This window comes from Cervus elaphus, chromosome 11 (genome assembly GCF_910594005.1).
Source record: "Cervus elaphus chromosome 11, mCerEla1.1, whole genome shotgun sequence".
In the NCBI taxonomy this organism is placed as follows: domain Eukaryota; kingdom Metazoa; phylum Chordata; class Mammalia; order Artiodactyla; family Cervidae; genus Cervus; species Cervus elaphus.
Window position 1 is genome coordinate 26,742,873 of NC_057825.1, and position 288,358 is coordinate 27,031,230.

General features: G+C 42.7%; 1 protein-coding gene across 1 annotated transcript; it reads right to left on the bottom strand.

Annotated features, from left to right (window-relative positions):
- Positions 1–67,861: 67,861 nt before the first annotated feature.
- OSR1 (odd-skipped related transcription factor 1) lies at positions 67,862–228,884 on the bottom strand. The gene is given in 4 exon segments (XM_043917640.1): positions 67,862–68,685; positions 68,687–68,798; positions 69,503–70,203; positions 228,747–228,884. Coding segments are annotated over 3 exon segments (984 nt in total). The 5' UTR covers positions 70,171–70,203; positions 228,747–228,884; the 3' UTR covers positions 67,862–68,481.
- Between the last annotated feature and the right edge of the window lie 59,474 nt (positions 228,885–288,358).

Here is a 288,358-nt window from a genome sequence, read left to right on the forward strand (position 1 = left end):
TAGGTGAGTGATCATACTGTCATGATTATCTGGGTCATGAAGATCTTTTTTGTACAGTTCTTCTGTGTATTCTTGCCACCTCTTCTTAATATCTTGTATTTCTGTTTAGTCCATACCATTTCTGTTCTTTATTGTGTCCATTTTTGCATGACATGTTCCCTTGGTATCTCTAATTTTCTTGAAAAGATCTCTAGTCTTCCCCATTCTATTATTTTCCTCCATTTCTTTGCACTGATCACTGAGGTAGGGTTTCTTATCTCTCCTTGCTATTCTTCAGAACTCTATATTCAAATGGGTATATCTTTTCTTTTCTCTTTTACTTTGCTCTTCTCTTCTTTTCACAGCTATTTGTAAGGCCTCCTCAGACAGCCATTTTGCTTTTTTGCATTTCTTTTTCTTGGGAAGGATCTTGATCCCTGTCTCCTGTACAATGTCACGAACCTCCATCCATAGTTCATCAGGCACTCTGTCTATCAGACCTAATCCCTTGAATCTATTTGTCACTTCCACTGTATAATCATAAGGGATTTGATTTAGGTCATACCTGAATGGTCTAGTGGTTTTCCCCACTTTCTTCACTTTAAGTCTGAATTTGGCAATAAGGAGTTCATGATCTGATCTGAGTCACAGTCAGCTCCCAGTCTTGTTTTTGCTGACTATATAGAGCTTCTTCATCTTTGGCTGCAAAGAATATAATCAGTCTGATTTTGGTATTGACCATCTGGTGATGTCCATGTGTAGAGACTTCTCTTAAAGCAGACGCCAGAAGCCTGCTTCTTAGGCAGGCTTCCATTCTGTCCTCCACATGAAGGGGTCTAATTCACACAAGATACCTAGAAGAATCAAACACTAGCACCACATCCTGCTGAAGAATGACCTAGTTCTGGGAGCATGAGCCCTAAGACCCCTTATCTTAGAAAAAATCAAGGCAAAGTTAGGACAAGACTTACTTGCTTTGCTGATAGAAGCTGCCAATGCTCCATTTTGGTAGGTATTAATATGCCCCACCAGTAAAGCTGAAGAAGCTGAAGTTGAACGGTCCTATGAAGACCTACAAGACCTTTTAGAACTAACATCCATAAAAGATGTCCTTTTCATTATAGAGGACTGGAATGCAAAAGTAGAAAGTCAAGAAACACCTGGAGTAACAGGCAAATTTGGCCTTGGAGTACAGAATGAAGCAGGGCAAAGGCTAATAGAGTTTTGCCAAGAGAATGCACTGGTCATAGCAAACACCCTCTTCCAACGACACAAGAGAAGATACTACATGTGGACATCACCAGATGGCCAACACCGAAATCAGATTGATTATATTCTTTGCAGCCAAAGATGGAGAAACTCTATACAGTCAGCAAAAACAAGACCGGGAGCTGACCATGACTCAGATCATGAACTCCTTATTGCCAAATTCAGACTTAAATTGAAGAAAGTGGGGAAAACCACTAGACCATTCAGGTATGACCTAAATCAAATCCCTTATGATTATACAGTGGAAGTGACAAATAGATTCAAGGGATTAGGTCTGATAGAGTGCCTGATGAACTATGGATGGAGGTTCGTGACATTGTACAGGAGACAGGGATCAAGATCCTTCCCAAGAAAAAGAAATGCAAAAAAGCAAAATGGCTGTCTGAGGAGGCCTTACAAATAGCTGTGAAAAGAAGAGAAGAGCAAAGCAAAGGAGAAAAGGAAAGATATACCCATTTGAATGCAGAGTTCTGAAGAATAGCAAGGAGAGATAAGAAACCCTACCTCAGTGATCAGTGCAAAGAAATGGAGGAAAATAATAGAATGGGGAAGACTAGAGATCTTTTCAAGAAAATTAGAGATACCAAGGGAACATGTCATGCAAAGATGGACTCAATATAAGGACAGAAATGGTATGGACCTAACAGAAGCAGAAGATATTAAGAAGAGGTGGCAAGAATACACAGTAGAACTGTACAAAAAAGATCTTCATGACCCAGATAATCACGACAGTATGATCACTTACCTAGAGCCAGACATCCTGAAATGTGAAGTCAAGTGGGCCTTAGGAAGCATCACTATGAACAAAGCTAGTGGAGGTGATGGAATACCAGTTGAGCTATTTCAAATCCTACAAGATGATGCTGTGAAAGTGCTACACTCAATATGCCAGCAAATTTGGAAAACTCAGCAGTGGCCACAGGACTGGAAAAGGTCAGTTTTCATTCCAATCCCTAAGAACAGCAATGCCAAAGAATGCTCAAACTACCGCACAATTGCACTCATCTCACATGCTAGTAAAGTAATGCTCAAAATTCTCCAAGCCAGGCTTCAGCAACATGTGAACCATGAACTTCCAGATGTTCAAGCTGGTTTTAGAAAAGGCAGAAAAACAAGAGATCAAATTGACAACATCTGCTGGATCATTGAAAAAGCAAGGGAGTTCCAATAAAACATCTATTTCTGCTGTATTGACTGTGCTAAAGCCTTTGACTGTGTGGATCACAATAAACTGTGGAAAATTCTGAAAGAGATGGGAATACCAGACCACCCTGGGAATACCAGACCTGCCCCCTGAGAAATCTGTATGTAGGTCAGGAAGCAACAGTTAGAACTGGACATGAAACAACAGACTGGTTCCAAATAGGAAAAGGAGTATGTCAAGGCTATATATTGTCACCCTGCTCATTTAACTTATATGCAGAATACATCATGAGAAATACTGGGCTGGAGGAAGCATAAGCTGAAATCAAGATTGCTGGGAGAAATATCAGTAACCTCAGATACGCAGATGACATCACCCTTACGGCAGAAAGTGAAGAAAAACTAAAGAGCCTCTTAATTAATGTGAAAGAGGAGAGTGAAAAAGTTGGCTTAAAGCTTAACATTCAGAAAACTAAGATAATGGCATCCGGTCCCATCACTTCATGGCAAATAGATGTGGAAACAGTGGCAGACTTTATTTTTTGGGGCTCAAAAATCACTGCAGATGGTGACTGCAGCCAAGAAATTAAAAGACGCTTACTCCTTGGAAGAAAAGTTATGACCAATCTAGACAGCATATTAAAAAGCAGAGACATTACTTTGTCAACAAAGGTCTGTCTAGTCAAGGCTATGGTTTCTCCAGTAGTCATGTATGGATGTAAGAGTTGGACTATAAAGAAAGCTGAGCACCTAAGAATTGATTCTTTTGAACTGTGGTGCTGGAGAAGACTCTTAAGAGTCCCTTCAAGTGCAAGTAGATCCAACCAGTCCATCTTAAAGGAGATCAGTCTTGGGTGTTCATTGGAAGGACTGATGTTGAGGCTGAAACTCCAATACTTTGGCCACCTGATGAGAAGAACTGACTCATTTCAAAAGACCCTGATGCTGGAAAGATTGAGGACAAGAGGAGAAGGGGATGACAGAGGATGAGATGGTTGGGTGGCATCACCGACTCAATGGATATGAGTTTGAGTAAACTCCAGGAGTTGGTGATGGACAGGGAGGTCTGGCATGCTGCAGTCCATGGAGTCGCAAGAGTTGGACATGACTGAACGACTGAACTGAACTTAATCTGCAGTGCCTGCCAGAACCTTAGCAACCAGAACGATAAAGTCATTGTATAAAGTGAGCTGAATTATTCCTTTGTGAGAGGTTATTGGAGAAACCAAGCCTTCACACCTTCCCCGTGTCTTCTAATAATCATATGATCAGCTTTGGCAGCTGACATTAAGTGGCATCCCCAAGTTAAAAAAAAAACCCTTTCTTCCGTGTGAAGGTGTTTAATGTCTGAATGAGGATCAAAACAGCAATTTGGTCTCGTTGGCCCTAGACTCGTATCAACTGAGATAATTTCTCCAAATCCACAGGCAAGCCCTCTACAGTGTGAAGTGGAACCAGACTTTGTTGTATCTTGCCAAACTTATGCTATGATAAGTTCTGCTGCCAGCAATGGAATCTGCAACATTATAGTAAAATAAAAAATCAATGCCTCTTGGTCCTAGACACAACCACAATACTTTTATGGGTCCAAATTCTGAAAGCTATGATAGTGAACATCTTGTTCATGTTGATTCTGGCAACTTCCAAAGATGTTATGTGTATCTCTCTGCCACCCACTAAATCTCCCACCCTTATCATTTCATCAGTGACTCCAATTTATAAAGAAAATCTGCATAAGAAAAATCCCCTCTCCTCATAAAACTACAATTTCTTCACATGAAAATGTTTTATGGAAAAGCAGTTTTAAATTGAAGTTCTAAAATGTGTTTCAACAAGGATTGTCTCGTTGTTTGGGTACCACATAAAGAATACATGTGGATCATAGTGAATAATTTTCAAGCTCTGTGCTCCACATACAATAGTGAAAGAGATCCAACTCCAATGTAAGCACCTTGAGAGACCAGGGTTTAATTAACTGTGTAGCCCCAGAAGCTATCAGAGTTCCTGGAACGTGGGAGATAATACATATTTGCTGAAAGATTAATGTCACTCTTAGCCACAATGGGGGTTACATAGTAAACCCTATGTGCCAACTTTTGAACAGAATTAAACCCCACACCCCACACACACACTGTCTCTCTCAATATCCAAACACACACACAGACACACACACATACACATAGACACACACATGATCTGCTTATCCAGGCTAATACATGCAAAATAAATAAATGAAAGATATAATATTATATCTGGAAACTATAATTTAGAAAAGTGAAGAAAGATCCAAATTTTTCATCATGGTTTACACTCATCCTGAGAGATTATACCTTTGGGATAGGTAAAAGTGAACATGTATAGTTCAGGACTTCCCTGGCAGTCCAGTGGTTAAGACTTCCAACGCAGAGGGTGCAGGTTTGATCCCTGGTTGGGTAGCTAAAATTCCCCCATGTCTCATAGTCAAAAAAACGAAACATAAAACAGAAGCAATGCTGTAACAAGTTCAATACAGTTTTTAAAGGACCACATCCCAAATAACCTTAAAAAAAAAAAGAAAAGTACATAGTGCTATGATGTGTCCTTTGGTTACAACTTAAAATTTTAAATAAACTTTAAAAATTGAAGACTGGAAGCATATATTCAATTCTCTGCTTTTGTACTACCTGTTTTTTTTGTGTGATTGTTTACTTGCTATAGTTGTTGCTTACCATATAAAAACATAAAATAAACCTGTTTAAACACATTTCTACATAGAGAAAGCATAGAGAAAGACAACATACCTTCAGAAGAAATCCCACCTACACCTGACACAGAACGTTCTCAAACCCAAAGCCCTCGTTGTTCACATTTGTTTCTCAAACTGCTTAGTGGACATTGACTTGTCGAAGACTAGACCCAGGTATCATTTCCATTTAGATGGCTCATTGGTTTTATGAGTTCTTAGTGATCATAAAGGTCTTGAATCCCTTTGCAAAGAGCAAAAATTTCCTGTTTGTGGGGTACCAAGCGTTCATACCAAAAGCTTTGGTAAGATATTCTTGATCTGCATTTATGAGTAACCATAGGTCACCACTCCACTGCCATGAAGACAATTGGGCACTAATAAAAATAAAATTTGTCCTTTGAAGAGAGAAACACATGTAGTTTGAACCTGGCTGATCTGGGCTAGCCCTGTGTGCTAATGAATCACCTCTGTGACCAAAAATGCCAGGCAATACCACTAAAGATTCAGCAGCTTTATTTTAAAGGATAAAAACATCATGATTTAGCTACTCATTTGGATTTTCTGATTTACTTAAAAAAAATAACGTTAAGAACAATGCCCGACATTTCTGTAGGATTTTAGAGTTTGCAAAGCTTCTTTCTTCCATGACCACTTTTGAAATCCCTTAAGCCCACCTGCAAAGCAGACAAGACAGGTTGTGATGTGATTGGCCTGCACCTCAGGTAGAAGGGTAATAGGAATCTAAACAGGACTCTTCCTAATAACACATTACAACCCACCAATGCAGGACTTGCAAAGGAGAATGCATCAGAAATCACATTTACAATCCTTAGTCCAAAATCCACTCTGAAAAGCTCTGAGGTTGAAAACATCTACAAGAAAGAATTTCTTCGGCAAGAATGCTAAGAATTCATTATACCAGCCGTGCACACACTCCATGAGGAAAAGAAAGGGGAAGCATGCTTTTTACCTGTAGGAGGCTTCAGGATAACACTTTGGGGAGCTCCATCTGGGGTCTAAAGGTAGAGACTGGTACCAGCTCTGAGCTTAGAGAAACCCAGAAGAAGAGGCATACCCTTTCACTGACAGCCTGGTGGCTCAGATGGTAAAGAATCTGCCTGCAATGTAGGAGACTCAGGTTTGAACCCTGGGCTGGGAAGATCCTCTGGAGCAGGGGAACAGCTACCCACTCCAATATTCTTGCCTGGAATATCCCATGGATAGAGGAACCTGGTGGGTTACAGTTTATGGGGTCACAAAGAGTCAGACATGACTGAGCGACTGACAGTTTCACTTTCAGAAGAGGAGGCAGTGATGGGCCACCCAAAAAGCAAATAGAGGAGACAGGCTACACTGGACATAGCATGGAATTGGAGTTTCTCTTGGGTTCCACAAGGGCTCTACTAAAAGATACCAGAATATATCATGTTATGAAAAATTCTGCCCAAAAAATTCTCCTGGGAGCAGGGTGGCACGATGACCCTAAACAAGGCTAGAATTGATGTCTGGAGTCATAAGTGGCCAATCATGAAGGGGCATCAACTGTGTCAAAGGCCTAGCAGTTGAGTCCCAGTGTAAGAGTATTGAGCTACCACTTAACCCAGAGGGCAACAATGCTTGATCATGATGGGACCCGCTAAGTCTCACCTATCTTGCTTCCTAACTCTCTTGCGCAAACCTGTTGCAGCCCTGGAAGGCCCAGAGTGGACCAGGGAAAGCTATGAGGAGAGGATATGTATGAGAGCACAAGATGGAAAACAGAGATGACCACCATAACTTCTCAGCTCCAACTTCAGGCTTCCCTGCCTCAGAAACTAGTAGGTTGAGGAAGGAGAGATGCTTCAGTGTAAAATGAAATTTAAAGTGTTTAGAATATCTATTGGCTACTCCATAAAAGCTTCACTGGCTAATTAACTGCTGATTACATTTCATGGATGCCTCAGACTGGCATTTTGGGACTGGGGCTGGGCTACTCCACAGTCCACTATGGAGAACCAAATCTGAGATGAAAGGAAGGGCAACAAAAAGAATGTTGTCCCAGCTTTGCTCTTCAGATGCCTTGCTGTTCCGGAAAAAGACATAATATATGCACTTTTGATAAGGGTGAAAGAGAAGAGTGGAAAAGCTGGCTTAAAACTCAACATTCAAAAAACTAAGATCATTGTATCCAGTCCCACTACTTATGGCAAGTAGAAGGGGAAAAAATGGAAACAGTGGCAGATTTTATTTTCTGGGGCTCCAAAATCACTGCAGATGGTGACTGCAGCCATGAAATTAAAAGATGTTCATTCCTTGGAAGAAAAGCTATGACCAACCTAGAAAACATATTAAAAAGCAGAGACATTACATTACCAACAAAGGTCCATCTAGTCAAAGCTATGGTTTTTCCAGTAGCCATGTATGGATGTGAGAGTTGGACCATAAAGAAAGCTGAGCATCAAAGAATTGATGCTTTTGAACTGTGGTGTTGGAGAAGACTCTTGAGAGACCCTTGGACTGCAAGGAGATCCATCCAGTCCATCCTAAAAGAAATCAGTCCTAAATATTCATTGGAAGGACTGATGTTGAAGTTGAAACTCCAATACTTTGGCCACCTGATGCAAAACCAGCTCATTAGAATAGACCCTGATGCTGGCAAAGATTGAAGGTGTGAGTAGAAGGGGACGACAGAGGATGAGATGGTTGGATGGCATCACCGACTCAATGGACATGAGTTTGAGCAATTCCAGGAGATGGTGAAGGGCAGGGAAACCTGGCGTGCTGTGGTCCATGGGGTCGCAAGGAGTCGGACACGACTAAGAGACTGAACAACAACAACAAAACTATGTAGAATGAATTGGCACTTGAATTTGTATAACACTTTGCAATCTTTGCAAAATTATTGAACAATTCATCACCTAGATGATTTATATCTTATTCACCTTTGATTCTAAGGAATTGGTATTATTTGCCTTAATAAACAAGCCAAGACCTGGACTAAGAGAATTATTTGTTGTTAATGTTTCGTCACAAGGTCATGCTTGACTCTTTGCAACCCATGGACTGTAACCCACCAGGCTCCACAGTCTATGGGATTTCCCAGGCAAGCATAATGGGGTGAGTTGCCATTTCCAACTCCATGGGATCTTCTCAACCCAGGGATCGAACCCTGGTCTCCTGCATTGGCAGGTGGATTCTTGATCACTTAACCACTTGGGAAGCCCTGAGAGAATTATCTGAGTCACATAAATAGTAGGAGAGCTTGGGCCAGGAGCTAGGCATCTTGATCCCCAGTCCGGTCTCCTCTTTGCTCCACAAACTCTGGTGTTTGCAGTTAAAAACAGCACAGGCAGCTCCTGGAAACTAGTGAGTGTCCCTTCTCACTAACGTCAGGTAACAACATTACACTGGTCTTTCTCAAAGTCCCAGAGGCTGGTCTGATTAAGTGGGCTCTTCCCAGAGGGTCTTGTGAACCTCAAATAACCTTCTTTCTAATTTTTTTTCAGTAACTCTGACCATTTGGAGAGAAAACAAACCTATACACAGAGGAATTTAAGGTGTTATTTTAACTTTGTATACCATGCATAAAAAGTTACTCTTTTACTTGAATTTTTGAATATAAGTTGGGAAAAAGAAAAGTTTTGGCACATGGTCTCCAGGTGAATGCCCCAGGGCCTGAAGTTTAACTCCAGGACCCCCAACAAAATCCCAGTGTAACCCCTTCCTGCCCGGCTCCCTCTCCCCCTCCTCCAAAGACTCCCCTCCTCCTCATTGTCTCTCACCAGCCACCTGTGAGGTCCCTGACTTTCTTCAGTAAGTCTGAATTTAAAGTAAGAACTCAGATTTCCTCCTGACTTACTGTCTTTGTCTTGTTCACCGAAAGAAAATGATTCTTATATTGTTTAAAGAGAGATAAAAAATCAAGAGCATACTCAGTCATTACAAGAGCATAGAGCATCCAGTGATACAAAGACCCAACACACACACAGACACACACACACACACGTATTGGCCATAAACATAAATTACTGGATACTTAACAGACGTCAGCAATCCCAAACCATCCAGGGTGCAGCTATTAATCTAAAAGATGGAAATTCTCCTGAGAAAGGACTTAAAACATCAAATACAAACACAAACTCACAAAACTTTCATCATATGCACCATTATTCTTTTTTTACAGCATCAAAAACACAAGCTCAGGAATGTTAAGTAATGTTGCCTGGAGACACACAACTTATAAAAGATGGATCCAGGATTTGAACTCAGGATTCTCTGGATGCAAAGACCATGCTCTACTCTGTTTTGTGCAACGTTTCCAGTGACAGGTCAGTCAGTTCATTTACTCAGTCGTGTCCGACTCTTTGTGACCCCATGGACTGCAGCATGCCAGGCCTCCCTGTCCATCACCAACTCCCAGAGTTTACTCAGACTCATGTCCATTGAGTTGGTGATGCCATCCAACCATCTCATCAGGTAGCAGTCTAAAATCTCTATCATTCACTCTGACTGGTGTCCTCAAGTCTTTCCTAAATTGTATAGCATAAAAGAAGGAAGCAGCTACGGGCTGCAGCTGAAACATCTTCATGTGTGCTCAGATGCTCAGTCGTGTCCAACTCTTCAACTCTATGGACTATAGTCCACCAGGCTCCTCTTTTCATGGGATTCTCCTGGCAAGAACACTGGAGTGGGTTGTCATTTCCTCCTTCAGGGAATCTTCCTGACTCAGGGATCGAACCCACAACTCCTTCATTGGCAGATGAATTTTTTATGACTAGCGCAACCTGGAGGGCCCTGAAACATCTTCATAAATGCAGCTAAAATACACGAGACAGAGAAAAAAGTATAGCTAGTGTTGTGCATTATATTCTCTAATTTATTTTCAAGTACCTCATATCTGTTGATAATCCTGATATGATGAAGCATTATAACTGCTCCTGCCTTGCCTTTAAGAAATGAATGATTGTCATTATGTTTTAAGGCATGGACGCAAGAGCCAGGAGTCTTTCAGTAGTTTCCAATTGTTTCCATATATTGTTGTTGAGTCGCTAAGTCGTGTCTGACTCTGCAACCCTGTGGACTACAGCATGCCAGGCTTCCCTGTCCTTCACTATCTCCCTGAGTTGGCTCAACTTATGTCCATTGAGTCAGTGATGCCATACAACCATCTCATCCTCTCTCACCCGCTTCTCTTCCTGCCCCCAACCTTTCCCAGCATCAGGATCTTTTCCAATGAATCTGCTCTTATGTAGTACAGCATGGAATCATCAGGACTTACCAGGCATGGTCAATGTGTACTCAATATCTGCTGATGAATAAGAACACACACATCTGAAAGATTTCCACCAAAAGCGTTTAAAATATAAAAAGCTTTTTCTTTGAGAAATAATTATCAATATATGGAGGAAAGGCACTTTTGAGGAAGAGTTCACTCCTTGATGATATTTCCCTATAATCCCCGTATTTCTCTCCTCCCATACACAGACTCATCTCTAATTTTTATTTTAAACTTTTACATGGATACTTCTATCTATTCCATTTGACATAAAATAACTGGCTAGAATCACATAAAGGGAGAGGAGAATTACCCAGAAGCATTAAGAAGATCATGTTTCCAAAAATGTTATTAAGAAAAACTCATTTGGGGGCTCCAAAATGTGTTGTCAAAATGAGACCCACTTGGCTCCCATTCAGAATTCTCTTCTACTTTGCAGAGTCCTGGAAGCCTGACTTCTGGGTGAGCCGAAAGGGAGTTGGTTGATTGCCTAGAAACAAATGCGGGTCTTCTGGGAGCTTTGATCACTACCCCAAGTAGCCCTTGGATGGCCTACAAATGGTACTGATAACATCTGATCATTCTTTCACTAATCAGTCCCCTAAATTTGCCACTGCGGAAAGATGGAGTGCTGCTGGCAAGTAAGCAGTATCCCACCAGGCGGAGGGTGCGCCCTGCCCAGCATCAGGCTTTTCAGCTGAGTGGACAATCTGGTGTAACAGTGGGATGCTGGGAGCAGGGACACCGGACGCCAAGGCTCTCCTGGTCCTGTTGGTAACTTCATTTCCCAAACGTTCATAATTAAACAGCTTTTATTGAAGTAATCAGCAGGAGATCCTTAGCTTTGTTTTTGCAACCGGTATCGTGTTTATGGAGCCAAATATTAGAGACTTTGATACTGAATACCTCCTCGGATGTGTTAACGTTGGCAGGGTCTTGAGATTCTGAAGATGCCGGCAGCCTCAGCACAGACCCAACTCCTGCCTCCAACTCATCACCACCACCACCACTGCGCGCGCGCACGCGCACACACACACACACACACACACACACACACACACACACACACACACACACACACACACACACACACACACACACACACACACCCACCCACAAGGCAGCAGTTCTCCTATAAAAGACTCACTCACAATAATTCTCCTGCGAGTCCCAGGGAAGGGTGTGCAATTGAAACAGGGTGAAATATGATCTCAAAGTGTCTGTCCGACCAGAAGTTTTCAAAGAAAACATTTCTTAAATCTTGTGTTCACTGCTGTTTCAGCCATCCAATTAGATTGGATGGGACTGCGGGAGTGCGGGGGGGGATCTGTCGCCAGTCACTGCAGCAGGAATAGCAAACAAGACTTAGAGCAAATAAACGGAGCCCCAAGCTGGCATCCCAGGAGCCCCTGGCCAATGACCTCCTTCATCCCCCTGGCGGGATGGCCAGCCCACCATCTGGGACCCAGGGCCGAAGTACAGGTTAATCAGATGAGACATTAGTTAGCAGCCTCGATTACTAGAAAGTAATTAATCAGGGAAAGTCTCCAAACAGGAGGAGAATAAATAAACAGCAGGCACAGGCAGTCCCATCTTGGCTCCAGATAAGGCTGCCATCCAGGTGTCCCACTGGGGTAGAACCCATCTATCTTGTCCTGCTCCTCTTAGAAAATGTGGCGACATTTCTCAAGTCTGCCTAGAAAACGCAAAGCCTGGAGGGCTCTGAATGGGAAGAAGATGAAGGACTTTGGAAAAACTATTGGAGGAAGGCTAGGGGTGGTGGGGGGCAGAGGAAGGGGCAGTTGTGGTGTGCCTTGACCCTCCAGAACATTCTTTTTTCATTGTATATAAACTGGCCTTATTTCCACATTAAAAAAAGAAAGAACGAAAAGTTTCTCTGTGGGTTTCCAAACTCCTATTCATTTGGAGAAATCCTGGAACTCAAGGGCTGTTCTTAGTTCTGAGCATAAGAAGCCCACCGGGTCATTAACCTCTGAGACTCTGTTCAGCTTCAGAGAATCACAGTACAAACTACAACCAATTCAGACCATCCGGAATGACTGATTTCTCCTTCAGTACTGATCTGGAGATGAGGCAGATTAGAAAGAATGGGAAGAAAATATAGTTAAATACAAGCGGAGAGTATCAACCGTTGGTCCAGCTTGACCTGACATACGGCATCAAGTAAGGTTATCTGTTTATGTTGCATCTTTTTCCTTCTGGAGGAAAAAAAAAAATGTCAGCAACTAGAGAATGTGTGTAATGTAAACACGGCTGTGTTAGCTCAGCTTCAGGGAAAGCACACCCGAACGTCAGGCAGCACAAGGACATCCTGTGCTCAGAGGACCAGCAGAATGATTTTAACCTAATGACCCACTCTTAAACAGCTCTACAGCAACTCACAATTAAATAAATACCACTTCATAGCAGAGATTTGTTTCACAGCTAGGTTATTTGTGGGGAGAGAAAGAGGAGGTTGAATGAGCCACTGAAATTTTGTTATAAAATTAAGGTAGTTTCCAAATATTGGTGTCAATTCAACCTCAAGCTACATTTATGAATTGTCATGGTGATGAGTTATGGGCATTCCGGAATGAAACAGAGAGATGGGATGAGAGGTGTGGAGGTAGACCAAAAATTGCAGCTGCTTTGGTTTATTGTCTGAAGGTTCAGTCTAGTGGCCTTTCTTTGGCCCAAATATTAGGAATACCTGTGTAAAATGACGGCACAGACACCACGGAATGAGTGAAAAATGCAGCTGCGTGAATTGCGCTGGGGAACTCCAGGGCATGGGGTCAGGGGAGCTGAAATCAAGGCCTGGTTCTGCTAGTCTCTGGAGTGCCAGGAAGGAATTAGTGGGCGTGGAGAAGGGAGAGCTGTCGCGGCCTTGTAGCTGACACTGAGAAATCACGACAGCACTAGCAGGATCCAGTGACCTGGTCAACTGTCCCCAAAGAGGGCTGATAGGCAGCGCTGACACCTCCTTCACTCCAGGGCCGATTCTCCCTCCCTCCTTTGCTTTTCCTGTCTCTCTATTTAATTCTGATGTTTTCCACCTGTACAATTTCTTCACATAGGCTCCTACAAAAAAAACTTTGGTCAGGTGACCTACACCAGGCTTTCTGGCCTCCAGGAAAGACCAATCACACTTTCATCTGGTCCCCCACCCGGACCTCTGGGTGCTAAGTCGCTTCAGTGTCTGACTCGGTGCGACCCTGACAGGCTCCTCTGTCCATGGACTTCCTGGGCAAGAATACTGGGGTGGGTTTCCATGCCCTGCTCCCAGACATCTACCACCTCTCAAACCTCATAATGGTATTCCCTAGGATACTGGTGCTCCATCAAAAGCTTGAGTCCTGAAAAGCCTCTCCCTCTTAATGCCTCAAATAATCCCCAAAGACCTAGACTTGCCAGAAATAGCTCCAAGTTCGCCATCCCTGGTCACGTGCATTGCTGAAATCAGAAAGGGCACTTGTGCTGCTGAGAAGGCCAAAGCCTTCCGCTGGTGCACAGCAAAGCCGTGAGATGCTAAGCATCACCCAGAGCACTGCCTGCCCCAGAAGCAATGCCTCAAAAGTCACCACTTTGTCAGTCATTTACTATATCAAAGCTCTGCAAGAGCAGAAGCCAGATTTTCTCCATCAGGACAGCTAGCCCGAGACCTGAACATAGCAGCTGTCATCTATATGTTCCATTCAACCAAACAGCAGCCTGGGCCCCACACTCCGCTGTCTCTGAAGATGCATAAAAATGAAATTTAGCCCCTCCTGTAAAGAAGCTAGTAAGAGAGATAAATACATAATAGACTATTATAGTCCTAAATGGCACCTATGACACTAGGTATGGCTGAAGAATAGACATCTCTTTCTTTAATCCATGTCAGATGATCTTCTGACTTCTAGAAATCACTTGCTAAAACCACAGTAGCAAATGACTCTGAGGGATGTATGAACCGGAGTTCAGAGTCTAAATCAGAGAGGATAGTCCTAGATCTCTCTGCTGTGGTTGGGCTGAACCTGGAGGCCCCACAATGGTAGAGAGACCCTGGCAGATGAGAATATAAGAATATATTCAGGGGATGAAGAACCAGATGGCAGATATACTTAAAGTTATGCTTAAGAGGGAATGGTTGAAGAAGAGTCAAGCAGGGCAGCTGGGCAAAGAGGACCTGGAAGATCCTAGTGAGGGTCTCAGGCGTCCACGTAGGACAGAACCCCTGTGGCTGTGCAGGTGATGCTGGGTGGTCTGTGCACATAGAGCTTCCTGGAGCTGCTAGGGCCACAGCTGCAAAATCACCCACAGGTGCCCCGTGTTCATCTCTCCTCTCCTGCCCAGAAGAGCAGCCTCCTGGTAAATGTTTGGTGTACGAGACCTGGCGATAGAGGTTTTTTGTTTTTTGGTTTTTTTTTGGTGATAAACTGTGTAGAAGACAGAGCAGACCTTTTGTTATTTTAGTTGCTGCCCCAAATGTCAGGAGTAAGACTAGTGGGTGCAAAAATAAGAGGTTAGGTAAAATATTTTTTTAAGTTTTGAAGAACTTTCTATGGAGCAAAGTAGACCATGAAAAGGGGTGACAGGAGGCAGTCGTGAGCCGCCCCCCCGCCCCCCACCACCAGCTTTCAGATGCTCTGCAAGCAATGGGCAGGTGAGCTGGCTTTGCTTTTAGGGCTTTGGGAGAATGTTCCATTCTTGGAAGAGTAAGTGGAGGCTGGGCTCAAGCTGGGGGCTACCTTAGGGTCTGGGTAAAGAGCAAACTGCGGTAGGCAGACCACTGAGAGGTCCCAGAGCCTGGCAGGAGGTAGCCCCAGCGCCGGCCCAGAAAGAGTTACATTGCTCTTCAGCCCCAGAATGTTTTTAAAGTTATTTCCTGTCAAATCAAACTGTTTCCAAACGATCACATGGGTTTGCTCGGCAAGCAGAGGGACCCACGATGCTGTCCAACTGCATTCTGCATGCAGTGGAGTCCTTGGTTCCCTCCCTCCTAATCTGATGAATCCTTGTCATAAATTCTGCCCAGGCTGTCGACAGGGCGGCTGCTGGCATGGGGTGAAGAGGAAGGGGCTGCTTTATGAGGGCCAGAGGAGACAGCAGGCCGCCAAGCCCTCTTTGAGAAGCTGGTAAATCAGCAACAGCGGGGAGGCTGCGAGAAGAGGGCGGCTTCACACACGAGACGCCCCGCCCGGAGCATCTCCCAAACACAAGGGAACCACCTGGAGGAGGAAGGGCTCTGAGCCTTTTGTAGTTGTGGGATCCTGAGGACCAAGGTAGCCAGGTGCAATGAAGCAGGATTCCACTAACTTCTCGGAGCCTCCTGCGTGCCACACTTTGGATCAAAAAACACCAAGCCAAATGCTGGGAACATAGGGCCACTGACGGAGAGGGTCCCTGCCAAACAGCTGACTTTCCAGAAGGGAGACGTACCCAATCAGAGAAGAAAGAGCTTCTATTATTAGTTGACATGAGCTGCCCTAACAAAAGGCCATACCCTAGATGGTTTGAAGAACAGAAATTAATTTCCCCACAGTTCTGGAGGCTGGATGTCTCAGGTCAAGATTCCACCCAGGAAACCTTTTGATAAGGGCTCTTGTGGAGAGTTGAGCTAAGCCGTTCCATGGAATTCCTGCCTCGAAATCCATTTTGCTTGGCCCAGCAGATCTAGGGGACCTTAAATTGATGCTACCACCCTCATGTAGGCACACGCTCTGAATAGCAGCCACAGAGTCACAAGCAAATACAAGTTTCTGATAGGACTTTCCCAGCAACTGTGTGAGTTACAGTCAACCCTGCCTCCTAATTCCTGTTCGCATTATGCATCCCCAGGAAAGTGTTAGTCCTTCAGTTATGTCTGGTTCTTTGCAGTCCCATGGACTGTAACCCTCCAGGCCCCTCTGTCCATGGGATTCTTCAGGCAAGAATACTGAAGTGAGTAGCCATTCCCTTCTCCAGGGAATCTTCTCAACCCAGAGATCAAACCCAGGTCTTCTGTACTGCAGGCAGATTCTTTACCGTCTGAGCTACAAGACTCACAAAAACCCTGCTTTGGGGGCTTGAATTGAAAATCCAGCCCTAGCCCAGGAAACCCAAAGCACTATACCCCACAGACTCTAATAAAGGCACATGCCCAAATCAATCCTGCCCCTCTCCCTCTCTCTACACTCTGCCTTGACCTCCCCATGTGACCCCTTAAGGCATGTTTGGGTATATCATCCAGGACAAAAAGGAATCAGTTCAGTTCAGTTGCTCAGTCATGTCCAACTCTTTGTGACCTCATGGACTGCAGTACGCCAGGCTTCCCTCTCCATCACCAACTCCTGGAACCTGCTCAAACTCATGTCCATTGAGTCGGTGATGCCATCCAACCATCTCATCTCCTCTGCCGTCCCCTTCTCCTCACACTTTCAATCTTTCCCAGCATCAGGGTCTTTTCAAATGAATCGGTTCTTCTCACCAGGTGGCCTAAGTATTGGAGTTTCAGCTTCAACATCAGTCTTTCTAATGAATATTCAGGACTGATTTCCTTTAGGATGGACTGGTTGGTTCTCCTTGATGTCCAAGGGACTCTCAAGAGTCTTCTCCAACATCACAGTTCAAAAGCATCAGTTCTTTGATGCTCAGCCTTCTTTACAGTCCAACTCTCACATCCATACATGACTACTGGAAAAACCATAGCTTTGACTAAATGGACCTTTGTTGGCAATGTAATGTCTCTGCTTTTTAATATGCTGTCTAGGTTTTTCATAGCTTTTCTTCCAAGGAGCAAGTGTCTTAATTTCATGGCTGCAGTCACCATCTGCAGTGATTTTGGAGCTCAAGAAAATAAAGTCTGACACTGTTTCCATTGTTTCCCCATCTATTTGCCATGAAGTGATGGGACCAAATGCCATGATCTTTACTTTTTGAATGTTGAGTTTTAAACCAGCTTTTTCCCTTTCCTTTTTCGCTTTCATCTAGAGGCTCTTGAGTTCCTCTTCGCTTTCTGCCATTTATTCCTAGGAATAAATATCTCCATTTCAATTTTCCTTGTGGATGATTTTTGAACTGTGGCTCACCATTCAGGACCCTGTGCTCTACTCAACAAACGTCAGTTTAGCAACGTCGTAACAGCTCTCATCCTGGCTTATTGACAGCTGCCTTCTTGTTCTGTCCTCATATGGCAGAGAAAAAGAGAGCTCTTTGGTATCTCTTTTTATAAGGACACCTATTCTATTGGATCAAGGCCCAACCTTATGATATCACTTAATTACCTTCATAGAGGTCTTCTCTCCAAATACAGTTACACTGAGGGTTAGGGCTTCAACCCATGAATTTGGAGAAGGACACAGATATTCAGTCTATAAAAAAGTTCTAAAAAAATTAACTCTAGTAAGAGGTGATGTATATGTGTGCTTATTCACTTCAGTCGTGTCCAACTCTTTGCAACCCCATGGACCATAGCCCACCAGGTTCCTCTACCCAGGAGATTTTTCCAATGAGAATACTAGAGTGGGTTGCCACGCCCTCCTCCAGGGGATCTTCCTGACCCAGGGATTGAAACTGCGTCTCCTGTGTCTCCTGCATTGCAGGCAGATTCTTTACCACTGAGCCACTGGGAGAAGCCCAATAAGAAGTGACACATGCTGTTATAAAATTGAACGAAGCCCTGTGGAGTGCCTTGTCTGACAGAGGGGGTTGGGAGTGAGGGAGTAATCAAGGAAAATCCACAGACGAGGCATCGGATTCTGCTCCATGTAGAATAAGAAAGAATCCAACCAGTGAAAAAATAGAGGAGAGAGACCACATAGGATAGTGGGGAAGAGTACCAGAGGTCTGGATTAAATTCCTGCCTCTGATCCTCCTAGTTTTTGTTGCTGGACAAACATTTGAACCTCTCTGAATCTCAGTGTACTCGTCTATAAAAAGGAAGTAAGAGAGTCCACTCGACATGGTTGCTGCGGAGGTTAACAAATGAACTCCTGTGAAGGGGCTGAGCAGACAACGCTCCCTAGTGAGAGATGGCATTCCAGGCAGAACAGGGGGTGAGAGCTTGTCAGTCACACGGAGCCTTCAAAATAGATGGCCTGTTTAGGGAAGGGTGAGCAGTTCAGTGTGGCATCTTCTGGAACATCGAGGAGAAGACCAAGACCTGGGTTGAGTCCAGACTGGGAATCTATTTAATGACGCACCAAGGAGTTGAACTCTTTTCTGAGAGCTCTATGGAGCTGTTGGGTGACTTGGAGCAAAAAGTGACATGAAAAGTCCTAGATTTTAGGAAGATCACTCTGGTTTCTGCGTGAAGCAGGAGCTGAAGACAGAAGAAGAGCAGGGCCAGGGAATAAGGCATGGGTATCCAAGATGGTGGCCAAGAAACTGTCCCAACAACCATTCCACCTGGCAGCCTCATCACTCTCCACTTCAAAGAGCATCTGCTGAACTTCCACAATATGCAAGGCCCAGGCCAAGGGCTTCAAAGGAGACTCTGCTTCCAACCCCCATCAGCTCAATACTCAGGACCTGCCCCAGTCTCTTCCCACAACACTCTCCAGCAGGCACGCTGGGCTCCAGCCAAACAGATGGAAGGGCCTTTCCTGATAGAATGAGCTTCAACTATTTCTTCCCTCTATGCCCTTGTTCTTGCTGTGGGAACTTCCATGCCTGGGTTTGGATCACTCCTTTGCTGGCACTGTGTGACCTATGGCAGATCACTTAGCCTTTCTGTTCTGTCATATGTGTAATTTAAATAGTGACAGTACTTGCAGGAACATTGTCAAGCATACCTAAAACGTTTAGCAGAAGATCTAGCATGTTCCCTGCCACTTGCCAGCATGACTCCCAAAGTCCTCTCCTAGGATCTGCTTTCTCACCACTGACCTCCACAGTCTGTCCCCTCATTCTGCTCTCAGAAGCTGACATATGTTACAGTCTTCTGGGCACATTCGTTTTCTTCACCCCAAAACACTCCCCAGTGGAGAGATCTCACAAGGACTGTAGAGTCCTCCCCTGTGTGTCCTCTCAGAACTGAGCACACATGATTGTGTAGCTGTTTGAATGGGGCACATATCTATACAGAGTTGGGCTCTGCTGGGTAAACCGCACAACACAACGACCCATCCACCCGAGACACTATGTCCACGCTCCCTTCTAAGTGTTTTTTCTACCTGCCAATAGTCCCTGATGATCAGACCCAATGAAAACCTGCTAATAAAATGGCCAGGCATACATGACATGGCCCAACCAAAACCAGGAGCCAAGATGGTCAGAGTCACTGCTGAGAACATTGTTGGGCACAAGAAGAAGATCATGCAAGGGCAACAAGAGTTGAAATTGAAAGGACTTTGGAAGTCCTGAAATCAAGACAGAGTGATTGAGGGGAATACAGAACTGGAGCATGGGAGCCCACAACACGTAAATGTTCTGAGAAACCAGAAATTAATAGTGGTCTTAGAAATTACATATATCAAAGATCTACTACATGCCACCCACTGAGTTAAGCAATATATGGATTATCCAATTTACTTATTTTTATAAAAGCCTAAAGAGTGACCACTATTGTTAGACCTATTAGAAGAAATTGAGTCACAGAATGGTTAAATGCTATAAGCCCCCATTGCCCGACTGGCTTCTCAATTCCTTATAAGAAACCCTCACACTATCCCCTATGCCCACCACCAGTTACTTGACATAACACAGGTAGATCTCCTCTCCTTGTAAGTACAGAAGCAGAAAATACTGTGGAAGCAAAGACTGCACACCAGGCAGGAAAAATGTGCAAAAAGGAGAAGCACCCCATCAAACATGGCACAGACTAGCCCTAGCTCCCAGCGGCTGCCTAGACCCGTGGGGTTGTCCGAATCACTCATTCTCCTGGGCCCCGAAGGTTGGGTCATGCATGACTAATATCTTTAAAGATTTTGTACATATTGTGCCTCTTCTTTCCAGCCAGCTCGTAAGGTCCTTGTAGACGAAGATCGTGCCTTCTCATGCTGTTTGTCCTTTGGCAAATGAGAGTGTCCTAAACTTTTCTCAAAAATCATCCCTGTGGCTCTGTTCAGAGTGCCAGTGCTCCCACCCAAGGACACAGGATCCTTCAGGGCTCTCCAAAGGCATCCGAGCCCTTAGGTGTAATCTGAGAAGCACCAGCAGAATAAATAAATCCCTGCCCTGGTGGCAAATACCTCCCTTTACTTCTTCCCCTATAAATGCAAACTTCTCTCTAATGGGTTCTTTGTTTTGTTTATTCCATTTAGTTCAAGCCAGAAACAAACAAGAGAAAAAGCACTAGGAGGCACCTAGCATAGTTCGTGGCATGGACTCAGGAATTCTGTTTCCTCCAGTACTGCTTAATCCGAAGAGTGCAAACTTTGGTGTTTTAAATGGTCCTCAAAATGGTTGGGCAGCGGGTGGTAGTTCCCATGGCCAAGAAGCCTTCTTCTCAGCCCATAGACAGACTTGCTGTGCTGGCAAGAACAGTGTAAACATCAGGCTCTCACCTCTGGGGCCCCCAGATGTTCCCTCTGATAGTAATGAGCAGAGAGCTAGACTAGTCCATACCTACAAATGGAGGTCCCAGCTCAGGATCCATCCACAGGAAAGAGCCTCAGAAGAAGCAGCTTCTGCAGGGCTGGATGGAAAAGGGGAGTCCTGACCTGAGAAAACGGCAAAAGCTGAGGCTTGCAAAGCTGAAAACTTCATGCAAGTTTCAAAATAGCAAGGAAGGCATCAAGGAAATCCCCACATCCGGGGGTCAAAGATAAACTATGAAGACTGGAGCACAAGGCAGCAGGAGGGAGGTCTACAAATGCGGGCTTAGTGAAGGTGAAGCGGAAATGAGTGACTGTCTATGCAGTGGTTTTCAAACATTTTTTTATTTTATTTTTAATTGGGGGAGAATTGCTTTACAATGTTGTGTTGGTTTCTGCCATACAACAACACAAATCAGCCATAATTATACATATATCAAAAAAATTGTTAAGTATTTATTTGCTTATTTATTTATTTGGCTGTGCTGGGTCTTAACTGCAGTACCCAGGATCCTTGTTGCAGCATCTGGACTCCAGAGTGCAAGAAATCAGTAGTTGCGGCACACAGGCTTAATTGCTTCATGGCATGTGAGATCTCAGTTCCCTGACCAGGGATCAAACCCACATCCCCTACATTGCAAGGAGAATTCTTAACCTCTGGACCACCAGGGAAGTCCCTCAAACATTTTTAATAGATGAACTCTCTTTTAAAAATGAAAGCTATGCAACCCTAACGCATAAACAATATTTTAAAAACCAGTTTTTAGGATATTAATACATCTACTAATTATAAGAACAATGGAATTGATTTTATCAGAATGAAAATTTGAAATGGAGTATATGGTTGGAGTTTTATTTCACCTGCAGCATCTAATTTATTTCAGCATTTTATTTGGGTTCTAGAGTTTCCAAGGAATATATAAATCCTGGTCACAGAGACAAGTTGTTGCAAATGATAAATAGTTCTTTTTAACCAATTGTTTTGCAATAAGGTAATCTTCAACTAGGCAGCAAATGGAAAAGCTTTACTCTGAAATTTGCAAATAAAAAAAAAATGAGGAAACATGTTGACAAACAAATCAAATTTGCATAATCACTAAAAGAGATCCTGTTGGTTTAAAAATCCCCAGTCTGGAACATCTACTAACATTTGTCGCTTTATTTCATGGATTGCAGTGAGCTGGCAGTACGGCCCAGTTGGCCTGTCTTAAAAGTTTCTTTCTGTGTGGAGTGGACATAGACGCCAAAGAGGCCCCTGGTGGGCAACTTATGAACAACCCAAGAATTCAAGAAGAAACAAACTACCTAGTCCATACCATCAAATAGCTTAGAAGGAAAAAAAAAAAAAAGTAGTTTGAAAGACTCAAGACAAAACCCTGGATGTATCATGTATTAACTGTGAGATTGGGAAATTATTTAAAATTTCTGAGCCTAAATATTCTTATCTCTAAAACTGGAATAGTAATTTTCTTTCACTGGACTGTTACAAATACTAAATGAGATGCTGTATGTACAGGACTAGCTGTTTAGTAGCTCAGTAATTAGGGACGAGGATAGAGCCAGAAGGATCTGATATAGGCAGACACGGAAGCCTGGGGTTGTCTTGGCAACTGGATCCAGACCTGAGAGGGTCTCAGGAGCAGGCCCTGATCAGGTCAAGAGGGAAGGGAGGAAACTGGGGCTCACTTGGTTCTTCCTGCCTCCATAAGGATTGTTACAGGGGACAGAATAGAGCCCAGATGATTAGCTGGAGAAGGCAGAGGTTGCGGGCCACAAAGACCAGGAGATGCTAGCAATCAAAATGGTAGATGCAAGGACACTTGTGCCCCAGGGATCACTCTTCTGGGATTCCTCTGCATGCAGATTTCTGCAAATAGATATCCCCTGCTCACTTTCCTCCCAGAAGTCTGTAGAAGAAAGATGGCAGTACCCATGCCAGGCTTTTAACAGATCAAGCAGAAAGGGGACACACGAGGGCAATGCTGCTTAGAGGTGCCAAACCCAGCCCTATGCCCTGAACACACATACACCAGGAGGTGACCGTTTCATTAATGGAAGCTCTGGGTACCTCTTCCTGTTCAAGATCAAAGTCCCATGTTCTTTTATCCCTTCCCAAATAGCTGCCTGACCCCATGCACATATGTGATTCCTAGACCAGTGGTCCCCAACTTTTATAGCACCAGGGACTGGTTTCATGGAAGACAATTTTTCCACAGACCAGAGGAGGGAGGACAGTTTCGGGATGATGCAAGCCCATGACATTTATTGTGCACTTTATTTCTATTATTATTACATCAGCTCCACCTCAGGCATTTCATCCCAGAGGTTGGGGACTCATGTCTTAGAGAACTTCCTTCCTGTATTCAACCCCACTGGGATCTCTAAACAGGATCCTCATGCTTCCTTTGCCCTAGATAATCTACCACTACTGTAGCTAGCTGACTCAGCCAACTACAGCTCTGTCAGGTCTATCTAATCCCTAATTTGAGATGGACCAAGATGAGATAAGAGGGTAGATTCTTTAGAGACAGAAAGAAAGTGAAGCCCTAACACTGCAGCCTTCCTCACAACGCGCAGGGAGGCAACACCCTTCAATGTAGGCTGATGCTTTCTTTTTGGCAGAATTTGTTGAATCCCAAAGGTCTTAATACCCTCACTGCTGATCCATGACTCAAAGCCTCAAGTCCTATGAGCCAAGGGCCTCACAGGCATGTGGCTTCTTGTTGGAATAATATTTCAAAGGGGAAAGAGAGTCCTCACCCTCTTCTAATGGATCTCTTAACAAGCTTACGTAAAGATCACCGATTCACAGAGATCATTGTCTGGGTGACAGGGAGCTGTAATTGATTATTGTGACTTAGATGCTTAGAGAGTGATTCATTAGGGCCCCATCATCCCACTCATTTTTAATGGGAAGGGTTGGGTGGTGCGTAAACATAGTTATGACAGGCAAGGAGAGAACAAACAGGCCAGGGAGAGAAAGAACCACAGAGGTCTCTGCAAGGTGAAGCCTTTCTTTCCCAGAAGGTTGAGCTCATTCTGTCTGGATGCTCTTCCAGCAATTGCCTTGACCCACTGCTACAGCAGGACCTAAGCAGTGCCAAGCAACATGCCCTTCCTAGGCATCTCAGAACGTCAAGCGGAGAGCTCCACAGTAGACACAATTAAATGAGAGACTGGGGTATAATGGTTGTACCATTTCTGAAGTGTACTTGACTTGACTATAGGATATCCACTATACACTCTTGAGAGTCCCTTGAATGGCAAGGAGATCCAACCAGTCAATCCTAAAGGAAATCAATCCTGAATATTCATTGGAAGAATTGATGCTGAAGTTGAAGCTCCAATACTTTGGCCACCTGATGCGAAGAACTGACTGATTGGAAAAGACTCTGATGCTGGGCAAGATTGAAGGCAGGAGGAGAAGAGGGTGGCAGAGGATGAGGTGGTTGGATGGCATCACCGATTCAATGGGCATGGAATTGAGCAGGCTCTGGGAGATGGTGAGGGACAGGGAGGCCTGGCGTGCCTGGTGTCCATGGACACAACTGAGCAACTGAACAACTGTGCAATGTATGGTCAGGCTAGCCTTTCTTGAGGGTCAGTAAACTCCAAGTCAATACACTTTTGATCCTTCCTTTGCAAATAAGATAAAAATGAACCCCAAGGAACTTGATTCCTTGTTATATAGAAAAAAAAAATTTGTTTCATTGTGGTCTCAAAGAAAGTCATGTCTGAGTCATCATGAAACCATCTCATTTTCTAGGATAATGCCTTGCACCTAATGGGTACTCTAAATTGTTTACTGAAGTTCTAGAACTGGGTTGTGTAGCCAGCATGACCCACTTCACCAAAACACTGTCCATTTTCTTCCTAACTTTCAATTTAACCATTTAAATTTCTGTCTAAATTAACAGGATATCCAGTTTCTCTTTCTTGGGATTTCCGTGGCCTAGAATCGCCTATGAGCCCAATGTTTATTCAAAACAAAGGGGCTGTTCCAATTTTCAAACTCCAAGTAAAGTGAGAAGTACAGAATCAGATTAGTCCATGACTAAAGCCCCAGTGGGTCCTTACCACATTGATTTCTGTCAGAAATAGATATGTTTGAGCACACAGCAGTGATAACACCCTTTCTAGTCCAGATCCTTATGCTAACAGTAGTTTTCTTTAGAGAAATAAAAGCCCACATCAAGTACTCAGGAGTTGGATTGGGCCATAGATGTCCCCATCTTGACCTCCCAAGGTCTTTGCTGGCCCCTCACATGCTCAGCTATTGCCCCCTGGACAGAAGGAGCTGGATAAGGGGAGGGGCTCCAAGATTTATCAACTAGTTCTGGAAGAGACAGACTTGGTGAAGACACAGAGGTCAGCCTTACATGAAGTCTTCACTCAAATGTTATTATTTATTGTGCTGCCTTTTCTGAAAAGAATAAGTCCAGCTCCAAATATCTTCTTGATATTCCCTAGAAAGACAGAAAAACAGAGAAGTCTGCAACTTTAAATGAATTTTTTTATTTTTTAATTTTTCCTTGTTCATTTTTTTAATTGAAACTTTTAAATTAATCATGCCTCTCAGTTAAGGTACATTATCATCATTATTCTGTACACTTTTCCTTTTATCATATTTTCCTTTTAATGCCTGTTTCTGACTTGTCTTTCTAACACCAACTCTAATCCTAACCCTTCTCATGTGTTTTTGTTGTTCAGTCGCTAAGTCGTATCTGACTCTTCGCAACCCCATGGACTGCAGCATGCCAAGCTTCCCTGTACTTCACTATCTCCAGGAGTTTGTTCAGATTCATGTCCATTGAGTCGGTGATGTTATCTAACCATCTCATCCTCTGCCACCCTATTTTCCTTTTGCCGTCAATCTTTCCCAGCATCAGGGTCTTTTCCAGTGCGTTGGCTCTTTGTATCAGGTGGCCAAAGTATTGAAACTTCAGCTTTAGCATCAGTCCTTCCAATGAAAATTCACGGTTGATTTCCTTCAGGATTGACTGATTTGACCTCCTTGCAGTCCAAGGGACTCTCAGGAGTCTTCTCCAGCACCACAATTCAAAGGCATCAATTCTTCGGCCCTCAGCCTTCTTTTTGGTCCAACTCTCGTATTTATACATGACGACTGGAAAAACCATAGCTTTGACTATACGGCCCTGTGTTGGCAAAGTGATATTTTTGCTTTTTAATACGCTGTCTAGGTTTGTCATAGCTTGTTTATACCTGTTCCTATAAAAATAAGCTTTTTTGTGTGTAACCTCATTCTATTTACTGATTTTTAATGATGCATTATTTTAAGGTCCATCATATGCAGTCAATTGCTTTTAACTTACAGCATCCCATGTTCTGCTCAGTCACTTCAGTCGTGTCCAGCTTTTTGCAATCCTATGGACTGTAGCCCACCAGGCTCCTCTGTCCATGGGATCTCCCATGGACAAGAATACTGGAGTGGGTTGCCATGCTTCCTCCAGGAGATCGTCCCAACCCAGGAATCAAACCTGCATCTCCTGCATTGCAAGCAGATTCTTTACCCCTGAGCCACTGGGAAAGCCCAACTTACAGACTAGTACCCCATAAAATGCAATCCCACATTTAACAATCCGCTCCCCAAGGAGTGGACCCTGAGTTACCTCCAACACCTTCTTTCATAGCAGCATTACAGTGCCTATCCCCATTCAGGTCATCTATGGACTTGTGTGAATTTTGTGCTGAATCATAGAGTATGAGTACACTTAATTTAGCCAAATACTGGCAGATTGTTCTCCAAAATGTCTGTATCAGTTTACACTAACCCTGAAGAGCATGCGACTTTTACACAAATATCACTCTTTGTAACATGTCTTAATACCTGGCAAGAAAAACATTCCCTTTTTTTTTTTCTTAACTCACTTAGGTATTCATGGATCTTAATCCTACCATATATTTTTAGATTATTTTTATCAAGTCCTTCAAAATAACTTACTGGAATTTTAATAAAATTGTATTGTATATGTATATTGATTTGAGTAGGAAGTAACTTGATAACATTGACTCACTCCATACAGGAACAAGGAACGTTTCTCCATTTTAATAAATCATCTTATGTGTACTCCAATAATGTTTAACATTTTCCCATAGAAATCTGTGTACTCTTGACTAAGTTCACTCCTAGATGGTTTATACTTTTTACTGGTATTATGAAAGCTACCTTCTTTTCTTACTGTGTTTTTAGTTGATAGTTGATTATTGCTGATGAAAAATAACTTTAATTATGCATAAGTCGATCTGACAGCAACCTTACTTAACTTTCTTACTACTTCTAATGGTGTGTCTATTTTGTTATTTTTTATAGAAGCTTCTTTAAATTTCATCTTACCAGTTACCTCACTCAACTATCATTACAGCAAATATTCCTTCTTGGAATCTTTTTGTTTCTTTGTTTTAGCTATATGGAGGTTATAGATTTTAAAAGCTGCACAAGTTACTTTTTTAAAGAAATAACAGCATAGTGAATAATGGGAGCTAAGAAGAAAAATCCAATTCTATTTTAATATGAAACATGTTCTACATAAAAGCTAAAACTGGAAGAAAATACTCCTCTTGGTTCTTAGAAGATTTGTGAGTACTGCCTAGGGTAAACTTTTTTGTTTAACAGTAGTACAGCTAATGTTACACATTAGTGATAAATTAAGACATAAAGGTTATATGAGAGTTTATAAAGACAAGTCTTTCAACAGCTGTGTTAAGAAGCTGTCTTGTGAAAAGAAATGGAAGGACATTTGTTACACAGCAACACTGACAGTTGTAAGCACAACGATAGTTACTTAACCTGAGTCACTAGGGCAGGAGGCTAACTACTGCATGTGGTCCTCCCAAGAAGTGTCTGCTTCCTCTTCCTAGGTCTCCAGTTCTACATCCTTCACCCGTTGTCTTGTTTACATCTTTGGTGTATTGCAGAGGTAAAGTTATCCCAACCAGAAACATTCATGTAGATGCTCCCAGTTCATTGAACTTTTGTCAGTTTTGCTGGGTACATTTCAAGCAGTAGCAGATATTTCCCCTGTGCTATTCATAGCCTTACTCGTGTTTCCACAAGCAGGAAGAACCCTGAAGCAAATGAGAGCTGTGTGTATGCATGCAAAGTCACTTCAGTTGTACCCAACTCTTTGAGACCCTGTGTACTGTAGCCCACCAGCCTCCTATGTCCAAGGGATTCTCCAGGCAAGAATACTGGAGTGGGTTGCCATGCTTTTCTCCAGGGGATCTTCCTGACCTGGGAATTGAAGCCACATTTCTTACATCTCCTGCATTGGCAGGCAGGTTCTTTACCACTAGTGCCATCTGGAAAACCCAAATGAGAGCTATTTCTAACTAAAAACAGGAATGGTGGCGGTGGTGGTTTAATCACTAAGTCATGTCCAAGTGACTCCATGAACCATAGCCCACCAGGCTCCTCCATCCATGGGATTTCCCAGGCAAGAATACTGGAGTGAGTTGCCATTTCCTTCTCCACAGGATCGTCCCAACCCAGGGACTGAACCTGCATCTCCCACATTGCAGGCAGATACTTTACCAATGCTAAATGCTAAAAGCAAATCCAGTTTAGAAGGAATATGTCACAAGTTTCAAAATCCTTCTATGGATTTTCAAATGATGGTAGTGACCCTGATTACACACAGATTGTTTGGAAGAGTCATATTCTTTCACACTACCAAACCCTTTTCCTGATTCTTTTCTTACAGCCAATCAAAGGGCAGCTGGAGGCCTCTAGGGCTCCAACCAACAGCAAAGATGAGACTCCATTCCCATCTTGGACAAGGGGCTGAGAACCACTCCACTTGGAGTAGGCAGAGAGGTCTGCCATCACCAGAGCCAGCTCCCTGAGGAAGGAGCTGGGACCAGAGGGAAGGAGTGACTGGTACTGGGCCATGAATTTTGCTCAGCTCTTTTAAGACAGGCACATGCTGCCACCTGGTTCCCATTATAGCATCAGCGTACTGAGACTCGCCCACTGAGGCACCCAGGTGGAAGACTGAAGCTGAGGCCCTGTGTGCTTGGAGTCTGGAGAATGTTCCCAGCATATCACAATTACAGAAACATCTGTGCCCAACAGTTTCCAGCCGAACTGCTGTGAAAATTTACAGTGTTCGATTGCTTTCAGAATTTCTCACTTCTCAGCCTGAGGCAGGGTGGTCTCAAGGCTGCCAGTGAGTTGCTGCAGGAAGTGAGAGAGATCACAGTTTCCAGGGTCTGGATGAAATGTGGCATAAGGGTGTGAGAGGTGAGCCTGGAGCCTTGCGTGCTGCGAACTTCCATCAACTGATCAATCCTTCCTTCCCTTTTAATTCAATCAACATATACTTGCTGAGCATGGTGTGAACTAACTTTATGATGGATCAAATCTGAGTAAGGGTTGGTCTTCAAAGAGCCAACAACTTAGTGAGAAGTAACCAATGATCAAAAATGATTCAAATAATAAAACATTATTTATTTGGAAACCAAGAGACACCAATGAAATGGCAGCCATGCATTATATATATATATACTAAAGGTAAACAATCCTATTGGTTTTGTAAGTATCATCTAGAATAGCACAACCCTAATTATGGTCCTTAAACTAGCAGCAGTAGCATCCCTGGGTTTCTTGTTAGAAATGTAAATTCTCTGACACCACCCGCTCCACCACCGCTGCAACACCCGCCCCCCACTAGTATTCCCAGTAATCTGGGAATAGGGCCCAGGAATCTGTGTATTGAAAGTTTTCCAAGTGATACTCACTAAACCTTAAGAAGCAACAGTCCAGCATATGGACAAAAACAAAAACCAATCCTAGGCAAATAAATTACCCAAAACAACCGAACCTGATTTGCTCAGGGAACCAGAGGAGACAGGCACAGACTTGCCAGTGCACTGCAGCAAAGGGTCATGGCATTCAACATTAGAAGCAGGGTGGGATTTTCGAGGAGCAGTAAGAACCAGCAAAGGGAAGAATTGATATAAAGTCTGGGGAAAATCACAGAGATTATGCATGAGGATATTTTCTAAAAATTCTTAGATATTGTTAGTAGATAACATCATACAAAGACCACTCAACTATTAAAGGATAAACTATCACTGCATAGTTGTTGTGGAAATAGGTCAACAAGACTTTGATCACAATTTACACAACATATACACAACCATCACTACCACCTTACTATTCTATGAACTATGGAGTTTCATGTTTTCCTGTTTTTAAATGTTGGAACCTTTTTGTGATGTTTAATTCTATATGTTTACTTGATTACTTTACAGGGCTTCCAGATATTTGATTAAACATTATTCTAGATATACCTATGAGGGTATTTCTGGATGTTTCTGAAGGAGATTAGCATTTGAATTGATTGCAGATTGCCCTCCCCCGTGCGACTGAGTCTCCTCCAATCTGTTGAAGGCCTAATTTGGTAAAAGACAAGGGAAGGTAGGAGCAGACACTGGCAATTGTGCAAGAAATTTTAGTTGCTCCTGTGTAATTCCTGATCTGAATCAAAGGATACTTTTAGATTTGATAATGCTTGTTGGGGCTCTTTGGTGGGAGTTTGGGTTTAAGTTTCTCTTGGTTAGTTGCTTCAACAGTTTGGGAGAATTTCTTTCTGTTTTAATTTTTGTTGCTTTAGAAACAGTTGATCTGAAGGAAAACATGAATTAGAAACTGAGGCACAGTAAATGAAGAGGCTCATAATAAATTATCTTAAAAACAAGCTATGATTATGTATTTAACTTTGCAGAGACAGGAAGAATTATCTCCTAGACTTTTTTTTTTTTTTCTTAATTCCACCACCATAGAAGAACAGAAGAAAGCAGGAAGAGAAAGCCATCCTCATTACGTCTTTGATAGAAAAATTTAGATTCTGGCCAGTCATAAATATGTACCCAACTTGTAATATTTGAGGGAATATAAACAAAGAGAAAACAGATCTCATTTTTAATTGTCAATGGAAATTTAAAAATAATCAGTTAAAGAAAACTCTCTTGGGCAATTATACAGAAGACTTTTTCTATGCTGTCCATGACCTAGGAGACAGGGCCACAAGCTGACATCAATCCCTAAGACATACAAGAATGTTTCAAAGAGAAGAAATGCAATATGTGAAAACAGGGTTAGCAGCAACAAAATATCAGTCTTTCAATCAGAGCAGAGAGCTCTAAAGGCTAATAGAGAGCTTCCAGAATAGTCCTCCCATTAAATAAGTGAGGAAGATCAGGCTAAGGGAGAAATGGGCAAAAAAAAAAAAAAAAAAAAAACCACAGAAAATAAACAAGCAAACATAAAATGGCATTTTACCTAGGAGAAAAATGCAAATAACTATAAATGTATGTGTGCTAAGTCGCTTCAGTCGGGTCTGATTCTTTGTGACCCCAGGGACTATAGCCTGCCAGGCTCCTCTGCCCGTGGACTTCTCCAGACCAGAATACAGGAGTGGGTTGCCATGCTCTCCTCCAGGCGATCTTCCTGATCTAGGGATCAAACCCACGTCTCTTAAAATCACCTGCATAGGCAGGTGGGTTCTTTACCATTAGCACCACCCAGTTTCATTGGAAATGAAAGCTATTAGTTAAAACAACAATAAGATTTATTTTGCACTTACTATATTGCCAGAGATTTAAAATGTGACAATATCAAGTGTTGGTGAAGAACTGGAGAAATGGGAACTCTTTACTCCATGAGTCAGTAACTGGTTTTGCAACAAATATAGAAAGCAGTTGAGCATAACACTGAACATACGTGACTGTGATCATCTCGTTCCTAGGTTTACACCCTAAAGAAACTTCAGCAGATGTGCCTCAGGAAAGAAGTCTAGCAATGTGCATAACAGAATTGTTTGTCATACTGAAAAGCTGCAACAACCCAAATATCCATTAAGAAGAGAATGACTAAATAGAGATGAAGTCATAAAACAGCATTCCACTTAGGACTGAAAATAAAGAGACTATACGTACATGGCTAAATCTCATAAATATAGCCAAAAGTACTAAAAGCATATCAAAAAAATACATTATAGAATTTTCAGCTTAATAAAGTATAAAAACAAGCAACACTAATCAATATATTATTTATTGATAGGGTGTGTGTGTGTATATATGTATTGTATAATACATATATATGGCTCAGATGGTAAAGAATTCGCCTGCAATGCGGGAGACCTGGGTTCGATCCCTGGGTTGGGAAGATCCCCTGGAGGAGGGCCTGACTACCCACTCGAGTATTCTAACCTGGAGTCCCCATGGACAGAGGAGCCTGATGGGCTACCATCCATGGGGTCACAAAGAGTCGGACATGACTGAGCAACTAAGCACATACACATATATATACTTGTATAGAAAAACATAAGTAACATAAAACCAAAATCCACAAAAGTGGTTAGCCCTAGGGGTTAAATGAGGATGAAAGTTGCACAGACGAGGAACACATATAAGACTTGAAAAGTATGGACAATGCTCTATTTCTTAATCTAGTTGAAAGGTATCCAGGCATTGGTTTTAATAGTCTATAAACTATACATATGCCCTTTTGTACATTTAACTGTCATCATTAAAAATAAAATTAAACTCTAAGGCATAAACTGGTAGTTAAAAGGTTAAGGAAGTTTCCCGGGTAACTACAAGTAAACATCGCAGCCTGGACTCGAACTCAGATGATCTAATGTCAGTACCCAGGCTTGTAAGGACTGTGTTACTCAGCCTATCATCCCCCTAGTCAACACAAGTCTCCTCACCTAACCTTGCTGAGTCTTGGCTTTTTCATCTGTAAAATAGAAACCAAATATACGTTTGTGAAGCTCTAAGTATCTGCTTAGCCCATGCCAAGTGTTCAAAGATAAGTCTACAAAAGAGGAGAAGGAGCAGAAAAGAGGAAGGAAGGATGGGTGGGAAGAGAAAAAGGAAGACAGAGAGATAGAAAGGAAGGAAGAGGAAAAAGTGAAAGAGAAAGAAACACCAGTGCGAGGGGCACTCAAGGGAACGTCACATGCCCAGTTTAGAAAAGGCTCAGAGTGGAAGTGTAAACTAGAAAGTCTGTTTTCTCTTCAAGGCTGCAGGCCCCAGAGCATCTGGTCTCATTAAAGGTGCAAAAGTCGAATATCCTATTGAAAATTCTCTTTGGTGAAGGAAATTAAGTTAAATTAAAAACATGGCCTTTCTCTCAGACTGGCACAAATGGTCTCGTTCTCTGAGCAGGATCGTATCCATCAGCAAGGCATCAAAGCCAGACGTCGCAGGGGGACCTCTACGGCTGAGCCATCGTCCTCCTCGGAGACTCCAGTTTATTTGGCTCCATCCAAGCAAAGAGGATCAGGTTCTTCATAAAATCCAAAGGAAGAAGGTGATATCCACCCAGGGAGGAGGGTTTCGGGTCTTCTCTAACATTTCACAGGCCATTGACTCAAAGAGCTGCTAACAGCCTGGAGGATTGCTGCCCCGCCCCCGCACCCCCATCCTTCCTCTCCTCACTTTGGATACAACCTTGTAGGGGGTGGGGGTTGCTGCAGACAGAATTACTCTCTCTGGCAGAGACTTAAGTTGTGAATTCAACTGTAATCCTATAAAGCCCAGCTGGGACAGCTCTAGGGACCCAACAGCCTTCTAGGCAGGGACGTCCCCCCACCTCCCCCGGGGCCTGACCTGTCATGCCCCCTCTCTCCTTGTTCCCTGGGGTGCCCATCCTGTCGCCAAGCAGAGCCTACTTTTTCCCCTGACACCAAGATCCCCCAAGGCAAAGGAACATCCTTATTCCAGCTTCGCCATCCAACAAGCAACAGCAAAGCCCCTCCTCTTTCCACCCCACTCTTGCCCAGGCCTTTCTGGAGGCCCTTCCAGGATCCAGAGAGAACACAAGCATAAGAGAGCTGCAAAGAGCCGAGGAGCAGCACTGACTAGACGGAACCCAGAGCAGGGGCAGTCCCGAGAGAAAGTGACTGGCCTTCCGGAACCAAACGCCAAACCAATGTTCGGAAATCGAGATATATAATTTGTGCATAAGCATGTAGTGTTCTTTACATGCCCAAATACTATGACCTAGTTTAATTGCCCAAGTCAGAAGATGGTTGTGTGAATTATGATCTAACTATAGCATATCACTTAAGATAGTCTTGTGTCATAGAAAAAAAAAAACAAACTCCAGTGTGCAACTCCAGTCCCTGATTTTTCCAATTACATTATTATTATTACTATTATGATTTGCATCTTAATATTAAATGGAACTTCACAATTTACTACAAACTTTTCTCCTATCAAATTTGCCCCCATTTAATCAGCACAAATATATGAGGTAGATATTGTTATCCCCATTTTATAGATAAGGAATTAGATGCTCGGAAAAAGGAAAGGATTTAACCAAGTTAAATACCTAATAGGCTTCCCTCATGGCTCAGGTGGTAAAGAATCTGCTTGCAATGCAGGAGACCCGGGTTCAATCCCTGGATCAGGACCCTGGAGAAGGGAATAACTACCCACTCTAGTATTCTTGGACTTCCCAGGTGGCTCAGACGGTAAAGCGTCTGTCTACAATGCAGGAGACCTGGGTTCGATCCCTGGGTTGGGAAGATCCCCTGGAGAAGGAAATGGCAACCCACTCTAGTACTATTTCCTGGAAAATCCCATGGATAGAGGAGCCTGGTAGGCTACAGTGCATGGGGTCGCAAAGAGTTGGACACGACTGAGCGACTTCACTTCACTTCACTTCACTTCACTAGTATTCTTGCCTGGAGAATTACATGGACAGAGGAGCCTGGCGGGCCACAATCCATGGGGTCACAAAGAGTCAGACATGCCTGAGAGACTAACACACACATACACAAGTCTTATTTGAAATGGCTTCAGATCATTTTGAAATGCACTGGAAAAAGAGTTTAATCAGTATTAAGGGCCAAAAAAAGATATCTATCACTAATGTGTTGAAAGAGCAAAGACATTTACAATTCTAGGGAGACTTTCACTCAAGACTTCTGCAATCAGGAGTCTACTAAATAATTATTAAAAATGGGGTAGCTGTATCTAAAATAAATTAATTAAATAATAGTAATGATGGTGAAGGGGAGTAGAAATAGAAAGGAAAGGAAAATAAAAGGAGAAAAGGAGGAGTAGAACATAATTGTGCTAAAATAACATGTATTTCATAATTTTATAGCAAACATCTAACAACCCCTGAAAATCCACTAAGGATTACATAATGGGGAACCAGAATCACACAGAGCTTATTTATTTTCTTGATGCTTTTCATTGTTTTAATCGTCAAAAACTTCAGAGTGAAAGGAAATAAAGAAAACCCTCCTTAAATTTCTTACTTAACTTCTGGCTTGTTCCTTTTGGGTGAGTAAGGGATATGAATCACAAAGCAGTTGTTTGGATGAGAGTTAACACACAATAGTATTCATTATTCAAATAGCCAAAGTATGGAAACAGTCTAAGTGTCCATAAACAGGTGAGTGGATAAAGAATGTGATGTGTGTGAAATGTGGTAAGTGTGACAACATACACACAATATACACTCTTGTGTATATAATATACACTACACACACAGACATACAGTGGAATATTATTCAGCTATAAAAAGAAGGAAAGCCCACTATCTGCAACAACATGGATGAAACTGGAATACATTATGGGCTGCCCTGATGGCTGAGTTGGTAAAGAATCTGACTGCAATGGCAAGAGACCTAGGTTTGATCCCTGGGTGGGGAAGATCCCCTGCAGAAGGAAGTGGCAACCTACTCCAGTATACTTGCCTGGAAACTACCGTGGACAGAGGAGCCTCGTGGGCTACAGTCCATGGGGTCACAAAGAGTCAGACACAACTTAGTGATTAAACCACCACCATGTTAAGTGAAATAAACTACATGCAGAGAAAAAGCCACTGTATGATCCCACTTACATGTGGGGTCGAAAAATGTCAAACTCACAGAAGCAGAGAGTAAAAGGGTAGTTTCCAGAAGTTGGGGGGTGAGTAAATGGGGAGATATTGTGCAAAGGGTGCAAATGTTCAGATATAAGATGAATAAATCCTGGAGACCTACTGTACAGCATGACTATCATTATTTCATATTTGAAATATGCTAAGAGAGTAGACCTTAGATGTTCTTACAGCCAAAAAAAAAAAAAAGATAACTAAGTGATGGATGTGTTCATTAGCTGGAATGTGATAATCATTTCACAATTTATATGTATATCACCTCACCACATTGTACACTTTAAATATATACACTTTTTTTTTGTCAATTATACCTCAGTAAAGCTGGGGAAAAGTACACAATATCTACAAAGTGCATTTTCATTAGTAACAATAATATATAATATATTTATGTGTTCTAATATACAATATTACAATAAAAATATTATTACTGTTATTGTAGGATAAAAAGATGCATTGAAGTATGAGTAAAGAGAAAACTATACTTTGGGAATGCAATGTGAATTGTGCAATTGTATGTGTGTGTAAATAAACTAATAAGAAGGGGTAGGAACAAAGGAAAAAATGAGTACTTAATTCTACCAAAGAGGAAAAAGATTAAAGCTACTGTACAAAACACTGTTACACTAACAGGTTTCAAACAGACTCCTAACTTCTGGAGGTCATGGTCAATTCATATTTGTTCAGCCAGCCGTTTCAATGGATCCATCTGCCACCCATGAATGGATGCAAAAGCCTACAATTGCTGTTAATGAATCTAATGTTCTCTAAGTTTTTCATAAAAGGCTCTTTTAAATAAATGGAACTTGAGTAGCTACACTGTTTTTTAAAAAATAGACCATAGATGGTGCCATATTGCTTTCCCCACCATGCCCTGAAATCTTAATTAGAGCTGTAGCTATCTGAACTATTTTGGCCTTTAACTTTATAGCACAACATTTAATTCCTATTGGTATAGTAAACCAGTAACTTCAGTATTTGTTAAAACTAAATAAAGTTTATAAGGCTATCAAAATACCTCTTGTTTCTTGTAAATGTTTAGGAAACATTTCTGAAATGTTTCTGAAAGTTAAGGTCTTAAGAGTTAGCAGGCAGCAGTGACCTCACTTTGCACTCTGCTTCCTTCCGAGTGAAGCAAATTCTTCACTCTGTAAGGGATGAAGAGAGGCCCAGGCATCAGACGGTCAAGTCAGAGAGGAGATGGACCACAGCAAGAAAGACAGGCCGCTTTCACAATCATGCAAGGCCTCTGAAGATGCCATGCTTTGTCTACTGGGCGGGCAGCATCCATTTAAAAAGGCAACTTTAGGGACTTCCCTGGTGGTCCAGTGGTTGGGATTTCACCTTCCAGTACAGGGGTGCGAGCTCTGATCTGTCAGTGAGCCCTATAGGCTATGCCTTCAAAATACACAGAGAGAATACAAACTCTTCTCATCACCTCCATCACTGTGCTGCCCACCCCTGCTCCAGCTAAATGAGATGAGAAGTTGTTGGGAGACTCTGAGCAGAGAAATGATGACCAGACTTAGGTGTAAAAGGACCTCTGGCTGTATTGACAATGAACTGCTAGAGGTCGATGGCAAAAATGGAACCAGTCAGACGCCTATTTCAGTAACCCAACTCCTGGATAGCAGAATTTATTGTTGTGTCCCCACTCCCTAAAACAGCACCTGACTAACAATAAGAGTTTAGTGAATTTTTTGAATGGAAGAATAAGTACAGCATAGATTCTGGAGGGGCTGGGTCAAGGTCACTCTGTCATGACAACAGTCAGATTAGTTGAGCTACTTTCTTAGTGCAGAATATGCAGTAGATGCTCAATAATTGCATGTTTGAATAATTGGAGGTGGATGGATGACTGCAAGGATAAATTGACTAGCAGGTAGGTGTTAGGAGGCAGGTTAGCCAAGCTGTGAGAAGAGGAGGGAAATGGACGAAGAGGCCTCAGAGAAAACAATATACCCAAAATCATCACCAAAATACTCCCCAAAAAGAAAAATATAGGGGAGACACCTGCCTTTCAAAATTCTCTACTCTCCAAAAACAACTTGATACACTCAGAAGTGTGGTTAAACTTTCAATATTACATGAAACAGACAAGGTACATTATAAAATAATGGTTTTACTTGTTCTGTGACATTGTGAAAATTACAAATATTTTATTGACCCAAAATGTTTAGATGTTTAATTTTGTTTTAACCCATTTAATAATGATGCCTCACTTAATCTCCACCCTTCTTGGGTTCTGCTAACTACTCAGACTCATCATTCATGCTAATACCTGCCACCCTTCCATCACAGAGCACACATGCATTATTTTTATCAGTGTTTCAACTATATCAGGTTAGGGTGTGTATGTATGTGTGTGTTTGGTAGTGTAAATATGTAAAAAGGGGATTAAAATGTCTCTTTTTCTCTCCATAGAAATTTCTCAGTGGCTTATCCAAAAGACACAGTTAGTTTGCTTTTCTACTATCTGTGTCTCTTTATTCAGAGTTCCTGGCTCAGAATTCCTGGGAGAGGCTGAGCAACATCCGCAGTGGCCTGGTGTTCAGAGTCACAGCCATGCCCTATGCAAAGATGATTCAGCACTATGGACAGCAATGTGTATGCTCCTGTCCCTACCCCTCACACCCCCACCACAACAGAAAGATTCTAAGTTTGCTCTAACTCTACCCAGAATGTACCCATATTATATCAACTTGTACCCACCCCCAAATAGCAATAACAACAGGTGAGATTTCTTGAATACCTAGTATGTGCTAAGCATCGTACTAATCTATTTAGTGACTATATTTAGTCTTCTCAAGAACTTGGTTATAAGCCTTATTATTTCCACTTACTGATGAAGAATCTAAGGTTCAGAAAGCGTCAGTAACTTTTCAAGTGTCCTCCAGAGTGGGTCCTTGATCCCTTTGCTATAGTCTCTTCACACACACATGGTGCTGAAAAAGAGATGCTTTTGAACTGTGATGTTGGAGAAGACTCTTGAGAGTCCCTTGAACTGCAAGGAGATCCAACCAGTCAATCCTAAAGAAAATCAGTCCTGAATATTCACTGGAAGGACTGATGCTGAAGCTGAAACTCCAATACTTCAGCCACCTGATGTGAAGAACCGACTCCTTGAAAGAGACCCTCATGCTGGGCAAGATTGAAGGCGGGAGGAGAAGGGGACAACAGAGGATGAGATGGTTGGATGGCATCACCAACTCAATGGACATAAGTTTGAGTAAACTCCAGGAGTTGGTGATGGACAGGGAGGCCTGGTGTGCTGCAGTTCATGGGATTCCAAAGAGTTAGACATAACTGAGCAACTGAACTGAACTGAACTTCACAAACACACACACACACACACACACACACACACACGATTTCTTCCTGAGTTTAGTGGGCTACCAGTTCACTTCCTGATAACAATCAGTGAGAGGAAGGCCCTACCTCAGGAAAGAAACCATGAGAGAAAGTTAGGTGCTATCCAAGGAGAGCCATCAGCGTGCCAGGGGGAGAGAAGGGGGCTCTGAGACATGTTTTCCCCGGCCGTATCTACAGGTTGCTCACAAGGTCTTTGGGCGTGTAAACCACAATAAGAGGCACATTCCATTTACAAATGCTTGCATGTTTTCATTTTCAGGTCTCTGATGTCTACATTTTTTTCCCAAGCATAGAAGTTTTCTAATCAATACCGCATGTCTGTTCTCAACCATGTTGCTGCGAGCCAGCCAGACAAGCTACAAAGTCCTTGGCCACAGAAGCACCTGGCTCCCCAAGGATGTGCGCCTCATTGTCTTCAATCCAGTGAAGGCTCTTTGATCTCCCTGCTTAGACAAGATTGGAGCCAGGCCTTTCTATAGCTTCAACCCAGAACCAGCACTCTCTCTTCTGCCAGAGTCCTTCAACCCTCACTGACACTAGACTGTCTCCCTCTCCTTCCTCGTCTCCCATCGCTCCAAGGAGCTGTGGGTCCCTCTGGGTCCTCCTCTTGCCTCTATGACACATCTCACTGAGATATGCTCCCTTTTATCCAGGGGTGTGCACATGACTGTTTCTCTAACTAGACTGCAGACTTATTGAGGATAAGAACTATGTTTTAGGACTTCCCTGGTTGGCACAGTGAATAAGAATCTGCCTGCCAATGCAGGGGATACGGGTTCAATCCCTGGTCCAGGAAGATTCCACCTGCCACAGAGCAACTAAGCCTGTGTGTCAGGCCTACTGGGCTCTTGAGCCACAACTACTGAAGACCATGTGCCTAGAGCCTTTACTCCACAACAAGAAAAGCCACCACAATGAGAAGACTGCATTGCAACAAAGAGTAGCCCCAGCTCTCTGAAACTAGAGAAAGACTTCATGCAGCAATGATGACCCAGTGCAACCAAAATTAATAAATAAAATTGGTTCAAAAAAAGAAAAGAAAGAAGTGCCTCTACAGAGGCAGCTTTACTCTGGGACTACTTCCACTTTAAGCATTATTCCTTTGACTTTCATTGGACCTATATTCTTATCAGACCATGGAACCTAATTGTGACATATAAAACATGGTCCCCACGCTCACAATTTTGGATCTCTCACACTGAGTGTTTCCCCTTACTTTAGAACACTACTTCCAAAAATATACACAAATACACACACAGGCACATATGTATACGTATGCATGAGTGTATGTCTGTGTGTGTGTCTGTCTGCTTTCCTGCTACTTAATCATTGACTTCCTAAAGGTAGGGGATGTCTAATTCTTCCCTGAAATTCCAAACTCTGATATTGTTCCTGGTGCGTAGAATATGATCAAGTACGTGAAAGGCAGATTTAAAGGCAGGGCATGTGGATAAAATAGCTCATACATTTACCTGGAAAGAGCCTAACAGCTAAGTCTAACCTGTCTGAGTGTGCTGCTCAAGAGCTGGGAGATAGGATCGAATCTCCAAGCCCACACCCCCACTCCCAGCACTGCTTACAAAGGACTTGGACAGGAAACTCCTTTATACCAAACACCACAAACAACTCATCTCACAGACGCCCACTGATCCTTTCTTTGTGCCAGATCCTCTAGCTAGGAATAAGAAAGGAAGGCAGCTTAATTTATAACTGTTTTTGAAAAATACCGAAGAAAACTGAACTCAGATAGCAGGGGATTAAAACGAAAGGGAGAGTAAACTGTGTTTGTTGAATGACCATCGTGTCTGAGGTTATTGTACACATCACCTCACGTAAACATCACAAACAACCTGAGAGACAGACCTGATTTTTCCCCCTCTCAGGGAGCTCTAGAAAGACCTGAGCCTTGCTTGGTGGGCCCAACACCTGCTCTGTGGGCGTGGCATGCATGCTGAAGAACTCTAACCCTTGTGGGATGCAAGGTTGATCACACAAGCATCCCTCTCCACTCACTGTTTCCACTTCTCCTACAGTTCACTAGAGAAGGCAAGCCAATTTGAGCACATAATACAGTATAGTCTAGTAATGTTTCTTTATGATAGAAAACCAGTAAAGATTTCCTGTTGTAATATTAAATGCCACTTAAAGGAATACAGATGCTGAATCTGGGCAGATTAGCTAAATTGTAGTATAAACTCCAACTCTCCGAATTGTATCCCCAAGGCAAAGTAAAATGTCCGGTAGTGGTTACCCCATTCCTCAACAAAAAACTGCTTTCTAAAATGTGATGCATATAAAATATTATATTTCTTAAACTATGTTAGCTTTGGGCTGGTTGCACATTTTCTATTGGAGTTAATACCACATATTGAGGTGTAGGAACTTAAGACAGGCATCTAACACAGTGGGCTATTTAGGCAAAACGAGATGTAAAAGCCAGCAATGCGATCCACACAATGTGACTTGTGTCTCATGGCTTTTGGGTCTCACTGATTCTTCCTTTGCAGTGTGGAATGCTTCACCTCTGGCCATAGCTCTAGGCAGCTGAGGCAGCGTATATTGAACAAGTAGCTGAACTTGGTGCGTCTCCTCCAAACCTCCCTCTTCGGGAGGCCCTCCCACTGCCCTCATGACAACACTGTATTCCAGCTTCATGTTTCAATCCTAGACCTAGAAAAGTCATGCTTCTAAGGCTCCAAATTTCCACCTTCCCCCAGATCATCCAGTGTGCTCTCCCCATGCTAAGGCATTGCAGTTCCAAAAGAGTCTACTTCTACCAACCTCCAAATGTGTGTGATCTCTATATAAATAGCTGACACTTACTGAAAATTATGATCTGCCTGGTACTGGGATAAGTTCATTACATGAATGACTTTCATCACAACTTAATTAGGTATATACATTTTAACCCCCACTTTATAAAAAAAAATGAAACTGATGCAATTCTAGAAGACAAACTCCTCAAGCATTTTATCTCATCTTGCTCTAACTCCAAGGCCTAAAATAAAACCTGACATATAAAAGCTCAAGAAATTAACATTAAGAACAGTGATAGCATCAGCAGAATGGAATAAGATTTTTCTACCATCTTCCTCCCAAAGAATACTGACTTAGGTAACCACTCATGGATGAGAGCACCTTGTAGAAGCCCACGACATGAAGAAAACAGTTCCAGTTCATGGCTGGAGGGAAGAAAATTCCAAGATTGGACACATCGAAGAGTGTAAGAGGATCAGTTTCATTTTATCCTCATCATCCCTCCCCAAGGTAGCACAGATCAGTTCCAAGAGACACCTGCTTAGCCTGTGGTTTCTTTCATGAGGGGGAATGTGAGGATGGGAGTGAGCACCCAGTTCCCCAGCTTTGTGGGACACTGCCAAAGAGACCCAATTCTTCCCCACACCACCCAGAATACTGAGGTGTGCTGCATGATTGGGGAGTAGGAAGCAGCTTGGAGAACATAAGTCAGGGGTCCCGAAGAGCATCTAAGGGACATGGACCCTTAACTGAGCAGTCTGCTCCATCAGGAAGCCCACCCAAGAGCCACTGGGGATGTCTCACCCACAGGTCCTCCTAACTGGTATAGACATCCCCAGGGCTCCACAACCTTGGCTCCCCCTGTGTTCAGCAATCTGAGCATGCCCCTGATGGCAGCAAGAGGAAGCCCTTGTAGACAGCTAGTAAGCACATGCAGGAAGACAGACCAGATCTGCAGAATTGTGAGAAAATATACAAATGTGTTTTTTTGTTTGTTTTGTTCTTGCTTTGGCTCCATCCCTTCATTCTTTCTGGAGTTATTTCTCCACTGATCTCCATTAGCATATTGGACACCTACTGACCTGGAGAGTTCCTCTTTCAGTATCCTATCATTTTGCCTTCTCATACTGTTCATGGGGTTCTCAAGGCAAGAATACTGAAGTGCTTTGCCATTCCCTTCTCCAGTGGACCACATTCTGTCAGACCTCTCCACCATGACCCGACCAGTCTTGGGTGGTCCCACACGGCATGGCTTAGTTTCATTGAGTTAGACAAGAATACACAGAAGAACTATACAGAAAAGATCTTCATGACCCAGGTCATTACAATGGTGTGATCACTCACCTAGAGCCAGACATCCTGGAATGTGAAGTCAAGCGGGCCTTAGAAAGCATCACTACAAACAAAGCTAATGGAGGTGATGGAATCCCAGTTGAGCTATTTCAAATCCTGAAAGATGATGCTGTGAAAGTGCTGCACTCAATACGCCAGCAAATCTGGAAAACTCAGCAGTGGCCACAGGACTGGAAAAGGTCAGTTTTCATTCCAATCCCTAAGAAATGCAATGCCAAAGAATGCTCAAACTACTACACAATTGCACTCATCTCACACGCTAGTAAAGTAATGCTCAAAATTCTCCAAGCCAGGTTTCAGCAATACGTGAACCGAGAACTTCCAGATGTTCAAGCTGGTTTTAGAAAAGGCAGAGGAACCAGAGATCAAGTTGCTAACACCCACTGGATCATCAAAAAAGCAAGAGAGTTCCAGAAAAACCATCTATTTCTGCTTTATTGACTACGCCAAAGCCTTCGACTGTGTGGATCACAATAAACTGTGGAAAATTCTGAAAGAGATGGGAATATCAGACCACCTGACCTGCCTCTTGAGAAACCTGTATGCAGGTCAGGAAGCAACAGTTAGAACTAGACATGGAACAAAAGACTGGTTCCCAATAGGAAAAGGAGTACGTCAAGGCTGTATATTGTCACCCTGCTTATTTAATTTATATGTAGAGTACATCATGAGAAACACTGGGCTGGAAGAAGCACAAGCTGGAATCAAGATTGCCGGTAGAAATATCAATAACCTCAGATATGCAGATGACATCACCCTTATGGCAGAAAGTGAAGAGGAACTTAAAAGCCTCTTGATGAAGGTGAAACAGGAGAGTGAAGAAGCTGGCTTAAAGCTTAACATTCAGAAAACTAAGATCATGGCATCTGGTCCCATCACCTCATGGGAAATAGATGGGGACACAGTGGAAACAGTGTCAGACTTTGTTTTTTACGGCTCCAAAATCACTGCAGATGGTGATTGCAGCCATGAAATTAAAAGATGCTTACTCCTTGGAAGGATAGTTATGACCAACCTAGATAGCATATTAAAAAGCAGAGACATTACTTTGCCAACAAAGGTCCATCTGGTCAAGGCTATTGTTTTTCCAGTGGTTATGTATGGATGTGAGAGTTGGACTGTGAAGAAAGCTGAGCACCAAAAAATTGATGCTTTTGAACTGTGGTGTTGGAGAAGACTCTTGAGAGTCCCTTGGACTGCAAGGAGATCCAACCAGTCCATCCTAAAGGAGATAAGTCCTGGGTGTTCATTGGAAGGACTGATGCTGAAGCTGAAACTCCAATACTTTGGCCAACTCATGCGAAGAGTTGACTCATTGGAAAAGACCCTGATGCTGGGAGGGATTGGGGGCAGGAGGAGAAGAGGGTGACAGAGGATGAGATGGCTGGATGGCATCACCGACTCGATGGGCATGAGTTTGGCTAAACTCTGGGACTTTGTGATGGACAGGGAGGCCTGGTGTGCTGCGATTCATGGGGTCACAAAGAGTTGGACATGACTGAGCGACTGAACTGACCTGAACTGATACAAATGTGAACAATCAGTACAGGCCTGGGGAAAGCAAAGTGAAGGCTGAGAACACCAAGCGGGGCTCTGCAGGCTTGAGAGAAGATGTGTAATCTTAAGAATTCCTGCTCCAAGAGGTAACAAGAGGATGTGAGGGCGATCTGATTGAGACATCTGTCACCCCATTGATCGCCAGAGTTGATTCGGCTGATCTGGCAGGCTAGGCAGGTGTCCCCTTCCTCCGTCACTGCTCCATATGTGTCCCTCCCAAAGCTGCATGCTCAGTCAAAGAGGATGACCATCCTGGATAGAGGAGGACTGACCCTCCATCAAGGGTATATGCATTCCCCTGCTAGAACCTTCAAACAAGCTCTCAAGAGGTAGCAAAACTACATAGCAGGAATATCAGTAGAAAAGAGCTGAGAAAGGCCCAGGATTCCTAACATGGATAATATTTGGAGAAACAGAAGGTATTTCTCTCTGCAATTCTGTTAGTAAAAACTGGAAGAGGTGACTGCTTCTTCAAATATAGCAATATAAAACTTCAAGGAAAATGTAAAATCAAAAAACATGACACCACCAAAGAAACACAATAAATTTCCAGTAACCTATCTCAAAGGAATAGGCTGCCAAAAAAAAAAAAAAATGAAACAAACATTTCAAGGAAGCTCAGTGACTATAAGAAAACACAGAAAGACAACTCAAGAAAGCAGGAAAAAAATTAACAAAATGAGTTTGTCAAGGGGACAGAAATCATTAACAACAACAAAACAGAAATTCTGGAACTGAGGAATATGATAAATGGGATGAAAAATGTAATAGAGAACATCAATATCATATGTATTACTATCATACTGGATGGAGTAAAACAAAGATTCTGTGAGGTAGAAAGCAGATCTTTTTACACTATCCAGCAAGAGGACAACAAAGAAAATGTAATGAAAAGTTTGAAGAAAGCTTACATAAACTATACAAAAAAAAAAAAATCCTGTATTATAGGAGTCCCAGAAGTAGAAGAGAGGGAGAATGGGGCAAAAGTTTATTTAAAGAAATAATGGCTGAAACATCCCAACATTGGGGAGAGATGTAGACATCCAAGTTCATGAAGTTCATATGTCTGCAAATTAAAATTAAGTTCAACCCTTCTCTAAGATGCATTATAATGAAACTGTCTAAAATCAAAGACAGAATTTTAAAATAAGCAAGAGAAAAAAAATATCCTCACATAAACGGGAAGCTCTATAAAGGGCTAATCAGAGGAATTCGCATCAAAAACCTTGCAGCTTAGGAAAGAGTGGGACAATAGCTAAAATAATTGGTTAATAGATACACAATATAAAAATACATAAATTGTGACATCAAAGACAAAAAATATCAAAGGTAAAGGAGAGTAACTCGTACAACTCAATAGCAGAAAAACAAATACTCTGATTAAAAACATGGGTAGAATGCCTGAATAGACATTTTTCCAAAGATGCACAAATGGCCAATAGGTTTGTGAAAAGCTGCTCAACATCACTACTCATCAGGGAGAGGCAAATCAAACCACAATTAGATATCACCTTATATCTGTTGGAACAGCTATTATCAAAAAGACAAGAGATAACAAGTGTTGATTAGGATGTAGAGAAAAGGGAACCTTTATGCTCTTAGTGGAGATGTAAACTGGTACAACCACTGTGGAAAACAATATGGAGTTTCCTTGTAAAATTAAAAATAGAGCTGCCATATGATCTATCAATCCCATTTCTGCTGTGTATCTGAAGGAATGAACTTAATATCTGCAAGAGATATCTGCATACTTCCATGTTCATTGCAGCATTATTCACAATAGTCAAACATGGAAAAAACCAAAGTGATTATCAATGGATGAATGGATAAAGAAAATGTTATTTTACATGTACATATGATAGATCATAAGGCTTCCCTGGTGGCTCAGACAGTAAAGAATCTACCTGCAATGCAGGAGACCCAGGTTTGATCCCTGGGTCTGGAAGATCCCCTGAGAAAGGAATGGCTGCCCACTTGGAGATCAAACCAGTCAATCCTAAAAGGAAATCAACCTGAATATTCACTGGAAGGACTGATGCTGAAGCTGAAGCTCCAATACTTCGGCCACCTGATGCGAAGAGCCTACTCATTAGAAAAGATCCTGATGCTGGGAAAGATTGAAAGCAAAAGGAAAAGACGATGGCAGGCCATGAGATGGTTAGATAACATCACTCATCCAATGGACATGAATTTGCGCAAACTCCAAGAGATAGTGAAGGACAGGGAGGCGTGGCATGCTACAGTCCATGGGGGTCACAAAGAGTCAGACACAACTCAGCAACTGAACAACAACAATGCTAGATAATGCATGCTCAGTCACTTAGTAGTGTCCAACTCTCTGTGACCCCATGTCCACCAGGCTCCTCTGTTCATGGGATTCTTCAGGCAAGAATACTGGATTGCCATTTCCTACCCCAGGGGATCTTCCTGACCCAGGGATCGAATCCATGTCTCCCGTGTCTCCTGCATTAGCAGGTGGACTCTTTACCACTGAGCCACTTGGGAAGCCCAAATACATTAGATAAATAGATATAAATGTAAATATGTGAATATCACTTAGCCATTAAAAAAGGAAATCTTTGAAACCTTTCCATTTGCAACAACATAGATGGAACTTCAGAACATTATGCTAAGTGAAATAAGAAATTGAACAAAGAAAAATACTGTATGATCTCACTTACATGTGAAATCCCAAAAAGCTAAATTCATAGAAAGAGAGTGCAGAAAGGTGGTTGCTATGGGCCCGGGGGTAGGGGAAATGAAGAGATGTTGGTCAAAGGTACAAACTTTCGTTATATGGTAAGTCCTAATGTATAGCATGGTGACTATAGTTAACAATACTCTACTGTATACGTGAAAGATGCTGAGAATAATTTTAAATCTTCTCACCACACAAAGGCAAAAAGTAATTATGTCAGTTGGAGATATTAACCAATCTTTCTGTAGTAATCATTTTCACAATATATACATGTATCAGTGTACCCTTAAACTTAGAAAATGTTATATGTCAATAAAGCTGGAAAAAAAGAAATTATATGAAAAAAAAGAGTAAGTGAATGAACGAAGCCAAGGAAAATTGACTTGAGTTTCCAACATTACACAGTGTTCAGTCTAAAATGTACTTATGAAAGTGGGACTTCTGGCATCCATGTGCAGTGCCCATGCTGACATTCTCTAAGCAGGTCCAAGTTAGTGGTCAGCTTGGTAGCACAGCGTGGGGATAAGGACAGCACACAAGACTTGTAAGTTCACAGACCTGAGTCCCTGTTCCAGCTCTATGGCACCGTTTACAAGTGCCATAAGACAAGTCACTTAACCCTTTTTAGCTTATCATCTGTAAAACTGAAAACAGCAATATCTACTTTTCATTGTATTGGCAGTTATTGAATACTAATTCTTAACTTACCTATGAAAATGAAAGTGTTAGTCAGTCAGTCATATCCAACTCTTTGTGACCCCATGGACTGTAGACCTCTAGGCCCCTCTGTCCACGAAATTCTCCAGGCAAGAATACTGGAGAGGGTTGCCATTTCCTTCTCCAGGGGATCTTCCTGACCCAGGGATTGAACCTGGGTCTCCCACATTGCATGTAGACTCTTTACCGACTGAACCACAGGGAAGACCTCTAACTTCCCTATACCTAAAAGGAAATAGTAATTTCAGCTTCACAGGGTGGATGTGAAAATTACAAAGGATAATAAACTCTGAAATCACTTTCCAAACTAAAAAGATCTGTGCTACCTTAAGTCAACAGCAAAAGCAAAAGAGAGAAAGAAGGAAACACATTTTCTAACATTATACACAGTCACTGCTTCCAGGACCACTTGTCAGAGAAGATTCAGCTGTATCTGCCTGTTGCCTACCACACCCAGCTCACTGAACCTCAAAGCCACTAGCCAAAGCTTGGGCAAAGGATTTTACACCAGGAAATTTCAGGCATGATCTTAATTAACCCCAGGATACGGATATGCCTATATTCCTATCCGCAGGAATTAGGAGTCAAATCTGGCCCAGCCCCACCTGTTAGCATGCTGCCCCACAGCACAGCCAGCTTTCCAATCTTTGCTGAAATAATTACGTATGTGTGATCTGCTCCTGGTTCAAGGCCTACCACTGTACGTGTCCATTTAGCTTCCACTGAGATCGTCACCTAATATTCTATGAGTGTGCGTGCTCAGTCACTCAGTTGTGTCCTACTCTTTGCAACCCCATGGACTGCAGCCTGTCAGGCTCCTCTGTCCATGGGATTTTCTAGGCAAGAATACTGGAGTGAGTTGGCATTTCCCACTCTAGGGGATCTTCTCGACCCAGGGATCGAATTCGCATCTCTTACATCTCCTACACTGGCAGGTGGATTCTTTACCACTACACCACCTGGGAATTCTAAGAAAGTGGAAAAAAAAAGTAGAAGTGTTAGTCGCCAAGTTGGGTCTGACTCTGTGACCTCATGGGCTGTAGTCCACCAGGCTCTTCTGTCCATGGAATTCACCAGGCAAGAATACTGGAGTGGGTAGCTATTCCCTTTTCCAGGGGATTTTCCTGACCCAGGGCTCAAACTCAGGTCTCCTGCATTGCAGGCAGATTCTTTACCAACTGAGCCATACTAATCATTAAATGTTGAACTATATACCATAAAAAAAGATATGGTGGTGGTTTAGTTGCTAAGTTGTGTCCAACTCTTGTGACCCCATGGACTGTAGCCTGCCAGGCTCCTCTGTCCATGGGATTCTCCAGGCAAGGATATTGGGGTGGGTTGCCATTTCCTTCTCCAAGGTCTTCCCAATCCAGGAATCAAACCTGGGTCTCCTGCCTGGCAGGCAGATTCTTTACTGACTGAGCTAAAAGGGAAGCCCCCACACATCCAAAACAGGTATACTAAACTGTATACCCTAAAAAAAAAAAAAAAAAAAAAAAAGATATCCTAACACCCAGTGTCTCAGAATGTGGCCTTATATGAAAATAGGATTACTACACAAGTGACTTGTTAAGTTAAAGTAAGGTAGGCTGGGTCCCTAATCTGATGTGACTGGAGTCTTTATAAGATGATGTCTACGTGGAGACAGACACACAGGAAAAATGGCATTGATGGGAAAGGCAGACAGTGGAGTTACGTGGCTGCAAAGCAAGGAAACCCAAGATTGTCAGCTAGCTACCAGAGGCCAAGAAGAGAGAAGAAGGAATTCTCCTGTAAGTTTCACAGGGACCACAGCTCTCCTGACACATAGACTCCAGGCTTCTAGCCTCCAGAACTGTGCAACAATAAACTTCTCTTGTTTTAAGCCGCTCAGCTCATGATACTTTGTCACAGCAACCCTAGAAAAGGAATATACCTACTATGCAACAATCCAGCAAAAGGCCACAATAGGTCCGCTCTCACCAAAAGCAGGATTCCCAAACGAAGCTCCAAAGAGGAAATATACCTCATATTTCAAGGAAGCGGTGCTTTGGCAGACTTAACTATAGAATTGCGGCCATAGGACTCAGTTTTTTAAATGAAGGAAACTAGTTAAATAAATTACAATATTGTGGTAAGTAGAGATACATCCCCTGCATCATAGTGATGATTATCAATACGATGAAGTTGACCCCCCTGGTTAGATCATGTAATAGGACACTGTCGTCCTAGAAACAGGGAGAGTATTCCAGTTGGCCTGACCGAATCAGGTGAGTCCTTCTAAAGCAAAGCATTTTCTTCAGCTGATCAGAGAAGAAGCCAGAGATTCGAAACACAATCAGGAGTCAATGGACCATTGCTGGCTTGCAGATCAAGGGAATCCCATGCCAAAGGGAGACAGGTGGCCTCCAGCTGTTAAGAGCAGTCCCCAGCTAACAAGCAGCAAGGATGTGAGGACCTCAGCCCTACCATCTTGAGGAACTGAATCCTGCTGACAAGAATGAGCTTGGAAGTGATTCTTCCCAGAGCCTCCAGAGGAGAACTTGGCCCAGGTGTCACTTTGATTTTGACCTTCTGCGACCTGCACAGAGACGCCAACTTCTGATCTACAGTACTGTCAGCTAATCAATGGGTATTGCTTTAAGTTGCTGAGTTTGTGGAAATTTGTCACACGTCCGAAAGCTACAAATATATAAACATAAAATATTTCACAGGTGTTTTCATTAAAAGTGCAAGAAAATTGGCAGATGTTGATGATAAAATATTTTTTGGAAAAAGAAAACAAGATCCAATATATGACTATAACTGTTTCATATTCACATAGACGAAAAATTTCATGAAAACACAACAAAATGGCATCAGAGGAAATATCCGGTGAAAAGACTGAATATTTTAAAATTTCCCCTTATACTTTTCTGATCCAGTTTTTCCACAATGAGGGTTTATTACTCTAATGGGCAAATTTAAAATCAATCATACTTCAATCACTGCCAAGAACAAAGCATCTGGTTTTGTGGAGCTGCTAAAGTGTTTCAGCTGGTTTATCAGTAAGAAGGGAAAGACCTCTTAGATAGCATTTTATACTGATATTTATAAATTAAGCTCTGCTCCCTGATGGCTCAGTAGCAAAGATCCCCGCTGCAATGCAGGAGCCGTGAGTTTGATCCCTGGGTTGGGAAGACCCCTTGGAGGAGGGCATGGCAACCCACTCCAGTATTCTTGCTTGGAGAATCCCCATGGACAGAGAAGGCTGGTGGACTACAGTCCAGGGGGTCTCAGAGTCGGACACGACTGAAGCAACTTATACACACACACACACACACACACACACACACGCATACACGTGGAATGAAAACACAGACACACAAACACAAGGGGATGCTGGTGCCTCCGACCACTTCAGGCACGACTTCAGGTGACGTGAATGCTAAAGTGTCACCTGCCCCCTTTGGCAGTCGAGCAGGCCAGTCTCAGAGGCTGTGAATGAACTTTGGAAATGCATTGAAATCCTCGCCTCTGCTGCTAATCCCACTAATGCACTCACAATCTGTTTGACGGGCTTGCCCATCACAACTCCGTCAGGGTGAGCAGCCTTCCGAGGTGGCGGTGACAAGGGGATTACTGAGAGGACAGACCAGCCCTCCCTCCCCTGCATTCTGACTGGCTTTGCAGATAGGCTGCATGCCTCAGAGGGCACCGGACGGAGGCTTGTCTGCAGTGTGGAGCTCTTGGCACCGAGGTACCAGAGGGAGATGTTCACCAACCCTGGGGGGATGAGTGTTTTCTGACGGCCGTGTGACTCCTCCCGCCTCATCCTGGAGAAAACAAACAAGGCCAATGGAAGGGAAACTTCACAGAGCTGAGGTTTCTGGAAGGTTCCCTCACAGCACAGCTCCCCTCCCCTTCGGAGACCCTAGGTGCTTTAGAAAAATAGAAAAAGTCCTGGCCTCGTGGGGTAGGCATAGCACACCCCTGCCCCTCCTTCCCGCTGGCTGCCAGGTTCTCAGTGAGTGGTTGACACTCTATAAAAGCTACTTTTATGGCTTCATCTTCATTATATTAGCAGGATTGCTTTATTTGCCTTCTGAATTTTCAGAGGTTTCTTTTTAAATAAAATGGAAATAATAGGGACAGTCTTCATGCTAGCAGATTATGCTTATCTGAAAAAGCACTCTAGGATTTGTCCCCAAGCAAGGCTGCTGTTCCCTTTTCTGGAAAGTCCCTCTAGCCAGCCCCATCTCTCTGGCTGGAGCCAGGGTCCGGCAGCCGTGGACAGTGTCTTCTACTCCAGTTGACACTCAAGGTTCTCATTCACAGCCCAAATGAGCAGAAGACTTTTGCCAGAAACACAGTTAACCACTTACCTTCTTTTCCCCAGTTCCCCTGATGTTTTCCTCAGCCTGTGTTTGGGCCAAAGCAGTTGTCTGCTTCCAGCTTAGCTAGGAACCTCTGCTTGGGCTCTGGTGTCACAGAAAACACGGGAGATGCTGAAAACAGCACAACTGGCCTGTGTCCTCAAGGAAGCTGCCATCAGAAGTAAACTCATTCATAATGCAGTGTTAGAAGTGTTAGGACTAAGGTTTCCGTGGTTGCACATGGAATAGACCCCCAGACCAAACAGTGAAAGTATGGAGTCTAGCCCAGGTGACCTAAGTTCCTCTGCCTGCTGTCTTCAGCTGTTGTTCAGCCACACTGATCATTGGTGCCTTGACTGCAAGGTGAACCTCTGAAGGGCTGTGAAATGTTGTAGTCATGTCCCATCATGGTAGCCCCAGAGACCCCTTTGGGGCCTCCACACTCCACTCTACCATCTGCCCTTGACAAGCCCAGCCTAGGTGCTCCACCATTACTCATGCTCATGGCTTATACTCTAGCTAGTAAAGTGGACAGGAATGCACAGGAACTGAGTGAAATGGACAGAAATACACAGGAACTTCTTACACCCACACTGCCCTCTGAAGCAAACTTCACCCTCTTTCTGATGAAAGGGAGGCAGGAGAACCCTGGTGCAAGTGGGGGTCAGCCACACACACACCTGCTCCCCCTTCCCCAAAAGGGGCACCAGCCTGAATGAGACCCCTTGGCAGGTCATCCGTGAAACTGAAAGAGGGTCTCTGCCTTGTTCCTGGAGGTCAAGGCTAGGACCCCCGCTTTCCTCTTTCCTGGCCCTGCGCTCAACACACCTTGAGAGGCCCAAAGCGTTCTGAGCCCACAAATCTTAGCTGCTCTCTACACTCCAGGAGGGGTTAAAACCCAGAACTCTGTCCTTCTAGGCAAGAGGGATGGGCATCTGGGAGGAGACTTCCGTGAACCTCAGTCCCAGGGAGCCAGGAGGGGGCCCTGAGGGTGCAGGGACATGGGAGTCTGAAGAATATGGGTTTGAAGGCTGGTTCTATGACATACATTGTCACCTCATGCAAATGTATACTTCTGAGCCTATTTCCTCACCTAAAAAAATAAGAATAACATCTCTGGATGTCCGTTTCCCAGGACAGTGTTTTCTGTATGGTAAGGTCTCAAGCGATGGTAGCGCCTCCCTCCAGGTCTGCATTCTAAACATCAGCTCTCACTAAGGAATGAGCGCTTCCCTGGTGGCTCAGACATTAAAGAATCCACCAGCAACGTGGGAGACCTGGGTTCCATCCCTGGGCTGGGAAGATTCCCTAGAGGAGGGCATGGCAACCCACTCCAGTATTCTTGGGCTTCCCTGGTGGCTCAGATGGTGAAGAATCTGCCTGCAAGTAATGGTAGCTCCTCTCTCTAGGTCTGCATTCTAAACATCAGCTCTCAGTAAGGAATGAAGGGTTTTCATGAGAAAGTGAAGGACTCTAGGCCCCTGGGGAGAAGGGAAGGGAAGCAGGTGAGGGTCTGTTTGTTTTCAAAGGCAGGGAAGCTCTCACAGGTGTCCCTGAAATCACCCTGCCAAGAGGAATATTTTCAAGACAGTTTCTCTGCACACCCTAGAGGCATGCCTTCTGGGCCGAGGGAAACATACCCCAAGAACCATGTGAAACACAAAGTCAGCTATGCACCCAACTTCCTGGCTGTGTATTTACACGGGGATTTTCTGGACACCTCAAAGAACCTGCTGTTTGGCAAGCTGGCTGAGGACGATCACCCCCCCTGGGGAAAAGAGTGAAACTAACAAGCTGGAAGGGCAGGAGGTTTTCACCTGGCTTCCTCAGGAGCTACCCATGCCCTCCTGGTCCATATCTATTGTACTCCTCATAGTGATCTACATGACAGGGAAGTAAAACCAATATTAGACACATAAAGAAAACTCTAAACATTGCTTTGCATCTGCCAGTCAAAAATGTGCTTTGCAGCCAACCGTGAAATGACCTAACAGCCACAACTAAAGTCCATGTAATACCTAGCTTTGGCTCGCTCCCTAATTTCAGACTCTGCAATATTTATCTGAATACAAGAAAGGGCTTCCCAGTGGTAAAGATGTGCCTGCCAAGGCAGTAGACACAAGAGATGTGGGTTCGATCCGTGGGTCGGGAAGATTCCCCTGGAGAAGGAAATGGCAACTCACTCCAGTATTCTTGCCTGGGAAATCCCATGGACAGAGGAGCCTGGTGGGCTACAGTGCATGGGGTCTCAGAGAGTCAGACACAACTGAGCGACTGAGCACATGCACACATACAGGAGATAAAATCTTCAAGATGTTTCATTAGTTCCTTGTCACATCCTAGAACCAGCCCAAAGATGGAGGCCGAGATCCTGCCCACCATGAGGGTGGTGACAAGGTTTCTTGCCCCTACAGATGGCCTGATGCAGAAATTCCTATTTTAACACAGCAATACTGTCGGTATGGCCCAACTACCACTGAGCCCTTTTCCTCTGAAATTGGAAATGAGTTTCCCTTAAATGTTTCTCTAGAAATAAATATTTTTGATTCAAACTTTTGTGCTCTCTCTCTCTTTTTTTTTTTTTTAATTTTGTGCTTTTACTTGGAGATCATTTGGTTTCCTTTTATTCTACTTCTGGGACAAGTCAGAATATCCACATTTTTCAGCATATTTCCTAAAGGTGACACTGATTTTCTAATTACAGCTCTTTCAACCCTTGTATGTCTGCCACACAGTTCTATAAACCATGTGCAAGGCTTCTGTCTTACCCCACCTGGGTGACATAACTAGATGCCTGACAACCGAAGAACCAGAGTATCCAGGAGACAGAAATAATTTTGTTTCTCACTCTTGGCAAAAACGAATAAAGTCAACCCTGTAGATGAAGTCTGAAAAACTTTTAAGCTATCCTAGCAGTTTTCTAATTCCCTTTGCTTTAAGATTTTTATTTTTTTTGGTTGCACTGGGTCTTTCGTTGCCGTGCACTGACTTTCCCTAGTTGTGGAGAGCGGGGACTACTCTCTAGCAACGTGTGAGGGCTTCTCATTGCAGTGGCTTCTCTTGTTGGAGAGCACAGGCTCTAGGCACACAGGCTTCAGCAGTTGCAGCCCACGGACTCAGTAGTTGTGGCTCATGGGCTCCTGACTGTGGGATCAGTAGTTGTGGTGCATGGGCTTATCCACTGCACCACCAGGGAAGTCCCTATAAGACACTTTTGAGACCAGGAGCAGCTGAAAAACTGGGTGTGTTTGCAGATATTTTTTAGGGAAAAAAAAAAAGAGGTGGATAATTTTTAGAAATGTTATCTACATCTATGGCACAAATTTAAATCTTCTCTGACAAAAACTGTAGAAGTTAGAAGCGATAAGTATTTTTATTCTCATTGACAGGTAAGGAAACTGAGGCTGTAGGATACTACAAAATTTGACTAAGGTGCTTTCCAGGTGGCAGTGGTGATAAAGAACCCTCCTGCCAATGCAGGAGACGTGAGACTCAAATTCGATCTCTGGGTCGGGAAGATCCCCTGGAGGAGGGCGTGGAAACCCACTCCACCATTCTTGCCTAGAGATTCCCATGGATAGAGGAGCCTGGCAGGCTATAGTCCATGGGATTGCAAAGAGTTGTACACAACTAAAGTGACTGAGCAGGCATGCATGCACAATGCAGCAAAGTTCAGCAATAAACTTGTGCTGAGACAAAGGTCTCCAGCTTCCTAGTTTATTTTTTATCCCAGTTATCTCCTTAAATCAGCCCAGACTTACTGAAATAAAAGTTAGGCTGTAATGATATATATCTTGGAAAAAGCATGGACTATTGATCTAATTGAGTATAATGTCCACACTTACCCTATTCTCTGGAGCAAGTCATAGACCTTAATCAATAAATAATATTAACTAAAGAGAAGTTTTCACTTCAATAACTATTTCTCTCCCTGACAAAGGCAACAATAAGAAATCTATAAGGCACAATTTTGGAAGAGAAAAAAAATAATCCTATCCCTTTAGGAAATACTTTGACAGTGAAGGAAACTAACCTAATACTTTAGAAAAAATTGGATAGATTTCTGAAATTCCATTGCCAAAAATTTAATGAGGCTTAAAATTCTATGAACAAATTTATGTTGAAAATTATAATCTGAATACCAGACAAGTGAGTAGGGCAAAAAAGAAATCCAAGCTCCCAGTCACTATATACATCAGATATTTTTTCTTTTCATAAAACAATATAATAAGACACTTATTGGTCAAAACTCAAGAGGTTACAACTAATCTAAAAATACTAATTGTTCTTTTTCATCTACAAGGGCCCTACTTACCAACTTTTGAGAGTAGATAACAGTTTTATAACTTTATAATAAAATAAAGAGCATTTTATGTCCAAACACAGTGATAATTTTGCATTAGGAAATTTAAAACACCACAATATAATAGAGCAGTAACCCAGGACCATCTTAGAACAATAACTGAAGAGGCAATCCCAGGAAGTGGAAATTGGAGAAGAAATCTGTCATATAGTGTATATGTGTCTATGTCATATAGTGTATACTGTAAGGCCAGTACTGGTTCACTTGTTCAAAAAGATATCCAAAAAGCCACCAATTAGCAGGCCACAAAGACTGAGTGGGGAGCCTGGATTTCTGTCTTTGTCTGGCTCTAAAAAGGTGCTCTTCCCTGGCCCACCCAGGGGTATCAGAGGAGACTGAGGGAAGCCAAACCTACAGTATCACCCAGAGGGAACCAGGACTTCCATCGGCCCCCAGCAGAAGCAAGGAAAAGGGACTTGTACCTCTCTCCCCTGGCCGAGGAGGTGTCAGTAGAGGCCTAGCCGGGAGCCTAAAATCCCAACTCCACCAAGTAGTACGAGTTTCCCAGGTGACACTAGGGATAAAGAATCCATCTGCAATGCAGGAGATGCAAGAGATGTGGGCTTGATCCCTGTGTTTGGAAGATCCCTTGGAGGAGGAAATGGCAACACACTCCAGTATTCTTGCCTGAAAAATTCCATGAACAGAGGAGCCTGGTGGGTTACAGTCCATGGTGTCACCAAGAGTTGGACACGACTGAGCATGCACACACAGAGAAAGTACCAAGTAGTGAGCAGGCACCTCTGTCTTCCCAGAGTGCCAGGGGTCACCAAATGGGGAGCCTGGACCTTCGCCCCCATGTGGTGGCAGCAAAGCTGCTCCTCCTTCCCCCAGCAGCACAGCAAGACAGAGGAGACTTGCTAAAGACAGATTTAAATAAGATGTAGAGCCTCATAACATAATACCAAAAATTTCAAGGGTAAAATCAGAAATTACATGTCAGACCAAGAACCAGAAAAACATTCACTTGAAAGAGAAAAGATAATCAACAGACATCAACATCAAGATGACACAGATGTTGGAATCAGGCAGGAATTTTAAAGCAGCCGTCATAAAAATACTTCTACATTCAACTATGAACTCCTGAAGCAGCTGGAAGTCTCAGCAAAGAAACAGAATATATGAAGAAAACCCATTTGGAAATTTCAGAATTTTTAAAAATACAATCATTGAAAGTTTTAAAAACTTTGACAGCTGAATGGAGGGGACAACAGGAAAGAATCACTGAAGTGGAAGAGAGAGTAGGAATTACCCAGGCTGAACAGCAGCGAGAAAACAGGCTGAAAAAAGTGAACAGAGCCACAGAAAGCTGTAGGACGATAACAAAAGATATAATATTTGTGTCACTGGAATCTAAGAAACAGAGAAAGAGATCAGCACCGAAAAAAGTACTTGGAGAAATCATGGCTGAACATTTTTCAAATATGGAAAAGAAAGACAAGCTGAAAGTTTTTCAAATATGGAAAAAGACATACATAGATTTAAAAATTTGAGCAAAACTCTGAATGAACAAACCCAAAGAAATCCATACCAGGAACCATCATAATCAAACTTCAGACAATTGAAGATTTAAAGACAAAATATCTCAAAAGCAGCAAGAGATATGACACCTTATGGAGAGAGCAAAACAATTCAAATGACAGCAGATCTTTCATAAGAACCATGGAAGCCAGAAGGAAGTAGCACAACAGTTTTCAAGCGCTGGAAAGAAAGAGCTGTTAACCCAGAATTCTGAAACTTGTGAAATTATTTTTCATGAATCAAAGATAAAATACATGCAAATCCATGACTGATTCATGTCAATGTATGGCAAAAACCACTACAATATTGTAATTAGCCTCCAACTAATAAAAATAAATGAAAAAAAAATTTTTTAAAAAGAGAAAAAGAAATTCTCAGATACAGGAATAGTAAGAGGATTTTCTACCATCAGGTCTACCCTAAAATAGAATGGAAATGATTTTTAAAAAGGAATCTTGGAACATCAGGAAGAAAGAACAATGGTAAAAGCAAAAATGTGTTTACACACAAGTAGACCCTCCCTCTCTTCTCATGTTGTCTAAATTATGCCTGATGGTTGAAGCAAAAAGAATAGCATTGTCTGGTTTGCATCTCCACATGTGTAGAGGAAACTTTTAAGACTACTGTGACATAAACAAGGAGCTTAAAAGGAGGGACCTTTGTTCAGGCTGCTGTAACAGAATATCATAGACTTGTTGGCTTAAACAGATATTTATTTCTCACAGTTCTGGAGTCTGGATCCAGTGTCCAGTGACGGTCATCTTCCTGGTTTGTAGACAGCCATCTTGTCTTCTCACTGTGTCCTCACATGGTGGAGAGCAGACAGGAAGGAAGCTAACCCTCCCATGACTCTTCTTGAAAGGGCACTAATACCATTTGTGAGGGCTCCATCCTCAGGACCTAATTACCTCCTAAAGGCCCCATTTCCTAAGACCATCACTTTAGGGGTTAAGATTTCAACTCAGGGATTTTGGCAGGACACATTCAGTCTATAACAGGGGATAATGTTTCTATCTTCACTCAAACTGGTAAATGATGACACCAGTAAATCTCTGTGGTGATGATATAAATCTATACCATGATTGTGCTGGTGGTTACAGGAATCTGCCCAGTACTACTGCTATGTTTGTGAAAAGCTAGCATAAGAATATACACATGTTGTACCAATACTGATTTTTCTGATTATGATATTGTATTAACAATATGTAAGATGTAACCATTGAGAGAAAGTGGGTGAAGGATACATGAAACCTCTCTGTATACAACCTGTATACCTATAATTATTTCAAAATAAAGTTTTTTCAATGGGAAATGGTTCTAGATAAAAAGATGCTAAAGACATATGCAGTGACAATCTACTTTGATTGGATTATAATTTTTTAAAATTCAAAAGGTTAGGGAAGTTTGGGGAAATTTTAATATTGAGAGTGTATTTGATGGTATTAGATAAAATTTTTGTTAGTTTTCTTCGGTGTGATAGTAATGTTGTGATTATGTAAAGTTAAGTCTTTGTTCCTAAAAGATGTGCATTGAAGTATTTAGGCTTGAAATATATTGGAGTTAACTTTTAAATGGTTCAGGGAGAAAGACAATGAGAGAGAAATAAATACAACAAAACATAGAGTCAATTGTTGACTCTTTGAGGAAGCTATGAGGGTGTTTACCATTTTTTCAATTATTTGGTGTTTGTGTAGATTTTCAATTTTTAAAAGTTGGAGGGATGGATGGATGGGTAGATATGTGAAAAAACAAACATGTTCAAATGTTAATTGTGAAATTTAGGTGGTGGGTAATTGGGTGTTCATTATAAACTTATTTCATTTTTTCTTTATGCCTGGTACTGTTTAAATTAAAATATTGGGAGGTGGATAGCTGAGGCAACATATTGAAACCCAATGCCCTTCCCAGCACTCCTAATCCTTCCAGACCCAGGTAAACCCATACTTACAATAATTAAAACATCATTTGTCTTGGGCCAAAGCTTGCCTGGTTTCTGACTGAAGAAATCCAATAATGCCTCACGCTTCCCATAATGGTAAAGTCCCAGGCACTGCCATTATCCACACTCCCACACTGAGAAGTCTCCAAAGAGTATTATTGATTGTCAAGGAGAGACAAACCCGAACAAAGCCAGGCTGGGCTTATGGATAATCCAGTTTTCCCAGAAATTACAAAGCTATGATTTTTCCAGTAGTCATGTATCGATGTGAGAGTTAGACTACAAAGAAAACTGAGCGCCAAAGAATTGATGTTTCTGAACTGTGGTGTTGGAGAAGACTCTTGAGAGTCCCTTGGACTGCAAGGAGATCCAACCAGTCCATCCGAAAGGAAATCAGTCCTGAATATTCTTTGGAAGGACTGATGCTGAAGCTGAAACTCCAATACTTTGGCCACCTGATCTGAAGAACTGACTCATTGGAAAAGACCTTGATGCTGGGGAAGATTGAAGGCAGGAGGAGAAGGGGACGACAGAGGATGAGATGGCTAGAGGGCATCACTGACTCAACAAACATGAGTTTGAGTAAATTCTGGGAGTTGGTGATGGACAGGGAGGCCTGGCGTGCTGCAGTCCACGGTGTCGCAAAGAGTCCGACACGACTGAGCGACTGAACTGAATTGAACTGAACCCAAAATTTAAAGGAGTAATGCCCCTTATGTGAACAGCTGAGGCATAAGAGTAGTGAGAAATGTTGTGGTGGTGCTGAGCAAAATGAATTTTGAGTCATTTATATATGTTGAAAATATTTGTGGTATATTTATTTTTAGGGAAAAAAACTATATATATAAAAAACTACAATAAGAAAACAACAATTCTACCATCATAGTAGGAGTTTGTAACACATTAAGTACCAAAGTTAGGAATTAATAGACAAGGAAATTGAAAAATTTTAAAAAGAATACAGAAGATATGAACCTTATCGTTAAAAAGATGGATTTTATGATGCATAGATCGCTATAACAGTTGGTAAGAACTGTTGCTTTTTTTTTAAATTCTAGGAAGGTTTTTGCTTTCTTCCTGTCTTTCTTCCTTCCTGCTTTCTTCCCTCCCACCCTTTTTTTCTCCCTCCCTTCCTCCCTCCTCTTCCTTCTTTTGACAGGAACCCTTTAAGTCATCCGACCTGCCTTAGAGTATCTGGTCAAGTATTTCAATATCACTCGATCTCTCCCATGACAAGACCATGGAGACTCTTCCTGACGGCCATGGCACCATGCTCTGGTTCTTGGCTTACTGCACCTACAGGAGGAGCTACATGTGCTGTGAGATACTGAAGACATTCTGAACTCTGCACAAAGATGCTCAGTTCCTGACCCAAGTAAGAAGTGAACCAGTCTCCCAAGTACATCTCATTATTTAAGACAAGGCCCATATTCTCATTTTCCCTCTCTGGTTCTTGGAGTGGCAAAGATCTAGCCATTCCTGCCCCATCTCCTCTAGTTTTCTTTCACGCCTCCTGTAAAGTTTCTCATCTCATGCCACCATCTACTTACAGGTTCCAAGTGGTACCCACTCCTGCGAATGACAAAAAGCAATCCATCCTTGCACTTGTCATGACAAAACTCCTTATCTTATCTCCCTAGCAGAAGAGTTCAATCAAACCAAACATTAAAAATAAATTAATTATACTTTATCCCTCCCCAGAGATGGCTGAGCTACTAACAGCCAACAAAGTGTCTAGAAATGAAAAACAAAACTCTCAACTGATTTATCCGATCTTTCATCCATCTCAAACCATCCCACTTTTAAGTCCTTCTATATTCTTATTGCTGGAGCTGGAACCAGCACTGGTCAGGAAAATGGCTGAGAATGGAAACACAGATGAATGGATGAAGAAGATGCAGCATATGTATATCTACAACAGAATACAACCCAACCATTAAAAAAAGAATGAAATAATACCACTTGCAGCAATAAATACAACTAGAGATTATCATGCTAAGTGAAGTAAGTGAGAAAGATAAATACCATGTGATATCACATATATGTGGAACCTAAAATATGACACAAATGTGAAATGGAAACACACTCAGGGACATAAAGAGCAAACTTGAGGTTGCCAAGGGGAAAGGGGTTGGAGGAGGGATGGAGTGGGAGGTCGGGTTAACAGAATGGATAAACAACAAGGTCTCACTGTATAGCACAGGGAACTATATTCAGTATCATATGATAAACTATAATAAAAGAATATTAAAATGATACAATTTTAATAATGATCATATATATATGTATAACTGAATCACTTTACTATACAGCAGAGCTTAACACAACGTTGTAAATCAACTATACTTCAAATAAAACAGTATTCAAAAAAATGGCAGCAGATGGCCAGGGCTTGGGTGGATGGGTGACAGAAACATTCCTGCAAATGTGTCCACATAATACTATTGTGTGACTAGCTTTTCTGAAGGCTAGGACACTCCAACACAAATCAAAGGAAGCACAAATCCGAAGACAACTATAGTGAGAGGTGTTTGCAGAGTGAAATATCCCTACTCTTATTAAGTGACACCTGCCACATAATAGCCCCTGACCCACACCTCAGTCTGCCCCAGGGTGATTTTTTTTTTCTTTCCTTAAGCATATGCCTCAAAGGAGTGGTGAGTAGGGCACTTACATTTTGTCTCCTGACTTCCTCTCTCAACCGAAGATAACCATAATCTGTGAAATGATTAATCTATTTGTCTCCATGGAGTTAGAAAAAAAGAAAGAAAGAAAGCTTCTTTCAAAGTTTTCCGGAAGGCTTCAAGATCACCAGTCCACATGCTGGCAGCCTAATCACAGGCTTCCAACTTCCAGAACTGTAAGAAATAAAATTACGTTGTTTATTTGAAAACAATAGTCCAAATCAGATACTTTTTTTCCAACCCATTTCATGAATGGGCTATGATAAAGTGGGCTATGATAAATCCCTGGGTTATAATAAAGTGAAGACAAAGATTCACCCAGGAATATGGCAGTTTGAGAGGCAGGCTACTTTAGCACCCTGCGAAGCATTATTATTCCCAATAATACTTTTACATGGTGCTTCGTAAATGCCCAAGTTGTTCTGCATAATATTAGGGTTCAGGTTTTGGTTCAAGCAGTGAATAAATGACTGAGAAAACACGTATGACTTTGCCCTCTGCGTTAACCGAATGAGGTAGGTGGGAAGAGTATTAGCCCCATCGCGAGCCTCAGAGAAGTGTAGGGACGTTGCGCAAAGCTTGTGAGCGGCAGGTAAAGCTAGAACTGCATTTTAAGGCCACAAATGAAGCACAGATTCTAATTCATCCTCTGCCACTGACATGAGGTTTGATCTCCATGAGATAGCAATCTCATGTCCCTAGTGAATTTTTCGTCTGAAACCTATGCAAACTGGGCCCGACCACCAGTTTGGTCCTAGAGGTGGCCCCCAAAGCGGGGCTGAACGCACAGGGTGGGTAACCAGGTCTGTGCCCCTAAGAGTTCCCCCGGGGTGGGGGTCCCAGACCTTTGCCTCAGAGACCCTGCCCAAAAAGGCTAGGGATGCAGTGGACTCTCTCATCTAGAGCGGGGCCCGGCCGCACCACCCCTGCCGGCTGGAATCCCAGGGACTTCCTTCGGGCCTCGGATGCGCTGGACTCTAGAGACGCAAAAGGAACTCCAAAAGTCTCCAGCCAGCGTTAAACCAGAGGTGCCCTCTTCCTTGTCGGCATCTCTAGCGCTCACATATGCCAATGGCTTGATGTGTCCGCCGGGCCACTGTTACCCCGAGTTTGTGACCCCTGAGAGTGGGGCACGTAACTCAGCAATCGCCTAACACTGCGCGGGGACGCGGCGCTCCCGCGCCCCAGGACTCTGGGCGGTGAGTTCCAGCTGCGCCTGCGCGCCGGGCCTGCGTAGGGGGCGGAGAGGCGGGTGGCCAGGGACCCGGCAGGTGGGCGGGGCGACAGCTGGCTCTCTGAAACCCTGGCGCAGGGCGACTGTTCTAAACCACCCGGATCCCAAAGGCAGAGGCTGCTGGGCATCCTCCTTCACCAAGGGCAGCTGCGCACCCTTCGAGTCTGCAGAGTCTGTCGCTGGGGGACCAACCCATTCTTGGCGGCTTTACAAGCAGAATTTGAGGGGCGGGACCGGGAAGTGTGGGAGCACAGTGTCACTGCTCTAGGCGTGGCCCCTCTGTGACGCCATGGAAGGACGTAAATGAGATACCGCTGCAGGCGTCGCGGTGCCCTTGCGGCTCCTGCCGGAGGCCTAAGTGACATCCCTGTGGCAGCGGGAGGATGCCCTGACGTCACGGCGTCATCGTGCTCTGGGAGGTGGGGTGACGCCTCTGAGCCCTTTCTCGGGATGCCGAGGCTCCAGGGGACGGGGTGGGGAAGATATCACAGTCCCATGTTCTCGGAGATGAGGTGCCATCAAGGAGCCCTGCACCATCTCACTGCCTTTCTCCGTCCTCCAGGACCCTATGCTAGCCCTGAATCCGGAACAACGAGGTCAGCGGGTAAAAGGCCCTTCGTGCGCCCCAAACCCCCTAGCTACATTCCGGAAGGAAGAGGTGGAACCTGAACCCGTCCTCTACGAAGAAGGCCCCTGAGAGCTGTTCTTTTCCCCAGGGCGCTCCTGATTCTCTTCCCAGAACAGCACTAGGGGAGCTCCAAGCTGCACCAAGGGTCTCTTGTGCCTACTCTCCGCCCAGCAGCGAAGTCAGGTCGGGTAGTTTCCCCACCCCTGAGCTAAAGAGGACCTGCAGGCCTAGCAGCTTTGGGAAGGGTTCCAGCAGAACTCTACCGGCCCAAGCCACGCTAGGCACGTGAGGCCAAAGGAAGCTTACTTCATGTCTGAAAATGGAGGGGTGGGGGGAGTGGGGGCAGGGTGGAATCTTCCAGATCTGTGGCAGGAAAAAATTAGCCACCTGCAGAGTGGACAGGCATAAAACCCACCCAGCATTTCTAACCCTCTGGTTGCCTTTCATACGACCTACAGAGTATGGTCAGGAAATTGTAGCCTGTGTGGGATCTGGTGGCCCCAGGACCAGGCTTGCCCTTCCCTTTGCAGTTGCTGTTACTGATCAGTCTATGAAACCCCTGCCATGCGGACAGACTGCAAGTGAGCTGCACTGAAAAGTGACTTCTGATTCCACCAGAATGACAGAGGCTTTAGGAACAGGTTGGAGGTCTCTGGGCAGCACTCAGCCCCTCTCCCACCTCATCCCCCAAAACTCTGCGCTTAGGGATTCTTTTTTTTTTTTCCAAGAATGCACACTTCATACTGTTTCTCCGTGGCCAGGGCCTAGGGATGGAGGGCAGGGGCAGGGATTCACGGTACCAAAGCTGGATGGGCCAGAAACAAAAATCTTCCCTAGCAATCCCCCACCCCCCACCTTCAAGTCTTTGTGAAGTCCTTGAGTTCCTGCAGAGGTTCTATATATCCTGGGGAGGTTGGAAGTGGTGCAATGTGAGGGACAGGAGGGCAGCAGCAGTAATCAATCCTTGAGAAAGATGAGTGAGTAAAAGTTAGTAGCTCAGTCCTGTCGGACTCTTAGCGACCACATGGACTGTAGCCCACCAGGCTCCTCTGTCCATGGGATTCTCCAGGCAAGAATACTAAAGTGGGTTGACATTCCCTTCTCCATGATAAAGATGGACACCCTCCCACCCCCACCCCAAGAGACTAAAGGGACTGAATGAGGCTCTCTCAGGTCCTCAGAGGTGCTCAAAACTCTGGGTAGTGCGTGTGTGTGCGCGCGCACGCCCATGCACTGTCCTCACCTTGGAACAACCACTTCAAAGGTCTGATAAGGAAGGGACAAGGCTTCTGCCCTGCGCGCTTACACAAGCTGAGGCCAGGCACCACCCATACCACAGCCTGCGCTGCCTTGGCCCGAGCCAGCCGTCGAAGTCCCAAACCCACTGACTAGCCCTCGCTCCAGATGCCCAGAGGTCACAGTTCTCTGGGATATGGGCTCCATCCTTTCCTGTTGCGAGTCTTTTTGGACCCGGGGGTAAGAAGTCCTGGGATCTTGCTCTACTAGCGGAGATCTCATAGGCCGGTCCAGAACCGGCAGCGCTCTGTCCCGCTCGTTTCTATGGGGCCCTGGCACGCGCGTCAAGAAGGTTTTAAGGGCAAGACCAGACGCCTACAGGGCCTGCGGAGGAGGGTTCCTCAGGGCTTAGAGCAGGACGGAGCGAAGTGCCCCCATTCCTGGGCCGCCCCTCCAGGCCTGTCCAGCAGGGGGCAGCGTGGCTCCGAATGCCGACGGCTGCTTCGGTCCGCGCGGTCCCGGCAAAGGCCTCGGCGATAAGTTGGCTTCTCGAATCGCGGAGATTCTGCCGGCCGAGGGCGGAGGGTGGGAGGGGGCGTTCCCAGCGGAGATGGGGATGCCACAGTGAAAGGCTAGAGAACGTTTTAACTCATGCAGACCCGGGCCCACTTTCTCAGTCCGAATGGGATTGGGGGTGGGGGGAGTCCCAGTTGCCGGGAAGCTCGGCCCAGCTGTGCCCGCGGCCGCTGAGCTCCAGGCGCGGAAGCCCGAGAGCCTGCGCTCGAGCAGGCTGGGGAAGGGCCGGGAGCGCCACCGCCTGCGCCCGCCGCGCGGTCGGGCTGCGGGAGCTGGGGGAGCCCCACCCCGCCCCAAGCTGGAGAGCCCCCCGGCGGCCTGGCCTCTAATTGTGAGAAAACTAGGCGCCCCAGGGAAGGTTCCACTTGTGGAGGGCGGACTCGGATTTCTCCTCCTCGACTCTCTGGGCCTCCCAGGGCGCCCGCCCCCGCCATTCCTGACAAGGCTTTAAAACTGCAGGGAAATCTTTGCGGGCACGGAGCCGGGATCCAGGCTGGGGACAAGCCCCAGCCGGAGAATCGTGTCGGGGGGATCCTAACGGAGGGAGGGACGTAGGTTTGGGGACTTAGGAGAGGCAGCGGTGAAGACTATTTGCAGCAGCTATTGGGCCCCCAGGGAGGGTACCGGTTTGAGGTTGACCGTGAGGGGAGGGCGCTTCCTTCCCTTCCCTGGGCAGCAGCAGGAGGCCCGGAAGGAGGCTTTTGTTTGGGGGGGGTGGGGGGGGTGACTTTCTTTTCCTCTAGTTGGATTCGAAGCGACCCGGCTCCTGGAGATACTGTAAGAAACGTTCGAGGTTTTGGCCGCAGACTAGGCTTCTTTGGAGCCCTTTGGAGATTCGCAGTGGGGAGACGATACTGAGGCCCCAAGACCAAAGTGGAGAAGAAAAGTAAATTAAGTTATCCGAGGTTGACCACCATCGGGAGAGAGGAGGGCGTCTCCATGCACCCCAAGCCACTGACCCCAATCAGGGGAAGGTTGCAGAATTGGAACAGGTCGCCGTGGGGATCGAAGCCCCGGCTCCTCTCAAGAAAAGGAGCTGCCCAGTTTGCTGCGTTTGGGGAGAAAACGCAGGAATTGGGGGAGGGAAATTACCCACCCTGCAATGCCTGTAAAATAACCGTTTATTTAATATTTTTAAAAACTCCAGTGATAAATGTCCGTTACCGATGGTCAGCATAAAGTGCCAATCGCAATACACCGCCCTGCTGCTAGCCTTCAGCTCCTCGCGGCGTAGGGGCAGCGGAGCAGGGAAGCCGGAGGCCAGGCCCCCCTCAGCCGCAGGGCCCGAGGCCCCCCACCCCACCATCCGGGTCCGGGAGCCCACCTCCCGCAGCGCGGCAGGAGCCGGGAGGGGCGCTCCTCGGCCCCGCGCTCCCTGGGCCGGAGGCTGAAGCAGATACTGGGATTACACTTTTGCAGGCTCCCGGGGGTGGGGATGGGGGCGGGAGGAGGGGGTGGGAAGCTGCGAGAGCACAAATCTCCTTTTCCTCTCCCCTCTCTCTCCGCAGTCAGAGTTACAAGCTTATATGGTCAAAGAAAAAAAAAATAATAAAGAAAACGTATAAAATAACAATAGAAAAAGTAATACTTCTGGGAGAGGCGCCGCTGCGGCTCCGCGAAGCTTTCGTTCTCTTTTTAATGCAGTTTCCCTTCCGCCACACGAGTACCGCCTTTTGGCCAAGAGTTTAGCCGCGTCCTGGGGGAGCCGCCCGGGCGGCCGGGGTCATGGCCCGGGGCGCGGCTGTGAAGTTCCGCGTGCGCCCGGGACCCGGGGGACGCGTTTGGGATGGAGGAAAGTCCCCGGAGCCCCTCTCGCTGCCCGCCAGAGTCGCCTTGGGCTTCTGTTCCCTCTGGAGGAGGGGGCAGCGTGACCAGGGTCCTGGTGACTCACTCGGAGGCTCTGTCTAGCATTTGATCTTGGAGGTTTTGAGCTCCTTCACCTGCGAGTGTAGCGTCTTGTGCACAGCGAGAGTCCTGGACTGGCAGAATCCTTTCCCACACTCTTGACACTTGAAAGGCTTCTCTTTGGAGTGAATATATCTGAAGGCAAAAAGGAGACCGACAATTAAGCTTTGCAAAAATGATGCAATGTTATAAATAGTTATCCAAAATCCCTTCCCACAACAATGAGGAGCTTGAACCTCAAAAGAAAGAAGGACATGGGGTACCTAGTGGGGAGCGGGCACATGCTGAGTGTGGGGAGGGGATGGGGAGATAAGGGAGACACCTCCTATCTTAGCTGTGCCCATGTCCAGCTAGGTGGATCCCTGCCTGCCTGACCAGGGGCCAGCACAGCCTCCTTATAAGGCCTGAGTCAACACCAATGGTGAGTGAGGTGGGACAATTGGCTGGCACTGGCTGTCCAAGATGGTAGCCACCTGCCACGTGTGGTTATTAAAATTAAGTAAAGTTAGTTTCTCGGTTACACTAGTTGCCCATTTCAAGTGCTTAATTGTCACATGTGTCGCATGTCACACTTCATCTCAGAAACTTCTCTCGAACAGTGTTATAGACGGAGGAAGCCGTGCATGCCTGTCTGGAGCTTGGGACCTCTTCCTGCCATATTCTCTCCACCCATGCTCCAGAAACCCAGCCCCGAGCTTGGGTGGTTTCCTTCCTGATTTAGGGGGAAGCTCAGAAACTCAGGAGGCTTGGAACCTGGGGGCGGGGGTGGGGGGCAGCCATGGCATCAGAAGCAGACTGATAGCTCTGTTCTGCACCCCTCCTCCTCCGCAGTACTGCACCTGTGGTCTCGTAGGTGGTCTTGCCTCCGGAAGGCTTTGTGGCAGATGTCGCACGTGTAGGGCCTCTCGTCCGTGTGCGTCCGCTCGTGGATAAGGAGGTTGTAGGATTTAGTGAAGTGGCGGCCACAGAATTTGCAGACGAACTCCTTCTTGGTTTTGGAAGGCAGGCGTCCCCTCGTGGGCTTCTTTTCGGGGGACAGCTTGGTCACATCCAGGAGGGCGCCCAGCCCACCGGCAGGGGACCCAGGGCCCTCCCCCCGGCAAAGCTTGGATGGATCTTCTTGCGTGGCAGCCAAGGCCAGGTTGGCAAAATCAAAGCGCGGCTTGGTCTTGAGCGCCGCGGGGCCGCTGCCTCCAGCGGTGATCTCGGGCTTGGGCTGGATGACATGAGGGAACCAGGGGAAGGCAGGCAGCTGGAAACGCGCGTCCACCAGGCTGGACACGGCTCCAGGCACTTTGGAGAAAGAGGACCTCGGCAAGTGCATGGCCGGGTAGCCCAGCGTCCACTGATGCAGGTGCACTGCGTGCAGTGCGCTGAAACCATACAGGTTGGGCAGGTGGTCCGAGGGCACCGTTGGCAGGCCGTTCACTGCCTGAAGAAAGGAGTAGTTGGTGAGCTGCAGAGATGGGTGGATGGGCACCGGTGCTGGCAAGGTTTTGCTGCCCATGGCCGAAGCGGCAGTCTGTTCCCAGTCTTCCTGCTGCAGGAAAAGAAGAAGAGGGGAGGGGGAAACAGACAAGTTCAGGCCCTCCTTCTGAGTTCCAGCCCGGCCACACCAGTCTTATCCCCAGAGACTGAGCTGAGTGCCTAGGACCCCACTCAGGGATCTCACTGGCCTCAAGGAGAAGACAGGAACCTTCAGTAATCCAAGGACTCCTTCCAAATGGCCTCCGGCAGAGACACAAACTTGATACAGAAACCAAACTGAGTGCTGGGCAACGCGACCAACTTAAAATGAGAGTCTACAGTGTACCTGACCCTGAGAGAGGCAGAAACACAGGGAATGTACATCCAGACAAGCCCGAGTCAATATAGAATCACACCCTCCTGCAAAGGTAACTCACTTGGAAGCGCACTTACATATTCATGTTCCGATAAACAAATACAGAAGTGCACACTGACAGATAAACCCAGGTTCACACATTCTGAACAGAGTTGACAACAAGGTGCAAAGATAAACTCGAACCATCAGTATTGTGCTACTAAACAAAATGCAGAAACTGAACACACACACACACACACACACACACACATGGCACCCACAGAGAGTCCTACAGGCAGACAGCAAACATACAAAAGCACACAAATTCACACATCTCTCAGCTCCGGAGCATTAACCTCTATTAGCTGCTGACAGTCAATTTGGCTTCTAGAAACCATGTCCTCTTTCTCCTTACAACTCACAACTTTGACTTCAAATTTGCTTTTCTGTCTCACTGTTACCCAGCCCCTTTGATGCCACCCTCTCTGCAGCTGCTTGTGGACGACTCTTTTCCATCGTCTTTGGGGATCACCTTTCTTTCAGCAAGGACAGTGACACCCACATTTATTTACTCACTCAGCCACATGCATTCATTTGTTCCTGCGCCCTCCCTACCCCATTAGAAAGGGGGACAGGGTCTTCGGGCTCTCAGGATGTTTGTGTGTGTGTTGAACACCCCCTCCCTGAGCAGGTGGGTTTCCCCATGAGCAGGAGCATGAAGGCTGGGCCTCTGCTATTGTGGGCTACGCACCCTCCAAATGCAAGGCCAGGGAGCTTGAGCCAAGCCAGAGGGGAGCCCTGCTGATGTGACAAGCAGTCTGGTGTCTCCTGGCCTCCTTGACCCTTGGTCAGGGTCCTTAGCCTCCATGGACAGGTCTGGAGTCCGCAGAAAGAATTTTTATGTCTGTGCCTCCCAGACACTCCTAGCTCATGTCTGTCCAGTGGAGGCAAAAACAGGGAGAAGGAAAGCCAAAATTACACGGAGGGCCTTAGGAGGCTCAAGTGCTGAACTCCATCTCAAGAAGGCACCGGGGAGCAGGGTGTTCAGGCCGCAGGCACTTCTTTGCCTGTCTCAATCCCCTGACTTCCACTGCTCTCTTTACTCCTGATTTCCCCCCTCCTCTTCCTCAGATCTCTCCTCCACCTAGTCCCCAACCCTGGGACGGGCAGGCCCCTGTTTTGTTCCCCCCTTCACCACAGACCCGACATCACCCAGGCGGTTTCGAAAGCCTGGCTTCCCCAAAGCCCAGGTCCTTAAGGCGCAGGCTGCCTTTAGCTCCAGGGAAGCTGTTAACTTAACGTGAGGGCAGTGCCCAGGATGTTCCCGGGAGAAGGCAGGACAATCTGGACCTAGAAAGCCTTCTCCTTGGAGGCTGGCAGGAAGGTCACGCATCCAGTGCGGTGGCCCATAGGCAAAGAGGCTCTGCAGAAGGTGGAGAAGGTGCCGAACACCCAGAACCGGCAGATATCTGCTTGCGCAGGTTAAATCGTCAATCCAATGAAACCCCTGTCGGACCGCAGCAATTAATTCCGCCAGGGTCTCGGCGAGGCACAAACTGGGATGCGGGGGCGGGGGAGCGCGGACCCCGGCGGCGGCGGAGCCGTGACCTGGGCAGCGGGCTTCTCCGCTGCGTCGCTCACGCTGTCGCGCCTGGGACAACCCGAGACCCTCCTAAGGCGCTGAGACGCTGCGAAGAAGAAGAACGAATCGGGCCAGAGAGAAAGCTGGAGCCTGTTTGGATTGGGAAGGGGGAGGGGGAGAAAGAGGAGATGACTCGCCGACTTCAAAGGTCTGCCCAGACTTAGGCGAGGTGAGCGCTCTTTGATTTGCTGTCACCTCTCCTTCCCCTCCAGGCGCTGGAAATCAGATCCTTATCTCTGGCTCCCCCCGGGGCCCGCCGGGCGCCGCCGGGGCCTCACTTGCTCCTCTCGGCGCTCGGTCTATCCCTGGACGATGGCGGCCGGGCGCTGGGCTGCACCCGGGCCCGGGCCCGCTCCGGGCGGGGTGAGGGAATCGCACCGGCCCCGCGTGTACTAACCCAGCCTTTCCTTGACCACCCCCAGGAGCCCAGACTTTGGCTCGGTGAGGGGAGGGGGCGCCTACACCAAAACTGCTCCTGGGAGCCAACCTTTCGGGGCTACCTGCCCGATCTTGTTTCCCCCAACACTCAATTTCTTTTTCTCAGCGGCGCAGCCAGTTTGCTTTCTGCCGCATTCCCAGGGCAAAGCTCCCCAGGCTCTGGTCAACGGTTTTCCCGGGGACGAAATTCGTTCGAAACGTGGCTCTCTACACTAGTAAAGTACCAAGAATGGGCCGAATTCAAGATCCAGTTTCAGGCGGTTCGCTAAGAGGAAAACATAATTCTCACTCTGCCTCTCCTGCGGGAGAAGATGAGCAAACGCCCAGTCCCAGTGGCTCTCCGGGCCCTGACCCCGTACCCCCAGTGTGAACTGCTTTAGATCCTTAAACAAGAGAGGAAAGCCCTCTTGCCTGCCTCAGGCCAGGCATCCGCTCTGCAAGAAGCTAGGACCCCGGGACCTGGGAGGCGCGGGTAAGGGTGCCGACTACGCGCATCAAACGCCATTAGCGCTTCCCAGCCCGGGTCCCCGAGCGGTTCAGACACAGCTTCTCTCGTGCGGTAGAGCGCCAATCCCGGTTCTGCCGCCAGCCCTATGCCGGGCATTAATGAAGTGTGCAAGAGTCTATTAAAGTGGTTTATTCGGGGCTAATTGAGCGTGAGCGAGTTAACTGCTTGCATTAATGAGGAAGGAGCGAGCTCCACGAGCGAGCGCCTGGAGGAGCCCAGCATCAGCCCCGGAAAAATCATCCTTGACACCGAATCCCCAACACGCGTGCTGACAAGCGTCCGGACCCCTGGAGAGAGGACTGACCGGCGCCGGACACTTCTGTTTAATTCTCCCAACGAACGAGATCGAATGAACCCTTCAGCTAGGCGGCCATACCCCTGCATCTAAATGCCCAGCTGCGTCCTTAGTGATCTGCTCCCCAGTCTTACTAAAATCGCAATTACTTTGAGGAACCACATATAGAACATTCACTCACCGGTCGCCCTCCATCCGTTCCTCCCGCCTCCCCCACTCCGCGTCCTTGCCAGCCTCTCTCTTCTCCAGGAGGCCATGAACCTGGGAGATTAACTAGCCTTGCACGTGGTTTCTGTTCCCAAGAGCCAGCGCGCAGCTCTTAGCCCGGGTGAAATTTACCAAATTGTGGCAACAAAGAAACCGTCGCAACTCCTCTATACTCAAGAACCTACACTGCGACTGGCCGAGCTGCTGAAAAGGGATTGGCTGTGGGTTTTCATTCCTCTTACGAGAGAAATTTCCTGGGAGAAATGAGTTCAGCAGGCAGCCCGTCACCTCTTTCCCTCTCTCCTCCCGCTCCCACCTTTTCCCGTGAAGGGAGACAGTCCTCGGAGCAAACGAATCTTGCCCTTTCAAGCCTGAAACTGAGAACACCCGCGGCTGCCCTGTTTCCGCTACCGCGGCGTGCGGGGTCTCCGATTGGGGAGTAGTGTTCGCGCCCCTTACATGCTCCCCTCCACCGGGTCAGTCGCGGGTTACTCTCCAGGCCCCGACCACAAGAGCAATCACCGAATAAAGAACACCCCGAAGTCGGAGCGCAAGTGCGAGACGGGGTCAGGCACGCCGGCTGGCACTCCCGGGTCGGGCCAGCCGCGTACCCGATCGCAACTCTGCAAAAAGACGAGCTCAGGAAAGCACGACCCGGCGGGGGCATGCACCTGTCCGTGGCGCGGGCGGCCGTGACCATCCGGCCACTCTCTTCTCCTCCTTCGTCAGCTAAAGTAGGTCAGATTGAGCTAGGCGCGCGTCTTGGGAAAGTTTGTGCCCGCACAAGTTGCTTCGGTTTCTTAAGAAAGGGGCCACAAGCTGACTTCCGAAGTCCGCGGGCACCTCGCCCGGGATTCCGCGAAGACCCGCGGCGCTAGGGGTAGTAGCGGGGACCCGCCCCCTCATTCCCCCCGGGTCAGAGGCCGAGGACCCCCGCACGAGAAATTCCTGAGTCAAGCACCCCCAAGCACCCAGGACTGCAGCTGCTCTCACTTTCACAGAGGTCCAGCAGTCTTCATTTGGTAAGAGGAGCTTCTTTCCGGGACTTGGAGAGAGAAGAGACACCCGCAGAGCGGTGACAAGGGGACCCCGGGGATCCTGTCCGCATTCCCCTCGCCAAGCCCGGGCGCCCAGGGCTGCAGTTACCTTATTCCGCGGCGGTCCCGGAGTTGAGCGCGTCTCTGGGGCTCCCGCTGCGGGGGGACCCGGTAAGCCAGAGGCGCTGGGTTTCCACAGGCACCCGCGGAACTCAAGAGTCCCAGCCCCTCTCCGGCGGCCGCGGGGACTCCGAGCGCCCGACACGCGGGAGCGCTCAGCGGCCCTGGAGTCCTGTCCGCCCAGAGGTTGGTGAACTTCTCTCGCGGCTCCTTGGTTGGGTCTGAACCCGGAGCGGCTGAGAAAGCGCTGGGGAGAGACCGAGCTCCGACTCACTTACCCCTTAGCACCGAGCCGCCTACTTATTTTAATCCACCACCCTCCCTCCTTCCTCCCTCCCTCCTCCCCCCTCCTCTAGCCTCAGGATTCCTCCCCTCCCTCCCCTGCCCCCCTCCCCGCAACCATCCTGCCCTGCGCCTGCGCACTGAGACATAAAGTTTTGCTGACCCGGGCAGCCGGCTGGGACTGCAGCGCTCGCCTGGCCCCGACCTCCCGGGACCTGCGTCCCCAGTTCTTCAGACCTGTGAGACCTTTTCTGCGTGTTAGGCCCACGAGGTCCCGGCAGGCGAGCTCGAATAAAACAGCCTCTTCCATATGAAACTGGGCTGAAACTTCTCGGTCCCCTTCCTGCGCGCCTACGACACAGCCCGTGCAAGGTCGGGGGCGGGGGGTGGGGGGGGCGGGGTAGCGGTGCGTCGGGATCCTGGTGCCTTAGTTTGGGCCCCAACACACCTCGGCCCCGCCGAATAGCCTGTCTTGTCCCAGAATACCTCTGGAACCGAACAGCTTCAAGACATCCGAGAATGCTCAGCGCCAGGGCGGTCACCCAGACTCCAGTGCCTATGACTGGCCCCAAACCCTGGGTTACCGAGTTCGCTAGAAAGATTAGAGGCGGAGGATGGAGCAAGAAGTCAAGATAGTTATTTTCCTAGGATCCAAAAACCTTCTGAGATTCATGCCCTCTAAAATCCTGTATTATTTTGTTTTAGAAGGATGGATGAGAGTTTGGAGAGTTAAGTACCACAGAGCCGCGATGCAAGCTGCAAAGTTCTTCAGCTCTAGGGCCTTTGAGTCCAAGAGACTGATTCAAGTGAAGTTTGAGATGAGAGTGAGGGTCAGGGTTCTGGCTGCTAGAAATTGTCTTCACTGCTTATGCTTTAGGGAGAGTACCAGTAACCCCTTGACTGCCTGGCTCCAAGAGCTGACCTCCAGCTGACCCCAGCCCAGTTCCCTCCCTGCCACCTCTCTGGAACAGCCCGCCCCGGGTTCGGGAGGAGGGGCTGGTCTCCCAGGCTTGGGTGGATCCAGATTCGCACCTTCATACTCCTGGGGTTTGCCCTTAAGGCCGCTGCTTAATGAGCCCCCTCCCCTTAGCCCTGGAGACTGGACCCTGGCCTCTGTGGGTCTCTTGCATACTAGCACTGTGTCTCTGGAGACCTTTACAACTTCCGTCTGCAACTCTGTGTTTGGCTTTCTTTTTAAAGGAGTCTTGGTTTCCTGACCCAGGAAAATGGTAGTGGAAATGCCCCCCAAAAGAAATAGTTGGAGGAGACCCTTGTCTTACCCTCGGGCCTTTAGAAAGAGCCTGGCCTCCAGCCCCTAGGTAGCTTTGACCTGGGAAGGGAGGAGAGCAAATGGGTGCAGTCTTTGCCACAAGGGAGACTGTACTTAGCCCCTGCAGGTTAGTGTTAGAGTAAGGAACCCATGTAAGTTTGCCTGTGCAGCTGGAAAAATCCTAGCCTGGGGTGACATTCTGGCCCTTGGGAGGCCCCTTGGGAACAGAATGAGCTGAGATCACTCCCTTTCCTGAGATTCCAAGGCAGCAAGTTCCAGGAGCAAAGGAAGGCCTGGAGGGAAAGTCCAGCAGGGCATTCCTGGGTTGTACCAGCTCCCACCTTGGGCCAGGGAAACTGTGTGCCCTAGTCTCAGGGTGTCCTAGGAGACACAGCTTAGCACCTTCTATTAACCAGCAGTGAAAGAATCCAAAGAGGCCTCCACAATGAGGCATCTGGCTGTCCAGCCCACTTAGAAAATGTCTCCCAGGAAGAGGATGTTTCGGTAGGATGGAAGGAGCCTACTGGCATGTACAAACCCCATCTCTTGCTCAGAACTCCACCCAGTGCAACTGTGCTGACTCCATCTTTCCACTTGCCTCTTTCTTCTGAACCAGGGTCCCTGGCAAACATGCCTCAAAGACTTCTAGAAATCTCCAGGTAGTAGAATCCCTAAAGAGCTCTTGGAGAAAGTTTTTAGGGATCCTAAAGAAAGGGCCATGCAACCCGGTTGTTTAATACTGCTTTTGCCTGGTTATCTGGAAAATTGATCCCCACTCAGGTCAAATCCCGCAACTAATAGCTGGTATGAAGCAAGATGGGGCTGCAGGGCTAGAGCTGTCTGTCTTAGCTGAGCATCTCAGGCTTTGCCTCTCAAGCTGCCTTGTCCGGAGCTGATCTGCAAGGTAGGACAGGACAAGATGAGACAGATGCAGGACGTTGGCATTACCCAGCCTTGCCTCTGTTTCAGACACCTGGCTTCAACGACACTCTTTCTAGGTCTTGGACTGTGAACAGCCCCAGAAGACTGGAATAATGAAATTCAAGATTTGATAGTTGCTGGAGAGTCTCCCATCTCAATCCAAGCTCCCAAGGGGATGACCCCCGCAAACCCTGGCTTCAGTCCCCAGTGGAGACCAACTAGATTCTAGTTCCCTCTGAATGGAAGGAAGAAACCTTGCAAGTTAAGAACCCCTCACCTCTCTGTGCCATGGGAACATAGAGAAATTGATCAAACTAAGCTGACTCTAGGTACCCTCGCGCTGTCTGGACTGCAGAGTGGGTAGATTGAGAACAGGGCTACCAGGTAGGTTGCTTTTCAACTAAGACAGATTCGTTTAAAACTCGCAAGGACATCACGGTTCCAGTGTGGTCAACGTCCTGGGTATTCGGGCGGGACTCAACCACCCTCTGGCCCCCCGGAGCCCAGTGAAGGTGGAGAAACTCGTCTCTGGACGCCCAAGCCATTCGGGGCGTCCCGCGCAGGGTTCCCCGCCGTGGCTGCAGCCCGTACACGCTTAGAGCCCGCGGGCTCCAGCAGGGACCAGAGCAGGTTCAAATTCCGCCGCCACTGCTTGTTTCTGGTTCGCTCACCCACCGCCAGCCCCGCGCAACCGCGGGCACCCGAGTCTGGGCCTGAGCAAGCCCTGGGGAAATGGCCCCACAGTAACAACCGGGCCTCCAGCTCTGCTCCGGGCTTCTCTGCCAGTGCCGATGGGGTCCAGCAGGGAGCGATACCCAAGCCGGCACGTGGCACCGGATCGTGGACCGCCCTGCGCCGCGTTCCGAAGCGAGCCCTCGCCGCGCCAATCCTGGGCGTAAAGGGGGTGGCGACAGCCTCTGCCAGACCCCCCGCCCCAACCCCAGACCCTCTCCCGACTCCTGCTCACTAGGAAGGAAACGCGCCAGCCTGTCTTCAAAGTGAAAATTGAGCAGCTTCCAGAAAATTAACTAGAAGGTAGCTTATTTTGCTTTGGGGGGCGGGAATTGGATTACAAAAATGAACCCCACCTCTCCTCACTTCCCAACCACACAAAAATGACCTCTTTTTTAAAAAAAGGAATTTATTTAATAATTGCGAGCTTTTGCTTCCAACGCAAGCTTTCCTGTAACTACTTTGTGGACGATCGGGGGGTCTGTTCATTTGACCCCCCTTTAAGCATGTACAGAGTTTTCAAATAACCAGGAGATTTAGGTATCCCTCTGTAATCATTTAGATGATGGATTGTAATGGCTCAATAGTTCCTCTGGAACCATTACGATCAATCAGGTCAAAATCCAGCTTGGGGGGGAAAGTATTTAACCACGGGGAGGTAGGCAACAGGACTTCCACAAACACTTGGCGCAGATAACACGCTCTGATAAGGTACAAGCAACTCCAGGGTCTTAGGAGAATAGATCACAGGTGAACCCACGAGCCGGTGTTTACTGTAACAGCAGACAAGTTACAGTATCAAAACTGAAAGGGAAACTGAACTGTTTTTCCAGGCAGTTTCCCGTTTCCTAAGCGCTTTATGAGCACATAAGTACCTTGTTACTATTTGTCACCTTACTAAATAAAACAATTCCTGTATGCATACATCTATCCTTGCTTTATTATGAGAAGATGTACGAAGCACGAATATTCATGTGGAATTGCATGAACTCCGGGCAGACTATCCCCGGAAAATAGAATGAAAATCACGCCTTAAATTGGGAAAATCAGACGTTAAATGTGAGCATACATTGTGGGGAGTTTTTTCTTACTTTTTGTACAAGTATGAGTTGTCAGAATTATTTTCGACGGATCTAAGATTATAGCATTTTCTTTTTATCTAAAGGTGATAATAAATGTATTGGAAACGACGCAGTGTCTAACTAAACTGTAGTTGATGAAAAAAGAAAGTTATCTTAGCTGAATCGCGTATAGTCAGGGGGAAGCCCTGCGGACAGAAATACCTTACTGTACCCGCGGCTGTGTGACTCTGACGGGCTACATAGGAGGCGGTCGGCGCTGGAGGAATGCGCGTTCGCGGTAATTAATTTCCAGACACTGGAGGGTTATTATCTGCATAGCGATTTCCGGCGAGGGAATTCGGGGCAAGTCTGGCTGCGATGTTCTACCGAGAGACGTGGGGACCGTAATCGTAAAGAAAACGCGCCACCTGCTGGTGAGCAAGTGACATCTCCCGGCCCCCCTTCCTCGAAAAGTCTAAACTCCAGTTGTCTCCAAAGTGGGTTTCACCCGCAACCGCCTTAAATGTTATTTTCTGAGTTACGAAATTTACCTTGTTTAAAGCTACACACGTTCTTGCCCTGCCAAAGAACAAAATTTCTGTTTTCCCTCCTCCAGGTTTATGAGGTTTTTTTGTTTGTTTTGGTTTAAGAGTTTGAAATACTTAGCAACTATATGCCACCATTGGTTTCTGGTCCTGGGAAAAACAATGAACCAGGATCTACTGTGAAAGTTTTATGCACTCTCAGAGCTGGGTTAGTGCTAGCTCACAGATAACTCCTTGGGGCCACTTCCTCCCTCCCCGCCCTCCCTCCTCAGCTCAGAGGTGCTTCTGGACCAGGCCCCTCCCAGGACTCCCAGTCCTGCTTTCTGAAGAACCCAAGGAAGAGGATGAGGAGCTGCTTATGAAACAAGCCAAGTCTCCTGCACTCACCTTCCTCCCAGGCCACTGGATTCCAGGTCCCTTTCCTTCCTGGAATTCCCTATAGAATATTTCACCTGGACCCTCTCTACTCCTTGGCATCGAAGCTGCAGATTTTTTCCAAACATTTATTTTTAATTGAAGGAAAATTGCTTCACAATATTGTGTTGGTCTCTGCTATACATCAACATGCATCAGAGCCTTAGGGATACATGTGTCTCCCCCCTCTTTAACCTCCCACCCACCTCCCACCCTCTGGGTGGTAACAGAACTCTGATTTGAGAGTTCCCTGAGACATACAGCAAATTCCCATTGGTTATCTATTTTATACATAGTAGTGTATCTATCGAAGCTGCAATTTTAAAAAAAGAAAAAGCTGTTTTAAATTTTATTGAGATGTAATTGACATGTAACACTGTGTAAGTTTAAGGCATACAACCAGTTGGTTTGATATTTTCTTATATTGCAATGTGATTACCACCACCACAGTACTGGCTCGGTCACAGCTCTACCACCTCACATTATTATCCTTTCTTTTTTTGTGGTGAGAAAAATGACCATCTAGCTTCTCAGCAACTTTGAAGTTTATGACACAGCATTGTTGATTATAAGCATGCTGCCATGCATCCAGCACTTACCTACTAGCAATTTTATACCCTCACCATCTCCACAATTCCCCCTAATCCCCTGCCCCAGCCCCTGACAACCACCATTCTACTTTCTGTTTTATGAGTTCAGCAAAGCTACAACTCTGATGCTCTCTTTTTCTTGTTATCAAAGCTCCAGCTTTCAGATAAGAGACCGGAAGAACTCAGTCCTAAAAATATACTTGCTTGGGGGCTCTTTGGTCTGTCCTTTGCCTACAAAAGAAAACAAGGTGAACGAGACCCTTGGGGGCTTCTGCTTGCTCTCACAGGCACAGGCATCCCTTGCAGGCAACCCTGGGAAGTTCAGAGCTGAAATTGCAGTTTCTCGTAAGGAAGAAAACAGAGGCTGAAATTGCTTTCCAAGACCGATTATTCCAAGACTCTTACAGCACTCTTCGGAGCAGAGGCTTGAGATCATGAGCAGAGAAGACAAGCTCGGCACTGAGGGAAGGACAGGCTCCTTGGCCCTGCTCCAGACTGTCAGAAGAAGGCTCTGCTCCCTGCCACCCATCTGTCTCTGCCTCAATAAGAGGCAGGGTTTCCCAGTTCCTTATTCTGAGCTCACAGTGAGAGGTGGAAAGGGGAGGGACTGACTTAGACCTTACAAAGAACTACTAAAGCTAAAGTGATGAGAAGCCCTGGGGTGCCTCCTCCACGCATGAGTTAAGATAATGACTGGATGGAAGGGGATGGGGGCTTCTGCCTCTTTAGTGTTTATGATTGGGGTCTTCCTGCATTCAGAATGTCACACTGAAGAAGTGCTGGATCCCCAAAGTGGTGGCTCAGCTGGGAGAGAAGCGACCACTCATGGAACGTGGAAGGCATCCAGATCAGCTCTAAGAAGTGGTGTCCATTCACCAGGTGTGACTGCAGCCCAAGCCCCAGGTTTGAGAGGTGTGGGGTGGGCTGGGAGATGGAAATTGGAGATGCTCCATAATATTTGTTCCTTGGCAAATCCAGAGTAGCCAGCAAGCTGCAAGAGGACCATGATCTCTGCTAGAAGAACCTTCATTTCTCTGGTATCTATGACCTTCAGCTCAGGAGGAGGAATGGTATTCATGGATCTGAGCCATATCATAGTGTAGCTGAACATTTACACAGAGCAGGAAACCACACTCCCTATTGTAGCCACCATCAAGGGCCAGCTGCCCTTCCTTCCGGTCTCAGCTAGCACTTAGAATGCTGGCTCCCACTGTAGCTCCTGTTTCCCAGGTGATTCCAGGCAAATCCATTTGTTGGTCATGCCACCTCCAATCCCCCACATGAGAACCTTTCCTCTGAAGAGAAAGGCATTTGCTGAAACACATTGAGCAAATTCAAAATACAAAAAAAAGGGGATATATATATATATATATATATATATATTAGCATATGATTTTTCACTTCAAAATGACTAATGGTTGGGTCCTTTCAGTATATTTGGGTATGTGTTTGCATATCACCGATAAGGAAATGGAGAGAAAACTTAAATCTGGAACATGATTTTCAATGTCTTTCAGATAAAGAATTTCTGGAATCATGCCTTGCTTTGCTAAAAATTCCTGTCACAAACATTTTAGGAGATTTATCTAAAAAGGATAAACCACATAGGGTGGGGGGGGCGGTGCTTATGCTTTTTTAGTATTTCGAGAAGATAGCCAGGAGGAGCTGCAGAAGGCCACGTGGCCCATATGAGTGGGAAAAGCTGAGTTTTCAATGCTCAGAGTCCTCAAGGGCAGCAAAGTACAGGGAGTGTGAAGCATCTCAGAGCATGTCAATCTCAAGCCCTGAGGTATAAAGGCCACTCACAGAGGAAAGGGAGGACCCACAAACACCCCCCAGCTCAGCTTAAAAGCTGGTCCTCAGCTAATTCTTGCTGGAGTGAGTGGTTAACTGACAGTTATCAAGTTAATGGCTTAAGAAAAGTGAAAGTCTCTCGGTCGTGTCCGACTCTTTGTGACCCCACAGCCTGTACAGTCCATGGAGTTCTCCAGGCCAAGATACTGGAGTGAGTAACCTTTCCCTTCTCCAGGGGATCTTCCCGACCCAGGAATCAGACCGGGGTCTCCTGTATTGCAGGCGGATCCTTTACCAACTGAGCTCTCAGGGAAGCCTAAGAAAGTGTTTTCCAAAATCCCAGCCACAGAATCACTTGGAGAGTTTTTCACAAGGCAGATTCCCAGGCTCCACCTCAGAGTTTCTGATTTAGGAGACCTGCAGGGGGCCCTGGGAGTCAGCTTGCTTTAAAAGCTCCACACATGATTCAGATGGTGGTGGTCTTTCCAGTCCAGGCAGAGTGAGAACCATAGATAAAGTCTGATTCTGCCCGTGGTATCTGGGTTTTGCTAAGGAGGGTTGAAAAGTTACTCAAGAGTCAAAGAAATGGGTCTTCATTAAATCAGTTCATACATTTGAGTAAAGTTTCCTTCTTTATCTTTTCTTTGTCTGTAAGAGAGGAGAACTGGACCACAGTTTTCATGAACTTCTCCAGAAGTTCATGAAAACTTCTGGGTTCCAAAATGTTACCATCTATGTTGTCGGTGGGATGATGAGTGATTTGGGCTTCCCTTCACTCACATCACAGAGGAGGTTCCACCATGGGTTTATCCCAGTCATCCTGGGTCTTGAAAAAATGACTCCTCTTAGTAGGCAGAGGAAAAAGTCATTTCTGCAGGAGAACTCGCCTAGGAGTACCATACGGAGGCCCAGGAAAGAACCCTCATTTGGCAATGTGCCCTCAGAAGTTAGGTCAAATGGGGGCCACGGGGATGTGCAGTTTCAGGCACGTGGGCATCAGCTTTTGTGGCCAGAAGTTGATCACATTTGGGGTAAAGGGAGGGAAAAGAGGCCTCTAACATAACCTGGTGGACCTTTTTGTGAAAAATTTTAAAATTACTCATTTTTTGGTTGTGCTGGGTCTCTGTTGCTTCCTGAGGGCTTTCTCTGGGAGTTGGTGATGGACAGGGAAACCCGGCATGCTGCTGTCCATGGGGTCACAAAGACACAACTGAGCGACTGAACTGCACTGAGGACTTCCTACAGGTGTGATGAGCAGGGGCCTCTCTCCAGTTGTGATGCTCGGGCATCTCACTGCGGCGGAGCACCACAGGCTCAGTAGTTGTGGCGCACATACTTACTTGCCCTGCAGCATGTGGGATCTTCCGGGACCAGGGATCGAACCCATGTCCCTTGCATTGGCAGGCGGATTCCTATCCGCTGTGCCACCAGGAAGTCCCTGGACCTTTTCTTTTTTTTTAATCCATAGTTTGTTATAGGAGTGTTTGAGAAGCTTTGAGAAGGAAGGTGCTAGATGAGCTATATGGTGAGTTTGTGTTTGCCCACGCACCCTGCACATTCCAGACGCACCCTGCACATTCCAGATTTTGTAACAGGTTTAACAGGTAACACACAGAAGCAGTGTAGACAGCTGAATGGAAACCTTCGGATGGCTGATAAATTCCCCTGTGGTACTTGGGTCATGACATTTGGTGCCAACCGATGAGGATTTTTTTTATGTTTTTATTTTGACTGCCTTTTTTATGGTTTTATTATGACCTGTCTGCAGTCTGCCAGGCTCCTCTGCCCATGGGGTTTCCCAGGCAAGAACACTGGAGTAGGTTGCTCTTTCCTTCTCCAGGGGATGTTCCCCACCCAAGGATTTAACCCACATCTCTTGAAGTGCAAGCAGATTCTTTACCGCTGAACCACCAGGGAAGCTCTTTATTTTGAAAGCACTTCCCAATTTTTTTTGTTGGTGGTGGTAAAAATAGGTCTATTTACATGCCTCTTAGTAAACATGTCACTTTACATATCTTACTAATTTTATAGCAGCATAAAGCATTCTAGAGGAATACTGTCAAAAAAAGAATGCTAACAATTTTAGTCACCTATGCTATATAGCTATGTATATGTGGTATATATCACTTCCCAGGTGTCTCAGACCATAAAGAATCTGCCTGCAATGCAGGAAACCTGGGTTCAATCCCTGGGCCAGAAAGATCCCCTGGAGATGGGAATGGCAACTCACTCCAGTATTCTTGCCTGGAGAATGCCATGAACGGAGGAGCCTGGCAGGCTACAGTCCATGGGTTCGCAGAGTCAGACGCAACTGAGTGACTAACACTTTCACTTTCATAGTATACAGATGACGAAATGTACATATCTTTTTGAAAGTGTTTATCTGATTTCCTCAGATCAAGTGCATCCAGGGCCCATGATGAGATTTCAGTTCCTAACATCCTTGGAGTGATTTCAGGAGCTCTGTTGTGTGGTGTCTCCAGGAGACACTCCTGTTATCCCCGTTTCATTAACAGTCTCAAGGTCAGGGGCCTCCCTATAGCTGAGGAGTGCAGTTCCAGAAATGCAAACAGGTTGAAGCCTCAGAGGGCAGAGCCAGACCCAGTTCTTTTCCAGGGTCCTCTGTCTCTTGAGCATGTGTGCCTCGCACTCCTATGTGACTAGCTGGAATCCTCAACACCAAACCCAAGACATCAATGATCAGCCTCACTTTCTGTCTGAGCAGATTTGGCTTAGAAATCTGTCCCAAAGTCGCGTAGCCTGGTAAGTCTGCAGCCAGGACTTAAACCCAGTGCATTTGATTCCGAAGCCCAAGTTCATAGTGAAGCCACCCTCCCTTGGCAGTACTCACAGCATGTCTGCCAGTGGCACGGGCTTCCCCCGGGAACTTGTGTGCAATACAGAGGCTCAGGCCTTGCCTCAGACCTAAGACCTGGAAGCGGTGGACCCCATCGGGATCCCCCCGCCCAGTCTCTAGCCCTATTCAGAATCTTAGCCCTAAACCCAGGATTTACTCTAAGCTTCTACAATAGACAGCAAAAACTGCTAGATGTACAAAGTCAAATCAAAGGCCCACAGACTACAGCTTAGAAAAACTGCATCACCCAACTACAGGTGCCCCAGAGACCCACAAAATCTCCTTTGGCCCAAGAGTGAGCAGTGTGCGCTGGCCAGCACCCTGGCTCTGGCCTTGCACATGGTCATTCTCTTCTCAGGACTCCAGAGGTTAGGATGACTCAGCAGAGAATCCAGGGGAGCAGAACCCAGCTTCTCCGTAGGAAAGGGTAGGCTTCAGAGCTTGCTTTGGGAGACGGCAGATGAAAGATGGACAGGAGTCTGATGGTGTTTGGGGAGCAATGATGGTACCTGCTTGCGTCCTCCTAGGAGAAGAGAAACTAAGAAGGGGCTCCTAGGATCTTCTCTGGTGAGGCACGCACTACACAGTAACGTACACATTACAGGATGTTTGTACACGAATACTGCTTTGCTCCTGGGTCATTTTGGCACAGGTAACATTTTTTAATTCAAAAGGCATCCATAATTAATGACTGCATGGTAAAATTATGCAAAGGACTGATCACTCATGAATCACCAAGTTCTAAAGTATGCACTCTTACTTGATTATCCTGATCTCTGCCAAACTCAGTGGAGTTATTATAGCATCCTCATCAATACAGCAGAGCCCGGCGGGCTACAGTTGCAAAGAGGCAGACAGGACCGGGTGGCTGAGCACACACGCATGCATGCATCAACACTCTGCCAACAAAAAGGAACCTGGTCTCAGCAAGTATGCTTCATCTTCTCTTAGCTCCCCTCTCTGAAATCACACACAGAGGATGCTGAGGTCAGGATGCAGAGGTCAGGGGCCAGGTGTGCCAGGAGCATCCTCTCTGCCCCACACAGATGTCTAGCCGTGTTGGCATGCTGGTCTTCCTCTCCACATGCTGTCTTCTTCTCCAGGAGCCCAGGGCTTTGGTGCTGGCCCTATTTGACTCTCTCCCTTCTTCTGAGGTTGGAGAAGTTGCAAGAATCACCACATCAAGGGAATTGTGCATTTTAAGAGCAGGGTCTGGAAAAAATCATGTTTAACCTACGGAATTGGCATAGAAATGGTAGAAATTGCCTCTATTCCAAAAAGCACGGAGTATAAACTCTTGGAGGAACCTTAAACATATCATCTTTGACACCTCCATTTCACAGACGAGAAACCTGAACCTCCAAAGACGATTTGCCCAGTGACATGACTGCACCCTGGAGCGAGGTTTCCTGACATCTGGTGGGGGGGCACTCCTTGCACACTGCGCCCTGCTCCCTGGGATTCTTGTGACTTAGATCTAGAAAAGGGGGAGCCTAAAAAGGGCCTCCTTTTGTCCTGTGTCTTCAGAGGACAGAGCCTGTATTAGGTCATGGTGTTCTGGGTAGGAGGCCCTCCTCACACCCGCACAGGCATGCGGTGGTGTCAAGATGCCCCGTGGATGCCTGCGCCCTGGGTTTGGATGATTGCTGCTCGTGATGGAGCAGCTTTATGAAAACATTAAATGTCATTACTTATTTCTTCATGTCCAAAATGTATACTTCAACATTTTTTTCTCTGTAGACAAGTGTCACTTTTACTGTAATCTTCAGGCCAGATGTTCCTGGTATAAGTGGTAACAGCTGCCCCACTGGCAGACGTGTGGCTCGAGCTAAGTCACTTTCCAAAAGACCCCAAAGCCCTCTCTGCAAAAACACTGGTGTGACAGGAGAGACCTGTACCTGGCCCTGCTGAGCTGCTGGGGGAAGCATTTGAAGGCTGGGGCGAAGGCTGGAACCGGGGAGTGTGGGCAGGCAGGACGCCAAACCGCCTCGCCTCCCTCCTCCTCGGGATGAGCGGACTCCACTTCCTTCCCTTCAGGCTTCCTTTCAAAGCCGCGTTTGTAGTGCCATCGCCCATTATCCACGTCTTGGTTTGTCTAGGGACCAAGTCGTTTCCCTTGCTTTCTGTCACCCTCGCCATAGCCTTCTATGATCTCCAGTTGACATGCTATTGTTTTTGAATTCCGCTCAAGTTGCAGCCGCCTGGTAGCATTTATCTTCTCCGTTCCCCTGGGTCTCAGTGAATTCCTCAATAAGGTCCCATCTCAGCGTCAGCGTTTACAGAAAACACAGACCCAATTTGCTTCCATCTTGACCGAAGACTGGAGACTGGACTCAGCCAGAAAAATAACTCTTGCCTTTGCAATTTTTGGCTCTTGGGCTGAATCGCCTATTATCCAGGAATGTCATCCTGTTGAGTAAAGTTGGATCTGTATGACATACACATATGCGGATGGGAGCTTAGGCACAAACACTCCCAGGGCACCACACAGGGAGCCAAGGCTAGCTGCAGCGTCATGCTTCCTCCAAGAGGTGGCGAGCTCATTCGGAGAGCTGGCTCCTTCCCATGGGAGGGACGCCAGCGCTGGGCGGGAGTAAATCATGCTGGTGTTGCTAGAATCTGGAGAGATGTGAACTCAAAGGATGGAGGACCTCCTGGGCCCAAGCTTTCAAGAGGTCGATGGTGGAAGAGTTCATTTGGCCCACGGTCTCCAGGAATGGTCCAGCCACTGTCTCTCCAGCCAGGGTCCTGGGTCTCAGCCCTGTGAAGGAGGAACTCCCACCAAAGAGAGACCCAAGCTCCACAGCATAAGAAGAGTTGGGCTTTGGCCTCACATAGAGCTGGTTTCTAGTCCTGACCTTGCCTCCAACTAGCTATTTGTTCTGGGCAAAGCTGCTTAACCGCTTGACACTTCATCTATAAAATGGGATGAACATGTGTTCTGTGGGGTCACTGTGGTTAATGAACCAACATTTGTAAAACTCCTGGCACAAAGTGGATAACTAATAAATGTTATCTCCTTCTTCTGCTGGGACCAGATTATCATTTCATCACTTCTTGAGCTGAGAGGTCTTTTAGGAGAATTCCTGCCTCAAAATTGGGAATGCTTCCAAGCCAGTGCCCATTATTACACCAGTGGTGCTCTGTTCCAACCCACCTTTCCACACTCTGTTCTGTGAAGCTGGGGCTGGGACCTTGTGAACTACACTTTTCCTCTCCCAGCTGTTAGACTTTGTGAATCGGTGGAAGGGGCGGGGGAACTGGGAGGCAGCTTGCTCGCTGCTTGTCAGTGTTGCCCAGCGTGGCCCCCTTGCTCCGCATCACAGGTGGTTCCAGTTTCCAACTTCATCCAGTGGTCTCAGCACCAGCCTCACCCATAGTCAGCCAGCAGTGCCCTCCCCTGGAGCTGAGCCTCTCCCCGTGGACTTCCTCTCCTGAACTCCTGAGCCTCCAGAAGCAGAAAGGAAGCACTCCTTCCCCAGAGGGCCAGGTCTACAGGGTCCGTGCTCTGTTAGGAGGTTCTAAGAACCCCAACCTCTGCCTTTATTTCCCCAGCCCTCCCCTCTCTGTGTTCCTGCACTGCTCCCAGTCTGCTTTCTTAGATGCCTCTGCCTACCGAAGCCATTTTCTCTATTCAATCATTTTCTCTGTTGAAATGCCTCACATGGTTTCTGTTTTCCCTGCCGGACTGACCAATACAGGGACTTCATATCCCGGTTTACCTAGACTATCCTGATTTATAGTAGTCTTCCAGACATCTTGTCTATCCTGATTTATAGTAGTCTTCCTGACATCTTGTCTTGTTTAGCATTTTCCCAAACACAATTGTCCTGGTTTCCATGAGGTCACTTGAGATATAGTTTAACTGACCACATGGCAAGGACTTAAGCAGGTGCCTGTATTAGCTTCTTGGTGCAGATTTCTATTGTTTCTCTCTGATCCACAGGCATATTTGTTGTCTCTACTTTGGGACAGGTGTCATCTACTCTGAGCTTCTGAAATACAGCTTAGTATTGAAGCCACAGAAGCACTGCTCATACCTCTTCTTTCTTGTGATGCTACACATTAGCCCACTAGTGTCTATCTTCAGGCTCCCTTTCCAGTCAGTCCACTTTGAGAAGCAACCTGTCCCATTTAAAAGGCTTTACACACAAAGACTTTCTTTCGAAATTTTTTTCACATCATGGCCTCAGTTCCTATGCAATCTTAAAATGACTAGAATCAATGCTATGTCTAAGTCTTTGATGAAGGTACTCTCTTTGCTGGGGATGACGATCACCTTCTTTTCAACCCACTCATGGATTATCCTCTTTTGCTCAAGGATCACCACCTCCTTGAACTCTTCCCCCCTGACGAGTGTCTTTTCTCTCTTTCAAACCCCTTCCATCTAAGTCCCTGACTCACTTTTGATACTTTACTACTTCTTATTGGACTTGGTGTCTCTTATAATGGGATCTTATATCACTATAACTTTAAATGCACCCTTCACTTATCAACTTGACCAGATGGTAATTTCCTTGTTAGAACTGCCTACAGTTCATCTCTGAATCCCTCACAGCACTGATCAGTCTTTTTATTTCCACTCTAGTAACATCAAACTTATATTTAATATCTTTACCTCCATCCCTCATTCCTTCCAAACTCAAACATGTCATCAGATATTTCTGTTCATGTTTTACCCCTGCCTGGACCTCTGGTCCCCTTCACCAGACTTGTCCCTCCAGACTCCTCCTGCAGAAATTTCCTCTGGATACTCCAGGCTGAGCTAAGCCCCCTCCCTCTCTACTACCTTTGTACCCCATCACAACCCCTAGCACTGCACTTACCACATTATACTGAAATCACTTCATAGATGCCTGTCTCTTCCGACGGACTTCTCCATAATCTCCAAGAATAAACGATGTGTCTTGTACACCCTTGCACTCACAGGACGTAACATAATGCCTGTCACATAGGAGGGACTTGACAAATGTGTGTTGACCTAAACTTAATACATTTTTGCTGAATGATTGAATGACATCGAGGCGGCAAGTCCATGAGCTGCCATTTTTCTCCCCTGGACACATGTTTATCTCCTTCTTTCCCTGCCAAAACCCCAACGATTGCTTCACTGTGCTGTCTAATCTTTCTGTCAGATCTCTGACACACAAAACACATGTAATCATTCCATTATGAGGCCTGGCACTAAGTTTAAGCTGAGTGTACAGATTTATTAGATCTTGTACCAGGAAACCAGCGAGGCAGAGAGTTTAGGAGGATTTCCAAAGGGGGATGTAAAATGTTCATGAGCCCCTTGTACTTCGAGGCAGTTCCATGCTCCTGTGGGGGCCTCAACTGTCCTTGCAGATTGTATTTCTCCATCTTCCTTGAAAATATGCAGGCAGGCGATTGCTGTGAACGGACATGGAAAGGAAAGCAAGAGTCAAGAGCCTCATGCAACCTGCATATTCACTGCTCGCCGTAGCCCAGCTTCACAACCAGCACACCTGACAAGACGGCTCACTGCTTCTATGTAAAGGCAAAGTCACACACAGTTCAGACAACCCATCACTCCAATGTGCACTTTGCACACTGGCTAGTTTGCTCTGCTGGTATGATTGTGAGCACTGGGTGCAGGCCTCAAGGGCACCCAGCGGGTGTTCAGATGGTCCCCTAGGGTTTGCTGTCCCTGATGCCCCAGGAATGTGTCCTTTGCAGATCCTCTCCAAACTTTAAGGCTCAACTTAAATCCTACCTCCTCTAAAAGGCTTCATCAACCATTTTAGCTTCCAGGACTCTCTCCCTTAAAGCTCCAAAGATGAATGGCTCCCAGTGTAGCATTGTCTTTAAAAGAGAGTTTAGTGTAGAGAGTCCTGGACTGGGGTTTATAAAGCTCATACACTGGTTCCCGGTCCCTCTGTGATATTGGCTAAATCAACTCACATTGCTGAGTTTTTCTTCTCCCCTCCCACCCTTTTCTTTTCTGTCTCCTCTTCTGCTCCTCTCTTCTCCCTCTCCTTCTTCTTTCTCCTCCTATATTTTCTTCCCCTCATCCTTCTATTTCCCCAGGAACGATGCTATCTACTGGGAGGGGTTTGTTGGTGAAGATGCCAAAATGCTGGGTGGGGTGGCAGCTGCTGTGGCTGGGTGAACTCTACCTCCAGGACACTGCCCTTCAGTGAGGTTTGGGCAAAGTGTCTCAAGTAAAGTGGGGAAAGTAGGGGAAAGCCAGGATAGAATGGGGACTGTATGAGCCTTCAAAGGGTGGGAGGAAAGCAATGCTTGTCAAAAGTAGCAGAGGATGCCTTTGAACAACTTCAGACCACCCCCAGATGGCAGAGAAATGGGGTCTGAACAGCACTTGGAGGGGCTGCAGACAACACCTGACATCAGTCTGCGGGCTCGCAGTGGGAGCAATGGTGATATTCTCCAGGCAATTAGAGTTGGAAAGCCACGGCAGCAACAGCTCAGGACTGAATGAGGAAGAGCGAGCTGGTAAAGCGCAAGTCACACTCGGATTGGTTGACCATTTGCAAACAAAGATATTCTTCTGTCCCTCTAATTTTGTTCTTTTTAGCACATGCCTAAAATGTGCTTTCAGTTCAATCACTCAGTTGTGTCCGACTCTTTGTGACCCCATGGACTGCAGCATGCCAGGCTTCCCTGTCCATCACCAACTCCCAGAGCTTCCTCAAACTCATGTCCATCGAGTTGGTGATGCTTTGGACATTATGTGCTTTGGACATGAATAAACTAAAGGGCAAGATTCCTGTGTTAGTCAGGGTTCTTCAGATTATATACCTACCTCTATCTATCTATCTAATCTACCTACCTAACAGCAGCAGCATCACCATTATCATCATCTTTTTATCTAAGAAGCAGTTTATTGTAAGGAATTAGTTCACACACTTATGGAGGTTGAGAAGTCCCAAAACCTGCAGTAGGCAAGCTGGAGACCCAAGAGATCTGATGTACAGTTTCAGTCCAAAAGCGTGAGAACCAGAGGCACAGATGGGGTTAAATGCCACTCTGAAAGTTGGCAGACTGAAGGCCCAAGAAGAACCAATGTTTCAGTTCCATTTCAAAGGCTAGGAAAGACTGCTATCCCAACTCCAACCATCAAAGCAGGAGGAGGTTCCTCTTGCTCAGCCTTTCTATCCTATTCAGGTCTTCACCTGACTGGGTAAGGCCCACGCCCATTGAGGAGGGCAGTCTGCTTCCCTCAGCCTAAGGATCCAAACATTAATCTCATCCAGGAAAAGCCTCACAGATAAACCAGAGTAATGTCTGACCAAAGGTCTGGGCATCCTATGGCCCAGTCAAGTTCACACATAAAATTCACCATCAGGACTCTACTCCCCCATTTGTCTTATCTCCTGGAAAGGGTTAAGAGGTCAAAGAAGATGAGGGTGAAGGTAACACTGGTATTTTAGGGTTTCACTCTTTGATGTCAATCAGTATAGGTACACTGGAGGATGGATAGGAGCAGGGTTACTGCTGGGGATGTTTTATATCCCAAACACAAGTAATTCTTCTATTTTTTACTATTTATTGATCATTCCTTATTTTCTCAGTTGACCTTAAAGCTCTCTTAGGGTAAGGACTCTTCCCCTCAGCATCCCCCCTCCCAACCTACACACACCATTCAAAGAAGGCTGAGCAGGCTAAATGCTGACTAATACACAGACAAAGTCCATAGGTCTCAGGTAGCCCTGTTACCTGAAACATCTGTTGTGCTCTTTAAGGAGAAATGGTTTCCTTCGTTTAGAGTAGTCCAGATCTCTATTCTATAAATGATGTATAAAATATTAAAGATCCCCTAAACACTTAATTTCTATAATAAGGAACAAAATTAAACAAATCCATCGCAAAAGTTGGAGAAGGAAATGGCAACCCACTCCAGTAATCTTGCCCACAGAGGAGCCTGGTGGGCTACAGTCCATGGGGCACAAAGAGTCGGACAGGACTGAGCAACAAACACACTTCACAAAAGTAATCCTTCACTTAAATGAGGTCTCATCACAAGGATTTAAGCAGGGTAGCAGTGTCCAAGCCTGGACCCCGCCTCCAGGAGCAGAAATTCAAACGAACCCATAAGAAGTCAAGTACATAACTTGTGAGGTAAGAATTACCTATTTTAGCAAAGGAAGAATAAATTAGCCAAAAATAAATGATTACACTTGATTCTATTAATCTAAGGGACTTCCCAGGTGGCACTAGCAGTAAAGAACCTGCCTGCCAATAAAGGAGAGGTAAGAGATGCAGGTTCGGTTCCTGGGTAGGGAAGATCCCCTAAAGGAGGGCATGGCAACCCACTCCAGTATTCATGCCTGGAGAATCTCATGAACAGAGCAGCGTGACCGGCTACAGTCCATGGGGTCACCAAGACTCAGACACAGCTGAAGCAACTTGGCATACAGCACATATTAATCTAAACAAACCCAAGTTTTAAAAATTTTATGTTTTTCCTGCTAAAGTAAGGCTTTCGCTGGGTAGATACATGAAATACATGCCATTTTAAAAACTTTCATGACTGTATATCTTTGAATTTTTAATCTTATTTTTGACATAGCTATATTTTTAAATCCCTAATTAAAACAAGGAAATTGAGATGAGACTTGTAGTCCATGTCTTTTAGATGTTATACATTCAAAAAAATTAAGTATTGAAGCTACTCTACAGGTGACCCTGCTCTATAATTAGCAGAAGAAAAATTATTTGGAAGAATGAAGCTGAGAGCCCGCAGCCTGAGAAGTTACCAATTCAAACGCTTACGTTCCTGTTTAAAAAAGAAAAATCAAAGACTTTGGGTTCTGTGTGAAGCCTGAGTCTCAGAGTAACTAAGTGCCTCCAAATCACATCTGGGCACTTAAACTTTAAGAGCTTGAGAGGAAGTTATGTGGAAATTCTTCTGAACGGAATCATAGACACTTGGTTTCCAAGGAGTGATCTTTGTCCAGCGCAGGTAGACACTTACTCAAGAACTTGGAATGATGGGGTATAGACATCACGTTCCGATCCCCTTCTGGGAGCTGGCTCATGTCTATACTGTATCACTGGGGCAAAAGAACGACATGCACAGGGAAGAAGGGGACGCTGGTCCCAAATGGCCAGTGTTAGGAAGGGTTCCTCTATTCTGACTCGGGCTGTTCCTTGACCATCAGCCCTGACTGGTCCCTCTCTGTTGGCCGCTTCTGTCCACCGAGTCAATCTCAGTGAGTCCACCCTGAAGTTGATCTGTATGCAGTCTTCTTGCTGGACAGTCTGCAGCTCTGATGACCTTGGCAGTGGTCATCTGCTGGAGCGTCTGAGCCCTTTTGGACTGGGCAGGACCCCTCTGTGGATGGAAATATGGAGTACTGCTTTGTCAAGGAAAAACTGAATTAAAGGCTTTCCTTGGACTTGTCAGGGAATTCGCCTACAATGCAGGAGACCTGAGTTTGATCCCTGGATTGGGAAGATAACCTGGAGAAGGGTACGGCAACCCACTCCAGTATTCTTGCCCAGAGAATCCCATGGGCAGAGAAGTCTGGCGAGCTACAGTCCACAGGATCTCACAGAGTCAGACACAAGTGAAGTGACTGAGCACCCACATTGCATCCTTATTTTCCCCACATAATGAGATCAATACTGCCCCCCACAGCCTGAGATTGCCCAGACCAGAGCACTTGGGCATTTCTTGGCCCTTTCTTGATGTGACTGAGTTTGTGGTCACAGGAAAACAAAGAGAAGTGAAATAACACTCTACAATGCTCCCCATGGATGGTTCCCTTCTTGCTGTTTGCATCCAAAGAGCTTTGCTAAATGAAAAAATCCCAGAACATCAGGCTCTGATGGGACCCTTGAGATTTTATTAACTATCTAAGTTGACAGTTTAGCATACAGAGACCAAGAGAGATAAATTTTCTAAAGTTGGGATGCTAGAGACTGGCCGAGCAAGCCTTGGAATCCTGGTCTGGGTGATCCCTGCCCAGTGCTCACTCTCCTCCAAAGGCTGCACCTCCAAGGAGTTGTTGTTATAAAAGCCCCATCAGACCAACTTTGAACATTCACATTCTTAATGAGCAAGGTTCTGGTCGAAATGTCCCTTTGCTCAAGGACTTGAGACGGTTTTGTGGTCTCTCCACGAGGTAGTTCACTCCGAGGGATGCTCTGCCTTCTAACTGATGCATAGATGGATGACCGATGTCCAGGCTGAGGGAGACACATGAACAGGTACTACTTATGCAAAACCACCGTATGCAGCAACCTCTAGCTTATTTTGCACCTCCTCTCCTTTTAAATGGGCTTCCCTGGTGATTCAATGGTAAAGAATCCACCTGCCAATCCGTTTGGAGACTGAGGTTCCATCCCTGGTCTGGTAAGATCCCCTGGAGAAGGAAATGGCGATACACTACAGTATTCTTGCCTGGGACATCCCAGAGGAGCCTAACAGCCTATCATCCATGGAGTCGCAAAGTGTCAGACACAATTTAGTGACTGAACAACAACAACCCCTTTTAAGTAACTCTAGTTGTGTTTCTAATACATGAAATGGTTAACTCTGTAGAAGGAGAGTCAGAGACGGTACCTAATCCCAGCTTGATGCAATTACTTTAACATGAATTTAAAATAAAATTAAAGTTAACAGTTTAAACTGATGTTTGAGGGTTTTAAAAAGATTTAGTTTCCTTTGGAACCACTGTGTTATTTGATCCAGTACAATCTTTTTGAGCATAACATCTTTACCCAAGTACCATTACTACTAGATTATGCCCATAGGTTGAGTTACAAACGTCTAAAAAATCTTAAAATTATTAAGCTCAGATTAGAGTGTTCAAAGACTATGGTGTTATTTTAGTCTCCTGCCATATCCTCCATTTACTATAAACTTGTTATATTGGCATTCAAATAAAATGTCATAAAGCAAGTATGTAAGGAGGTGTTTGGGGTTTGTTTCAGGCTTCTGCGAGCCAAGTTTGCATGGCAACCAAGATGTATAACAGAAACATTCAAATGGTCTTCATAAAAAGAAATGTTGAGCAGAGCTCAAGAGTGGAGCGAGTTCTGAGCTGGGACAGACTATCAAAGCTGGCCAGAGCCATGACTGAGGTCCAGGTAGGGGCAGCCTGTCACCCAACATTGTCTCAATAGTACTCTGAGTCCCCTTCTGCCATAGCTGCCAAGTGCTAATGCACTGGAGGCCAAGGCTCCAGAGACGCAGCTGCGTGGAATTTGCAGATGTTACAATTGAAAGGACCCTTCGATGCCATGTGAACTAAACCCCTTGCTTTCTAGGTGAGAACGTGGAGATCCACAGTTGTGATCTGCTCCCAGTCACAGAGGTCTGAGTGTCTATATGTAGCAGAGGCACGTAAATACGTTCTGACCCATGTTCTCTGTGTTGTAATGAATTCTCTTTTGTTTTCATAGTTAAACTGCAACTGAGTTTGCATTACACAAGCAAGTGTGGATGCAAAAGTCTTGCTTGTCTTGTTGACACTGCCTGAATGGTTCTGGTGATACAGCTAGCAGGACCTGTACTACCCACCAAACTAGCCTGCCTCTTCATCAACTACAGATGCTGATATCCACCACTCTGGTTTCTTTCCCAGTAATCTAAGTACACATCAGCCCCCCTCTTTACATTTAGCTTGTTAAGAACCCTGGCAAAATATATGTCATGAAGCTGCAAATCCAGATGGCTCTGCATAAAAATGGAGTGGAAGGTCTCTTAACTGACCTTCTTTTAACCAATTGACCAGTTTAAGGACCACCCTCTATTTCCTGTCTTTTATTTTATTTATTTATTTTTGGCTGCTCCGAGAGTCACGTAGAATCTTACTCCCTGCCATATGTGCTAAGTCACTTCAATTGTGTCTGACTCTTTGCGACTGACTCCTCTGTCTATGGAATTCTCCAGGCAAGAATACTGGAGTGGGTTGCCATGCCCTCCTCCTCCAGGGGATCTTCCCGACCCACGGTTAGAACCCACATCACTTACATCTCTCCTATATTTGCAGGCAGGTTCTGTATTACCACCAGTGCCACCTGGGAAGCCCTTACCAGGAATCAAATCTGTACCCCCTGTAGCGGAAGCATGGAGTCTCAACCCCTGGACCACCAGGGAATTCCCCATTTCCTGTTTTTTATTTGTAATTTCATCAGACTTTTACTATGGAAAAGGCTCAACACATTCAAAATGAACCCCCAAGAATCCCTAGAAGTAGGACCATTGAGTCAGAGCATCAGTGCATATATGATTATGCTAGATAGTACCAATTCCTCCTCTCCAGGGGGTTGGATAATTTGCACCCCATCAACAACAATATGAGAGTGTCTATTTCCCTCACAGTCTCCTTAACAGCACATGTTGTCAACATTTGGGACTTTTGCCAATATAACAGGTGAAAAATGGTATTTCCCTGTAGTTTTTGAATATGCATTTTCCTACAATGAGTGAGGTTAAACATTTTTCCGTATGGGTTATGAACCATTTGTATTTTTTTTTCTGTGAACTGTGTGCTCATATTTCTAGACTATTTTTCTATAAGGTTGTTAAAATTTCTATTTTCTTTTTCAGCTGTCCTTTGTATATTATGTTAATCAATATAAAATTGTCATTTTTGAACATCTATGAGCAAAGAGTTTTGCATGGTTGAACCCAAACATTAGGTGTATTATCCTTGTGTAATATGTGGCCAGTATCTGTCCATTGTCTTAACTTTTCTTATTATTTTTGTTATGCAAAATCATTTCCTTTTAACTTTAAGTAGTCAAATTAATATTTTTTCCTTATCGCTGTTGGATTTTGAGTCATAACCAGCAAGTTTTCCCCATGGACATTAGGCATTTACCAGCTCTCTTTTTAGTGTTTGTCATGGTTTCATTTTTTCAATTTTTTTAAAAATTTTTTCATTTATTTTTATTAGTTGAAAGCTAATTACTTTACAATATTGTAGTGGCTCTTGCCATACATTGACATGAATCAGCCATGGATTTACATGTGTTCCCCATCCCAATTCCCCCTCCCACCTCCCTCCGCATCCCATCCCTCTGGGTCTTCCCAGTGCACCAGCCCTGAGAACTTGTCTCATGCATCCAACCTGGGCTGGTGATCTGTTTCACCCTTGATAGTATACTTGTTTCAATGCTGTTCTCTGAACATCCCACCCTCACCTTCTCCCACAGAGTCCCAAAGTCTGTTCTGTACATCTGTGTCTCCCTCTCTGTTTTCCTTATAGGGTTATCGTTACCATCTTTTTAAATTCCATATATATGTGTTAGTATACTGTATTGGTCTTTATCTTTCTGGCTTACTTCACTCTGTATAATGGGTTCCAGTTTCATCCATCTCATTAGAACTGATTCAAATGAATTCTTTTTAATGGCTGAGTAATATTCCATGGTGTATATGTACCACAGCTTCCTTATCCATTCGTCTGCTGATGGGCATCTAGGTTGCTTCCATGTCCTGGCTATTATAAACAGTGCTGTGATGAACATTGGGGTGCACGTGTCTCTTTCAGATCTGGTTTCCTCGGTGTGTATGCCCAGAAGTGGGATTGCTGGGTCATATGGCAGTTCTATTTCCAGTTTTTTAAGGAATCTCCACACTGTTTTCCATAGTGGCTGTACTAGTTTGCATTCCCACCAACAGTGTAAGAGGGTTCCCTTTTCTCCACACCCTCTCCAGCATTTATTGCTTGTAGACTTTTGGATAGCAGTCATCCTGACTAGCATGTAATGGTACCTCACTGTGGTTTTGATTTGCATTTCTCTGATAATGAGTGATGTTGAGCATCTTTTCATGTGTTTGTTAGCCATCTATATGTCTTCTTTGGAGAAATGTCTGTTTAGTTCTTTGGCCCATTTTTTGATTGGGTCATTTACTTTTCTGGAATTGAGCTGCAAGAGTTGCTTGTATATTTTTGAGATTAATCCTTTGTCTGTTTCTTCATTTGCTATTATTTTCTCCCATTCTGAGGGCTGTCTTTTCACCTTGCTTATAGTTTCCTTTGTTGTGCAAAAGCTTTTAAGTTTCATTTTTGCTTTTATTTCCAATATTCTGGGAGGTGGTTCGTAGAGGATCCTGCTGTGATTTATGTCGGAGAGTATTTTGCCTATGTTCTCCTCTAGGAGTTTTATAGTTTCTGATCTTACATTTAGATCTTTAATGCATTTTGAGTTTATTTTTGTGTATGGTGTTAGAAGGTGTCCTAGTCTCATTCTTTTACAAGTGGTTGACCAGTTTTCCCAGCACCACTTGTTAAAGAGGTTTTCTTTTTTCCATTGTATATCTTTGCCTCCTTTGTCGAAGATAAGGTGTCCATAGGTTTTTGGATTTATCTCTGGGCTTTCTATTCTGTGCCATTGATCTATATTTCCATCTTTGTGCCAGTACCATACTGTCCTGATGGCTGTGGCTTTGTAGTAGAGCCTGAAGTCAGGCAGGTTGATTCCTCCAGTTCCATTCTTCTTTCTCAAGATTGCTTTGGCTATTTGAGGTTTTTTTGTATTTCCATACAAATTGTGAAATTATTTGTTCTAGTTCTGTGAAAAATACCATTGGTAGCTTAATAGGGATTGCATTGAATCTATAGATTGCTTTGGGTAGTATAGCCATTTTCACAATATTGATTCTTCCAATCCATGATCACAGTATATTTCTCCATCTATTTGTGTCCTCTTTGATTTCTTTCATCAGTGTTTTATAGTTTTCTACATATAGGTCTTTCGTTTCTTTAGGTATATATACTCCTAAGTATTTTATTCTTTTTGTTGCAATGGTGAATGGTATTGTTTCCTTAATTTCTCTTTCTGTTTTCTCATTGTTAGTGTATTGTTAGTGTATAGGAATGCAAGGGATTTCTGTGTGTTAATTTTATATCCTGCGACATTACTGTATTCATTGATTAGCTGTAGTAATTTTCTGGTAGAGTCTTTAGGGTTTTCTATGTAGAAGATCATGTCGTCTGCAAACAGTGAGAGTTTTACTTCTTTTCCTATCTGGATTCCTTTTATTTCTTCTGCTCTGATTGCTGTGGCCAACACTTCCAAAACTATGTTGAATAGTAGTGGTGAGAGTGGGCACCCTTGTCTTGTTCCTGACTTTAAGGGAAATGCTTTCAATTTTTCTCCATTGAGGATAATGTTTGCTGTGGGTTTGTCATATATAGCTTTTATTATGTTGAGGTATGTTCCTTCTATGCCTGCTTTCTGGAGAGTTTTTATCATAAATGGATGTTGAATTTTGTCAAAGGCTTTTTCTGCATCTATTGAGATAATCATATGGTTTTCATCTTTCAATTTGTTAATGTGGTGTATTACATTGATTGATTTGTGGATATTAAAGAATCCTTGCATTCCTGGGATAAAGCCCACTTGGTCATGATGTATGATCTTTTTAATATGTTGTTGGATTCTGTTTGCTAGAATTTTGTTAAGGATTTTTGCATCTATGTTCATCAGTGATGTTGGTCTGTAGTTTTCTTTTTTCTGTGGCATCTTTGTCTGGTTTTGGTATTAGGGTGATGGTGGCCTCATAGAATGAGTTTGGAAGTTTGCCTTCTTCTGCAATTTTCTGGAAGAGTTTGAGTAAGATAGGTGTTAGCTCTTCTCTAAATTTTTGGTAGAATTCATCTGTGAAGCCGCCTGGTCCTGGGCTTTTGTTTGCTGGAAGATTTTTTATTACAGTTTCAATTTCCGTGCTTATGATGGGTCTGTTAAGATCTTCTATTTCTTCCTGGTTCAGTTTTGGAAAGTTATACTTTTCTAAGAATTTGTCCATTTCTTCCAAGTTGTCCATTTTATTGGCATAGAGCTGCTGGTAGTAGTCTCTTATGATCCTTTGTATTTCAGTGTTGTCTGTTGTGATCTCTCCATTTTCATTTCTAATTTTGTTCATTTGGTTCTTCTCCCTTTGTTTCTTGATGAGTCTGGCTAACAGTTTGTCAATTTTATTTACCTTTTCAAAAAACCAACTTTTAGCTTTGTTGATTTTTGCTGTGGTCTCTTTAGTTTCTTTTGCATTTATTTCTGCCCTAATTTTTAAGATTTCTTTCCTTCTACTAACCCTGGGGTTCTTCATGTCTTCCTTCTTTAGTTGCTTTAGGTGTAGAGTTAGGTTATTTATTTGACTTTTTTCTTGTTTCTTGAGGTAAGCCTGTATTGATATGAACCTTCCCCTTAGCACTGCTTTTACAGTGTCCCATAGGTTTTGGGTTGTTGTGTTTTCATTTTCATTCGTTTCTATGCATATTTTGATTTTTTTTTCTATTTCTTCTATGATTTGTTGGTTATTCAGAAGCGTGTTATTAGCCTCTATATGTTGGAATTTTTAATAGTTTTCTTCTTGTGATTGAGATCTAATCTTACTGCATTGTGGTCAGAAAAGATGACTGGAATGATTTCAGTTTTTTTGAATTTACCAAGGCTAGATTTATGGCCTAGGATATGATCTATTCTGGAGAAGGTTCCGTGTGCACTTGAGGAAAAGGTGAAATTGATTTTTTGGGGGTGAAATGTTCTATAGATATCAATTAGGTCTAGCTGGACCATTGTGTCATTTAAAGTTTGTGTTTCCTTGTTAATTTTCTGTTTAGTTGATCTGTCCATAAGTGTGAGTGGGGTATTAAAGTCTCCCACTATTATTGTGTTGTTGTTAATTTCCCCATTCATTGTTGTTAACATTTGCCTTACATATTGCGGTGCTCCTGTGTTGGGTGCATATATATTTATAATTGTTATATTTTCTTCTTGGATTGATCCTTTGATCATTATGTAGTGTCCTTCTTTGTCTCTTTTCACAGCCTTTATTTTGAAGTCTATTTTATCTGATGTAAGTATTGCGACTCCTGCTTTCTTTTGATCTCTGTTTGCGTGAAGTATTTTTTTTTCCAGCCCTTCACTTTCAGTCTGTATGTGTCCCTTGCTTTGAGGTGGGTCTCTTGTAGACAGCATATATAGGGGTCTTGCTTTTGTATCCATTCAGCCAGTCTTTGTCTTTTGGTTGGGGCATTCAACCCATTCACATTTAAGGTAATTATTGATAAGAACAGTCCCTTTGCCATTTGGTTTGTTGTTTGGGGTTCACGTTCATACAACCTTTCTGTGTTTCCTATCTAGAGAAGATCCTTTAGCATTTGTTGGAGAGCTGGTTTGGTGGTGCTGAATTCTCTCAGCTTTTGCTTGTCTGTAAAGCTTTTAAATCCTCCATCATATCTGAATGAGATCCTTGCTGGGTACAGTAATCTGGGTTGTAGGTTATTCTCTTTCATTACTTTAAGTATGTCCTGCCATTCCCTTCTGGCCTGAAGAGTTTCTATTGAAAGATCAGCTGTTATCCTTATGGGAATCCCCTTGTGTGTTATTTGTTGTTTCTCCCTTGCTGCTTTTAATATTTGTTCTTTGTGTTTGAGCTTTGTTAATTTGACTAATATGTGTCTTGGGGTGTTTCACCTTGGATTTACCCTGTTTGGGACTCTCTGGGTTTCTTGGACTGGGGTGGCTATTTCCTTCTCCATTTTGGGGAAGTTTTCAGCTATTATCTCCTCGAGTATCTTCTCATGGCCTTTCTTTTTGTCTTCTTCTTCTGGGACTCCTATGATTCGAATGTTGGGGCGTTTCACATTGTCCCAGAGGTCCCTGAGGTTGTCCTCATTTCTTTTAATTCTTTTTTCTTTTTTCCTCTCTGCTTCATTTATTTCCACCATTTTATCTTCTGCCTCACTTATCCTATCTTCTGCCTCCGTTATTCTACTGTTGGTTCCCTCCAGAGTGTTTTTGATCTCATTTATTGCATTATTCATTTTTAATTGACTCTTTTTTATTTCTTCTAGGCCCTTGTTAAACATTTCTTGCATCTTCTCAATCCTTGTCTCCAGGTTATTCATCTGTAACTCCATTTTGTTTTCAAGATTTTGGATCATTTTTATTATCATTATTCTAAATTCTTTTTCAGGTAGATTCCCTATCTCCTCCCCTTTTGTTTGGCTTGGTGGGCATTTTTCATGTTCCTTTACCTGCTGGGTATTTCTCTGCCTTTTCATTTTATTTAGATTGCTGGGTTTGGGGTGGCCTTTTGTATTCTGATAGTCTGTGGTTCCTTTTTATTGTGGAGGTTTCTCCCAGTGGGTGGGGCTGGATGTTTGGCTTGTTGAGGTTTGCTGGTTAGAGAAGCTTGTGTCGGTGTTCTGGTGGGTGGAGCTGGATTTCTTCTCTCTGGAATGCAACGGAGTGTCCAGTAGTGAGTTTTGAGATGGGTCTATGGGTTTGGTGTGACTTTGGGCAGCCTGTATATTGATGCTCAGGGCTATGTTCCTGCATTGCTGGAGAATTTGCGTGGTATGTCTTGCTCTGGAACTTATTGGCTCTTGGGTGGTGGTTGGTTTCAGTTTAGGTATGGAGGCTTTTGGATGATCTCTTATTAATTAATGTTCCATGTAGTCAGGAGTTCTCTGGTGTTCTCAGGTTTTGGGCTTAAGCCTCTTGTCTCTGGATTTCAGTCTTATGCTTTCAGTAGCCTCAAGACTTCTCCCTCCATACAGCACTGATAACAAAACTTCTAGATTAATGGTGAAAGGATTCTCCACAGTGAGGGACACCAAGAGAGGTTCACAGAGCTACATGAAGAAGAGGAGAGGGAGGAAGGAGATAGAGGTGAGCAGGAGGAGAAAAAGGGGGATTCAAGAGAGGAGAGATAGATCTAGGTTGTACTCTGTTCCCTAAGTGTTCTCTGTAGTCCAGAACACCCACAGAGATTCACAGAATTGGATTGAGAAGAGAAGGGGGAGGGAGGAAATAAAGGTGATCTGGGGGAGAAAAAGGAGAGTCAAAAGGGGGAGAGAGTGATCAAACCAGTAATCATACTCCTGAGTAAAAATGGGTACTGAAGGTTGGATTCTTAAATGTCCAAAATTGATATCAAATACTGAAAAACAAAGATTAAAAATCTAGAGTAGAGGTTAGACTCTTAAAAATACAATATTAAAAAACCACAAAAACACAAAAAAATTTAAGAAATATATATGAAGCTTGCTTTAAAAATAAGGTCCTTTTTTTTTTTTTGGCCAGGTTATAGTGGGTTATAAACATGAAAATTAAGGAGTAATAAAGGACTCCTTTCGAAGACAATGGGCTGCCTTTCTGGGTGTCTGATGTCCTCTGCTAGCGATCAGAAGTTGTTTTGTGAGTTTGCTCAGCATTCAAATGATCTTTCGATGAATTTGTGGGGGAGAAAGTGGTCTCCCGGTCCTATTCCTCCGCCATCTTAGTTCCCTCCGATTCTTTCAATTTTTAAGTGAAAGTGTTAGTCCCTCAGTTGTAGCCTGACTCTTTTTGACCCCATGGACTGTAGCCCACCAGACTCCTTTGTTCTTGGAATGCTCCAGGCAAGAATACTGGGAGTGGGTTGCCATTCCCTCCTCCAGGGGATCTTTTACATTTTATTTATTTGTTTGCTTATCGCTGCAGCACTCACTCGACATGTGGGATCTTAGTTCCCTAACCAAGATTAAACCCACATCCCCTGCAATGGAATCAAAGAGTCTTAACTACTAGAACCAAGTCTCCCAAATTTTACATTTTAAATATCTGGTCATTTTAGATATTGTCTTGATAATTTATCTTCACTTACAAGATGAGAAATACACCCACTTTTATCTCTAATCATGTCACTACCCGGTTATCTCATCATTATCATATGTTAATTAAAAAAAAATTTCTGGAGTTTCATTACTTTTCCACTGATCTGTCTATTCATGCACCAGTATTGCACTGCATAATATGTTTCAAATATTTAGTAGGCCGTTTCCTGCAGTGCTTCTTTTTTTAGAGACTTCCTCTATATTCTTCCTTATTTATCCCCTCAAATGAATCTTATAACCAACTCATATAGTTCTAGAAAAAAAAAAACTTTGTGATTCTTATTTTTCAAGATCTATTGAGGAATAATTGACAAATAAAATTGTATATATTTAAAGTGTACAGCAAGATGATTTGATATACACATACATTGTGAAGTAATTTCCACAATCAAGCTGACTGATGCATCCATCACCTAGTATAGTTAACATTTTTGTCTAAGTTGAAATCTTGGGCCATGCAAAGGCATGGTTTATCTACATGAAACAATAAGAAATCCAATGAGTGAACCTATATTTAACTAAACATATTTTGCCTTTTACTAAAAAATTGATGACTGAATATATTGTATTAGCTTGTGTTTTTCAAAGATGGCCACAAAAATACCTCCCATCCTACATGCTCTGTTGTTACTCCTCCATCAAGAAGTGGAGCCTGTGTCTTCTCCTTTTGAACATGGGTGAACATTCAGAAAACTAAGATCATGTCATCTGGTCCCATCAGTTCATAGCAAATAGGTAGGGAAACAGTGAGAGACTTTATTTTGGGGGGCTCAAAAATCACTGCAGATGGTGACTGCAACCATGAAATTAAAAGACGCTTGCTCCTTGGAAGAAAACCTATGACCAACCTAGACAGCATATTAAAAAGCGGAGACATTACCAACAAAAGTCTGTCTAGCCAAAGCTGTGGTTTTTCAGGTAGTCATGTATGGATGTAAGAGTTGTACTATAATGAAAGTTGAGCATGGAAGAATTGATGCCTTCAAACTGTGATGTTGGAGAAGACTTGAGAGTCCCTTGGACTGCAAGGAGATCAAACCAGTCCATCCTAAAGGAAATCAGTCCTGAATATTCATTGGAAGGATTGATGCCAAAGCTGAAACTCCAATCTTTTGGCCACCTGATGCAAAGAACTGACTCATTGGAAAAGACCCTGATGCTGGGAAAGATTGAAGGTGGGGGGAGAAGGGGACGACAGAAGATGAGATGGTTGGATGGCATCACTGGCTCGATGAACATGAGTTTGAGCAAGCTCCGGGAGTTGGGATGGACACGGAAGCCTGGTATGCTGCAGTCCATGGGGTCGCAAAGAGTCAGACACGGCTGAGCAACAGAAATGAACTGAACTGGACCTTTGCAATGGCCTCGTGGATGTCTACTGCAGGATTTTCATTCTGTAACTGAAGTACCACAGCAACTTTTCCCGTACATCATGCATGTGTGCCAAGTCATCTCAGTGGTGTCTGGCTCTTTGCAACCCTATGGACTGTAGCCCACAGGCTCTTCTGTCCATGGGACTCTCCAGGCAAAAATACTGGAGTGGATTGCCATGCTCTCCTCCAGGGAATCTTCCCGACCCAGGGATCGGACCCACATCCCTTACATCTCCTGCATTGGCAGGTGGGTTCTTTACCAGTAGTGCCACCTGGGAAGCCCTTCCCAGGTGTATCATGCATAAAGATTGTTAATTTTCTAGAAATGAAGTTTTCTTGAGAAAATATTCTGATTGATAGTAGTTAGTCACTTCTCATAAGTTAAATGCACATTTTCACCAATATGTTTGTTTTTTTTAGCCATACATAGATTAACACTGAAGAAGATGGAGATAAAAAAAAAAACAACAACACACAAATGAGTGTGCTTCAACCAGATATTTTCAGGGAGTTACAATCATAGGGAAAAAAAGCCACTAAAAGATTAAGACATAAATTTCCAAGCATCTATATGGTTTTGTTTGGTGCAGCTAAGAGTCTGACATTTAAAAAATAAATACAAAAGTGAAATAACACATTTTCCAGTGTTTGCCATTATAGTGAGCCCTACTTAAAGAGGAGAGGAAAGCAAGGCCATCATCAACATCTACAGTAAGCCTGCCAGAGAAAATACAGAACATCAGTTAATTGGGAATTCAGGTGTGGCTGGAAAGGTGACTGCCTCCTCATCCCATGATGCTGCATGCTTATGGGGAAACTTGTACTAAAATATTTGTAGACAACCTGCTTCTGGGTCAGGGTTTTGTATCGAGCAGAGCAGTTCCCTTGCTGGGCTCTACTGAAAGTCAGCCCTGGATTCAAGAATTTGAAATAGACAAAAGATATTTTAAAAAAAGAAAAAAAATTAAATTAAAAAGGGAATTTCAGATAAACAAGACATATTCTTAGTGTATTCCAAATATTATATAGGACATGCTAAAAGTTATTTTTTGTTTATCTGAAATTCAAATCTAACTAGGCGTCTTAAATGTTTTGATTTTTATTGAGTAGTAATACATATGCCATGAAATGTACCCAATTAAACTATATAATTTAAGGGCTTTTTAGAATAGTCACAGGGTTGTACAGTCATCACCGTAACCCTTGTTAAGACCATGGTCATCCCTCCAAAAGGAAATGAGAACCTATTAGCACCCACTTGACGTCAGCATGCCTAGCCTGAGGCAAAGACAAATCTACACTTTGCAACATTGTCTCTGTACACTCACCAAGCTGGTGACAAGGACATTTCGTATAATTGAACCATATAATCCATGGTGTATCCTGTATTTTTATTTTCTACATCTGACAGCCCTGGCCCAAAGCCAATAGTCTAGAGCAATGAAGAGTCATTTTAACCAAAGAGAATACAAAGGGGAAGCAAATTCACTGCAGCAGACAGAGAAAAATTCACAGCACAGGGAAAACCTGGAGGCGCTTCTCCTCACTACTCATGGTCCCTTATTACAAGCCCCAAAGTCAAGAGCAGCCAGTGACTGGTTAGGGAGAAACATTCTTTCCTAAAGAAAACCCACAGCAACTCTGGGGGAGCCAGAGAATCAGACTGGCTGCTACTATTGTAGCCTAGAACAACATCCAAGCACATCACAGAACTTCTTGCAATGGGAATCTCATCATCTCTGTGTCCAGGTGCCGGGGGGCATCCTACAGACACTTCACCAGGCATGCTGTTGCTAGGACCTCTGCCATCACTGCGTCTGAAAGCCTTGTGTCTCCACTGTGCTCCGTTAGCCTCCTGGCCCAGGAAGAGATGCCACACGGAACTTTCTCTTCTCCAGCATGCAAAAGATGGGGCAAAAGCACAGATTTTGAAAAGAGGTCCATCCCTAATTCTTGCAGACTGGGTGGTGAGCATAGATGACAGCAACTGGGGTCACATTTTTGTGCCCTGGCTATATAAAGACCAGAAAAATTAGTTTCCAGCTCCTAACTTGGGGAGGTAGGACCCATAATGTGGGGGGAAAAGCCAAACTACAAGACAGGATTTCAAAAGATTCAGGGCCACTGTAAATATAACATGGATCCACTGCCACAACCTCTTTTACCATCTCTTTGCCCTGTTTTGCTTGGGAAGATGTTGAAATTGCTGCTGGCTTCGGACAGGTAAAGTTGGGTAAGAGAATGATGCCAGGCAACTCTGTAAAGGAGAGGATCCAGGACTTTGGAACTGAGAAAATATCCATGACCCACGAAAGCTGGGATGTGTGTGATGTCTATAGTTCCTGGACAGTCTTATTTTTCGAATATCCACTTCAGTATAACAAACGTATTAAAATTCATCTGCATTTCCCCATTAAATATGGATGATGCCCACACATATTTTTTTGGAAATTCCTTTATAATTTTGCTTTTAAAACTATTTTTATTTCCAGTAGTTTATTACATTTTAAAATTATAATGATTAATTCACATGTATCATATAAGCTCAGGAATTCTACAAAATAAGAAAATTGAACATATGATTTCTTTCAAGTATAATGGATTATTTTTACTAATATCAAATTTAACAGTGAAAACGTGGCATCATGTGACATTTAGAGGCATCCGTTAACAAATCATCACTTTTGATCTTTCAGTTTTCTATTTGTCCTTTGGATTCAAATAATAATTCCATGCTTCAACTTTTTACAAGGAACTTTGAAAAGCTTAATGGCTAAACAACACTGGGAGGATATTCTTATATAAAATTATCTGTGAGATTTGGGACATAGTTTAACAATACCCAAATTGGGAGAGGAGAATCAACGGCAAACCAAGGCTATAGAAACTACTGGCAGAGGCTTTTCTCAAATGCCTGGCCCTCCTTTTCCCTCCTGTGGTCTTTAGGATACGGAAAACCCCATCTGAACTGTACCATCAACGGCAAAGACAACTCTCAGCCAAGATGGAAAGGGACTTGAAGGGAATCTACGTACCTTGCAATAAAACAAAGGGACAAAAGGGCCAGAAAGAGATTCCCGCTTTAAGCACGAAAAACATTGGGAGAGCTTGCAAATACACTGTAGAAACAGATGATGATAAGTTGATGATAACAAATGGAAGACAAAAGGGATACCACATGCGAAAAAAAAGACAAAAGATCCAGTGAAAATGACTTCAGAGATAAGATGTTCAAACAACAGAGTAAGATGAAAAGAGAATTTTTAGAGTTAAAACAAACCAAGGACCAAAACATTGCTTAACATTAATTAATTATATTTTCTATATCACAGAAAATATAATTAATTAGAAAAAGATTGTAACAGAGTTGACTAAACTGAATTACTAGCACATAGGAAAGATTTAAAATAATCTTAATGAATATTGAGAGGGAAAAGATTAAGATACTAAAGCAATTAGTAATGGAGTGGTACAGTCTAACCTAAAGATGACATGACTGGAGTCTCTGAAATGAAGAATCCTATAAGTAAAACAATATGTATTGAAGTCCTAATACAGAAAAAATTCAAGGGATTAAGGAAATACTGAGTCTATCAATTGAAAGTCACATTATCTGCAAAGAAAAACAGATACGGAACAATTGAATCTTTGCCAAAGCCAACTGAGGTAATGGATTTCAAGGAAACTTTATAAACTAAAAACATGAGATAACAGAATTAAACAAATATGTATGTGTATTTATAGTATAATCATACATGTAAATAAAATATTAATCTTTTAAAGTTTTATATATTGGGTCACAGAAACTCAAACCAAACATATATTGCATACAAGAGAAGCCTCCAAAACAGATTACAGAAATATTAAAAGTAAAAAGTAAAAAAACACAGTATGGAAACACTATACCAAAGTTGTAGAATTACTCTCCCATGTTTTCATCTATATTTGTTTAGTTGCATTTTTTTTTCATTTAGGTTTATGGTTCATTTGGAAATACTCATATATGTATGGTGAAAATGGATCTAGTGTTATGTTTTTGTTTCCCAACAACATGATATAAAAAGTTCATCTTTGCCCTGGTGGTTCCAGAAACCACCATTATAATATTCTAGATTAGATTATAATTTGTAGTATATGTAGTTCCATATATTTATAAACTTTCTGTTCTTGCCATTGATTTTTATGCACACCATTATCATACTGTTTTAATTATCAAGGTTTTGTAATATATTTAGATATCTTCCTTGTCACTGCTTTTTAGTTATTTTGCATGTGTATCTTTCCAAAACAAATTCTGATATCAATTTGTCTAGTTCAATTGGGATTAAACTGATTTTATTTTTTTATTTTTTTTTATTTTAGATAATTAACATCTTGATGGTGTCAAAACATTCCAAGCAAAAACAAGCAATATCTTTGCACTTACTCAAGTCTACCTTTGTACCTTTCAGGAGCTATTACAGTTTTTTAAATACACAATTTGAACACTTCTTTCTAAATCTATTTCTAAATATTTCATATTTTTGCTGCTACTATAAATAGGTTTTCACCTTCATTATATCCTGTAGCTGGTTATTATTTGTACATGTGGAATTTACCAAATTCCTTAGATGACAATGCAGGGTGCTGATATCTATCCTACACCACTCCCATTACATAATGGGCTGGTAATTATCATCGAGTCCATGTGGGAAAAGAGTTGACTGAGTTGGAGTTCAAGGTTAGGGCCCAGGACAGACATTTACTGGCTCAGCAGCCATTAATTTGTTCTGGTCACATCAATTTCTGGGCTTCCCTGATGGCTCAAATGGTAAAGAATCTGCCTGCAATGCGGAGACCTGGGTTCAATCCCTGGGTTGGGAAGATCCCCTGGATCTTGAGGTTCCTGAGGTGAGCATGGCACCTCACTCCAGTATTCTTGTCTACAGAATCCCCATGGACAGGGGAGCCTGGTGGGCTACAGACCATGGGGTCACAAAGAGTCAGACACGACTGAGTGACTAAGCACATATCAATCTCTACATCCCAGAAGAAGGCAGAGGTGGTGATGGTTAAGTCATGGTCTTTGATTATATACTATATGACCTGCTTCTCAAAGTATATGAAGTCCAAGAGTATTTTTCTCAATGCATCAGTACTAAAATGCCATTAGCATAAACTTAGCCTGGACTTTTTTTCTATGGAATTCCTTGACCTTCTAATATCAGTGAAGTTTCCTGTATTGCCTTCCTATTGCTGGCATAACTAGCACAAATTTAGAGGCTGAGAGCCACAGACATTCATTCTTGTGTTCTACATACAGATTAGAAAGTTAAACATAGGTCTCACTGGGCTAACCTTCTAATCAAGACTGTTTATTTAGTTGCATCTGCAAAGTCCATTTACCATGTAAGGAAATATACTTGCAGGTGTGCCAGGAATTGGAACATGGACATCTTTGGAGGTCATTATTCTATTTTATTTTTCATTTGAATTTTTTTCTGTAAATTCATGGTTGTTGGAATATCTAGGTGAAGTGTTTAGATGCCTACTGGGAAGCACAGAAGTGCAAGAAAGAACCCAAACTTGAGTCTGACATATTTAGATTTAAGCCCTGACTTGGATCTTCCCTTGTAGCTCAGTTGGTAAAGAATCTGCCTGCAATGCAGACGACCTGGGTTCAATTCCTGGGTTGGGAAGATCCCCTGGAGAAGGAAATGGCAACCCACTCCAGTATTCTTGCCTGGAGAATCCCATGGACAGAGGAGCCTGGCAGACTATATTCCATGGGGTCTCAAGAGTCGGACACGACTTAGTGACTAAACCACCACCACCACTGCCTGACTAGCCTGTGGAAGTAACCAGTTTTTTAAGCCTCATTTTCGTCATCAACAAAATTAAATACATGATAATAGTGTCTACTTCTAAAGGTTGCTTAAAGAACTAAAAGAAATGAAGATGTAAAATTTTAACTCAACCCCTAGCACATAGTAAGCACTCAAAGTTGGCTAGCTGTGGTCTACAGACACTTCAAGAAAAAAAATGACTTAGTTTTTCTTAAAAAATTTTTTTATTGGGGTATAATTGCTTTATAATGTTTTCATTTTTGTTGTACAACAAAGTGAATGGGCTCCATGTACACCTATATCCTCTTCTTGGACCTCCCTCCCACCAACCCCATCCCACCCATCTAGGTCATCGCAGAGCACTGAGCTGAGCTCTCTCTGCTATGCAGCAGGTTCCCACCAGCTGTCTATTAGAAAATGACTTAATGCTACTGCATTGAGAGCCTATTTAAATTATCCGGGTATTTTTGGATTTCAAACCAGTAAACCAACTTTTTGATAACCCAAATAGATTTCTGGTTTGACCATTCAAAAAAGGGCATCCCATCCAAGAATTCATTTATCAGCGCAGGCATCCCCCTACCTCTCTGCCCACAAGAGTGTCATAAATTATTCCAGCAGGTTGGTAAGCTCTGCTGTCTTAAGCCCACACATGAAGAACCAAGCTGTAGGGCACTGACTTACATTGCTTTGCTCAGCATCCCAAGTATTTGTTATGCACTCCTTTAACTATACAAGGAGTCATCTAATCATTATATCTAACCATATGCTAATCTGTTCTAGCCCTTGTCCACCTCCCAATAACTATTCTCTGGGGGCAGCATGCTATGGAATAGAGAGACTTGAGACTTTTCATGGTGTGGTTCCAGCTTTTGTTACTCTGTTTTGCAAGCTGAGCTTAGCAAGTCTGTCTGCCAATGTACCGGCTCCTACATCTGCAATTATAATTGAATCCACACAGTTAGATTTAATCACACAACCTCATATAATACATTGGTTGTCATAGCTTTCTGTTACTTTAAGCATATTTAGTTTACAAGCTACTGTATTTCTAGCGACTATTTTTGGCAGAGGATTTTATTGGTATCTACTACAATGTATTCCTTCCAATTTGATTTGGTTGATGTGTGTGCACATTTGCAAACCCAAGCAAAAGAGACAAGTTAGAATGGTTTTAACATCAGAGCATTAGACTCTTTCTGGTTTATTCAATAAGAGATGTTGAAGGGATTAGCAATAACCTAATCCTTTCTGACTTGATGTGAAACAGACTTGTCCATTATCCAACTCTTAAAGATTTTCAGAATTAAAGGTCTTTGAACTCTATTAATATACTAGATAGAAGATCTATGTTATTCTGTGTGTCATCATAATTATTTTAAGTTCTTTATAGATATATACATTTTTGTCCTGATCAACATTTGCCTGGGAGATTTTATTTCATCAGAACTTAGTAATGGAGTAAAACTCAATTAAGCAAAACGTTATTGAGGGCCACTTCATGGTACTGTGATCCTCTAGTTTGCCTAAGTTCAGTTCAGTCACTCAATCAGTCGTGTCCAACTCTTTGTGACCCCATGGACTGCAGCATGCCAGGCCTCCCTGTCCATGACCAACTCCTGGAGTTTACTCAAACTCATGTCCATTGAGTCAGTGATCCCATCCAACTATCTCATCCTCTGTTGTCCCCTTCTTCTCCCTCCTTCAATCTATCCCAGCATCAGGGTCTTCTCAAATGAGTCAGTTCTTCACATCAGGTGGCCAAAGTATTGGAGTTTCAGCTTCAGCATCAGTCCTTCCAGTGAATATTCAGGACTGATTTCCTTTAGGATGGACTTGTTGGATCTCCTTGCAGTCCAAGGGACTCTCAAGAGTCTTCTCCAACACCACAGCTTGCCTAAGGCCTCCCAATAAACCATTCTGATGCTTTTTCTCATTGAATTGAGTTGGCATATAGTAAAGATGCTGGCCTGGTACAATGAACTCACTTGGTCAGAAGACAAAGATGTAGCAACAGAGCTAACTCCCAGCCTCACTCATCATCCTGAGCCATTCCCCTCAGAGTATATTTCATCTCCCTTTTCATCTCCCATAAGCCGTTCAGTTTAGTGGCTTGAACCTGCTTCCTGGATGAGCCTTCATTTCTGTATCCCGCTCTCATTTGAGTCTGATGTCTGCTTTGCCCAATAAGGGCTTTTCTCAACAGGAAAGGGAATTCCCAGCTCAGAGATGATGCTATTTGCTCCTTCTTCCTCATGGGATTGTTTTACATGCATCCAGTCAGCAAGTTTGAGACAGTGGCATTTATCTCGATGACCAAAAAACCCAGCAAAACTCAGACAATATCTTGTGGAGGTTGCAAACCTGGTTTTATCTCCAGTGAGGATACATGAACTCTGGAGGGAGCCTTATGGGCAGTAGGGGACCGAAAGTGACCACAGAGCATCCCAAAGCTCAGTACAAACTGTGAATATATTCTTTTATTTTTTTCCTGTTTTGTTCTACATCCTGTATCTTGATTTGGAGGCAGCCAAGATACTATACATCCCCTTAATAGGACTTCAAAACTGATTTAACCTTTCCATATGACTCAGTAGAGGAAATATTTAAAGCATTCATGGTAAAGTCTTAATGCTAAAGATATTAGAAAAATACAAAAATAAAGGAAGGTTATATTCATATCTGATTTCTATTGAAATATAAAGTGTAAAAGTTACTATGGATACTATTTAGATAAAAAGAAAAATATAATAATCATGCCATATACAAATACAGAATAGTGAAAGATGAAAATTGTCATTCAAGTGCAATCAGTCAGTTCAGTTCAATATAATTGAAACAAGACTTCTGTAAGAAAAAGGAAGTTGCTGATTGTATTTAAAACTCACAAGCAACCATCTACTGCTTATGTGAGATATGATTAAAGACCTGGGACCTATAAAGGGCACAAGCGAATGTGTGGTCAGAAATCAGTTATAACTATGTGCTTGTAGATGATGTCCATCTAGCGGATGTGGAAGCAGACACGGTACATATAGAGATCCAGCTATTGACACAGACAGAGAAGCTGATGGTTTTCTCTGAGAGTGAATAAAATCCATTGCAAAATACTTACAGAGAGACAAGGGTGGTAAGAACATGCTCACTAGGTATCTGCCCTCCTATTGCCTCAAGGCAAGGAAACTGGGGAGGACTCTGAGGAGTAAGCCTTCCTGAAGCTTGCTGTCAGGCCAGAGTGATGCCTGTTCACCAGTAACTACCATCCAAATCTATGCACTTTGGGTTAACATAGGTAACAAGAAGCAGAGACCTGCTGGTAACCAGTGGTTCAGATTCCCAGAATTTTCTGTGATGGAAAGAGTTGTTTGGTGATCTGAGGTGTATTTATCAAACAAAGATACACAAGCGGCCTCTGGCAGCATGATATACCCACCAGAATTTCCGCAGATTGTTACTAAACAACACTTTAGAGATTTCACAGAAAACATCGTAAACCATATTACTAACTTCTGTAACACTGACCTGGTTGTCAGAAATACAGAATTGTTTTTCCACCAAGTAATAAATCACACAAAATGTTATAAAACCTCACTGTTTAAAAAATTCGTTTTGGCTTGACAAAACAATTAGCATTCTTTCTGAAGCTGAGATCAACATGTGAAAATATTGTCTGATTCTGTAAACCAAGATGACAGATTGAATACACTGTGCATACCTTACAAAATCCTAAAAGGGAGAGGGGACCCATCATGTGGAGTTGCTCAGAGATTGTTTAGAATGGCCTGCCAGCTTCTATTGTAGTCATAGGTGGGGATTCCTTTTCAAAGGAATTAAAGGATGGTTTGCTGACATGACTATCTTCTCCAATATTTTAATTGGAGACACTTTCTTATAGGTCTAGACATGTAACTGTGTCTTCATTGTCTACTAAACCCAGTTTTGCTTTAGTGCAGTTATGATATTGAAGAGGTGTCTTTGAATCAATAAAAGTGTCTAAAAATGAGAATAAAGAAAACGAAACCATTTGCATCAGTTAACAAAAATACTTTATCCAACTGCCAACCTCTCACTTAGCATTAAGCACTTGGACTACAAAGATTTTTGCCCATTGTTTCTTTTTCCGGCTTTCTTCCCCAGGATTTGCTCAGGTTCTGTGATTTTTCAGCTGCACGCCTCCACAGGCCCTGGGTGAGCCATCATGAAGAATCGAGGGTATGGACACAAAGTGGACTGATTCTGACTGTCCATCAGCTGAGCTAGACCCAGTGTGATGCTTTGTCATTTTCACGTGTGTTGAACTTACACAGAATTTCTGGCAGCTGAAGAAACCTTGGTACCTGTGCAACTGTAATATCCTAGCAATTTCATAATGAAATTCACATGGAATCTCCCAACCCAGCCAGATTTGTGTCAGCTTTCTTAACATGTTCCAGTTGCATGAAATACTAATTAAAGGTACTCATTGTTAACTAATATAAATAGTCCCCACTTAGCCCATTATAGGTATGGGCTGTAAAACAAACAATTACGTGACAGATGATACATTTGAACATACAGAAATTCTGTAATGACATTTCTGTAGCACTGTAACCTCTTCAACCAGCAGATGGTCCACATTAGGGACTAAAAGGGGTGCTGATTGTGAGGGTGACGCACCCTCCAGCTTGTGACTTTTCTTCTAAGAATAGAAAGCACCTCTGAAGGATTTACATTACAGATGGAGTTGAGGCAATGAAATCATCCATGGGAGCTGGTTTTTAACTGTTCCATGTGTTTAGGATTCTGTATCCTGATGTCAAGCAATAGTATCAGGCTACTTACAAAACTGTGATCTGAGGAGGAAGCGATCATGGGAAGAAATGGTGTATAATCGAGCAAGTCTCTCTTCAGAAGTAGATAATCTGTCGCTGGGCACCCAGGTTTAAAAGAGGTTTTGACATGTGGGAAATTAAGTTTGAAATATACTCTTTTTCTCCAAGAGGTAAATCAACTATTTGTCAAAATAATCAATTAATACTATCAGTGATGATGGCCATGAATACAGTACTACTGGCAATCAAATAAATATACAGATTAATTAAATTATGCCATGGCAAATCACTTCCTACTCTCTTGTCTCTATCTTATTCTCCTAACACAAATTACAGGTACTTCTGAAATTCTGATCAAAGAAAGATTGTGTGACAGCTGAGTCTATCAAATGAGAGACACTGAAATACATGTTTTAGTGGAACAGCAACTTTGAGGAAGAGATGGTAAACATTTTATTAAATCACAAGTTCAGGTACAGAGGGAAATGTACAACGGGAAATGATCTCTACATATTCAACCTCATTCACTATCATGAATTTCTATTCCTCATCTCTTTCAATTTGCCAGGTACTGTGTTAAAAGTTTTATAGGATTTATCTTAGTTGCTGTTTAAAAGCCTGTAAAGTAAATCCTGTTATTACTATTATTCACATTTTAATGTCATTATTATAATTACGTTCAATGAAGTTTTAAAAAAAAAAGTGCTTTCCATGAATAAAAATCTCAGCAGAGAAATAAGAAATCAAAGAACGAGAAAGGAAATTCTAGGGCTTCCCTGATGGCTCAGTGGTGAAGAATCCACCTGCCAATGCAGGAGACATGGGTTCAATCCCTGATACAGTAAGATCCCACATGCCATGGAGCAATTAAGCACATGCACCACAACTATTGAGCCTGTGTTCTAGAGCCCAGAAGACACAACGACTGAGCCAGAGTGCCCTGGAGTCTGTGCTCCACGAGAGAAACCACTGCAAAGAGAAACTCGTGCACCACAACTAGAGAGTAGCCCCTGCTCACCACAACTAGAGAAAGGTCTGTGTGGCATCGAAGACCCAGCACAGCCAAAAATATATAAATTAAATTATTTTTTAAAAAAGAAGGAAATTCTAGGCCTAAAAATAAAATTTCAGAATTAAAAAAAAAATCACCAGATAGATTTAACAGCTGGAAGCACAAAGTGAAGAACAGAGTGGGGGAAAAAAAAATTAAAGAATAGGGCCCTGGGGATCTCCTAGATAATGTCAATGTGACATACAAACTTGATGAAAGACAGAAATCTGCAAAAACAAGATGCAAAATGAAACCAAGAATCATAAACCCAACAACGCCCATGTTAAGGGACATCAATGTTCAACTATCTGGATTGCCTCAAAACCGCCGATTTTCACATACCTCTTTCAGACCCAGCAAATCAACTGGATACAAAATTAGTGAGAACACAAGAAATGTAAACAATAAAATGAAAGACTTTATCTGATGGATACATATAGAATCCTGCACATCAACAAATAAAGAATAGATATTACTTTTAGATAAACTCAAAATATTTATGCAGATATGCAGATGACACCACCCTTATGGCAGAAAGTAAAGAAGAACTTAAGCCTCTTGACCAAAGTGAAAGAGGAGAGTGAAAAAGTTGGCTTAAAGCTCAACATTTAGGAAACTAAGATCGTGGCATCTGGTCCTATCACTTCATGGCAAACAGATGGGGAAACAGTAGAAACAGTGGCTGACTTCATTTTGGGGGGCTCTAAAATCACTGGAGAAGGAAATGGCAACCCACTCCAGTATTCTTGCCTGGAGAATTCCAGGGACAGAGGAGGCTGGTGGGCTGCCGTCTAAGGGGTTGCACAGAGTCGGACACAACTGAAGCAACTTAGCATTAGCAAAATCACTGCAGATGGTGATTGCAGCCACGAAATTAAAAGACGCTTACTCCTTGGAAGGAAAGTTATGACCAACCTAGACAGCATATTAAAAAGCAGAGACATTCCTTTGCCAACAAAGGTCCATCTAGTCAAGGTTATGGTTTTTCCAGTAGTCATGTATGGATGTGAGAGTTGGACTATAAAGAAAGCTGAGCACCGAAGAATTGATGCTTTTGAACTGTGGTGCTGGAGAAGACTCTTGAGAGTCCCTTGGACTGCAAGGAGATCCAACAAGTCCATCCTAAAGAAAATCAGTCCTGAGTGTTCATTGGAAGGACTGATGTTGAAGCTGAAACTCCAGTACTTTGGCCACCTGATGCAAAGAACTGACTCATTGAAAAAGACCCTGATACTGGGAAAGATTGAGGGCAGGAGGAGAAGGAGACGACAGAGGATGAGATGGTTGGATGGAATCGCCGACTCAATGGTCATGAGTTTGAGTAAACTCCAGGAGTTGGTCATGAACAGGGAAGCCTGGCATGCTGCAGTCCATGGGGTCGCAAAGAGTCAGACACAACTGAGCGACTGAACTGAACTGAAAATATTTATAAAGATTGACCACAGATTATGCCAAAAGGACTCAAAATACATCAAAATTTGAGATCATAAAGACTCTTATTCTCTATTCATCATTCTGTTGAATTTGAAACTGATAGTTAAAAGCTAATTTTAAAACTTATATGCATAAACTTAAAAAACACACTATTAAATAATTCATGGGTATAAGGGGAAAATGATGATATAAATAATGAAATATTTAACCCTAACCCTAAATAACTAAAATCACACTATATCAAAATTTGTGGGTTGCAGTAAAGTTTTACTTAGGTGGAAATTTATACATTCAAATAAGTTATTAAAATAAGAAAATAAAAATTATAGGTACTCAAAAAATAAAAAAGAACAGAAAACTCAAAGGAAATAGAAATAAAGAAATGTTAATAGAGAATTTAACAAATAGAAAGCAAATTCAAATAAAATTTTATTTGAATAAAATAAAATATAAATAAATTTAATTTTATTATTATAAAACATTATTATAAAATTTATAAAATATTATATGTTATATATAATATATATTATATGTTATACATATATTTGTAAAATTTATAAAATATTATTATAAAATAAAAATAATTTTAAAAAGAGAAAATGCTTTCATCTTTAAAAGACAAAAATGGCATGTGCCTAACAAAATGGAATGTCAAAAAAAGAAAGGAAGGGGAAATAAATGGTGTTAAGAACAAAAAACAGAACATTTCTACAGAATCAGGAAAGAGATAAGTAATCTTAGAAAATTTGTAGGAATAACTTCATAAAACTAATTTGAAAATTTAGATGAAATTAGCAGCTTTCTGGGAAAATATGAATGAAAGTAATTTACTAAAGACTCAACGAACATTTTAATACACTGAAATGAAGTGAAATGAAGTCGCTCAGTTGTGTCTGACTCTTTGCGACCCCATGGACTGTAGCCTACTGGGCTCCCCCGTCCATGGGATTTTCCAGGCAAGAGTACTGAAGTGGGTTGCCATTTCCTTCTCCAGAGGATCTTCCCAACCCAGGGGTCGAACCCAGGTCTCCTGCATTGTAGGCAGATGCTTTAACCTCTGAGCCACTAGGGAAGCCCAATTATTAATACACTAATAACTATTAAAGAAATTGAAAATGAACCAATAGAAATCTCTCTTCCAGAGAAATATCAAGGTGAAGCTATTTTATGAAGCTGTAAAAGAATAATTATTATATTATACAAATAGTTTCAGAAAATAGAAAAGGAATATAGAAAAAGAAAAGATAGTTCCCCAAGACCTGTTTTGAGCCTAGCATAATCGGACACAAAAATCTGATAAGAACAGTATCAGAAAATAAAATTATAGACCAGTTTAATTTATGAATCTGAGTGCAATGGTCCTGAAGTAAATGCTAACAAGTGAAATGCAGAAATATGAAAAAAATAATACATTATACATGAATAGAGTTTTTCCCAGAAATGCAAGATGCTTCAGCATTAGAAAATCTACTGGCACAAATGATCCCATTAAGGTATTAAAGAAAAAAATTACCTGACCATCTCAATAAATATAGACAAACCATCTGATAAAATTTTTCATTCATGTTAAGTAGAGAAAATGTTGGTCTACCAGAATGTGAAATCAGATTTTCATCTTATCTCTGGATTAGGGCTGAGGTTTCAAAGTGACAGAAAAAAGTTATATTTTAAGTATCTTTACATCCTAAAGAAAGTTGCTCAGTCAACCATTCATGAAGGACTTAGAAAGGGGACAGTCAAACTCCTAGTCTGTCAGCATTACCATCATCCATCCCAAGGTGATTTAAAGGAACATGAACCTTTGGTCAAGAAGATTGCCTGGGGAAGGGAATGGCTACCCACTCCAGTATTCTTGTCTGGGAAATCCCATGGACAGAGAAGCCTGCAGGCTACAGTCCATGGGGTCACAGAGATTGGATGTGACTGAGCAACTAACACCAGACACACGCACACAAAATTTTGTTGAGAATGCTCCAAAATAAGGTAGACCTATAACTTCTTTTCTATTTTATATTTTAGTGTCAGGGTTTTCTGGCTTTAAAAATGTGTTAGGAACTTCATTTTTACCCTTTGGAACAGTTTAGAAAGGCTATAAAAAATCTATTCTTGAAGATTTGATAGAATTCACTAGTAAATTCTCTCTGGGCCTTTGGCCATTTTCCTTTTAGATGGTATAGTTTGTTAACAACTTTTTATATTAATTACAATACTACTGCCTATTTTGGTTTTCTGCTTCACCTGGAGTTAGTTTTGATAATTTAAACATATTTTCAAAACTTTTTTGCAAGGAGATATATATATATATATACACACACATTTTCATATATATATATAAACATGGAGTTGTAGATCAGGTTCAGGTAGAAGAGGGACAGCTGACCCTTAAGTCAGAAGCACAGACCTCAGGCTCTGAGTTTGGGAGCAAAGAGCAAAGATATAATAGAAAATCTCTCTTTAACTTTCATCTGAAATTTTTTCTCCTGAAGTGAATTGAGACGGTCATATGCTGAAGTCTAAGCACATTTTCTCTGTCTAGCCTAGGAAGATACGGGGAAACAGCAGCTCAAACCCCTTCTCTAGAAGGGTCCCCTTCTGGTTACAATGTTCTTGTGTAATGAAGAACAATGCACCAAGTGTCCCACAGCTGAGAGTGCGTATTGTGGGTACAGAGTCAGTGTCCCACCAGGATGGATTCTTCACCATCTCTCTCCACTAATGCAGCATATCAGCATATCAGCCTCGTCAGGACCGCTCAGTCCTCTGGCTAATTCTGGGACCCTCAACTCGGTTTCAGGGAGCTCTAATGAATTTCCATCTCTGCATACCTGTCACAGCAACCTCTGCCACCCCACGCCATCTCCAACGCACCACCGACATCAGAAATGTGTTTCAAATTCTTAGCTCTAGATCCCCAAAGAGAATTCTGCCTCTGCTCGTGGAGAAGAGCTTGGTAGCAGCTGCCAGGTTTAAATTATGGTAAAGTCCTGTGTTTGGGTGCATTCTTGGGTTATTGTCACTGTTAGGACAGTCAAGCAAGCAGCTAAGAACCTGGACTTCTTGGGAGGCTGATATCTTGGGATCAAGATCTAAATGCAGTGCTCTTTTTAAAAAAATCAATTCTGCTTCCTCCTTGCATTTCTTCTTTAAAGAATTTCACATGCCTGAATGCAGATGACTCTTGAGTGAAAGAAAAGAGAAAGAGGTGGTAGACATAGATATAGAGATGAGAGAGATACAGGATAGAGAGAGGAGAACTTATATGCAGGAAAGTTTGTTTGCCTCTAAATGAGCAAAAAGTGTTTTACAATCTTTTTTTTTTTTTAGAGTTTGAATTTTAAAACAGAGGAAAGAAGGATACTTTTGAAGCCCATGGGAAAAGTTCCAAAGCAGAACTGCTAGGAAACAGCAGTTGCAAGAGGAAAAGTTCAAGGGCCATCTGTATGTCACCAGTGCCCTCTGAAGGCCCTAGGAGGGGCTGGAGGGAGGTGGCATCCTGGGGCAGTTTATTTTATGGTGAGTCTAAAAATGTCAGAAAGAGGACCCTGGGGACCACATTTCATCACACAGCCTTCAGCAGCCCTGCAGTCTGCTGGCGGCTGGCCACCAGGAGGTGGAAGGCCAGTGAACAACTGTGGCTGCTCTGTCCCAGGCCTGGTGTTTTGGGTATTACAGTAACTTTATTTTTGGAAACAGCCCCAGAAGTGGAAAAGGCTTTGCCTGTGGGACCCTCGCTTCCTCCTTCAGTACAAGTAGAAGTCAGACAGGAAGTTGGTCACTGGCCATCTAGGTGGACCCAGCCAAAACTGGATGGAGCCAAATATGAGCCTTGAGGGGTTAGTGTGTAAAGGTGGACAGAGGCAGCATCCCATCCCTGGGGGAGAAACTGGTCCCAGCCCCTCCTTGTTGACAGAAGGATGAGAAAAGCAACTGTCAAGAAACTTGTTGACTAGCTTAAAAAATCGCCAACTTGCTCTTGCTTCCTCACCTGTCCATTAGGAGGCCTGGAGACTAAAAGGCCAGGACTAGCACTACCAGAGAATTAGGTGGGATTACAGGGCATCTCAGGCTTCCCTGGTGCCACAGACAGTAAATAACCAGCCTGCAATGCAGGAGACCCAGGTTCCATCCCTGGGTTGGGAAGATCCCCTGGAGAAGGGAATGGCTACCCACTCCAGTATTCTTGCCTGGAGAATTCCATGGACAGAGGAGCCTGGCGGGCCACAATTCAGAATGTCACCAAAGAGTTGGATACAACTGAGCCACTAACACTTTCACATTTGTTTTCCTTTTGTGATGGAGAGTTCAGTGGAGAATCCCCTATCAGACTCTAGAGCCTCATCTGAGACAGCAAGAGTAAAACATACAAGGTAATGAGAAGGTTAATCTGGGGGCAAAGTAGCATGTGGGGTAGGAAGAGTCACTGAGATCTATAATGCAGGACTAACAGAATTGACATGGAGACAAAATATTCTTAGAGATTGTTTGGATTTAAAAAGAAGTTCAGAAAGGTGAGAAGACTGACGGAGCTCACACAGGAAGTCAGTGGTATAGATGATAGCAAGGCAGGTCCTCGTATTATTGGTTTAGTGTCTCTAGTTTCATCACTCCATCTCTAAATAGTCCATCAGTACTCACACCTTTATTGAGCAGCTTCTCTGTGCTTAATGTCATCATGGGTGTGGGGAAATGCAAAGGGGGTGAGGAGGAAAATGTTGCCAGGGGATGCAGAAATATACTGATATCTTACACTTTCATAATCCTTTACAGATTTTCAAAACACTGAACAGACACTGTTGCTGTTCAGTTGCTCAGTCATGTCCGACTCTTTGCCACCCCATGGACTGCAGCACACCAGGCTTAAATTTATGCCTTCAAACAAATCTAAGAAGTACGTATCTTTAGTACACAAGTGAGAAAACCAAACATTGCTCTAGGGAACATAGGAGGTGACAAAGCCAGGATACAACTCATCAGATATGTGACCTCCACATTTTTGAGTGCAGCTAGAGAGATAAAACACATATGGAATAATCAGGAAATTATATATTACAGCACTGTCATTAATGTAATTCATTCTTGCACGACTTAATGTGTTCCATCCATTTGAGATGGGCTTCCCTGATAGCTCAGTTGGTAAAGAATCTGCCTGCAATGCAGGAGACCCTGGTTCAATTCCTGGGTTGGGAAGATCTGCAGGAGAACGGATAGGGTACCCACTTGAGTATTATTGCGCTTCCCTTGTGGCTCAGCTGGTAAAGAATACGCCTGCAATGTGGGAGACCTGGGTTCTATTCCTAGGTTGGGAAGATCCCCTGGAGAAGGGAAGGACTACCCACTCCAGTATTCTGACCTGGAGAATTTCAAGGACTGTATAGTACATGGTGTCGCAAAGAGTTGGACACAACTGAGCAACTTTCACTTCACTTCACTTCACTTCCATTTGAGATGCTTCTGAGTGAAGGTGTTCAATAGACATCTGGGTGGAAGAGAAACAAGATTTGGGATCCATTACATATAGATGGCAACAGAGATCAGAGGAGTGGACATATTTGAAGCTGCCCCTTTCATCAATGGTCAGCATTTTAATAACAATATATAAGAACAAAAGAGATGTAGTGGAACCCTTGCAAGTATGAGAGTCGTAGGTGTAGGTTACCTTATTTTGTTATTATTCGTGAAACAAAAATATACTGAAGAATTGGTTTATCAGTCTAATCTCTCCTCTCTGGCTGCTTGAAACTGGAAATTCTCCTAAATCAGTGTGAGCTCTGGAAATCATTCAACAGACATCTCTCCAATAGCTGTCCTTTGTCTACCTTCATGGCATCTTTATCTATGCCCTTGAGTATACTGAAGAAAATACTTGAGAACCCCTGTGCATATTTCTGCAACTCCTCCCATCTGTGGTTTTGTCTGTTGCTATACTCTGCCCATCAAATTCCCATGCATCAGTTCCCGGTAGTCCAATCTCTGTCTCCTTGATTCAGCAAAACCACTGTGTTCTGCTTGGGCTCCTCTCCTGTGCTTCGGGACAGAAAGCATCTCCAGGGAGAAATCCAGGATGCTTATTGGTTTCATTTTGTTTCTTCCTCTCAGGGAACACAGTACTGTCCTGAGAACAGGTATTTCATGTATGTTGTCCAGTTTTCCAGTTGCTTATAATGCAAGGGAAAGTTTGCTAACACTTAATCTTCCAACATGGCTGCAGGGGTAAATGTTCCCATGGAACTCTGAATTGATGCAAATCTTTTATGAATGTGAAGATGACATGACTTGAATTTTAAAATTAATCATGTATGTTAGAAATTTAAGTATAACCATCTCAAAAATAAAAATGTAATATAAAACTGCTAACCCAAGGGAGCATGAGACATGGTAAAGAAACCTTGATCATTCCAACAGAAGATGGGAAGGGAGGAAAAATGAAGAAAAGTATATGAGGGTTCTAATGCCAAGAAAGGAAGTCCAGAGAACCAACAGATGGGACTGTTTACTCCTGACAATGCAGAGATGATTGAAGTATTTGGAAAAGATTTTAAAATAAATCCTGGATGCTTAAAATTCTCAAAGAGCCAAAGGAGGAACTAACATCATGGATGAATTAGAAGCTTTGAAAGATTAAAGGTATACATTAAAAACCATTAGAAAATTAGAACTGAAATAAAAGAATTAGAGAAATAATAGGATATTCTGAAGAATGGTTTCTTGGAAGACAGAACTGAGAAACTACCAGAGCATAACATAGAGGGATAAAGAAATGAACAATAATGAATTAATATATTCCCATCCAAATACTTCCAAAATATATAAAACTCAATATGCCTTAGTTATAAGGAATACCAAAAACACCATCAGAGAGGGTGATTTTAATATGCTTCTATCAGAAACTATTTTGCTCGAAAAAGCAAGTATCTAGGATTCTTCAATAACATGATTTTCACACTTTATCTAACAAATATATTTATTAATAGAATCTGGGGTAGAACAATAAAATGAGTCATGTATCAGGTGACCATATGTAAAAGTCTGTTTCTAGAATATTCTCCAGTCTGTTTCATTGTTGTATGTGACTTTACTTATGCTAATAACAGTCTTAATCACAATAGATTTATAATCTTTTTTGTCCTCTACCCTGAGAGACAAAGGTTAATCTGCCACTTTCTTCCCCCACGATGTGCTTCAAAATTACACAAATTTATTGGATGGCATCACCGACTCGATGCATATGAGTTTGAGCAAGATTTGGGAGTTGGTGATGGACAGGGAAGCCTGAGGTGCTGTAGTCTACACGGTCGCAAAAAGTCAGACCCAACTGAATGACTGAACTAACTGATTGAAGCATGACAAAACATGTGCTGAAGTCTCGTCCCCAAATTTTGACACTCCAACAGTAGGTGACCACCAAAAGCTTTGTTTCCTTTTCTATCTTCTGTAGCAATCTTCTGCCAGAAGCAAGCCTCTTTGGGATTTCAAGCCTCTCTTTGGGCCCAGAGTTGATGAAAGTCCCCAAGAATAAAAGCACCTACGGATGCTTAATTTACTGTTCCTTCTAGGGTGTTCACTCTTGCTGATTTTTTCCCAGCTAACTCTGCTTAGTAGCTCTTTGCTTTTAAGAACTAGACATTCCAGTTAGTTTCTTTCTAATTTCCAGAATCTTTAAAAAATATATTTTTTAAATCTTTCCACATAGCCTTAAATTCATCAAGTGTTATGGGGAAAGTTAGTCATATATTTAAAGCCTCTCAAGACATCACTTTAGCCCCATGAGACCACTAAAAGTTTCCTGGTTTTTCTTTGCCCCAGAAGCGGCACCCTGATCCTTAGGCTCCTGCCAGCACCAAGAATGGATACATCCACCATTGGAATAAAGCAATTGCTGTTCCTCAGCTTCCTCTGAATGGTTCTCCACCACCTGAAAATTCAGTCCATCTAGAGGGCATGAGTTTGAGTAAACTCCGGGAGTTTGTGATGGACAGGGAGGCCTGGCAGGCTGCGATTCATGGGGTTGCAAAGAGTCGGACACAACTGAGCAACTGAACTGAACTGAAGTGCTCATTGCTTCGAGAGCTTCCAACGCCTTTACAATATGATGTTTGTGTATATTAATGTATAATATATAATGTATAATGTTTGTGTATATTAATATATATATATATTAATGTGGCTTTTCTAAGTGCTGGCAATCAGAGCATAGGCCTCCCATGACCGATCACATCCTCTCTTCAAATGATAGTTTGTGGAAAAGTATCATACTAGAAGGACTTCCTATGGCTCAGCAGCTACAGAATCTGCCTGCAATTCAGGAGACCCGGGTTCAATCCCTAGGTTGGGAAGATCATCTGGAGAAGGAATAATAGAAGAAAACACATAATAGAAAAAAACACAGTGACCTTTAGTAGTTATTAATTTCTTCATTTATGACATTTCTTCATAATAGAAGAAAACACAGTGACATTTAGTAGTTATTAATTGAGGGTTGAACAGAGTTGTCAGTCTTTTTATTTTTCTGATTTTATACATTCCTGACAGGAAAATAAGAGGGAAAGAACTAAAGATAAAAAAGGTAATAAATCAATGAACTAAGAAAGAGAAACAGAACAGAATTGTTAAAAACGAAAGCAACTTAAACCATTTAACTTGATAAAAAGAGACAATGCAAATAGTTAAATATGTGTATGACTAAAATCTATCTATCACAAGAAGTAGTGTTTTTCACTTTGATTAAAAAAGTGTAAATAGGTTTGCAAAGAGCCTCCTTCTTTGAGAACCTCCTTCTCTTCCTGCCCTCAATCTTTCCCAGCCTCTGGGTCTTTTCCAATAAGTCTACTAATCCCTGTGTATCCAGTCTTATGTAACAAACTGGATATATGGTTGACATGTCTAGTAGCCTATTGAGTGTTTATTCTCCTCGTCTTATTTAGAGAACCCAGATTTTGTCTGGGGAGATGGTGAACAACAAACATAGACAAAATGCTTTGTGTCTCAGGCTCACTTGCAGCTAGGGTTTGACCAGGTGACATAACTGTGGTTGAATTTAAGGGGACGTCTATTAGATATGTTAGATTAAAGAGACAGACACAGCTGACGTATACCTTTTTTCCTTCCCTCTTTGCCCTTCTTCCACCTAGAACACAGTTCTGATGCCTGGAGGCGAACAGCCATTTTGAAAAAAAAAAGTAAGGATGGGAAAGACAGGGATGTTTTCTTGAGAAGCTACACTGTCCCCAAATCAGTCTTCAGATTTCTTGGTTTGTGGGGAAAAATTAAACCCACTGAAGACGATTATCATACAGTTATCATGACTACATGAAGCTAAATGCAATCCTAAAGTTGATGGGATAGGAGGTTGTTGCAGATTTTCATGAACTAGAAATCTAGTAGGCTTTCTGGAAATTGAAGAAAAGATCATTAAAAAATGGGGGCTGATCAACTATGCCATAAGGAAAACATGGAAAGAAAAGTGTTTCATAAAAAATACAAAGAAGAATAGTGCTTGGTTGTTGGGGGTTCACTGAGAACATGAGTGAGTCTTTCTAATACCCATTCATAACACACTACCCTTGGCTGTCTTTACCCTAAGGTCCTTCTCTTCCTAGCATGACTTCTTCTGGTCTTTCTCCTTCTCTTTCAAAATGTACCCCCAAAACATTCCCCAAATTTGTCCTGAGCTAGACCTTGTCATTTTTGCCCACCTCCTCATACTTTCCCAAACTGTTCTCTCTCTCTTTTTGTTTTTAGGAGTTTTTTTGTCCTTTCCAAAACAAATTAAACAAATCAGTTTGGTTCCTTTTATTTCTCCTTCTCACCCATTTATCCACATCCGTGATAGGAACTGGAGAAGGCAATGGCACCTCAGTCCAGTACTATTGACTGGAAAAGCCCATGGATGGAGGAGCCTGGTGGGCTGCAGTCCATGGGGTCGCTAAGAGTCAGACACAACTGAGTGACTTCACTTTCACGCACTGGAGAAGGAAATGGCAACCCACTCCAGTGTTCTTGCCTGGAGAATCCCAGGGACGGGGGAGCCTGGTGGGCTGCCGTCTGTGGGGTTGCACAGAGTCGGACACGACTGAAGCGACTTAGCAGCAGCAGTGACAGGAATAGTACTGGCAAAGACAAAATTATCCTTACTGTGAAAAGGGAAATGGAAGCCATTAACATCACCTTCTACTATTGTTTAATTATAAACAGATACATGCAGGCTTCCGTGGTGGCTCAGACAGTAAAGCATCTGCCTGCAATGCAGGAGACCCGGGTTCGATCCCTGGGTCAGGAAGATCCCCTGGAGAAGGAAATGGCAACCCACTCCTCTTGCCTGGAAAATGCCATGGATGGAGGGGCCTGGTGGGCTCCTCCATGGGGTCACAAAGAGTTGGACACGACTGAGCGACTTCACATGCATAATGAAAAAACACCCATAGACACATACTTATATTCACCTGCCTTTGATAACACCCAGAATCCAGAAAATCTTGTTCAAACAAGGCTTGTTGTAAAAAGCATCAGATGTCAACTCCCACCTTGGCCCACCACTTTAACTTGGCTAAATTCTTCCTTGCGTCACTCAGTCCTCTAAACAGGAGCTTAATCAGTACTTTTCATGACATTCAAAGCAATTCGGAAAACTCCTCTTGAAACATAATGCAAAGCACCACACATTCCACAAAGCATCTCTCCTCCCTCCTAATTCAGAAGATGGGAACACCCTTTCCCCCCGGCACGTCCAGCCTCCTCCACCGCCCATCATTTTACACAGAAAGACCCAGGCTCGGTCTCCTCCAAACTTCTGCAGCCACATCTCACGTTTTATTTTTGCTTTCTGATGCCCTTTTTATTGTCATCTGTCTTTCATCAGTCTCCCATGGAGAATTCCAGCTACCAGTACTAACGACATTATACACAGTACCACCATTGATGCCAACATGAAATAGAAATACATATTTTTTTTGTTAGGGTATATAAACTTCCTGGTTTAATGAAGCAGAGCTACACTGAAAGTTTATCTAACTCCGTTTATAATAAGAAAATGCCTTAGTGCGTGTGCGTTATAAAGAAAAGCTAAAATTAACACTTTTAAGACCACCTCCAACACACGAGTAAAGCTTGTTATAAGCACAAAAGAAAATCAAGGTAAAAGTTGATTAAAACACCGAGCCAAATTGAATTTGATCTAATAGTGTTTACTTGTCTTAACATCTGGAAAAGTTTGAGCATACACTGCAAACATTTTTAACCTAATTTTAAAATAAATTATGCTTAGTTTCCACAGATGCATTTAAGTTGGGTCTTTTTAAAGAAACAATTCTTTAGATTTTTTTTTTTTTTTTTTGCATTTAACAGGCAAGAATTTGGATCATAAGGTGCCAATGGAAAGAATATCTAAATATCTCTCTTAATGGATCCTTAAAAGAACAGCCTAGTATTTAAAACACACACACACACACAATTTTAAAAGATCCTATATCCTTCATGGGTGAAAAGCAAATATGGAGGAAACCCTAAACAGGGATTGCATAGATGTGTTTTCACCTGCCGAAAAAAGAGGAGCTGATGGTGGCTGGTCCTGACCCTAGGGGCACACAGTAAGCTTCTGGAAAAATGAGACTTCTACACAGCTGAGGAATTTAGTGACACTTGTTAAGGAGTCGAAGCTAAATGCTGCTTCCCTTGTTGCCCTTATAGGCTCTGCCCTTCCCCTCCCCATTCCCTTCCCCTCTTTCTCCCACTGGCTGCATAGGTGGGGCCAGCAAAGGTATAGAAACCATTCTCCCAAATAAAGTCCATAGCTATTCGGTGTTCAAGCTTGCAGCCCCTTTCCACCTCATTTTATGTACCAGGGAACACTCTATGTACTACTGGCTAGGAAAGGGCTGTTTGTTGTTTAGTTGTTAAGTTGTGTCTGACTCTTTTGTGACCCCATGGAGCCTGCCAGGCTCCTCTGTCCATGGGATTTCTCTGACAAGAATACTGGAGTGGGTTGCCATTTCCTTCTCCAGGGATCTTCTCCACCCAGGGATTGAACCCAGGTCTCCTGCATTGGCAGGCAGATTCTTTACCACTGAGCCACCAGGGAAGCCCCAGGAAAAGGATGGGATAGGCATTTCTCCAGATGAACTTGGGAAGAAAAAATTGGAAAGGGAATTTGAAGACTCAGTCCAACCCTGTAAGATCCTGTTCCTCTGTTACTAGACCTCTCATCTCATTTTCTGATTGGCATCAGCTTAACCGTTTACTACATACAGGAACCAGGTCCCCCACACCCTACTCCTCCCTCCTCCCCCTTAGTGTTGTATTAGCGTTTGGTTTGTCAGCTCTGGCTTTCCTGAGTTCACAAAATAGGCTGTAGCTTCTTGATGGATGGGGTCATTTCTTGGACGTATTTTTTATTTTCTCCATCACAGCCTAACACAGGACTTCCTGAGTACACAGCAGGTGATGAGTTCTGCGGGGGCATTGAGAAAACACAGGGTTGATTAATCTTTTTGTCTTTGGACTTTTTCAGCACCGACTTCATATCCTAAAAGAGAGTTATTACTTGATACAAACAGCAGAGAAGAAACTCTTTTTCTTTCTCTGTCACTATTTTCCTTTTTTCCTCAATGTTCTGAAGTTTTTAGAGGCAGGTAGAAACTTGCCCTGGTAGAGATACACGCAAAGACTGTGAATCTTTGGGAAGGGTTGTGGTCAGCAAAGTTGTTTTTCTTATTAGAAATATCTGTTTTCTGCCATGATGGAGCTTTGGGCTTCCCTGGTGGCTCAGAGGTTAAAGCGTCTGCCGGCAATGCAGGAGACCTGGGTTTGATCCCTGGGTCAGGAAGATCCCCTGGAGAAGGAACTGGCAACCCACTCCAGTATTCTTGCCTGGAGAATCTCATGGATGGAGAAGCCTGGTGGGCTACAGTCCACGGGGTTGCAAAGACTCAGACATGACTGAACGACTTCACTTTCACTTTCAGAGCTTTACACTCACAATTAAAAAAAAAAAAATTCTGTGGTGGAGGACTTCCTAGGTGGTCAGTGGGAAAGAATCCACCTGCCAATGCAGAGGACATGGGTTTGATCCCCAATGTGGGAAGGTTCCATATGCCTTGGAGCAACTAAGCCTTTGGGCCACAACTACTGAACTCACTTGCCCTAGAGGTCATGCTCTGCAACAAGAGAAGCCACCGCAATGAGAAGCCTATGCTCCACAACTAGACAGTAGCCTCTGCTTCTTGGAACTAGTGAAAGCTTATGTAGGGTAACGAAGATCCAGCACTGCCAAAAATAAATAAATTTAAAGAATTCTGTGGTGGAGACATAGTGAGTGAAGTGAAGTCACTCAGTCGTGTCCGACTCTTTGCGACCCCGTGGACTGTAGCCCACCCGGCTCCTCCGTCCATGGGATTCTCCAGGCAAGAACACTGGAGTGGGTTGCCAGTTCCTTCTCCAGAAGATCTTCCCAACCCGGGGATCGAACCCAGGTCTCCCGCATTGCAGGCAGACACTTTAACCTCTGAGCCACCACCTCCCTCTAAATTCTTATGTTATAGTGTAACTTCATCTACACACACATAACTCAGAGTGCACTGTTGTTGAAAATCATGTACACATTTGCTCCTCATTTCTTGCTGCTAGAGAGTAACATAGGTTAGCCACAGAAGAACACTTAAAACATTAAGAATTAGCCCCTCCCCTCTCCTCTAAGCCTTTATAAAAGCATTTATCACCTTAATCCATACCACTTGAAAACTGAATCCAGTCTATTTTTTCTACTCCCTTTATGATTACATTTTTGTTCATCTACCTAGAACAGTGGTTCTCAAAGCTGTGGTCGCTGGACCAGTAGCACTGATAGCACCGGGGAATTTAAAAGTGTAATTCGCCAGGTTTTATACCAAAACCTACTGAATCAGAAACTCTAAGGCTGGAGTCCAGTCATGTGTGGTTTAACAAGCTCTCCAGTTCAGTTCAGTTCAGTTGCTCAGTTGTGTCTGACTCTTTGTGACCCCATGGACTGCAGCATGCCAGGCCTCCCTGTCCATGACCAACTCCCGGAGTTTACTCAAACTCATGTCCATCGAGTCAGTGATGCCATCCAACCATCTCATCCTCTGTTGTCCCCTTCTCCTCCCACCATCAATTTTTCCCAGCATCAGGATCTTTTCAAATGAGTCAGTTCTTCACATCAGGTGGCCTAAGTGTTGGAGTTTCAGCTTCAACATCAGTCCTTCCAATGAATATTCAGGACTGATTTCCTTTAGGATGGACTGGTTGGATCTCCTTGTAGTCCAAGGGACTCTCAGGAGTCTTCTCCAACACCACAGTTCGAAAGCATCAATTCTTTGGTGCTCAGCTTTCTTTATAGTCCAAATCTCACATCCACACATGACTACTGGAAAAACCATAGACCTTTGTTGGCAAAGTAATGTCTCTGCTTTTTAATATGCTGTCTAGGTTGGTCATAACTTTTCTTCCAAGAGCAAGCTCTCCAGGTGATTCTAATTCATGCTCAAATTTCAGAACCACTGACCTAGTACCTCACTTTGTAGGAACTAAGTGTTCTAGCATTTCAGCGAAATAGCCTTCACCTTGGCCATTACACTTGTCAAGACAGGACGGGGAACAAGTCAGGGGAGCCTGGAGCATGACTCCAGAGAGCATCACTGCATAAAAGGGGCAGCCTGGCTGATCTACACGTTAGCACCTCAGACCTAACTGAGGGAAACGCCTCCAGAAGACAACTGACTTGGAATGTGAGAGGAAGCAATTGCACATCATAATCAGAAAACTGCACAGAGGGATGAACAGAAGCATCTGCTACTAACATTTTCAAAGCTAAATTTTTCACAGGTACGTTCCAGAGTGTAACAAACCATTTCCATATGTGGGGGCTGACCTCTCAACTATATATCTTACCTGCCTTTTGTGTCATCACAGATTTCTTTTAGAAGTTAAAGTTCACTTCAAAGTCATAGTGAAGCCAAAAACTTTTCCAGGTGCAATGATGAGCCTTCAGAGATGACTGTGATCAAGGTCCAGGTGAAACTGGGAATTAGAGAAGGCTGCCATGTCTTCTGCGATACCCCTGTCCACTTCATTTACCCAGATGCAGTTTAGAAGAGCTGGAGGAAGTTTCATGATCACTAATTTATTAGAGAAATGAAAATCAAAACTACAGTGAGGTACCAACTCACACCGATCAGAATGGCCATCATTAAAAAGTCTACAAATAGGGATGTCCCTGCGGGTCCGGTGGCTAAGAATCCAAGCTTCCAAAGCAAGCAACATGGGTTCAATTCCCACTCAGGAAATGTGTCCCCACATACCGAAACTAAGAGTTCACATGCTACACCTAAAGTTTCTACATGCCGCAATGAAGACCAAGCACAGTTAAATAAATAAAATATGTATTTTTTAAAAGTCTGCAAATAACAAATGCTGGAGAGGATGTGGAGAAAAGAGAACCCTCCTGCAATGCGGACTTCCCTGGTGGTTCAGACAGAAAGCATCTGCCTACAATGAGGGAGATCCAGGTTCAATCCCTGGGTGGGGAAGATCTCCTGGAGAAGGAAATGGCAACCCACTCCAGTATTCTTGCTTGGAAAATCCCATGGATGGAGGAGCTTGGTAGGCTACAGTCCATGGAGTTACAAAGAGGAATCGGGTGGAGAGGGAGGTGGGAGGGGGGATCGGGATGGGGAATACATGTAAATCCATGGCTGATTCACGTCAATGTATGACAAAAACCACTACAATATTGTAAAGTAATTATTAGCCTCCAACTAATAAAAATAAATGAAGAAAAAAAAAGTGTTGGACACGACTGAGCAGCTTCACTTTCTTTCTTCATTTCTTTCTTTTTCTTCCTTTCTTTCTTTTTCTTCCTTCCTTCCTCCCTCCATTCCTTTCTTTCTTTCTTTCCTTCTTCCTTTCTTCCTTCCTTCCTCCCTTCCTTCCTTCCTTTCTTTTTCTTCCTTCCTTCCTTCCTCCCTCCATTCCTTTCTTTCTCTTTCTTTCTTTCCTTCTTCCTTTCTTTCTTTCTTCCTCCCTTCCTTCCTCCCTTCCTTCCTTCCTTTCTTTTTCTTCCTTCCTTCCTTCCTCCCTCCATTCCTTTCTTTCTTTCTTTCCTTCTTCCTTTCTTCCTTCCTTCCTCCCTTCCTTCCTTTCTTTTTCTTTCTTTCTTTCTTTCTTTCTTTCTTTCTCCCTTTCTCTCTCTCTCCCTTTCTCTCTTTCTCTTTTTCTTTCTTTCTTTACTTTCTTTCCTGCAGTGTTGATGGGAATGTAAATTGGTTCTGCCACTATGGAGAACCATATGGAGGTTCCTCAGAAAAACTACAAATGGAGTTCCTATAAGATTCAGCAACACCACTCTGGAGCATATTGGATAAAACTATAATTCAAAAAGATACACGTACCCCTATGTGCACAGTAGCACTATTCATAATAGCCAAGACATGGAAACATCCTAAATGTCTATAGACAGATGAATGGATACAAAATATGTGGCACATATATACAATGGAATGCTATTCAGCCATAAAAAGAATGAAATAACACCATTTGCAACAATATTGGATAGACCTAGAGATTATCATACTAAGTGAAGTCAGAAAGAGAAAGACAAATTATACCATATGATGTAACTTATATGCACAATCTAAAATACAACACACAAGAACTTATCTATGCAACAGAAACAAACTCAGACATAGAGAACAGACTTGTGGTTACCAAGTGGGAGGAAGGACAAGGGAGAGAAGGATTGGGAATCTGGGATTAGCAGTTGCATATTATTATATATAGAATGGATAAACAGCAAGGTCCTACTATATAGGACAGGAACTATAATATATTCAATATCCTGTAATAAACCATAATGGAAAATAATATGAAAAAGTGTATATATATACATATATATGTATATATAGATATATGTATAATTGAATCACTTTTCTGTGTAGCAGAAATTAACACAAAATTATAAATCAACTACATTTCAGTAAAACAAATTAAAAAAAAAAAGAGTAGCTGGAGGAAACTTACTTACTAGCATATCAGTGTGTGTACCCCACTACTGGAAGTCCTGACTTCATTATTGTAGGTGGGGTCTACACAGTGGTATTTTTAGAAAAACACCCCACGTTCTTCTGTGTATTCCAATTCTAGAACCACCGAGTTAAATGAAAATGTATTTAGTACTTACAAGTGTGAGCCTCTTGGTAAGGCAGTGGAAGACTCAAAAGAACAAAACGTAGGAGGCTGTGCTTTCAAGAAGCGTGGAATGTAGAGCAAGTTATACACACCTACCTAGGCCCAAAGTGGACTATATGTGCTACGTTTGCGCTACACACAATTTACCTTTGCCACACACAAATTATTTTTGCCAAAGCCAGTTCAGTTCAGTTCTGTCGCTCAGTCATGTCTGACTCTTTGTGACCCCATGAACTGCAGCACGCCAGGCCTCCCTGTCCATCACCAACTCCCAGAGTCCACCCAAACCCATGTCCTTTGAGTTGATGATGCCATCCAACCATCTCATCCTCTGTTGTCCCCTTCTCCTCCTGCCCTCAATATTTCCCAGAATCAGGGTCTTTTCAAATGAGTCAGTTCTTCGCATCAGGTGGCCAAAGGATTGGAGTTTCAGCTTCAACATCAGTCCTTCCAATGAACAACCCAGGACTGATCTCCTTTAGGATGGACTGGTTGGATCTCCTTATAGTCCAAGGGTCTCTCAGGAGTCTTCTCCAACATCACAGTTCAAAAGTATCAATTCTTCGGTGCTCAGCTTTCTTTATAGTCCAACTCTCACATCCATACATGACCACTGGAAAAACCATAGCCTTGACTAGACAGACCTTTGTTGGCAAAGTCATGTCTCTGCTTTTTATTTTTATTTATTTTTTTTTTGAAGGAGTTAATCACATTTTTTTTTTTGAAGGAGATGTCTCTGCTTTTTAATATGCTGTCTAGGTTGGTCATAACTTTCCTTCCTAGGAGTAAGCGTCTTTTAATTTCATGGCTGCAATCACCATCTCCAGTGATTTTGGAGCCCAAAAAAATAAAGTCAGCCACTGTTTCCCCATCTATTTGCCATGAAGTGATGGGACCAGATGCCATGATCTTAGTTTTCTGAATGTTGAGCTTGAAGCCAACTTTTTCACTCTCCTCTTTCACTTTCATCAAGAGGCTTTTTAGTTCTTCTTCACTTTATGCCATAAGGGTGGTGTCATCTGCATACCTGAGGTTATTGATATTTCTGCCGGCAATCTTGATTCCAGCTTGTGCTTCTTCCAGCCCAGCATTTCTCATGATGTGCTCTGCATATAAGTTAAATAAGCAGAGTGACAATATACAGCTTGACGTACTCCTTTTCCTATTTGCAACCAGTCTGTTGTTCCATGTCTAGTTCTAACTGTTGCTTCCTGATCTGCATACAGGTTTCTCAAGAGGCAGGTCAGGTGGTTTGGTATTCCCATCTCTTGCAGAATTTTCCAGGGAAGAGTTAATTCTAAGTAGGAACAAATGGATATAACTCTATGGAGTGTGAATTTAGTTTTGGAGCACTTTCAATAGACAAGGGAGAAAGAATATTTGGGGCAGAGAAAATTTAAAAATGAACAAAAGCAGGGGAGCAAAAAGGTTCTACCATTTTGGAGGGATCAGTAAATACTGTATAGTCATTGTATATAGGAGATGAGGTTGGCAAGGTCATCATGGCCAGACTTTAAAGGATTTTTGAATGCCCTGGTAACAATTTAGATCTTCTTCTCAATGAAAAGTAACACTATGACATGTGTTTATAAAGACATCATTTGGAAGATAACTACTATTTCTACTAATGAAAGTGTTATAAACTATGCTCAGCCAATTAGATAAGCACTTCTTGATCACTTAACCTACTTTGTTCTAAGCTTCTGTGCTAGACATTACGAAGAATTTAAAAATATCCAAAGCAACAATTTATAATAAACAGATTGTTGACCTGTTTTTACTAGTCTTTTATAATTCTATTATACAAAATAGGATTCTTTGAGTTTAGTGACCAATTTCTGTTGTTGCTGTTGATAATCACTGTTTTGGTTTTTTTTTTAGGTAATTTATATATGGTAAAAGAAGCTTAGTGGAGCCACTCAGAACGTCAGCTCAGAAGCTGGTTATATAAATCATACACTAACACTCTGGACTTGGAGGGAAGGCTTGTGCCCCTGAAGACCATTCTGAAGAAAGGCTGCATTCCAGGGCAAGTACCCTACTCAGAAGAACTTCTGCTTTTCAGGCATCTTTCACTGATGCTATTAATAAATGGGATGCATGTCACCATGGGTGAGCATTTCCTATGCAGGCATATTTGTTTGGTTTTCTTTTGTCCAGGAAAGAAGGCTTATTCACTCCTCCTGTGCCACTAATATAAGCAATAACTCCACTCCCCTCCACAATGCACTGAATATTCTAATTGTTGACATCTCTTGGTACTGATGTGGTGAGATCTGAGGTTACCACGCAGGCAAGCAATGGCATCACAAAGTGCTTACAGGGTGACCTTGGGTAGGTTATTTTCCCTCTCACAGGCTAAATTTCTTCATCTGTAAAGTACAAAAAGTAATAGTACCTGAGATACAGGAATTTGGGGAGAGTACATGAAATATCATGCTAAAAATATGAGCTATAATTACTAAAATAGCACTCAGGGCCATGTGCTGGAAGCCAGGGAAGGTGAGCCAAATGAGATAGGACGGTAGCTCTCTTTGGCAAACCAGCAGCATATGGCATCAGTGCTTACCTTCCCCAACCTTCTCCCTGTAGGAGACCTCCCACTTGCTGGCTCTGAACTGCTGAGTCCAGAGCCGAAGGATATGAAGTGAGGGTCCCTTTCCCAGCAGCAAGTTTTGTCTGGACTTGGTCTTGCCAGAGACCCAGGGAGTCCACACAACCCCTGAGCTGGAGGAAGGGGCCACAGCCAATGAATACACAGGGCCTCTAGAAGCTGGAAAAGGCAAGGAAACAGATTCTTCCCTGGAGCCTCCAGAAGAACCCAGCCCAGCTGATGCCTTGACATTAGCCCAGGGAAACTGACTTCAGACTTCAGACTTCCAGAACCATAAGAGAATACGTTTGTACTGTTCTAAGCAACCAAGTATGCTGTAATTAAGCCTGGCGGACTACAGTCCATGTGGTCATGAAGAATCAGACACGACTTAGAGACCAAACAATAACAACAAAAATGCAGTAATTTGCTATAGCAGTCATAGGCAACTAACAAAATAAAATCAGAAAAAGAAATCAGAACTAGTCCTTCAATGCCCAGTTGGGAAACTTTGTCTGTTTCCTCTTTCCCTGGGCTATCTGTTGTCTTCTGGCCTTACTGAAAGGATGTAAGAGAGATGGGTGGGTTCCTGTTTCAGCAAGTCACCTCTAATCAGGACAGTCATAGTTTAAAGCTCCCTCTTCCAGAGACTCCTGCTGCCATACCATTCCCACATGCCACCGTCATCCTTCCCCAGGGGGAGCCCCTTGAAATACGGACATCACATCAGATGGGATCCATGTTAATTACACCCATTCAGATCATTCAGTGGGCTGCTGGCTGTGTCTGGGCAGCCCCACAGCCAGGAAACTTGACTTATCCTCTTCCTCCTATCCCTCTGATACACCTGGAGGCCAAGACCAGGGTTGTTGAAAGTACAGACCATCAGCTTCCTGGGCTTCACACATGTAATAGTAAAAAGGTAACATGGCCCCCAAAGATGCTGAGCGTGCCATCTCAGCCTGCCTCAGTGACCTTTATACACAGTCATTGCATGTTTGGAATGGTTTTGGGGAAGCCGACAATGTGACCCCAAATCCACACAGGCACATTTCTGGTCCTTGAGCTAATTTCTAAGATGAGAACTAAGTAGCTTAAAAAAATGAAACCCTTTAGGCTGAAAATCCTCACTTGAAAGAATCAAACCAAGTAGTTTATGATTATAAGGAGAATCCTGTTACTGACATGGTGAAATCTGAGACATTGGGTGAGATAGGTTCTGGGGTTTCAGGCTGAGTTTCAGAGGGATCAGAGATAAAGGCAGGTATCTGGTCTACCACATGCAACCAGAAGTTTCCTCCTCGACTTTCTGCAAACCTCTGCAAGGACAACAGTTTGCTCAGTTGCAGTGAGAAAATGCAAAAAAATAATACAACTCTTAAAGCATATATTGCCAAACTGTCAAGATACCAACAAGTCATGGAGGGCATAGAAGAGCATCTCACCCTCTCTGACTGATGCCTGTACTGCCCGCTGTGAGCTTCCTTCAGTTCTCCTGGGCTTCCCTTCGCTCAGTCTCTCCAGAGCTCACAAAGGGCCTGTCTGTCTGCTCACCTTCATAGAAGTCATCACATGTCATTGGATTTGGTTGACAAGTGGACTTCCTCCCCTGGGGCATTCCCATGGCAATGAAACCACCTCAGTCCCATCCACAAAGGCCTGCAAGAAGTTACAGCAACCAGGACAACTGCTGCTTCTTGACTCCCGCCTTTTGACGAAATTCCTGCCAACTTCTGGAGTCAAAGCCGTGAGAAAATGCAAGTAGCTCCTTCACCTCCTTACAAAATTGAAAAGACCACACCCCTAAACTTAAGTCTATACTTGCTTTTCTGGCATGAGAGCTTCTTTGCCATCTGTTTCAAATTGTTCTTTCTTATCCTGTCTTCCCAAGCCAGGCTCATAAGAAATTTCTGCTCTAGCCAGCAGTGTTTGCTGAGCTCTCCTGCCCCTTACAATACCCTAGTCACCTCTTTACTTACAAACCCCATCTTTAGCTTCAGGCTATATCTCAAAATATATCTACTCTATGACCCTTTCATCACCTCTCTCCTAGAAATTTCCCCCTGCCTGCCCTCCTGGTGTCTTCTGTTCTGCATGAGTGGTCCTGCAGGTCTGATATTCCTCCTCTGAGGGCAGAAACTGGGTCCTCACCATTCTTTACAACTGCCAAAGCTCTGAACAACAGGAACTGTTTGCTAATGACCACGCACATGAGTCACCATAGTGAAGCATAGAAATGATCCCACACAGGTAATGGAGTGAACATTCTCAGCAATTTTAGATGTAGAAAATCAGCAACAAGTAGGTAAACAAGTTTGCTAAAAGTCAAATAGGTACTTATATTCATTCCTTCTTCCTACATCATTAAAATAAAGGGCTATAAAAGATATGAACCCCAAGTGACAGGGAGAGGATTACCGCAGGTGAGAGATGCTCAACAAAATTTAGGAAACAAAAAGCAGATTAAGCAAGTGGTTCTTCAGTGGCTCAGCGAAAAAGAATCTGCCTGCAAGGCAGGAGACTCAAGAGCCGCAGGTTCGGGTTGGATTCCTGGATCGTGAACATCCCCTGGAGGAGGGCGTGGCAACCCATTCCAGTATTCTTGCCTGGAGCATCCCATGGACAGAGGAGCCTGGCAGGCTGTAGTCCACAGGGTTACAAAGAACTGGACATGACTAAAATGAATTAGCACAGCACAACACAGCACACAGCTAAGATCTAACTGCCAGTAAAGGGACTGGGGAACCAGAGATACAGTTAATTCACCCAGCACAACTCTGGATTTACCAGGTGGTGCTAGTGGTAGAGTACTTGCCTGCCAATATGGGAGACTTAAAAGATCCGGGTTTGATCCCTGGATTGGGAAGATCCCATGGAGGAGGGCTTGGCAATCTACTCCAGTATTCTTGCCTAGAGAATTCCATGGACAGAGGAGCCTGGCAGGCTATATAGAGTCCATGGGGTCGCAAAGAGTCGGACACAACAGAAGTGACCTTAGCATGGACACAGTACAACTCTGGAAAAGCACAGATCTTGGCCGTGGTCAGGTATTCATCTATAAAGACAAGAGTGTGGGCTGAGCCTGAAGACAGGAGGCTTGGCTGGGCTTCGACAAGAAGTCGACTCCAGAACCTTCCCACAGCCCACGCAACCAAACAGCTAGCTTTCCTCCGTCTAGGCACAAAGACCAGGTTTAGCCTCTGGAGAGACTGTGGACTTGAGGACTCCAGGGCCAGCTGAAGGCAGGGGTGAGGTACAGAAACAAACAGGGGTGTAAGTGAGCAGCTGGGGGAGGAGTGATGAAACCCACCCTCTCTCCCTGCTCAGCAGCAGCTAGAACACCAGGAGCCAAACGTATTCCCCAGACACGGGGGTGGCAGGGTGGAGAATTACTCTCTGGAGAAACTAATCAGTCCCCAGGGAAGACAGGCTTACTTATCTTGGGAACCTGATGAAAACCCAGGTCTTTGCCCAATAATCCCAAGGCAAAGCCCACAGAGTCACCAACATGTCTTTCCCCACCCCCAGCACAGCTACCAAACGTATATATACAGTTTCGAATCAGTTTTTAGGATCTTGACCATCCACCTGCACCAAGACATTTGCACTGAGTTTCTAATATCAGCCTAAACAAACAAACAAAATGGGGGAAAAGTAACTCAGAGGAAGCAGAACTGAAGAATCAGGAAATATTTTTTTTAAAGAACAAATGCTCTCAGATATAAGGAAAGATATTAAGAGATAGCAAATCTACGTAGAAAAAAAACAAGTACTAATAAAGAACAGTGAACAAGGAAAACCCTTAAACACTAAAAATATTATAGTACTTAAAATTAGCATTTAAAAATTCAATAGATGATTAAATTGAAGGAACTCTTCTGGAAAGTATAACAAGAAAATTTGGATGGAAAGGGAAAATAATAAGTCAGAAAATTAAAAGACAAATTCATGAAAACTGGCTTTCAGCTGGTAAAATGACCTGAAGAAAATGATCAGGGAAAGAAGCTGTAAAATATATATATATGTGTAAGAAAATATTTTTTAGTCAAGGGACATGGCTTTCTACATCAAAAGAGAATATTGCATGTCCATCAAGGCTTATCATGAAATTTGGGATAAAGAGAAGCAATTCCTTAAAGTTTCCAGAGAGAAAAATCATCATAGAATTCTTCTCATGAAAAGAATTAGGAATATAAAGAATTGCTTCAAACTCTTCAAAAAGTAGCACTGGGTGCCCCTTGACAATAGAGAAATGACTTAAAATTCTAACAGAAAACTATATCCAAACTAGAAATCTAAACCCATACTACAATCAAATATGATAGTAGAATAAAGATATTTTCATACACGCTAGGCTTTACAAATATTTTCTTCCTTGTGTTTTCTCTTAGGAAAAAAAAGATGGAAAATATGTTCTCCCGTTATGAAGGTCTGAACTCAGAAAGAAGACGTGAGATCCAGGAAACCAGGGATCTAACTTAGGAGACAGATGAAGGAAATTCCCAGGACAATGATCAAGACAAATCCCAGGATGCATCAGCCAGAGAGCATCAACAATCTTGACTGGCAGAGAAGGATGGGACAGATGGCTCTGGGAGGAATAACTCTAAGAGCAAAACAAAACCTGAGAGATTGCCTGAAGTTTCTGCTCATATTGAGAAATGCTTTATAGCTCTGTCAAGCAAAGCTAGGGAAGAATTAGTTATACAGATAGCAATAGGAAACCAAAGGAAGGAGTGTTAACGACAAAAAGTTGTAGAGACAGAGTAATGGTATAGTTGCCTGGCTCACCTCTGAATAGTATTTACAGAATTACACAGTGCCTCACACTGAATATTGATTTGAGTAAAAATGGCACCATAACCATAAAAGGTGGGGACAGGGAGATGAGATGTGAATGTGTTTAGGGCAGGGAAAGAAGGATGGGATAGAGAGAATGAAATCATCTTGCATAGGATAAAGTTGTAGATAATGTCTAAAATTGAAAAGTGGAGAAAAAGCATAAACATATTTAGAAATACAGAAGTAAATGCCAGGGAAACAACAGTAAGGATTAAACGTGGCTACTTCTGGAGAATAAAAAGCAGGGATAAAAGAGGGCAGAACATGAAACTGCTGTTTTGTGTTGGAAGATTTAGGATGTTATTTGACTTTTGCTTTCAAAGTAGTGTGAAACGGGGCTCACAGGCCCAGACTGGATTTGGATTTCAGTGCTGACACTTGCTGTGTAAACTTGGGCAAGATCTTTAACGTCTCTGTGCTTTGATGACTTTTTTCAAACAGGAATAATAATAATTTTGTTTCATGTTTTTGTAAGGCTTGAGTTAGTTCGTAATGCACTTAGAAAAGTAGTACTTAGTATTTTCAACTCTTGACTCATTGCTATTACTAAATTGTATACATATCTTATTTTCTAATTAAAATAGGAAAAAGGGTATGCAATGATGCCGTAAGCTCTACTTCTGAAGGTTTTGTCCTTTCTTAGTAGATAGTAAGGGTCAGCATTTTACTTTCAGCTTTGCCATAAATGTACCAATTTCTGTCCCCTCCCTTCCTTCAGAAGATGTCAGCGAACACAGGAACTCCTGAGAGGGCTTGGGGCTTCAGCCCTCCTCCCCACACCCCGGAGGGAGTTTCTGGGGAGGGGTCCACACTAGCGCTTAAGCCCTTCCTTGGATGGAGACCCCACACGATATCAGTCCAGAAGGCACCCAGCCCGACTCTAGGCGTGTGCTTCTCAAGGCAACAAGTCGTAAATCATTCTAGATCACTGTGGTTATTGTGAAAAGTCGTGCTATCCTGCCAGGGTCCCAGACAGAGCTCTTTTGTGATACAAAAAGTGAATGGAAGAAGCCTGTAGTCATATTCTAGGAAATGAAACTTCAGTAGGAGGCAAAAGAAGACTCTCTCTTACCCTCCCCTCTGCTGTCCCTGTTTCTGCTGACTGGCACCCTGTGATCCCCACTGGAAAAGCTAGAAGACTGCTGCTTTATCCCTGGGGACTACTCTACCCTATCCCCCATAACCTGGCCTCAACGCAGCACACACGCCTGAGGGGGGAAACCATGGCGACCTGTGGCCTTGCCGTGACGGCTCCCAGTGCCCCACGGCAGGGCACACCTGCCTGCCACGGTGGACTGCAGCGCTTTCATTACAGAGCGTGGTGAATGAGTTTGTTCACAGTTCCGACATCGGCTCACTCTGAGACCCGTTCCATCACTTCTCCCCGCCTCGCCTTGTAAAATCTAAGAGTCAGATGGACTGGAAGGATCACCGCCCTCCTTTTCACCCAGGGTGAGCAAGACCTGAGGAAGTGAACGAAGTAACACACTGGGTTAGAACAGGGGCTCGGACCCCAGTCCACTGAACCGCCAATGGTGCTCTTTCCTAGGTGCCTGGTCACTGCCAGCTCTCTAAACCATCACCTCCCAATCACAGACGTGAACCCCCAGAATACCTTCCAGAAAGCTACAGAAAGACAACATCATTCCTTCACAATAAGGTTGTTCCCTTCCAAGGCTTTAGCATGAGATTTTCATCTTACCCAAGAAACTCCCAACAAAAATAACAAATGGAAGATGAAAACCTCCAAAACATTTCAAACAACTCTTCACCTGCATACACTGTCAAATCGGCATATCTGACAGCAAGCTGTCAGACAAAGACTCACCCTGCTGTGTGTACATAGACCAGCGGTAACGGAGCCTTGCAGGAAGGGAGCGGCTTCTGAACTAGTCCTTGAGATGAGCCAACTGCTCTCTTCCCTTCCCCCTCCCCTGCTCACACCCACCCAAAGGCCAGTCTCTCCCAGGCTGTTTGGCAACTCTGTCGAAGACAGCTTAAGGTCCAGGAGCGGATTGGGAACAGCTAACACCCTGGCAATCGTTTTCCTTTTCCCCGAGCCCAGACTTCAGTGGGCGTGCAATGTGGCATTTTGCTTCTGATTTCAACCATTTCCCCAGCAATTGAGCACAAGAGAAATAAGAGCCTGTGCCAGCTCAGGAGCAGCCAGCCCCCAGGTTCCGTGCCTCCTTAGCGTGGACTTGGTGACCCAGGCCGTTCCTATGGACCTAAGAAATGGGCCACAAATTGCCTGCAGGACAACACAGGAAGGTTCATCGTGCGTTGCCCTCTTCCCTTTAAGCCAAAGAAGCAGATGGGCCTCCAATCCTGTCGATAGCAGCCTGGAAGATCTATGAGGATGGTCAAGCCATCTTACATGTAAGCTGTTTATGGCAGCGGTCAGAAATTAACAGAATTTATTCTGGTATTCATGTCACTACTGTGTGTGCTAATAAGTTACTTCAGTCGTGTCCGACTCTGCGAGATGGAGTGTCTAGAACACAAGCTAAGAAAACACTGGGGCACATTTTCTTCATCTTCTGGTTCCCCCTGGTTTTCTGGGCTAGCCTCCCTCACCTGTCCTCCGCTTGATTGACAGTGACATAAAACATGTCTCTGAGCCTTTCAAGTCCTTACACAGAATTATCCAGGGCTCCTGGGAATCAGCATAAAGGCCCCGTTGGACTGCTAGATGGCCCCTCCAGCTTCTTCCTGCCCCTTCCCCACCCCATCCGCTGTTTCACTGTGCAAAGCCAGACACATCCCAGGTTCCCTCACCTCTGAATTATAGACCATGCACCTCCCTGTTCTCAGAAAAACCTCTTCACCCTCTCAAATAGCCTATCTCAGCTGGAATGTCACATCCTTCAGAAATTTCTCTGAGATTCCTCCAAACACTGAGTATATTTCTAATATATCTTTATTTATTTATATGGTTGCACCAGGGCTTAGTTGCAGCATGGGAACTCTTAGTTTTGGCTTGCAAATTCTTAGTTGGGGCATGCGGGGTCTAGTTCCCCAATTAGGGATCAAACCCAGGCCCCCTGCACTGGGAGTACAGAATCTTAGCCACTGGACCACCAGGTAAGTCCCAAATACTGAACATTGAATGTCCCTTCATGGAAGATCTACTGGCTTTTTAAAATGACCTCTATCAACAGATCTTTTTTTTTTTTTTTTTAAACTGGTCTCTCAGACTAGTTAGTGAGCACTTTATTAGCCACAGTAACTTTCCGAGTCCCTCCAGCCTGCACCTCCTGAATAGAATGTGTTCAGTGATACAACTTACTCAATTCTTAAGGGCAGGAAATATGCTATATTCTTTTTTTCCCACCCTCCAGGTAATTGATGCTCAAAAGTGGTTTGGGAATGAAAGAATAAATAAAAAAGCTGTATTTCCCCAACTTACAGGACAACTTACTTACAGATGGGTCCTCAGACATAGGCCCATCTGAATGACAATGATGTCAACCTGGGGTTCGGTCTGTAACTATTTCATCCTGCCCTATATCCCTTCCCTCCTGGCCGGAGGTCCTGATGCCTCTGGTTCCATTTCTTCCTTCAGGCTTGAAACACTGCCCTGAAGGCTTCCTCTGTTCTGGGTGAGTGGGTCTAGCCCCATCTTGTCTGCTCTAGGTGCTTGACAACCTCTCCCCCGGACTTACAGATAGGAACCATGGGAAGCATTCATTGAGGTTTTCAGCTGGACGCCTGCACCTGTAACCCACTGACAGCCAGTGTAGGCTTCGGGAGGCCCCCCCCCTCTTTTTCACACAGTTCTGTAAAAATGCGTCCTCATCACTGTTCAAGGCAACCCTGGCAGTGAGGCATAGAAAACAAGGTCTGATGGTGGGGGTTGAAAAGGAATTGTTGCTTCACTTTCTTAATCCAATTCTGCCTCCCCCAGCCTCGAACATTCACCCTGCAGGAGACAGGATAGGCTAACACAAGATACAATAAGATACGAGCTTGTTGATCTGAGCCAGAGGTTTCCCTGGAGTGATCAATAATCACCTCCCAGAAAGCAGTGGGCTTTAGCCAGGATGTGACATGGCCTCCAAATTCTGAATCAGCCACATCCGAGAAAGTCTGCCACCCCACCCTCAAGGGGCCACCAGCATACCCAGTAGACACTTTCTGGCAAGTTCGTGAATTGCTACAACACACAGAGGCAGGCCCGGTTTGAATTACCAGGCTCCGACTCCTCCGTGGAGCTCTGGTCACACTCGCTCCGCAAACCATCTGGAGCCTCACTCTGGCACTTTGTTATTTACTCGCAGTCCCAGGTGGAGTCAGAGCACATAACTCAGCCACGTCCGGCCCTCTTCTGCGTGGACAGCATCATACCTCATCTCAGCAGTCGCTCCCTTGCCATCCATCAGCCATTTCAATTTGGGAATCACTGGCCAAAGAGGATGTTTTTCTTTGGGGATAATCATTATAAATTAATGTTTTAAATTTGGGATCTAGTCTGCCATCTTGATGTTTTGCCTTTTTTTCCCCCTTAATCTCACATCTCAAATGTACAAGGGGCCCACTAATTCCTCCCCGGTTTCTCCTTCCTCCCATTATAAAGAATTCTAGTAACCACCAGACCATACACTCCAATCCTTTTCATTTCTCTGAGAAGTCATCGCCAAACAAACCAGCCAACACTGGAAAACTGCCAACAGCTCAGAGTCCTCAGAGAAAGACCACTGCTCATTAGGTAAGAGTGAGCATGGAACTGAATCTCGTTGCTTCCGTTTATCAAGAGGACCAGGCATGAAGAAATTCAGCCATAAAACATGGACTGGGTGGCATCGGGCTGTCATAATGAAAGGATACTTTAGGTGCACAAAGATCAAGAGAGGGGACTTCTCTATGAGGCTTGACTGGGAAAGAAGAGAGGGTCAAAGGGCCTTACTGGTTGGTGGGTAGGGGCTTACTAACTGTGGAATAATTTTTTTCAATTTTTTTTTGGGGGGGAGGGGGACAGGCTGCATGGCTTATGGGAACTTAGTTCCCTAACCAGGGATCAAGCCCTTGCCCTTGGCAGTGAAAGCATGGAGTCCTAAGCACTGGATCATCTGAGAATCCCCAGCAATTTTAGATTTCCAGAGAAGCTGAAAAAATAACCCAGTTCCCCACATTACTAACATCTTCCATTGCCATGGTAGAGTCCTCAAAACTCAGAAGTACACAGTATTACTATTAACTAACTTCCAGAATTTATTTGGACTTCATCAGCTTTTCCATCAAAGTCCCTTTTTAATCCAAGATTCAGTCCAGGGTATCACAATGCACTTAGCTGCCATATCTCCCCAATATCTTCTGGGCAGTCTTTGTTTTTGTTATGACCTTTACATTGTTGAGGAGCAAGCCAAGTAGCCTGGAGAATGTCTTGGAGTTTTTCTCATGGTTAGACTGGATTTGGGGAAGCAATACCACAGACGTGGTCTTCTCATCATTTTATATTGGGGGTACATGAGCTCCATCTGACAACACTAATGATATGTAGGGTCTCCACTGTAAGGTTTCTGTTTTTCCTTTGTGTTAGTCACTCAGTCATGTCGTACTCTTTGTGATTCTATGGACTGTAGCCCACCAGGCTCCTCTGTCCATAGAATTCTCCAGGCAAGAATACTGGAGTGGGCTGCCATTCCCTTCTCCCGGGGATCTTCCAAAGCCAGGTAGGGAACCCAGATCTCCTGCATTGCAGGCAGATTCTTTACTGTCTGAGCCACAGGGGAAGCTTTTCCCTTACCTTACCTATTCTTTGGAAGTGACTCACCAAGTCCAGCCCACCCTGGAGTGTGAGGGTGGGGGTGTAAGGTGGAAATTAAGCCCCAACTATTGTTTTCCTTTTGCAGAGAGAAAGATCAGCCTCTAATCCTCCTTATTGTTGCCTTTATCTTAAAGCTACGTTTCAAGTCTCTAGCACATGATGGAGCACCTAATTCTATGAGGTCTTGTTCTGTTCCCCTGTTACTTCACACGTGTTCAAGACTTTAGGCAAAACAGCTGAATGTCTAGTCTGGGAAACATACTATACATCTCCCTTTTCTCAACTCATTCAGTTACTGTGTCCCATCATTTTTACCTACTAGACATCTCTTAAATGTGATCACGGATGATCACCGACAAAACTTTGTCAGATCAACTGACTCCTAAGTTCCTTATCTTTTCCTCCAGGTAGAAACCCATCCTCATCCCTGATTCCTGGTATAAACAGACGGGCAGCCAGAGAAACAAAACGTTCTCTGTGCCATTGCCAGATGCCAGTGTGTTAAACAAATACAGAGCGAAGACATGGCGTAGCACAGGGACCTGCCTCCTTCAACCACTGTTCAACCTTGGGGCCCAGGAGCCTCGGCTTTGGCTTGAAAGCTTAGAGCTCAGCCTGAAGAAATGGCCCATAAAAAGCCCCATTCCTGGCATTTACCCAGAAACTCCCCAGGAGTTGTGTTCAAACAAGAATCTTCTCTCTGCGCCCCCACCTCCCATGACTCTGCTTGTAGGATGAGTCCAGTCTCAGGAAAGGACAAGCCAGAGATCCGGGCTCCAGGATCTGTGTTCTGCCACTAATGGAGTGAGCCATATGGACTTTTGTATCTCAAGTCTGCGTTGGTAAAATGAAGGGGTTGGGCTGATCAGAATGGATTCAGTTCAGCCCCAGATGCTTCATGAAGCAGCTACTACTCGGTCTCGTGTCTGGGGTTTCTCTGTTACAGTCACAGAACACTGTGGCTGGCTCTGGGAATGTTGCATGCGAGCCCTATCTCAGAAGAGTCACATGGAAAAGGAATTAGGATGGTACAGGTCAAATTCCAGCGTGGTGAGTCGTGTGAGATAAATGTGGGGAAGCCCAGTGGAGAGCAGGGGCCCAAAGCCTCTCTAGAGACAGCACACACTTTCTCCCCAGGGGGTTGCAGGCTCAGCAGACCTCAGTTGCCTCTAGCTCCATCCCATCAAGTGGGTTTTGCTTGCTGTTGAGCTCACATGACAGATGGCTCTCTGGGCCTCCAGAGTATTTTCCAGCCATCACCGGCTTGTCAACTGCAAACAAAAGCCATTCATTGCCCTCGCGTCCCTCTCCGGCATCCTTCCTGGCTTCATCACATTCCTAGCACGAGGTACTCCCTGACCACCTGAGGGCTCCCGACTCCCTGCCTATCTCCGGGAACCATTACTTCTCTGAAACCAAAACAATCAGGGCACATACCTTGACTTAGAATATTTTGTCATTCTTGACTGTAAAGATAGTTCAGGAAATATATTTTTGGTGCAAATAGTTTTACATGACTTCAATAGTTTATAACATCTATATCCTAAACAGGAGGATCTGAACAAAACTGAAATTGTGACCTTCTTACAAAGTTTGGATGTCGGACTGCCCTAAACATCTCTCTCTCTCTTCTCTCCTTTTACTGTTACAGGTCACGACTGCAAGGAACCAATGCACTGTGAAATGTGAAAGGTGAAGACAGGAGTGAGAAAGACACCTAGGCAAACTTACCTGCAGGCAGACGAGACTCTCTCACAGTGGGATTAAAGGAGCATGCGATGGTGCCTGGCCCCTGGGTTGTATCTGCTGATACTTATAATCGGGTCAGCTGAAATTCATAACTTTGACTCAAATTTTTATCCATCATTAAAGGAGATCTCCAAGAGTGTCTAGACAGAATTTATTGTTGTTTTCAGTCACTGACACCTTTTGGAGAAGGGTCTGACATCAGGAGAGAGCTCATTGGAAGATGGCAAATCCACGTGCATCTGAGATGAGACAGTGGGTAAGGACCCTTACTGGCTGGCTGCTGCATGTTCTTTAAGAAATGGCCTGCTGCTTCCTAGCAGAGTATTGGAATATAAGAGCCCCTGACTTCCCATGATCCCAAACAGAACAAGAGACACCAAGGGACATTGGCCAGTGTCGGGGTGGCAGCATCCTTGTCCACCATGGTGGGAGTAAATGGGCACCAACCCCATTATTCAGAAGAGCCCAACCTGGGAATCCAGGGACCTGGGTTCTAGACTTGGAATTTTCCATGGTAAGATTAGAAGGCAGATGGCATCATCTCTAACACCTTGCCCAGCTTGAAGGGCCGATGGTTACTTTAGATTAGGCAAATATTTCTCCTGAGTGATGGTAAACATGTATGGTAGATGAGAGTCTGGGCTGTGAGAAAAATGGGGAGAAAAAAGGAACTGAAGTCATGTAGAGTGGGTGAGACTATCCGCAGGTGATCCACACAGTTTCTTGAAATTATTTCAAGAAAAATCTGCTGTCTCCATGCCTTATCCTTCTGATATGGTACAGAAGGATACATTCTACTTCATCTTAGACCCTCTGAATGGCTTTAACAGTAGAATAATTTAAAATTTATCATTTTATTTGATTCCCCATCTCCCTTTTAAAAAAAAGAAACTATGAACTTAGCAAAAATTCTCATCCCTATTTCTCAGGAAAAAAAAGTCCTGGAACTCAGGGACTTACACAAGATCCACACTCAGAAAACTTCAAGGGGTCAGCTGGAATCAGAACGCTGGTCTCCACCAGTCTTTGGAGCTTAAGGCTTTCTTGAAGGTCTATTCAAGCAAAGCCTGCTAAACACTTATTTTACCTCTCATTATCAACTAACCAAACTTCTTCAAAGGAGCATATCAAAATAAAGCTTAAAGTCGGGTCACCTGCTCATGTCATTGGCAGGATAGCAGTTTTCCAACTAGGCTTCTCATAACCAGAGAGGTCCCACCAGGCCTCTCCCTCTCCCAAGAGTCTTTGAGCTGAGCCAGGTAGAGACTCTTGGCTCTCCGATTAATTCAATCTGAGCAGCTCCCCTTTTATCTGCTTTATTTATTGGTCTCTCTGTAGGTATTAAAAAGTGTTTGGGAACCACTGTAGGGCAAGTTCTAGTCTGTAGTGTTATTTCCAGCCTGAACCCAAGTTCCAGTTTCTTTACAGGACATGCAAATAAATCTCTGCTTCAGCCTCCCAACAGAAGAGGGGGGACAGAAAGCAGCCCATTGGTCTTCAAGGCATACTGTCATCCATCACACCAGGACATCTCCAGGTGGTCTTAAATCCAGAGAAACATGAGCACAGTCATTTCACGTCCTAAGACCCCTCTGATGAGAGAAGCCTCATTACCACGCGCACACAGTAGCTAGTATTTCACATGAACTAACTGGCCTGTTTTCATTCCTTTTAAATACCCAAAGGCATCCTACCTACATGAGCCGAAGGCCTACAAACCATGGTCATAAAAACCTTTCGCTTACTACGCAAGTGCTAAAGAGCACCTGAAACCACTTTGCTTCTATTTGTTTTGCCCCCTAATACGCACACTGGTATATTAGTGTTTCTTTTGAATCCCCCTGGGTTTGGATATTATACACCCAAGTTTTAGTTCAAATTGAGTTTTCACAGCTGGATTATAAACCAATGGAAATGTTGACCCAGCACCAACTGTATCATTCCAAACAGGTGTTGCTTTAATTAGCCTTATCGTAAAACAAAAATTAAAAATTAAAGGAAAACATTTTAATGGGTCCAAAGAGTTTCTTAAGGTCTTAAAGGGAACAGGCAAATTGGTGGAGACTTTCAAGCCTTATCTCCTTTGCTCAGAGGCTCTATTAAAACTGCAGCCACACTTTGGAAACTGCAATCATACCCTAAAGTCTTAAGAGAAGAAAGAAAGCTTCCCTGGCATGTTTGGAGGTGTAGGAGAATATTCTTAAGTGATGGGAGAGAGGCCTTCAAGATCCGTTTACCTAGGGCTTAGATGTCTACATCCCAGGCAGGAAGAAGACAAAAGGCCATTTGTGGGATGTTATTCCTGACCTTAAAGGAAATTATCATTATTTTCCTTGCAAAGACAAAGTAGTTTTGTGTGATTTCAATTCAATGCAGAAAATTACTTTGTACTTGTAGAAGGATGAAAAGAAGGTTGCAAAAATCTTCCTGTAAAGGAATATACAGGGTTATTGTCTCACATGCATGAAACCATTTGTTGTTTTCAGTCATTAAGTCATGTCCGACTCTTTTCAACCCCTTGGACTGCAGCACACCAGGCTTCCCTGTCCTGTACTATCTCCCAGACTTTGCTCAAACTCATCTCCACTGAGTCAGAGCTGACATCCAACCATCTTATCCTCTGTCACCCCCTTCTTCTCCTGCCCTCTGTTGTTCCCCAAGATCAGGGTCTTTTCCAATGAGTCAGCACTTTGCATCAGGTGGCCAAAATATTGGACCTTCATCTTCAGCATCAGTCCTTATTGTCTCACACACATGAAACCATTTAGAGAACAACTTAAAATTGTAGGGCTTCCCTAGTAGCTCAGCTGGTAAAGAATCCACCTGCAAGGCAGGAGGCCCTGGTTTGATTCCTGGGTTAGGAAGATCCGCTGGAGACGGGATAGGCTACCCACTCCAGTACTCTTGGGCTTCCGCCGTGGCTCAGCCGGTAAAGAATCCACCTGCAATGTGGGAAATCTAGGTTCAATCCCTGCATTGGGAAGATCCCCTGGAGAAGGGAAAGGCCTGGAGAATTCCATGAACTGTATAGGCCATAGGGTCACAAAAAGTCAGGCACAACTGAGAGAATTTCACTTTCTTTCTTTTAGCTTAAAAGTGTTGACATTTCTGCAAGACAGCAGAAATTCCTTTGGCCTCAGGAAGTTTAGGATAACCTCCTAGAGAAAGCAGATTGAGAGGCTGGCTTCAGACATTGAATATGGAGAGAGAAGCCAGTGGAGCATCTCAAGTTGGGGGAAACTCCATTAGCAAAAAGATGGAGCAGTGGTACTCCAGTTTGATTGTACACCCATGACCTGCAGCGCTGGTTAAAACTGATTCTTGGGCCACTGGGGATGCTAATTCAATGGGCCTGGGATGAGGTTCCAAGGGTTTTCTCTAATAGGTCTACATGCTGTTGGTCCACAGACCACCATTTGAGAACCACTGATGTAGAGGAAGGACTGTGTGTGGCTATCGGGGGTCCAGAGTAGGTGCTGACTGAGCTATAGTAGAAGATTTGTATCAGAGTGGAGAATGCAGTTCCTTAAAAAGGTGTCTGTTTTTTGATGATGTAAATGATATCTCTTTCTAAGCTAGAAAAAAATTGCTTATTCTCAATTGAACCTTCTTTCTAGCCACCTTCTGAGTCTTGTTCGCATTCTTCCTCAAAGGCAAGAGGAAAAGAAATCTCCATTGAATATCATGCATGATGCTGTGTTAACTCATTCAATCTTCATAAAAAAAAGTAAATGCAATAAAATTATTAAAATAACACTGATAAAAAAAAAATAACACTGATGATGATGGCTACAATGTACTCTGCATTAACTTGAATGCCTCTGAGGGCACTCCCTCCCCCTGCCCCCTGACCCCCACCACCAAGGATGGGAAGCATCCTTAATGCCACAAAGAGAGGCTCTACTGATCTTAAAACCTCCATCTTCTCACACAGTCTTGTCTCCTCTACCTTCCCAGGAAAATGCCATCTTCTCTAGCCTTTTCCATTACTTGGCTTAAGGGTTAAGCTCTTTTGAGGTATTAAGTTTACCTAAATGACAGAAACTTATCATAAGACCTTGTGGAGAAAAAATAAAATATGGGAAACCACACAACAGGATAGCATTACTGACTCGATGGACACAAATTTGAGCAAACTCAGGGAGACAGTGGAGGACAGAGGAACCTGGTTGCTGCAATTTATGGTGTCACAAAGAGTCAGACACGACGTAGAGACTGAACAGTAACATTTAAAGTATATCTCCCTTAGGCAGTTGGATTTTTGATAAAATCTACTCTGATACACCTTTTAGTTAGACTATATAGGCCATTTACATTTAACATAATTGCTATATATCTGGGTTTATATTTGCCATATTAATGTTTGTTTTTCATTTGGCCCATTTATTATATTCTTTGTTCTCCTTCTTTGACTTAATCAACTATTTGTTATTATCTCATCTCCCACTTCCATTGGGTTTCCCAGGTAGTGCTAGTGGTAAAGAATCCGCCTGCCAATGCGGGAGATGCAAGAGATGTGGGTTCAATCCCTGGGTTGGAAAGACACCCCCTGGAGTAGGAAATGTCAAACCACTCCAGAACGCCTGCCTGAAAAATTCCATGGACAGAGGAACCTGGCAGGCTACAGTCCATGGGGTGGCAAAGAGTCAAACACAACTGAGTGTCTACAAATGCACAGCAAAAATGCCCCAAAACAAATAATCATTTGACTCAAAATGTCAACTGTGCAGAGATTTAGAAACCTCCTGTATTAGATTTTTTTTTTTACCATATTTGTGTCTTCTATATTCTTTCCTTTAATTCTTACCTTTCTTGCCTCCATGCTTCACTCTAAATATTCTTTTTACTAACCAATTGTCAAGCTTACTGAACTCCTCTTCAGCTCTGTTCAGTCTGCCACTAAATTCATCTATTCACTTTTTAATATCAGACATTAGAATTTTCAGTTCCAGGATTTCCATTTGATTATACGGATTCACATTCTACCATAAAATTCTCTATATTGCCATCTACTGTCTTGAACATATCACAATTATTTCAAAACCATATCTAATAATTCTAATATCTATACTACCTGTTCTCTTGTCTATTTACTGATTGATACTGTTTATCTATATGCCTGATCATTTTTAATTGAATGTCAGTTATTATGTATTAAAATGTTCATGCTTTGGATGCTATCATCTTCTTACAGAGAGGATTCAACCTCTCTTTTGGAAGACGGAAGGAGACAGATGGTCTCAGTCTAATCTGAGATTGAATTGATTTGAGACTGGATTGCATCGTTGAAGGACTTGGTCTACCTCTGGTTGGCTTCTGCGTACAGAATATCACCCTCCAGTAGTCCCAGCTGAGAGCCTGGAGTGTCTGCATTGGTTCCCTCCTCTCTTCCAAGTTCTAAACTCTATTTTTTTTTTCTTGGCATCATATAATCTGCTCTGCTTTTCAGTTAGTTGCTTTCTCTTTAGCCTTGCAGTCTCTTGCTCCACACAACTTGTCAAATGCCTGGAGGAAAAGCTGGTGCCAAATGCCAGGCTCACTTCTCTGCACCTTCCCCCCTTTCTTGGCCCTCAAACTTAGCTGACTTGAAGGCCCAGATTTCCAATTTTTTGCTCTCTAAGCCCTTAATGTTTCCTAACACTCTACCACCTTCCTGCCCATGACAGAGGTTCTCTGACTCACTTCTCAATCTCTTACGCCATACTCCAAATTGTCAAGTGCTCTGAGTAGGAAATGAGTGTGCTCATCTCATTGAATCTCCTTTCTCTCCAGGATCTGTGCCCTCAAGTCCTTGTTGTGTCAATAGTTCCCTCATGCCTTTGGAGACATTTTTTAAATCAAGCTTCTAGTTGTTCTTGCAGGAGGTTATGTCCATCACAAATTACAACATCATAATAAGAATCAGAAGGGTTTACTTAGAAATTAGGTTAGACATAAGGAAAACACTTATGTATTTTTTTCTCTAAGTATTATTGGATACTCTACTGGGTCATCAAAAGCAAGAGTAATCTCCTGTTCCCTTTAAAACCCAGAAGAAATTTCCAAGGAACTTCAATAAATAGAGTCATGCATAATAGGGATGGGATACAGGAGGAGAGGCAATTATACAAAATGATTTTTCATGATTTCCCATGACTCCATCAATCTCTAATTCCTGCCAATATTCAAGCACTCTAACTTGAACAAAGCCAGACATTTTTTTCCCACGGTCCTCACTTTGGTTTGCACATAACTCAGAGATGGAAGGTTGCAATTTAAAGCAGAAGAGCTAAAATATAAGAGCTAGATGTTTACATGATGTTTCCAGTTTGATTATAGTCAGGAAATGTACTACATTTGTACTTTTTCTTTTAAAGCCCATTATGAGTGAAGTTCTTCTCACTGAACCTAGAAAATGAATTTTTAGCAATAGGAAAAAGATTTGAAAAAGATTTCATATTTATAAATTTCAAGCTGTGATTTTCCAGCCACATTACACTCAAGTCAGCTCAAGCTTTTGCCAATCTGTTATAAGAAGAAAAACGGAACCCTATGTATCATTATGTGCAGTCATTGAAAGAGCCTTAAGCTTACTTCCTGTCTAATGCTGAGTGTGCATATTATGTAGAGGTGAACATTGCAGGTGTGAAATCTCAGTTTAACGGACTGGGAGATTATGAACATAACTCTGCAGGCCCCGTGTAAGACAGGGATGGCCATTTCCTAGAGATGGATTCATCAAGTAGAGGAAGCCTTCCCAGCAGGAGGCCCACACACCGCATCCTGCAGCCCCTTACTTCTGTTGAGGGTACAGAGTGGGATGGGGGACGATATAGCAGATACCTCTGTCATGAGGTTCCAGCGCGTGGCGAGAACCACACCATCTCCACCATCCACCTCTGTGGGGCATCTCTTTTAGATGAGCCCTGGGCTTGTGGATCTTTATGAGGATCCTTTGAAGGAAAGAATGAGGTGGTCCCAAGAACACTAAACTGTGGGATCAGACATGTGCTGTCACTTCAGTCATGTCCGATTCTCTGCGATCCCAGGGACTGTAGCCCACCAGGCTCCTCTGTCCATGGAATTCTTCAAGCAAGAATACTGGAGTGGGTAGCCATTCCCTTCTCCAGGGGATCATATCTCCTGTGTCTCCTGCATTGGCAAGAGGGTTCTTTACCCCTAGCGCCACCTGGGAAGCCCCTGGGATCAGATGCTTCTAGCTCATTATTTGTCCTTGAGTCAGTCCTTCAAAGTCAGTTTGTGTTTGAATGTTCTCTATAAGAAATGAGGGAATTAAAAAAAAAAAAGAAATGAGGGAATATAAGTAATGCTCCCAACAGTCTCATCCAGTTGGAACAGACTGTGGTGTGAGGACAACCTTTAAAGAGTTCAAGATTCAGGGCAGCAGGAAAGGTGTCTGATTACTTGTAGAGAGGGTCTGCACTGTGATGAGGAACTTCCCAATAGGCCTGAGTTGTTGGCGTTTTCTCAGTCTTCTGACAGTCCACATTTTGCTATGAAGATACGGATAGATTCACATATGTCTTCTGCATTTGCTTTTCCTCATTTTACCACACAATCCTCAACAAAAAGCCAGAATCTTTCCATAACTGAAAATATAATCTATTGTCTATGTAACATCAAAATATATGTTAAAATTCTTATAATGGCCATTTAAAGCCTATCTTTATATAACCCACAGAAAGCCTGGCTACCTAGTGTTCCAGCTCAACATACAGCTGAATTGAGAAGAAATCTAAAACTGGCATTCAAGAGAAATTGAAAACACAGTCCAAAATACTTTATTTCTTGAAGTCTGAGAAAAGGGCAAGGGGGCGGGGATGGCAATGCACAATGTAAGGGGAGGCGGGGGGAGGAATCTTCAAAATTTGATTTAAACCATTTTCTTTCCAAAATATTACTCATCACAGCATGGCAATCTTCACAAAATCTCTTTTCTCACTATCTCAAAACTGCCCCCAAATGTTTCAATGGCTCTCACCTTTTCTAATGCCATCTTCCCCCCATCTCTACATCTACATCTCTGCTTTTTCTCTGGCTTTTTTTCTTATACTTTGTGTGTTTGTTTTCTTGTTTTTTTTTTTTTTTTTTTAATTAAGGATAGAGTTTATTTATTTATTTATTTATTTATTTGGCTGCACTGGGTCTTAGTTGTGGCATGTGGGATCTAGTTCTCTGACCAGAGATCGAACCCCAGCCTCCTGCATTGGAGTCTTAGCCACTGGATCACCAGGAAAGTCACCCTCTGGCTTTTCTATATGGCAAGTCAGGTTAGCTTTTCAGCTCATTTCGGTCCTCTTTTCACCAGTCATCTCAATCAGCACCATGAACCCCAGGGCCCGAGGGACACTACAGATGTCTGTACTTGTTGGCAGCAGGTGGGAAGGGAGGTTGGGGGAAGAAAAGAGGTGCAAACACTTCCATTTTAAAACTCTTTAAAGATGTATGTCATATCTGTACTACAAAAGCTCAGTTCAAAAAAAAAAATACAAGTATATTTTCCATCAATTTACCAGCAGCAGCAGCTCCAACCCTGAACAGAAACCTAAATGGATGCAGTCTCTTTACTAGGAGACAAGCAAAAAGAGATTATCTAAAGGTGAGGTGTTCTGGCCAGATTACAATTTCTAGGTATGTGCAAACCATATTTATGTTGACACATCTGATTGAGTTATACCTACATGTGAGATTTTTTAGCAGCAGGAAATTCTTTGTGATAATAACAACTGATACTTAGTGATTTACCATATTCAAAGCATCTTCACACAAAGAACCTCATTTGATTCTGACAGCTACTTGTGGGATAAGTGTGGGCTTAAGCATCATCCCAATTTTACATGTGAGGGAAGACAGGCTCAGAAAGGTGAAGTGACTTGCCCAGGTCCTTATAGGGTTCGAGTGGTAAATGACTCTAGGTATTGCGATGTCAAATTCCAGAAATTAACCACCTCATTGAGTTTTCTTTAACTTTACTTTTTGTTTGTTTTCACATGCATGGGCATGCACACACACACACACACAGGAGCTAATTGAAACACAGCCAAATATTACATATGTCCAGAATGTTCTATATATATACACAATCATGTATTAAATCAACAAAATCCACATAGCTGCTCAGTTTCTGCTTCCAGAAGAAGCCCTGACCTTATCACAGAATAAACACTACCGCTGGGCCCGAGCGACGGAGCCAGTCTCATGCTTCCTCCTGCACCGATGTGCTTTGTTTTCAAAAGCACTTGCCATTTACATTACTATTATTTTCATTTTCTTGATCATCCAAACCTCAAAGGAAAGAGGCTAATGATATTCCCCAAGCCCCTCCCTCACCACACTCGTGCTGGGAATGGAAGCAGCTCAGATTGATTGACCAGCCCCTGCAAACCCTTCAGGAACATCGATGGAGCTGCTACCAGAAGCAGCTGGAGTTGCCATTTGCATCTCACCCTGTCTCACTTTTTTTCCCCTCTCAAAAAAAAAAAAAAAATTTTTTAAAAAGCACCCACAATGCCCGGGGGGAATTTTCCAGGACAAGCTGCAGGTGCTATGGATATTTTCATTTAATAATCATTCTTGCAATTCAGCACATTTGTAATCCATGTGGTAAACTCTGACTTACATTTCTCCCAGTGGACGCTGGCCAGATGCAGAAACCAAAGAGGTCGGTGCCGACACTGCCTCTTCCTTCTTTTATGGTTCGTGCATTTGGATGTGTTTAGCCTGATCTGCGAGTGCTGGGGAAGGCATGTGCTATGTTTAAAAGACCCTTTTGTTGACATTAAGCAATCATAAATATACTCAGAAATTATACTCCTTGCATTTATTGGGGAGTGCTTTAATTGGATGGCCTCCTCATGTGATATCATAAAGAACATATGCATATTTTTGGCAATCCCATCGGATCGTGGAGTGGAGACGCACATACAAAGCAGCGCATTCCTAACATCTATGGATTGTCTCATATATGTCACCACGTCTTCCCACCAGGATTGTTTTCCCCACACACTCCAAGATGGTAACTTCCCAATCTGTCCAAATTCTATTTGGAATTCTCCTGGACTGTGTAAATGTCAAGGCCAGTTTCCTTTCCATGTGAAGAGCTTTGAAAGGAGAACAGCATGCCTAACTCCCTCATAAATACAAGCCAGAGCATCATCTTCTTTCTTATTTTTTTTTTAGGTGTGTGTGTTGGAGGAGAGGGAGGGAAGGAGTGCCTGGCCCAAAGTTTAAAAAAAAAAAGAAATCCCTTTTCAAGAATGACATTCTCCTTATTTTCAGCACATAAACAAAATAAGGCTGCACAAAGCCAGGCTCCAAAAGGTGGATTCCTCTGGCTCAGACATGCTGCTGCTGCTGCATGGACATACAGTCTCTTAAGCAGCAAACTACATGAGGGGGCAAACACCACCACCTGCAGGCCTGGGAGAGGGCACCAGTCAAGGCCCTGGAAGAAAAGTGATAGCAGACTTAAAGGAGTAGCTCAGAAGACTGAAGCAAAGACTTAAACCTTTGAACACACTGTAAGCAGAAACCTGCCAAGAATGGGAGCTCTTGGGGACTAAAAGTAATAGGAAGCCATAAGGACTTCTAGACCTGAAGGGATCCAGTCAAGGCAGAAGGGAAAGGACTCGAAAGGAATTGTTGTTGTTGTTCAGTTGCTCAGTCATGTCTGACTCTTGGCAACCCCGTGGACTGCAGCATCCCAGGCTTCCTTGTCCTCCACTATCTCCCAGAGTTTGCTCAAACTCACGTCCATTGAATCAGTGATGCCATCCAACCATCTCCTCCTCGGTCATCCCCCTCTTCTCCTGCCTTCAGTCTTTCCCAGCATCAGAGTCTTTCCCCATGAGTTGGCTCTTCGAATCAGGTGGCCAAAGTATTGGAGCTTCAACTTCAGCATCAGTCCTTTCAATGAATATTCAAGGTTGATTCTTCTCCTTGTCCCCAGTACCTTACTATGTCTCCCATTGGCTGAAACCAACTGGTAACTGGGAGTCAAGGAAGATAACTTGGGTGATGCACTCTGGAGAGGTCAATTTTTGGGAGCTGAAGTGAGTGAAGTGGAGGGTGGGGGAAGCATCTAGAGAGGCAAACAAAGATGAGCCAGAAATAAGAGTGAGGCCCAGCAGAAGTCCTAAGGATGCTTGAGCTTTTACATACAATAAGTCACACGTGTTCCTCATACCTCTGTGGTGCACGCAGCCGTGATTCCATCCTTCAGAGAGCAAAGCACAGTAACTCACTCAAGGTTGCACGATTAGACCACTGAGGTCTCCAGTGAAAGCATTGCCAGGATTCTTCACTGGAAGGTGGTGGATGGAGCTTAAGTAAGCATGGCAAGCTTAAGTAAGCTTCTAAACAGAAGCTTAGCCATCCTGGCACTAGAAAGTTCCATTCAGACCTGGAAAAGTTTAATCTCACTGTGCTGTGAAGCACAGTATCCAAATCAGAGTGGCCCTGGGTTTCAGGTAGACAGGAATGAGAGTTGAGATACTGAGAGATGTGAGACCACCTCAAAAAAAAAAAAAAAAAAAAACCCTATCTGCATCTATTCAGTACCTGCATTTAGATAGCAAGAATTCAGATAAAGAGAATTTGGACAGCAAAGGCCATCAGGCAACCTACGACAAAATATCATTTGGGAATAAAAGAAGAGCCTCTGGAAACAGTCGCATACACAATAATCACAAGTTTAGATATTCATGAAAATCTCTGGAACAGTAATCACTCTAAATTCATGCCTTCATTACCACGTCCTGGGAAAACTACATGTGGTATTAGTTGTCGATTTTGATGATGGCTTAGGGAAATTTACTTATTTCTTGAGAAGCAGGGGAAAGTTACTGCAAATTTAAAATTCATAGCAGAAAATCTTATGCCTGCAAAAAGACGCTGATGAGAATATTCAGGATAGCAAAAAACAGAAAGCAACCCCAAAGTTCATCCATAGGAGAACAGAGAAACGATAGAGCTATATCTATGGAATAGAATCATACTCAGCAATAAAAATGAATGAACTACTAATATATGCAAGACAGGAATGAATTTCAAAGCCTTGTTAAGCAAAAGGGTTCAGACACAAAAGAACACACATATTCCACTTATGCGAAGTACAATGTTAGACAAAACTTATCTATGGTGATAGAAATCAGGAAGTGGTTACCGGTGGGGGGAGGGCTGTTAATTAATCGAAAAGGGACACAGGAGACTTTCTGAAACTACTCTAAATTTTGTTTAAGCTGGTACTTACATTAATATACACAGTTGTCAAAATTCATCAAATTGAATACTTAAGATTTGTGCCTTTTACTGTCTATTATACCAAAAGTACAGCAATGACAAATACAAATACAATGTGCCTCTTTTTGCCTCCAAGGGAGACAAGCATAGTATCTTTCTGGGGTAAATATACTAACAAGCTGCTTTGAAAAAAAAAAAAAAGTTAGATTTTTTAAAAGTTATGAACTCCCTGAAGCAGTCAGGAGTCAAAGACAGCAAAATTGGAGTGTATATGACAACAGAGGAGAGGAGTTGAAGAGAAAACAGACCTAATAGATGAGGAATATAATATGGAAATATCAGCTGGAAGGAAATTCTTTATGTTATGAGGCAAAAGACTTTTAAGTTCTGCAATATTCACTACTTCTGTTGCCACAAACTTCTAATAAAATTGGATACACATGAAAATAAGATGCAATAAATATTTTAAAATAAGGAGGAAAAGAGGCCATGCTCAGTGTGGAATACAGAAATGAGAACAGAAATTTAGCATGGGATGGATGTGCTTCTGAAGTCTCAGAAATTTGGAGATGAACTTTACACATCCTGGTCCCATCCATCACATATTTGGCATATGAGTGAATGTATTAGCAACTTAAAGGGCAGAGTGATTTCAGCAGACCTCAGGTAGTTACCGTGCTTTGCGACATATATATATATTTTTTTAAAGTTTGCTCATTAAGTGATTTTTTTGTGCTTCTATATCTCATGTCATTCACTTTAAGATACACTTTTTGACTTTTGAACTATTCTGGAATTTAAGGCATCTTACCATTCATAGTGTATTACAGTTTACTTATCAGTATTTATTCTTTTTTGTTGGTGTATAAAATAATGCTGTGTGCTCCAATTGATGGTGTTCTAGATTTGATGGAATATGGTATTACTGGTGCAGGTTAATTAACTAGAGCTTTGCTCCCCTTTACAACAAAATCCATGGCTTGCATATGGCTTCCTTCTCCCCATGTATTCACATCGTCATTCCTTTCTCTGCACACATCCCTGAAGTTTCTCTATGTCTACATGCATTCTTCTTGGATTAGAATCTACCCTAAGAGACTTATTTTAACTTAATCACCTCTTTAAAAACCCTAAGTCCAAATACAGTCTTATTCCGAGGTACTTGGGGCTAGAGCTTCAATATATGTATTTTAGGGGGAACACAGTTTATCTTCCCTGCTGGCTCAAACAGTAAAGAATCTGCCTGTAATTCAGGAGACCCAGGTTGGATCCCTGGGTCAGGAAGATCCCCTGAAGAAGGGAATGGCTACCCACTCCAGGATTCTTGCCTGGAGAATTCCAGGGATGGAGGGGCCTGGTGGGCTATAGTCCATGGGATCACAAAAAGTCAGACAATTAAGCAACTAACACGTTCACTTTGACAGTTTAGCCCATAACAAGCACCGTAGAGATCACAGTAGATGATCTTAAGTTCTTCTCAAGGTTAATTTGCATTTTATTCTTTTTTCTTTTTGGTTACGTTTAACGTGAATTTATTAAACCAATACATTTTTGAGACAGATAACCATTTTTCTTCCTCTGATGTTTTCATTTAAAAGGACACTGCCTTTCCTTTCTCTTCTTTTTAATTATGTTCCTGTATACAGCTAGGACTATCTGCTTCTACCTGCTTGAAGGATTCACATGAAAGGTTAACAATAAGGGATCGAACCCATGACTCCCGCAGCTCCTGCATTGGCAGGCAGATTCTTTACCACTGGGAAGCCACCTGGGAAGCCCAATATGCCAAACATTTGAGCCTTTTCCCAAATAGGTGCAGTGTGTTCAAAAGCAAGGTGATTCCAACAAGAAGTCCCCAGGCTTCTTTGTGATCCTCAAAAGGGACTACTTGGTGAGATCTGAAGACCTGGATAATCAGAGTCCATTAAGTCTATGAGAACATGCTGCCAGGCCACAGGAGTGGGGGGCGGGTTGCACAGGAAGGGTTATCAGAGAGGAAATGTGTCAGAAAAACATTTCCGGACTTCTCAAGAGAATCAAGGAACAGGATCAAACACTTCAAAAACTGGAATTGGAGCTCAAATCAATAACTGAAACTTTGTAAGTGATTCCTATATGCCCGCTTTCATGCAATGTGCTGGGCAGTTACAGAAATTCAACAGCTTCTACCATTCCTGGTAAGGAATCAGTTGCATCCAGAGTTGGGACCTTCCTAAGCATTCCACAGTCCAGAAGACTCCATGGCCTTAACATACCTTTTTGTTCCTTCAAATAATGGCAGCGGACTTTCTCTTATGGCGCGGTGGTTGGGAATCTGCCTGCCGATGCTGGGGACATGAGTTCAATCCCTGGTCCGGGAGGATTCCATATGCCAAGGGGCAGCTAAGCCCATGTGCCACAACTACTGAGACCAACAGGCCTAGAGCCCATGCTCCACAACAAGAGAGTAGCCCTCACTCCCCACAACTAGAGAAAGCCTGGACGCAGCAATGAAGCCCCTGTGCAACCAAAAATAAATAAACAAGTAAATGTATAAAAAATAATGGCAACAAATACCATCCACACATTGAAACACAATGTATTTTAACCAAAAAGCAAGACATTGGGTCAGGAGTGTTTAGGTGTTCACTGAGAGTGTCTTCAATGGGATGTAAGATCAAAGAGCTGTTATAAGAACTAAAAGAAAAGAGTGAGATTAGAAATGCATCCATGCAGTTCTGATGTAGCTGCTCCTAAAGTTTGTGCTTTAGTTACTTTGTCATGAGAAATTACAGGCAGCACCGAATTATTTTCTCTACATCAGATTTCCTTCTTAGCCCATCTTCCACACGCCAGCAGATCACTGTTCTTAAAGCACCACACTGATCTGTTACTTCATTACTCAAGGGTCTTGCCTTCTCTCTTGGCATCCCACTAACTAATGAATGAAACCCACATGCCTTCTGGAAGTCAATGCCCTCTGGTATTTGGCACCAATCAGCCTTCCCAACTTTATCTCCAACATTCCCTATTGTGAACCCTACACTTCATCCCAGAGATTCCCAAATCCAGCCACAACCAGAATCCCAAGAGGAAACTATTAAAAACATGACTGCCCACATCTGCCTCTATGGAGGCTGGGTCTTTAGGTCTGGTGAGGGTCCAGGGATATCCTCTTTTTAAAATTTATTTTATTTATTTATTTTTGACCATGCTGAGTCTTCTTGCTGCGAGGGCTTTTCTCTAGTTGTGGCAAGCAGGGGCTACTCTCTAGTTGCAGAGCACAGGCTTCTCATTGTGGTGGTTCTCTTGTTGCAGGGCATGAGCTCTAGGGTGCATGGGCTTCAGTAGCTGTGGCTCCCAGACTCTAGAGCACAGGCTCAAGGGTTGTGGGGCACAGGCTTAGTTGTTTCATGGGCTGTGGGATCTTCCCAGACCAGGGATTGAACCCATGTCTCCTGCATTGGCAGGCAGATTCTTTACTACTGAGCCACCAGGGAAGCCCTGGAATCGCCTTTTTAAAAATATCCTCACTGATGTACGTCTAGTTTGGATGTTACAGACAAACTGAAGCTTTATAGTTCACTTTAAAAAATCCTTTGCAGGGGCGGGGGATGGGGGTTGGAGGGGTTTAAAGCCCACTTTCAGCGTGAAAACACTTTTCTCTGACTCTTCTTTCCTTTATCCCACGATGTTGCTTTCTTACCACCAGCTGCAAAACTTCTCTCCCTCTTCTTAACTCTCACTCAAGAGTGTCTCCGCCTTCAGCATGATCCATCTCACTTTCTATTAATATCTTACATTTTAAGTGTTTTTATAAAAGCCCAACTCCCTATTACACTGTAAACTTTTTGAAGGCACATTCCATGTGTAATTATCTTGACTTTGTCTCTCCAGAACCAATCAAAAGCCTAGCAAAAAGTAACCTAAAAGTAAGTATCTCTTGAATCAATAAGATTTTGCCAGTGATTTGGTAACCTTAAATCTTTTTGGGAAGAGAGAGACTGACAAACGATTTTTTATTTCCATAAATATTTGGAATCCTATTTTTATAATAAGCACAAGCTGGAAACAATATTCTCTCAAATGAAAAACGTGACATCAGATGAGTAAGCCACGGAACTTCAGAATCCCTTTCACACCTTTTATAAGCTACATAAACATGGTTTTATTTTCTATTGTTCATTTGGAGAAAAGATATGTGTTTTCCTTACTCAGAAGGAAATCTTTTGTTCTTACCTGGTGAAAAGAATCGATATGAAGTTTGCAGGATAAATTGTCATTCATCTTAAGGATAGATGGTAATAAATTAGCAATCACATGGAATTAACATATTTTAGAAAAATCACTTAATCTTTGGGGGTTAATCTTCTATTTCTGAATTTCTAAGATTAACTACTCCATAGAGCCTAAGATCTATTTTAAGACAAAAACAGAGCTGACTGAAGGGAGACCCCTCGGAGAAGGAATCCTCAGATTTCTTGCACCTGTGGTTCTTCATTGCTCCTACGGAGAGCTTAGGTTGGTGGACACTGGGAGCTTGAAGTACTCCTTGGGGAGGCTCTGCTGGAACAGTAGAGTTATTAAATAGCTAAAATGTCATGGGCAATAGATCTAGGTTACAAAGACAATACAAAGAGAGGTTTCCAAAATAATGTCCCCACCTGTAACTGAACGCAGCAGTGATGACTATAATCCTAAACAGCAGGCAATATGAAAAAAGTTGCTGGGCTCTGGAATGTATTATAAGTAGTCTTTGAATTCCTATTCAGGATATTCAAAACTTTCTCTTCATTTTACAAAATCCTGAAACTTATTATTCTCATAATGAGTTCATGTCTCATCCTCTATGATTTATTTTAATCAAAGAGAGAAGAAAATAGTTTCAAATTCCACAAAAGCTTTTAAAAGAATGATGGATCATACCAAGTACTGTACCCACTTACAGTCCATGATAATCTCATCTCCCTGCTCCTCATACACACACACAAACACAATTCTTATAAATTCCAAGATGGCAGATTGCTTCTTCTAAGGATCTTGAAATGTTTAGGGAAGATAACCTCCGAAATAATTACAGTTTAAATGTTTAATTAATGCTTATTCCAGTTATTATACTAAGGGCTTTATAACAAATTAATGCAAAGCATAGTGATTAATAAAACAACCATTTGTGGGACTTCCCTGGTGGTCCATTGGTTAGGACTCTGAACTTTCACAGCAAGATGCACGGGTTCAATTCCTGGTCAAGGAACTAAAATTCCACAAGGCTCACAGTGCAGCCAAAAATAAATAAAAGTAAAACAGCCATTTGTTATGTTCATGGATTCTGTGGGTCAGGAATTCAGGCAGAACAAGGATGGCCTTTCTGCTTCACACTAACAAAGGCCTCAGCAGAAAAGTTCCAATGCCGGGGGCTGTAATGCATCACTCATGGATCTTGTGGTTGATGTTAGCTTTTGGCTGGGGGCTTCATTCTCTTCATGGAGGCAAGTTTGGGCTTCCTCATAGCATGATGGCAAGATTCTCAGAGCAAGAATCCAAAGAAAGGGCCAGGCAGAAGCCGCATCACCTTTTATGACTTAGCCTAAAAAATCATGAAACATAGTCCATTTATTGAAGAAGTCCCAAAATCTCACTCAGTCTCAAGAAGAGGAGAAATTGATACTGCCTGTTAGTGGGGACCTGCAACATTCTGAAACTGTCTGTGGGACTGAAAATCTTGTTATAGCCATCTGTGATGAGGCTTTCTGACTTTGAGCTTCCATGCAGGGTGATCTGCTTGGCTGTATTGCAGCGAAGTCTTGGTTTTTGTCTTTCCATTTGGGATAATCAGTTTCCTTAAAGTATATTCTCTGAATTTCCTGCCTGGGACATTGGTATTCTACAGGACTCAGGACTGGAGGTAAAAAGGACTGGTGAACCTAGCATTTGACGTTTAATACATACAGAGATTGATTCTCTACTTGTTTTCAGTAGGATACCTTCATTTTCAATTACACCAACATCTGTGCCAGCCAACACCCAATCCAAAGTTCTGTTTTACTCTTCTTAAAGATTAAATCTCTAGTCTTACTTGGGGTTGGGAGGGTCAGTTACCCAGTGGCATAGCTTTTGGAAGATCCAGAGATCTGATTGCTTTGCCAGCAATTTTTACCCAATCCTACTTATTTTCACTGCCACCACTGTGCCCAGTTTCAAGAGAGAGTGGACCTCTCCATCTGTGCATTCTGTGTAATCTGGGATGGGTAGCATGTTGATGCCCAGCTTTCTCCCCTCTGGTTTTGGATTCAGAGGCTTGGTTTTGCCAACTCCTTTACCATGGTCTGCAGGCTTTCCAGCTCCCAGTATGGCTGTTGTTGTCTCTCTTTATCTCCCAGTCCTGTGACTCCCTTTCCCATGTCTCTGGTAGGGTTTTGACAGGGAGTAAGTTGAAATGTGCATGTCTGAGCTGCCATCTTAGCCTGGGAGACTCTCCAGTCTCTTTCAATCATTGTTCAGGTAAGATGACTGGGAACTAATACAAATCCAACCTGCTCTTCTTTCAACACGCCCCAGGTTTTTTCAGCAATGCTCATACAATGTAATAGCACCTCAAACTGAACTCCAGGTGTGTCCTAACCGGTACAGATTATAATTGTTACTTCTTTTGTGTTAGACACCCAATGCACACTTTTCCAAACTGGGTTAGACAGGGAGTAGTGCCCCTCAGGTGATCAACAGATATTCTGAAAAGAAATTTGGAAAATACTACATATCCTTCTCTCAAGTATTTATAATACTATAAATCAAAAAAGAAACCTGCTTCATTTTTTAAACCAGTTTCTCCAAAACACTTGACTATTTAGTGCCCTTTTTAAGAGAATACCTTTTAAGACTTCAGTGCAATGTTATTACTCAGAGTGGGGGCCACAAGCCACCTACATCTGAATCATTTGGGGTTCTTTTATATATTTGGATACCTTTGGCCCATTCTCAGGTCTTGAATCAGACTGAGCTTTGAAAATTTGCATTTTAAAACAAGTAACAAATTCTTATGCAACCTCACATTGTTGAAGACCCTACCCCATGCTATCTGAACTTCCCTCTAATGGAACTCTTCTCTTGGTCCCTCCCCCATGCCTTTCACATTTACTCTTCAAGGAGGAATGACTTTCCTGAGTGATAGACTTGAAGAAATAAAATAGGTGTGTTTGCCTCAGACCTTGTGTCTCTCTCCTCTCTTTGGGAACTGCCTGCATGCCGAGAGAGTCCATTTGACTCTGTCCAGTGGGCTCTGGACTTCTCTGGTGACTCAAATGATAAAGAATCTGTCTATAATGCAGGAGACCCAGGTCTGATCCCTGGGTAAAGAAGATCCCCTGGAGAAGGAAATGGCTACCCACTCCAGTATTCTTGCCTGGAGAATCCCATGGACAGAGGAGCCTGGCGGGCTATAGTCCATGGGGTCACAAAGAGTCAGGCATCACTGAGCGACTTCACTTCACTTCACTTCACTTCACTACTGTGAGGGAGGAAGTCTGTGTTATCCAACTGTTCCAGAGATTGGATAGAAAAAGTATCTAATGTAGGATTAAAACAATGGAAAATCCTCTTACTCAAAGTGTTCAATGTGATGGTTTATTCTTCATGTATCTATGCCCCTTCTCAATCGATTCTAAATTCAGGCATATTATATATCGAAAGGAATGTTATATATTGAGCAACCTCAATTCTCAGGTTTATATTTAAGGATAACTGACTTAGAGGCAAGCTTTGAAAAAAAGCAGGATATAATATAAGTACATCATATAAAGCAGTAGAAAACACATGGCTATTCATTTTACTTTTTTCTTTTTTTTTTTTTTTAATTTGCAATCATGGGAAGAACAGACAAAGTAAAGAGGCAGTAACTGAAATTCATTTATTTGGAAGTAATTCCCGAGGATTTGAAAATAGCCAGACCATCCTTCATATTTCTTTCAAGATCCCTCTTAAGACAAGCAGGGAGATAGGAGTTCAGCATGGTAACATCTGGTTTGTTTAGGGATAGAAGGGGTGTGCAGTAGAAGAGCTCTTGGAAACATTCTGAAAAGATTTGGTAGGAGAACACCTGGGGAAGCCCACTTTATTGAAGGAAGGCTGCAAGGACCCAGGCAGAGGAGGTCATGTTCAACAAATCGGAGGGAGTTCTTGAAGATATCCCTGTCATGAAAGATGAAGGAGATTTAGTGACTGTATAAAGAGGACTTTGATTTCAAATAAGATTTGACAAGATTCCACATCCGGGATTAATGGTCAAGGAGAAGAGCCATTGGATGTGGGTGATGTAGCGTACAAGATTAAAAAAAAATAAAAATAAAAACTGGCTCTAGAAAGGGAGATGGATGAAAGACAGGGAAGGGATTTGTGACTTGGAAAGAGATTACATGAATGGAGGAGGGGACAGTAGTAAGAGAAAATGGTCAGCTTTAGGATAGTTTTGTTCTTTTGTTTTTAAAGTAATAAGCCTTGAAGGGGAGCCAAACAATTGAACAAATGCATCAAGTCTTGAGATGACTCAGAAACTTGGACCCAGCAAACTTAGCCAATCATATTACCCAGGTAGAGGTGCTTGGCTGTGATATGGTAGATCAGGCAGGGAAATGGAAACCAATAGTACAAACAAAGAAACCAGGATTAATAAACCAAAGAATGGAATAGGTAGCCCACTGATATTTCCTAAGGCCAGAGCTATAGGTGATCGTGGAGTCAGCCAAGTTCGTTTTTGATGTTTCTGCTACTGCTGCTGCTGCTGCTAAGTCGCTTCAGTTGTGTCCGACTCTATGAGACCCCATAGACGGCAGCCCACCAGGCTCCGCCATCCCTGGGATTCTCCAGGCAAGAACCTTCTTTTTGCGTCTTCTCCTTCAATACTCCCTTCCTCTCCACCAAAAACTACTCCCAACATCAACCCCATCTTCCTGAGTTTTAGGCATTTCAGTGTTCTTACTCTCCTCTCTTCCTCCTATAAAAACCTCAGGTCAGTTAAGTGTCTGACTCCCCTTAAGGATAAATACTTAACGTTGAAGGTATTACTGTCCCTCTGGGCATTTACATTTTAATGGAAGATAAAAATGTTAAATCTAAGTATTAGAGCTGTTGGTATGGAATTTCAAGGAAGGGTTTGGGGAGGATGTGGCAGGGTTATTATATGTCCCAGAGGTCACTCTGGTGGCTGTCTTCTGCACCTGGAAGTAAAATCAATGCTGGTCTTGCCAAACAGGATTCTGGTCTTCTGAAAAAAATTAGTTTTTTTAAAAAAATATTTTAAGATCAGTGAAAATAGACCTTTAAAAACTGGGTTTGCCCAGGAAAAAAGTAGTAATGGGACTCTGGCCAAAGATCCCATAGTGTGACACCACAGTAAAAGAATATGAGGGAAAAAATCACAACAGAGAAGAAACCAAGGCCCAGAAATTTTTCAGGGTCAGACTAGGAGGAGTGTGTCCTAAGCCTTTAACACCCTCATTGTCCTGATTGAAATCCTGCCCTGTTCAAACATTACTTCTTCCCTAGAGATAAGAGCAAAAGTGATTTTATTGTTTTCTACTGTTTTTATTGTTTAGTGATTTTATTGTCTTCTTGTCACCAACATCAGTAGAAGGAGAAGGGAGGAAAGATGCTTTCTATAACTAATTCTCGTATGAACTCACAAGAAAGAGAGGACAGGTAAGTCATAAAACATGGACTGGCCAGTGCTGGACCAAAAGCGAAACGTACATTAAATTCTGAACTCAGTCACCATCTTTCCTGCTGATTTGGGATACTCGAAAGGCACAATTATTAGGAAATGGCCAGGATTTTCCTTTAGAAATCTACTAGATTTCTTTCTAAAGATACAGGATGCGGGGGAAAGATGATAAAGGAAAGAGACTCTTTCTACAGCATCGCCACTGTTTTCCAGAACTTGGCCATGAAACAGCAGTCTTCCCTAGCAAGACTCAGCTTAGAATTCAGTATGAAAAAGGCATGTGAGCTTTTCAGTTTAGTTCAATTCAGTTCAGTCGCTCAGTCGTGTCCGACTCTTTGCGACCCCATGAACCACAGCACGCCAGGCCTCCCTATCCATCATCAGCTCCCAGAGTCCACCCAAACCCATGTCCATTGGGTCGGTGATGCCATCCAATAATCTCATCTTCTGTCGTCCCCTTCTCCTGCCCTCAATCTTTCCCAGAATCAGGGTCTTTTCAAATGAGTCAGCTCTTCGCATCAGGTGGCCAAAGGATTGGAGTTTCAGCTTCAACATCAGTCCTTCCAATGAACAGCCCAGGACTGATCTCCTTTAGGATGGACTTGTTGGATCTCCTTGTAGTTCAAGGGACTCTCAAGAGTCTTCTCCAACACCACAGTTCAAAAGCATCAATTCTTCGGTGCTCAGCTTTCTTTATAGTCCAACTCTCACATCCATATATGACCACCAGAAAAACCATAGCCTTGACTAGAAGGACCTTTGTTGACAAAGTAATGTCTCTGCTTTTTAATATGCTGTCTAGATTGGTCATAATTTTCCTTCCAAGGAGTAAGTGTCTTTTAATTTCATGGCTGGAATCACCATCTGCAGTGATTTTGGAGCCCAGAAAAATAAAGTCAGCCACTGTTTCCACTGCTTCCCCATCTATTTGCCATGGAGTGATGGGACCGGATGCCATGATCTTAGTTTTCTGAATGTTGAGGTTTAAGCCAACTTGTGAGCTTTTAAAAGGCTGTAAAACACCCCATGAATCTTACCATAGAAGAGTCTTTGGTGTCCTCATTTGGCATCAACTTGATCATATACATTAAATTGTCTCTGTGTTTTTTTTGGTTTTTTTTTTTGCTTTGTTTTACAATATTAAATCTTCCAAACCATGAACACAGATGTCTATTTTTTTTTTTTTTCCTTTTTGGTCACACCAAGCCGCTTGGGGATCTTAGTTCCCTAACTAGGGCTTGAACCCAGGCACAAGCAGTAAAAGCGCCAAGTCCTAACCTCTGGGCTTCCAGGAAATTCCCTACATTGTTTCAATAAGATTAATTATCTAGTGCCTCATCTCAGATGTTAGAAGCAGAGCATTAAAAGAGTGGGCATAAGTTAAGAAAACTTCAGAGAAAAAAAAGGAAGAAAACCATGTTAAAAAGACGTGTGTGTGTTAAGTTGCTTCAGTCATGTCTGACTCTGCAACCCCATGGACTGTAGCCCGCCAGGCTCCTCTGTCCATGGGATTCTCCAGGCAAAATGCTGGAGTGGGTTGCCATGTCCTCCTCCAGGGGATCTTTCCAACCCAGGGCTTTAACAAGTGCAGCGGTCTGAGGCTATGGGGTCTGGGACAGAGTCTTACACTACGCAGTGTTTGCCAGGTGCTCACTGTCTCCTAGCGGATTTCCAACCTCATCTTCTACTATTTGCCCCCCAGCTCATTCCACTCTGGCCACACTGACCTGGCTGCAGTGTGACCACGCCAAGTCTGTTCTGGCCTCAGAGCTTCTGCATCACTCTAGCCTCTGCCTGTAATTCTCCAAGGCAGCTCATCACATGGCCATCCCCTCACTGGTCAAATCCCTTCACCATTTCCTAAGTAGCCACCCTTAATCTGCATCCCATTATGCTGTTTTATTTTCATTATAAACAATAATTACTATTCGAAGATATATGACTTTTATACCTTACTATTTGTTTATTTTCTCCCTTCTCTCTTTTAAATGAAAGCTCCATGAGAAAAGGAATATTGCCTTTCCTGGTTACCATTCTACCTCCAGTCCTCAAAAGGCACAAAGCAGCCAGTCTATATATACTACTCTATAACACAGAAAACTCTCCTCACTATTCTGTATATTCTCAATATTGAAAAAGAATAGATATATGGATATGTTTAACTGAATCACTTTGTTGTACACTTGAAACTTACACAACACTGTTAAACAACTATACTTCAGTATAAAATAGAAAAATCTTTTAATTAAAAAGAAAAAAGAAGAGGAGAGGGGTCCCCAGTGATATCACTGAATTGTCACTAGGAAGTTGCAGCCATCAGTTTCCTTTCTGTGAAACAAATGACAGAAGTGATTATGTACACTGAGTGTCTCTCCCACTCCCATGGATGCTTGCTTGTATTTGCTGGAAATTCTCAGTCATCTGGAAAGATCTGATATTGTGAAAGAGCTCTTTTTCCAATAAGGATACTGAGAAGGTTGTGAAAAGCGAGGTCATTGCTTGTTTGCCCCCACTGGATGAAAGGAGGCCACAAGTCTTTTTGCAGTTCCACTAAAGAGCCAATAAAATAGAAAGAAAACATACATGTGCCAAGAGTTAAACAACAAGGCGGAAGTGGCTTAGGTTTGTGGTCTGTTACCACATGACAACATTGAGTTGGAGCCAAGGTATATTCTGTTCGCTCCAGTTTCTGGATGCTGGAAGGCTCCACATGTCAGAGAGGAGGAGCTCTGCCTGGCCCATGGGTGTCCCAATACAACAGGGAAGACAGGTTTTAGAGAATTTAAAGTTTCTCTTATGTAAAGGTAGGGTAATTATGGCCCAGGGCTAAATCCAGCCTGCAGTCTTTTTTGAGTGTGTGTTGGGGGAGCAGTCTTTATGTTCCCAAATAGATTTTTTCTTAATTAAAACAAAGAACTCTTCCAGTATGTACTTAGAAACTTGCCAGTGCCTAGGAAATAAAATTAGGATGGCAAAGGGGGAAGGGCATTAGTTTGGAAGTCAGGGGACTTGAATTATTGAAGACTTGAGTTTTATACTAACAAGCATGTCTGTTGCCTATTTTTGTAAATAAAGCTTTATGAGAATACAGTCACATTCATTTGTTTACATATTGCCTATGATTGTTTTCTCACGACAATGTCAGGGTTGGGTAGTTAAGAAAGAAACCACATAGCCCACAAACCCTAAAACATTTACTATCTGGCTCTTCATAGAAAAATCGGCCAGCCCCTGCCTTATAACAGGAGTAGGAAAAGAAATAGTTGTTATACCACATGAAACCACTGATATTTGACTGTTTTGATTTTAAATATAGCAATTTCATGATTCAATTTCATAGTTTACTCTTTGAAATCTTCAATTTCCATCTCACAACTATTTCATCCTGAAGGCTTTCGCAGATCTTGTGAATAGATGTGACTATTCTCTTCTCTCAAACTCAATCTGTGGAACTTGGCTCCTACATCTGGCTGATTCTATGTTTGTATAATAGTCATTATGCCTATGGGGCTTCCCAGGTGGCTCAGTGGTAAAGAATACACCCTGCAGGAGACACAGAAGACATGAGTTTGATCCTGTGTCAGAAGATCCCCTGGAGAAGAAATGGCAACTCACTCCAGTATTGTTGTCTGGGAAATCTCATGGACAGAGGAACCTGGCGGCTACCGTCCGTGGGGTCTAAAAGTGACAGACACGACTTAGTGACTGAGCATGCATGCACACATTATGAGTATAGCTTCTCCTCTACTATTGGAAGGTACTGGTATCAGCTAAGTTGTGCCCCCCTAAAGGCCATATGTTGAAGCCTAACCACCAGTAATGTGACTGTATTTGGAGATAGGGCCTTTAAAGAGGTAAGCTAAAATGAAGTCTCCTGGTGGGCTCTGATCCAATATGAAGTGTTAGTCACTCAGTCTTGTCTGACTCTGCCATCCCATGGACCCACCAGCTTCCTCTGTCCATGGGATTCTCTAGGCAAGAATACTGGAGTGGGTGGCCATGCACTTCTCCGATATGACTGGTGTCTTTAAAATAGGAGGTGATCAGGACACACAGAGGGACACCAGAGACATGTCTGCACAAAGGAAAGACCAGAGGACACAGTGAGAAGTGAGCTGCGAGCCAAGGAGAGAGGCTTAGGAAAAAACCAACAGTCAACCCCTTGGCTTTGGACTCATAGCCTCCAAAACTGTAAGAAAATAAATTTCTCATGTTTAAGCCATGCAATCTGTGGTATTTTGCTATAGCAACCCTGGTAAACTATATGATTACTCTAGACTAGAAGGTATTTCTTCTTTTTCTTTGTATTCCCAAAGGCCTCTGGAGACACAGGTCTAGTATTTGTTGATTAAACTTTACAGAAGTGAGTGAAACGAGGTGAGTAACATGCTGTGTCTGGGGTCTAGAGTGTTTGATTCTCCAAAATTCCTAATCTGCAAATCAGAATTTTCTACACAAAAATGTTCTAGAAGCCTCTAGAATGGCTCATTCAACAAACAGTTGTGAACAGCTCAGCACAAATATCAAGTTACACAGCTCTGATCATTTTCTGTTTTCAATGAAAATTGAAGAAGTGCACTATCCCTTTCTTGGTCTACTCAGGGAGAGAGAATGCTGGATTAGAACTCTGTCAACTAGACTAGTAGGCCCTTGGCAACCAATGCCGAGTAACAATCTTCAGGGAAGATCGATAGTAAGCATTAGACAGAAATATTAGATGTGCAGTTCTAATTTACCTTCCAGATGTCAGAACCTGCAGAACTGGGCAATGTAACAAAGATCAAACCATTCAAGGAGCCCAGCTCACCTGGTTTATTCAAAATCTTTTGAGGAAGCAGTGTGACTGCTTCACGTGGGACTGTAGCCAAACCCAACCAGAAAGAACTTGTTTTGCAAATACCTCCCAAATGCAGAAGCTTTCCTGATCATTCATTTCTAAATGAACAAATAAAGGGTTTCATTATGAACAATGTCCAGATGCCCCAGAATTCTGCTCTGTTTGCCAATTCCATTGCATCCTATTCCTTTCAGATTCCTTTCACAGCCCACAGTGAGAAGCATTGTTTCATCTACTAAGGGCTTTATCAACTTAAAACTTGATGAGGAGCTATCCTAGAGAGATCACTGGGCATTCTGATGGGTTGGAAAATCAGAAGCCATTGAACACTGTCAGCTCTGATCTTTTCCAGACCTATACATTTCACCCAGCGCATTTTCATACTATTATGAGAAAACCTGAACTGCATTATCCCAAACCAAGTTCTAGTCTTAGTGGCATAAGAAAACCTCCTCCCTGAATAAAGTAAAGGCTTATAAAATATGTGACTGCTGTGGTCTAAATTCTCAATAGAGAGCTGATTAGTTTTTCAACGATAAGTTTCTTAAGCACCTCTGGAAAATAATGCCTGCTCACCAATTTGCCCTTGGCCACTGGATCAAGAAAAAGAAAAGTGTTCCTAAAGCAATACCACAAACCCTTTTTCTCTCTGTGTGGTAGGATTGTTCCTAAGAAGCTGACATTTCTATTGTCAGTTTCTGCTGTTTAACAGAAACATGACTTGGTAACTCCAAGAAAAATCATTTCATTAAATCCACATCATTTTCCCCATATATAAGTGTCATGAAGGTAGATGTTCAAAGTTACATACTTTGTGCAAACTAGACAGAGACTAACAGAATATGATTTGTTTAATTAATTAATAATCTTGATTTTAGGACATCTTTATTCAGGCTTATCACCATTATGGGGGCCTCCCAGGTGGACAGCTATAAAGAATCTGCCTGCAATGCAGGAAATGCAGGAGACACAGTTTTGATCTCCAGATGGGGAAGATCCACTGGAGTAGGAAATGGCACCCACTCCAGTATTCTTGTCTGAGAAAATCCCATGGACAGAGGAGCCTGTGAGGTCACAAAGAGTCAGACATGACTGGGTGACTGAGCACACACACATCACCACTATACAAATAAACAACTGTCCTGATCATTTCCAATCTTCCTCATGGTGTATAGATCTTCAGAAATTAAAACTCAAAGGTACCATCCTTCCTGTGGTCTGACTCTTGAGTGCACCAAACTCATATTCTTTAAAAACAATATTCATCACATCGCACACCCTTATACCCCCAACACCCTACAGCTGCCCCACCCAAAACTTCCCATAGCCCTTTACTCCCAATCACTCTGAAATTAAACTGCTCCATTTAGTTGTCATGGTCGCCTGGATTTCCGCTCCAGTCAAATTCCCCAATTCTCTCCAGAATACACGTGCCATTCAAGTCAAGCAAGACCCCTCCATGTCTCCAAAATAACCATGTTTACTCTTGAGCCTTTTCCTTTCATTTCTTCCTTACCTAAACTTTGATGGGTTTCCTCCAAACTTCAGATCAAAATATAATTCTTTGAAGTCTGCATTCTGCAAACAAACACCCCCACATTCATGCCTACAGCATTAGTCTTCTCTACCACGTGACTTAGCAATTAATTATATTGCAAATTACTCTTGCTTTGTGTATTTTGGTCAAATTTCACTAGAAGGCGAACACCACGTATTATTTTTGTATTGCTTTGTTCAGTTCTGTAATCTTAGCACCTAGGATAGTGCCTGGCACATAAGAGGACTGGGTAAATATTGGGTTGGCCAAAATGTTCACTCGTGTTTTTCTATAACATCTTATGGATGAACCAATATTTGTTGAATGAATAAATGACTGAACAGTGTTTTCCCAGTAGAACTTGGAATCTCTCATGGGCAGGGACTATATTACTATCCTTTTATCTTTAGTCACACAAACATCCTATTTACCAAGTACTCATACTTCTCCAATGCTCAATGACTGATAAGTCACCCCAAAGTCCAAACACAGATTGCAGTTCTGTGTTGAATTTGGAGTCAAATACAGTGAAATGACTATGCTACAGTAAGCACTACCTACATTCTTCCTGGGAGAAAAATGAAAGGAACAAGCAGAAAGAAAAAGATCTATTATTAAGTTTGGAAAGAAAATAACATCCTTAAAATTAGAAATGAGATCAACTATCACTTAAGGAACATGTAGATGTGTGTGTGTGTGTGTGTGTGCGCGTGTATGTGTGTGTGTGTACGTGTGTGTGTGCGTGCTCAGTCCCTCAGTCATGTCCAGCTCTTTGTGACCCCATGGACTATAGTCCTCCAAGCTCTTCTGTCTCTGGCCTTCTTTACCTATCATGCTTCACACAACTATTTTTAGGCATAGTTACGTCTGCTCTACAGAAAACAAAATTTATGAAAAATAATGTCTCAGACTTTCCTAGCGGTTAAGAATCAGCTTGCCAATGTGGGAGACATAAGTTCAATCCCTGGTCTGAGAAAATCCCAATGCCACGGGGCAACTAAGCCCGTGTGCCGCAACAGAGCCTGCGTTCTAGAGCCCACACACCCAGTGAAGAGTAACCCCCATTAGCTGCAACGAGAGAAAGCCCACACCCAGCAGCAAAGACAGCACAGCCAAAAAAATAAAATTAATAAATAGATTAATTTTTTAAAAAATTGATGTCTCTTCAGATTTCCACATGGACACGTGCCTCTGAAGTAGACAAGGTGAGTATTATTACACTTATTTCATGAAGAAACCAGTAAGTCTATCTTGTCAAATGTTACATGGCTGCTGAATGGTAGAGTTCAGACTAAAAGGAATTTATTCTGCAGTTTTCCTCTTTTTTCTTTCATAATTCCTCTTTCATAATTTATAAAGGTGAAGAGTGCTAAAGATATGATCAATATCTTCTCACTTTTCATTTTTTGGAATATCCCTTAGTCTCCTTTGTCCTCTTAATAGTCTCTACCTTCTCTCCCCTGATTGTCAGGAGAATCTGATTGTTGCTAAAATGGACAAAGTGAACTGTAGCAGTTCTAAGTAGAGCAGGGTAATTCTCTGAAGTAATAATCAGTGCATTATTTTACATTTCTTCATAGCACCATTAGCTGAAACTTCAGATTTTTATTTTTTGGACTGGGCTTACCCCTTTAGAAAGAGAGAATGCAGAAAATAAAGTAATCAAATCTTGACTTTTTTGTTTTAAAATATGTTCTAGAAATGCAGAGCATACCCTGAAGAGCCAAGGTTTTCATTGTGAGAGCCAGGCTTTTATTGTAGAGAGAAGGATTTTTGAGTCTTCAACAACTTGGATGGAATCAGAACACAAATCTTATACTATAAATAGGAGTGTTAGGCAGAAGGCAGATTTTCCTCCAAAAATTACATAAATTCAATCTGCTGGAGAAAGAAGAGGGCTGAGACAGAAAGGGGGACAAGACTTGGTCGTCACTACATAGGTTCCACTGAAGGGACCCCACACCCCCATCTTCCCTTCATGTAGAGTCAGGCCCAGCCCCAGAGGAAGATGACAGAAACTGTAGCAGGGGGGACCAGTTCCTGGAAGAAACAGGGCTGGCATCTCACTTCCTGTCCAGCAGGCTGAATGGAATGCCCCTCAGATGTGCTCTGCACCTCACGGCCGTGAACTGGGAGAGAAAGCCAGGACTAATTAGGAAGAAAGAGACTGAGACAACCTTCTGAGTGGCCGAAAGCCCAAGGGATACACACGCTCCATCCTGGAGGGAGGTTTTGGATCAGAAGAGGCCTGACAAGGGACCATCATCAGCAGTGACAGCACGGGTGGGACTAACCTGAGGCTGTGAATGGACCTGAATGCCAGCAGAGAGACACAGGTCAATGTCACTGTGAAAGAGGTAAACCCCACTGGGGGACCACGAGGGGCAAGGACACCACCACCGATCCTTTGTCCTAAAGCCATCGTGTGCATACCACCCCCTCTAAAAGCAGTTAGATGCCTTGGCTGAAGAAGGCTGAGGGGAAACCACTGCTTGACTGGCTTTCCATTTAAGCCTGCCTAGAAGTAGCGGAGGAGGCAATGGCACCCCACTCCAGTACTCTTGCCTGGAAAATCCCATGGGCAGAGGAGCCTGGTGGGCTGCAGTCCATGGGGTTGTGAAGAGTTGGACACAACTGAGCGACTTCACTTTCACTTTTCACACTCATGCACTGGAGAAGGAAATGGCAGCCCACTCCAGTGTTCTTGCCCTGAGAATCCCAGGGACAGTGGAGCCTGGTGGGCTGCCGTCTATGGGGTCGCACAGAGTCAGACATGACTGAAGCAACTTAGCAGCAGCAGCAGCAGAAGTAGCTAAGGTTCCTGCTATCACACAGAAAGAGGCTCAAGAGAGTAAGCGTTCAGCTGTAGAAATCTAGAGAATGTCACAATCCTGCATACCTGTGTTTCTACCAGCTAAAGCTGTGGACAACACACACGCAAAAGGTGATGGGCTGAGAAGCATGCAGACTACTGTAGGACACTGAGCCAGCGAGGGGATGCCAGATCCATTTCAGAAGCTGGGTCTGTCTTCAAAGGGTTTTGACTCGCCGACCTCTGGCTGGCCTGCGCCCTCTTCTCAGACACACCAGACAGACGAGTAAACACAGATCACAAGTGGACCACATGTTCTTATTCTTTTTCCAAGTGCTCTGTGGCTGTGGGCCTCCCCCACTCCAGACTTTTCAAATAGGCAGATACTTAGGCCCCATAGAAGCTTCCTTCCTCCTCTCAGCAAACAATGACTTACAAGACAATGATCAGACTGATGGGAGAGTCCCAGCATTGGTGAACACCTTCACCCGCTGCTTTTCTCATGTTCGAGGGCTACAGCACCTAAAACCCTGACCTGATTTACTCTTTTGAACAAAACATCTCCCTCACTGGTTTATTCCTTTAGATGCCCATGTTTCTGGATATGGAACCTGGTACCCAGTGGCACAGTGGTGAAGAATTCACCTGCAATCCAGGATACGCAAGAGATGTGGGTTTAATCCCTGAGTTGGGAAGATCCCCTGGAGAAGAAAATGGCAACCCACTGAAGTATTCGTGCCTGGAGAATCCCATGGACACAGGAACCCATGTGCTGTGGTCCATGGGGTTACAAAGAGTTGGACACGACTGAGTGACTGAGCAACAACTAAAAGCTCCTAACACTTCACTGCAAAGAAATTATTATCTTTCCCTCTATCACATGGGTATCCTTGAGAAGCAGAAAAACAGTGAGATAAGAAAGAAAGTGAGGACCCTAAAAGGAGGAAAGATGGTTCAGAAGAGTGAACCTGGGGAACCTGAAGAGAATTTTTTCCTGTCATATTTCTTAAGAGAAGCCCAAGTGTGCAATGAACTACCTTTCTATGATGCTAAAAGAAATGGAAATCCATGTTACAGATTTGGATGCCTGACAGAGGACAGAGGGAGGGACATGTTGACATGAATGCTTTCTGATACCTTGGCATTCCACGGTTCCAGGTCAGTCAAGTGACACATCCATTGTTTTGAAATGACAGCCCATCAGTCTCCATCTTACACTGAGTTTCCTAGCGCTGAGCTCATTAGCTGAAGCTTAAAATCTTCTGCAAATAAGGAACTGATTCCCCTGCACCAGTGGTGCTAACATAGAACTCTCATAACTCTCATCCAATCTTTTCTGCATCACAACCCAAAAAAAGAAGCCAGCATACCCCAGAAATTCATTTTTTATTTTTACTTATGGTGGAGAGAAAGAGGGTGGGGATAGTGAAGGGGAGCCCTGAAAAATCCCTAGGAGCGGCATCAGATGCAATGGCAAGAATGGGCAGCAACTGACATGCATGCCCCAGGGGCTGGGAGGTGCTGATGAAGAAAGCTCAGCCTCCTTCCTTAGAACATCTCTGGAGACCATTTCCATTCTCCTTTCACACCTGGCATTATTTATACTGTACCAGAGAAGGGATTTTTATTTTTAAATTATGCATGTGGATTTGCACCTTTATTCCATCAGAATCAAACTAAATGTTATTCCACAACACTCCATAAAGTTAATGATACAACGTGACTAGCGCTCTTTCCTGAAATATGACATTCTTCAGGGACCCTGACAGTATTAAAGGGACTGGATGCCAGGGCCAAATCATGCCCCTGGAGCCATATAGAAGTTCCACAAGCACTTATATACCATGACATCTATATTCCTTAGTTTCTGTGAATTCAATCAGAAAGTTTATTATGCAAAGTCCCTGAAAAACCAGAGATACCATGGCACGGGGTCTGGGAGCTACCCAGATCTGGGCAGAACAGTCCAGAGCCACATTTGACTGCAGGGAAGTGATGATTTGATCAGAGAAGAGAGGAAAAAGTAAAGACTTGAAATCAGAAGGGAAGTTAAACTTCTACCACTGTGATTCCAAAATATGGTTAAATTTGTGAAATTAACAAATATATTCTGTGCTGCTCTCAATGAGTATTTCAAATTCACCATTAATTGATAGCTGCTTTAAAAAATGAATTGTACCTCCTTGACCCAGTGAAAGAGACTTGTAAAAGTAACTTAATTCAAAATTGTGAAAATGACAAATATTTTCTCTTCATTTCCCAGATTTAACTTAACATCTGGCCTGATCATGATAAAATTGCATTCATTTGGGGCATAGCACTCTACATAGAAAGAGTAAATAAGCTTATATTTCCATGTGTATACAGAAAATACTTTGGAGAAGGCATTGAAACAGAATTCTAAGGTTCTGGCTTTAATTAAAATGAAACAAAACTAGAAATTCATATCACTTATGATGGCATGCTGGCTGCCATGGTAGTCTGTGTGGTCTTAGGTAAATTATCCAGCCTCTCTGGGCCTCATTTTATCAACTTATAAAATGGGCAAATGCCACTGTTTCAGTATAATGATGAACAGTAAAGGATACAACAAATGTGACAGTGGTTCATTCTTAAACACTCTTTTATTTTACATATTGGTAACAGAGGCATATATCCTGTTATATATTTTTGGCCTTTTTTTTAAAAAAAAAAGAAAAGCATCTGAGTCCTTCAGAGCTGGGATGGATTCTCTGTGATTCAGTTACTCAGACCTTTTGGGAATTTCTTATGGCAAATTCCATGGAAGAGGAGCCTGGAAGGCTACAGTCCACAGGATCGCAATGAATCCAACACAGCTTCGTGACTAAACTACCAACCATATATGGCAACTCAAAATCTAGCACCTGGCAGAAGTTCACCACGTTCAATTCTTATTCAATAAGTGTTTCTAATGGTCCACCAGCATGCTCCAGAGCACCTTCTGTAATGATGGAAAGGTTCTGTGTTTTTCAGTGACCAAAATGGTAGCCACTATACACAACTATCTATTGAGCTTTTGAAATGAGATGAGTGCAACTAATGAGTGAATTTTCAATTTTATTTCATTTTAACTAACTTCAAAACAAATAGCCACACGTGGGTAGTGACTATCACACTGGACAGTCGTGGGCAGGATAGAAATTTGAAAGTCATATTTTCAGTACGACTCCAGAGTTTATATTTCCCTAAGTACCTCCAGACCCAGATAATCACGATGGTGTGATCATTCACACTCACCTAGAGCCAGACATCCTGGAATGTGAAGTCAAGTGGGTTTTAGGAAGCATCACTACGAACAAAGCTAGTGGAGGTGATAGAATTCCAGTTGAGCTATTTCAAATCCTACAAGATGATGCTGTGAAAGTGCTGCACTCAATATGTCAGCAAATTTGGAAAACTCAGCAGTGGCCACAGGACTGGAAAAGGTCAGTTTTCATTCCAATCCCAAAGAAAGACAATGCCAAAGAATGCTCAAACTACTGTACAATTGCACTCATCTCACTCGCTAGTAATGCTCAAAATTCTCCAAGCCAGGCTTCAGCAATATGTGAACCGTGAACTTCCAGATGTTCAAGCTGGTTTTAGAAAAGGCAGAGGAACCAGAGATCAAATTGCCAACATCCGCTGGATCATTGAAAAAGCAAGAGAGTTCCATAAAAACATCTATTTCTGCTTTATTGACTATGCCAAAGTCTTTGTGTGGATCACAATAAACTGTGGAAAGTTCTGAAGGAGATGGGAATACCAGACCACTTGACCTGCTTCTTGAGAGACCTGTATGCAGGTCAGGAAGCAACAGGTAGAACTGGACATGGGACAACAGACTGGTTCCAAATAGGAAAAGGAGTACCTCAAGGCTGTATATTGTCACCCTGCTTATTTAACTTATATGCAGAGTACATCATGAGAAACGCTGGGCTGGAGGAAGCGCAAACTGAAATCAAGATTGCCAGGAAGAATATCAATAACCTCAAATATGCAGATGACACCACCCTTATAGCAGAAAGTGAAGAAGAACTAAAGAGCCTCTTGATGAAAGTGAAAGAGGAGAATGAAAAAGTTGTCTTAAAGCTCAACATTCAGAAAACTAAGATCATGGCATCTGGTCCCATCACTTCATGGGAAATAGATGGAGAGACAGTGGAAACAGTGTCAGACTTTATTTTTGGGGGCTCCAAAATCATTGCAGATGGTGGTTGCAGCCATGAAATTAAAAGATGCTTACTCCTTGGAAGAAAAGTTATGACCTACCTAGACAGCATATTAAAAAGCAGAGACATTACTTTGTCAACAAAAGTCCATCTAGTCAAGGCCATGGTTTTTCCAGTATCGTGTAAGGATGTGAGAGTTGGATTATAAAGAAAGCTGAGCACCAAAGAATTGATGCTTTTGAACTGTGGTGTTGGAGAAGACTCTTGAGAGTCCCTTGGACTGCAAGGAGATCCAACCAGTCCATCCTAAAGGAGATCAGTCCTGGGTTGTTCATTGGAAGGACTGATGTTGAAGCTGAAACTCCAATACTTTGGCCACCTGATGCGAAGAGCTGACTCATTTGAAAAGACCCTGATGCTGGGAAAGATTGAGGGCAGGAGAGGAAGGGGACGACAAAGGATGAGATAGTTGGATGGGATCACCGACTCAATGGACATGGGTTTGGGTAGCCTCCGGCAGCTGGTGATGGACAGAAAGGCCTAGCATGCTGTGGTTCACGGGGTCGCAGAGTCAGACATGATTAAGCAACTGAACTGAACTGAATTGAGGTACCTCCCAGAAGCAGGAACATGCAATGTCTGTCTCCACCAGGACTTCCAATCCTATAAAGGGGGAACACGTCTAATGAGCTAAAACACACGGAGACATCACCCTGTAGAGCCCCACACACCAGCCTCTCTCTCCCAAAGATGATCCTTGAGAAGGGAACCCTTAATCAAAAAGAATGAAAGACCAATGGTGGGATATCCAGAATGAAGGCAAAAACATTCTATTAGCAAGATGATCCTTCTCAAAGAATTCCCTAGATACCATTCCCCTCTCCACCTGCATTCATGGCCCCAACCTCCTCCCACCCATCACATACCCAATATCTTGCTCACACAGGCCAGGAGAGGCAGAGATCTGGGCCGCTTTGAAGATGTGAATTTCTCCAAAGAAGCAGAGATTGCAGTAGCTGCAGAATATTCTGGGTTGTGTGTGTGTGTGTTTCTTCCCCTTTTTTAACAGCTCTAATTCCAGCACTGAACTTGAGACTGATCATTACTTCCTCCTCTCATCATCTCACGATATATTCATACCAGCACAGACAAGACTCCCAATGTCAACATTGTTTGCTTTCCTTTCAGAGTAAGACACGTTCTATCCTCCACTATCACACATTTAGAGCAGATGTTCCTAAAAAAGAATAAACCAGGTGCTTAACATATTTTATTCCAAGGGGTAATTTTAGAAATTATTGCAATCAATGAGCTAATAATAATGGTGGTAATGATGAGGCCAAGTTATTATTACCTATTACCTTTAATCATCGACAGCAACTCAATTGGACATAATTAGAGGCATCATCATAAGTAACGTGGAGCAGATGGAAGATGCTGGGCCTTGCGTTTCCAGGACTGAGTGGGAGGGTTAATGATGGAGCAGTGGGCATTAAAAATGGGCCACTTATGTCCAAAATTCACCCTGCCCTTGAATCTTCCCTGTCTGATACCCACAAAAACAGAATTGAAATTGTCAGAAGATATAAGGAGCCAACCCCACCGCTTTCAAAGTCCACTCACTAATTGTGAGTGGCAAAACCCCAGTCCTGCCCCATTTCCATCTTATGGGTTAAACAGTGGCCTTGTTTATTTTTTCTTCTTTCAGTTTCATTGGCACAAGAAAAACAGAGCAATAGTCTATTGTGTCCTTCTCCCAACCTCCCTCATTCCAGAAAAGCATGCCTCTAGGGTGACTATTACTTTTTGAAAACATGCAAATGCTTTAGTGAGTCACTTAGCTTTAATTTAAAATTTGGCATGAAATACAGTATGAAACAACATCACCAGCTATTCAATAACACCACAAAACAACCATTTCCTATATACTCTTATAAGGTCACAGTTCACAAACATGTAAGACACAGATGTGCAAGGGGTATAAGCCGATGTAAAAAAAAAAAAAAAAGCCTGGAACCTGGGGTTTTAGAATTGGGGTTCAGTTTGTGCAGTGGCTGATTAATGGGCCATTACATGGGGCAAGTTACTTGTCCTCTGTGAGCCTTTGTTCTATCAACTATGAACAGTTAGCTTGTGTTACCATTCTCCTTTCTGTAAGCCAGTGAGACCTTATGCTTTTCTCTATAAAAGCACTTGTCTCCCTACGCTGCAAATGTGGATTTACATTCCTGGGTTGGCCATCGACTTTGAGAAGGTACTGTACTGAGTTATTCCTTTCTCTATCCTTGGTATCTGGCACTTACTAAGTGCTCAATAAACATGAGTTTTCATATCCTTAAAGAACCTGCAGTCTAGACAGACAGGCAAGACCAACACTGGCAAAACAGAGGGTGACCCAAGAGCCACAGATGCAATACAGTACAGAGGATTAATATGGCTCGCTAGGGTTTCCAGGTGGTGCTAGTGGTAAAGAACCTGCCTGCCAGTGCAGGAGATGGAAGAGGTGTGGGCTTGATCCCTGGGTTGGGAAGATCCCTTGGAAGAGAGTGTGGCAACCCATTCCAGTATTCATGCCTGGAGAATCCTGTGGACAGAAGATCCTGGTGGGCTACAAAGACTCAGACACAACTGAAGCAACTCAGCATGTACAGATGTGTGTGACTCACTAACCCACTGGGAGGCAGTGGGACTGAACTAGGCTTTGAAGTGAAGTGAAAGTCATTTGTTTGTGTCCGACACTTTGTGACCCCATGGACTATATAGTCCATGGAATTCTCCAGGCCAGAATACTGGAGTGGGTAAGGTTGTGCTAAAATTTTTACAAAGACACTCCCCAGACTACCCCCAACCAATTAGCTTCACCTCTTCATCCTTTGGTTTCATATATGTTAAGTGGCTATAACATCCATGTAGAGATGAAACACTTCTTTTTTCTTCTTTTTTAATAGATATACTCATTGCTGCTCAGAGAAACAAACACCATATAAATATTATAACAATAATCATACTGAGAAGTAAAATAACAATGATGCAAGCATCTATATAATGTTTCATGTCTGTGGTTTTGGAGGGGAGTTTTTACTCAAATATCTCTAAATGAATAAATACATCTGGTTCATAAAGATGTCCAAAGGCACTTTTTTCTACTCATATCCACACATACCTCACTATAGAACTAAAAACAAATTCACTTAGAACTTTTATGGAATCACAGTCCTTAAAAAAATTAGAGTTTTCATTAAAGCCAATAGGAATTTGTTATAAAAATTAATAACAGGATATAAGCTTATAGGATCTTATCAATAATATCTTTACAATCTGTTGGTCTCTTTGAGATGTGCCAAACATAACCAAGATTTATTGATGGAATCAATGTTTGAGGGCATAAAACTTTATATGTGTTTTCCTTTGCTCAATTAGTAAATCTCGTCTAAGTTAAGAAATTGTCCTGAGATTTCACTTAGCCATGGCCAAATATCATGCTCAAAGTAGATACTTTCGTTTGGATTATCTGCCTAAATGTTCTAATTCTCCACTTTACTTCATGGAATTAACAGAAACTCAGCCAAAGTAAAAATCTTTAACTAAAAATAATTTACACTGTAACTACAACAGGCAATGTTCTATGAGTGAGATGTGAAAGGGAATAAACGTGTGAACAACACAACCTCAGATATATTAGTTGATAAAGGGAGTGGAAAAAAGAGAAGTCTAGCAAATAAATACAAAGCCCTACAGAATAAGGGAAATGAGAGAAGTAAACTCAGGGTCCTGTGAAATCTCCGAATGAACTGGGGATATGACAAAGGAGCATGGATTCTTTGGGCCACTGGCTCTGGACCAGAAGAGTTAAAAGGGTTGTCAGCGCAGAGAGAAAAGCTTGAGCAATGACAGGGAATCAAGAAAACACAGGGAAAGCAATTAGCATTCCTCTACTTTTTCTCCCAGCAGAGGAATATTGGAAAATAAAATCAGAAAGATAGATTGGACCCAAATTCTTGAGGGTGTTGAATATCAGACTAAATATTTTCAGCTTAATTTGGTTAAGTCATGAGAGACCACTCTAGAGTTGCTTTTTTTTAAGTGAGTTAATGGTCTACATTAATTTATTACTGATCGTTATTCACCCTCTTACATCGAATTGCTCCCCAACCCCTATCAACTCTACCTTATACTCTCACTGCAACACTTTCTTCTCAGGGTCCCACGTCAGAGCCCCTCCATTCCAGGACAGCCTCCATCATGCTCCCCATCTCCTCCCCTACCCTGAAGTCCTGCAACTTAAGCAGAAGTATGATTGCATCATCCCCCAGCTTAAAGTCCATCACTAGGCTCCTCTTTTCTGGAGGATGACGTCCAAACCCTCAGCATGGTATGCAAGGCCTGTCATCTTCTAAACTTCGCCTGTCTATCCAGTTACCCCCTCAAACACACATGTCCTGTGCCCCTCCCCTGGCCCATGCTTTGGCCTGGAATTTGTCACTGTTCCATTATACACCATGATTTCTCACACCTCCAAACCTCTGTGTATGTAACCTCCCTGTCTGCCTGGGAACATACTACTGATCCTTGGAAATTCAGCTCAAATGTTACTTCCTCCAGGAAGCCTTCCCTGATAATCTCCAGCCTCGCACCCCTTATTCAGTTAATATCTTCTTTCTTCTCTTCCATAGCATTATATAAGATCTCTGAGACTCCACTCCTCACATGTCACTGTATTTGTTTATACAACCGTCTTCCCGCTGCACTGGGCACCACCATTCTCATTGCTCTCTGCAGTCTTAAGGCAAATGGTCAATACACAATGGTTGGAAAAGCTAATGCATGTATTTGTTAATCACACCAACTTCCTGAAAATCTCTAAAGCAGAGGAGAGTAGAGAGCTTTAGAAGCATGACTAGGACAGTGATGTATTAGGTAAATTGGATGAGAGACTACAGGTTTGGAAGGAGGCGGAGAAGATGATAGATTCTGCTTTGAACATGGAAAATATGCCTTTGGCGTCCACCGCAATCAGGACCTGCTTTTGAGGCGGCGAGTAATTCTGATTAGACAGGAACAGAGAATTAAGTCGTTCTGTTCCCTTCCCAAGCCTAACACCACCTTCTCTTCTTGATAACTTCCTCCAAGATGATCTGAATTTCTTTAGTCCTGTCTCTCTTATCCAAATATTTCCTTGAACAAGAACTCAAATGGGCACGTTTTCAGATCCCGTGTCTCTGAACGTGTGTGAGCTCAGAGAGAAGGAAACAGAAAGTGATTTGCAACCTGGCTCTGGAAGAAGAGCAACTGTCAAGGGGGCCGGGATTGTTTTTGTTATTACTGCCTCGCTTTCAGCCCGTGTCTGTTTATTGTTATTGTCTGTCCCCTTACTGATGCTCAATCCATTTCCTCATCACAAGTGTGAAAGGAAACCTGGCAAAAGTCACCCTAACGAAAGTTCCGAATCAATAATGGATACATCCTGAGATGCAGCACGACATCTGTTAGGTATTTGGAGACGCTGTCCGTCCTGCCTTGAAGGATACTTAAGCAGTCAGGCTCCTTTCTCCCTGGAAGGCTATAAAACACTGAGAGTTGGGAAGTGGCAGGAAAGTGCTAGCGATGCCTGCTTATAACAGCAAGTGCTGGGGTGCGCAGTTTGCAAAGGGAAGCGTGGCGTTTAAATTTAGCATGTGTGCTTGAAAGCATATTTACACAGAACTTGAATCAACACAACACAGAGAAGTATTAATAACATGTATTATGCCGAGATTAGTTTTGTAGTAGATACTTTCATCTGCATAAGCAATTTTTACACACCTCTGTTAAGAATTTCAGATTCTTCTCTTTTATTGCAAAGGCTTTTTTTGAAAATTCATATCAAACAAATTTTAAAAGAAGCTTCAAGGAAATCCTTATTGCTTCTAGAAACAGCTGGTCTGGTGGGGTTCAAGTGAAATCCCAGAATCTTTTTCTCCTCCCACAATATTTAAGCTTACCGATGAGGAAATCAACACCAGAGAGAAAAGAAGGGAATTTGGAGAGAAACAGAAGAGAAAGGTGAGGGCAAGAGAAGCTGCTGGGTAAATGAGATGGAGCCCAGGGAAAAGAGAGAAAGAAGTGAGAAGAAAGCCTCGGAGAGGAAAAGAGGATGAATAAGAAAGAGCAATTAGATTTTTAAAGTAGTTATAAAAGAAAAAAAATACAAAGTATAAAATCTTTAACTTCAACAAGGTAAAAGATATCCTGAAGGAAATTACAACAGTTGCAACCAAGACAAGTCATTAAAAAAAAAAAAAAAATCCCATTTGGAAATTCAGAGGTTATCAAAGTAGAAATTAGCACACTAGATTCCTGGAACAACATTTAAAAAGTCAAAACCAAGCTTAGAACTATGCAGGATGTCTGAGAAAAGACAGATGCAAGAAGAGGAGAAAGAAAAATTAGGAGAAAGACAGAATAAGAGAAGGGGAGGAGAGTGAGAGAAAGCCAGGAACAAAACTTGGAATATTTGCTTTATGAAGTATTAATAACTTGCAAAGGGTTATTTGTCATTGCTGAATTTAGAAATTTATTATCCTATACTAACAAGAGACCAAAACGTCTAGAGTCATTGGCTCAGAGTGTTTTCAAAATACGCTTTCCACCAGAGGACAGTGACCCAGGTTGACAGGCGGTCTCGTTCGGAAAGGGGAGAGGACAGAACCCCACGTCGGCCAGTTACCAGACTCACTTCCCTGCTCATGGCCAGAGAACTCCTCTGGGGCCCGAGGGAGACTGAAGTCCAAAGGAGTTTGGGATGGGGAAACGGGAGGGACTGTGGAAAAGAGAATGAGAATTTATTATCAGGACCTTTGGGGGGTTTCAGATAAAAGCCCTAAATTAACTCTTAATACTTATGAAATTCTGTGCTGTCACCCACTTTCTTAACTTTATTGCTTTGGTGTTTGCTGAGCCTTTTCCATATCATGAGGGACTAAACTTTGACCTTTGCAATTGCATGAACATAATATGGGGGGGGGGGGCGGTGGGAGGGGTGGGAATATGTGCTTCAAACTTCAGGATGATTTGAGGAGGCAGGAAAGAGAGCAATATCACCTACTCTCCATATAGAGAGGAGGAAGAGAAGAAACATTTTGGAATTTTGTGAACCATCCAGATTGCTCACCGTGAAGGAGGGTATCTGCCTTCAGAGATGCCCCCTCCCAAATGTCCGCTCCCTAGTCTTGGAAACACGGGGAGCTCCTCAGCTCTGTCCATTCCATCCCCTCAGCTGGCACTTGTTGGCCATGCCTCCCAATGCCCCACAGAACAGCTCCTCAGTTGACCTCCTCTGCCAGGTCTCAGTTTAGCTCTCACTTTCCCAGGAAGCCTTCCGGACCACCCAGATGATGTCAGGTGTCCTCCCCACGCCAGGTCCCCAGAGGACCCCTTGCTCACCCTTCTCACAGCACACACCCAGCCTTTCACAACTGCCTGATCACCTGTCCCTCCCTCACCGGAATATCAACTTCTTGAAGACGGGCACAGTTTGAGAGAGTTTCTGCTGTTTCTCCAGCATCTGGTACAGTGTCTGGCACTCAAAATACTTTTTGAATGCATAAATGAATGGGCTTGAAAATCAGATGTTGACTCCAAGAGACATGTTCTCTCCACTTGAACGTGGCACTCAAGATGCTGTCTGCCAGTGTGGTCCCAACAAGAGTAGGGTTTAAAAGGCAGATTCCCGGACTCCACACTCACTCTCCAGTCATCTCTTTGAGCACTAATGTGTGAGTTGCACTGGGCTCCAGGAGTAAAATGTAATACGTGAGAAGACTTCCCTGCCGGTCCGGTGACTAAAACTCTGTGCTCCCAATGCAAGGGACTCAGATTTGATCCCTGGTCAGGGAACTGGATCCCATATGCCACAACCAGGACCCAGCGCAGCCTAGTCGTTTAGTCATATCTGACTTTTTGTGACCCCATGGACTGTAACCTATCAGGCTCTTCTGGCCATGGGATTTTCCAGGCAAGAATACTGGAGTGGGTGACCATTTCCTTCTCCAGGGGATCTTCCCGGTCCAGGGATCGAACTCGGGTCTCCTGCATTACAGGCAGATGCTTTACCATCTGAGCCACCAGGGAAGCCCCAAATAAATGACACTTATGAGCTTTTCATTCACTATGGAGCACACAAATGATAGCATTTGTCATGGGGGATACAGTGGTAAAAACAACAGAAAAGAAAGTTCCAGCCTTCAAGGAGCTTGCCTTCCAGCATGTTGACAAATATTAAACCGTTAATTTCACAAATGCAAGGAGAGTGTGCAGTGGGGGAACTTACTGAACAAAGGCAGTTTGATCTGAAGTTTGGAAAAATTATAGAAATCAGTAAGGCAAAGAGCAAAGGTGAGAGGAAATTTGGGGAGAAAAGAGAGGAAGAACTGTGTTCAAGAGCCCCGGGGCAGGAAGGAGTGTGGCATGTTTGTGGGACTGGAAGAATGTCCCACCTTCAGTGTGACTGAATTCAAAAGAGGGGGAGGAGAATGGCATGGGGTGAGGCCAGTGAGAAGGGCTGACAATCTATGCTCGGGCCTCCCATCCCCACCTTAAAATACCCACAGAATGTTTTTCCTTGTGTCTAGTTAAGAAATATATAGATACATAAATAGATGGATACATAAAATGCCATCTTTATTTTCAACAGGAGCATAGTAAATATAATACGCATGCGTGTGCATGCATGCTAAGTCGCTTCAGTCATGTCTGACTCTTTGCGACCCTATGAACCATAGCCTGCCAGGCTCCTCTGTCCACTGGATTCTCCAGGCAAGAATATTGGAGTGGATTGCCAGGCCCTTCTCCAGGGGATCTTCCCAACCCAGGGATTGAATCCAGGTCTTATTATGTCTCTTGCATTGCTGGTGGGTTTTTTTTACCACTAGTGCCACCTGGGAAGCCCTAATAAGCATATACTTTTATTTATTTGAGATTGTGTGCTAAGTTTTGTTTGGCTGGTTTTGATTTGCTGTTATTAAAAAAAAACAAAACTGCTATAATGCTCTTCTTTATCAACAGTGCTATATCCTTGAGTCATCAGTTGAGTTTAAGTGGAGGGTAGCAAATGACTTGAGTAAAAAGATCAGCAGAAACACAGAAATAATCAATAAGTTGATGATAAAGGGAGAAAGTCACTTATGAGATGAATGAATTAGATTAAGAATTTATGCATAATGTGAGTCTGTACTACAGATCAGTGTTTGCTACTTTCTGAATCATATTTTCCAGCCCTAGTCCAGAGGAAGTTTTCAAATTACAGCGAGTCTCCATGTCCAGTCTTGGATATAGCCCTGTATTCTACCTGGATAGATGGGGGGAAAATGGAAACAGTACAGACTTTATTTTCTTGGGCTCCAAGATCACTTTGGACAGTGATTGCAGCCATGAAATTAAAAGACGACTGCTCCTTGGAAAGAAAACTATGACAAACTTAGACAGCATATTAAAAAGCAGACACATCACTTTGCTGACAAAGGTCTGTATAGTCAAAGCTATGGTTTTTCCAGTAGTCATGTATGGATGTGAGAGTTGGACCATAAAGAAGGCTGTGCACTGAAGAATTGATGCTTTCAAAATGAGGTGCTAGAAAAGATTCTTGAGAATCCCTTGCTCAGCAAGGAGATCAAACCAGTCAATACTAAAGGAAATTAGTCCTGAATATTCATTGGAAGGACTGATGCTGAAGCTGAAGTTCCAATACTTTGGCCATGTGATATGAAGAGTCGTCTCATTGGAAAAGACTCTAATACTGGGAAAGACTGAGGGCAGGAGGAGAAGGGGGTGAAAAAGAATGAGATGGTTGGATGGCATCACAGACTCAATGAACATGAGTTTGAGCAAACTCTGGGATATGATGAAGGACAGGGAGGCCTGGTGTGCTGAAGTCTATGGGGTCACAAAGAGTTGGGCATAACTGAATAACTGAACAACAACAGGAAGAAGCAGTTGATGGAGGTTGAAAAGTCCTACTCTGACATCCAGAGAGAGGCTTTATCCCAGATCTGATACTTACTAGCCATGTGCTTTGGAGCAACTTTCTTAAGCTTCAGTCTCCTTGTCTATAAAAGATAAAAATATTACCTCCCATGCAGGGTTGTAAGGATTGATGGAGACAATGCAGGTCAAGCTTGTAGCACCTATCAACATGTGGAGCACATGGTAAACATTAGCTGCTGTTGTCAACAACAGCTGGTTCTGTTCAGAAGACCAGTGTGCAATACTAGCTTTCACATTTATTGCTTCCTATGTCCAGACCCAGATCTCAGTGTTTCACCTATATTAACTTATTTAAGCTCAAAAACTATGAGGTAGGCTCTGTTATTGCCTTTTTATAAATAAAGAAACTGAGGCTCTTACTAAATGATTCAGTATATACATGGCAGAGTGAGAGCTGGAACACAGGCAGCCTCATTGTGCTTATGAGCCAGAAATAGCCACAAGGCCAGAACCACATTATGTCAAGGTGAGGAAGGAATACATAGCAGACCTAGTAAACCCCAAATCTGTAGATGAGACCACTGAGGCCCAGAGAATTAAAGTGATTTGCTTCCAGATCACACATTTAATTTGAGAAAGTTCATGATCATTAAGAATTTACATAGTGCTTGAACATTTTGGAGTTGTGTCTTACAAGGGAACATTCATTTAGAAGACCAAAGGCATGCAGACTCTTGGACACCAAGCAGCTATTATGCAATCCAGTTTTATGATTAAAATGTTGTTAATCCCAAAGCATATGGATTTGATTTTTCTTTAAATGTTCACAAGTTTAGAAAGGAAAGGAATAGAGAAGAATCCTGCAGAAAGGAGTTTGAGTTTTTTGGGGTTTTTTCCAAATTCAAAAGGATTTCTTTCTTTTTTTTTTTTTTAAGTGTCCAATATTGAACAACAGTTAGGAGATTTGGTTCTGCTCTCCACACTTTCTCAACTTGTTAATGTCACAGTGAATTGGACTCTTTTATCTTTACTACCCTTGAGGTTGCCATTGTAAGCAATGGATTTCTTTTGTTTGTAAATAAAACACCAGCTACCAAATAAATCTCTCCATTCCAAACTTTGATAAACAGTTCATTTTTCTATCCCATTTATAATGACACCTGGAAACTCCCTTCAAATTCACTATTGTGTGTGTGTTAGTTGCTCAGTCATGTCCAACTCTTTGTGACCCCACAGACTGTAGCCCTCCAGGCTCCTCTGCCCATGGAATTCTCCAGGCAAGAATGCTGGAGTGGGTTGCCATGCCCTTCTCCAGGGGATCTTCTCAATCCAGGAATTGAACCCAGGTCTCCCACATTGCAGACAGATTCTTTACCATTTGAGTTACCTGGGAAGTCCATCAAATTTACTACTAGGTGCACTCAAAGGAATCGTCTGGGATGCAGAGTTGAAGTTTTGCCACCAGCACATCAAACAGTGTGTTCAAGTATAAAGAGCAAAAACGAATAAAAGTTAAGAGAATTCTAATTCTGACCTTCTGTCTAACCTGTGTGTGACCATCAAGTCCTTTTAGCTATCTGCAGTTGGCTTCCTGATCTATGAATGTGGCCCTAAAGGATTACCTTCTTCATATCTGAATTTCAGTGAGATTTGAGACAGTGGATGTGAAAGCACCATCTTAACATGTAACATTACAGAGCCTTCCAAACCATCATTTCCTCTGTTCTTCCCTTGGCCTCCTCCTCCTTCAAGATGCTGTTCAAGTGTCATCTTCCCCTCTCTGAAGCCTTCTCTGAAGCTTCTATCTGCTCATATAACACATCACTTAGTAACAATCTGGTCACAGCTTTGTCACTCCATGAGACCACAAACCTCATCTCAGCTATCCTTTTCTTTTCCCTTCTTTTCAGTCCTCCAAATAGTCACAAAAGGTTTTGTGTGTGTGTGTGTGTGTGTGTGTGTGTGTTTGAGCACATACTCTGCATTGCAGGTCACAAGAGTTGGAAATTAAAAGATGACAATAAGTCATCCCTAACCTCAAGGAATTCACATCCAATTAGGAGCAGCAGAAAAGGAAGCCAACTATCACAATAAAGGATAGCAAAGTCAGACCTGCCTGGGTGCTCTGGGGGTTAAGTAGACCCTTGACTGCAAGTATTCTTCTCCTGTGGCTGCTGAAGGCAAGCTGTAACTTACATTCATTCGCTTTCAACAGGTTCTCTGATAGATATCAGCATCAAATCTACCCTTCTAGTCCTTTGGAAGGAAATTTACCATCACCACCCACCACGCACCAGTGATGTGCTTCAGGCATTTCTCTGAAATTCCGGTGACCAAATAACTTTGGCACTGCTGACCACACACCCAGGTGGTGCTACATATATAGACCTCATAACCGCAACTCATGAATCATTCCCTTTGGTTACATAAAGAGGGAAGCCAAAGTCGCCTCTGGCACCCTCCATGAGTTACAGGTCCAGCGCAGAGGAACTGCAAGTTGAAGTCTTAGCTACTTCAGGCTATGTTTCTATGCACATTCATATTGAGAAATAATAACAATTCCTTACATCTGTAGAATGCTTTACATATTATCAGATACCTCCATGTGTTCAGTCGCTCAGTCATGTCCAACTATTTTGCAACTCCATGGACTGTAGTCCTCTGTCCATGGGATTTTTCAGGCAAGAATACTGGAGTGGGTTGCCATTTCCTACTGCAGGGGATCTTCCCAACCCAGGGACTGAACCTACATCTCGTGCATCTCCTGCATTGGCGGGCGGATTCTTTACCACTGGACCACCTGGGAAGCCCAGATACCTCCATACCTATTTTATAAAGACTCCAACTGAATTTTATTTCTATTTTTTAATTAGCTAGCTAATTTGGCTGCTTCAGGGTTTTAGTCGCAGTAAGAGGTCTCTTCATTGCTGTGTGAGGGCTTACGTGCTCCACGGTCTGTGGGTTCCCCAACCATGGATCAAACCCACCTGGCTCGCATTGGAAGGCAAATTCTTGGCCACTGGACCACCAAGGAAGTCCCCTTCCATACCATATTTAACCCTAGCAAATACTCATTGCAATGGATAAACAAGGATTATTTTCTATGTTTTATAGGCAAGAAAGCTGAAACTCAGACTGAAACCCAAGTTTGCCGACCCAGAATTGAATGTTCTGCCAATTACACCACAGCACAAGACATATGCAGAGGCTAAGAGAAGAGGAAAACTCCAGCACTTACTTTGCCGCCACTTTCCACGAGTCAGTTGAGCTTGAGTCGGCAAGCATTACATTAGACTGGGTCACCACCAAAGCACCATGCTGGGGGTCAGAAGAAGCTGAGAGCAAGACCATCCAACTTCCCAGAAACACTTGTCTCATAAGAGATAGGCAGGCAATGAGCTACAAGGAGGGCACAACGAAGCAAGAGCTGTAAAAACACCTGAATGTTTGTGTATGTGTGTGTTTGTGTAAATAAATGGATGTAAGTATAATGTACAAACAGAAGTCAAGGGCCGGGGGAGCACAGGGCAGTGGGAGATTATGTTCCTCCAGCAGAGTGTGAGATGTTTTCAGGGGGCAAGGGCTCTAAAGCTGACAGTTCGTTGCTACCACTTGGCTCGCCATCAAGGAGCTAGTCAGCTAAGACACAGTTCATGCACTCGGGTGTATGCAGTAAGCTGCAGCAGCAATTACCAAGGCAAGACCGGAGAGCTAAGCATTCGTTTAGGTCTTAGCAGTTTAGAGGAGAACAAGAGGCTTCCACTCTGTTTAACAACAGAAATTACTTCAGTGAGAGGAGAAATTACAGAGGTCCTTTACTGATGTGGCTGACTTCATAAGCTTCGTTAGAAAAGCTGAAGATCAGATTCAGCTTCATTAAATAAGAATGTCTTAGTGTCCTTGAGTTTCCTCTTATAGACATTTTAGAGTCACTGATTCATTCATTTCCCAAATATTTACCGATTGCTCAATATGTGTCAGTCACGGGGTTACATGCTAAGGATCCAGTAATGAACGAAAAAGACACAATCAGGTGCCTTCATGAAGTTGACAGTCTGGAGGAGACACATGTGACCTAAACAACTTCTTTCAAATAAACACCAAATCACAAATTATAATCGAGTCTGTAAAGGAGGGTGCATGGTGTTATAAATGAGTAAAATGAATATTTAAAACTAGTCATGGATTCAGGGTGACATGACGTTGTGACCTGCAAGCTGAATTGAATTAAGTTAAATCAGGCGAAGGGAAGGGAAGGATATGGGAAGACACTGGGGGCAGAAGAAATAGCATACAAAAAGCCTGTGGCGAACGAGGGCATGGAGTATTAAAGAAATGGAAAAAAGACCTGGAGGGAGCAAATACAGCAAGTGTAAGAGAGCATATGAGAGAAGAGGTGGACGGATTTATGGAAATCAAGGTGAGGGGTTTTAAGAGATGGACAGAGTGGCAAGATCAGACCTAGTCTTGTCCCCAGATCAGACCCCACAGTAGATAAAACATAGGAAACAGATCAGAATGAGGCAGGTATGGATAAGGGGAGTCCAGTTTGGAGTTCATTGTATAACCTAGCTAAGAGTTAATTGGAAATTAGACTAAAGTGATGGAGGGAGAGAGCAAAACAGGTGGATGAATTGGAGAGACCTTGAGGGCATATACTCATCAGAGCTTTAGAATGCATCTGGGGGGTGAGGTGAGGGTGCCATCAAGAATGGTTTTTATTACAGTCATTCACTCACCATAAACATAGTGAGCTTTTGATGAGTTTCCATCAAAAGATCACTATATATAGGTCACTTGATACAGATTACTAGCTATAACTCTTATTACATTCACTCAAAAAAGCAAAATTAACTAGATGGATGTTGAAGACGATCCCTAAGACAGAGAACATTGAAGGAAGACCAGGTCAATCTGAAGCTCTTTGAATTTGAGATGCATTTGAGGTCTCCAAGTGGAGACATAAAGTGGATGAGCAGATATATGATCTGGGGCCAGGGGAGCGATCTGGCTGCAGTGACAACTAAGCTTTTGAATATAAAGCCATGGAAGAACCTAAATAAAGACAGGATCCATTTATTTGATATGTATTGTGCCAAGCCAAATAACGTATGAAGAAGGCATAAAAACTGGGTGGCATTCTGTCAATTATGTTAAAGCGCTGGTTTCTAATCACTCTTTGGAAGAAAATGTGTATCACTACTGAAGCATTTATTACACACTATGGTTATTTTCATGCCTGCCATATGTAATACAGAAAATGTTGGAGGAAGAATAACAGAACAAAAATCTCCTAGTAAATGTTATACTTTTAAAAATTTATGTATTTAGCTATTTCACTCCACATATTTATTTTCTGCTTCATATATGTTACTGTGTGTTTCAGTGATTCATTATTATTGCTAAACAGTGTTCCATTATATAGATATATTACAATTTGTTTACTCATTTCACCTACTGATGGATACTTGGTATGTTTCCAGTTTTCAGATATTTTTATTATTCAATTCTATTTCCTTTGTTAGTTCATTAGCTATAATTTTTTTTAAAAATTTCATTTGTTGTTTTAGGGTTTAAAGCATGCATATAATCTTATCACAGTTTATCTTCAAGAGATGTTATACCACTTGGCATACAGTAGAAGAACCTTATGATAGAGCTACTCATTTCCTTCTTCCTGGTATTTGTGCTATTGTTGTCATGCATTTTATTTTTATACATATTATAAATACCACATTAAATTTGTATTATTTTTAATAGCATTTAAAGATATTTAAATCACAGGAAAATTTTAGATATTGTTTTATAGGCTTTTCATTCTTTTGTGCAGTCTCCTATCTAGTTATCACTTTCCCTTGTTGTTTAATCACTAAGTCTTGTCCACTTCGTTGCCACCCAATGGGCTGTAGCCCACCAGGCTCCTCTGTCCATGGGATTTCTCAGGCAAGAATACTGCAATGGGTTGCCATTTCCTTCTTCAGAGGATTTTCCTGACCCAGGGGTCAAACTCACATCTCCTGTATTGGCATGCAGATTCTTTACCACTGAGCCACCAGAGAAGCCCTTAGGTTTGAATTATTTCATTCAACATTTAGTTTAAATTATTTCATTCAACATTTCTTGTAGTGAAAATCTTCTTATAATTGTTTTGGCTTTGTATATTTGAAACAAGGTTTTTTTCCCCCTTTTTAAAAATTTATTTTTAAGTGGAGAATAATTGCTTTACAATGTTGTGTTGGTTTAAGCCCTACAACAATGTTAATCAGCCATAAGTAAACGTATGTCTCCTCCCTCTTGAACCTCCATCTCTTTATTTTTAAAGATATTTTTACTGGATATAAAATTCTAGGTGAACAGGTTTTTTTTTTTTTCCTTTATTGCTTTCAATATGTTGTTCCACTGACTTTTTGCTTGTATAGTGTCCATACAATCTGCTGAGAAGTCTGCTGTCATTTTTGCATTTGTTCTTGTGTATCTTGTTTTGTCTCGATGACTTCAAAATTTTTTCTTCATCATTCCTTTTGAAATACTCTTATAGTTTGCCTTCCTATAATTTTCTTTATGTTTCTCATGCTTGGAGTTTTGGGGGTTTCTTAGATCTATAGCTTTAGTGTTTGCACCAAATTTGGGAGTTATTTAGCCATTCATATATGTGTGTGCTCCCTTCTATTTCAGAGCTCCTATTGCACTTATTACATTAAGTTGCTTGAAGTTGTCTCACAACTCATTGATAATCCATATTTTGTTTGCTTCCTGTGTGTTTGATTTTAGATCATTTCTGCTACTGTCTTTCAGTTTTTTAATCTATTTTTTTGCAGTGTCTAATCTGACATTAACCAAATACAATATATTTTTATCACAAACATTGCAGTTTTAACTTCTAAAAGTCTAACTTGGATCATTTATATATATGTGTGTGTGTGTGTGTGTGTGTGTGTGTGTGTGTGTGTATGAATATATATATATATATGTGTGTGTGTGTGTGTATTCAACATTATATTCAACATATGTGTGTGTGTATATATATATATATATATATATATATATATATATATATAATTTGCATGTCCCAGGAATGTGCTTAATTGATCCCCCAGCTTTTAAAAATTTTTTTAGAAAAATTTTGGCTGCACTGGATCTTCATTGCAGTGCATGGGCTCTTCGCTGTGGCACGTGGGCTTTCTCTAGTTACAGAGCAAAGGCTTTTATATTGGCAGGCGAATTATTTTACCACTGAGCCACCTGGGAGGCGGAGAAGGCAATGGCACCCCATTCCAGTACTCTTGCCTGGAAAATCCCATGGTCAGAGGAGCCTGGTGGGCTGCAGTCCATGGGGTCGTTAGGAGTCAGACAAAACTGAGCGACTTCACTTTCACTTTTCACTTTCTTTTTTTTTTTAATTTATTTTTATTAGTTGGAGGCTAATTACTTTACAATATTGCAGTGGTTTTTGCCATACATTGACATGAATCAGCCATGGACCTACATGTGTTCCCCATCCCAATCCCCCCTCCCACCTCCCTCCCCATCCGAGCCCTCTGGGTCTTCCCAGTGCACCAGCCCTGAGCACTTGTCTCATGCATCCAACCTGGGCTGGTGATCTGTTTCATCCTTGATAGTATACTTGTTTCAATGCTATTCTCTCTGAACATCCCACTGTCACCTTCTCCCACAGAGTCCAAAAGTCTGTTCTGTACATCTGTGTCTCTTTTTCTGTTTTGCATATAGGGTTATCATTACCACTCTTTCTAAATTCCATATATATGTGTTAGTATGCTGTAATGTTCTTTATCTTTCTGGCTTACTTCACTCTGTATAATGGGCTCCAGTTTCATCCATCTCATTAGAACTGATTCAAATGAATTCTTTTTAATGGCTGAGTAATATTCCATAGTGTATATGTACCACAGCTTCCTTATCCATTTGTCTGCTGATGGGCATCTAGGTTGCTTCCGTGTCCTGGCTATTATAAACAGTGCTGCAATGAATATTGGGGTGCATGTGTCTCTTTCAAATCTGGTTTCCTCGGTGTGTATGCCCAGAAGTGGGATTGCTGGGTCATATGGCAGTTCTATTTCCAGTTTTTTAAGGAATCTCCACACTGTTTTCCATAGCAGCTGTACTAGTTTGCATTCCCACCAACAGTGTAAGAGAGTTCCCTTTTCTCCACACCCTCTCCAGCATTTATTGCTTGTAGACTTTAGGATAGCAGCCATCCTGACTGGTGTGTAATGGTACCTCACTGTGGTTTTGATTTGCATTTCTCTGATAATGAGTGATGTTGAGCATCTTTTCATGTGTTTGTTAGCCATCTGTATGTCTTCTTTGGAGAAATGTCTGTTTAGTTCTTTGGCCCATTTTTTGATTGGGTCATTTACTTTTGTGGAATTGAGCTGCAGGAGTTGCTTGTATATTTTTGAGATTAATCCTTTGTCTGTTGCTTCATTTGTTATTATTTTCTCCCATTCTGAGGGCTGTCTTTTCACCTTGCTTATAGTTTCCTTTGTTGTACAAAAGCTTTTAAGTTTCATTAGGTTCTTTTTGTTTAGTTTTGCTTTTATTTCCAATATTCTGGGAGGTGGGTCATAGAGGATCCTGCTGTGATTTAAGTTGGAGAGTGTTTTTCCTATGTTCTCTTCTAGTTTTATAGTCTCTGGTCTTACATTTAGATCTTTAATCCATTTTGAGTTTATTTTTGTGTATGGTGTTAGAAGGTGTTCTAGTTTCATTTTTTTATAAGTGGTTGACCAGTTTTCCCAGCACCACTTGTTAAAGAGGTTGTCTTTTTTCCATTGTATATCTTTGCCTCCTTTGTCAAAGATAAGGTGTGGTGTCCATAGATTCGTGGATTTATCTCTGGGCTTTCTATTCTGTTCCATTGGTCTATATTTCTGTCTTTGTGTCAGTACCATACTGTCTTGATGACTGTGGCTTTGTAGTAGAGCCTGAAGTCAGGCAGGTTGATTCCTCCAGTTCCATTCTTCTTTCTCAAGATTGCTTTGGTTATTTGAGGTTTTTTGTATTTCCATACAAATTGTGAAATTATTTGTTCTAGTTCTGTGAAAAATACCGTTGGTAACTTGATAGGGATTGCATTGAATCTATAGATTGCTTTGGGTAGTATAGCCATTTTCACAATATTGATTCTTCCAATCCATGAACACGGTATATTTTTCCATCTATTTGTGTCCTCTTTGATTTCTTTCATCAGTGTTTTATAGTTTTCTATATATAGGTCTTTTGTTTCTTTAGGTAGATATACTCCTATGCATTGGAGAAGGAAATGGCAACCCACTCCAGTGTTCTTGCCTGGAGAATCCCAGGGATGGGGGAGCCTGGTGGGCTGCCGTCTATGGGGTCACACAGAGTCAGACACGACTGAAGCAACTTAGCAGCAGCAGCAGCACCTGGGAAGCACTGCATCTAAATTAAGGCTAATTAACCCCCACAACTGAGGCAAGACTCTTCTGAGAATTTTTTGAATTATGAATGATGAGGTTTTCCAGTCTGGCTGATAAGAACAGGCTCATTACTCTGCTTAATATTTAAGCAGGACTCTCTGCAAATCAGTTTGTTTTCTATCCATGCAATTCTCCTTTCCTTGGTACTCTGCTCTGTGACCCTAGCTGCACACATCTCATCTCTGCCTCTTCAACTCAGAGAGGCCAGCAAACTCTGCTGGGTCCCCCCTCCCTTCACTGTGGCTAATGATAAGGGTCAATTCATTGGTTTCTCATATCTAAGAGATCACTGCTTTTCCTCACCTGATACCTAAGTTCCTGAAAATTGTTGTTTCTTTTATCTTGCCTGTTTTTTACATCTAAAAAATTTTGTTGGTTGTTTCAAGTGGAATTACAAACCCACTCCTTGTTTTTCCACCTTAGAAACAGAGGACTTTTAGTAGACTTTTAAGTCTGCCTTGGTGGTTGATCAATTCAGTACTGAAAATTCTAGTTTATACAAGTATGTGATTGCAAATGCTAATTATAAATATATACTTTTGCTATTTAGCAATAGAAATTCTCAAGTAATCATAGCCAAAAATAATGGTAAATTCTATGTCCTAGTCTCTGGTATAAATGAAGAATTGAGATACAATAAAACTTTTTGGATGACCAAGTTTAACTAAATTATTAATTCAAAATCTGCAAAGAAAACATTTTTCTTTAGTGTTTTAAATTTCTCTTCTGGAGAGTAATAATTAGAAGTTTGAGACATGAAAGTGAAAAGTAACAATACCTCTAAATTTATTTTATTCAAATTGGCTTCATTAATAGCATTCTTTTCAATATGTTACAGCAATGTTGGGAAAACATAGCAACTAGGGTGACTAATTTTGGGTTTTGCTTGCCATAACAACATCTTTTGGAACATCTCTGATACATTTGACATGTTGAAATATAGCATTGGTTTTCCAGGCAGTTTTAAATTAAATTTGTTAAGAATGCTAAAAATATCAGTTAAGTAGCCAAACTTGTTACCCATATGACATCTGTAGAAATATTTTCCAAGAGAGATTCTTTCATAACTGAAAATATGAATCTCATTTGTGAACTTCTCTGCCCTGTTGAGTATTTTCTCTTCCAAAATCTAGAAATTTCAGAATGATAATAGTAAATGTCGATGGTTAACCACAATTTCTGGACAAATACTTTCAAAACCAGTTACCCAGTAAATTCTTTTAAAAAATTAAAAATAACTAAAAATATTTTAAATATACTCATGACCATTAGCAGAAGTTTTTGATATTCCCAAGATTTATTATGTATTTTTAAATGTTTTGAAATGAAACCATTATCAATAGACTAATAATTTTATTAACTCCTATATGCATTTCAATATATTTTCAGCCTTATCACCTACAATTATTTTTTAAAGCTTTTTCAGGTTAATTTATGTTGACTAATAACTTTAATTCCTGAGTCTAGGAAGAAATTTAAAACTATGTTAAATTATAATCTAGGTAAAATAAATACAACTGAACAAGTTCTCTGTAAAATTGTCTTCCCACAATTACCTTCATAAATTATAAGTGTTAAAAATATCAGGACTTCATCAGACTGGATTGCAGAATCCAAAATTGAATATAATGATGTAATAAACATTGCTATGGAATATTCTTCAACAATACACATCATCAATAAACAACAGAAAAAATCATTTTTCTAGCAATTATATGAGCTAGACTTTTTTCTTTTTACCATGCCACATATTAATACTATAAACTATTAAATTTGATAATAAAAAAAAGCCTACTCAATGATTACAAAACTTTGTAGAAAATGTCGCAATAACTTTTTTTTCCTGGTGAAAATATTTGAGAATTTTTATCAACAAATTTGGCATACTGTATTGCCAAGTAGATTTTCATCTCTTAATTTTGAAGGTTTGAAATTTCATAATAAAAATACACTGGAACCTGGGCCCTGTGACAACCCAGAGGGTTGGATAGGGTGGGAGGTGAGAGTGAGGTTCAGGAGGAAGAGGACATATGTATACCTATGGCTGATTCATGTTGATGTATGGCAGAAACCAACACAATATTGTAAAGCAATTGCTCTTCAATTAAAAAATAAATTTAAAAAATACACTGGACTCTGTTATTCTCATTGTATTTTTAGCATTTGATAAAACTATATTTTCAATAAACTTTACTATAAGGTATTTTTTTAGAATAGGGTGAATGATTTTTCTCAATATCATCACAGTTTACATCCAGGAGTTGAAACTAAGCATGCAAATTAATTTTTTCTTCTGATGAAAAACCAATATGTTTTACTGAGCAATCTACACTAGTTAGAATTAAATACCACAATTGCTATAAACACAAAAACTGTCATGTTCTAAACTTCCTTTCTGAAAAATGCACTGAATATCCATAACTGAAATTTGGTAGAAAGTCCTGCACTCATGCTAAGAACAGAGAAAAAATTTCTCACTTTGCTTCAAAACTATGGCCTATGGTAATAAAAAAATCAACACACTTGGGAGCTCCTATTAGACTGATAATCAAACTGGCTGCCTTATTTTACAAAATCAATGAGAAAACAGTAAGCAATAAATTATAAACACATTTCTACCCAATGTGTATATATGTCATGTCTCCTTCAAACAAAGGTATCTCCCACAAGGCTCACAGCAGCTGACCTTACATCAGTTGCTATGTGTGCAGTTCCTAAATAGAATCCTTGCATAGCATTACTACTTTCTATCCTATTCTTTTCTGTTATACATTTCCCTCTAAGCATAGCCATAGCTGCATCACATAAATTTTTATATACTGTTTTCATTTTTTTTTTTAAGTAATTTATTTAAATTGGAGGCTAATTACTTTACAATATTGTTGTGGTTTTTGCCACACATTGACGTGAATCAGCCGTGGATATACATGCTTCCCCCATCCTGAAACCCCCTCCCTCCCCATTCCATCCCTCAGCGTTGTCATAGTGCACTGGCCCTAAAAATATTTGCTAATTTCCCTTATGATTTCTTGACACACTGATTGCTTAGAAGCCTGTTATTCAATTTTAGAATATTTGAGTATTTTACAATACTCTTTCCAATAACTTTCTGCTATTGATTCTAGCTTAAATCCATTCTTACCAAAAGATCATACTCTGAATAATTTCGATTCTTTGAAATTTGTTGAGCTTTGTTTTATGGCTCAGAAGGTAGTGCATCTTAGTGAATGTTTCGTGTGCACTTGAAAAAAATGTACATTCTGTTACTGGTGGGTGAACTCTTCTAAGCATCACTCTGCTAGTACAGGTCTTCCATAGCCTCACTAATGTTCTGTCTACTTGTTCTATCAGTTACTGCATTAGAGTATTAAGTTCTCAACCTGTAATTGTGGACTTGTTTATTTCTCCATTAAGTTGCAAGTTTTTGCTTTATGTACATAAAAATTCTGTTTAGAAAAACAATATAGATAGGGTTAATATTTGCATGCAGAAATAGGCATGTCTCTTCTTCCACTGGGCTGTTTGAGTTGATTCAGTCTCATTGATCTGGGTTATCTTATTGCTATAGTCAGGTTTCCCAGGTGGCGCTAGTGGTAAGGAACCTGCTGCCAATGCAAGAGACATAAGAGACCAGGGTTTGGTCCTTGGTGGGGAAGATACCCTGGAAGAGGGAATGGCAACCCACTCCAGTAGTCTTGCCTGGAGAATCCCATGGACAGAGTAGCCTAGCAGACTACAGTCTATAGGGTCGCAGAGTCGGGGGCAACTGAAGTATGCACACAGGCACATAACCTCTGGTGCAGCACAGACTCAAATTCCTCTTGCAATGTGCTGCTGTTACGTTGTACTTAGTGTGGGGCGTGGAGTGTTGAGGAGTTTTCCTCAAAGGTCTGGCTCCACTCAGCTTTCAGCAGATGCTTCAGCTCTATACCACAGATCCATCTGTCTTCATGCTCCTGACCAACTGCAACAGTAGACAGCTACTGCTCATTATTTGGGGCTAGACTCATAGTGGGGGTTCTTGGTTCTCCTGATCCAGATTTGGTCTTATACAAGTACTATGTACCAGGGCCACGGGGACTGAGGCTTTTTGGTGCTCCTTTCCTTCTTATCACCATGGTAGCAACTCTGCCTTGTGTTGACGTGGTGGAGGTAGGAGACGGGGCATTGGTGGTAGAATTTCTTGTCCCCGTCTCAGTGATAAAAGACGTCTGCTTTGTATGAGTGCAGAATCCTAGATCCAAAAGAGTTTCAAACCCTTTGTCCAGATCTTGAAACCTTTTCCTAGGTATGAGGGAGAGCTAAGAAAGTTAACAGTGCTTTATTTCTGTGCATCAGCGGGAGCTGATCCCTACCAATGAGCACTCACCCCCTCATTCCTGCCCAGTCCCCAGTCTTTCTTTTGAGAACCCACTGGATATCAGTATAAAAGAGTTTGTAAATGAGTGTAAATTCTCTTGTATCTGGGATTCCCAGTTATTCTAAACTATCATATGAATCCATGCTCAGCCTTTTAGAATTCATCAAAATGTCAGTGGTCTTCTCCCCTTTTATGGCAGCCACTTCTTCCCATGCTATGACAAAAGGTGAGAGAGTTCACGTGTTTCTTCTCCTTGGAGAGATCCACACTTCTGAAATTCTATTTACCTGGTTGCTTTATTACCTAAACTCTATTATTAAGAAAATTATTTAGTTTTGGTTTGATTATTTAGTCTTAGCCCATTAATAGAGTAGAAGCAAAGTTATCTTGTAGCTTTCTATATCCTAAGCAGAAGCAGAATTCTAATCTATTCAATACTAGTCTATTCTCTTCTATTTCAATGATATTTCAACAAGGCTGGAAAATATATTATACACATTCTATTTTATTCCACTCAATTAAAAATAACCACAGAAAGTGACTGCCAAATTTAAAATGTCACAATCATGAATTAGTCCTGACCTGAAAAAAAATGGATATAATGGATTGTTAGAATCAAGGTCAAAATTTTCCTCCACACAAAGCATTTATTTCAATAACATTATCTGCATATTATTCATCTCAATACCAGCAACTCTTCTGTAGTTCTGAAAACAAAGTAGATACTCAATTATACAAAGGAATAGACTGCATAAGAAAAGTTACAGCTATGTCAAAGTAAGATTTGTAGAAGGGCTAGCACTATCTAAATCTATAAGGGCTAATTTACCATTAGAGTTGCTGAATCTAAACCAGGTAACATTCACTCTTAAAAAAAAAAAAAAAATTCTGGGACTTCCCTGGCAGTCCAGTGGTTAAGATGCCACACTTCCAATGCAGGGAGTCTGGGTTCAAACCCTAGCCAGAGAACTAAGATCCCATATGCCATGCAAAAAAGAAAGAAAGAAAGAAAAAACAAATGAAAATCAGATTCCAATGTCAAAGGACAAACTTACCACCAATGAGGACTACACACAGAAGTTCCAAAAGTGTTTTGAGAAATACATCCAAAATGACTATTTCCCCAGTTTCTATTTTGATTGGGGTGACACCCTATAGAGATTGTTTTAAGGAACAATGTCGTTATTTCGCAACCAGGTCTGATAACATAACACAGGAATTTTGGCTAAAGACTAAACTTACGAGGTAAGTGTAACCATAAAGCTAAGAAGAAGTAACTGGACACATGGTCAAGAGTTAGGATAAAAGTTATGGTGGGGTCTGCAGATTTGGAAATCACATGCACACACAGCCAAATAGTATAGCCAAGAAAATGGCTACTTAGGGAAGCAAGCAGAGGATCCAGTGAAAAGCTTATAGGGAGAGCACAAGCTACTCTGTTTGAGTATGGAATTAAACCAAACAAAGAAGGGGAGTAAAATGGAGACAAAATGAGACAGAAAAGGGAAGAAAGGAAATATATGAGATCTGAGGGAAATGTTCAGATAAACTTGTTTGAGTTCTTGTAAAGTGCTCATAATTTTATATATTATCTGTAGCCTTCTATTTTAAACATTTCCTGGCTCTACAAAAGTCACAGACCATGGAGTGGGGCTGACAAATATACCAGGTATCAGGGGTTATGTAAACAATCTTTGGTGCCTAATTTACTGTCATGAACATTGTGGGATGCGGGAATCACGATGGCGGCTGGGTGTGGGTATTCTCACTGTCAGCAGGGAAGATTCATGGCCTCCTCCTGATACTGGGACCCCAAGAGCATTTACTAAGACAGATGACTTGGTGAAAGATACTCCAGGCTGAAAGTTAATATTTAGCCTGGGAAGATGAAACTTGAGAACATCAGAATGATGCCCCTTGGTCCCTTGGTCCCTTGGTCCCTGCTGTCCAGAAGACCGTCTGCAATGATGAAACCAAGAACGAGTCCTAGAGGCCTGGAGTATCACATTCAACATCAGCCTTGGAGGTCAGGAAAGTGACCAGTCATCCTGGCCTCCCTGAATAATTGTACTTTAGCTAGGCAGTATATTGAAAGCAGAGGCATCACCATGCCAACAAAGGTCCATATAGTCAAAGCTATGGTTTTTCTAGTAGTCATGTACAGATGTGAGAGGTGAACAATAAAGAAGGTTGAGCACCGAAGAATTGATGCTTTCAAATTATGGTGCTGTAGAAGGCTCTTGAGAGTGCCTTGGACAGCAAGGAGATTAAACCAGTCAATCCTAAAGGAAATCAACCCTGAATATTTACTGAGAGGACTGTTGCTGAAGCTGAAGCTCCAATACTTTGGCGACCCGATGTGACAAAGAGCTGACTCATTGGAAAAGACTGTGATGCTGGGAAAGACTTAAGGCAGGAGGAGATGACGGCAACAGAGGGTGAGATGTTTGTATGGTATCACTGATTCAATGGACAAGAGTTTGAGCAAACTCTGGAAGATAGTGAAGGACAGGGAAGACTGGCATGCTGCAGTCCATGGAGTGCAATTGAACAACAACCTGTCACCCATGAAAGGATCAAATCTCTTGGCAGTCTACTTATATTTTTGCCAGTGCCACCTCTTAGGTTAATGGGTTCCAGAAGTGTATTCATTCCCCTCTATCAAAATTATGGCAGTGGTTTAATCACTAAGTCGTGTGTAGTCCCATGGACTGTAGCCTGCCAGGCTCCTCTGTCATGGATTCTTCAGGCAAGAATACTGGAATAGGTTGCCATTTCCTTCTCCAGTATATTTTCCCAACCCAGGGATCAAACCCAAGTCTCCCACATTGCAGGTGGATTCTTTACCATCTGACCCACCAGGGAAGCCCAAGAATATTGGAGTGGGATCCTATCCCTTCTCCAAAGTATCTTCCCAACCCAGGAATCAAATCGGGGTCTCCTGCATTGCAGGCAGATTCTTTACCAGCTGAGATGCCAGGGAAGACTATGGAAATTATAATTCCCTTTTATTTACTCTAAATCTACCACTTTTGAATATCTAGCATTTGTGTTTATGAGATAAACAAGAGAACAAGTGTTTGAGATAAACTGAGAACAAGTCTCAGTTTATCCTTTCAATCCCATCATGACTTGATAAGCTTTGTTTTTATCCAAACACAGCCCTATCTTTCCAAATGAAAGATCTTTCTGTTGAAGATTGAATCTTTACAGCTCTCTTCTCCCACCACTTCCTCAATCTGTTAAACTGTCTGTGTGGATAAAAAAAAAAAACAGGGGTTGGGGGGTGGATCCTGATGACATAAGCTAATATTCTCTTGACAGTCATAGCTACCCTACCCTACCCTTTTCTATTTCTCCATGGAATTGAATTGAGCAACAATTTTTTGCTCAGCTTCAGTATGGAAGGTATCTGATTACAACAATGACTTTCTCCTAAACTGAGAAAGCAAAACTGTTACTCTCTTATCAAATTAAGTCATCCTTTAATCTCTGATAATGAGATTCAGATTGAACCAATGCCTTCACTGTGATCTAATGCTTTGAGAAAACAGTATTACCTCTGGATATTTAGGTAACAGAACCAGCAGATGCACTGAGTATTATCTTTCAGAGCAGTCCCTCTGAAGGAGGCTACATGCCTATGCCAGTGACCTTTCCTTAGCACAGAACACATCTGAAATCACACTTTTGGAAATTCCTTTAGAGCCATTGTGTCAATTAAACTAGCAGGAAATCCCATGGCTTCATCACTGTACTTCACTTTTGACTAAGATGTAAAATAGCACTTAGATTTCAGAGTTCATTTTTCATCCAGTTTCCAAATGAATTGGCCAGTTCTTTTTTTTTTTTTTTTTTAATCCACCTTCAAAGTAGGTCACCTTTGAGGACTAGCCCTTCTTAGCAAGACTGCCATAGACATGTCTATCAGCAACCATTCCTGGGAACCTCTGTGCTGCCAGGAATGTAGGCACCCATAAGATAGATCCCAGCTCTTAAAGAGCTTGTAGTCCAAGTAGAAGCAAAACACAAGTATAGTATGAAAAATGCTGGATGAGTAAGATATGTGAGAGTCCGGATGATTCTGGGCTAAAGTTGTCTGAGAAATGGTAGCAAGAGGAACAGGACTCATGCTTAGCCCAGAAGGACTGGTAGAGCTGGATGTGTGTGCATATTCTTCATAGGGCCAAGTATTCACACAAATTGCAGAGACCACTTCAGCTAAAAGAAACACAAGTGGGAGACAAGTTCCACTATTGAACTTCCATTGCTTTTGAAAAGTCATTTTACCTCTTGAATTCTCCTTTTAATCATAGTACCCAACCTTCTGCTTCAAAATGGTCACCTAAACACCTGGACTTCCTTCCTTCTTTCCTCTAATCCAGTTAGACGACTTGAAACACTGGCATGCATAGTGCTCTTTGGCACCTGGAGTAGATAGTCTTAATATTCCCTTTTCCTTTATGACAAAATTACTTTCAGTAACAGTCACTGTTTCCTTGGATTGGTCCATAGCTTAAAACAAAAAATTAATTTATAAATACAAGATATAAATTCAAGATACTATTGTAATTTAATAAAATATTTCATGCACAAACTACAATTTGCACTTACAATAAAAGATGTTATGCCTCACAGTTTGCTCTGTATATCATTGTTTAAAATTGAAACACAAATAAAACTCGAAATGGTCACACAGAATGAGACAATGCAAGTTACTCAAGTTCTGTTTCTTTATCTTCACAATACTGCCCTGTCAATGCTTATTTCCAATCTACTGGTTATATGCAGGAATATGTAGTACCACAGGAATTGGAAACACAAGTGACGCCAAAATCAAGCTTGAATGATTCCAAAACTTTATAAACTTACTCTCGAAACAAACATGTATAGCTGAGTCCATTTGTGTTGGAACCAACTGTATAACTGGGAGGTTTCCAAATTAACTTCTCTGTAGAACCCAATGTCTGTTAGACAATAGTAGTAAAAATGTGCTTATTTGAAACATACATATATTTTATTAAAACTCTACAGTAACCAATGCAATTGTTTATAACTTTTATTTTTTTTAAAGATACTTTTTTAGGGGGTAGGGAGAACATTTTATCACTGATCTGGGTGATAATAAAAACCAGACTTTCTTTGGGTTGGTTTTTATTATTGTTTATAAATTCTCTACGGCAATGTACCACTACTGCCTACACCCTGAATGGAGCTCTCCAACTTCCCCATCTTCAGTGTGCCACTGCAGTAAAATACAAAAGGGAAAAACCCATTAAAAGCACTGGTAATGGGAGTAATGGTTATTCTTTTAGAAATCCTAGACAACAGGATCATACGGCCTAATAAACTAGGGTGCAGGAAGCCACAGCTCAGAGCAGGTAGAAGAGAAAGGCAGGGCACATGCAGTTTTTCATGGCAGAGTGTCTGGGATGAGCAGGAGTGGAGGCAATGGAAGAGGAGGCTGAAGTAGTGAATGAAGAGCCTGTGCAATTCTGCTGAGTCAGCCTGATCCCACCCACTTCTCCAATCACCCTACCCCACGCAGCAGCAGTGTCTTCCCCTGGACCATAGACCTGAGATGTGCTCCCAAAAGAATTCAGCAGTGTGCCTAGGAGGACTCTGTGTTCCACATGAGAGTGGGTACCCAACATTGACTTTCTTATCTAGTCCCAGCTGAGATGGAGGGAGAAAGCCTGACAGCCAAGATCCCCAGAGTCTGAATCGCCATCTCCTTCTGGAAAGGGGCCCCAAACCACAGAGGGACTCCCGGATCTGCTTTTATTAATCAACCTAGTTATTCCTTCTTAAATATGAACTGCAGTCAAGACTTCTAAGAAACTTACAAAGATCCAGCTCTTCAAAAGAGAAGGAAGAGAAGCAAAAACTGAGAAACAAGCAGAAGGTAACTTTAAAAAAAGAGAAACAGACACCCAAAGAACTCTGAATAGCCTCAGAGAGGCTTAAGAGAGGGCTTCCATGAAACAAGAGAGGTGATTATTTTTTTAAAAAGACGTCATCAGAGAACAAGAATGAGTTCATGGAAATGAAAACACATTATTTAATACAAAGGCTGAAAGTTCAAGAAAACTTTCAGAGCATAGGTTTCTTTAAAAGAGAAACTATAAATGACAGTTGTATGGGTTAACATGTCAATGTTCTATTTTTCTCAAAATACTTGTTATTAAACCAGTGAAAATATTAATTTTGGTGAGAGATATATAAGAATTTAAGAAAAAAAGCACTGCTACACGATTCTCTAGATGTCTGTACTTTATCATAGAATCAGAGAAGATTAGTGCTTTTTTAAAAGGGTGGAAATCAGCTAGATCAGTAGTTTTTAAATAGTTATTCCACTGAGGACTAGAATCTGACAACATTTTCTCAGCAGGTTTAAAGGGAAACTGAGTGAACAAAGTCCCATGTCCTTACATCTAATTTAAACAGGGTGGGGTTTGTTTCACCTGGTTTTCACACTGGGATTCTAGGTAAAAATTCATTTGTAAAGTAGTTATTTGCTGCAGAGCTTGGTGAGGCATGCAGCATTCATACTTGAGATTACATTTTTTAAAGATTTGTTCCTTTATGTAGAAATACTAAGCAGTATGTAAAGAGGGCAGAAAAACAGGACCACTGGTAGTGAGGCTCAGTCTCTGCTCTATCATCCCAGGCATCTTGAATGGGGCCCAAGCTTGCAGGGGAACAGAACAAAAGCCCTGCACTAAACCAGATTCCTCCTCATTAGAAGGGTTTATCCTCCATCTGTTGTTTCTTAGGCAAGCTCCTTGGGAATCTCACCCAATATCCCAAATGGCTGACTCTGAGATCACATATGGTCCTCTTCCTGAGAGGAGTTCTGATACATTCAGTTTTCTCCATTTTATTTTATTTCCATCGCTGTTTTAACACCTCATATAGATGGATATCCTGAGCAGCTATTCAGCTGGCCAGCCCTATTATGTGGCTCAGTGCATTTAACAGAAACGTTTGATAACCGCTCATCAAAATCAAACCTCTCATTTGCAATGGACGAAAATGAGATCTGGAATACAGAATCACTTAACCAAGGTTCTAGGTGTCCCCATTAGAGTCAACATAACTGTCATGCTTTCTAATAGTTCCACTCAGGTATGTTTTTCCTTCTCAAATGGATGTCAGCTACCTTGATTAAAGCTCATGGCTTAGATTCTTTTTCTAACTCCTTCAGTACCATGTTAAGAATAAAACAGGGGTCCAAGAAATAGGGCTTCCCAGGTGGCATGGTGAAGAATCCACCTACCAATGCAGGAGATGTAAGAGATGTAAGTTTGATCCCTATGTCTCTTACATCTCCTGGAGGCTGGAAACATCCTTCTACTGGAGTAGAGAATGTCAAAGAAGTACTTGTTGGCAAATTTTTAAAATATTTATGTGTTTATTTGGCTGTGTCAGGCTTTAGCTGCAGCAGGCACGTGGGATCTTCGTGCATCGTGTGGGATCTTTAGTTGCAGCACACAGATTCTCTAGTTGTGGAGCTCAGGTTTAGTGGCTCCATGGCATTGCAATGCCTTGATTGCATTCTCAACCATCAATTGCAAAGATTCTCAACCACTGGACCACCAGGGAAGTTCCAGCAATTTTTAAGTTGGCTTTTAGAGAGAAAACAGACCTCCACTTTCAAGTAGTATTCAGCAGGATGTGGTAGCCCAACATTTTTGTTGCAACAATTTGGGGTAAAATAGAAAAATAATATAAAACAATGTTTTTGAAGACATTGATAGCCATAGAACCAAAAATAGCAAAATTGTCTAAATTTCCAGAGAAGAAAAATGTCCTCTCTGTGGCTGGCTGACAAATGCTGGCTATTTTCTATGCAAGGGGCATTTGCCACTCATGTGTGCTCAGAGAAGTAGAGCTCATTTACTAAGAGAAAGACAATCCAGATGAAATCTGATAGTTGCACAGACTATGTTGAAGGATTGAAATATAGTCAAGCTCCTTATTTCCCACCACTTTTCCCAATAAGACATCTTGATGAGGTTTGGGGAAACACAAAGGCTGGCAATGAAATCAACAAGCAGCCCGCCTCTGCTGGCAAGTACTGAGGGAGGAAACTGGTTGAAAGGGGACAAGAGGGAAATTTTGGTGGTGATGAATATATTCTAGAACTTGTTTTGAGGGTGATTACACAGATGCGTCCATGCTGATGAAGCCTGCAGTTCTCCTCCTATAAAGGGAAAGACCCAGTTCTCTCCTCTATCACTCTCACACAGAAGATTCCACTTCTATTTTTCTTTTCACTTACTTTTTATTGGAGTATAGTTGCTTTACAATGTTTGTTTAGATTCTGTTATACAGAAAAGTGAATCAGCTCTGTGTACACATATTGTGCTCAGTTGTTCAGTTGCGTCCGACTTTTTGCTGCCCCATAGATTGTAGCCCACCAGGTCCCTCTGTCCATGGAATTCTCCAGGCAAGAATACTGGAGTGGGGTGCCATTTCCTATTCCAGGGGATCTTCCTAACCCAGGGATGAAACCTGCATCTCCTGCATTGGCAGGCAAATTCCATACTATTAGAGCTACCTGGGAAGTCCCACGTATACATATATCCCCCCTCTTTTGGATTTCTTTCCCATTTAGGACACCACAGAGGACACTTCACTTCTGACCCTGAAGACAGAGTAATGAGGGACAGAGAGACTGGGGAAGATTGCTCTGGGCACATGGCATTTGAATTGAGTCATTAAAATTAAGAATGGAGAAGCCATACTACTATTTAGGAAAAGCAAGGGGCCTGGGAGGCAGGGGACTGTTGCCTCTTAGGAACAGAAGAGAGATCAGTGAAGATCAAAGGAGGAAGTGGCAGGAGTTGGGTTGGAGAGACCAGCAGGGGGCAGATTTTGCAGGCGCTTGTAGTCCATCACAAAGTGTCGATTATTCTTTTTTTTTTTTTTATAAGGGGAAGTAATTGAAGGTTTATAAGCAGAGAAGCAACATGATAGACCCTATGTTTTAGATAAAGTACTCTGGCTAAATTTTAAGATTAGAGTGGAGGAGAGAGAACAGTTAAGAGGCGATCACAGTGGAGAGCTGACAGTGGCATAGGGGTGGGTGACAGTGGTGTTGTTGGGGATCAGTGGAGATGTGAGCAACAGGAATGACCTTCCTGCGCGCTAATGAGCAGATGTGTAGAACAGAAGAAAGTCGGCCTCCTCATTCATAAAGTACTCGATTCTGTAGACCTCCAATACATTACTTTCTCCTAGTTTTCCTTGTATTTTGCAGATTTTGGTATATTGCAGTATACCAAGGCTGTATATTGTCACCCTGTTTATTTAACATATTTGCAGAGTATATCATGTGAAATGCCAGGCTGGATGAAGCACAAGCTGGAATCAAGATTGCTGGGAGAAATATCAATAACCTCAGATACACAGAAGACACCACCCTTATGGCAGAAAGCTAAAAAGATGGTAAAAGCTAAAAAGAAAGCCTCTTGATGACAGTGAAAGAGGAGAGTGAAAAAGCTGGCTTAAAATTCAGCATTCAAAAAGCTAAGATCATGGCATCCGGTCCCATCACTTCATGGCAAATAGATGGAAAAACAATGGAAACAGTGACAGACTTTATTTTCCTGGGCTCCAAAATCACTGCAGATGGTGACTGCAGCCATGACATTAAAAAACACTTGCTCCTTGGAAGTAAAGCTATGATCAACCTAAATAGTATATTAAAAAGCAGAGATCTTTGTCCATCTAGTCAAAGGTCCATCTAGTCAAAGCTATAGTTTTTTCAGTAGTCATGTATGGATGTGAGAGTCGGATTGTAAAGAAAGCTGAGCACTAAAGAATTGATGCTTTTGAACTGTGGTATTGGAGAAGACTCTTGAGAGTCCCTTGAACTGCAAGGAGATCAAACCAGTCAATCCTAAAGGAAATCAGTCCTGAATATTCATAGGAAGGACTGATGCTGAAGCTGAAACTCCAATAATTTGGCCACCTGATGCAAAGAACTGACTCACTGGAAAAGACCCTCATGCTGGGAAAGATTGAAGGCAGGAGGAGAAGAGAACGACAGAGGATGAGATGGTTGGATAGCATCACTAACTCGATAGACATGAGTTTGAGTAAGCTCTGGGAGTTGGTGATGGACAGGGAAGCCTGGCGCGCTGCAGTCCATGGGGTCACAAAGAGTTGGACACAACTGAGCAACTGAACTGAACTTCTCTTATTCTTATTCTTCTGTTATACCCTAAAAGCCTTCCTTGAAGTCTTCTGTCATCTACCCATTCCCTCATATTCTCCAAAATGTCTGGTCCCTTTTCCTCTTCCTTCTACATTTTTCCCCTGAGTTTCTGAAACAGAGGCAGCAGCTCTTTGACTGCCTCAAGTCCCAAATGTGTACCTCTAGCTCAGACCACTTCCTGATAACAGATCTAATTACCCATTAGATATCACCACTTGAATGGCACACCAAGAGCTTCAAATTCAACATGTACTTAAACTAAGTCCACTTCTCAACTTTCTCCTAAACTCCCTCTACTGCTTAACAACATAACTTTTCATCTAATCATCCAAGCCAGAAACCTGAGGTCTATTCTCATTTTTTCTCATTTAATATCTAATCAGTCACAATTGTCTTACCAGTTTCCCCCCTTAATACCATCCATATCTTTTCCCAGCATCCATCCTCATGGTTACTTCCCAAATTCAGATATTTGTCCTCCTTGTATAGGTTCTTTCAAATATTTCAACTAATTTCTCTTTCTCGGTCCTATCTCTTCTAGTCCAATCTATGCTCTTCCTCTTGAGTGGTTTATTACACAATCCATTCTTACTTTTTCTCAGCTTAGTTCTGTTCCCTCTGAGATTTAAAATGCAAGTTGCTTATGTAGTCCACCAGACCATCTGTAATCTACACCCTGCTTGTAGCACTCACCTCATCTCCTGCTACTTTTTAATACATACTGTATGCCACAGTTATGCTGAATTGTTGACTTTCTCCAAATTGTCCATATTGTTCTATGCCTGAAGAGGCAGTCCAAACATTTCCTTCTCTGAGAAGTCTCCATCCATCCTCACAGATTTGATCAATCTCTTCTTCATTTCAAAATTTTACCTTGGGCATTTCTCTTGCATACAACTAATTTTACACCACACAACAAATAATTGTTTGAATGTTGTCTTTTATTCCCATTCCCCAGCTCCTAATCTTCCCACATCCCTCCCATAGGCAATCATGTGTTAACTCTGTGTCTTTACAATGCATCCGTGTTGTTATTTTGCAGCAAGCATGTTGCTTCTAACAATTTACTCATAATATTCCAAGGCCCTCACACCCGCCACATTTTATCCATATATTCTCCAACTGAGGCACAAGCAGAATGCCTTCAGTTCTTTGCTGCCATACTAAGGTGCCAATGAAAATACTTGTCAATGTTTCCCTCTTCTGTAAATCGGCTGTATTTGGCCTGCTAAGGGTATATACAATCCAGATAAACAGATTTTTAAAAAGCCTCATTTTTCAAATCAGACATGCCACCTTTTTCTTCATTCTGACTCATAAGTCATCAGCTGCTTGATGCACCCATCTTTTTTAGGTTAGTTAGCACATTGAATCTCCCAAGCTGATTAACTGGTTAACTCCAGTTTTTGCACCTGCAGAGCAGTGACCCCTGCAAGATATCCGTTCTCTGTTTGACATCTTTTTAATTTTATTAGTGGTTTATGGACAAAATCACTTGACTGAAAACTTTTTCAAGTTTAAGTTATTTGGATTCACAAGAGCATTTTTCTCCCTGTTATAAATCAATGAACCTAGTCAAGATTAACTGCCTACACGTGAGCTTCAAAAGAGCCTCTGTGGCCAGACAGAGTTGAAAGAAACACATAATTCCATAACACACTAAATACAATCTGATCAAAGTTATTGGACCTGGTTCCTTAATGCTCTACTTCCTCATTGTCATACAATCTGATTTCAAGTAGTCTGAATCTAAAACAGATACTACTAGACCTCAAAAACTCTTCTTTTGGAAAAAAAAAAAAATCATCATTTCTGTATCCTGACTGGTCAACATGTGTAGTTAGACAAATCTAAACTAAACTCTGAGCTAAAAATTCCTAAATCTAATTTGTAAAATTCCATATGTTTTAGGAATTAAAGCAAAAAGAAACATGGCTAATGAAGCAATTCAAACAAGAACAATTTATACACAGAATAATCATGGAATCCTGGAAGCAAAAGGAACCATAAATCCTTTAGATATTATGGAGTGAGGAGGGGGTGTTTAAGCTCTTGGAATTCAGAGGAGGTGCCAAGGGGCATTTATGTGAGAGTTGAGAAAACCAAGAGAGTGGGACTCCCCAAAGCACTCCTCTTATTTTGTTGTGTATTTTTAAATTTTCTGCTTTTATGTAAGAGGTGATTTGAAAAAAAAGCTCCACTCCTTAAAAAGAAGTTGAAAGTCACCAATCTAGCCTAGTCTTTCACACAAATCAGTTCTTTCTATGACATCCTTGACAAGCAGTAATCCAATACCTCCTTAAACACTGTTGCCATTGTGAGTTCACTAAAGCTGAGGCCGAGCAATCCCATGTTGGATATCTAAGGTTCTTGGGAAGGTCCTCCCTTCTGGAGTGCCAAATTTTACCTCTCTATAAATTCTAAGCCCTGGTTATGTCCTCTGGGGTAATACAGAATTTCTATCTGTTAGATCTGGCCTCCACATCCCTTCACACCTTGAGGTATGCTGTTTTTTTTTTCACATTACACATCTTATTTACATATTAAGATTCACTTCCATCTCAAAATCACACATCCATGCACCTATTTCCCTTTTGTTGATTTCACTTAAATGCCTGTTTTCTTAAACAAAGACTGTAAATAAATATTTACCATGTATGTTACATGTAACACACATGAACGCTTTTAACAGAAATTCATCCACCCCTGTCCCCCAAGATGTTTATTACAAACACATGTATCAATATAAGGAAAAATAATCTGAAAAGGATTATTATATATTATATACACACACACATACACACATATATATGTAAATGAATTTCTGTGCTGTACACCTGAAACTAATACAATGTTGTAAATCAATTAAAAAAACTATACTTCAATTTAAAAAAGCTTCTACAAAGAAGGTTTTTGGAACAACAACAACAAATACAGGTATCAAAACAATCCTGGGTATATTTTGATACTACTTGCTGTTAGCACATATACAATAATTAACACAATAATTAAACAATAATTGACACAATTTGTGACAACATTCACTGTACATGCCCCTTTAGATAATTTAAGCTGCAGCTCCTTTACTAAGCAAGATGGACTGAGCAAGCCATTTCTGTTTTTCTTTCTTGAGAGTTCTACTTTTCAGAGACACATGCTTCCACAGCCATCTGATATTTCTTGCCATGCTTTTATCTTGTAAACCTAAATTCTATTTTAAGTGTTCCAGGTTAAAGCTTAAATGATAGTGACTTAACAAGAGGAAAAAATTGTACTGTGTTTTTCTCCTGTTATCTGAAAACGTAATGGGTGTACAGATATTGAATATATTCTTACAAATATCTGGGTCATGCTTACAAGCTAGAATTCTATCTAATGAATGGGTATATTTTGTTATGATATTTAATGAAGATATGAACATGAGTAGAAGGTTGTTAATTTAAGGCAGGTGTGAGATTCACTAAAACTAATTACTGTCTGGTGGCTATGGAAACCTTGTATTTTTTTTAGATAGTAATCATTAGACATTTTAGCTCTGGAAATCCAGCTTCAGTGTCGCACAAATTTTGCCATTCTGCTAACACTGGTATATTCCGTGCATCCGTCATTCTCCCAGAATTACTTATCCATTAATATTAATTTTTGTTACACATCTAACTGGCAGAAAAGCATCTTTCGTATTTAAACCCACATTCTACTTTCGGGATATATATTCTGTTTTCATAATTTGTCTATGGATATTGCCATCTTTTCCTGTGACGTGAATTATTAAATATGCCTGTTTTTCTGCACGCTAACCAGATCCACTTCCTTTAAATGTGTAGCTTTTAAATCATGAGTGAAATATTTCATTTTCTCCATGTTAGTTGCTTCCTTGCCTTTGTTAACATAGCACTGAGATTTGGTCATTGTCTTTCTGTCTCCACTGCTATGCAAATATGCATCTCGACGATGTGGATTACAGCTTCCTTTATTATTCTGGTACCCCCAGAGCATGAAAACCAAGCACATTATACTACATACTCACTCTAAATTCATTGGTAAATTCAAGGCAAGATATATGATTTTCTACACAAGAACTAAAAGATGATAGGCAATAAAAACAGACACTAAACTCTGAGCCTTAAACAGGCCTATCAGTCACAAGCAAAAATTCTCACTTTTCCAAAATCCACACTCCGGGGCCCTTCAAAACCGCCTTTTCTTCAAGACACGTAGAACAGCAAGGCCACCTGAGGACTATGATGAGTGAAGTATTTTTAAAATGTGTTCCCCATCAATACAAACCAAACTGAGAACTAAAAGTCAATGAAAACCCAGCCATACAATTCCACTGGCAAGATCGAGACCTCTGATAGGGCCCGCTCAAAAGAACAGACTGTTTGGGCACCTGTGGGGACACAGCGCCAGCACCATGGAGTGCTGTAACCAGCAGACTCATTTGAGGAGTCAGGATCAGATGCCAAGACAGGTGGGAAAATAAAAAGTAGGTGTTTGACTCCTGGCCTTGCTGGATGAAGGAAACGCGTAGCTATCCAGTTGATTGTGGGTGGTGACATTTTGAGAAAATTAGAAACAAAATCAGACTGTTTAAAGTCTCAAGCAGTAGGGAACCTTGGAGAAAGAAGGTGTGAATGCCATAAAACGCCAAAGGTAAAGGAAACAAATTATACCCCAGAAAAAGCCACTCGGCTCCTTCCATTTTGATAATGCTGGCAGACTAGAGTGTTAGAGAATGAAACTCAAATGCAGTGTGTGGTAACTCTCCAACCCCGGATCCACAGAACAAACCTTTCTTTACCTACACGCACTTACATACCACACACACACACACACACACAATCCTGTTTAACTTGAAAAGAAGCCTGCCAACCCTGGATGTAAAGCATTCTCAGTGGCCTTGTGGAGGCAGCTCTCAGAGTGTGAGAGCTGGTAGCTGGGGACCTAGCCCTGGTAGCAGATGTTGAGCAAGATCCCCAGCAGCATCACCCTTCACTTCACTGAATGTCATTCCCGTCCATGGCTTCAGTTCTCACCAGACCTCTCCCTTGAACTTTAGTCTCACATATCCAATGTCTACTCTATGTCTGCACAAAGATGGCACAAGGTTATCTCAACATCCACATGGGCAAGTTGAACCTGTCATCTTTCCTCACACCTGGTCCTCTTCCAGAACGCCTGTCTCAGGAGATGGCCCCCTCATCTATTTAATTGTACAAGCCAAAACCCAAGAGTCACATGCATGCTGTGCTTAGTCGCTCAGTTGTGTCTGACTCTTTGCAACCCCATGGACTGTAGCCCACCAGTCTCCTCTGTCCATGGGGACTCGCTGGGCAAAAATACTGGAGTGAGTTGCCATGCCCTCCTCCGGGGTATCTTCCCAACCCAGTGATCGAACCCAGTTCTCCTGCATTGCAGGCAGATTCTTTACTGTCTGAGCCACCTAACTGGTGAATTTTTAGCATCAAGCTTTGTCAGTTTTCACCAAGTTCTCCATTCTGTCCACTTATCTTCATTCATTTTCTACCATCACCTTAGTCTTTCTCAGTTACCATCTTATTTCATCTTGACTACTATTCTAGCCTCCTAACAGGCATCCCACACTCACTCTTAACACTCCAGACTACTCCTTATATAGAGCTTTACAAATCCTTTCATGTTTTTCCATTGTTCTTAGGCTAAGGATCAGAATTCTTATCCTGGCCACAAAGATTTTAATAGTCTGGTCCCTGCATACTCAGCATCAGCAGGTAATACTCTACTTCTTATTCTAACTTCACACCATACAATGTCTTTCAACTCTTGGAACACATTGTCTCCTCCTGGAACAGAATCTTTGCTGCAACAGTTGCTTCTTAGAATTCTCTTCTGAGCTGACCCATTCTCACTCTTCAAATATCACCTTAAATGTCATTTCCTTAGGAAAGCCTCATGGCAATCCACTCAAACTGGATTGCATCCCCTCTTTATGCTATCATAGAACTACATTTCCTTCCTAGCACTTCTGACAGTAAAGGAATATGTGTCCTTTTGTTTCACATTTATCTCCCCTTCCAGGCAGACTATAAGTTCCACAGGTGCAGTGACTACTACTATTTTTGTTTTTGTTTTTTTTTAACCACTGTGGACAAAACTGTTCCCCAGGACCCAGATACTGCTCAAGTTACAGGTACTCAATTAATATTTTTCTACTGTATTAAGGAATAAATGGAAACTGATGCCCAAAGGCTCCAGGTGTAAGAAAACCAGTGCGCTACCATCCCCTCATTCATTCACGTAGTAGCTCTTATTTGAATACTGAACACCGACTGACCACCTGATGGCTTGTTGACTGAGGCTATATTGATGGACTGAGCAAGTTTGATCTGTGCACATCAATTTGAGGCATGGGGAACCCTAGCCGAGGTGGTAAATAACTTATCTTTCTTCAGCTTACTACTCTTCTTCAGTGTCCAGCTGGGTCAACACAATCAAGCCACAGAGTGATAAAGTCTGATCCAGCTCCTCATATCTAAGCTTAGGGAGGTTATGGTGGTCTTGGCCTGGAGGGAAGGAAAGGGGGCTTGAGCTCCACACCTGCCTCAACAGCGAGGTCAATTACACCTGAGCTGTGGAGTCTCTATGCCTGTGAAGATGTGAGGGAGAGACCTGGTGATGTGGGTCAGAGGTCATCCTTAAGAGGGCACAAGAGCTAGTTGTGCCAATAAGGGCAGGGCTCCCAATTTCTTACTTGACATCCCACATGCGAGCCATCTCCTCAGTGACATTTCTCCCTTCCACACAATGACAGGAAGCTACCTGGACAACTCAGGCCACAACGTTTCTATTATGAAGGAGTTTGGACTAGTACAGTCTCAAGAAACTTCTTAAGTTGGATATAAAATAGGTTCACCTGATAACTACATCATCTTCTACATGAGGAATATTTAAAGACGCAAGTGTCTAGGCTGAGCTGAGATAAGAACCCATAAAATGCATGAAAAGATCCAAATGACTAGTGTCTGCAAATGAATCCCAAAAATATTTTCTACACTCTTTTGGTATGTCTAGGTCTGATCAAATCAGGAAAACCAGATGTTGAGAGAGAGAAGAAAGGAAAGAAAAAAGTAAGAAAGCACCACAAACAAATTGTCTGACGATTTTACAAAAACAAAAATGAAATTAGATCATTCATTTCTCAAAATTCCACAGTGCCAATTCTGATCTAAGTGGTTCTGCTTATCTGAAATTCTACAATGATCATGGTTAAGGCCAAATCCCCTTTCCACAGAAGATGTAGAGAGCTTTGCTTTATTTTGGTAATAATATTAACTAATACACTGGAGCATTTTAGAATTTATAAATCATGGTCACATGCATTCTATCACTGGGGCTGTTCAAAATTTTGGGAGGTTGTGCAAGAATGTGTTATTGCCATGTTAATAGTGCAATTGAGGAAACTAAGACTCAGAGAATTTTACAAAGGATAGTGTATTACTTTTACACCTGAGACTTAACAGCCAAATCCTGTCCTCTTTCCATTACTCCACACTACCATTTTCTTTGTTTTATTGTACTGTTTAAAAATAGCCATTGATTGAGCTTAAAAAAAAGTCTGTCAAATATGTACATTTGTGTTATGAAAATAATGATTTATCAAAGTTATCACCAAACAAAAGTTATCAACTTTCTGCATTTTTCCACTGTTTTATAATTCAGTGTTAATTTGGTCTACATAGAGCTTATAATAAAAACAACAACTCCTGCTACAGAAATGTGAACTATGAAACCTAAATCTGGTCTGTTTCTACTTCTGTGTGTTTGGGAGATAAGTTAATAGTTCCCGGCCAGTAAGTTTCCATTTTGGTTCGTTTAAAAAGGTTACGCCACTGTTTTCTTTCTAAGATGAATTTTTGCATTTTCATTTTTTAAAATATTTTTATTCATCAAGCAACTGATCAAAAAATATTTACTCTCAGTCCTATGCTGGTATCTGAGGCAGACATGGCTGGATAAGGTCCATTGTACTCACCAGTTGTTTAGAATGGCATGGGAGGCTGGGTACGCCAGAAGCCAGCAGCACACAGCAGGTCCACGGGTACCAACATATTAGGGCATCGATGCTGAGTCCAGGGAAGGGAGAGGGAGAGCGAAGAGTCAGCAAAGCTGCAGGAGAGAGGAAGTAGGCTATTTGTGGAAGTTAGACTCTCAGCCACTTGCTGAGCGAGAACAGAAGTGCTCAGCAAATATATAACCCCGACACTGGGACTTGGGCCACTAGGTCAGTTTTCTTCTCACTGTTACTTCCGTTGTCTTCCTTTACTATCTGCAGGATGGTTGAGGGCTATAGAAGATATCCTTGGACAAGATTCCTTTTAATTGGCTGACTATAAAACATTTTCTTTTACAACACTTCTACTTCCAAAATACATAGGTAATTATCTTCCCATTCACTCTCCCGACCAGGCCCAAAAAGTGGGGCAAAGCAGGTTATGTCTCTTCATATGGGGAAGCTGACATCCTGAGGACATGCACTTGCATGTTGTCATCAGGGGAACAAGCGCCCTTCTTGTTTTCTTTCTACTCTGGATTTTTGCTCCATTGACAAGTGTGTGTGTGTGTGTGTGTGTGTGTGTGTGTGTGTGTGGTTGCACAAGCACACTTGTGTGCTTTGTTTTGAATTATTTCATTATGATGTTCTGTTATTAATTATAATGTTCTTATACATACTTCTAAATGGTGGAAACAGAAGACACAAACATCACAGAACACTGACTGTTGAATCTTAAGATTCAGTGCGAAAGCCTCACAGTTTCCCCCAGGTTCATCAGTTCAGTTTAGTTTAGTTCAATCGCTCAGTCGTGTCCATCTCTTTGCGACCCCATGAACCACAGCAAGCCAGGCCTCCCTATCCAACACCAACTCCCAGAGTCTACCCAAACCCATGCCCATCCAGTCGGTGATGCCATCCAGCCATCTCATCCTCTGTCATCCCCTTCTCCTCCTGCCCCCAATCCCTCCCAGCATCAGGGTCTTTTCAAATGAGTCAACTCTTCACATTAGGTGGCCAAAGTATTGGAGTTTCAGCTTCAACATCAGTCCTTCCAAGGAACATCCAGGACTGATCTCCTTTCAGATGGACTGGTTGGATCTCCTTGCAGTCCAAGGGACTCTCAAGAGTCTTCTCCAACACCACAGTTCAAAAGCATCAATTTTTCGGCGCTCAGCTTTCTTCACAGTCCAACTCTCACATCCATACATGACCACTGGAAAAACCATAGCCTTGACCAGACGGACCTTTGTTGGCAAAGTAATGTCTCTGCTTTTTAATATGCTATCTAGGTTGGTCATAACTTTCCTTCCAAGGAGTAAGTGTCTTTTAATTTCATGGCTGTGGTCACCATCTGCAGTGATTTTGCAGCCCAGAAAAATAAAGTCTGACACTGTTTCCACTGTCTCCCCATCTATTTCCCATGAGGTGATGGGACCATACAACACTAAAAATCTTGTTCATAACTACATGACACTTTATCCAAAATCTTAGTTCTAGAAACATTCCAACACAGCTGGACTGTTTCAAGGCTGCAAAGAATTCCTAACAGCACCAGTCATTGCCATATTTGGGTCATCTCTTCATAAGATAAGTGCAAGTTGATATGTGAAGTGGAGACCTTCCCTCAGAGACCCCAGTTTCTTAGACTATTTGGATCCCAATTTATCGCAAGGTTGAAAGTGAAAGCCGCTCAGTCATGTCTGACTCTTTGTGACCGTATGGACTGTAGCCTGCCAGGCTCCTCTGTCCATGGAATTCTCCAGGCAAGAATACTGGAGTGGGTAACCATTCCCTTCTCCAGGGGATTTTCCCAACCCAGGGATCAAACCTCAGTCTCCTGTATTGCAGCCAGATTCTTTACCTTCTGAGCCACCAGGGAAGCTATCACAAGGTTAAATATAACCTACAATGTCTTTTACTCTGCTCTTTTCTCCAGGAGACACCTTCCAGGATCGTACCAGGGAAAAATGTTGGACTTGGCTCATTGGGAATTCCACCCCAAGAAACAATCCCTGGTTAAAGGCCAGTCTTAGTGGAAGGTCACTACTTCCTATCTGGATTACCTTTATTTCCATCAAAACCCTTTAATCTGAATCTCTTTCCATCACCAGAAGTTTTGTTTTCCAGCCAATGGTCACATATACCCCAGACAATTGCCTTCCTTCAGTTGGCCTCTTTCTGATTACCCAATGACTTCTGCTTCTAATTGGCACAAATTTCCTTCACCTAAAGAAATTCTGCCTGCTTCCCACTAGGGAACTGATGAAGGTCACTACAAGGTAACCCTGTTTTTCCCTGTCTAAATATTTAGGGGGAAATCACTCTAAGAGCTTGGCATTTCTTGATCCACAGTAAAGTATAGCTGCCGATCCCTCTCTTCTTCTTTGCTCTCTTCACCCACCAACCCTACTCAAATTCTTGCAAAAATTAGAAGGGGATAGGACACTTCTTAACTCATTCTATGAGGCCAGTATTATCCTGATACCAAAAGTAGACAAAGACATCATAGGAAAACTACAGCCCAATATCCTTTATGAATGTAGATGCAAAAATCCTAGCAAAGGCTAGCAAATTGAACCCATTGAAAGGATTTTACATCATGACCAAGCAGTGTTTATTCTAGGAATGCAAGAGTGGTTCAACGTATGAAAAATAATTAAGTTAATACACCATATTAATAAGAAAGAAAGAGCAGGGAAACTCACAGGATTATTCTAATGATGCAAGAAAAGCATTCTATGAAATCCAGCACCCTTCGGTGATTAAAAAAATCACTCAATAAACTAGGGATACAAGGAAACTTCATCAACATAAGAAGCAGCACTGATCAAAAACTCACAGCTAACATCATATTTGATGGTAAAAGACTAAAAGCCTTCCCTCTAAGATTAGAAACAAGAAAAGGATATCTGCTTTCACAACTTCCACTCAGTGTTATACTGGAGACTCTATATGGGGTAATTAGTTAAGAAAAAGAAAACTCATTTTAATTGGAATGACAGATATAACTATCTCTATCCACAGATAACATGACCTTAACATAAAGAACATCTTTAAAAAATACACACACACACACACACACAATCAGGCCTAGTAAACAAATTCAATACAGTTGGAGAATACACAATCAACTTACAAAAATCCATTGTATTTCTACATACCAGCAATGAATAATCCAAAATTAAAATGAAGAAAATAATTCCATTTATAATATTATAAATAAGAATAAAATGCTCATGAATAAATTTAACCAAGAAGGTGCAAGATTTGTGCACTGAAAAAAATGGAAACATTGTTGAAAGAAATGTATTTAAAAAACCTAAAAATAAATGGAAAGACATCCTCTGTTCATGGATTGAAAGACTTTATATTGCTAAAATGGCAATATTTCCCAAATCTATCTACAGTTTCAATGCAATCTCCACCAAAATTCCAATGACCTTTCATGAAGAATAGGACAAGCTGATTCCAAAATTCACAGAAATTGCAAGAGACCTTGAATGACCAAAATGATCTTGAAAAAGAAGAACAAAGTTAGAGGACTCATATATTTTTTAATTTCAAATTACTGTCAAGCTTTAGTAATTAAACAATTACTAAAATTGGTATTAGAATAAGGGTATACATATAGATCAATAGAATAGAATTTAGAGTCCAAAAGTAAACTTGTAAACATATGGTTAATTGTTTTTACAAGTATGAAAAAAACCTAGCATTCAGTGGGGAAAGTATAATGTTTTCAATAAATAGTACTGGGGCAAATGAATATCCACATGGAAAAAAATGATTTGGACCACTATCTTACCCCGTAAGTTAAAAAATTACTCAAAGTGAATGAAAGGTCCAAATGTAAGGGTTAAAGTTGTAATCTCTTGGAAGAATATATACTTGCAAATATTTATGACTTTGAATTAGATAATAGTTTGTTAAATATGATACCAAAATCACAAGGAACTAAAGAAAAAATAAATTGAACTTAAAATTTAAAATTTTTGTGCAAAAGACACCATCAAAAAAGTGAAAAGACATCCCACAGAATGGGAGAAAATATATGCAAATCATATATCTAGTAAGGGGCTAGTATACTGAATATATAAGGAAATCTTACAACTGAACAACAAAAAGAAAACAACCCAAGTAGAGAAATGGTCAAATGGTTTGACTAGAAATTTCTCTAAAGAAGATATAAAAATGGTCAATAAGCAAATGAAAAGATGCTCAACATCATTTGTCATCTGGGAAACACAAATCAAAACCTGAGACACCTCTTTACACCCACTAGAATGACTCTAGTAAACAAACAAAAAACAGAAAGTAGCAAGTGTCTCTGAGAATGTGGAGAATCTGGAGCCTTCATCCATTGCCAGTGAGAATGTAAAATGGGGCAGCAGCTCTGGAAAACAACTTGGTGTTCCTCAAAAAGTCAAACATAAAATTGCTATTCAATCCAGAAATTCTACTCCTAGGTAAACCCAGGAGAATTGAAAATAAACAAACAAAAATTCAAACAAAAACTTATTACACAAGTGTTCACAGCAGCATTATTCATTAAGAGCCAGAAATTGGAAACAACCCCAGTATCCATCAACTGATGAAACAAAACATAGTATATACATATATGAGGATCAGTCACGTCCAACACCTTGGGACCCTATGGACTGAAGCCCGCCAGGCTTCTCTGTCCATGGAATTTCCCAGGTGAGAATACTGGAGTGGGTAGCCATTTCCTGCTCCATGGGATCATCTTCTCGACCCAGGGATTGAACCCACGTCTCTTGTGTCTCCTGCATTAGCAGGCAGATTCTTTATCACTGTGCCACCTGGGAATCCCATTAGTATATACATACCATGGGATATTATTCAACCATAAAAAGAAATTAAGTACTGATACATGTTATAACACGGATGAGCTCTGAAAACATTATATTAAGTAAAAGCAGCCAGTCACAAAAGACCTCACTGTGTTTGATTTCTTGATATGAAATATCTACAATAGACAAATTCATAGAGACAGAAAGGAGATCAGGTCACCAAGGGCTCAGGGAAGAGGAAAATGGGGAGCAAATGCTTGATGGGCACAGAATTTCTTTTCAAGGTGATAAAAATGCTCTGGAATTAAATAGTGGTAACAGTACACTACGTTGTAAATGTACTAAAAGCCACTGAATTGTGCACTTTACAGCGGTTAAAATGGCGTACTTTATCTAAACACAATAAAAAAATTTTTAAAGAATCTTAAAGGAGTACAATAAAAATCAGATGGGACTAAAAGTGCTTTCTTACTCATTTTCCAATTTGCTTTCTTAGAAATCACCACATGTAGGGAAAACTATGCTTTGACTGGAAATTCAGGCATGTGATGAGCTTAAAAACAAAACAGACAACAACAACAACAACACAGGGATTTCAGAGTTGGTTCTAGCCTTGAATTTAAGAGCAGTATCACCCTGGGGAAGTCTCTTCATTTCTGTGGGCTCTGGTTACCTCAGATGACACCCTGATGTCCACCTGCCCAACGTACGGGCGAGGCCTGGTCTGAATCCAAGAACTACATAGAAAGGCCATGAGTCAGTTCTGAGCCTGACTCATCACGAGGCGGGTTAATGGTAAAGTGGGGGGTGAGGGGCAATCCACAGTTTTTCCTAATATTTCCCCTGAACGATCCTCATTTGTGGGCAAAATGCTCAAGAATGCTATTTTTAAAGGGTGACGATATTTGGTTAAAATGTTCTCAGAAGAAGGGGAGGTACGGACCGAGAGAAATTGCCCAAACCACAAGGCCTCCGAACTCTAGTCCACATCACCAGCAACAGCCCTAATGAGCTCTGTGCTGGACTCTCCAAATTGAATTACATAATACATTTCCGTTTCATTTCATGAATCACAACTTGGGATACAATGTTCCTGGGTTGCAGTTGATATATTTCAGAGATTACCAAAGATTTCAAAAAGAAAAATCTATTTTATTAAATTCATATGTAAAATGTCTGTATGTCAGCCAACTTATTTATTTCAAATTTGGGATTTTCTTAAACGCTGTAGTTAGAGCTCAACGTCAAGAGAGTTCCCGATAAACTCACTTATGAATGGTAAAAAGGCAGTTGCCCCTGGATTTTTCATTTCTTCTGACAGCTCAGTTCCTGGCTGATGATGGTGGGTTTTATTTCAGCTGCCCCTGTCGGAGTCCCTTTGCGGTTGAAAGTGAGAATGAGTGGTTAAAGCCTCAGAACATGGACCAGGGGAAGCGAAACTTGTATGGAGAACTAGGTGACAGTTTAGTTCGCCATAACCCTAAGCCCCATGTTTAAACGTTAACTCCTCTGTGGATGGCAGTATCGATGGCATCTGGGGTGCTCACTCCCTTTTGCTCAGTACATCATAGGAGTTGGAGCACAAGTTCTGGAATCAGAAAGTTCAAATCCTAGCTCAGCTATTGTTGGCTCTGCAGCTTTGGGCAGGTTATTTAATCTCTCTAAGCTTCAGTGTAGTAAGCTGTAATATGGGAAAAATAATAGCACATAAGAATAATAATAATGTCATAGAGTTGTTACAGGGGCTAACTACATGCAGTACGTGAGCAAATAGCACAGTGCCTAGCACGCAGTAAGTGGTCCGTAAACACGAGTTGTGCATTAATGTTGTTTTCCTACCTTAGAAGAAGCAACTTTGAATTACATATTGAGTTTTGGCACATCCAGCATCTCCCCAGTCTTCATTTGTTTTCCAAACTTATAATCAGGTTCACGTTTGTGAAAGCTCGTCCTCTTTGAGATGTGACCTGCTGTACCCTATTCATTCATGTATACATTCATCGTTTATTTAATATTTCCTGACTATTGTTGATGTGCCAAACAGAAAGTTAAATATTAGGGGAACAAAGTTGAGAAAAACAAAATAGTTTCTTCCCTCCAGGTTCTAACTGAGGAGACAAGATTGAGATGAACAGGAACTGTTTCTGGAGAGTGCTGAATGTGATGAAGCTGCTGCAGAAGCAGAGAGAAAGGCCTTCTAAACCAGACTGGGCCCTGGGTGAGCGCCGTCCTCCCTACCAGGGTGCTGTGTGGGAGAAACAAAAACCGGAGTGGAAATGGAAAAGGGCTGTGAGTGAAGGAGATAGACTCGTTGAGCAGATGGAGACTAATCACCACCAAATAGCTGAGATCAGGTGGAGAGAACTTCAGCTTTAAATGTCACTCCAACAACTGTAACCCCATTTTACTGAGGAGGAAATGGAGGCCCAGAGAGATTGTGAACCTGGTCCAAGAGCATACGGGGGCTTCCCCAGTGGCACAGCAGTAGAGAATCCGCCCGCAATGCAGGAACCACAGGAGCTGTGGGTTGGATCCCTGGGTCGGGAAGATCCCCTAGAAGAGGGCATGGCAACCCACTCTGGTATTCTTGCCTGGAGAACCCCATGGACAGAAGAGCCTGGAGGGCTACAGTCCATGAGGTCACAAAGAGTCGGAAACAGCTGAAGCAACCTAGCACACATGCACGCTAGATCACACAGCTAGTAGTTAAAGGCAGAGGTGTGACTTGAGCCCAAAGCTGACTCTTTCCATAGGATCATACCACAGCCCCCTTACTCTATCACACATTCTATAAAGAAGCCTGTGATTGGTATTGATTAGAAGTCTAAAGAGGCTTCCTGGTCTTTTGGACTAACATACATTGCACCAATCATCATTTAATGGTATATGGATGGTCTAATCTCAATTTCTTCCAAAGCAGTAACGAGCAGGTGATAAGTCATTTGAATGGTACCGGCAATTCCTTTCGGCCTACATTCTCACACCCCAGCTTAAATTTCTCTAACACAACGCAGGTGTGGCAGGGCATTTTCAACTCTTACTATGGAACACAAAAACAATCCTTAGCTTATAAAAGAATACTACTGCCTGATTAGCATGCTTGGCTTTTTCTCTTTTTAACCCCTAATTACCTTATTTATCAATAGGATAAGATCTTTTCTCTATCCAAACTCACTGGAGTTAACAACCGTGATGATGGATCTTGCCAAAGACCGAGTTCACAGTGCCGAGGGGTCAGTGTGTGCGTGTCTGTGTCCTACAGGCTCTGCCCTCAGGGTTACACCTCACCTTACACTTGCATTGCATTTGTAGTTTATGAAGTCTTGTACTTCCTCTATGTTCTTTGGATGTTCACAGCAACTCTGGGAGGAAAATAGGATCATTTTTACCCCATGTCCACTCCATAGAGCGTTTAGGGTAAGGTCACAGTGTGCCAAGGGCCAGCACTGATCCCAGTGCCGCATCCCAGACCAGTTCTGTTCCCTGCACTGTGCTCTCTCCTAATTGCTCTGTTCATTTTGTACCTGTGAGGGTTAACTGGGAACACAGGAGTTCTGTTAAATATCACAGTAGTTAGTACATTTTAATCCTGATCCCCTAGCCTACTGTAGCTGCTGTAAAATATATGGCAATAATTTCCTGAGGCAGAGTAATGTACAAGGAATGTCAGGCCAGCCTCTGGGCATATTTGCCTTAGCTCAGTTTTATTAAAGTGAAACTTTTATTAAGGCATGTGGTGAATTGAGCAATCGGCATGATTCATGCCGTTATAAACCCATTGCTACACTCACAATAAATCAATGAGCCATTGTCGTACATTTGCTGTGGAGTTGGTAGAAACGAGGAAAAAATCAATATGGGGATATTATTCAGACCATATGAAAGTATTAAAGTGTATTCTGTGTGTATTAAACCTGGCCAAACCATATTTCATGTGTACTTTTTTTTTCCCGTAAAGATCTCCGTTAGTATCCTCTACCTTATATTATTTGCTAATCCATGTGCTGTTGTGAAATAATTAGAGGAAATATTTTAAATTCCATGTAAGTCTTTATGATTTTTAAAGTGCATTTCATAATGATGAATTTACATAATAAAATTGTCCTGAGGACAAAGCATTCACAATATTAACAATGAGACTCGTCCGTTACATAGAATAGCCGTAACTGTATCACTAAAAATAATAATAATAATAAACCAACAGGAGGAAGTGATTTGAGCCAGAGAAAGGGCACTTTTCATGATCTCCCAGCTCGATGGGGACAATCACTGAGCCAGCCACAACCTCCACGTATCTGGAAACGATTACTGTATCTCCATTTACCTGGAACCTTCTCTGGTTGTTGAAATCCATATCGGTGACAGACGTCTCCCTTTAGGGCTGCAGTGTGTGATCACCTGTGTTTCTGGATTAGGAACTTTCAGGTTCCTCTGGAGGCTGATGTGAGTTGGTCACAAGAAAAGATATAGCTACATCTGGCTTCAAACGCAAGCTGCTATACCACTGAGATCATTCTCTGGTTTGGATGGTGGGGAGCTGAGTTATTCATGGCCATCTTAGTCACTTACAGTGGTTTCTGTGGTGCTCTAATGATTTCTGAAGCAAAGGTTGGATTTCACAAAACACCTTTGTAATGTCCGTAGGGTTCAAGGCCCTCTACTAGGCATGAAAGGAAAGGCATGTGAATGTGCCCTGGTGCTATGTTCAGCTGGGCCATCTCTAACAAGGGCTCTAAGTAGAAAGGATCATGGAGACTGGGAGGAGGCAGAGACAGTTCCAACTGGAGAGGCTGAGATTCTGAAAGAAATTTTGAAGGATGCTTTCAACGTCAACAGGCTTAACACATGAACCAATAATATTTTCCCTGTCCTTGAGTTGTAGGCTGTAGGCAGCTGGCTACCCTAGGGCTGTCTTTGGGAGTAACAGAATCAGTAGCTCCATGTAACTGAAAGGCCGTTGGGAGTCTCCTTACTGACATCATTTTACATTTTCCAATAGCAGAAGAGATCCAAATGCATAATCCAGGCACCCCGGACACAAAAGGAATTTTGTGACAAGCCTTGTAATTAAAACAATTATGTTCATTCTCTGGTGGAAAGCTTCTTGTGGAATTTGTTTTATTTTTTATGTATGATGGGTTTAATAAAAATACTATTCTAAACACTAACCTAATACTAATACTAATACTAACCTAAACTTGTTAAAACTATGGGATTTAATTTTGCTTGATTTCAAAAGAAACAGGAGGTAGAGAGAGCAAAAACAATCAGGAAAGCTGAGTAGAAGAGTTGACCCCACAGAAAACACAGGTCAAAGAAGCCAGAACTGAGCATCCCTTTGGCCAGCTCACTCCCTGCTCTGTTAATGAGTGTGATAATGCCAGTGCTCCCAGTATACAGGCTGAACAGGCTGGTTTTTTGCTGCCTTCCATGTTTTCACCTGGAGCCGAAGCTATTGATGACAGGGAGCTTCAGTGGAGAGACCAGAGTGCCTGCGATACAGTCTTGGCTGCGCTGTGGCATGTGCATCTTTCAGGGCATATGGTCGGAGACGATCCATCATGGCCTATGATGTCAGATTATCCACTGAGACTCAGGTCTCTTTGCAAAAATGCACTGAGATGCAGATAATGGTATTTCCAGTTGTTGTTATAGACCAGACTGATCCTGGGAAGGAGCGACAGGTCGAGCACTATGGGATGATACACGTGTGCAAAGTCACTAGATTAAGGCATGGCAAACGGAGAAGGAAATGGCAACCCACTCCAGGATTATTGCCTGGAGAACTGCATGGACAGAGGAGCCTGCTGGGCTATAGTCCATGGGGTCGCAAAGAGTGAGGATAGGACTGAGTGACTAACACACACACACATAGACACAAACAGCTCTTAGCAAATTTTGCAGGTCTTTCCTTTCTAGAGGTTTTTCAGCAGGCAGCACTGGTCACCATCCAAAACCCCGTGGTCAGCCACTCCACAGAGCTCAGCCCCACAGGCTGGGGAGTCCCAGGTCCCTGCAGGGTTCCCTGGGCCTCCCCTGGCTCCTCCAGCCGAGCTAGCCTCTTCTTGCTACACCCCTGTCAGCTCCATAAACCAGAGGACCATTTAGAGGGCTGTCTTCAGCTCTTTCCTCTCCAGGTAATTACCCCAGTCATTTCACTCTTACTCTAAATCTTTATTTCTTTTCACCTTTTCTACCTTTCATTAGTGCTATTTTGTCTTTTAATTTTTTTTCCCTAGACCTTTCCTCTGAATCATCTATATTCTTCTTGGAATCTTCTGGCCTCCAGCACTGGGTCGAGAATATGCAGGAACCTAACACGGTGGGAAATGACCCCATTTAAGAAGTATTACTGAGAATCCATGTGCTCCTGACCCTGGCTAGATACTGGGTGTACAAAAAAGCAGAATGGCATGGAAGAAAGACGACTTTCAAAATCAAACGGATGTGGGTTCAAATAGATGCTTTGCCACTTACTAAGCTGTTGTGGTCTTCCTTTCTCCATCTGTACCAGAACCAAGTATAAAGTATTTACCACAGTGCTTGACACGTGGGCACCCAACGCATGAAATCCATCATATCGACTAGTATTTCTCAGATGTAATCTAGACCCTCACAGAGTACATGTTTCTTGGGCTCATGATCTTTTGAGAACATGCTCCACATTAAGAACATGTTTTTGCTCCATGTTGCTGAATTATCTTCAAATCTGTTTAAATAATTGAAAGGAGATTTTGGAAGGGATTTACTGAGCCAAAGCCATGAGTCCAACAAACAGCCTCAGTGTTGATTAAAAATCAGTGAAGTTCTCTTTTTGTCCTTAAATCTTTTCTCTCAGAGACCATCCAGACCTTGATCTTATTCCCAGCCTCACCCCAGATCCCCTTCTCCACCCTGGGCCAGCGGTGAAAGACTAAAGGCTGAGGGTGTTGGTCAGTAAGCCTTGGCAATTGTTTGAATGGACTTTCCCCTCCCAATCACATGCTTATTTTAATAGAGGACAGTATAAGACCTCACTGCGCTTCAGACACTGAGGAAGGAAGGTTTCTTGGCAGATCTACAGGCCATGGCCCACCCTAGGCCAAGTGAATCAGAATCTCCAGGCAGAGACACAGGAATCTGCTTTTAACAAGTCATCAGGAAAGTTATAAATCTGAACTAAGTCATTTATAAAACAGTGACCATGCATCCCCATGTCTTTCAAAAGTGTTGTTTGGGGCAAAAGAAATATAAAGTGAGAAATACGTTGTCAGAGAGTTTACAACTCTATTTGCAAGTTATATCTAAAATATGTATGTAATATACACATGTGAATATGTGTGTGTGTATATATACACATATATGCACAGGGATGTGTATACACACATGAACATACATACATACACATAGAACCATCTTACCAAGGAAATTAGTCATCAAAAGTGATATCAGGGACTTCCCTGGTGGTCCAGTGGCTAAGACTCTATGCTCCCAACACAGGGGACCCAGGCTTGATTCCCTGGTCGGGGAACTAGATCCCACATGCCACAGCTGAAAGATCCCACGTGCCACAAGGAAAGCCCAGTACAGCCAAATAAATAAAGAATAAAATATTTCCACGTGACACGAGTGGTAAAGAATCCACATGCCAGTTCAGGAGACATAAGAGATTGGGTTCGATCCCTGGATTGGGAAGATCCCCTGGAGGAGGGCATGGCAACCCACTCCAATATTCTTGCCTGGAGAATCCTGGTGAGCCTGGTGAGGAGGCTGGTGAGCTACAGTCCATGGGGTCACAAAGAGTCAGACATGAGTGAAGCGACTTAGCTCAGCACACACACAAAAAGTGAGATCAGCATGAGTGAAATGCACAGAAATAACATTCCCCAAAGACAGGACTAGAGCGGCATTCAGAAGGAATGTGCAGGAATTTTCAGCTCTTGTTATTATGGAAATAGTCAAATACTCACACAGGTAAAATAAATAGTGCAGTGAACCCCCTGGATCTGTCACTGATTTTCTCTAATTTTGCCCAACTTTTCATTTATCTTCCTCATCGTTTCTGCCCACTCCCCACCCCTGCAGAGAGCACTCAAGTCCTGTCCTGGACCCTAAACTGACTTTCTCCCATCCATGACCAGAACATATTAGTGTTTACTCTATGGCTACACCTCTGTAGAGGACAGGTCCACCGACCACACTTGGAGCAGAAGCACACACACAGACGTCAGCTCACACAACTTCACCAGGACAAGAGTGGAAAGGTTCCAGCAAGGACAGTTAGAAAATGAGACTGAACCATAACCTTTATCATTATGACATATTAAATTTTTAGATATTATGAAAGTAATGTATGGCTGTCACATAAATTTTCTGTAATAGAATAAGATTTTCATACAAGTTATTTAAATGTCGCTAGGGTCTTTTGTCCCCTACGTGTCTCTCTCAGATCATTGTCACTGTACTCTACTGATATTTTTATATCCTGTTTTTTTTTTTGACTTAACATTCTAGCTTTAAAGTATGTCTTATGGTATTTCACAGTTTTTATCTTCATCACTTGCAATGGTTTCACTAGTTCATTTCATAAATACATCGTGATTTATTTTTAAAAAATTCTTTTGATGATAAACACCAAAGTTCTCTATAGTTTTGTATTATTACAAAAATGTTACAATGAATATTTCTGCATACAGGTTTTTCTTTACTAAGGGCTATTTCTTTAGGAAGAGATATAGAAATAGAATTATGGGCCCTGAATATGTTTTGGTTCTTCATGTGTACTGTCAACTGCTTTCCAAAAGTTGATCAGTCGTGTCCGACTCTTTGTGACCTCATGGACTATACAGTCCACGGAATTCTCCTGCCCACTAGAGTGGGCAGCCTTTCCCTTTTTCAGGGGATCTTCCCAACCCAGGGATCAAATCCAGCTCTTGCGCATTGCAGGCGGATTCTTTACCAGCTGAGCCACAAGGGAAGCTTCCAAAAGGATTATGTCAATTTCTGTTGTCATCAGAGGTGCAGGAGAGTGCCAGCTATGGTGGATTCTGAGCAGGGAAAGAGGATCACGCTGTGGATGATTTCTATATACACGAGAGATTTCACCATCCTCTTAGGGTAGGAGGGAACCACTGCAGACTCTTGGATAGGAGAGCAAGCTGTGACAAGCTTTATCAAATTCACCTGAGGTTAGCACTTGTGCTACTTAAGGAGTACACTGGGTGAGTAGTTGGGGGCCAGGTTCTTGTGTTTGCACTGTTGAAACCAGCCATGGCCCCTTGAACATGCCATATGTCTTTTTTTTTTTACCACTTAGTCACTCGGTCGTGTCCAACTCTTTGTGACCCCATGGACTGTAGCCCACGAGGCTCCTCTGTCAATGGGATTTCCCAGGCAAGATACTGGAGTGAGTTGCCATTTCCTTCTCCAGGGGATCTTCCCAACCCAGGGATTGAACCTGCAACTCTTGCATCTGCAGGCAGATTCCTCTTGTCTTTAGGCATTGGTGCTTGCTAAGTTAAATACGGGTATGTAGAGGATTCTCTACAGTTTTATGGCACTAAGGCTATCATGACTCATCTGAACTCTGAACACTTATTTATAGAAAGTTGAAATTCCACAGTTAATTGTTCATTCCTCTAAGTTACAATGTCTAGTAAAACCCTAGTTCTTTTGGGAATGAATAATGCCTGGCCCCTGTGCCACTATTACCTCCCCTGAATTAATGGCACATATAGCCCACAGATCACGGCTCTCTTTTTGACTCAGAATCACCCACCCTCAGCACTCAGGCAGCCCCTCACAAATAATCAACAGTAAGTGACACACAGGGAAGGCATGTTCGTTATCCAGGCCCTGGGCAGCTCTCTTCTCTGCCTCCTCAGTGTCCACAGGGCCAGAGAACAGATGTAGAGAAAGACAAGAGAGAAGTGAGAAGGGGTAAAGAGGTGTGATGAGCACCCTGGAACCGCGTTCACCCCAACCCATTACTGTCCTAAGACCTTCCTAAACACCACCACGTTTCGCCCTCAAGCAACTCGAATAGCGAGGTTATTAAAACCACTTCACAAGGAGGACCCTGAGGCAGAGAGGATCAGGGTCACGCCCCTAGTCACACAGTAGGGGCAGATGCCAGAGCCGGGTTCAAACACTGGCAGCCTGGCTTCCAAGACTATCGAGGGGTAGGGGAGCTGGCCTCAGAAGGGTTTCAAGCAAGGGAATAATGTCACTGAAGGTTTACACTTTGGAAAGAAAAGTCTGGCAACATTACTCTTCTGAATGAAGGGAACAGTGTAGGACAGGGGTCCCCAACCTCCAGAATCCAATACCTGATGATCTGAGGTGATGCTGATATTATAAATAAAGTGCACAATACATGCAATGCACTTGAATCATCCCCAAACCATTCCCCACTCCCTGCCTCCATTCCCACCCCACCCCATTCCCCATCCACGGAAAAATTGTCTTCCATGAAACCAGTCTCTGGTGCCAGAAAGGCTGCAGATGGCTGGTGTAGGGTGAATAGTAGAAGACTATTGAAACAATGGGCTTCCCCAGAGGCTCAGAGGTAAAGAACCCGCCTGCAAAGCAGGAAACACAGGAGAGGTGGATTCAATCCCTGGGTTGGGGAGATCCCCTAGAGGAGGGTGTGGCAATCCACTCCAGTATTCTTGCCTGGAGAATCCCATGGACAGAGGGGCCTGGCGGGCTACAGTCCTTAGGCTCACAAAGTGTCAGCGTGACTGAAGCAACCGAGCTCATTGAATTAACATAGCCAGAGATGAGGACCTGCGTGAGGGGGAGAGCAGCAGGAAGACAAGAAAGCTGGTGCAGATACTGAGGACAGGGCAACTGGTGAGATGAAGGCGTGAGGGGGGCAGGGCCGCCCGTGAGCTCGGGGTCCCCATCGGGGAAGAAGCAGAGGTTGGGAACCCCCGTGAGACCCAGCAGGTAGAAGAGCCTTTCTCCTACTGCACCATTGCAGTGCTGTGAGCCTGTGTCTGCAATAAAGGGATGGGCTGGGATGCAGATATTCCGCTCCATTTAGTTTGGATGGAGCCAAAAGAAAAACATCGCATCCATGAGTTCCCGGGCAGATCTTTCCTGGATGTGTCTCAAAGACAGTGTCCTTTCGGGTTTCGTGTGCATCTGGAGTGGAGAGTGTCTGGGACTCGAAGCCTGCTGGTGGACCGTGGACACGGGCAGTTGCCAACTGTGGCCGAAGCTGCCACCGGAGATCTGTTTTCATAGGTTTTGTTTGGAAACTCAGTGTGGGGCTTGGGAGCAGCTGGGAGTTTCTGAGTAATTGCGTACCCTGGGGGTGGAGGGAGGCCAAGGACAACAGCCTTTCCCAGGGACTCAAGTAAGGGCAAGGCAGGAAGTCAGGTGAGGCCTCCTGAGACCCGGTCCAAGGCCCAAGGTCACCTCCAGTGCCTGAGGACAAAGCTCCACCCAGACACAGACTGGGCAGCTCAGATACAAACAAGCTGATCCCCGCTTTCAAACCCAGGGGTCACTTTCCCTATCAGGGAGGTTTGGGTGGTTTACATGCCTACTAACTCCCCACCACCCACCCGCCAAAGTATCAGATCTATATCCTGAGACTTAAATAAAGTGGATGATCATTTGTTCTGCAATGTGTTTTCCTTTAAGGTGCAGATCGAATATCAGCTTTGAAGCACTCCTTGAACTAGTTCTTTTCCATACTCCAGGAAGATTGATCGTCCCCTCTTCTCCACACTCAGTGCAATCGTACCACTGACTTAATATTTAACTATCCATATTCAATAATTCCTGGGCCTTAGAGACTGTGGATATAAAGATGGAGATGCTCCAATCTTTGCCATCTCTTTGGTTGATGACCCTCACTTTTGAACATCTGTCTAGTTCAGCGGTGCCTGTTTAAGGTTGACAGAATGAAACTGGATTCACCCAAGTATTCTGCATACTCCAGTGAAAACAGTCCTGAGCTGGCTCAAAATGCAAGCTCTACTGGGACCATTGAAATCCATGATTTGATTCACCTGCCTAAGTCCTGGAATACAGATCTTGACTTTAGTCAGCTACCATTGGAAGGTGCCTAAGCCTGCTCCCTTGTATGAGTGAGGTGTCATTGCCCAGTTATCTAATCACTTAGAGTCATTACTGCCATGACTGTGAGAACACTGGACTCAGAGTGGCCTTAAGACAATGTCTTTGTTATCAAGGAATGATTTTTTTCCCACACAAGACAACAGGAGTTCTGATGTCAAAAAGCCCTGTGTTTTAGTCTAACCTTGATGACAGAAGCCCTGTGACCTGGGGTAAGCTAGACAAGCCCCCCAGATCTTAATTTTTCACTTCCTACCCAGCAAAATGAACTCTGGCCTTTCAGCTCAAAAGTTCTCCTATTCCCTAATACTAAGATCTTATCCCTGGGTCTGACTTTTGTAGTTCAATTTAACATTAAGCTCTTCCACAAGTTTGGACCTTCTGTGCTTATATTTTTTATCGTATTTTTAAATCAAAGAATAAAAAGACAGCCTTTATGACCAGACAGCCAACATTCCCAGGTGGGCCCCCTCTCCCAGAGAGGCACATATGTCTGTCAAGATTCTGAAAAATGTAGCTTCTTCAATTCCTGTGTTTTTCTTTAAGAGAAAATATAGAGAAACCACAAACATATTTGTATCGTTCCCATATGATGCCTTCATACTTGAAGGAAGTGTTGGATTTTCTTGTTCTTTGGCTCAAAAACCGATGGGTGACATCAGTGAGCTAAAACTGCAAGTTCTACTGCCCTTTCCCTATTAAACTTGAATGTTTACTTCTCAGGGGATTGGCCAAGAAAAGTCCATTTGGGCTGGAACGCAGCATATTTAGTCTCAGAATTAAGGTAATTTCTTTGGAAGAGTTTCAACCAAATCAATTTATTTCAGAGATGTTGGTGTTGGTTCCCTTTTAAAAATTCCAAAGCCCCAGGCTTTTTAACTGTACCTGCTCTGCTAACACAATTCCAAGCTGGCTCTCACTCTGAAATCCATATACCCTCGGTGCGTGGGATTCCGTGATGCGGGCCTTGGGTACACTAGGAAAAGACTGTGGTTTTATAGGATGAGGGCTGATGTACGGTCCCATGGGTCTCCAGAGCCTAGAGGCCCATGGGTTTGGTCCAGACAAGAACCATCCCTCATCTCCATAAATTTTCTTCAATAATAAAACACATTCACACTTTTTTTACACTTGATCCTTACAATAACTCTGTGATACAAAGAGAGTAGGTTTCACTGTCTCTATTTTCATAAAACCATACAGGGATTTGGTGACATTAACTGCCTTGGCCAAGGCCCCCTGGCTGGTGAGTAGCAGACCTGAAATGTGATCTTCACATGAGTAGTGCTCCATCCACAGGCTATCCTGTCCAGCAGTCAGGAGGAATTCTGAATGAAGCACTGTTACAAGGTCTGTTGTTGTTTAGTTGCTAAGTCATGTCCAACTTGGAAGCCCCATGGACTGTAGCCCACCAGGCTCCTCTGTTCATGGAATTTCCCAGGCAAAAATCCTGGAGTGGGTAGCCATTTCCTTCTCCAGGGCATCTTCCTGACCCAGGGAATCGAACCCATGTATCCTGCATTGATAGGCAGATTCTTTACTACTGAGCTACCAGGGAAGCCCTGTTATAAGATGCTTACCCTAAAAAATGCCCCAGTGAGAAACCAGAAGAGAGATGTGTAAGTATGAATGCATGACCATCTAGAAGGCTTCTGCCTAAAATTGTTTCTTCCATTTGCTTGTCCACAATGCCCAAAATTCTATCATTTAAGAACCACTTCTTTCAGTAAAGAACAGAGGCTCTCATAATTTCCTGAGTTTAAAGGGGGCCCCAAACAAGAGAACTCAAAGAGCTAATGCCATTGTTGGGTATTTCTAGGGCACTGGTTAACCATGGCAACATGAGTCAGCACTCCATCTTAGTTCCTGACAGGCATATTTTCTCATGTTAAGAAAATAACTGTTATCTCTATTTTACTCAAAGTTGCCAACATAAGTCATTCTTCTTACTCAAACGAGCCTCTTTGCTGTCCCCCAAACAGCTACCATTACCCCAAGAATTACTCTATAACTCCAACCATCACTCCCTCATTACTCCAAGTCCATGTGCAATCTGGTCACTGCACCAAGATCTTCTCTCCCAACTCCACAGTTGGAAAGTCTATAAATTTGCTTAGAGATTACCTACTCTGGTTCTCTGTTTAATAGATGAGCAAGGAGATTTTGTGAGTTGCCAAGACCACGTAAAAGACTTATGTCTGAATGCTAGAGCCCAAGACTCATTCTGTCAAATGCTATTTTTCTGATGTTACTTCCAAGTAGCAGCAGCAACAAAAACAATAACAATAGCAACTCGGAGACTAGTCCATGGCTTCCTTTCCATTCCTTATTCCACCCTTTTTGTATCAAAAGACCTCCACTGACTTAGAAAAGATTTATGAGAATTTATGCATCTGCAAAGTGTCCAGCTCTGTGCAGATCTATTTCACAGGAAGAGGAAATAATACCTGGCTCAAACTTTGCTTGTTTAAAGATCTAGTGATTTAAAGCTGGATCCCAACTCTGCCACTAACTAGTTGTATAACATGACAAGCCACCACTTTTTTCTGGAATTTAGTCCTTTCACCCACAAAATAGGGAGTACCAACAGTATTTCCACTGACCACTCTGATTTTCAAATTCTACTCCTCAATGGTCTTAGGGTTTTAGACTCTGAGTAGGTATTAAGAGCAGAAAGTAGCAGGCATGATCCAAGGAGCCTTGGGTATGTTTTTATAACCTATTTGCTGATGATCAGGATCCCTTTTCCCATGAATAAAGCTTTTCTTTTCCTAGAAAAAGATCAGACTTGCCCATTAACTGACATTCACACTTGAAATGTAAATAACTGGTAGCTGGTTCTTTCTTGAAAATCAGGTATGGAAGGGAGCAGCTGATGACAAGTGCACATCAGGTACCAGAAGGGGGTGTGGGAGAAGAGCAGAACGAAGGTCCAGGAAGAAAAAGTGGAGAACTCTAAAGGTGGTCTCGGCGAGGGGGTGGCCCTGGCAGGTTAGAGGGCAAAGGCAAGCCTAAGTTTAACCTTTCAAAGCTTAAAATGAAACACCAGGGCGTCTGGCCTTCCTCTCGGTCCCAAAACAGCCTCCCCTCTGGAGTGCCGTGCTGCTTGAGAGTCATCAGTCTCCAAGGTCAGGAGGTTAATGTCCCACCCTGACTCAGGTCACCCCTCTACTCCCCTCTCTGAAACTCCAGCTTTACATTTTTAAGATGCAGATAATAAAACTTGACCCTGAGGGCCACCCCATTAAAGGATAAAACAGTAATCCCAATACATACAACATTTCAGATACAAGGAAGCTCCATTTGCCTCTGTTCTGAAATGGAATGCCGACAGATTTACGATAATTTGGATATTGTCTTTCTTCATGTATTAAACTTACTGTGGAGGAGATTGTGGAAAGTGGAAAAGCACCTCTCCCAGTAAAAATATATGGTAATGCTATTGAACTCAAGATAAGATGGGGCTTTTATTTCAACCCATGAATGCGGTCTTATAGAGCCTATAGGAGTAGGTTACAGCCATATTTAAAATGTGGTCCGTTAACCCCTCTTGAATGTTATGCAAGGCATAGGTTATAGATTACTTGAAAGGAAGGGATGTTTTCTTTCTTTTTTTTTAATTAATTTCTTTATTTTAATTGGAAGCTAATTACTCTACAATATTGTGGTGGTTTTTGCCATACATCGGCATGAATCAGCCACAGGTATGCATGTGTCCCCCATCCTGAACCCCCTCACACCTCCCTCCCCACCCCATCCCTCTTTTCAATCTACCAAAATTCCCAGCACAGTTCCTGGCATGTGGTACTTGCCCAGTAATACCTACTGGGGTTGATGAATGAACTTGGAAATGACCACTGGGGAACAGTGTGTTACAAAACAAACATAGCACTAGATTAGGGGAATTACGATCCTTGTATTTTCATCATGATCAATACATGGAAGGCAACTTTGTTTGAGTTCTACTTGGAGCCTAGTCCTTGATAGACATTCCCCCTCTTAGGATATTGTCCTGAGATGTCCCTATAAGGAAGCTGGTCTAATCTACTAGAGGATAAGATGTCACATGAAAAATAAGGACCCCAATTAACAGCCAACACCAACTTCCAGACATGTGAATGAGCCCATCTTTGGCCTTCCAGCCCAACTAACCCTCCAGCTGAAAGCAGTCATGAGTGAGTCCCAAGAAAGTGGCAGAAAGACTGCTTGCCCGCCCCCCCCCCCCCTCCACAGGATGATGAAGAAAAATATATTTTTGTTTGAAGCCACTAAATTCCCACATGGTTTTGGCACACAGCAAAGGCTATCTGAGCCAGGCAGTTAGACCATATAACTTCTAAGGTGCTTTCAGTTTCACGATTCCAAAACCCTGGTACAGAACTAATCATAATGAGAACACAATAGTATCATTAGAAATATCTCTATTCTATACCATTGAGTCTGCAGAGGAAACTGACACGCAGAAGAGAGGTGAGGGCCCCAGGTTTATCTTTTTTAAAATGCTTGATTGTGCTACATAGATTCTTACAGGAAAGAAATCAAAGTCTGGCCCATGACCCACATCTTCTTCAAGTGTCTTCCATACACTCAGGAAGATGGCACTTCTGTTGTTTTGCAGATCAAAGATCACTCCTTCTTGAAGAGCAGCCAGGCCATTAATGGACAAAGGCCCCTAAAACAGCCTAAAGCAGCAGACCATCCTTCACTTTGAAAGACCCTGAATCTATCTTTATCTTAAGACCAAATTCAAATGCCATTACAGAGTTCAGCTTAAATTTGGAGGTGCTCAGGCTTCCTGACACAAAGTTGTAATACTCATTTTGGATCCAAACAATGAATTTCTCCTCTCTCCATGATAATCTTTCCTACCTGTCTTAAGCAATGATCACTACAGCCCAAGTGTGGGCTTTCTGCTGCTTTTATCTGCTTCTCTGAAACTACTCATGAAAATTCTTCTCCCTGAAGTATGAGCCATTACTAACATACCGTACAGTCTGGCATTGATTTAGGGCCAACCTGGGAATTTCAGGGTTGGGCTTGGATTTATCTTAGAGGAGTTAAATGTTTGGGGCAGGGGTGGAGTGAGTACTGTTCCAATAAAATGGCAAAAGTAAGCTTCAAGATGAGTGTCAGCAGAGAGAATTAGAAGAGACAATTAAATAAATACCTGGATGGAAATTCTGGGTCTAGTGCCATCAGCAGAGCGCACAACACCCATTTTAGACACATTCTAAAGACAATTTCAATAAGTCATCTGAGAAGATGAATCAAATAAATTCCAAATCTTAAGAACAGATTGGTTGCTATGTGGCTTCTTGCAAGTGGACCATTAAATCAACTTTTTAAAAAACTAACAGTTTCTCCTGTCATCACCAAGTGAAGAAGTGGAAGGAAAAAAAAAAGAAAATCGGTTAGCCAAAGGAATGACATTCAGATGTTGAAAGGGTGAAACCTGAGGAACACTTACTCAACCGTTGCTAAAAAACAACAAGAAGCTGGTGTTGAAAATGAAGACACAAAGGAAAACATTCTCCAAGGCTTACCACATGGTCTGTGCCCACACGCACTGATTGGCATTAGTGATTTGCCTAAGAAAACACAGTAGCTATATTCCCTCTCACACCTTCTCACCTAGGGTCTAACTCCAAGTGAAAGGGTGAAGTTGGAAGGGGGATGATGGCTTGCATCTTCTCACACATCATGGCCTGGAATTTCTGGAAACAGCAGTATTCTGAATCTCTAGTTGTTTTTTTTCTCCCAACCTGTTTTCCTCTTACTGTATGATGATGCTGATACTCACTGCTTGGCACACAGGTTCACTGGCCCAAGAGGTCCCCCACACAGCAAAGATGATGTAACTGATGACAGCAAATGCCAACATCCCCAATGGGTCCGAGCACAGAGATTTGACAGCTAAGGGTATTTAGTCCCATGACAAATCACGGGACTGTAGTCAGGGCCAGAATTATGGAGAGAGCCCTGGAATAAGAAGGAGACTTGAGGATTAGTCCAGCAGTGCTCACAAATGTCTGAGAGACCATGAGTATCATCTAACTGCTCCGGTCTCATTTTCCTGATTCTGACACAGATGGTTAGACCAGGTAATCTCTCAGAAGTCCTTGACAGATCTACTGAAATTGGAATAAAGGCCTTCTCTCACCCCAAATCTCAATTCCTTATCTGCAAAAGAAGAGAGTTGTGAGAAGAAAATGAGCTTAAATTTTTGAGAGTGTAGGACACTATCTGGCATGTATAAGTGTTCAACTTATGTTTGGCATAAATGAATAAATTAAAACTTTACTGTTTCTGGTAACTTAGGAGAAAAGGAAGCACAAACTAGTCCTCTGACGGCACATACACACTTGAGGTGGTCATAGGAAATCACCATACCCACCCTGTTTCCCCACAACATGTCTGCTTATCTTTTTTCAAGCGCTTTATGCTTTTATTGGATATTTTTGCTACAGATTAGTTTTTTTGCTATTAATCTTTATTGCAGAGTAATTAGAAAAATCAGCATAGCATTTTTTTTTAACTTCATTAGAGAAAAACTGTATTGCTTGCTTGATTTTTAGACTTCAGAGGTGTCTTCTGACCTTTGACTAAGTTCTACTAACTAGATACTGAAAGTCACGTCCATCAAAGATGTGTTAAAACACATGAATACTGGGTCTTCCTTGGTGGTTCAGTGGCTAAGACTCTGTGCTCTCAATGCAGGGAACCTGGGTTCTATCCCTCATCATGGAACTAGATCCCACTGGCCACAACGAAGAGTTCACATGCTGCAACTAAAATTAAAAGATTCTGTGTGCTGCAACAACAAGAAATAATTTAGAGCAGCAACAAGAAATAGTTTAAAAATAAGTGACTCTCACACTGAAGAAACATTGTCAGAAACTAATTTCCTCAATTTCCTTTTATACTGATAATTCAAATAAAATTTAGCTTAAAAATAAGTGACTTTCACACTGAAGAAACATTGTCAGAAACTAATTTCTTCAATTTCCTTTTATACTGATAATTCAAATAAAATTTAAATTCTGTAAAGACAGAATAGTACTTGGATGGGATGATTAAGGAAAGGTTTTTTTAAATTTCTTTATAATATTTTGTAGTTCCAAATTTCCTGATATGAGCTTGTATTACTTTAAAAAAAAAAAAATGTTAGCTTTTAAAGTACTCATTGGCCCAATAGTCAGTCAGACCTGTTCCAGTTGCTCCACCCACTAAGCTTAAAGGCGTGTCTTCAGGGGTCAGGAAAACTGCCAAGAGAGGAGCTGGTGACCTCTCCCTTGGGACCTCACAGTTTATGGAAGATTCAAGACATACAGATAAAGTGAACCAAGATACATTTCACACCAAATGGGATTTTCAGAATAAATAAACTGAGAACAAGAGAAGGAGCTGGGGCTTCAGAGCTTCTTTGTAATAGCATCACTGCTGTCCAGCATTCACTAACTTTACCACCGTGACCTTGGAGCCTACCACTCACCAGGCCCTGATATCGGCTTCAGAGATACAACAATGAATAAGATGCCCTCCCTGGCTTCATCAAAGTCATAGGCTAGGAGGGGATAAAGAGTGACAAAAAGATCATTTAAAATGAGGTCTTTAGGGCTTGAAGTGCTCTTTCATGAACCCATTCATTCACTCAATAAAAATCCACTGAACAGTTGAAAGTCAAGCACAGACAGCGATACATAAGAATTGAACCATGCCCTCAACAAAGCTTCTGTGTGAAGCTTTGTCCAGTACACCTTAAACACCCGATGAGATCAACTTGGTAAATATTATTAACCGTATTCTACAGAAAACTGAGGTTTGAGCTTATATGCCTATATCCACACAACTGCTAAGGGCAATTGGGGCTGGAGCCCAAAATTACTGATGCCCAGTCTCTGTTGAGCTTATACATCTTCATTTTTTATTTTCATAGGAGGTGAAGTTTATTTGTTTTACCTACTCTCACTGTCACAGGAGATACAAGACTTCTCTTATAACTGAACGAGAATGAAAAACCAAGTCTGCTAAGGAAATCAAGACAGGTTTTCGTGCAGCCATGGGCTCCTTCATTCATTCACCCAGACGTTTACCTGTTGATGTTTCCTGATGGTTCCTGGCTGCTGTGGGCCAAGCCCAACCAGAGAAGTTCACTTCCATGTCAGCGCACTTCCTGTCTCCCTGTCAGCCAACAAAGTGGAGGAAATAGTGATACATTTATGTGAAGGAAGGGTGCTCAAGGCTCTGCATCAAGACCCATAGAATTAATTTCACCACATCCTTCAAGGTTGCCCTGCGGTCCTGGCGATGAAAGCTTCAAGCCATGCCCGCTGGGAGGGCAGACCTACAGCACCATCCACCCCAGGGAGGGCAGCACGCAGATGTAACAAGGCTTTGGATTATGTGTACCAGCCTCTGCTTCCCACTGGAGGTTGGCTACAAGTGGAAAAGTCGGGATGGATGTCCTTGCGGCACTCTCTCCCATCTGTGCATGAGCTGCGGCCACTGCAGTGTAAGGTGCTGGAAGGTTCTCCCCTCTCCACCCTCCATCACGCAGGGCTGTGGCCAGGGAACATGAGTGCTCACCTTTGGACTTATGGGCAGTTTAGCCTGTGCTGCGTGTCAAATCTATTTCAGTTGTTTGTTTCTCATGTTTCAACTCTAACAAGTCCAGGTTTAAGCGGTAGGGCGGTGGAGTGAAAAATGCTCTGGACAAATTTCCAAAGCCAGCGTTCACATCCATTAACTCAGGGGTTCTGGGTCCACACTCTGTCTCAGCCCCTTCTTCATGTGTTCATGAGCGAGAATTTTAGAAACGGGACTTTTGCAAGTGCTAACAAATGGGCCTCGAAGTCTGCTCAGCATCTCCTATGCTTCACCTCACTTAATCCTCACATTCCATTAGGTCGGTACTGTTACTCTATCCCATTCTAGAGCTGAGAAAACTAAGAGGCACACTGAGCCAGTGCTTAAAGAGACAGTGGTGGAGGAAAGAAGGCCACCACCCAGGACCTCTGGACTCCAGGACCTGAGCTTGGAGCTAGACTGTCAAAGTTAAACTATAATGAAAACTGTGGCCATCTCAGTCTTGTTCCTGATAGTACTGGACCAGCATTTGTTTTCTTGTTTATCAGATTTTCTTGTTTTATCTGTTAAGAAAGCTATTGATGATATTTGAATCCTTTAAAGTATTTTCTTAAAAAGGACCCTTCCAGTTAATTTTAATGTTATTTCCCGCTTTGATTTGGAATGAACCTATGATTCCATGCTATAAACGTTTTAAAAAGCACATCAGATTTACTAAATAAAGCCAAACGATAAGGTCTAAAAGTCCCAATGAGGAAACTGTAGATCTCAAATTTCTTTAATAACAATAATCACCTTGGATATTTGTTTTCAAAAGAATCACCAGGCTTCTCTCTTGGAAATTCTGGCTCAGCAGTATAGAATGAGACTCAGGACGCTGTATTTTTAATACAACTGGCTTCCCCAATGGCTTGGCAGTAAAGAATCCGCCTGCAATGCAGGAGACACAGGAAATGAGGGTTCAATCCTTGTGTGGGGAAGATCCCTGGAGGAGGAAATGGCAACCCACTCCAGTATTCTTGCCTGGAAAATCCCATGGACAGAGAAGCCTGGCAAGCTACACCCCACAGGGTCACAAGGAGTCGGACACAACTGAACACGCACGCACATATGTCAATTGTGTGCTTCTAAGGTAAAAGACGTAAGTCACTGGAACAAAACAAATTTTGAAGGATATTTGAAAATTTTAATAAACTAAATAGACTAGAATCTCTTTCTTACCTTTGCTGTTTTAAAAGCTTTCTCAGGAATGAGTGCTTAATGAATTCTTTTCTGAGCCTCTATGTACATGATAAGTAGCATACTTATACTGCATATGAGCCAGACACTATGCTAAGAACATTAGACTTATTTATCTCACTTAATCCTCATTAAACCTCTAATAAGAGAAAGCATAACAGATTAATGGAAAAAGAGGAATTTATATCAGTAAACAGAAACAGGTTAAACTCTCTCAGTAAAAAGAAACAGAAAGCTTAAGTTAGAAAACATAACAGTGATTTATCACCAATTAGAGCAACGAAGCAAACGACACAGAAAGGTTAAAAGCACAAGATTTAACTTAGACATGTCAGGCAATGCAATAAAATTAGAGAAGGAATAGAAATAACATCAGAAAAAGGTAAAAAATATTAAATGAATAAAGCAATAATTTTTATATTGACAATAATATAGTGTAAGCCATAAATACTATGTGCTAAATAATTTAATATTAGAAAAAATTTTTATGATTTTAATTACAAAATTAGAAATGAAACTAAGGAAACTTAATAACACACTATTAACCTATGATAAATCAAAAACAAAGTTACAGAAGATTTGAACCATATAATTAATAAGGTTGGAATAAGATATATAGATGTGAAAGAGAGAGGATAGGAGGGAGGGGGATAGAAAGAGAGAGGTCTAATTTGGCATTCAACCAAGAATATATTAATATATGCCTATGAAATATTTCATACTATGCAATAAATAAAGTTTTAATAATTCAAAATGCATAAATTCTACAACCACATTGCCTGACCACAACTCAATAAAATTAGGAAATAATAATATTATTCCTAAATTTTAGAGTTAGGAAGGAAAGCTAGGAGAAGTTAAAAAAAAAATTCTTTAATAACTTTAGGGTCCTTGAGGAAATCAAACAATTGAAAAAAAAATAGGGAAAAAATATTGAAATAATAAGGATAAAGCCAATATAACAGTCAGAGGCAAATTCTTAGCCACAAACATTGATCTAGGAAACACCAGTGAAATCAATCCCATCCTATAATATAGTATATCTGTCTGGCATCAAGCGGAATTCTCCATAATAACAGGTCTGCACTTGGTGCTACTGCTTGTTTCAGGAGGGACTCCAGATCTCACCTTGCAATTTAGCGGGAACTAAGCCTACACTTTCACAGAGGAGCAATTCAAATAGCGTGCCCTGAAGAGCTCTGCACCCCGATTCCACCTCCAGTGTTTGTCTCTCAGAGTCAGCTTTGTCACTGAGATCCTGTCCATGTCACTGCAATATAATTGCCTGGACTTTGCTTTCTCTGAGACAAGATTACTGAGGTCGGCTTTTTTCAGTTCAAACCCCATTATTCCTATTTCAGAAATTCTTTGGTGTTGCAGCATGTGATTGGCATCAATTTCTGGTTTCTAATATGAATACAAGTTTTTGCAAATGTGTGTTTCACTGGTCAGCTCAAAGGAAATGGGAGCCTCAAACACCTTAGCATCTTGTTCAGAAGGCTCTGTCTATAAAAATCCTGAGAAAAATATTTTTAAATAAAATGAAAAGAAACAGCTTCTCCGATGCCTGTTTGCTGCAGGCAGAGAAAATGTCAAGGCTGAACTCAGTACAGACTACATTATTTAATGTCTAAGAGAACGTGGCTAGTTCAGATGGCTGTGTGTGATTAATTTAGAAGAGCTCTCATCACCTTAAGGCTCCTCTGATAGCTCAGCTGGTAAAGAATTCGCCTGCAATGCAGGAGACCTTGGTTCCATTCCTCGGTCGGGAAGATGCACTGGAGAAGGGATAGGCTACCCACTCTGGTATTCTTGGGCTTCCCTGGTGGCTCAGATGGTAAAGAATCTGCCTGCAATGCGAGAGACCTGGGTTTGATCCCTGGGTCAGGAAGATTCCCTGGAGAAGAGAAAGGCTACCCACTCCAGTATTCTGGCCTAGAGAATTCCTTGGGTCCATGGGGTCAAAGAGTCGGACACGGCTGAGAGACTTTCACTTTCACTTTCATCACCTAAGCATCACTTGCAGCTCCATGAATATTAAACTGAGCTGGTGACAGGACCCCATAGGCCATTCACACTGTGAAAGAGCAGCTCCAGTACCACAGCACTTTGCCCACCTATGATGAGAAGGAGCCAGGTCCTGTCCACCTTTCCTAAGCTCCACTGGGCATAGGGTCCTGGCACTGGCTAGGCATCCTTCTTGGTGACCCTGTGAAAGCCTCTTCCTTTTAAACCAAGTTCAAGATGCTGGTGGGGACGCTCTCCAACACTAACCCTCCAGGATCGCTGCTCTTTCCCATTGTGATGATCACCGTACTGGGAAGCTAAATTCTTAGAGGCCAGGGAAGAACAACCTCAGTAAGAAGGAGCCACATTTCTAGGACTCCATGGGCCTCTCAGTCCACCCGTCTGAGTATTTTTACTTCCTTCTCCTTGTCTACCCCCACCGTATCCCCAAATGTTGTTTGATTAGATGAATCACAAGTAAGTGCATCTGGAGAATCTCAATACAATTTGTTGGGAACACTGAAGACAAACTAGGGCATTTAAAGACAAGGGTGCCAAATCCGGTGCTCTGTGACAACCTAGAGGGATGGTAAAGGGTGGAAGGTAGGAGGGAGGTTCAAGAGGGAGGGGACATTTGTATACCCATGGTTGACTCATGTTGATGTATGGCAGACGCCAACACAATACTGTTAAGTCATTATCCTCCAATTGCAAAGTAAATTATTTTTTTTAAGTAAATAAAGGCAAGGGTACAATTTGCTGCCCCCGAAAATCACAAGAAAAAACATTATAATATTAGAGATGCCAAAGACAAGGTCGAGTTAAGTACTGAGGCTGTAGAAGCAGACTCTGAGGTCTGTACTGAACAGGGGCTGAGCAGCAGACATCCTTGTACAGTGAGCAACTAAAACCAGTGAGATGTTCTCAGGTCAGGAGAGGGAAATGTTGAATAGCAGCAAGAATATCAAAAAATAGTTGAGTTCTCCAAAACAAATAGCTCACTTCGGTTCCCTTTGACTAGAAGTTGTAAAAAAAACTATTTACAAATAGAACTGAGTGAAACCTGTGGCTCTTCTTTCTGCCTATCCTTCATTGGGAGAACTGAAAGAATCCCAGAAAACCATCCTAGTCCAGTTGACTATGTGACTGTGCATGCATGTATACATGTTCAGTCATGTCTGACTCTTTGCGACTCCATGGACTGTAGCCCACCACATTCCTCTTGTCCATATGATTTCCCACACAAGAACACTGGAGTGGGTTGCCAATTCCTTCTCCAGGGGATCTTCCCTACCCAGGGATCGAACCTGAGTCTCCTGTGTCTCCTGAGTTGGCAGGTGGATTCTTAATCACTGTAACACCTGGGAAACACCAGTGACTGTGCTAGAAATTAATTCTTGAGACTGAAAAGTTGTCATGACTTCAGGGGGGACATTAATCTAAAAGGCTGGGGTAAAGGGGTGGCTAAGAAGGAGGTGAATTCCTCAAGGCCACATATTCATCCATCCATCCATCCAGAAACACATGATGGGCTGACTACTGGACTCCAGGCACAGAGCTGGCAGGCAGCAGGAGAGAAGATACAAAGACGGCCCTCAGCAGGGGACAGTGAGACCCACAAAGCGCAAACCACAGAGCCAGGAGAGAGGACCCAGCAGTGCTTGAGGGGCCAGCAAGGGAGAGGGCATTTCTGGCTAGTGGCATCATCCTAGGACCTGGGCTTCGGAAAATGAACAATGTTTTGAAGAGCAGAGATGAGGACAGGGCAGTCCTGATGAAGCATCCAGACTAAGCATTCCTTTTGGGTGGGAAACCATCAAAGATGAAGGCCCTGAGCTCATTGGTGTCTGTTCAGGGGCCAGAACCCAGGTTTCCTAAATGGCGTTCAGTCTCATTTCACCATTCCAGATGCTGTGGTTAATGGAGAGGACCTTTACAAATTACTGGTGCCTGAGCTCCACCCCCTAGAGGGTCGAATTAAATGACTGGACTTGGGATATGGCCAGGGCATGAGGCTGTTTACAAGGTACCTAGGACCCTCTTGTTTCAACCAAGGATGAACACAGCTGCTCTAGGTGATCCTCATCATTCCAGGTACTGACAGAAAGTACCTGGTATCACCCAGCCTTCTCTGCACACCTGAGCAGTCCAATAGGTGACAAGAGTTTCTAGGAAGAATAAGGACTTTTCTCCAGTACTGGAGCGAGAGGGACTCACCGCCTGGATCAGCCTGTCTTGGTTTGCCTCCCATTCACATCAGTTAGTGACTTTAGCAAGCATGTAACCTCTCTAAGCTTTAGCTTCCTCCTAGGAACAGCAGGATTGCTACAGATAACCACATAGAAAGATTTGTGACGGTGGATTTTAACCTCTTTGGGGCCCGAGAAGTCATTGAGAATTTCATTAAACCTGCAGATTCCATCATCCAAAGAACACACATGTCCATACCCAAATCTGAATCTCACTGTGGGGGTCAACAGACTCCACAAAGACTGTACACAGATCGAGGTAAGAAATCCTCCATCGAAAGAGTTTGACAGACTCCCATCTCCCTGACGACAGAAATGTTGCTCTGGATAAGGCTTAATTCATACCCAAGCTTTTCTCAACCTGTCCCGCTCTCCTCTGATTCCCTTTGGATGCTACTTTTATTACAGAGGGCAAGACCAGTTTGGAGCTCTGAGTTTCAAACCAGCAGGGTAATATATACGAAAACAGAGCAAGGTGAAAGTGGAGCCCAATGCATCAAGAGGAGAATGAGAACCAGATGCCTCAGCTCAGGGAGGAGTGGAAAGAAAGGAGCTGCCCGAGGGGACTGCTCTGTGGCTCACCCCTAATCAAGGCTCACGAGGAACAAAAACGAGAGGAAGGCGAGACGGGAAATCGCAGCCTCAGGACGACCGGGAGTGGGCAGGTGGAGGTGAGGGAGCACTGAGGTCAGAGAGGGAAGAAGGGCGGTCTTTTCAGAAGCCTTAGAAGAAGGCCTTGGGGAAGCGGACAAAACCTGCTTCCTAGCAGAGCATCAGGCCCTTTGGATCAACTGAGTAGGAAGGCACCCTCCCTGAGGAGTCGTTTTACAAATTTCTGTTGTGTCCATCAATGGAGTGGGAGGCACTAATTCAAAAAGAAAATATGTCTTATGAATTTCCCAGTAGAGATAGCAAGATTATCGTCTCTCCTCCAAGTTCAAGTGGCAGTCTGATGCCAGGGGCTCTTCCCTCTGGCTGGGCTCAACCACATCAAGTTCTTGCTGCCCCCATGTCCCCCTCCCAAGCTATTGTTCATCTTGTTCGCCCTAGAGCTGATGCCCAAAGTCTCATCTCAACAGCTCTCAGGAAGCTGTCTCAGATCTCCTTGTGTACTCTGGGAACACAATGGCGTCTCCATCCTCTGAACGCTTCTGATATTGACTTGTCCATAACACTCCTCTGATATTATTCATACACATCTCTGTGTTATGAACATAAGAAAATAACAGGGAGTCATGAATCCCAGCTGAGTTTTGATGGGATTGTATTGCATCGAAGTCCTTGACTCTGCTGAACCCCTCTGGATATGCCCACTTGGGAACAAGACCTGAGGCAAATTGTACTACCTTTTATCAGTGTTTGCAAAGGTGTGATTCACAGACAGCAGTGAGAGAATCACCCTAATGACTTATCAAAAAACATAGAGCCAAGTTTTCATACAAGGAAGCAAAAGTCTAGAAAATAGAATACACCAAATGTTCCTAGGAGTTCACAGAAAAGTTGGAGACATATTTGGACTTCTACAAGCTAGGATTTCCAAAATGGGAGGTGGGGGGCTCTATCAAGCCTTGATCTCAAAGGGCACACCCCACCCAGCTGACCCAAGTGTACACTGCATTTCCCACACTGACAGGTAAACTTGTAGAGGTCTACAACTTTCATAGTACACACAATGAACTCCTAGTTCCATGCCCTACACTTAGAAGGTGAGGGATATACACCTGAAAGGTGAAGCTATGGGAACTGACAAACAGCTCAAGAAGAATATGAAATAATATAGAGAATTGGTTCCAGGACTTTCTAGGTGGCCCAGTGGTTAGAAATCTGCCTTATAATGCAGGGGACATGGGTTTGATCCCTAGTTGGAGAACTGAGATCCCATATGTCACAGAGCAACTAAGCCTGTGTGCCACAACTACTAAAGCCTGCGTGCTCTGGAGCAAGCATGCCACAACTAGAGAGCCTGTATAACACAACTAGAGAATCCATGCACCACAGTGAAAGATCCCACATGCCGCAACGAAGACTCGATGGGGCCAAATAATATAAAAACATAGAGAACTGGTTCAGATATAAGCTATGTAGAACCCAACATCCTGGGAAAGAAAGAAAAAGAAAATTATTCTAAACCTACTGACTGAATTTTAGGAATCAGTATCTCAGATTTTAAAAGTTACCTATCAAATATTAGCATATATGTGTATCAGTTTTTTATATCTGTATACATCCCCAGAGGACAGACTAAGTGAAAGTGACCTACTAGAGTAACTCAAAAATTATTTCCCATAAATTTATAAGTTCTGTTTTTTATTACCATGACCCATCTTTCTGTAAACACTTTAATTTGGAAGTGCTTACTCATCCTTAAATTTGGAGATGATTAATTTACTATGGGATACTTTGACTTGGTATCAAGTGTCCCAAATTATCATCCAGTATGTATGTGGTTTCAGATCACAGTGAATCAAAATCTGATGTTGTAAGGTCTGGGATACTGTCTAGATATGGCAGAATATCAACCCTGGTCAACTTCAGAGGTCACACCTTGGGCAAGGGCCATTGAGTGTTGGTGTGTTGGAGGAGCTGAGTTTTCCCCTGGTGAGTCAGGGCAGGGTAATGAAGCTGCTAAACTCCATGTACATACTCCAGCTATCTAGTACATAGCACAGGGTTCCTGGCTTGACCAGGTGAACCAAGTTCAACCCCGTTTGATGTCCCACCATACTGCCTCCCTCATGCCCGTGACCTACTATTAATAACTGAACGAATACTGTCAAACTGGTTGAAGGCTCTGATACTGTTTGAGTATCAACCATCCCTTCATCTGTCATGTCACAGATTTGTTTGGATGTCATATTAACACACCAACTCTTTTAACTCCGAAAAAAAATCAGGACTGGAAGTACATTTTGTCATTAAAATACCCTCAATTACTTAAATGAAATGGATACAAAAGATATAGTCATAATTCCTTAAATTCTACTTCAAGGTAATATTAACAGATTTCTATATACTTCAACTTTTCCAGTTTATTGTCTTAAAACCTATAGTGATAAGTGCTTTGGGGCCCTCAAGAGGATAGGATTCTATACCTGGGAAATTCACTGTGAATTTCTTATCCCCAGGAAGCCCCGCAATCGGGTCCCCAAGCCTCTCACTGAAGAGCTGGCCAGCGTCCCTGTGTCATCTGCTGAAGCCCCTGGAGTGACCCCTTCATGCCACCCTGGCCTTGGTGACCATGGTGTTGTGAGTATTCTGTCATCTGTCATGCGGGTGCTATTCATGTGTTCAACTAGAGATCCCCGGCCTTAGATAGTCCAGGCCTGGTAGTGAGTGTTGATGTCACAGATGAAACCTGTAACGCAAGGTGTTAAGTGCTACAACAGGTGAATGTACAAGATGCCATGGCTCTCATTTTGTCTCAGCAAAAGGGGTAAAGTCAGGCTGAGTGTTGAAGGTGGGTGGGGAAGAGCCTGTGGAAGCTGAAGGCACAGCACATGCAAAAGATGAGAGGCACTGAGTGTCACTGAACAGCACAGAGAGAGGAAGAGAGAAGGAAGGAATGGCGGGACATGAAGCTGGAGAGATGAAGGCCCAAATGCTAAGGACCTCGAATGCTAGGTTGACCAACTTGGGCTTAGCTTGGAAACAAAGGGGATACAGTGAAGGTTTGTGAGTTAGGAAGTGACATGGTCCAACGAAGGTTTTAAAACGCTAACACTGATCCCACTGAGGGGGTGGGTAGGTTGGAGAATTATGGAATCAGAGATAAGAAAATCTGTGAGGGAACTTTAAATAGGCCAGGAGAGAGGCTATGAGAATAGTTTGGTTTTGAAAAATATGTAGAGGTAAGTTAAACTTTGTTGACTAATTAAATTGTGAGTATATATGTATGTGTTTGTGTATGTGTGTCCATATATGTATAGAGCCGGACATACAGACAACAGACAAACAAGGAAGACAAAGATTCTATAGAGTCAATGTTTGCAGTGTTACTAAACTAAAAATACATGGTGTCCAAGAGAGCAATGAAGAATAGAAATGGAATGCATGTGGGTTGGAAGCCTTTGGCAGCCCTGTAGATGCCATGGGTGAGGGTGAGATTGGCCTTGGAAATAGAGACAAATATTATGGACAGCAACCATGATCATCAACAGAGGAGTGGGGGCCACGGCCCTGGGAGGAAGCTGATGAGGGTCAGAGAAGTAGAAGGTGAGTCAGGAAGGCAGAAGAGGAGAAACCCAGGGTGAAGGAGGAAGCAGCAATGTGAAAGGCACTCAGGTCACCATCATAGGTCACATCTGCCCTTAGCCTGGGCAATGACATTTATTTCACTTTGGATGATGACTCCGCATGTCCCCGAATCAGAGAAGAAACACTTTTTTAACTAGTAATACATGTCAACCACAGCACTAAAGCTTTATAAACAGTATCTTGAAGAGGCAAGAATTACTATCCACATTTGACAGATAAAGAAACTGAGATGAGAAGAGGTTAAATACATCCCAGGGGTGAAATTGTAGTTGATCATGAATCCAGAGCTAGAAACAGTCTTAGCCTTGGTATTGTGTTCTTTCCCTGTGAACTCTACCCTCCTGGCTTCTTATAGCAGGTTGCCAGTAACCACCCTCTGGGCATTCTGGGGTACAAGGCTTGGAGGCAAACACAGGGCTCAGGCTTTGGGGGTTAAGATGTATGTACTTCCTTGGCACAGGGGGATCATGAACCCCCTGAAGCAAGATTCGACTGCTGTGATCTGCTGGCAGTGTGGTGGGTCTTCCAGGTGTCAGGGCAGACCCAGAGGCCGGCTCTAAACAGATTCTCAGCTGTGGCAGCCCTGCAAGAGGGCAGAGGGTCACCAACATCTCTCTGAGGCAGACCGATCTAAAGCCAGAAACATGCTCCAACTTTGATCACCAACTGTTGCCCGGGATAATCAGGACAATCCCAAAGGAGCAGCTTCTTCCTGAGCCAATGGTGAGCCCAGGGAACTACGGAAACCAGAGCCCAAAGGCTGATGGAGGATCAGGTGCCACACATGGTCTGGATGCCATGCTGAGGGAGTCTTACTTTTCTGGGATGATAGGACCTCTTAATTTGAAGGATCCTGATTCTGACTTTCCCAAGGTCAAGCAAAGACTCTTCAGGAATTCCCTGGGGCAAATGCCTGGCACTGACACCTCTCTGAGCAGTGGAGATGGGAGAACAAGATGACCTCTGCCATTTTCACATCTGACTGGGGGATGACTCCCCTGCTGTGTGTAGGCAACACCACCCCCGGGGCAGTGGGGGCATTTCCACTCAGTGCCTCCCAGCTGCTCAGAGGAGTTGGGGAGGCCCCCAGAAAGCAGCAGGCACAGTACACCGCCTTCCAGCCTCGGACCTTGCTTCTCACCTGCTGACCCTCCATTCTGCTCAGAGCAAGCACTCAGCAACTCTTGGCCAAGCTGAATTTGACTCAAAGAAGCAGGCTGAAGACTTCCTGGTGGTACAGTGAATAGGACTCTGCCCACCGATGCAGGGGGCACGGATTTGATCCTTAGCTCAGGAAGATTCCACATGCCACAGAGCAACTAAGCCCACGTGCCATAATTACTGAGCCTGTGTGCTGCAACTACTGAAGCCCCTCCACCTAGAGCCCAACAAGAGAATCCACCACCACGAGAAGCCCGAGCACTGCAACTAGAGTAGCCCCCATTCACCACAACTTTCTAGAGAAAGCCTGCACACAGCAACAAAGGCCCAGGGCAACCAAAATTAAAATAAACAAATAAATTATTAAAAAAACAAAAACAAAAACAAAAGAAGAAGGCTGCTCTCCCCAACTCCAGTCAGCAACCTTGTCTCCCTAGACTTCTCCAGAGTTTCTCGCATCATTCCTCCCAAGCCTACAAGAATAACTGCATTCCTCTGTGATGCTCCCCAATCTGCATGCCCCCCCCCCCCATACAGGTCCCATACAGCTCACCTCCCTCTGGTCCCTACCTCTGTGCTGTTCCAACCAGTCCCGACCCATCACCCACGTGCCTCCCATCATCCCCTCTCCTGTCCTCTCCTCGGGCTGTTTTCCTTGCCAGTATGCACTCCCCACCCCACCCCCCAAAGTAACCTGTAACCCACAACAAGATTGCATCAACAGAGATTTTTGTTCAGAGGAGGCTGTCATCAAATCCTGGAGCTTTATTAAGGAGATGGATCCCTGCTCACCTGTCTCCCCATGTGATGAAAACAGCTCACGCCATAGAAGCCCAGGGCTCCCTGAAGCATCACTTATTTGCATCTGGTCCACGACTGCATCTTCCCTTCTCCCTTCTCCTCCATGTTGTCACCCTCTGTCCTGGTTCTGAGCAGGAGACCTGTCACTAGACAGGATTTGCAAGAAGCTGGTTGGACAAAGAGGCCCATCTCTTGTTGGAATTGCTGCGGCAATTACATCCCCCTGGGTTGGGTGCTATGGCAAGGGCCCAGGTCTAAAAGGTGAGGGAAGGAGAACGGGGAGCAAAGAAGGATCAAGGAGCAGGTACCTGGAACTGGTGCTTTCCTAAATTTCTCCCCAGTTGAGGAGCACTTGCAGTTTGAAAGAAGAGCCTGCCTCATGGTGGCTGGTCTCCTGTCCAGAGCTCTACCTAGCACCCTTCATCGAGGGAGGAAGACGGGAGGAGCAGCAGGATTCTCTTCTCCATAGATGCAGTGGTTCCCAACCTTTTTGGCACCAGGGACCGGTTTTATGGAAGACAATTTTTCCATGGAAGGAGCAAGGTGATATTTGGGGATGATTTAAGCACATCACATTTATTGTGCACTTTATTTCTGTTACTATTAGATCAGCTCCACCTCAGATCCTCAGGCATTAGATCCCGGAGGTTGGAAACCCTTGCGTCGAGTATAGCTTGGTCATCGGAAAGAGGGCAGCCCTCTCCTGATGCCAGCAATGCTTCTAGGGCTCACTCCCCCAATGTTTACTCTTCTTTCTGACCCAACAGAGAAAAAAAAAATCAATTTTAAGCTACCAATTAAAAATGCCTTCTCCCAGTGCATATCTGGTTACAGCAGTCTACATCATACTCCCTGCCATACAGATGTGTAATTGCCCTGAAAGCAGAGTTGTCCATAAGTGAAATATTAAACAATTCAAACCTAAAATGTTCCAGAGGTAGAGCAGAGAGCTGAGCATGTCTGAGTAACACGCTATGTAGAACCAGGAAACACACACAGTGCGCAGTGTGCTTTTGTGACTGCTAAAACCATAACAGCTGGAATGCCATTCTGGAAAGCGTCCAGATGTTTTCCATGAGGAACACTTTGTAAAAATTGTTAGCCTTCTAGGCATTTGTGAATTTTGTAAGGCGAGTGCACTCCCAGGCCCACATAGGAGCAAATATGGGATTATAAAGTGCTAAATGCTTTTCACAACTGTATAAGCAATAATGCGCTTTGGGTAAATATTCAGGGAAAATTATTTTTACAGACTAAGCGAATGGATAGGTTCCAATCTGCAATTAGATTTGTATTTCAGAAAAATCAAGGAATGCAGGACAGCTAGTCTTAGGGCGGCCTGCCTGGGAGCCAAAGCCCCTAACCTGGGCAACATCACACATCCTGGTCATTAATTTCCTCGTTTGTAGTCATTCCAGTGCTGGAAGAGGCTAACGGAGTTTCATAGCTTGTTATATTTATCTTCCTTCCCGAGGATTTTTATATTGCATTTTATAAATCCGGCTTCAATTTATGTGTAAGCCCCATAATCATTAGCATTATGTTTAAAAAAAAAAAGAAAGAAAGAAAAAGCTCGGGAAGAGGGGAAAAAAAACACCACTCCAACAACAATGCCTGGGAAACCCTTGGAAGCATTGTTCATTTTTAAAAATGCATAATATATAAACATCTTAAAGGAATACCCGGAGTCTCTTTTGAAATCAGAAATCATGTGAAGCAAGGAAAGAATCATAAAAGCTTATTGATTTCTCGAACCCACTGAGGAAAAGTATTTTTAAACCATGATTCACATAAGGGATACATTTGACACATCAAGAGAAACTGGAAACCAGGCTCCGTGCAGCCACATCAGATACTGTTCTGTGTCGACTTTGTTTACCATTACAAAGTGAAAAGAAATTTGCTTTTCCTTCCCTGCTCCCTTTCCCTTGAGGATGGCAACTTTAATTGATTTTGTCCTCCTTTATACAAAAGTCGAAGCTAAAAACATCCATGATAAACTAACCGGAAGTCTTGGCATTTTCATTATGGCCATCACTGCCGTCCTTCCTGTGTGGGGCTTGACCCTCAATCTGGTGAGAGCCAGGGCTCTTGACGCATTTTTGTTTTGAGTCTCGAAGGCTTCCTACTTCCTTTAAAAAAAAAAAAAGAAAAGGAAAATCCTTCAACTGGGATCTGCAGAATACTCCCAGGAAAGATGTGGAAAGGCAGAGCACCTGGAGACTTCTTGGTAAATAGGTGAGATGTCCAACTGGAGGCCAAGTTGTTCCCCAAGGAGCCAGGCCCTTAGGCTGCTGAGGGCTGTGGGAACCTGAACCAGAAGACCAGGATCCTCTTCCTGCCTTTTCCTTCTTCATCTGCAGTCAGCATCATCACCCTCAGGCCAGCCCCACCAGGAGGGCTTTCCTGGGGTACAAAGGAGTTAATACTAAAACCGATGCACAGCCCAGCATGGTGACAGAAGAAAGACTAAGACTCTCCTCTGTTTTCTTCATTCCCCAGAATCCCGGTGAGCCAGCGCTGGGATCTCAGTGACTCAGTGGGACTCGCTCGTTTCTATGACCATCAAAACACAACAAAGAAAGAGACACACCATTTGTCACGTTTTGCTGTAGCGCTCCTGGCCCACCAGCTACAAGGACGTTTCCTCAGGTCGTCCGTTTAGAAACACCATGCTTAGCACAGGTGTCTCTAAGCTCTTGTGGCTAATACATGAAATGAACAGAAAGCTAAGGATCTCCCAACTCTACCCTAGAGGAGCTTCAAAGACAAAGGGAAAGCAGTGAGGAATGGGAAAATGCCCAAGGAATCAGAAAATATCGCAAGGTCAACCCACCTGGTATAAATCAGCGTGCACGGTTCCAGAGGGTCGCATGGAAACCTCACGCTCAGGTGTAATTTGCCCATCCCGAAGTATTTTTCCTAGTAGTGCCAAATGCCATAATGCTTTCTGTCAGTGATTTGAAATTATTCTGTAAGCTACATATCGGGTACACTATTGTTAATGAAATGCACACAAGATGATGAACAACTTCCTTTTCCTGCTGGAGCCCCAGCTGCAACCAGTGCCTGGATCCTTCGTGCTGTAAATCAGCCCTTTGTACTCCAGGAGGATTCAATGAGCTGCAGGTGTGGGCTTGTGGAAGGCCGCCTGGGATTAGGTAGCAGCATTTGATATGAGATCCCAAACAGCACCAGCAATCTACACGCCACATGCGGCCACGGGCTTTGGAGAAAGCAAAGGAAAAACGCTGATGAAATGTGGCACGGGACCATGGAATGCAATGTCAAACTTTCACATCTGCAGGAAAAAAGAGAGAGTTCCTAATTTTACAGTGATGATGTCATGGAGAATTCATGACAGTGGAAATGATGGGCCAAGGTTTGCAAACTGAACCACTTAGGTGGTTGCTAACTGAAGGTTGAGATTTTCAAGGGACAGGGCAGGTTCAAATGTGACGCTGATTTGCCTTCCCTGGCCTGAGGCACCCTTGGTGTGGGGGTGTGTGCGTGTGCGTGCACGCGCATGCATATGTGTGTACACACACATTTGCACAGAAGCTCTAGATAGAGATGGAGACAGGAAAAGAAGTTGTATTTGAGAGGTTATGCTTTGCACAGGCATATAAAGCTGATACTCTGCATGCCAAATGTGTCCTTAAAAATATACCGTCTCTGTGTTATTCAGCGTAAAACATTGCTAACTGTCCCTAACAACAGTATGTTTTTTAAAGACAAATTTCAGACACTCTAAAAATTCACCAGCCAAGAAAAACTATCTTGCTTGTTCACTTTCTCCTCAATGTTAACCACTGAGAAGAACTTCTTTTTTAAACATTTTTTTTTTCTTTCTTGGGGCTGAAGAGACATGAACACAAGCCTGGTTTTGTTATTAGCATACTGATATAATATATATTGGAGAAAACATAGCTTTAATTTTTTAAGAGTCTGTTTTTCATTTGCTTATCTTGATAGTTTAACTTAATCATTATTTTCAACCATATATGATTTAGATATTATGTCATTAATTCATGTACAGTCCATCTGAGTAATGATTGTGGTTTTCTACTTTACAAATTCATCTACTTCACCAAGAAACCGAGAGAGTCAAATTCCATGCAACATCTGGTTTCCATTGAATGTAATTGCCATTTGCAGAGTTATAATCATGTGTTATTGTAAGGACCACGGTGTCAATCACTTCCCTAATGGGGAAAATTCAATGCCTAAATACCTGCGAGAACAAGAAGCTGACTTCAACAGGTGCATTCAGACGCTGGGTTTTAAGTAGAATTCTAGCCTACCCATTTAAATAAATCATTTTAAGGAGAAACAATATTCTTTCCATCCCCTGTAGCAAGGGAAAGCATAATACCCAGGGCCTCAATCTCCCCTGCTCAGTTCCAGTACTATATCACGTTTAATCTTTTAAAAAATGTACGAATGTGCCCGTATCACACTGATCCTTTATGTTGCATACACTCGTGGGAACCCCCGAAGGCCAGGCAGGGTTTTTGCAGACTTTCTGGGGAAGAGGCCATCTTCTGATCCTTCCTGCTTGCCATGAAGTCAGTCATCTCCTTCATAATGAAAATAGGCCAAACTTGATGTAAAGATTAAACAGCTCAAAATGACCAAGGTCATTATAGTCCTTTCTAGCCCATGGGGTTTTGAGGAGGATAATCACATAAGAGTTTGAAAAAAAAAAGAATCATGAAGCACTCTGTTTGAATGTTCACTTTGTAAGCACTTTATGGCCAAAGGGAACCACATTTCCCTGACCTCAATCCCTGTTGTATTTACAAGCCAAAACCTGTTTGAACTAGTCAATGTTTGACCATTCATTCAGAAAACCTTTCCTAAGGCAAAAATAATATTCTAGGAATTGCACTGGACATTGAGGATGCAGAGATGCTGACAAGAGAATCTAGAGTGAGAGAGTGCCCATAATTATGGCATGATACATGCAGTACAAATAAGCCCTGGTGTTTCAGCTGCAGAGAAGGGCCATTTCATCCAGACTGGTTAAAGAGGATGGGTGAATCCAAGAAGGCCTCCTGGAGAAGGTGACTGCTGAGCTGAGTTTTAATGATAAATAGGAGTAGAAGGCTTCCTATATATTAGTCTAAAAGACTTGTCATGAAATATTTATGGGAGTAAACATTTTGATTCATTAGAAATACTATGGACTTCCCTAGTTTTACCAATAGTCATATGTGGATGTGAGAGCTGGACCATAAAGAAGGCAGCGTGCCAAAGAATTGATGATTTTGAACTGTGGTGTTGGAGCAGACTCCTGAGAGTCCCTTGGACTGCAAGGAGATCAAAACCAGTCAATCCTAAAGGAAATCAATCCTGAATATTCATTGGAAGGACTGATACTGAAGCTGAAGCTCCAATACTTTGGCCACCTAAGGCAAAGAGCCGATGCTGAGAAAGATTGAAGGCAGAAGAAGGGGACCACAGAGGATGAGATGGTTGGATGGCATCACTGACTCAATGGACATAGGTTTGAGCAAGATCCAGGAGATGAAGGACAGGGAAATCTGGCATGCTGAAGTTCATGGGGTCGCAAGAGTAGGACACAACTGAGCAACTGAACAATAGCAACTAGGACTCCCCTGGTGGTCCAGTAATTAAGAATCTGCCTTGCAGTGCATGGAACATGGGTTCCCCTGGTCAGGGAACTTAAGATCCCACATGCCACAGAGCAACTAAGCTTGAGTGCTGCAACTACTGAGTCCACACACCACAGCTAGAGAGTCCCAGCGAAATAGCCCAGAGGCCACAACTAAGAACCGACACAGCCAAACAAATATTTTTTTTTTAAAAAAGAAATACTGCAAAAGAGTAACTTACAATTCCTTTCAGTTCATTCATTCACATATTTATACAAAGGCTCTACATACCATTCCATTTATTGAACTTATTCTTCTCCTCTAGGAGGGTCGTAGGAAGTATGACTGAAAGAGTAATTCCCCAGAAGCAACTTTTATTATCTTTGGCATTATCATTACCATAACTCCATCTTACATTTGAGGAATGTACACTCTGAAGTCCACAAAATATATTTTCTTGTCATAATAAAGTAGACAGGGCAAGTGCTAGATTAGCCCTTTTGCAATTCACAGATCCTAAACAGTCACAGTGAAGAAAGGCCTAGAATTCAAGTCTGTGACCTCCATCGTAAGATGGACTGGCCTAAAATGTGCAGCCTCTGGTCTTGATGAGGAGGGAGGAAGGGAGCCCTTAGCACCTGGTCCATAGCTGATGCTCACCATAATTGAGAGAATGAACCCATTGAGAGAGTAGCGCTGACATATATACGCTACCACGTGTAAAACAGAGAGCCAGCTGGAAGCTGCTATATAGCACAGGGAGCTCAGCTCGGTGCTCTGTGATGACCGAGAGGGGTGGGATGGGGTGAGGTGGGAGGGAGGCTCAAGCGGAGGGTATATATGTATACATATAGCTGATTCACTTTATTTTTTACGGCAGAGACTAACACAACATTGCAAAGCAATTATATGCCAATTAACGAAAAACACAACAAATTACACATAAATACTTATAAAAAAAGAATGAATACATTTTTCAGCTCTTAATTAGAAATGCATATGGAAAAGACTTTCCTCCAGAAAATTTAAAGCAGAGTTAACATTTAGCACTGCTTCTATTGGGCTTGATCATGCATTTTGTGATCATATTGGCAGCACTTTCATTCTCACAATTTTCCTTCTTTTCAAGCAAGTGGTTGAGGGGGTCTACATCCTTGAGCACTTCCTGATTCACAGCTGGAGGGATAACACAGACATGGTTGAAAGTCTGGCTGGATGGGGCCGGGTGGACTGAACAAGTGGGAAATAAACATGTGGGTAATTAAAAAGTAGAAATGTCAAAAAAAATAAAATAAAATAACCTCCACAATAGGAAGGAAAGTGCTAGAGAGACAGTGTAGGTAAGGAGCCCTGGATCAGGACCCAGGGGGTCCCAACTCACAGGTTGTCCCTTTAGCCTCTATGACCCCCCAGTCTTATCATCCACTCCACAGGAACTGCAGCCTCTGCACCACCTACCTCACTGCTTATTGAGCGAATCAAGAGAAATATCTAGAACAATGTTGTGCAAATTACAAAGCAGGGAGCAAATGCAGGAAAGTTATCATCCCTGACAAATTGAGAGGTGCTTCCCTTTCCACCCAAGGCTGCCAGAGATCCATTTATAGTAATAACATCTGTCAGCTTGAGGCCCCATTGAAGATCATAAGACTCACGGAGGCAAGAATCTGGTTTCTGGGTTCTCTGAAGTGCAGATGAGGCTGTTTCTCAGAAAACTCCTGTTGCGTTTTAGTTTTTACTTGCTTTTTTTAAAAAAGATAATGACTGAAATCTAAAGCACTTTAAGGCTCCTTCCAAACAGAACCTACAGTTTCCAGAATGCCCAGGCACTGGCTACAACTCATACAAGCACATACTGGCACAGGGACAGGGCCTTTCAGATGCAGATTCCCCCAACACTGCATCCCAAGCCCCGCAGAAGGTAATGCACGCATCATCCTGTGTGAACGGCTTCTCAACCTCAGGACAAGTGACTGGAGACTGCTTTGCTGGAATCTGGTTCAAGGAACCAGTCAGTAATTTCTGGAAGAATCCATGCTCTCACTCAAATACACATGACAGTTTTGACAATGCATAATGGCACAAATGAGTCATTTTGTGCCCTGGAGTGCACTTTGTCCCAGGAAATTCCTCACTCACAGAGTATAAAAGAGGGCAAAGTGACATTAGTGATGTTAGCAGCACCCACAGAAAAGAATTTTCTCTAGCTGCCGGGACACCTAGCATCAGCCCCAGGTTATGCCAATTATCAGCTGAAGACTCTTAGGTAAGTTTCTTGGCTTCTCTTGGCCTCAGTTTACAGATCTATACAATGGGGGCAATGTTCTTTTAGTTACCAAGTCATGTCTGACTCTTTTGCAACCCATGGACTGTAGCCCACCAAGCTCCTCTGCCCACGGGAATTCCCAGACAAGGTTACTAAAGTGGGTTACCATTTCCTTCCCCGGGGGATCTTCCCGACCCAGGGATAGAACCCAAGTCTCCTGTATTAGTAGGCAGATTCTTTACCACCAAGCCACCAGGGAAGCCCAATGTGGGCAATAGTTCTTGCTATTCTACTTTATGGGATTGTTGTTAATGATTAAATACATAAATTATTTGAAAACCCTAAGTGCTATGCTCCTGTGGTCAGCAGGTCAGGTAATGTGTATATACTACTTTGCCCTGTAACTGAATAATCATTACGGATTACATGCAGCTCCACCTTGCAGAATAAGAGCCACTGTTAGTGCACACTTGTCATAGTGCCATGTGCTTGCACAGTCCTCAGCCTGTCGCAGGTCATAACTCATTTAATTCTCACAACCAACCCAACACAGACACCATTACCATCCTATGTGACTCAGGATTAGACTGCCAAAGTAAAAGGTAACACAGCTCATAAGTTGTCCTGCCAGGATCTGGACCCAGGAACTCCTACTCCAGAGCCTGTGTCCTTGACCACTAAGCTATCCTGCTTCTTATACATGCAGGAATATACTTATACATATATGAATTTGTAATCCATTTTGAAACAACCAAACTTATAGAAAAGTTGCAAAAATAGTAAAAAAGAAACCTATTTTTCACTTAGATTCCCCAGTGTTAACACTTTAGCACATTTGCTTTATAATTCTCTCTCTCCTCTCTCTCTCTCTACACACACACACATTTGGATATTTCTGAACCCTTAGAGAGTAAGTTGCTGATATGCGGCCCCTCTATGTCTAAATAACTCTGTACATTTCCTTTAAACAAGAACATTCTCTTAAAAACCACAGTATAATTACTAAAAATCAGAAATTAGCATAGATATACTACTATCTGGGGCTTCCCAGGTGGCGCTAGTGGTAAAGAAAAAGCCAAAGCAGGAGACTTAAGACATGGAGGTTCAATCCCTGGGTCTGGAAGATCTCCCGGAAGAAGAAAAGGCAGTCCACTCCAACATTCTTGCCTGGAGAATCCCATGGACAGAGGAGCCTGGCAGGCTACAGTTCATGGGGTCACAGAAAGTCAGACACATCGGAAGCGACTTAACATGCACACATACTATTATCTAATTTATGGGTTATATTTACATTTGGCTAATTCTCTCAGTGGATAATCCCCTGGAGCAGGAAATGGCAACCCACTCCAGTATTCTTGCCTAGGAGATCCCATGGACAGAGGAGCCTGGCCGGCTCCAGTCCGTGGAGTTGTAAGAGTCAGACATGACTAAGCATGAACACAAGCATGAATTATCTCAGTAATTTCCTTTATAGCAACAGCTTTGTGGTTGTTTTTTGTTTTTTTCCCAGATGCCATCCAGGATCACATGTGCCATGATCTCAACATTTTTGAAGACAACTGTGTTAGATGTTCTCCTCTGATTAGACTCAGGTTACACAATTTTGGCCAGCACACCACAGAAGTGATGAAGTGTCCTTCTCGGTGCCTCGTATCAGGAAGCATATGATATCTATTTGTCCCACTGCTGGTGATGTGAAAACACACATATTTTCAAACCATGCTGCTTGTTTATCATGTAAGACGCCTCCCCAGCTGCCCAGGAAGCTCCCTAAGGGCGGGGCGGAGTCCAGTTGGTGCCTGCAGCCTCCACCATGCCTCGCAAGAGACTTGAGTCTGTGCTTAGTACACTGTTGGGCTTCCCTTGTAACTCAGCGGGTAACGAATCCGCCTGCAATGTGGGAGATCTGGGTTCGATCCCTGGGTTGGGACGATCCCTGGAGAAGGGAAAAGCTATCCACTCCAGTATTCTGGTCTGGAGAATTTCATGGACTATATAGTCCATGGGGCCTTAAAGAGTCGGACATGACTGAACGATTTTCAATAGTACACTCTTTGCACTGTTTTCTCCAGCCTCTCCTGGTGATGCTTTACAGCATCAAGGACACATCCTCCTGTTTCTCCCCTCATTCATTCTATAGGTAGGAAAGCTACTCTATTATTGGAGCACCTTTTCCAGATCAGACCCTCAATCTGATGCTAGGGAATGTGGACGTAAACAAAATACAGCCTGATTGTCGTCGGGAAGGTGGTAGTGCACACAGACAGCAAACAGGCAACGCAACACTCACCCCTTCCCCTTCCCCAGTGTCAACCAACCTCTTCTCTCCCACCTTGTTTCTCATCAATCAGGATCCTGTTTTCTGCAACACAAACCACTCAGAGTCCAGTGTCAGAGGCTTCTAGGAAGTTCATGTGTTTCCTTCTTGATCATACATTTTTGTTATTGCTAGCAGCTTCCCAGAGGCAGAACCTCAACCAAAGGAACGACAGCCGTGGCAAGAAGTCCAGGAGGGAGCAAGGTTTCTGGGCAACAGTGTCATTCTGGAGCCTCTAAACCACACCCCACCATGTGTGTCCCTGCCCTTCCACCTTGTAAGTGGGACCCTATGAAGCCCAGGACACCGCTCACCCCGCAGGAGGAAAAATCCCCAAAGCAGACATCATCTGTGGACCTTCCAAAGAGCAGTTTAACCAGGCAGAAAAACAGGAAGTGTGATTTTTTTTTTTAATGTGGACCATTTTTAATATCTTTATTGAATTTGTTACATTGTTGCTTCTGTTGTTTTATGGTGTTTTGGCCACAAAGAATGAGGAATGCTAGCTCCCGGACCAGGAATTGAACACGCACCCCCTGAGTTGGAAGGCTAAGTCTTAACCACTGGAAAGTAAAAATGTTAGTTGCTCAGTCATGTCCAACTCTTTGTGACCTCGCGGACTGTAGCCCGCCAGGCTCCTCTGGTCCATGGAATTCTACAGGCAAGAATACTGGAGTGGGTAGCCATTCCTTCTCCAGGGGATTTTCCTGACCCAGGGATTGAACCCGGGTCTCCCACACTGCAGGCAGATTCTCTACCATCTGAGGACCTCCAGGGAAACCCCAAGGAAGTGTGACTGACACCATCTTGAGGTCATCAAAATAGTTTTGGTTTGTCCTTTTGACCTAATTAGAAAACACAAAATCAAACCACCTTTTCAATTACAGCAAGGCTGGCTCTGTAAGGTGCCAAGCTCGAGGTGATCCAGAGAGAAAAATGCAAGGAAAAGGTGCCCCCGCCTTCCTGGAGCTTATGGTCATACCCTGCCCTCCCAGCCAGAAAGGCCAGGGGCGTTCTGTGAGCTTGTCAGCATGTCAACACCGGTGGATAGATCCTAATGGCCTTTGACAAGTGCACATGTTACTGTCCACTTAGAAGAGGTGATTAAAGATAAACAGCAACACAAACTACTGCTTTCGAAGAAAGTGGTCTCACTCTTTAGGGACGGGGGTGGAGAGGTTACGCTGGGCTCCCAGTGGCAGTGCAGACAGATGGGAAGCCGGCCAAGGAGGGTTAAGAACTTCAGATCTGGAGTACAAGGGCCTGGACGGCAATGGTCCCTCTCACACATGCAAACTGGGGCCTCAGATGAATTACTTAACTGAGCTTGCCAACCCACCTTACCTGTGAAATCTTAAGGGAACCTATCTTGTTATGAGGACTAAAGGAGATAATTCCTTGAATGTTGTGTAGTTCCACTGCCAAGCAAACAGTAAGTCTTCAAGAATTTATTAAGATTTCCTGGTCTCTTTTGAACTGCGGGCTAAGTATAATGTGCCTCCTCCCATCTCTAGTTGGGAATGGGGGTGTGGGCAGTTTGTAGACAAAAGGGCTTCATGGGGCCATCTTCTGCGAAATTCATACTATTGCTATTTGTAGTTGTTGTTGTTTTTACCAAAGCCTAAGAAAATTTGAAATTTTTACAGCAAAAATGGGGCCAAACCTCTCTGATTCCAAGATCCCAAAGGAATCATATATAAGAACACCCTTTACAAGGTACTACAAATTTCCATAAGATAAAAATATTAGGACTCTCCTGGAATGTGTGGTCCCTTCATCATTAAAAGGGGCTTCCCAGGTGTCTCAGTGGTAAAGAATTCACCTGCCAATTCGGGAGATGCAGGAAACCCAGGTTGGATCCCTGGGTCAGGAAGATCCCTGGAGAAGGAAATGGCTACCCTCTTCAGAATTCTTGCCCGGAAATTCCAAGGACAGAAGAGCCTGGCGAGTTACAGTCCATGGGGTCGCAAAGAGTCAAACTCGACTGAGCACATACGCACTCATCATTAAAAGTGAATCCTCTTGTTCATGTTTTAGAAATTTAGGTGAGTTTGTCACTGTTTTTCCCCTCATTTGGAGCATTAGGCACTTTTTTTTAATAGTTTATACTTTGCTTCCTTTTCACGTGTTTCTAGGTAAGTTTCAATCATTAGAGTACTTTTTGGCTTTTGAGTGTTCTTGACATGTTTTAACTTCTGTCTAAACTTTTACTTTCTGATTTTCCATATTCTTTTTTTTGCCCTTCAGCTCTTTAGTTTTATTTTTTACATTGTTGTTTCTCTAATCTCTTAACATTTACCTCTTTTGTTTTGCCAAAATTTTTTAACTTCCATAGTTTTACCTTTATTTAAACCTCTTTTATCTCTTATCTTTGTATAATAATGCTATTTTTAAATATTCCAATATTTCATTTCTTATCATTCTACATTTAAAGCCTTGCCTCCCCCTATTTGCTTGATTCTTTAAGGCTTTCATTTCCAAGATTTTTGTTTGTTATACTTTGTCTTGTGGTTTTATCTTCTTTAAGCATTTTTATGTGATCTTTGGGGTACAACATCAGGCAGAAATATTCCCCTTGTTGGAGGGGGTCATGGTCATGGAGTGACACATTCAGGGAGTCATTCAATAACTTTGCTCTGTCTGCTCCTCCACAGCTGTCCCCTTGGAGTCCCTTAGTTGGACTCCCATCCATTTTTAAATCAGTCCCAAAAAGTCATCATGTAAGTAATATGTGAAATCCTCAAGTTTAAATTTCTTTCTCAAAACAATAGTGATTGCACCTATGCATGCATACACAGTTCATTCCTCTTAAATTAGAGAAGGTCATGGCCTAGCCTGCGGTCATCCTGAGCCAGCCCTGGGAATCTGAGCAAGCCAGGTGTGCAGTGAGCTACCCGCCGGGCAGGAGGGGTGGGAAGCAAGTGGTTTCAAAAGTGTTTTGTCCTCGTCACCAGACCAAGGGCCCCATTCGGAGGGCTCTGGTATCTGTGCAGAGTCTTGGCACAACCTCAACCCCAGAGGAGAATACACTGGCCTGGAGGAAGGCCATGTTGGCTGAAACGAGAGTTTATAAGTTTGTCTCCATCTCAAAAATAAAAGCACCAATTCCAGTATGGAGTGAAATTGGGCAGGACAGGCTACGCCTCAGTCTAAGTCACTGCTTGGAGCATCTAAATGATGGATCTCAGTAGCCAATGCAACTGAAATATTCATTTTCTTCTAAACAATGCTTTAAGCCTTTCAGTGACTGCTCACAGTCCCTATTTCATGTGACCCCATCTGTAAGCAAAGAGGAAAGGACTCAAACGGTCAATAAATAGACGTGAGGATTCAAAGTAAGTGGTGAACCCAGAACTGGAGCCCAGGTTTCTGCCCCTTCCTAATATCCTTCCTCCTGCATCAGTTCACCGCTTCATGTCATCCGCAGCAAGAACCTCCACACCAACATGAAGGGTGTGTCTACAGGTGCCGTGTTATCTCAGGGGCCACAGCCCACCTGCTGACTGGGTCCTGAAATTATTTTCTATCTTGAGAGATCGGGGGGCACACTGACTTAAATCCACTCTCAAGGGCAAACAACCAATGGCAGATTCCTGCAGGAGAGCAAAACTGACAAGGGCAAGGGAGAACAAGGTGACTGAACACAGGGGTGACAAGGAGCTATCCCGAGAAGAATGTGGAAGCCAAACAATGGCCCTCCACCTCCCCAAAACCCCCACCATGTTCTGCCCCATCAGGTTCTGCCTCTAGTTAATCACGGTGAGCCACAGCTTTTACATTTTGGTATTAAAAAGTTGCCATGGAGGTTCTAATTTTCCAAAGTGGGTCTTTAAACAATATATCTGTGTCCAGTCCTGGGACAAAACTTAGCCTTAGGGCGCCAGGTCAGTGAACATGCATAACATTGATTGAAACATTTTGTGGAACAAACAAATTAACTTCCTGAATGAAAAAATATGACCTTGCCTATTACAGAAGAGTAAATCCCAAACGTGAAATTTATCTCTAATAGCCTATCAGGAAAAATATCTGAACCCAATACCCCTTTGCCTATTGAATAACACTAATCCCGGGCAATCACTCTTTGGTAACCTTGCCTGTCTCTAGTTTGACTCGAGCTTGTTAAAATGAACCCATTTTTCTTCCATGAGAGATGTAATCAGTAGTAAGGAAACTAGAACTCTGGTGATCCTGCTAATCAATCTACGTTCCACAAATGAAAACACTCCCCAATTGGTAATTAGTTTTCGATGATGAAGTAATTAAATATTTCACTCTGAATTCCCTCTGCTCTGCATCTGGTGCTTCATAAAGGTTGCATTCTCCAAGCCCCTGTGTGTGCAACCTTGTTTTATTTATGGCTGGGCCTTTACAAGCTTTCTGAAACTCTGTCTAAACCACACAAAGGCAAGGAGAAACCCAACAATTAAGTGTCGAACTTCATTATTACAGGCAGCCGAGCCAGGTAAATCAGGGGCTCCTGATCCACACTTGGCTTGGAGTTATCAAGAAAACAGGATGACACCGTTCAGGAGAGTTTTAGGAGTTCAAGATAGAAAAATGGAAGCCAAATGTTTTCTTGTTTAATCTTGATGAGACGCTTTGGGGAAATGAGAAATGACCTGAGTCTTCCAAACAGATATCTTTCTTGGTTTGATCCCATTGCAATGGTCTTCTCCTGACGTGTTTCAGTCACTGAAACACAGCATCCAGTGGAGCAATGGAAAATGCCAATGCCATATTGATTCAAAAATGCACTTAGCTGCCTGATGAAGGTGTAGTAAGACATGTTACGAAAATCCATTTCTTAAAATTAAATACTATAAAAATACATATCTGAAGGTTTTGTTAGAAAATCTTTTGTCTTTCTTTTCACAGGTATGGTCAACCAGTTATTATAAGGAGGCATGAATGGGTCCAGAAAGAGCAGTGCCTCTCTGGCAATCCTCAAGGCCAGAGGCACTGGTTACATGAAATTCCTGGTCCTGTCTCAAATTCAGTCCCCTCCCATTTACCTCTGGAAAACTGCTATTAGCAAGAGGTAATCTTATGCATTTTTAAGGTCCCCCTCATGGTTCAAACACTTCAAGTTTTATCATTTTAAAATAGCAACCACAATTTCCTGCTGCTGAAGAATTCCTAGCTCAGCAGGGTGGGAAGAAGGATGAACAGCCCCAATGGATGTGCTCTTCAGAAAGTCAGGAAGAATTTAAGTAATGTGCCTTGTCCCAGGGGAAACTCTAACTAATCAGGCATAGAATAGAACAAAATGAGAATGGGAAATGAGCAGCACATCTCCATAAAGAACAAGACAGCATTTAAAGTCAGTAGCAAGATATAGTGGAAACAATCCTAGGCGAGGTAGTAGAAGCTGTGGATTTTAATCCTGAATCTAGCACCAAATGTCATATATCCTGGATGTCATATAATAACCAAATGTCATATAACCTGACCTCTCCAAAGGGACTGGGTTTATGTACCCTCAAGTCCACCAGCAAGTAAGATGTGACAGCTTCATGAAATTTTCTTAGGGTCAGTGAGATAAAAGATGCACATACACAGTAAAGACTAATACAAACATTTGTCTATTTTTTTTCCTATCTTATCAAATGTAATTGTCAGGAAACCCACTGTCTACCAGGCACTAACTGCTCACTAACTGCTTATCCAGCCAGTGAGCCTGTGTCAATAGAAGGAGACTGGATAAACCCTAAGAGCTGATTTGGGGTGCTCTGGTGTGCCATGTGAAGTTAAGCATGGCTGCTAAATCATATGAGAAAACAAGCCTGGAGACAGATCACCATGTCTCTCATTTGTGGGTATGCATTTAACTTAGGGCTCTCCAGGTGGCTCAGATGTTAAAAAAAAAAAAAAAAAACTGCCTGCCAACATAGGAGATGCAGTTTCGATACCTGGGTTGGGAAGATTCCCAGAGAAGGAAATGGCAACCCACTCCAGTGTTCTTGCTTGGTAAATCCCATGGACAGAGGAGCCTGGCAGGCAATAGTCTATGGGGTTACAAAAGAGTCAGACATGACTTAACAACTAAACAACAACATTTAACTTCTGAAAATGAGGCCAGCATCTCTGGAATCAAGGTTCAGAAACTGGCACTTAACCTATTCTTCCATCTGCAAAGGAAAGTGGAGATCTAAAGAACTGAAATTTTTTAAGCAATTCATGATGAAATTCTATTGTACAATTTTCAAATTCTCTGAAAATCTTCAAAGTCTTGGATCCCATCAAACTGCCTTGAAATCTTTGCTTTGCTTTGCAAGCATTTACAAAGACAGTGGTAGAAACCTTGCTTCTGTCACCAGATGGAATCACTCTCCCTAACAGATTTTAGGCCTGTAAATGCAAATGTTCCCATACCCCCAAAAAGAAAACAAGGGAAGTGCTATCCTGAATTCAAAGCAGGAAGGCATCTTGAACTCACAGGTGCAAAATGCACTCATGATAGTAGCAGCATTACTCGTGGCAGTGGAGAAATAGCCTCCATTTACTGAATGAATGCCTACTTGTTACCAGCTGCTGGGCCAAGCATAAGTATATTATAAATTATCTTATTCAACCTCTACAGCTCTGTGGGGTAGGAACCATTATTCACCTTTTACAGATAAGGCACCCAAACCTGCACAATCAGGTAGCTTGCCTAAACTGACAGATCTAACAAGTGGCAACACCTGGGTTTGAACTTGCACCAGTCTGACTCCAAAGCCAAGACTCTGAACTGTGATACTCATCTACCTTCATCCAAACCCATAAAAGTCTGTGCTCCAAAATCTGCAGGTTGGTTATCAGCAGGATTTGTAATCATACCTCTGCACTATAAAAATCATCCATCTGCAAGGGGACATTTCTTCTTGTTCGCCTTGGCTACACAGAAGCAATGATGTCCAGGCTCCAAGAAAACAATTAGCTTCACAAGCATGTGTTATGTTTTGTCACCTTCTCACTTGTGTTGATGCTTGGAGCTGAGGTCCCCTGCTTGGCAAGCGTCCTGGGAATTGGGCTTCCCCTCATGGGTGGTGTCATTGTTCAGGCTGCTGTAATGAAAATACCCATAGACCTGGCAGTTTAAACAATGCATAGCTATTTCTCACAGTTTTGCAGACTGGGAAGGCCAAGATCAATATGTTGGCAGACCCACTCTCTGGTAAAGTTCCACCTCCTGGTTTACAGATGGCCGTCTCCTCCTGGTGTCCTCACACAACAGAGAGCAGGGAAACAGAAAGCCTGTTCTCCATCTTCTTATACAGGCACTAACACCATTCATGAGGGCTCTATCTTCATGACCTACCTCCCTCCCTAAGATAATTAGGGAGGTGATTACCCCACCTCCTAACACATCACTTTGGGGGATAGAATTTCAAAATATGAAGGGGAGGGGACACAGTCAGTCCATAGCAGGTGACACTGTTGCACTTTACCTGGAGTGGTGCATTTTTGATGGAAATAAAAATCATGTCCCGTGCGGACTTCCGCTGTGGTCCAGTGGCTAAGACTCTGCAATTCCAATGGCGGTGGCAGAGGTGGTCCTAAGTTCAATTCCTGGTCAGTGAACTACATCCCCTTATGCCTCAAGTAAGAGTTGCCATGCTGCAATGAAAAGTGAAGATCCCACTTGCTGCAACTAAGACCCAGCAGAGCCAAATAAATAAATAAAAATAAATATTAAAATCATGGCCAGTGAGTGGGTGCGCCTGGGCTTCCCACACCTGCAGGAGGTGCTAACAACCATCTCTGCTACATGGAGAGGATCTCCATCATCAGCACAGCCACTCTCTCCTATACATCAGCCACTTGATATATGACCAGCACCCACTCTCTTGGGGCTTCCCTGGTGGCTCAGTGGTAAAGAATCTGCCTGCCAATGCAGGAGACACAGGTTCAGTCTCTGGGTCAGGAAGATCCCCTGGAGAAGGAAATAGCAATCACTCCAATATTCTTGCCTAGGAGATCCCATGGACAGAGGAGCCCCGTGGGCTACAGTCCACGGGGTCACAAGAGTTGGACACGACCTAGCAACTAAACCACCGCCACCACCCACTCTCTTAGCTTCCAACAACACAGGGATACATTGGGTATCACATAATGACAAATGACCCCGCAGACATTCCAAATGTAAAGTACACACTATGTTCCCTACTTTGGTGTGGCTACACTGGTAGGACTCTAGCAGCACCTCCCTCTGATGTTCCTACCGAATCATCTCAACTAACCTAAACAGTGCCTCAGTCACACTATATCAGCAGTGAAATTCTTTGTTTTATGTACATGTGTAAAATTAGCTTTCTGTCAATTTAGTTTGTTCTACTGTATCACAAGGGTTTCCCTGGTGGCTCAAATAGTAAAGAATCTGCCTGCAATGCAGGATACCCTGGTTCGACCCCTGGGTCAGGAAGATCCCCTGGAAATGAAGGTAATGGCAACCCACTCCAGTATTTTTGCCTGGAGAATTCCGTGGACAGAGAAGCCTGGAGGGCTATAGTCAATGGTGTCACAAAGAGTTAGACACGACTGAGTGACTAACACACACACAACATATCACAACTTTGTCTGCTAACATAAAACACTGATGAATGATGATAATGATCTGGTACTAAGAATTCCTAAATAGAACATGATAGATAGAAATTACCATAGTCTGATTCCTGGTGTAATTTCATAATAAATTATTGTATTTACTTGTAGATTTTAAAAATAATAGTTATTTCTTAAATCAAATAATATCAAATATAATTTCATGAAACCAATTCATTAATATTATTCAATTTACCAATTCATTATATACATTTGTGCCTTCTGGATATGAGTTTTTCAAGATTTTTCTAATATATGAGTGAGTCCTATGTGTATTTTGAAATCATTTTGGAATTTTAGTTGTTAAATAAAATAAATTAATATTAAAATATTTCTACTTTGCTATCATATGCTTAATTTTCAGTGTTTTTATGCAACTTAATTTAATAATACAGACAGTTCTCTGAAACTATAAAATACTACAGTTCCCTAAAATACTTCATCTATAAATAGATAATCATATTACCATAAAGGTCCACTCTTTGATTTAAGCTAGGAAATTAAAAGATTCATACATGATAAGCAGAGTAGTCTAAATATGTCACCAATTTGGCAATACATTGAGGAATATCTCAAATTAGATTTGTCTATCCCCTCCAATTCTTCTCTCCCTCAGCTTAAATGTCTTCTTTGCTTGAAAAGTATATTAAAGGGAGTAATGATGTCAACAAAAAAATATGATGGACATTTCTCCAAAACACCTCTCTTACAAAGAAAAAGATTTAAACATGCTCATGTAGCCATAAATTCAAAATACAGGATCGAAATTCTTTCATGAACTCAGTCACAGAACTATCAGTTCAGTTTAAGAATTTAGTTACAAGGTCAGTTAATAGGTAGGGGTAAAATGCCTCACATAATTGTATTAACAGAAGAGGCCATTCTGCCAATCTAAGAGAAGATTATCTATGTTCAGGGCAAAAATGCCAAGAAATAGTAAAGGTTCTTCTTTTGAACAATACTATTAATAGATATTCAACAGCATGTCAAGTAACCTAGACATTCATCTAAGTCATTTAATTTAAAAATATTTTCACTTTAGGTTCATGAATCTACAGATGTGAGTAACTATACTCAGTTAATGACACTAATTATTGTCTGAGGAAGAAACAGTTGGAAAATAGCACTTTTTCTACAAAAAAAGTACCAAAATGAATTATCAGAGGCAAAAAAGAAAAAACCACGCATTTTTACAGTGATAAAGTCAACACTGTGTAATTTACAACAAGAGTGAAATTAAAGAAATACACTGTCAGTCTGTGATCTGCAGCAGTGTTACCACAAGATAGAACCATAGAGCAACAGGCTTCACATCAACATCATGGGAATCAGATAATGGTTTATTCACACAAAAATTTCCTATATAAACATCTGAATTTCACATTAAATCATGTTATCAAGATAGTGATCCTAATAAAACCTAAACACTGAAGTTTCTATGAAGAAATTGGATGAGAATACAACTCTGTCATTTTAAATAAAGTTATCTTGGCTCTCTAAAGAAAGAATTTTAAAGAGATTATGATCTAATCAAAACAGACCTGGAAATTCTGGGGGGAGAGGAATAAGCTCCTTATCACAGATTTGCATAAAGATAATTATTAGCTTCAGAACTTCCCTCGTAGCTCAGATGGTAAAGTGTCTGCCTACAATGCAGGAGACCTGGGTTCGATCCCTGGGCCAGGAAGATCCTCTGGAGAAGGAAATGGCAACCCACTCCAGTACTCTTGCCTGGAAAACTCCATGAACGGAGGAGCCCAGTAGGCTACAGTTCATGGGGTCACAAAGAATCGGACACGACTGAGCGACTTCACTTCACTTCAACCTAAAATTTCAAGGTTCCCATGAAAATACGCTTATTGCTGTTGTTCAGTCACTAAACTGTGTCCAACTATTTATGACTCCATGAACTGAAACATGCCAGGCTTCCCTGTCCTTCACTATCTCCTAGAGTTTGCTCAAATTCATGTCCATTGCGTCAGTGATGACATTCAACCATCTCATTCTTTGTCACTCCCTTCTCCTCTTGCCCTCACTCTTTCCCAGCACCAAGGTCTTTTCCAGTGCTGTCTCTTTGCATCAGGTTGTCAAAGTATTGGAGCTTCAGCTTCAGCATCAGTCCTTCCTATGAATATTCAGGGCTGATTTCCTTTAGGATTGACTGGTTTGATCTCCTTGATGTCCAAGAGACTCTCAAGAGTCTTCTTTAGCACCACAGTTCAAAAGCATCAATTCTTTGGTGCTCAGCCTTCTTTTTGGTCCAGCTCTCACAGCAGTACATGACTACTGGAAAAACCATAGCTTTGACTAGATGGACCTTTGTCGTCAAAGTGATGTCTCCATGACTGTGCTGAAACACACAGCAATCTCCATCTGAGATTTTTAGGGTGCCTACTGTCTCAGTCTATCTCAGAATGGGCAAATGTGGAAGCAGTGACAGATTTTATTTTTCTGGGCTCCCAAATCACTGCAGACAATGACCTCATCCAGAAATTTAAAAATGCTTGCTTCTTGGAAGGAAACCTATGACGAAGCTAGGCAGCATATTAAATGCAGAGACGTCGTTTTGCCAACAATGGTCCATATAGTCAAAACTATGGTTTTTCCAATAGTCATGTACGGATGGGAGAGCTGGACCATAAAGAAGGCTGAGCACGGAAGAATAGATACTTTCCAATTGTGGTACTGGATAAAACTTTTGAGAGTACCTTGGACTGTAAAGGAGATTAAACCAGTCAATCTTAAAGGAAATCAACCCTGAACATTCATTGGAAGGACTGTACTGAAGCTGAAACTCTAATACTTTGGCCACCTGATTGGAAGAGCTGACTCACTGGGAAAGACCCTGATGCTGGGAAAGATTGAAGGCAAAAGGAGAAGAGGGTGGCAGAGGATGAGAAGGTTAGATAGCATCACCAACTCAAAGGACATGAATTTGAGCAAACTCCAGGAGATAGTGGAGGACAGAGGAGGCTGGCAGGCTGCAGTCCATGGGGTAGCAGAGTCAGACACAACTTAGCAACTGAACAACTGCCTCAGTCACTCACACCCATAATGTGTTCTTTTCCTTATAACACAATGTTTAATTGGTTAACTCATCTACTCCAACTTTGTAACTAGGTTGAGTCAAGGACTGCTTCTGAACTTTCTATGAATCCTTAGCGCCTCTAGAAAATGCCTTATAGGTGCTCATCAAATGATCAGCTATTTAATTATTTAAAGACATCAAATACTTTCCATAAAAACTGAGCATCCTAGACCCACAGACAGCTAAGCTGCAACATCCCCAGGATCACTTACCCCAACCTCTTGTTCTAGAACTGAGAACTTGGTAGGTCACACGACCAGAGGCGGATAAGGTGACCAGAGAGTCATAACCCTGAGATCAAGCTAGGTCTGACTGACCCCACACAAAGCTCATACTGCCCTCTCTTAGTTTTTTAAAGTTCTTTTCAGGACTGCCTGACAATCCAGTGGTTAAAACTCTGAGCTTCCACTGCAGGAGGCATGAGTTAGATTCCCGGTCAGGGAACTAAGATCTTGAAGGCTGCACAGTGTGGTTAAAAAAATGAAGTTCATAGCAAACATGCTTACCTCGCAACCAAAAGAGACTTCACAATTTCATCC